Here is a 269,245-nt window from a genome sequence, read left to right on the forward strand (position 1 = left end):
AGGATTCAAATGTTGAAGTTATTTCCGTTGTGATGCTGGTGGAATATCGCATGACTCTCAGCCAATCAGATTCGAGAACCAGAAAGAACTATATTGTATAAAACAAAATAACAAGTTTAGTATTTTCTCGATTTTGTACCATACAAAAGTATTTTGATACTTGAACATAATTGTGTAAAAATCTTCCTCTTTAGCCACATCTATATTAATTAACTGTGATTAAAATTTCCAATTAATTACGAGGCCTTAATACAAAATTAAAGAATATTAAACATACATCATAAAATAGACATGCTTTGTTTGACAGAATCATGGCTAAAGCCAGATGATTATATTACTCTAAATGAATCCGTTCCCCAAGATTATTACTATAAACACGAGCCTCGTCTAAAAGGTAGAGGGGGAGGTGTCGCTGCACTTTACAATAATTCTCTTATCACCTCTCAGAAGTCTAATTTTAAATACAATTCTTTTGAAGTCATGGTACTTCACGTATCGACACCTAATACTAAGGACAAAACAGTTTTAAAATTTATTCTAGCTATTGTATATAGGCCCCCTGGGCACCACACAGATTTTATTAAAGATTTTGGTGGGTTCTTATCAGAACTAGTACTGGACGCAGATAGAGTCCTTATCGTCGGTGACTTTAATATCCATGTAGACAATGATACAGATGCCTTGGGACTGGCTTTCAAAGACACTCTTAACTCCATGGGCGTTAGTCGACATGTGTCAGGACCCACTCACCTTCGTAATCATACTTTAGATTTAATACTTTCTTATGGTATAAATGTGGACGATGTTAAAATCGTTCAGCAGAGTGAAGACATTTCGGATCATTATCTGATATTATGTTTGCTTCAATGGCCTACGGCTGCAAATCAAACTCCTTGTTACAAATATGGTAGAACGATTACTTCAACTACCAAAGATGCGTTTCTCGATAATCTGCCTGAATTGTCTAAAATATCTAGCATGAGTAAAAACGTTGACGATTTTGACACTACTATTGAAAATTTTAACTCTACTTTCTCGGAAATATTGAGAAGGGTCTGGCTGCAGACCAGATGCACTCTCAGGCCAGATGCACTGTCAGCGGCACATGCGCACTCCGACACATGCAGTCTCAGCCGCGCATGCGCACTCAAACAAACTGTCAGACACGTGTGTGAATTAAATGCACCTACAGGCCAATTATAAGTATATTTATTAAATATTCAATTTATTTATTTATTCTCATACAAGATTAAATCAAGGTAAAAGTGTTATTATGAATTATTTGACAAATATAATCGAAAACGTTCTTTAACATTATCAGACGACTGTTGTAAGTATATTGATTTCATTCATACAGTATAAGATAGATGTAAAGTATCATTTTAATATATAAGATAATGTTTTCGAAACCTAACTTAATCCTTATAATCAATGGTAGATATATCGCATCTATGATACTTGGTTAACGATACATGTTCTTCATACAGTAATTTATTGAAGAACTAACGTTATCTAAATTAATTTTGTAGCGTTGCTTGAAAACTCACAGGAAAGTTTGTAGGTGACCTGCACTATATAGTTATTTTTTAGACAATGTGTTACTCAACATTATTTAATTTGACGTTGAAATCTATCAAATATAGGGATGTACCGATTCACTCAGCTCACGATGCGATTTATTCAAGATTTATTTTTACAAAATGAACAACTTCCCTTGTCTTATTTCTTAAATGCTTCACGTTTCTTTGTTTAATAAATTATGTTTTATTTCAAACAACAAAACTAACCTGCAATATTAAAACAAATTAATATTAGAACAATTATTTTTAAATAAACAAACTAATACTGTCTGAGCCTTTCTTAGATTTTAAGGCATTTTTACGAAATATCAGCAAGTCCACGTTTAGTTTTGCAGTGAACGTGGTGGCCCCTGCTGTTTAAAAATATTAGGGTTAAAAATGTATTTCCATTCAGTTCACACCTCAACCGATTTGAATCGTCACACATTATAATCGTTTTTCAATCGGCTCACAGTGAATCGTTGGAACCCTAACCCTATAAAATAGCTAAACAAAAGAATATTATACACATCAGAATGATTTTCATTTCTATCTAAATTTTTGCTTACAGATGCATCAGTCAATAGTCCTAGCAGGTGTAAAGCACCTGATACCACAGTGCACTTCTTGTTGCACATCGTTTCATTGCCCTTTTTGCCCTTCACTGAAGCCATTGACGAAAACGACCATTCAAGGCATTTAAAACGTACTATTGCGCAAATGAGGGAATTATCATGTTTTAATAATGTTCATTTCCATTATAGTTAATGTTTTATTAATGTTTATTTTCTGGCAATGATGCATTAGAGTTTAACCGTATACCTCATATTATGAAGTATTTAAAAGCTGTTTGCAATACTAAATGTGATTTCAACAGGAGATGTGAGATAGAGGGGGCATCTTAGGCTGCAGTTGTGTAGGGGGTGGGGGAGGGTATGTGGAATGTATGTTGTTTTCTCAGGAGTGTTTTGCAGGAACCAGATAAGGCAGAAGTTGGTGATTGGGGTAAACAAGGGGGATCCCGGCCCCCCATCAGAAGAGAGATCTGCGTGAAATAACAATAAATGCTGTGAATATGTGCTGTGGGGGTTGTTGTTCCTTGGAAAGACAGAGGAGTGTTGTCCAGCAATCCAGCGCGCAGTATTTTTTTTATAATCTGATTAATAAACGTCAATACTTATTAGAGATTGCCTACCTTCAATTTTTTAACATGCAGGACACTTAAAAGTCCAACAATTACTACCAAAAATCTTTCAATCCTTGTGTCATTAGATCATTTTCTTTCTAATTTATTAATTAAGTTCTTTATATATACTTTTACCCCTGATTAAAAAACAAAAAATTATCCAATATTTGTGTATGTCTGAGAGTTTTATAGTGGTTGTGTTAATGAGTTTGATAGCATGCATGTGAATGCTTTGACAGTGTGTGAGTGATAGTATAGTAGTGGTGTATGAGAGAGAGTTCGATTGCTTGTATGAGAGGAAAATTTGAAATATGTCTTTAACGGTTGTCATGACTAACTTGGTAAACTTGTGCTGTATTTTCTCAACTAACAGGAAGAGCCTTTTGACGGACAGGTAACTTCCCAAGTAACTCCTCAGGAAAAGTACCAGCAACCTTAAAAAGGTAGCCGTAAAGGTAAGTAAAATTTATATTTGCTTTTTAGGGTAGATGAAACCAATCTTTTCATCTGTGAGTTTGCATCGAAGAAGGTGGTTCAGTCTCCACGAAAAGTAGGTTTTGTTAGAGAGGTTGTGGCCGTTATTGTTCAGCATATTTTTATTTATCATCTTCTGCATTGTTGTTTCTTAGGAGCGTGTCATGACGGCTCTTCCAAACTGCCAGTCAGTGGTACTTGGAGAACTCTAGGGATATTCTTGGATCAGTTCAGCTTCCACTTATAATGTGCTAGAGGATGATGAAGCTGCAGAGGCCTTGGAACAGTTCTTCAGTACAGATGTCATAGAACATGAGAGTGTAGAGCCTCTGATGTTTGTTTTTACTTTTATGCAGGACATGCATACATTTTTAGATAATGTGGTTGACAAAATGCATCTTAGAGTCTTTTGTCGAGTACAAGATTGAACAGGGTTGTCGTTTTTTGTTTTGTTTTATGATTTTATGTTACATTTTTTCACAATGCCACATATGACCCGTCATATATATAGTATGTCTATATAATAAAACTTTATCATTAAACCATTGATTAACAAGCACCTGTTTATTGTAGAATGAGACATTTATGTTTATATGTGAGTTTGTTTATATTTTTAGGGTGGAAGAATACGTGTACAAGAAAAGGTTTTATTTAGTTATGTATTTTCATTATTAGTGTAGATGCACATTACTGTATTTCAGCTATAATTATAATAAATACCTGGCCTTGAACCGAACCACCAGTATTCACGGTACTCTTAAAAAGCAGTAACCTTCACATTTTATTAATAGAATCTTACAGTTCACCTCGTGAAATACGTTAGAGCGTGCATGTGATGAGTGCGCATGCGCGGCTGAGAGTGCATGTAACGAGTGCGCATGCGCGGCTGACAGTGCATGTGACGAGTGCGCATGCGCGGCTGACAGTGCATGTGACTGACAGTGCATCTCGTCTGCAGCCAGATGCTATTGGAAATATTAGACACAGTTGCTCCTCTGCGTTTAAAGAAAATTAAAAATAGCAGCCCAACACCGTGGTATAATGAACACACTCAGACTCTAAAAAAAGCGTCCCGGAAAATGGAGCGCAACTTTAAGAAAACTAATTTAGAGGTATTTCGTATAGCATGGAAGGATAGTACTCGAAATTACAGGAATGCCATAAAAACGTCTAGATCCGCCTACTTTTCAACACTAATAGAGGAAAACCATCACAACCCTAGGTTTTTATTTAACACCGTGGCTAAATTAACAAAAAATAAGTCGTCATCGACGTCAGATTCTGATTATCAGCATAACAGTGATGAATTTATGAACTACTTCAAGAGTAAAATCCAAGATATAAGAGAAAAAATTATAACAATGCAACCTGTAGGGAAATTCGCTGAACAAACTAACTACAGCACCCCTAAGGAGAAATTGCAATTATTTTCTACAGTAGATCACGATGAACTGTCTAGAATCATTAGATCATCTAAATCAACAACATGCATGCTAGACCCTATACCTACAAAACTACTGAAAGAAATGCTCCCAGAAATTATAGATCCTCTTCTCAGTATTATTAACTCATCTCTGACATTAGGACATGTGCCTAAAGCATTTAAGGTGGCTGTTATAAGGCCTCTTTAAAAAAAAAAAAAAAAAAACTCGACCCTAAAGAACTAGGGAATCACAGGCCTATATCGAATTTACCTTTTATATCTAAAGTTCTGGAAAAAGTAGTTTCAACTCAATTATGCTCCTTCCTCCAAAGGAATGACATTAATGATGAATTCCAGTCTGGATTTCGAGCATGTCACAGTACAGAGACTGCTTTGATAAGAGTTACAAATGATCTGCTTTTAGCATCTGACCGTGGCTGTATTTCGTTATTGGTGCTGCTAGACCTCAGTGCTGCTTTTGACACCATTGACCACAGCATACTTCTACATAGACTCGAAAATTACGTCGGCATTAACGGAATAGCATTGAAATGGTTTAAGTCTTATTTATCCAACCGTTTTCAGTTTGTAGCAATAAACAATGAGGCGTCCCGCAAATCACAAGTCCAGTACGGTGTACCACAGGGCTCAGTCTTGGGGCCTCTGCTCTTCGCATTATACATGCTACCTCTAGGAGATATAATAAAGCGACACGGAATTAGCTTTCACTGTTATGCTGATGATACTCAACTTTATATTTCCTCGAAGCCTCATGAAACCCAGCAGTTTCATCGAATAAAGGATTGCGTAGTTGACTTAAAAATGTGGATGAGTAACATTTTTTTACTACTAAACTCGGACAAAACAGAAGTGTTACTTACTGGACCGAAAACTGCTATGCGTAACAACCAAGAATACTGCTTAACGATTGACGGATGCTCCATAAAATCCTCGTCATCAGCTAAGAATCTTGGCGTTGTATTCGATAGTACTCTGTCATTTGAAAGCCATGTCGCCAACACATGTAAAATTGCATTTTTCCATTTTAAGAATATATCTAAATTACGTCATATGCTGTCACTGTCAGATGCAGAGAAATTAATTCATGCATTCATGACATCAAGACCTATTACAAAAACTGCAACTGGTTCAAAACGCGGCAGCTCGAGTTCTTACACGTACAAAAAAGTATGAGCATATAACCCCGGTTCTGTCAACCTTGCACTTGTTACCTATAAAGCATCGCATTAACTTTAAGATCTTGCTTATTACCTATAAAGCCCTACATGGTCTAGCGCCGCAGTATTTGAATGAACTTCTATTGTATTACAGACCTCCGCGTACATTACGCTCTCAGGCGTCCTGTCAGTTGGTAATACCTAGAATTTCAAAATCAAGTGCAGGTGGTAGATCCTTTTCTTATCTAGCGCCTAAACTTTGGAATATTCTTCTAATATTTGGGATATTCCCTGCACGGTCCGGGAGGCAGACACACTCTGTCAGTTTAAATCTAGACTAAAGGCTCATCTTTTTAATCTTGCATACACTACACCTCCATAATAATAATCCTCAGAGGATTTAGGCTGCATTATTTAGATCAACCGGAACCAGGAACACATCGAACAACAAATGATGTACTTGCTACATCAAAGAGTGCAGAACAGTACTCTACTCTCAGCCAGTCTTGTCTCTTTGTTCCAAGGTTACCGCAGGATGCAGTTCATGCCCAGACCTGATGGCAGAGCTGAGAATGGAAAGCGGTGACCTGACAAGAGCTAAGAGGATAGAGCTGGATAAAGGACGCGACAACTTTGTTTTTCCTACAACATTTCAAATGCTATTAGATTGTTAATGATAATCTTAAATCCTTAATTTTTATATTTTTATTAAGCCTTGTTGTGCAAGCACTGTTGAGCTTGTGCAGAGGCAGCAGCTTTTGCCAGAGGGGAACTGGAATCCCCTGGTTGGGCCTGGGTTCCCCTGAGGGTTTTTTTCTCGATGGGAGTTTTGGGTTCCTCACCACCATTTGCATATTATTTTGCACTATCTGCCTGGCCGGGGGGGCTGCTTTAGAATTCATACTTGTTTTCAATGTGTCTCATGTACAGCTGCTTTGTAACAATGAAAATTGTAAAAAGCGCTATATAAATAAAATTGAGTTGAGTTGAGTTAAACACTCTGATAGTAAATCTTCCTCAACTACAACATTTTCTACTCACTTTCCAATACATGACAACGACTGCTCAACCATGTTCACTTCTACACTCCCAGCTGTCAAATCCATTGCTGTCTTCCTCAGCAATGCTGTCAAAAATGGCCGCAGGCTGACGGAGTCATGGTATCAGGGTGTCAGGAATACAGGGTGCCAGAAGTATCTGGGAATGTCATGGATGACATAACTGCATTAATTTCCTTTGATTACTTTCCATCGCTGCCGGCGGCTAGTTTGTATCCTCTGACACTTGCTTCACCTCACATTTGTTCTTGGTCTTATTATTAGTGTATTTTACTATCGTTACATATCACTGTCGTTGCCGAATTATTTATAACTTTATATTTTAAACCTATATTCATTGAAACGTAACGCCGCTAGCATATTAGCGTGTTAGCTTGCCTTCTGTTTACATTGTGGAATATCATCTCCCCCTATTTGTCTTGTGTGCTAACTGTTTCTCTTTTTAAGTGTATATACTAAGACTCATCAAGCAACCTTGGTAAGTTAGGATTGCACTTCATACCCGGTGAGTTATGGCTTCTATTCCTATTGTTGTTACTTGCACCTCATGTCATATGTTTAGTTTAGCCTTCTCTGTCAGCGGCGAGGGTTTTACATGTGATAAATGCAGGGAAGTAGTTAGGCTGACGGAGAAGATTTTAGAATTAGAGTCTCGCATCCAATCTTTATTTGAGGATAGTAAGAGTGTAAGAACCGTAGAAAACACTTCGGATGCGAGCAATGTTAGCGCACACAGCTCGGTTCCGGTTGAAAATCCCCTGCAGCTGGGAAACTTTGTGACGGTGAGACGGCATAGTCGCAGGACAAAACATCACTCAACCGTTCCGATTAAAGTCTCGAACAGGTTTGCCCCGCTCAGTGACGCACCGACTGAGAAACCTGCTGAAAGTGCCCTAGTGATCGGTGATTCTATTGTCCGGAACGTTAACATAGAGACACCAGCCACAATAGTCAAATGTTTACCGGGAGCCAGAGCGCCTGACATCAAGTCAAACTTAAATGTGCTGGCTAAGGCTAATCGTAAATACAGTAAGATTGTTATTCATGTCGGCACAAATGATGTTAGACTCCGTCAATCGGAGATCACTAAAGATAATATTAAAGAGGTGTGTGAGCTCGCAAAAACGATGTCAGACACTGTAATATTCTCTGGCCCCCTTACTGCTTACCGTGGTGATGAGATTTATAGCAGATTATCATCACTAAATGGCTGGTTGTCTGAGTGGTGCCTGCAGAATAATATAGATTTTATAAATAACTGGAAGAGTTTTGAGGGCAGACCTGACCTGTTGAAACGAGATGGTCTCCATCCCTCCTGGGATGGGGTTTCCCTCCTCTCTAGAAATTTGGCACACAGTCTTAATAATGCTAAAGTCTGACTACCTAGGGCCCAGGTCAGGAAGGAGACAGAATGGCTTAACCAACTGTCTGCTTGCCGTCTCGCGTTACAGAATACACAAAATATACAACATGTAATAATCCCTTCTTACAAACAACATAAAATAGAGACTGTGTCTGTCCCCCGGATTAGCAAACATAAGATATTGCGTAAACCTCTTGAAAGTAATTTAATAAACGTTAAACAAATCAAACATGAACAAAATACAGATAATCAGCTGTTACAACTCGGATTGCTTAATATTAGATCTCTCTCAAATAAAGCACTTTTTGTTAACGATTTGATAATCGATCATAAAATAGACATGCTTTGTTTGACAGAAACATGGCTAAAGCCAGATGATTTTATTACTCTAAATGAATCCGTTCCCCATGATTATTACTATAAACACGAGCCTCGTCTAAAAGGCAGAGGGGGAGGTGTCGCTGCACTTTACAAGAATTCTTTTATTACCTCTCAGAAGTCTAATTTTAAGTACAGTTCTTTCGAAGTCATGGTACTTCACGTATCGACACCTAATACTAAGGACAAAACATTTTTAAAATTTATTCTAGCTATTGTATATAGGCCTCCAGGGCACCACACAGATTTTATTAAAGATTTTGGTGGGTTCTTATCAGAACTAGTACTGGCCGCAGATAGAGTCCTTGTCGTCGGTGACTTTAATATCCATGTAGACAATGATACAGATGCCTTGGGACTGGCTTTCAAAGACACTCTTAACTCCATGGGCGTTAGTCAACATGTGTCAGGACCCACTCACCTTCGTAATCATACTTTAGATTTAATACTTTCTTATGGTATAAATGTGGACGATGTTAAAATCGTTCAGCAGAGTGAAGATATTTCGGATCATTATCTGATATTATGTTTGCTTCAATGGCCTACGGCTGCAAATCAAACTCCTTGTTACAAATATGGTAGAACGATTACTTCAACTACCAAAGATGCGTTTCTCGATAATCTGCCTGAATTGTCTAAAATATCCAGCATGAGTAATAACGTTGACGATTTTGACACTACTATTGAACATTTTAACTCTACTTTCTCGGAAATATTAGACACAGTTGCTCCTCTGCGTTTAAAGAAAATTAAAAATAGCAGCCCAACACCGTGGTATAATGAACACACTCAGACTCTAAAAAAAGCATCCCGTAAAATGGAGCGCAACTTTAAGAAAACGAATTTAGAGGTATTTCGTATAGCATGGAAGGATAGTACTCGAAATTACAGGAATGCAATAAAAACGTCTAGATCCGCCTACTTTTCAACACTAATAGAGGAAAACCATCACAACCCTAGGTTCTTATTTAACACCGTGGCTAAATTAACAAAAAATAAGTCGTCATCGACGTCAGATTCTGATTATCAGCATAACAGTGATGAATTTATGAACTACTTCACAAGTAAAATCCAAGATATAAGAGAAAAAATTATAACAATGCAACCTGTAGTGAAATCCGCTGAACAAACTAACTACAGCACCCCTAAGGAGAAATTGCAATTATTTTCTACAGTAGATCACGATGAACTGTCTAAAATCATTAAATCATCTAAATCATCAACATGCATGCTAGACCCTATACCTACAAAACTACTGAAAGAAATGCTCCCCGAAATTATAGATCCTCTTCTTAGTATTATTAACTCATCTCTGACATTAGGACATGTGCCTAAAGCATTTAAGGTGGCTGTTATAAGGCCTCTTTTAAAAAAAACCAAACTCGACCCCAAAGAACTAGGGAATTACAGGCCTATATCGAATTTACCTTTTATATCTAAAGTTCTGGAAAAAGTAGTTTCAACTCAATTATGCTCCTTCCTCCAAAGGAATGACATTAATGATGAATTCCAGTCTGGATTTCGAGCATGTCACAGTACAGAGACTGCTTTGATCAGAGTTACAAATGATCTGCTTTTAGCGTCTGACCGTGGCTGTATTTCGTTATTGGTGCTGCTAGACCTCAGTGCTGCATTTGACACCATTGACCACAGCATACTTCTACATAGACTCGAAAATTACGTCGGCATTAACGGAATAGCATTGAAATGGTTTAAGTCTTATTTATCCGACCGTTTTCAATTTGTAGCAATAAACAATGAGGTGTCCCGCAAATCACAAGTCCAGTACGGTGTACCACAGGGCTCAGTCTTGGGACCCCTGCTCTTCGCATTATACATGCTACCTCTAGGAGATATAATAAAGCGACACGGAATTAGCTTTCACTGTTATGCTGATGATACTCAACTTTATATTTCCTCGATGCCTCATGAAACCCAGCAGTTTCATCGAATAAAGGATTGCATAGTTGACTTAAAAATGTGGATGAGTAACAATTTTTTACTACTAAACTCGGACAAAACAGAAGTGTTACTTACTGGACCGAAAACTGCTATGCGTAACAACCAAGAATACTGCTTAACGATTGACGGTTGCTCCATAAAATCCTCGTCATCAGCTAAGAATCTTGGCGTTGTATTTGACAGTACTCTCTCATTTGAAAGCCATGTCGCCAACACCTGTAAAATTGCATTTTTCCATCTTAAGAATATATCTAAATTACGTCATATGCTGTCACTGTCAGATGCAGAGAAATTAATTCATGCATTCATGACATCAAGACTAGATTACTGTAATGCACTTCTAGGTGGTTGCCCTGCGGGCCTATTACAGAAACTGCAACTGGTTCAAAACGCGGCAGCTCGAGTTCTTACACGTACAAAAAAGTATGAGCATATAACCCCGGTTCTGTCAACCTTGCACTGGTTACCTATAAAGCATCGCATTAACTTTAAGATCTTGCTTATTACCTATAAAGCCCTACATGGTCTAGCGCCGCAGTATTTGAATGAACTTCTATTGTATTACAGACCACCACGTACATTACGCTCTAAGGGGTCCTGTCAGTTGGTAATACCTAGAATTTCAAAATCAAGTGCAGGTGGTAGATCCTTTTCTTATCTAGCGCCTAAACTTTGGAATATTCTTCCCTGCAAGGTCCGGGAGGCAGACACACTCTGTCAGTTTAAATCTAGACTAAAGACTCATCTTTTTAATCTTGCATACACTACACCTCCATAATATTAATCCTCAGAGGATTTAGGCTGCATTATTTAGATCAACCGGAACCAGGAACACATCCAACAACAAATGATGTACTTGTTGCATCAAAGAGTGCAGAACAGTACTCTACTCTCAGCCAGTCTTGTCTCTTTGTTCCAAGGTTACCGCAGGATGCAGTTCATGCCCAGACCTGATGGCAGAGCTGAGAATGGGAAGCGGTGACCTGACAAGTGCTAAGAGGATAGAGCTGGATAAAGGACGCGACAACTTTGTTTTTTTTCTACAACATTTCAAATGCTATTAGATTGTTAATAATAATCTTTAATTTTTATATTTTTATTAAGCCTTGTTGTGCAAGCACTGATGAGCTTGTGCAGAGGCAGCAGCTTTTGCCAGAGGGGAACTGGAATCCCCTGGTTGGGCCTGGGTTCCCCTGAGGTTTTTTTTCTCGATGGGAGTTTTGGGTTCCTCACCACCGTTTGCATATTGTTTTGCACTATCTGCCTGGCCGGGGGGGCTGCTTTAGAATTCATACTTGTATTAAATGTGTCTCATGTACAGCTGCTTTGTAACAATGAAAATTGTAAAAAGCGCTATATAAATAAAGTTGAGTTGAGTTGAGTTGAGTATCCAAGAGCTTCTGATGAAACGAAACAACGTAGATCATGCAGGCTTATATTAAAGAATTTAGGCAAAGTCTCTCAATTATAGGTTGCCTGCCACATTGGGAGTCTTATGACGAATAAAATTTTGCATTATGCTGAAATATTTCAATCACAGTGACTGAGACTTGGCTATTTGTGCCATACATGCATTTTTTCATAATAGGATCAAACATATTTTTTTTTAAATCAAAATAACTCTAAAGTTAAAGTGATAGTGTGCCCATACATCATCATTTACTCACCATCTTGTCATTTCAAATGTAGAAAGAAGATATTTTAAGAAAGTTCATAACCGAACAGTGCCGGCGCTCACTTCTAATGTATGGACACAAAAACCACTGCAACTGATTTGGTGCCAGTTAACATATTTTTAAATATCTTCTTTTGTGTTCTTCGAATGAAAGAAAGTCATACAGGTTTGAAATGACAAGACGGTGAGTAATTGATAACTGGATTTTAATTTTTTGGTGAACTATCATTTTAATGCCACAAGTTGTGGGCAATAAGTGTGAAAAAAGTGTTTGTGGGCAATGATCCTAAATCGTTTGGTTACCTAAGAAATCTGAAACAACAGATAGACACCAGTTGGATAATATGACATGAATGATTCAGCTATAATGTATGCTGCATTTAAAACAATAAATAAAATACAGATTTAAGGGTAGCGTTAAATGTGACAAATAAAATAACAACAAATTGAAAATGTTGAAAAGGATAAAAAAATATTCAGTGGGAGAAAGTTTGCGTTGTTTTTTGCTTGCTTGAACTCAAAATGATCAAACTTATCTGGCCTGCTGGAGTGAAAGAATCAGCTGCCTGATTGTGTGAATCTGGAAAGAATCGAATGTGACAGTTGGCCCAGAGAGATGCGTCACGTTTACAGAGCAGAGGCGTTCTGTCTGTTTTTTCCGAGCTGTAAACCTCATGAGATGCACAAACAAATAACTCATTAAGCTGTGTCTCTTTATTGAGTTTTTATTGTTAACATTTCAACATTGCTGAGCTTTGGCATAAATATTGTATGTTGCCAATAGCAATTAATAAGTTTGTGAATCACTCACAATGATTATAGTTTGTGAGCATGATTTTAATCTTAATTTGCAAAAAGCAGTACCAGGAGTCATTTGACAAGTCACTGAAGGATTGTGAGTGGAGAGATGGGAGTTCTTGTTATTTCATAGAAATACTGCCCTCTGCTGTGGCATTGTTGAGCTTACAATTTAAGTGATGTTTTAGACATGAAGGACATATATCTGTTAAATAGGACTGTGTCCTTGATTGTGCCTTTGATTAAGGGATAACTCAAGTACTAAACCTATAAATATACCTCATGCGTATAAATGGGCACATCTCAGATCTATAGTTAATGCAAATTTGAATTATCTAATACTTTTCTTAAAGGTTTACGAAATATGACCTAGTTTTTATTCTGTGGAAGTTATAATATTAGGTCTGATGAGTAAAGTTGTTCTTTGTTGATGGAAATTATTAACAGAAGGTCTCCTAAATTGTGTCTTGAAATATATATTTATATTTAATTATATATTTCATATTTTTATTATATACTTTAATATTTTGCATGTGTGGTGTTACATTTTTGTTTTTTTGGGTTTTATAAAGGTCCACTTAAGCTACTATTCACCATATACTGTTAATTGTGTTTTAAACATTGTGACTGAAACGTTGTATTACATTCTCATGATAATTGCCTTCTTAAGATGGACCGCTTGTTGTATTCCCCAACTGTAAGTCGCTTCGAATAAAATGAATGCTAATGCAAAATGAATAAATGTAAATGTACTGTTACTTGGCTATATGCTATTCAATTTGATGTCAAGGCCAAATGAGCATGAATGGTGTTGTCAGGATTATTTGGTCCAAAGAAAATGGTGGCATTTTGTTGTTTATTTTAACTCACTTAAACAGTAACACGAAGTGAATAGCTCTTTTTTGCCAACCAGTGCCAACAGTAGATAGCAATTCTCGAATGACCTTAAATAGATCACAGATGAATTGACATTGCAAACTGTGACCACTGACCGGCCCCTTTACAGCAGAGGAAAAATTCCAGAAAGTGCGATCAACAAAGCTAACATTGTATCAGCGTGAGATATCTGATGCTCTGTACATGAACGGCCTTGTGCCTTACTCTCCCATTTTGATTTTTTTTTCTGTGTAGTGGGCTCTGTGTGGAGGCAATTTTGTGTAATTGTTACTGTGGTGTGTTGTGATGATCAAAAACATTTAAGCTAAAAGTTCTCAAGGTCTGCCAAAAACAACTCCAGCCAATTACTGCCAAAAGGTGAAGTGCACATTCCTGATGTTCCTAAATTGAAACTGGTTTCAGTACCTTCTCAGTGAGCAAACATGTAAGATAGCTAGCTGGAAACTGCTACCATCGTGGAATTCCAAGAGTCATGTAACACTCCAGCGCTCACAGATAGTGGCATATCTCCAGACTTGCAAGAGGTGAGTAGCGTCTATATTAAGCTGTCTTCATCTCATTCGCTTTGGTTACTTTGACAACAATATTATCCTTGTGCTGTTTTGTTTGTAGAATGTAATAGAGACAGATTAAATTAGAGCTGGTCATTTTGGCCATTTTTTTCTCATGGTCCAAACATTATTATTTCAATTTAGTCATATAGCGGATGCTTTTATCGTGAATAACAAGTGAGATCCAGAAATTTGCTGAAGAAGAGCTACAAAAGCTGAAATGACACTGCCAGGTTCCGAAAGCCAGAAGACCATGGAACTGGTGGTAGTAAAGTACTGAAGTAATCTGTTGCTGCTCATATTTTTTGGATTTGGACTGTTAAGTATTAACCTTTAGCACTTAATGCTGGGAAAAGCTGTTTTGTAAAAATTTTAAGAGAAATTCTCACAGAACTATGGTGGTTTAGCAAAAGAAAAATGTATCTCGGATGAGATCAGTATTAAGTGGCTGGCAAATAAAAACGTTTGTTGCATTTCAGATATTTTCTCATTTATCTCATAAATATCTCCAGTAGAGTTAAAGAAGGGATCTCAGCAATGTCAGTCAATGAACTCGAACATAGGAACTCATACATTTCTTATCAAATTTACTCCATATTTTATCAATAAAAACTACATTGATTTTGTGGCTCAATATTCTTAATGTATTTTAATGCCTTATGAATAGAACAAAACATTATGGAGACTTGTGGCATATCTTTTTGAGCGAGTAAATATGCTTAGCTGACCCCAGACAATAAGATTCAGAGCGCTTTTCCACCATCGCGCCGAACAGTTCTAAGTCCGGTCTGAACTGGTTACAGTATGTTTCCACGTGAGCCTGGTTCGATACGGCACAATTACAAGCTGTTCTCAGCTCTGAATTTTCAGCACAGTTGTCTAACCAAGGCAGCTCGTGACACGTTTCTGTTTACATTTTAAAGATTTACGTTATCAGCCCTGTGGTGGAATATTAAACCATTTACGTGGCTGGCATGGATTGGCACAGAGTGGAACGATTAAGCAATGAGAACGATTAGGCGCAGTGGTGGAAAAGCGCTCTAAGATACTAAAATTATCACAAACATCCAAGTGTGTGACACTCAAGAATGCAGAAAGCCTCAACACTTCAGCTGAATGTGACCTTGCCATTGTCTTTGTCTCCGGAGAACTATTCATAGAAATAAAAACTAGATGCCGCATTAGCATCTGTTTCTATGGGCCGCTGTAGCTCATCGACCATCTTGGAAAGGTGAGAGCAGGTCCATTAACACTCAAGAGAATGCTGACTGTGTATGATTAGGAAAAAAGTTATGTTGTGTAAACATTATATCTGTGACACTAACACAGGACAACAGAGGGTTATCACATTTTTCGTCAATTTAAATCCCAGTTGATTTTAAAGCAATGGCTGCACAGTGTTGAGCCATTCTTGCAAATTGGTGAGGGACATCAGTCGACCGTTCCAAGATAGCAAACACTTCTTGGTTAGAATAATAATTGGTCAAGCATCATTAGGATTACATATTACTTTTTCATATTTTTTAAGTATTGGCTGTGCGCTTCTCAGTGCAGTGATTGTTTGTTTAGTACCACCAGGTGAATATTTTTAAATGGTTGTTAAACATAAGAAATATATATTTATATGTGTGTATATATGGTAAATATGTGATGGTCAATATATTTGTACGCATCCAGTACCATATCTTATCACATGTACATCAATATACTATAAATTATATTACTGATTATAAAATGACATATATTGTGACATAAGTAAATATATTGTCATAAATGTTTCAATATATGAAAACCAGTAATTCCTTATGTATTATTCAATATATTGTTATATATTTACACAATATATTATTCTTTATATTTTCTTATATAGCTTTATGTCATTTAATATATTTTTTATTCATATATTAGGAATTATATGCGGCATCTAGTCATATATATCTATGGAACTATTTGAAAGCCACACCTTTTATGCAATTAAAATAACACAGAAATGGTATTTTGAACTTAAAAAAAAGTTAGCAGTGCGTGTCAACAGAGCAAAACAACGAAGATAAGTGCAATAACACACAATAACGAAAAAGATTTAAATAAAACTACGGTACAATGCCAGAATACTTCTTTTTACTCACAGTAAATGAAAAACTAGGGTGGATAAAAAAATGTTTCTTCTATGTTCATGTTTTGCGGCCTTTAGTATAAGGATGATACAATGTTACACTATTGTATTATTATTGTAATAATTATATAACTCAATACAATAAATGTACAATATTAGTTATGAGATATATTGATTGCAGATTTTCTTCATATCCAAAAGATATCCAATGACTTTATGTTCCCTACATTCCATTACATAGATGAAATTTACAGTAAATTTTGGGTTAAGGTTGGAGGATAGAACGTATAGTTTGTAGATGATAGAACATATTGTTTGAAAATCATAAAATTCATCCAGTCTATGGAAAGTGCTCACAATGTAGAAAAACCCAAGTTTATATCTTAAAGAGTACCTAGCATATGTTTTTTAGGTCCTACTTTGGTTTATGGAGTGTCCAACGACAAGTTTATGTACATACAATGTGTAAAAACACTATAATGTCGTAATAATAGGCAGTTATTCGTACCTTACTTTGACTGACTCCCAAATGATTCATTCCGCTGATTGCGGACTGCAAGACAGAGGCGTAAACTTGTAATAGGCGGAACCTGTAATTGTCCAAATCACACGGAACAACGCGAGATATCAAAAACGTCACATTGTCGGAAAGATGGCGGGTCAGATAGATAAAGCGGTAAGGATCTTTTCCCGAGATAAAAGTTTAAATTTAATTTGTTAAGTTGTTTTCATGCAATAGTAGGGGAACGCACATATCGGTATCGTTTCGTCCTGGAGGGTCATTTCCCAGAAGACAGAGATAACTTTTTGTTTGTGTTTCAACATCTCAAAGACATGGAAACATTTTTGTCAACCTGTGTTGATGAATACGGCTTAAGAGTCAATGCCATGGTCAAAAAGGAGTAAAGAATGAATGGCTGGGGGAGTGAATGGCTGAAAGAGTAAAGAGTGAATGGGTGGGGGAGTGAATGAGTGAAAAAGAATGAAGAAATGTATAAATTAATAATAAACAATTAATAAATGAAAGCATTGTGTGTTTCTTAAATGCAGATTTGTTAAAGTATGCTGAAATATTTAGAACTCTAACATCTTCAGAAATTGTGTATAACAAACGCAACATGTTTCATTTATTTGTTTATTAAACTAAATTTTTGTCACATATTAACTGTGACGTAATGTAGTGTTGTAGGGTGGAGGTGGCCAGTAGAGGACGTATTTTACTATCATGTCGTTCTGTTCTCCTGCGCAACCTTGAAGAGTGTTCCCGGTGGAAGTCGGGTGTTAGACGTCACAGATGGTCTTATGTTCCACATGTAAATAAACCCAGAGTTAATATTTCCTTCCTGTCTCGTAACGGTGTGTCACAAAGGATCACGCATACATCTGGTGAAGACAAGCAATTAAAAAACACTACCGGTACGGAGCGAGTAGTAGTGTACTTGCGCTGCACAAAATTAATAAATAGGCCAAATGATGCGTCGCTGAATTAATAAAACTAAAAAGTTAATAAAACATAATAAATGATTAATAAAGAAATGCTTAAATGTAAAAACAAGTTGCTGTTTGTCTTTGTTAATAATTATAGTGTCCTAAGGAAACAGTTGTGACTTTAGTTTCGCGTTTGTACCAGTGCACACATTTGCTCCGGTGTCAAAAATATCTACTTTTTCCGTCACAAACCAGTACATACTATTAAGGCATAAAATAAGAAGGTGATCTTGCCAACATCTCACGTTTGATATCTCGCGTTGTCCCGTGTGATTTGGACAATTACACGTTCCGCCCATTACACGTTCCGCCCATTACCAGTTATGCCTCTGTCTTGCACTCTGCAATCAGACACTATTGGAGTCATCCGTCATGGCCCCGCCTACCCGCTAACCTTGTGTCATGTGATTGGTAAAATGGTGTAGTCTGTTGTGATTGGTCAAACGCGTTCATCGTTTGTCGCAAATGGAACCCCTCTACCATGGTTACAGGATTACAGTTTACATGTGGTTGGATGTCATTTATATTATATGTGTAGCTAGAGATGGCAGCGATTTTACTGTATCAATTTGAGCCCGAGTCTGACGAGGAAGAAGAAGCTAATCCACAACAAACTCCACCACGACCGTGGTAACGATTGTAACCGTTTTTCCCTCAGACGTTCTTCCTTTGGTAGTTGAAATAAGACCGACTTAGTGTCACACCGTAGAACACAGGCTATAGACATGATACACAAGCATCACGAACGAGCGACAGTGTTTGGGGGAGGAGAGATACGTTTTCGCGGCAGTCTCAGAAAAACGTATGCGGGGACTATGTGTAGTGACGTAGATATGCAGGTGAACAATTCCACGTCTCGTTTGTGTGATTCAGAGTCGACTCCCATTTTTACAAGCAAATAAATTTGTTATTTATTCACCTTCGGACTTACAACTTGGCAGACAGCTTACTTTCAAACACGGCAACAGAACAGACTGCATGAAATGTCATTTTCATGATCTCATGCTACGTACTCTTTAAACTTTTTAATTTGTAAAGTGTTCTGATTATATATAATATAATAATGAAACAATGCTGTTATCTTTGAATGTTTAAACTAGTCTAAAAAAATAATATTTTATCTTTGTCACAGGGCATCAATGTGCATATGGATTCTATACATAACATCAATGACACAAAATTTTGGTCAAGAACAGGTTTCAATTATAGTATAGCATGTCAGATCTGATAAAAGACTATTGGCAGTTTGATGTGCATATCATTAATTAGAATTACAGTAATATCACAGTCTCGTTTTAAGCAATAAAGGAAAGCAAATCCATTCAATTCAAAAAGATGTAAAACAAATGTGACCCTCCCTCCTGTCTCTGCTTCTCTTGCTCACTCTCTCTTTCTCACTTTCTCTCTATCATCCAGCAGGCTAGGCAGAGCTGTAGCAAGCTGCAAGCCTCTACCCAGCATCCATCGGAAATCTCAGGAAAAGGTGAAGATCCATCATTCCCAAGGTGAAACAGCATTAGCAGCGGAGAGAACCGGAGACTAGGAAGGGGAGAAGTAAAGGGAGAAGACGCAGCCATGATGGGCACACCTCTCCGGAGGAAAGCCCCGGCATATGAGTGAGTACTTCCATTTTTTCCTCACCCTCCCTCTGAGGTTGGACATCATGGACAGGTTGCCATGGCAACGGCAGCCAGGGCAGTGAGAGGATGATGATGCAGCAGCAGCTGTTGTCTGCAGTCATGGACTCCTCCATGTGTGTGAGCGAACATGCATGTAATGTGTAACATTGTTTTCGCCAATGCACCTACAGTAAAGGTTTACATATAATGTCAAAGATGACATTGAATTAGGACAGCTTACAATAAAAATGCTGACGAATTGTCTAACGTTTGTTTTGGGGTGTTGGCCCCTCATTCAGCAGCAAATGCAAAATAGCCTATGTAAGTGGACTTCTATTATGAAAAATTTTGGGTGCTATATTATTGAAATGAGGAGTTAAGACATGTCTAATATATAACATATAAAAATGGCAAACTGAAAATAAAAGCCCAATTTTGATTGCCTGGTTCAGGACAAGGGCAAGTTTAAGTTGAAATCCAATTGCCTTTAGTTTATAGTATGTTACAGTTATGAACCATACTGCAGTAAAAATTTTGGTTACTGCATACTGTACAGCGTATAAATGTACTTATACTGTACAGCACACATACCTGTAGTATGTGAAACAGTATGAATTTTGCAGCTCCAGAAATTCTGTAAGTGGCATCCGGCATATTTAAATCCAGTTTTAATGTCTAAACAATAATAATAATATATATATATATGAAGAATTTGGATCCAAAATGAGATAACTCAATTTTTTATTGTGCAATTCAATTAATATCAATCAATCAATCTGCAGTTGGTTTGTTTTTATTTATGCCATAATAACTCAAGAAATACAGCTTACTAACACAATAAAGTACATGATAACATAATAAAAAAACATGATTTTTGAGTTATCTAAATTTGGAACCAAACTTTTCATATATACATTATTATATATATATTGTGTCAGGTGCTTTATATTTGGAAATGGAAGTTCAAGTTAAATATATGTTGATAAATATGTAAGGTGTATCTTACATATTTGGTACTATTTTAAGATTACAGTATTACATTCATTTTTACAGTATTTACTATTTGTAGAATGATTTGATAGTCAATAATTTGCTACTAATAAGTGATAGGTACTTTTTTTCTTCAACATTTTTAATGTATCAAGGCCACATTTTAAATGTGCATATCAATCTACATTGTATTTTGTTAACTTGTATGGATTTAAAGCTAAAATACTTAAATTGCATGCATTTATCTTTGTACATTTTTTAATTAAAAAACCGGTTAAAAAGCGGTTGAATGAATCAGGACTGGCTTCCAACTTTAAGAGATATTCATAATTAAATTTTAAATGATAAGATTACATTCTGTTTGTCCAATAGACACTCCAAAAGTCTGCTTTTTTATCCCTGAATATCAATCCAATACAAGTTGAACGGGTAAAGAATTAATAAATTACATTCGGTTTATAAAAGTATTATTGTGTAAACACCTTCATGTGGCATCTCTCAAGCTAAAGTTAAAGAAGCTGAAATGACTGCATATACTGACAGCGGTCTGCCAACCAAAACAAATCAGGTTGTCATATTTGCGATATAGCTCCAGACTAGTTTAAAAGCGTGATCTTGACAATAAAAAAGACCTGAAGCCATCACATCAAAGAATGCATTTGGAGTACTGCAGCTGTCACATTCCAGACACTTGCAAAATTAGCAACACTTATAGCAGGGCAACAGGCAGTCCTGCTGCATGAACACCACGGTTCAATCCTCTCGAATAAACACCACATTAATTAATCTTAGCTGTAATGATGTATACAACAGTTGTGTTTTCCATGCATCAAGATGATCAGGACAGCTTTGATGTTAAAGCCTAACAACAGCCTAACAGCAACTGATGTATTGTCTAAATATTTACACACTTAAAATGCTACTGAATCAAGGAAAGCTACTGTGGATCCTGTTCTCACATTATTTTTGCCTTTATCTGTAATTCTCTTTAGGAAGTTATGTCTCTTAATAATGCAGAAATGATTCACAGTTGAAACAATTCAGAAATATCCTCACAGTGGGTCAAGTTTAGTCACTAAGAGCTAAATATTATAACCAAAATTGGCAGCAAACACACATTTGTTCGTGAAAAAATACAGACCCATTGCTGTGAAACACTCCAGAACAAACACAGCCATAAACACCATGGAAGATAGACCAGCGTTTCTGAACATAACTTTTTTTGGCTTCAGATAAAGGGCTTCTTCTCAAAACAAATCAAATCATTTGGAGACATCTAGAAAAAACAACCATCAAGTTTTGACTATATTAAATCTCTCCACATAAATCAATGGGTGAGTCCCATGGTTGGGTCAGAAAGGGACAAATCCATCCATTTGGTTACACTACTTGAGGAAATGTTCATATTTAGCCCAACCATGAAACAACCCAACATTTTATGCTGAAGAGTTATATCCTGCGAGGTCAGGTTGGTTGCTATCAAAAACTAAGTTATTAGTTTCTTGCAACCATAGAGTAGCAGTTAATTGGCCACTATTATTTATTCTTACATTTACATTTACATTAAGGCATTTGGCAGACGCTTTTATCCAAAGCGACTTACATTGCTTTATCCTATACATTTTACATAGGTATTTGCAATCCCCTGAGATCGAACCCACTGAGCTACAGGAAAGCTGTAGCTGTTCTTATTCTTTCAACTATATAATGGTACTTCATCTTCGAGGGATGCCAAATTGGTTTCACAATGCAGCTCTGAAAAAAAAATGTGTACAATTAAACTGCCTTTTTCAATTAAAAAAATGTAAATGTTTTACATTGCTTTAATTCATCAACTTAGTTTTATAAATGACATAAAACTGACCACTAATGTTGAACACCCAACATTAAATAAAGAAAAACTGAAGTACTATATTATTAAACTGGTCATATGGCACGAATACGTGTTTTTCTGTGTCTTATAAGTTGCCCATTCATGTGTTAGACACATAAAATTGCAAAAATGTAAATGTTGGAACAAAAGAACGAATGCTCACCCAGACCTGAAATGCCTCTTGTAACTAGACCCCCACAAATCTAAATCAGTTTGTGGTGTGAGTTGACTAAGACCGCCCAAATGTATATGCAAGTAGATGGGCGTACCTGTCAGTACAATTGCTTTGCAACCTGATGTTCCAAATGTGGTCAGAGGCGTTACATCACCATTACACGTTTGCAGTATTCGACCAATCACTACGCACTGGTTAACTCTCCAATCATAGCACATCTCGCTTTTCAGAGCGAAGAGCTTTGTAAAAAAGTCTGCACATTTCGGAGAGGAGGGGGAAAGAAGTAATACAAATATGCACAGTATTTGGAAAACACAGCGTTTTTAACCTTAAATCGTGTATACACATTGAATTACATCTAAAACAAATAATATTGTTTTTTTGCCGCGTCATATGACCCCTTTTAACATAACTGCAAGAATTCAATAATTGGACATTGATTATTCACACATGGTCCAGTTTGTGGCTCTGAACACTGCCTCCTAATATATTTTAATGAAATTTGATCAATATATTTTACTGAAGTTTTGACATCCCAACACAACACGTCTAAAATCCTTTATAAAATATGAATAAATGTCTAGCAAGTAAAGTAACTTCTCCCTTTTTAAAAACATTGAAAATGTCTTGTATACGTTAACATCTTTAACATACGTAAAAAGTAAAAGAATGAATGCATTTTACTTCAAGAGATTGTACAATACATCTTTGAGTGCTTCTTGAACGAGGCAGTCCACCCGTGAATGGTGTATTTCACTCTAAAAGTAGCATGAATGCCATTTCGCTATGCATTTATTTGGCCTTCGATTCCCAACATCTGGAAGGTATTACTGTGCCTGGCTGGCTCATTGGATGAGGTCACTGTGCCAGAGAAACAATGTTGCTTTTGTCTGTTATGTCGACTGATGACGTTGCAGCCAAAGGCTAGAAATGGAAAAGTAAAGCGTGTGGCGTGGGGAGGCGGCATCTACAAATGCACAGTATATTGCCCTTTTTAGAGCGCTTTTAAAACTCTGGGAAAGTGTGTTTTAAATTCTTTATTTAGTTATTCATCATTGGCAATGATAATGTACTGATGAAAACAGACACAACCATTGGCTAATACGCTGTATAAGTTATTTGAAATTTTTATAAATACGTTTAAAGTCGTGTGCCCTTTTGTAACAAATGAAATTCTGCAGCAAAATGTTGTACAAGTTCTTGTCCTGTAGTGGTAACGTGGAAATGTTTCACAGGGCTCTGTCAAATCATTTTTTATAACTTTTGTGGAGCTGGTTTAGTCACAAAGCTTCTGAAGTCTAACGTCTGCAAGTGTTCAGTGTTTTGTGGCTTTCAGCCTATTTCCAGTAGTTACGTTAGCTTCCAGGAATTTCCTCCATCTACTAATGTTTAGTGCTGCTGTAGGTTGTGTGAATGACTGTGATCCAACCAATAATGTGTATCACCTATTTCAGTATCATGCTCCCATAGTTTCTCAGTCCTATTGTTGAACATTCTTTCCTTATTTTACAGTAGATACGTTGGTTTCATGTGCATTATATTTGGCACACCTTAATCATTATTCACTTGCATGCTGCCAGTTAGGGATCAGAAACTTGTTATAATGTACTCATCCTATGATAGGCTTGTTTTTATAAGATTTACTTAAAAATATAACTATAATTTAGTAGGCCTATCTGATTAAAACTCATTCTTGACACACAGTAATTGACCAGCTGTTTTCAACTGCAGACTTTACTGCATACACACTGGCCAGTCACAACATTTAGTTATAATCTCATTCACTGCATTTCTTAGTTCCCATGCAGCTTGCCTCTTGCAAACGTTACAGAGACTGTTAGCTCAGCCTTTTCTCCATATAAGGAGTTTTTGTATCCTTCCACAGGAGTTGAATGAGAGGTTGGATCGGGGAAAGGCAGTCGGACCCCCATGTTCTTATTCCCTGTTGCTCACTTTGGCTTTACTGGAGGAATGAATCAGAACTCTGGATGCTTAGTACAGCCTCTTAAAGCTGCTTTCCAAAAAAGACAAACTTCCAGAGAGTGTATCCAAACCAGACAAGTTTCCAGTCAGCAAATTTTTACAGACGTTTTTCATTTAATTTCGTATCATCCCTCATAGAACATAAGTTGCATAAGTAATATGCATATCAACCCAATTCTTTTCACATAAAGATCACATCATGATTCAACTATAAAACATTTCTTAAACTTTTACATTTAGATGGCACAGTTAAGTTTTTAAAGGGATACGTCACCCAATAATCATAACATCTTTTATTTACTGTATTATGGCTTTCTTTACGAAGAACACAAAATGACATGTTTTAAAGCATGTTTCAATTTTATATTTTAAACAATATCCAGCTCTTGAATGAGAAATATGATCATATCTCAGTATATTTCATATATCTATAAACTGTATGATAGCTTTGTGTGGACCTTACTGAAATTCTGTAATTGATTGATGCTTAAGAAAAAAACTGATTCTCAAAGGAACCATTTCCTTTGAAAAAAATTCTAGAACCTCATGCCACTACAGAGAAGCTTCTATCCAACAGAAAGGTCCTTGGATAAAGGTTCTTTTGAAACTACAGACTCACAAAAAAAACTTTTAGGAACCTTTTTTTTTTCAGAAGTAATAGTGCATGCCGTTGATGTGAAAAAGACACAAATCAAAGGCACTAGTCACGTTCTACTGTATCTATCTTCATTGTACAAACATGGAAAAGGAGAAAACATCTCCTTTTGTTTCATGTAAAATACAATTCTGGAATAACAGAATATTATGAAGTAGTTTTTACAGTTTGCACTCATTTTGTTGTTGTTTGTTTTGAGAGGTTGTAGGCTAGTATTCTCTTAATTCATTAGATATTGTTAAACAATAGTGGAACAACTGGCAGATGGAAGATTTTGATTAACAAACATGGAGCAGATTTCCTCTAAGCTTGCACTTGCTCATGTCCCCAATGTACGACACACCTTTGTTTTCCATCCCAGCAGGCACACACACACACACACACACACACACAGGGAACAGCAGTATTCACAGATAGATGTGACAATGTTATTCCTCCCTCCGTACTTTGTCTACACATGTCTACTCCGACTATGTCTACACGACTGTAGATCTCTGTTATACAGAGTGGGCGGGTTTAAGACTGTCATCTGTCCATAATGCCCTCCTCTCTGCAGTGACGAAGAGTGGGAGATAGGTAGGAGGAGAGAGAAACAGAGAGAGAGAGTCTGGCAGACACATGGCTAGTGGATGAGAAGATCTTGCCCTCAGTACACTGTGTCTACTTTAGAGGACCAGGGCTGAGTGTGTGTGTGTCTGTTATTCTGCTTGTCTACCACGCTACACAAACTAAAACACTTGGAATTACCAGTCTCATCGTAACTGAGAATTCTGCCTTTGTTTTTCCAGGATGGCTGAAGCTGAACTTCATAAGGAAAGGCTACAAGCCCTTGCGGTAAGTTCATGGCTATATTTCACTACTCACACGAAACCAGTTTCCTGGAACATGAATATAGACCTTGTTAATATGCTCATACTCCCCAACAGTAAAAAATGCTATGACTAGAGAGGTTGCTTGAGAGTTGGTCTACGTAGTAACATTTTGTAAAATAAATGGGTATTGTGGACGTGGACATGGGTATTAGGGCGCTTTTAGTTGTTTTGCCTTTCATTGGAAAGGTTTTTTTTGTAATTTGTTTGTTCTCACTGAAAGAAAATCTGACACAGACGAATCATCATATGAACCAAAGGGCAAGGATTTCAAAAGTGCGACTAAATGTGGCTCCAGGTCAACGCTTCAGCATTTGACCAGCAGTAGGCAACAGATGGAAAACTATTTTAGCCACATTGCTAACATCTTTGTGATTCCATTCAAGAGACGTACACGTGAAGGACCAACAACTGTTGGTCAACACGTAGAAGTGCCCTTGTGTACAATCATCTCATTTAGTTCTTGAGCACCGTTTTTAACATTTTCTGCTTATTTGACCAATAAGAAAATGCCATAATGACTGTCTTGACTGTCACAGGACATTAAAATTGTTACTAGTGTCTATGGGTACCACGTTTATTGCCAAACCTTAATCTCCAAGTAATGGATAGCTCTAAATAAACACACATCAAGTCTAAACAATGAACAATGTTCCTTGGCAGTTATAATTGTATCTGCTAACGCCTTTTGAATGAGTTTTGCCAAATGAAAGGTAATGGTTGAGACAGAGGGCCAGCAGTTCCTGCTTTGCTCAGATGGTGGATATATAAATAATTCAAGTAAGACCGAGTCTGGCAGCATCTCAAGCATTAGGGTATGACTGGTTATCATAACAAATAGGGATAATCTAAATACTGCCTAATCGTTTACTTTGGCTTTGAAAGAAGAGGTTACCCTCCAATCGCTCAAATTGAAGTAATTATACTGCAGTTTTCATGCATTTTCAAATGTTCTGTGCTTTTAGCCCATCTGATAGTTGTGGTTAGAATACCAAAAGAAGTGATGTGTATATTGAGTAAAGTCACGTGTGGTAGAGTAGCAAAAGCTTTGTGAATCACTCTTGCAGGATCATTATGACATCATGCACATACCTAAAAGTGCAAATGTATACAAATGCTTGAGAGCCCATGAATAAGATTGCTGCTGGGACTAGCAACAATGGTTTTTTTTGTGTGCCATGTGTTTTAAACATCACCCCAGACCAATTTAGAATAAAAAACAACTTGGTGTTAACTTGGTGAATAAAAAACAACCATTTAGCTGTTAAGTGGATATGGCTGTTACACGGCATTTACATTTGCATCAAGTTACACCAAGTAATTACTTTCTGAAAATGTACAGTATTCCCAAACAATCAGTCAGACGAGGCATTGCATGCACTATTACAATCATGTCGTGCTTTTAGCCCATCTGATAGTTGTGGTTAGAATACCAAAAGAAGTGATGTGTATATTGAGTAAAGTCACGTGTGGTAGAGTAGCAAAAGCTTTGTGAATCACTCTTGCAGGATCATTATGACATCATGCACATACCTAAAAGTGCAAATGTATACAAATGCTTGAGAGCCCATGAATAAGATTGCTGCTGGGACTAGCAACAATGGTTTTTTTTGTGTGCCATGTGTTTTAAACATCACCCCAGACCAATTTAGAATAAAAAACAACTTGGTGTTAACTTGGTGAATAAAAAACAACCATTTAGCTGTTAAGTGGATATGGCTGTTACACGGCATTTACATTTGCATCAAGTTACACCAAGTAATTACTTTCTGAAAATGTACAGTATTCCCAAACAATCAGTCAGACGAGGCATTGCATGCACTATTACAATCATGTCGGGCAGCAGAGACGTGGATTTTCCATTTCTTTTAAATATAACAGGTCGCATTAATGAGATGGTAAAACTTTATTGAGCAGTTTGTAGCTCAGTGGAAAGCTATTCATTATGGTGGCATGGGAAAACATTCTGTGAAAAAAGCTTGTCTTAACCCACCATGATTTAAACACTTTTTAACAAAAGTTGTCAGGGTGTTGCTTTAAGTGTTTTTATCATGCGTCGGATGATTGCTACTGTATATAGATAAAGATGTAGTTACTGGCCTACATCAAAATGTTTCCAGCACAGGTCTGGTCTAATCAAGACACAATATTACCACTTACATAGCATGAATAAACCAGAAAGGCTAGGAGCTATGATATATCCACAACTCTAAAACAAAACAAACACTTCCCCTCATGTCCGCTAGTGGATACCCCTGTCTATCTATAGCTACACTTTCAACCAGGCTCCCAACTGGAGTGGTTACAAAGAGTCCACAATGGACCAGTAAAACCTAAATGTTCTAACATAAACAAATGTATTTTTGTAAAGTAACTTTTTGACATTTTCGAGGAAACTGTTGTGCAGTACTACTAATTGTATGTACTGTGGGGTGCACTCATTAGAAAGCCTTTTATTTAGACTTGCCTTTAAGAAAGAAAGTACCACATGAGTTTGCCCATGGATTTACAATTTAGGGTTTCTTATTTCAAACAATCCAAAATCTGAATTTCCTAACCACATGTCTTATCTGGGCTTCTTGTGGTTCTAATTTTCTCCACAACCGCACATCCCGTTTAAATTTGACCTAGGGGTGTTTTTAAAATGGTCTAAAGCAGATGCACCCACAAAGCTAACCACAGAGTGACTTGCATGCCATTTAACTTTATTACAGTACATAATTCATAAGTCATACCATTCTCATTAGGGATGTAACAATATCAAAATCTCACTGCAGGATAATACCTTGGTATAAAGTACAAGGTGCGGTATTTATTGCAATATTTTAAATGACAAATGATGACTTGGAAACATGCCATAAGCATCCTGTTTTCTTTATCCTCTAATCATAACTACTGCTTAGATGTATGAGTTATAGTATGAGATGGGTCAAATTACCTGAACATCCTTTCATAAAATAAAATAGTTGCACCAGATGGAACATCCCAAAAGTAACATCTTTTATTTTTTCTAACATTCTATATATAAGGCCCGGAAGACCTATCGTTTCATGCAGTCATGTGACCACGGTAATATTGAGACAATTTTGCTATTGAGATAACACAGTATCAATTATATTGGAACGTACCTAATTGCCATGCTATGATAGAATGAGTTAATAATTCTCTCCTAAACCACTCTCTTAGAGTGTAACTGGTGACTTGATCTAGCTATTGTAGCTTCAGGTTATGTTTCTGGTCCATAAAACACTAAACCACACACTGCTGTGGAGCTAGAAAGCTGTTCAGACCAAATCAGAGGCTTATCATGCTCGAATTATAGATGAGTAAAGTGCTGCTAATTGGGACTGGATAAAATTGAGTGTTTGTGGGGTGAGCTTGGGAGGATCGACTTCCCTCTTGACTTTTTGTGCCTGCCCTGAGCTTTTACTTACAGTATACAAATTAGTTCTTTGCAGCTTTTTGTCCTATCATAGCATAGGTAGCCATTACTAATGGTTTAATTTAGCAAAAGCTGTTTGCGGAATTTGGCTTTGAGTTTGCACATTTCAGGGAGGTGGGGTGTACTTCAGGTGGGTTTGGATTCCCATAGCTCTTGGGTGTAGGGGCCCAGCTGTAATTCTACCACAGCATTAAATACTCAAATTACTGTAACTAAAAGCCTTGTGCTTACTGACACTTCAAAAGTATTAAAGCCGAAAGATATGTTTTTATTTGTCACGATAGCCTACATCATCACTATCCATCATCATTCTAGGCTGTGTCTCTGTATGCAAGTATTTTCAACTGAGGATACAGTAAGAGTGTTTGGTGGGATAGCCAGCTGTCACATGAGCTGTTAGCAATAGCAACACTCTTCACGGTTTCCCAACCATAAGACCTGAAAAAAATAGCTACAAAGAAAAAAGAAAAGTACCATAGGCATACACAAATGTACATTGAAATAAAACGGCTCTGAGGTATGCAGACAGTTATCAGTTGTGGATTCTGATGTGGTGTCAACCCGACCTGCAATGTGATCATACTGATATTCAAACTGGATAGGAGGGAATGGTTACACAAAGACCCAAAATAACTCATGGGCACATGAGCATAGCTATGCACTCGTTTTAGTGTGTACCATATTTCTCTGTAAATATGCTTGCAATGTGTGCACAGTGTTGTAATTTACTAGTGACATTACAAATGTGCAGTGCATGCGTTGCATTTATAAAATATGGTAGTACAGAAGAGTTTATGTTTCCAATTGTTTAATACTGAATACTTTATATTGCTTTATCGCAGGGGTCTAGCTTGCTGTTTCTGGTATTTGGTTCCCTCCTTTTTTTTAATAAAATAAATAAATACTAGAACTGTACATTTATGCTTTCCTGACTCTACCCATGGGAGCATGAGTTTGTGTGTGTGCAGTGGTTAATAAACAGGGAGCATGCTCACCAACTATAAAACACAAATTCATGGTTTCATGCTATGTATGCTAGTAGGCAAGTAATGCGCAGAACCAAATACTTTTCTTGCTAAAGCATGCCTACTCTTGCTTATGCTTATGCATACACTTAACTGACTCCATACAAGCAATTATTCAAACTTGTTCTTGTTTGTATTATATAAAAAAAAACTTTTCATCGAGCAAATATAAATGAGTTGCATACGCAGCAAAAACCCACAAAACATTACAAAGACTTCCTTTCTCAAAGAGCCTCTGGGAAAACTATGTCCAGTCTATTTTGGTCTTTCCACTGAGAAAAATCCTTGCGACTCTTGATAAAGGGCCATCACCATCAGTAAAGACTTTCAAGCCATAGCAGACAAGGCGCTCAATGAATACAGATGACAGCCGTAGCAAACTGTTTATGGTCAATGACATATCATTAGCTCCCAGAGCACATTTTTATTGAAAAGGGTCTGCTCAATCAGAAAATATTTCTCAATTCTCAGTTAAATGTTTTATTATTGATTCTCTTCGCTTCTCATATGATTCACCTCCATTAGAAGAAAATAAAACAAACACAACTGTTATGGACACATAACCATATGGAGCTCTGAAATAAATGCGGAAAGCATATCTCTAATAATTTGTTCTGCCGAGGTCAAGTAAAGCAATACAGATATTAAGGTGATGTTATTGTAGATTTTTTTTTTCGTTTGTTGTTTGTCTATGACTTTTAAACTGAATGTAATGAAACAAAAGTTGACATTTAAGACAATCAATGTTATAGTTTGTCTTTGTTTACTGCCAGCATTGCGCTTGTTGGAGGCGTCATTTGTAGGAGTCAACAGTGACACATAACAGCTCAGGTCATTGGTCTCAGTCCCTTTGTTGTCTGTTTTTTGACCTCTTGACAAAAGTTTTGTACATTACATCTGCTCTGACTGACTCATTGGGTTTACCCAATACATTTTCCTTTTTAAATTGTATAATCTTAAATAGTATGTAGTTCATTTGAAAATAGCCAAATTTTGAGTAGATTGTAAATGGGGCAGTTCTGGCCTAGTATTCTCAGGGCAAACAGCAGGTAGCGACTGACTTGCCCTTGAGCAAGGCACCTAACACCCGTTTGCTCCCCGGGCGCTGCAGTGATAGCTGCCCACTGCTCCGGGTGTGTGTGTTCACGACTTGCAGTGCGTGTGTTCACCAGTCACTGGAAGGGTTAAATGCAGAGGTCACATTTCGGTTATGGGTCAGCATAACTGACAAATAGGTCACTTTCTCTTTACACAATGGCATCTTTGGAATGTACTGGACTATCATGTCATATCTGACACTATAATATTGCAATGTTGATCAATGTGTCTTTAATTCTGTCAGACGTCTCCTTTAGTGAGAGAGCTGAGTCTGTCAGGAACTTGTTGTTGGGATCTTCAAATTAACATCAAACCCAATAGGTCAACATTAAAGGAAGACAATGTTTACTAGACTTAATTTGTAGGTTACTCTTAACTTGTATTTATGACTCAGCACATTCTCTTTTACAGCATATCTCAGGAGACCTCATTTGTTTGATTTATGTATAAACGTATCACCAGAAGAGATAGAGAGACATAGCTTTACTGCCATACAGATGTTTTCCATTTGGACTGGGAAACAAATCCTGATTGTTTGACGGTCCCAAGAAGCCTGACGTCACATTATATTACCTGTGATTCATGTTTAACATATGTCCACAAATATTTACAGATGCTACTCTCTGTCTGGAAATGAACCATGCATGTTACTTATGACCTCTGCATGAGAAATATTTCAAGATGTACTTTGAGCTATAGATTACGTGTCTGTTGTGGGTAACATGCTTTGCTGCTGTTCTATTTCTGTATGTTACTCTAAGCTTTGCTATGTGCCAGCATACTTGGTGCGAAAGAGATCTGGCTTTAGGAGGAGAGGGATGAGAGGGGCGTGGTGTGTCGTGCTGTTCTGCAGAGCATGCTACTGATGATGAATACACTGTTAGAGTAATTACAGCCTAGCAAATCCAAAACACAGGAGATATTACTTCCAGAGTTCCAAAGTTGATGTACAGCACAGCACATCACAAAACCTTAGACTTAACTTGAAAAATAAACCATATAGCAGATAAATATGTTATTGTGAAGCATTAATAAATTATCAAAACTACAAAGAAAAGGCATTAACAGATGAAAGTCAAGTAATATAAAGTAGTTAATTAAAATGACTACATGCTTAAATACCCCAACAAAACTGATCTAAAATATAACCACATATTTGCATTTGGGGTTTTGGGGGGTGTAAACTGCAATTATTTATGAAAATAATTAAGACCTCATCTGGATATTTTCTAAATGTTTTAATATATTTAGAAAAAAAACGTTTTCCTAATTTTTCTAAATATTATTTAACAAAAGCAATAAGGTGCTCGAGCCTGATAATAAGATAACTCGAGCCTGGTGCTTTATTGTGAATAAGTCACAGCTGACAAGGTTGCAGGCACTCCACTTGACGCCCTGCCTAACTATGTCCTTCAGCCGTGACTTATTCACAAAACAGCAGAGTTATTGTAGTTTCGATTTTAGTTTAATTTAGTTTTATTAATGTTTTAAATTGGATCTTGTTTTTAGAATTTTAGTAATGTTTAAGCTATTTTGGTATGCTTTTGTCATTTTATAATGTATTTGTTTATTTTTGATCTCGATATATAAGATTAATTCATTTTAGTTTTATTTAGTTTTTCTTATTATTATAATTTTTATTTTGAAAAAATAAAGTTTTTCCAATATTGGAATATATGATTTCAATGAACAGAAGCATTTTCAATGTTTTAATATTAGTAAATTAAAATAACCTTGCAACAAAGTACAGGCTTTCGTACCTAATTGCTTACATAAAATAGTTCGATATTATAGTTAAAATACTAGTTTGATTTAAACAAAAGTTTGTTTTAGAAGTGTCAATATATATTGTACATTCTTATATATCCTCCTGAGGCTTCACTGAGCTTTTATGTAAACTTCTGTTGTATTAGTTACTGACGGACTCTATAAGAGTTCTTATTAGAGGCAAATTTGCACACATCTGGATAGCATATTAGTTTTCCTTCTCTTGAAGTCACAGGGGAGTGCATACATACTCCACGAGTGCTCTGTGCTGGAATGTGCTTGTGAAACTGTCAAAGTGAGCTTAAACTTTTGCTAAAGAAGCTGGATAACCTTCAATGAGCTGGATGACCTTTAGATGTTGTTATATATCATTATGCAAGTAAATAAAAAATTGATTTCCATTGATGTGCAGCTGGAAAATATGCGTGTGATAGTTTTATCTTCTGCCATGTTTATTTATTTTTTGTTGCTAAGGTGTTCTGTGTGGGCACTGGTAGGGCACTGCTATGCAGTTCCTAAGGTGTTTTGTGTGGTTGCTTCATTGACTGCACGTTAAATGTAAAAATGTTAAAAAATGTAGTTGCTCTTCTTAACAAGTGACACAAACTAAAGGTATTATTCATGTCCGGACAGTTAACATACTAAAATAATATGTTATAATGGTAAAGCATGCCTTAGAAATCATCACTTATAAACCTTACACAATAACAACAAACAAGAAGCTGTTTGTCAAAGAAAGTGACTTGAATGAACTGAAACAAACCGCATGCATAACATTAAGTATGATATCATATTTAAGCTATTAAGTCAGACAAATGGATTTTTTATAATTTTTATTTATTCAAATACTGTCAGTTATGCTAAACAATATTTTTACAACCTTTACAGGAAAAACGAAAAAGACAAGCTGAAATAGAAGACAAAAGACGACAACTTGATGAACTTGTTCTGCAACTTCAACATTTCAAGGTAAAACTCCTTTCTTATCATTTAGGAACGTTCACTAAAGTAAATTAACAAATATTCACATATTTGTTTTTCTCATGTTTATTAGGATATCAATGTGTCACATCCTCTCGAAATTACTTACAAGAGAAAGCCTTAATCTTTTGGTTTTGATGCCAATCTATATATTCTGTGTGAACAATTGTCAGGGGACCATGTCTGACTGTGATCCAGCAACTGTGTTATCAGAGAGCCTGGAGTTTGCCTCATTTACACAAAATTACTCTGTACTATAATTACCCAAATTTTATGGCAGTTAGTTTACAGAAAAACACTTCTCATGAAAGAGATTTGGCAGGCCTCAGGAGAAAAGTTCACCTGAAGTAAAAAAGGATCAGCCAGCTAAACTGAATTTACAAATATCTGTCATATTTTTAAAGTCAGTGTGAACATGAAGATCGTAAAGAGTACAGCTCCACATGAGGAATGAGACTTGGCTGTAAAAGACAGGAATACCCAGGAAGTAAAATGTTTGCTTAGGAGTGTGTGTAATCGGTATCTGAAGGAAGTTCTCATCGGAAAGTACAGCCACAATCCCTGGGATGTATGACTAGATTCACTTCAATTTATCTTCTCTTAGGATAGCTTATGATGTGAAAAAGGCACGTTCAAACCACTATAAAGATTATTGTACAGAAAGCTATAACAATAACTGTATTAGCACCAACACCGTGGATAATAATGCTATGTTTATTTTAAAAATGAACTACAGACTAACAGTTTACATAAACTTTATATTTAAATAATTTTTTTTTTTTTCTGTTTGCTCGTATGTGTCTCATTTTAATAGTTAAGTTAAATATAACAAGTATTTATTATAGAAGCTATTAATATATTGTCAGGTACTTTTCATTTTTCAGATAATGTATATCCGTATGCTGTTTGTAAGGGAAAATGAACAGGCAGACGGTTGTTACGGCAGAAATAAGCCACGATATTGTATCACTCAGAAGGTGTTTATTTCGCGATAACAATCAGCTGCTTGTTCATTACCCCGCTTATTACACGGCTACTCGTCACATGATAAAAAAACTGGAAATAAAATGTGGTTTTGAAATATTTTATTAGCTCATTTTTGCCGAATGCTGACCTTGCAAAAGCCATTTAGTTTCGGTTTTAAAGTAATAAACGACGTTCAAACATCACAACCAGTCAAATTGTTTTAATCATTTGTAAATATAATGTCATATATGTTATTAAAAGACATATTTAGAATTAATTTTTGTGTAATATTAAACTGCCCCTCTCAAAATGATTTGCATCATCCGGGTTACAGGGTGATATTAGGTTTTAGTTATTTGAAAAGAGACATTAAAATGAGCACAGATATGTAGTAAATCAATTGTGTTGGACGACTCAATTTAGCATTCATTGAGCATTATATATTTGACCTCAGGATTTTACAATTTCAGAGTTGTTCCAGGCAGCACAGTAATAAACTAATAATGCTACCCATATTTAAATATTATTCATTATTATGGGATTGTATCTTATTATAGATAGATGAGTGTTTAGCCATGATTAAAAAGTTTTAAGGAGCATTGCTTAGAGATTTTTGATGCCAAATGTGGGTTGACTTGAAATCTAAGACTCTGGTTTTTGCCGCATACCTTCAGCAGCATTCCTGAGTTCATGTGGCTGACCCTCACAGAGGTGATGACTAGGCATAAGGGGTCTTCAGAGACCTCTTAGCTTACATACTGAAGTCAGTTTAACCACAGCTGCTCGCTTACATTCTTAACAGCTGTTCATGTTGGACAAGTTATAAACGTATTCAAGCCAGTTTACATGAGAATGTGGTAACACAGGCCTTTTATATTGTACAGTTGAATGTCAGACAATGGACCTACAGTAGCATGATAAGGGTTTTCGGTGGCAAGCCACAGTCCACATTATAATGAGCTGACTGAAGGATAAACTGAAATCCTGTTCTACGTTCAGATGTACAAATTAAGGATACATTTGCACGGCGGCAGAAACAGTTGTTAGTTTTGTGTGGAGTGAAAATTACAGTTACATTTTGTTTAAATTTGAAACAGACTTGTGTCAGAATATCATTCTTTATGAAAATTGGCCACAAGATAATGTGATTTTAAATTATTGCATATGGCCAATCAGAACTGTTTTTTTTTTCAGTCTAAAGCCATGAGGGAGAGATGGCTTCTTCAAGGGACAGCAGGGAATCAAGAGGAAGATGACAGCTCCAGGAAGCGGGTCGAGGAAGATGAGCTTCACATCAAAAAACTTGAAGTCATCATTCACGGGTAAAACAATCTTTTCACTAACCTAGAATTAGGTTTTAAATCATATGCTGAAATCTCATTGTAAGTGCTTAAATGCTATTGTAAGCTTTGGACACTAGCAGGCTTCTTCTCCTGCTTTACTGTACATTCACTTGCTTAACCAAGTAAAGAAGTTACCTTTCTGTGTCGCTCTCAAAGTTGTGTCGAACTGACAGATTGGGGTTCGCCCTTGAGAATGTTATGCTGCTTTTACAACAGTATCCAATTGGTTATATGTTTACACATAACATCACATCAAAAACATTATTATACTTGTCAGGTCAGTAAAGGCCAATGTCACTTGTACATGTAATTCCACTTTCAGGATTTATAGTTTTGACAGAGACATTACAGTATTGTTTTCAGGGAATTGCACTTTGTAACATGTTTTAAGGTTTTCATTTTTTTTTGTTCAGTTGACAGAGTTGTGTGAATTGCGCATAGACGCTGGAGTGATTCCACTAGCCTATTTGGGGATCTGTTTTTCAGCTCTGCTTTCCTTTTAATTATGAGAACTTCAAAGCTTTCAAACTCGTCTGGTAGACGTATGTGATGTTCTGCGGACTCCATTTCTGTGTTCCTCATATGGGATGCATTGTGAAACTGATTTTCATTTCCTATTCATTGCTCTTCTGCTACTACACCACAGTTAATACCCTTCAGAATCTGTGTGTGTTGTTTGTTAAATCTTTTTAGCGAGCATTTTGATGGTTTTAGCTATTCTAGTCTGTCTACAGACCATGGACATACTGTCAATGCTAGTATATGTCATGATAAATTTGGACAAAACATATGATAGAACAATTTATAAAGGATTTATTACTTTTACATTACTAATTTACTACTAGAATTTTTGAAAAACATGCATTTATGAATGTGTATTATGAAAGCCAGATGCACCAGCTGCACCAGACGCTGTATACTCTAAAAAACTAAGAAGTCTTGCACAAACAAGAAACAGCTGCAAACAACAGACCAACAAAAGGTTTCCATGTCAATTTAATTAATGCACATTCTTTTTCATCAGTAATGTTCCTATGGCTAAGACACAGATCGAACAATGAATATTTAAGTTAGCCTTTAAGTGTGAAAATCGCTACCCTTGGAAGCTTAGTTGGCTCAACTGAGGATAAGTGTATTAGCATGTGATTTCAGTTATGTTTTATTTGTTGAGGCCTGCAGGGCCTTCTGGTTCGCCCACAGTCTGCTATGAGGCAAATGTCTTAAAGATTCTTAATACAGTTAACATGTTAGAAACCAGCATGAGCTATGCTAGCACGTCATCTCAAGAAACACAAGTAGTATCCGAGAACTAACTGGTTTTGTACTGTAGGCTTTAATGATGGTTTAGATGTTGAATATCTGAGGTGAGCTGTGTGGGAGGTTTTGGAAGAAGTGTGCCACCTTTTTTGAAAAGCTGATATGATTTCTATTGTTGAATCTTTTGGTACTCAGAATCTATTATGTAATCTTCAGTTACATTGTGATTGAAGTGTTGGTGGAATTACATTATTGTGTTAGTTGTTTATTTGCTCTTCGGTCATCGTCGTGTGGAAAATTAATGTCTCATTTATTGTTTAGGACCAAGTATCTGGACTGTATCTTCTAGAATGTCTGTCTGGTATGTCAATGTTATGGTATCATGTATACAATTAAAGGGTTCCCGGACTGTTTAGCTAGCATAGATGAGGGATGTTGTGGTCATGAGCATAGATGTTGTGGTCCAAACCAGGGATTATGGACCACAACAGAGGAAAAAGGGGCCGCTGTTATGAATGTGGATGGATCTACAGTATTTACTTGTCCTGAATGCAACATTATGGTACATTTTACAACTGACCAATTTATGCAGAACAACAAGAATGGGGCAACGTTTTTTACTGACTGATGCATAATGCCCACAAAGTGGCACTTTTTCTAAATTTGGCTAATTCAATCTGATTGGATTCATTTTACTTCCAGGTCAGGAGTCATAGTACAAAGATTTTTTTGTCATCTGCCTTCAAAGTCACATTCACGGCATAAGGCTTTTTCTTGTCAGTAAGAAAAGAAGATATTTTAAGAAATGTGCTTGTGTGTCCATGAAATGAAGAGTGTGGTTCCAAAATGAGACAAAAACCAAAATCATGTTTTTTAATTTTTCAATTCTATTCAGTTTGTTTTGACTTGAGCCTTAACAACTTAAAAAATACAGCTAACTAACACAATAAACATTATAAAAAATAAGATTTTTTTATGGAACCAAACTCTTCAAATGGAAGTCAATGGAGGCCCTACAGAAATAAAGATTATTTACCAGCATTCCTCAAATCTGTCATTTTGTATTTGGCAGAACAAGTTATACTGGTTTAGAATGACATGAGTCTGAGTAAATGATGAGGAATTCATTTTTGGGTCAACAATCACTTTAAACACAGGTGGAGATGATGGTCTAGTGGGTTAAACCACTGAACTGGTAAATCAAAGGTTGCTGGTTCGATCCCAACAGCCACCACCAGTGTGTCCTTGAGCAAGACACTTTACTCCACGTTGCTCCAGGAGGATTGTCCCTGTAAATAGTGCACTGTAAGTCGCTTTGGATAAAAGTGTCTGCCAAATGCCTAAATGTAAATGTAAATGTTAAACTTTCTGAGTGATGGCAAGTTTATTATACAGTTTTTGAACCATGTGGGGGAAATTCTACCTATTTCTGTAGATTTGTTATTTTAGAGACAGACAATTTCTATCTCTCAACATTGGATTCTATTTTGGTATATCATAATACGCAAATGCTCTCGCTTTTGGTCACTTAGAAAAGCAAATGTCCTTGGGCCGTAAGCTCTCATCTGTCATTGTTATGGTAAATTAGCCAACTGGACGGGGGGATTGCTGCGAGCATTGAGAAGCCAGACTGCTTGTGGGTGGCAGGTGATGTTTCCTGGGTTGGGGGGAGATATTCACAGAAGTCTTTTTGTAAGGACATAGATGAAATAAGGGAATAGAACAGCCTCTGTGGCAAAGGTTTGAGCTTAAGGGAGTGGCTGGTGGCTATTTTCGTATCCTGCAGAAAAGTTTTACCTTCGAAAAAGGGGTGTACAAGACTAAAAAAGCATTTTGACTGGAAAATGTCTTGTAATGTGTATCAAAATCCTATTTTTAGGTAAAATTACATGTTGCTCTATATTGACACCACCTTCTGCTGTAACTAATAATGGCAATAATGTAAACATGCTTTTGGTTGTAAAACTTTTCATTTTTAAAGTACTGCAAAATCAATAACACTATTGGGACATTTTGCTTCACATTAAAACAAACAACGTTTCCCAAGAAACACAATTCTGTTTTAGAATGTTTAACTATCCATGAAGTTCTGTTTACATAGAGAAGACTCCATACACAGGATGTTAATCTAATTATATCCACTCAGAAAAGAAGTTCCAAAGCTAAAAGTTTTCAAACTCTGCTGGTGAGTGTCGAAAACTTGGAGCTTATAGATTTCTTCTGTTAGGCTTATCAGGCAGTTATTACATTTACACTTAGTCATTTAGCAGACACTTTTATCCAAAGTGACTTACAAATGAGGTAAACAATGGAAGCAATTGGAACAACATACGGACAAAAAAAAGTGCAATAAAACTGGTAACTTGTTAAAACAGTGAGACTTTATTTAAAGCTTTCAGGAATAATGCATTATTGAGGGTTATTAAATGTTATTAAAGGTATGATGCATTATAACTGTTCGTAATGTGTGTTTTAATATATTACATTTTGTTGTCAATAATTATAACCAAAATAAAAATGTGACGTGTACAGTAATAATGAATTGATAAGGGTAATCATGTATAAACTGTAGTTACAATTATTCATGAGACATTATAAGGTGTATTACAGGGCATAATTAAAAAGCCAAATTTATCAGAATTATCAAGCTATCACAAAAAATACCACAGTCTTACTCAGTTGTACAGCTGGTGGTTTAATTTAACCGCAGTGCTTCTCCTCCAAAGGCAGACCTCTCGTATAAACGTGTCATTAGAGAAAACATCCCAGCCAGACCTTAAAGTAAATATGAAACTACTGGGCTTTCCAGGAAAAATGTGGTGTTGACATGATACTCACATGGAGCTTCATAATGTACACTCCTAACACACACACTGTTTATACAACTGTGTGAGAAGTGTTCCTAATATGGTGAAGAGAGAAAGTAAAGTCTCTGCTCTTGCACTGAAGTTAAAGGGATGACATAAAAATAAACATTACATCAGAGTAGGAGATAAGACTGTCAGGCACTATGAGACTAAAACCTGTTAACAAAGCATGTTACTGTGCTACTGAATATCTTGTTTTAACGGTGACTGTAGAAAAGATATGCTGCACTGTATTTGAGGTATCACTCATACTCGTATACCACAAACAGTGCATTATGATTTACTGTAAAGGCTACTCTAAAATGTCATTACTTTTTCTCAGATAAAAAAAAGTATAAAATAACACAAATGTAAGCAACTAAATTGTGTCAAAAAAATTAAATAAAATGATTGTATTTTACGACTTCAAAGCTGCCTTATGAAAGTATTCATTGGCATTTTATCAATGGTGTTCTTGAAGTTTTTAAAGCCGTAGGGGTCTGTTCTAGTTGGAGTTATTCTATTCTCGGTTCTTTTTTGATGCTTCGTTTTATTGTTTGGTCATGGTCATCCATATCAAAAACGTTTGTCAACTCATGTCACAAAAATAAATTTCCATTTGAACTTGAGATCTTTGTAACCACACAGGAAGCATTCAATCTTTGTATTGTCATGGGAAAGTGGGGGTGTGGGGTCTGGGGGTCTGCTGCCAAAGTTCCTGTGGTTAATGGTTAGCTGAATTGAGGGACATTATAGTAAATTGCTATAACCTCACACCAGTTTCAGATTGATTCACAAAATATATACAAATATATTTTGTTAACAATCAGAAGGGGAAATTTGGCCTGGGGCTGTTTCTCGATTATATCAAAATCACCAATAGCTCATTCAGTCTAACAGTATGATGCATTTGTAATGCAGGAAGAGGTGGGTGTGAAGACTATGTGAGGTCACCCAGTGGCTCAGAAGAAGATGGACTCTTAAACGCTAATGTGATTTGGGAAAATAAAAACGGAGAACAAGTCAGATACTATTTTTAAAAGAATCATATAGCCTACACCCATGGCTTGCGGGCCCCATGTTTATCGGCTGCAACACATGGAAATAATTATGGGACTCTATGTGACACTTTAAAAGCCCTCTATTCTGTGGTGAACTGAACTGTGGTGTGATGAAAAGAACTAAAAAAAGTTGATATGTTAAATAAACTGATATTTCCGGCAGTAACTTGGGTTAAACCGTTCTTTCACACTACTGTGAAACTTTTATTTTTGTTATTTGCACAAGGAAGTAACGGCTTTTCTGGTATTAAGCAAAATACATGGCAGTGCGCAGGACCTCAACATAATCAAAAGCTTGTGTGCTCACATTATACCTCACAAATATGTTCTGTTCATAAAAATGAATGATGCTGCTGTGACAGATTTTCCTTTTGATTAGTTTCATAATTTCATGAAACCATGTCAAAATAAAAGTCCTTGTCATTTTTGATAAGCTTTTGTAAATAGATAAATAAACAAATTTATGTTTGTCCCTTAACAAAAACATGCTTAGCATATGATGCAGACTAAATACATAGAATAAGCTCCTCATAGCCATTGATAATATTGAAACGTCCATCCACCACTAGATGGCATAAGAGAATCAGGATGCGGTTACAAATGAATTGGGATTATTCATGCACACATGGTGGATACCTGTGAAATCACTTTCTTAGCTGCTCAGTTGTCACTTGGTGTGATTTGTTGCTGGTGTGTTTCCTCCATACTGGACCCAACCCCATCTTGGAAATATGGCCTGACCTCTGGTGTGGGTGTTGGTGTGTGGGTGAGGGTGAGGGTGAATAAAAGACAACTTATTGTCCAATTTATATGTTCCTTTAATAGCTGGTGTACTGCCTTTCACTTACACATGTAAGCAAAAACTTCACAAAAATTGTGAATACATACGATGGGTTATATTCCAAGAGTTCTAAAGCAGTTCTAAAGGTCTCCACATTATCGTTGTGCAGGTAACAAAATGCAGTAATTGGTCCTTACTTATTATGTTCATGCAAACAAAGATGCATTTTTTTTTTACTCAATGCAGTATATGAAACTTAAAAGTTACTGCACAGCTGAGGAGATTTTTCATTGACCTCAAACCTTCCATTTCTCACACGAAGTTAGTGAATGGCTTCAGGTGACTTGGAATATACTCCACAGATATATATGGATCTCTTCCCTGACAGCACACATACATCTGGCTTACGTCTATTTGACGTCTGCATTTATATCTGCAAGACATCTACAATACATAATTTGCTCATCTGCAATACGTCTCAGAGATGTCTGCTGTCACACGTCATATAGACGTCTTGAAGATGTCTGTAAGATGTTTATGATTTAGAATGGATGTAACGCTGCACTTTCTAAGATGTTTAGCAGATGTTTAAGGCAGTAGATCTCCAGGACTGAGTTTCCCGAAACCTTCTTTTCACTACGTCGTTCTTAAGAATATATCGCTACCGCTCTTAAGAAATAGCCTGAGAATGACGTAGCGTTATGAAGGTTTCGGGAAACCCAGCCCAGATCTTTATCAGATGTATTAAAGACGTTCAGATCTCTCCGAGATGGATATACTATTGAGCATACTGAGCATACTATTACAGATGTCTTGCAGATGTAAATGCAGACGTAAAATAGACATAAGCAAGATGGATTGTGCTGTCTGGATTACTTTATTTTACCTTTAATCTATAGGTGTGGAACAACAACAATGACAATGGCAGAATTTGAAACATGCATCCACCACTATTATTTGGTATTTTCTAAATATGATCATATGTATATTTCAGAGAACACCTGTGCATTTATGGCCATCTGTATTTTTGTTCTCATAGATAATGTGTGTTCTTTAGTAGAAGGAATGTTAGTTAGGAATCGTGGGAAGGCTCCTTCTGCTTTGTTATTGCAGACCACGTAACTTCAGTGCTGCAAACAATAGCAGGAAATTCTCATGGGCGGAGGCAAAGCCAGTTCCTCGGCCGGACGCTTCCTCATTGGCTGCCAGCACACAGATTGAGTGAGAATGGAGTCCACTGGGAATATGCATGGGTTAATTGGCACTGAAGGGATATGTCTCATTCATTGCCAGAATGTGTGCACACGACTGTAAATTCCATGCTATGATTTTTCTCAATGGGCAGCACATATGTCCGGTTGAAGGAAACCCCGCAAGAACCATACAAAGAATTTATGTACAGGAAACTTATATACTTGTATACTTATATTTTAAATACTGTTTTTTCAAGAAATAAAGAGCGTTGCTTGTACTTGTTCTTGTTAAATAACTCTTGTAACCTTAAAGCTCTACTAAGTGCAAACTAAATGAAGTTTATTATCAATTGTGTTTTTCTAGATTGGAATCAGAAATCTGTCTTCTGGAAAATGAAGAGTCCCAGATTTCAGCTAAAGAGCAGGTTATACGAGAGAAACTGAGGGAAACAGAGAAATCAATTGAAGATCTGCAGAAGGTAATTTTTCCTCAAATATTTACATGTGAAGTACAAAAAGTATTTGGATGCTTCATCCCCACCTGAAAAATCCTATTGAGCATCATTGCATTAGAGTAAGGCAAATATATAGAAAAGTTTGGAGATTTCATTTGCAATAGTTTGTTTTCCATCCCTTATATCACTTTTACCAGTTGGGATTGTTGGTAGTGGAAGTGCATATCCCAGCATATGCATCTCAGGCCGCGTCTGGGTAACGCCCTGGACATGTTGCCAGTCCATATCAGGACTTATTATTTGTTGTCGTCAAAAAAATGAAGCCCTCAAACTTTTTGGGGCCACTATAGAGTAACCAAAAGTATAACATTATTATTTCAAAGAAATACAGCTTCGTATATTATGGAAAATCACAGTGTCTAATTACAATGGTTTTATTTATTTCTACAGAGTCTTCAGAGTCAAGATGGAGGTATGCAAATCACATGTATTAGGATTGTTTCATCATTTCTGTTAAGTCATACCCAGAACAATCTGAAAACACCATAGACATTGCAGGCCAAGTTCATTAGCTTCCGATAACATTCTCTCCATGGTACCAGAGGGGTTATAGATGGTCATTCAAAACACACATGCCCTCTGCCTTACAACTCTTTGTGTCAGATAGGGGTCCTTCCTAGCTCCACATCAGCCGCTTGGCCCATTTCGCTCTTGCCTCAGCTAGACTATTGATCTCTACACATACGGCAATGACTCTGCACTTTGTTTACCTTGATCCACCTATTCACAGGGAATCCCTCTAACCCAGCGCCACCATTGTTTTGCTCTAATTCACTTACGGTGCTTTTGCTGTCTAAGCAATGAGCTGCTTCACAGTAAACCAAACTCAGTTTAGTGAGGGAGAATGAAAGGGGAGGGAGTAACAGGGAGTAACACGGTGGGCTTGTGAATGCAGGAATTCAGTTTTAGTTTCTCTTCTGCTTTTCACTGGACAGATGCGGTGAATTACAACTGCTCCCAGATCCCGGACTTTCCAGAATTGAACTCCCAAACTCCAGTCTCTGCTTCAGGGGATAAACAACACCCAAGAAAATCTGGTAGGTGCTTGTTGGGCACGTGGGAGGGGCTGGGATGGTTACAAGTTTGGGTCAAGGCCAAAAGGAGGCATGGTAAACTAGATTACAGATGGTGGAGTTCAATTTAACAGATCATGGACATGATAGATCTGGCGCTTTGTACACATCAGTTCATCTGGGCATCAGTTTCAAATACATTTTCAAAGGATTTGGTGGGGGGTCCTGCCTTTATTAAGCAGCTGCCCATGCACTGTTCAAAATAATTAGCTTATAAAAAGCCTGTGATGGGACTAAAATGAGTGAAAAGATCACTGCACTGAACGTTTATTATCTAAAGTACAATTCTAGTTCATGTATCACTCTATAGTTTAAAAGAAAAAAAATTGTATAATAGTATGTATAAAAAGGTTGCAGTGAAAAAATGGGTGTTGTTGCTAGAATTACATTCTCTATTCAAGTACTTCATTTTTTTCATCTATGGTTATAATCAGTGGTTCTTAGCTGGTGGGTTATGACCGAGAATTTAATTTGGATGCAAATGTTTTGTCACTAGACACCAAATTAAGCGATTGGCATCATGGAATACTATTAACAAACTATGCAAGATCATATGAAATACATTAAATGTAGGTTTTTGCAGAAATTTTGGAAAGAAAGAACCACTGGTTTACATAAAGGTGGCTGTATCCGAAACAACTTTAGATGCTTTGTATTGTGCCAAGCAGTTTTTATTTAATGGAAGCTGTTATAAATAATCACAATGATTGCACTTTGTAATTCACTACTATAATTACTGAATTTCCATAAAACGAAGAAAAGAGTGCTTTCTAAAATCAGCAATGTCTCGTCGACTAAGCTTACGTCAAACTGCGGTTACTGGCAGCAGCATAATAACAGTGCCAAGGGTAGGTTGAATTTGTTTTTGGTTCTGATTTTAATGCCAGTATATTGCAATGTATTACATTTATGGAGTACTGCATGGACATCACTGAAAAACTGTCATTAATATCAAGCATGCCACATTTCAGCAATGCATGATACATACTGTGTAGATATTAACCCACAATCATTTGCACTTTTCCCCAAGCATTATACGCCATGGAGATTAACGTCGAAAAGGATCAGAAGACCGGTGCCACCAAGATTCTCTCCGCCTCAGCAGTCAGTCCACAGGAAGCCCATCAGCGAGGCATCAAGGTGTACGATGACGGTCGCAAAGTTATCTATGAGGTGCGTTCTGGTGGAGCAGCTACGATGGAGAATGGCATGCACCCCTGGAGCTCCAGTGAAGTGGATGAATTAATGCAGCAAGTAGGCCAGTCCCAGCAACGAAGTGATGGCACCTGGGTTACTGTAACACCAGCTGAACCACATTTAATACAACCGCAATTGAGTACCAAAGAGGTTGAGCAAGAAAAGAAGCAAATCTCTGGCAAAGTCCAACAAGGCTACGACAGCGAGGTGAGGGAGATTCCACAGGCCTCAGTCGACAAACCAGTGACCATGATCTTTATGGGTTACCATAGTGTAGAAAATGAGGAGGAAACCAAGAAGCTGCTTGGTTTTGATGGCACCATCAAGGCCGAGATTGTCCTTATCGATGAAGATGATGAGAAATCTCTTCGCGAGAAGACCGTTACTGATATCTCCACCATTGATGGCAATGCTGCAGACCTTGTGTCAGGCCGGCCTCTGTCTGATACCACTGAACTGTCCTCAGAGGGCAAAGATGAAAGCTCGACCAAGGAACTGCCATCTACAGGTATTGAAAAGAAAAAACGCTGCCAGTGCTGTACTATCATGTGACCTTTGTCCCACAACTTCTCTTTCCTGGAGCCCATTTACCAAGGTTCTGCCCTTCCTAAAAACAATCCTCAACCTTTTACTAACAGCACCTTCTTCTCTGTGACGTGAGAGAAATACCTCTTACTTTTTTCTTGGCCTGTTTTTCACAGATTATCTGGTTCTCTTGCTGAAAGCGTTTACGAAATAGAATTGTTTTAGAAGAAGAAGGAACTGGTCGATAGAATAACATATGCGATACAAACTTTGTACCCCAAACAATTACAATTTACTATCTAAATTATCATTTAAATTGGAATCCTTTAATTTACATTTGTGATTTCAGCAGTTTCGAGGTATTTTTTCTGTTTTGTGCTAGCTAGGACTTAAACCCATGACTTTGGCATTGCTTGTACCTCTTAGGGAAGCCTGAACAAAAAACCCTGAACAAAAAAAGAAATAGAGGCAATCTTAAACCTACATGTAATAATGGGTAGATATTTTTATAGTGCTTCATTTCATTTTTTAGCATAGGTTTTTAATATTTCAAAAATCATACAATTTAATTGAATATCCGAATAGATCCAAACTAAAGGATGTTTTGCCTTTATTATGTTTTCCAGTAGCTTTATTTAATATTTCAGATATCTCATTCATTACCACAAGCATTAAAGGGATAGCTCACCCAAGAATGAAAAATCTGTTGCTCGCTCTCTAGTTGTTCCAAATATGTATACCTTTATTTGTTTGGTTAAACACAGAGAATATATTTGGATGAATTGTAACCAAACAGTTCTTAGACCCCATTGACTACGACAAATCTGAATGATAGTCAAAAGTGCACCAGAGCTGTTTGCTGTCTTACATACAGAACAAACAAATAATAAATAAAGTAGTTTTTCCTACTATGGTAGTCAATGAGCTCAAAGAACTGTTTGGTTATAAGCATTCTTCCAAATATCTTTCTCAGTGTTCAACAGAACAAAAACATATATACAGATATGGAACATCTCGAATGTAAGTAAATGATGACAGAACTATCCCTTTAACTGTCCACGATTCCTTGATTTGCAAAACCAAATGTCTCCTTCCCATCAAGAATGAAAACAAAGTTACACAAACTCAGCATATTGAGAGACATTTCTGTGCCTCTTTATTCTAATGTATGCTACTTTTCTTGGCATTTATAATGTTTTTACCAACAAAAAAGACAAAACAGGTAAGGTCATTTTTAGCTTATTTACAAAGCGATGTACATACAAGATTAGACTGCCATCAGACCAGCTGAATTTATCCGACGTTCAGCACACAAAGCAAACCATTGTGAATCTGTTGGTTAGCAGGTAGAAACTGCCATTTGTGCAAATACATTTAAAAAAAGAATAAAAAACCTTGCTATGATACAGACAGGGTTTAGTTTCAAGTAAATAAGGTGCTAAAAACATCAGAATATATTTGCCATTTATGTGAAAAGTGAATTGGCATATGAGTCTATTAATGTGACCTGCTGTCTACTATTGATCAACAAAAAATACCAGCCACCACTTCATTGGTTGAGCCTGGGAGGGATGTTCATACAAAGCATTTCTTTAATCGTGCCATAAAGCCACAGTCTTTAAGTCTACCTTATACCTTATACCTGCACATGAATTATATATTAATGTCTGTCTACACTAAAAAGATTTCTGGTTATTTATCTCCTTTGAGCTGGGATAAGTACCTGTGGAAACACTATGATAACATATCAAACTACTGTACATGAGAAGTGCACAATCGTAATCTAGGAAGAAGTCAGAAAGATTACTGTTGCATAATTAAATATATATCAATGTAGATAATGAATGTATATATATGACACTCAGGAGTAGTGTAATCCACATTTTTGTATAGAAGTTAAAACCATAAAGCAATTTTAGTAGATGCACATTTTTGCATATTTACCATTAAATACCATGCAGACTTCTTAGTGTGGTCTCTTATGTGGAAATATCTTATTTTTAAGTTTTTTTTCTTCATTAATACAAGCTGCCTTTCTGTGTATGTCAGTCTTGTTAAAGAGTATAGGGGAACTTGATTAAGTGCCATATTATATAATGTTTGCATAAAGTATGATTTTCAGACGGGAAAAGTAAACAAAAGTTTACAAAACCTAAAGGAATAACAGACCTCTTACATTTTAAGAAAAAAACTTTCTTTGCATAATATTAATTCGGCGCATTTAAGTTAAAGGGAAATGTGGACTAGTCAAAACGATATAAATCTATATACTTCCCTAAAATTATATATATATATATATATAAATGGCAGTTTGTTGAGATAATAAGTTTGTCAAAGCTAGCAAAACCTTCTTGTTACAAAATGTTATAGATAACTTTAGCCTTTTTGAAATTGTTTTATTGTGTGCATTCTTTCAGCTCATTCAGATATTTGATAGAAAATACATGTATCTCCCATGAGCTGGTTTTGCAAGATAGAAAATGTTGCCAAAACAACACAGGAAGATGGAGCAGGATGGGGAGGGGATAAGTTTTAAATATTTAAATATAGTTTTTTTAGCTATACCTGAATATACAGGATTTGCCACAGTATTCAGATTTTAGTTTCACTGATTCTTTAAAATAATCGGACAATCTGACTTTTTACACAATGCAGTTAGTCAAATGAATACGAATGCGCTGTACATAAAATGCATTGATACAGTAGCTACACATGACTTTAACATACAAATAACTTAAACAACTGATTATTGCTATCGTGTTATAATGGAATTTCAGCCTTTGACTGCCAAACTGCTGATTCAGTTTTCAACCTTACTTGGGGATTCTCATCTGCCATGAAAATACTGCTGCTTTATAATTGAGATTCTGCTGTATTTTTGTAATCTTGAGGTGTACTTTTTAATTGTTCCCATTGCTTACCTTTTTAAACGATTATAACATTCTCTTTCTGTGTATCATCTTCTATCTCACACACTCTCTCCAGTATGGACTGCCATCAGCAATGCTGTAACATTGGCTTAAAAACCTTTATTTTTATTTCTTTGTATGTTATCATTAGTCCAATAAACAGCATTTTTTCCAAGATGTCTACCCTCCTGTGTCTATGCTATGGTTCTTTCTCTAACAAATTTTCCATCAGGACATTTCTACTAGCATTTTCTCTATGCATTCTGTCATCCCTCACATTTCTGGGCAGCACTAACTCCAACAGGTCTGTTCTGCCTGTGTCACAAGCTACTCTATCCAGACATTAATGAGATATGCTGACATTGTCTACCACACTTCACAGACTGCATGAACAGCAAGTTTAACCCTCACCAAATCTGGCTTTCCTGGCTCACAACTAAAGGCTGACACCAATGAGGATTTCTGAGATTAATGCAGGTTTGTAAGAGTCATGTTGTAACTGAGTTAGGAAAACACATCAGTGCCAATTAAAGGAACAAATTTGACCCTCGTATCATCCCAGATCCATTTATTTAGTTGTTATGCACACATATATCTTTTTATATATATAGAAAAGTTGTGAAGTTGTAGTTAGACCATTCTCTCTGGTCCCTTCTACCTGCCAAATATATTAATCACATTATCACGTTAAGATTATGGTGTTTAATTTTTGAGAAAATTTAATCGTGAATTCTTGACAGATTTTTTCCCCCTGTAAAGATAATGTAAGGAAACAATACTTCTGGAACTAATCTTTCTGCAAAGCCAGTGGTTATTGTAGAACTTTTGCTTGATAAAATCTTACATGAATTGAGCGAATGGGGTTTTACAAAGAGAACGTCATAAGTAATTGGTTAAATTGTCTTTGGTCAAACTGGTCAATTCAACTTTTCAGTTGCTGCAACTTGGTACATATCCACTTACACACCTCATAAAAGCATAACTCACGTCAAGCACATACAAGACTAGTTAATTTATTTATTTATTGGGATAAACCCCTTGAGATGAAACATCTCGTTTTCGAGGGGGGCCACAATACATAATACACAAACTTCTAAAACGAAACAAACAAACAAACAAAAATAATTGTAAAAACCCATAATATCAAATATAGGATTCAGTTGTAAATAAACATCAAACAGACCGAATTAGAGCAATGACAGATTCAATAATAACATGTACAATCCAATACAAAATGTACTGATAAAATATTTGTTTAAACATTCTAAATGATGCAACAGACCTCATTTCAGCAGGTAATTCCAATCCATTGGAGCTTTCAACATTTAAGCTCTTTTACCCATTATTTACTTAACACTAGGCAACAAAAAGTAAATCTGAACAGAATGTCTAACTTCATGATTTGAAGAATAAGGTACCAAATATTGTTGTAAATAATCAGGGTTAATTAAAAATAAAATGAACCCAACAAATTTGTTGCCATGTCTGCAAATATTTTCATTGGAGTGTATCATACATTATACAGTGATGAGTAGAAAAATGACATCCCAAAACAAAACTGCAAGTATTGTATACTGTAGTAAGTAAAGTAAATTCAGATTTTGATGCAGATTGATAAACAACATCACAATAGTCAACAGGCAATATAATTTGAGAAACAAGATTTTTTATGAACACTACATGAAAAACAATCAATTGGGATCGATATAAAGCACTAATACCAAGATTAACCTTAAGTAAAATATAGTCAATGTTAGATTTAAAGGAAAGTTCAGAATCAAGCCACAATCAAAAATATTTGATAGTATCCACTTTATGTAGTAGAGTACCATCTTTTCATACAACTACACAGGAATTATTCTTAGATTTCAGTTTCTGTCTAGAAATATTTGCTGCATATTTAAATTTAGTTAGCATTTATTCAAATTATCCAAAATATAAACTTTTGCCTGGCTTTATCTTGGTGGAGATTTTAAACTGTTTTAATAACACTGAAACATTTATATTCAATCCTTAGTCTCTGATAAGATTGGAAGAGGTAAACTGTGATAACTTTTGATAGGCCAGTTAGGGCTATTATATATTATATACTATTTCATATTTGACATGCACTTTTATACTTTGACATGTTTGTAGTGTTTTCTCTTCAGTTCATTGATTCTATTTACAACCAAGTTATATTCTGGTCTCTGCTGAATTTAGAAAGAAAGCTTCCTACAGCGTACAAAAAATCTAAAATGATTCTGTCACCTACTAGTTATAGAGCACAGAGCCACTAACGTAAAATGTTTGCAATTTTCTCAATTGCATCTTTACTATGTTTGAAACAAATGACTTTGTCTCCTGAACATAAAAGCAATGGGGTTCTTATCGACATATCTGCCTGCTCCAAACTCTACGACCATCCACTGACCTGTTTACAAACAGCAATGAGAGAACATACTAGAAACCAGACAGAGAACATGCTGACTAAAACTCTCTAATTCAATTCACTGCTGTTTATCACAGTCGCTCCATTAACAGACATAACTATTTAGACTGATTCTCCCAAAAATTCTTGAGTACTTTAGAAAACATTTTTGCCCTACTGTAAAAATAATAAATACGGTATGGTTGTGTGTGTGTGTGTGCATGAGTGTTTGGCTGCGTACGTGCTTGTGTAAGTCTACCTACTTAACATAACTTCATATTTTGGCGACAGATTTGTGAAATAAGCCAAACTTTCCTTTAATTATCGCCTTATTTGTAAAAAAAAATCAAAACAAATAATGGAGAATCTAAAGTAACATTTAGCCTGAACATTTTCTATTTGTCCTGGCAAAATAAATAAAAAGGCTCACATTTAATTTTGAGTCAAATATCAACAAGTTTGAATGAGGACTACATGATTGATGAAACTAAGCATCTATGTCAATGTGTGAGAGTAAGAGCCAAAGAAAGCATAGATAGTTAAGATATATGCACCCCATTATCTTGACCTTTGACTTTTAGTCTTCATTTGAAAACACAAGCACAGTTGTCCCTGGATACATCTATATCTTATCCTGACTAGCCTCTGTTTGCTTCTTTTACACACGGTCTTAATAAGTTATTTGTCATTAACAATCTGATAGAGACAGTACCATACAAATGCTGTTAAGATTTTTCAAAAGATTATGTGACCAGTTTTATCCTCTATAAACATTTAGGAACAGCTGTTGTTGTAAAAAAAAGTAATTTAAAAAATAAACATTAAAAAATATTTGTTTAACATCTAGTTATACTGTATTTGATTTAAATTAAAAAACTTAACTTCAAAACTGCTAAAAGTGAGAGTGAACATTTTATGTGGACCTTGTTACGACATATGGTTTTATTTGTTGGAAAAAATACTTTTGCAGATGTTGACTACCCACAGACCTTTATGTGATGTACATGTAGGCTACTACAGTATGTCATCCAGGCAATCATATAGGACAAATGTGGTCCTATGTTATCTTGACATGTTTCCACCTGGTTTGCCTAAATAAATGTGCTGCATTTTTATATGATGGCTATTTAGTTTGTGACGTTCTGTTGCAGGTGGTGAGAAGGCTCGTTCGGTATTGCTGACCACAGAGAATGGACTGTATCCTACAGCAACTTCACGATATTCGGACGCTCTGGTAGGTCAACAGGGATCACAATCATCTGTCATCTGTAACAACCTTTTTATTTCACACTTTTAACCTTATTATAGTCTCTTCCTATCCCTAGACCTGAAACCGTAAAGAACATCTATTTAGTTGAGAAACAAAAAACTTTAATTTATTGGCAAATCAGTGTTTACCATTGCTGGAATTGGCCCAGATTTACTCTCTTTGGGGACATATTTTATGTTGCTTAAGTCCTTCTTTATTTTGTACAGTTCATGAAAATTGGATTGCGTTTGGAGGCTATTATGACTATAAAAGATGAAGATTCTTTACATTTAGAAGTGAAACTCTATGTTACACCTTGAATTCACTCCCTGGACTCTGTCCTCCTTCACTTTGCCCCCAGCCTTGGTGTTGATGTAGAAACTAATTACTATTAATGCATAATGTGAACCAGAAGGCATTTATTGATTCAAGACTGCAAAAATACATTTGTGAATAAGTCGTTTGTATGTTCCTCAGCATGCTCTTCATACGACATCTGTCCAATGTATCCAATGTTGTTTCCTACCTCATTTATCTGGCATAATTAGAATTCCACTGCTAAAATGATTTGTTGGAGTTCTTTATGAAACTAAACAGACAGGTGTTGTGAGATGTTTTCAATGACCAATTGACGTGCTATCAGGAAGTACTACCTATGCTTTAACAATTTTTTAAATATAGTGGAGACACTATATGAAAAAAAAGCATGTCCTTATTATATCGCTGAGGTGGTATGTTTGATTATCCAGACATGCATGAAGACATTCTTCAGATGCCTTGAAGTTTTTTTACTTTTCCTCGACTGGGTCCACAGCGGGACATTTTTGCTTAATTGTTATAGAGAATGTGCAATGCAAAAAAGCTCTGGCTTTCAACATTTCACTGTTGACCCCCACGTCTGTGTTTGGTAGAGTGGAAACAAAAGCAGGATGGGGGCCAGATTGAATAGGAGAGCTGTAACCCGAGCAAAGAGCTGAACTCATTGTTATCAGTTCCTCGTTGCACTAGAAAGGGAGAGAAACTTCCACGCAGCTCCAGTGCTGCTCTAGTCATTCATTATTCAGCAGGCGCGTGCTGAGACGCAAGCTGGACGGCAGTAGACGCCGCGCGTAAAAACGCTCAATGTCAAAGTTGCTGCAGCAGTGCGTGCCTCTGAGTGTGAAACACTGACGCAGGTACAGACGCTTTGGTATCACAGCTTCATTTGGCTTAGTAGCTGTTTCATTTTATAATCTACAGCTGGAGAATTGATAAAACACTTGATGCTGTACGCTGGTGAAAGGTAACTGTTTCTTTTTCCGTCATTAGTAATATATGCTTGATACACTGATAGAGTTATACTGTGTGGTCTGTGTGAAGAACTGATATTTTGCCGACCCTGAAGTCCTATAAAAATAATAGTTTGGTTATTTGTATTTTGTCTACGAAGAGTAATATAGTCAGTGCATTGAGGACTGCAGTGGTCAAATGTTTCATGCAGCTCTGAATGTGCACAAGTGACCTTTGCATTGATTGCAAGACTGCACCTGTTTTATAAGGTGAATAATATTCATATATTAATATTATTGTCTCATGCATTTAAGCTGAAATGTAATTTCAAAAGAAATGACGCAAATTTAGGTCTCAGTCTTGAAACTGCATGATGTTATTTGCACATGGCAAATAAAACATTGCAAAATGCAACTGAACTTGCTGTCATCCAACAAGTCATGTAATGTAATTGTGATACACCTGACACTGATGGGAGTGTGTTGATAAATGACACAATTCTCTAAAGGATATTATGCAAGTTATGGAATCGTAATTAATAGTACTTCCTTCTAAAAGGGCCCTGCAAATGACACAGGACGATTTAATATATTAATAATCTCGCCACTTTGTACTTAAAATACAAAATAAAATAAGAGGAATACAATGATATGCAAATTCTCAAAGTCAACAAGAGGCACAATTTAAAGGCACACCAGTCTAGCATCAATATCCATGTAATTCAGAATTTCCTCTCGTTATGAAAAAAATAGGCTAGGTCTACTAACACAGGAATACTTATGTTTCATAGCCTGGCTGTGAATAGTTGGTCTAAACCTTAGTCTTCTCTGCATTTTATTCAGTTAAGACCCATCCATTTAGACAAGAAGAGACTATACTGATATATAAAATAACAAACAGTTTGTTTGATTGTTTACTTGTTTGTCATTGTTTAAATGCAAATCTTCAAATCTTGCTAATTTAAAACTAGTAATAGTTCAGCAGTGCATAGTGCCAATTCTGTTTGGAGGCTTTAATAACTACACTAAAAAAACATTATGAAAAAAGTGTAGGACTTTCTCCAAAAGTGGTTAATTCATATAATTTCTACGATGTTACTGTGACAAAAATTGGAACATACAGTTTTAAAGTCTTGGCTCTGCATAGCTAGTATAGTATAGCTGGCTGATGCATATGGTACACAAGGCTGGTATTTTTCAATCAAATATTCAAATATGGAAATATTTCAATTATTCACAATCTTATTGGTTATTTTTTATATCTCTGACAAAATTACATTTGACAACCATGTGCCGCATTGGCATGGGATAAGGGAAGGCTGTGATTTTACTCAAATTTACTGACTTATTTCTCGGATGTGATGGCAAGGCTTTACGTATAGTTTGTATAGCCTATTGTTGTATGGTGTTTAATGATATATGACTATACCTGTCAGCATTTGAGACCCGCTGTCGCAGTGATGTTCTGTCCGGTTCACAATCACGGCCAAATCACAGAGATGCCGATTCGCACGGGACTAGTATTATCACAGGACCTCTGTGTTTGTCAAAATAAAGTATGTAATTTGTGGGGGAAATTGTACTTTACAAATTACAGACATGGCCAATTCACACAGGATTAAGATCACAGACAATCTCTGCAATTATGCAAAATTACCAGATGTCCCCAGGTAATACTTATCCTGTGCAAATAAGGCTTAAGTGTTGCAGTTCTAGGAATTTAAATCTTTCTTAGTACATAGAAGTGATCGATTTTTTTATAACAAACCGTGTCTTCTGAATAAAGTAATATACAGAAAAACATATGTTGTATATAATATTTGTATATTACTGATTCAGGTCGTACAATTTTGTCCTGCATGTAACATTGTCCTCTGCTATTCGAGAAACAATTGCTCGAGAAGAGTGAATTGACACTACTGACAGTTAATTGCCTCTAGGATGTGGATGTATTGATTAAGAGTGGTCTTCACTTTCAGGAATCACGACAGGTCAACTCACTTGTTCATTACTGAATTGGAATAGAGGAAAAACACACATAACACCCTTATCCTGTTCCTGAGGTTAATATGACCTCAGGAAAACCCATATCCTGAAACATGCATTTCAATTGACGAAATTTAAACAGAAAGCTCTTTCTTAACACAGAGCAACGTTTGCCACATTCCATGAACCATAAAAATGAAAGTTGTGTGGGATAATGAAAAATAAGTAGTTATTGGAAATTGTGAAATAACTATTGTCTCATGTTAAAATATGTTATTCCAAGAATTATAGTACTTCTGTGAGCTTTTCTGTGTTTGGATCAGCTGTCAATTTGAGACACTAAGGTCTACCAAATGGTTTGGCTTTGGACCACACAACTACATACAGGATACCAATCACAAGACTGTTAACAACAAATTATCCATCCTTATCCTGTCGCTTGTTCTGTAAGTGATACAAGAAAACAGCTATCTGCACATAATCATCAAAGGGTGAAGTGGTGTTGTGTTTAGACATTATATCTTAATGGGAAGTAGAAAGGACGTTAGCGGCTTTTCGATTTCCTTGCAGTGTAATGGAAGGCTTGTCGGATAAATGTGAGCTCAGGGGTATCATTTACTCAGCAGTTAGAAACCAGGACAGTTGAACCCGTGGGGTATATTCCACTTTGTTGTCCCCATTGTCCACTAAAGTTTGTGGAACCAGATTACATATTGTCTGTAGCCTTTTCCCATTGTCCTATAGTATAATCAAGCATGTGGATGGTCAGCTGTGTCGACCGCTTTATTTTTCTCTCACCTGCGGCTCCATTTATAGGAAAAGTGTTGCACAACACTGTTTATCAGTGTTTATTGCTTTGGCAGCTGAGCAACTCGGTATCTGTCCAAGAAAAGCACTCACCCCTTTTTAAAAGACTAGAAACATTGTCATTGATAAGAACTATGAATTTTTATTCTGTCCAAACAGTAATTCTGATAAATCTACTTTTCAAACATTGAATTATTCCAGAGAAATTAGGTTCTTACAATCTTAGTTTACAATCATATTTTCCCACAATTTCTTTTAACTCTTATGCAAAATATATCAAGTTTACATTACTGACATGAGAATCGTGATTAAGAATAAGGATAAAACACTGTAATTAGAATGAGACTGAGAATGTATTGCAAATGCAAGAATATTTTACCACACTGCAACACTGTTCAGGTTTTCATGCGATTCTTTTAAGTAAATTAATGAAATTTAAACTTTTGAATCTTACAGTGGATGTAACACACAAAGTTTCTGACAACCTCATATTCATCTTGAGTGCCTATAGAGTAGTATTGCATACTTCGTATATTCGAAAGAGTCTTTAGTTTAATCACATTTATTAAAGACATGTGTACGATTATATCCAAAAACAGACGACCTCCTGAATGCATGCAGGGGGGGCGGAACTACGAGCACATAATACATCATAGCATTATGCCTGTATAACTGTTGATTCACAATAAGTTCATGTGGTGTACCTTATGCACGTACAAACTGATTGCCAACAAAACACAGACAAATGACTCAGTTTCACTTACCGCATGTGATTCATGACCTTTTAGCGATGGGGCCGCTCCAGTTCTAAGTTCTAAGTTTCAAACGATCAGCAAATCCAGCATTTTATACATTGTTTATATAACATTCCTTACCCAAATGCAGTGAACAAAGAAACACAGCTGAGCTTCGTAAACACAGTGCTCTCTCTCTATCTGAATCCAGCTGGTTGACGTGTGCGCATGCTCCTTCTCTCACTCTCGTGGGTTGACGTGTGGGCGTGCTCTATCATCTCACTCTCTCGGGTTGACACGTGGATGTGCTTTTCTGTGAGAATTGTCCATAAAAGGAGTAAGAAAAGCTGTTTTGTAAGGGAATTTCAAGTTTAAGAAAAACTTTATCAAGCACAGAAAAGCTACATCATTCGTCAAACTTGTTTTTTGACAAATTTACCATGTCAAGCATGAGAAGCCAGCACGTTTAACATTGTAAAGAATTCAGAATGCATGAAACACTGTGGCACCTCCCCATTAACATGAAATCTGATTTAGTTTGTTAACAGTGTGTTGACATAGTACAATATAGAATATAGAATATAAAATATTTAGATTTATTAATGCAGCATATAATTTTATCCGAAGGGATTTACAATAATACATCAATAATCAGCATTTCTATAAAAGTTCTAAAAAAGTTCAAACAAATCAAATATATATTTTTTGGTCAATGGGGCAATTAAAAAACACCTTAAAAGCATCAAAACTTAAAAGCAGGTCAGAAATGATCAACTGAAGGCAAGCATGTAGAACCCAAGTGCACAGTTTATTTACAGAAAACGTTAAAATATAAAGACTAAACTCAAGTCAAGTCAAGACATGCAAGGGAACAATTATGGGAAGGAAACCAAAAAGATCAGTGATATAAAGTACAGACCTTTAAAATAAATCTCATTAAACCTTCAAACTCATACCCCTTTTAAGTAATTTGATGACTTTGTGTATAGAACATTTTTTGAATAAGAATTAGAATACAATTTTTTATTCACTGAAAATGCTTTATTACAATTATTTAGATATTTTGTTGAACATTCATAAAAGCATAAAAAAATTGTAGTGTTTCTTTATCTTATATATCGCTCCCAAAAGCAAAGTCAGAATTGAGTGGCAATGGAAATAGCTTATTCACAATATCTAAATAAAGCAGGTGATCATGAGCTGGAAATAGGATTGTTGGAAGCGGTGATTAACTTCCTTTTGCATATTACACTCACAGCTTGCCTCACAAGGACCAGAGACACTGTATTTTACACATTGGATATACACAACTACTTGAGAGAATGGTTAAGAGTATGATCAATATGGTTCCATTGTTGAAGGCAGCCCTAGGGACAAACAGCAGCTAACTGAGTTTGTGATGCTGTCAGTGAGCATTTAAAGTGAATGAAAGTGGGTCGCGGTCAGGAGCTGTGTTCAGAAGTCAATAGGCCAGAATGGCAGTCACGCAAATAGGATTAATCCATATGTCTGTTTTAACCAGGTCATGTCTAAAGCCACGTTACAGAACATTTAATGACATGCAGGTAAGGGATATGCTTAAAGCTGTAGAAATAGTCAACTAAATGGTTGATATAAGCATTACTTTGTCCTTTCCACCATTTAAGAATAAAGAAGATTGCTTGTACTATACATATCATCTATACACTATACATATCATGGACACATCTATTATTTACAGGGATTGGCCTACTGTGGCTCTAAAAAGTACTTGGGAGCCTAAAAACGATTAAAGTGCCAGTGAAATTAAACATTACAATTCCTATTCTTTCATGAAATATTGCAGCATTTACTGTTAATAGTTCATCAATGTGGGACATTCTTTTTAAAATTCATATGCCTCATAATTTTTAGCTAAAATCTGAAAATGCACTGACTTTCCATTTTAAATGACGTATGTGAGACTGCTATTGCGGAAACATCAGTTCACTCCTCCCCTTCAACTCTCAGTCTGCTGCCAGTTCCAATTAAAAATGCAACGGCTGTTTTTATGCATCCAATCAAACCGCAGAGGAAGACGAAAGACAAGCCCACTATGTTTCTCATTAAAAATTCCATTTCACTCGGAAATGTGTCAAAAACCGGAAGTAAAAACCATTGTGACTGCCGCTTCACACTCAAGTTCCACTGAAATACTTATTCTAACCAGTGTCGTGGGTTAGGGTTTTATCTTTGTTTTGCAATTTTAGCTAAATTAGCCTTTGTGGCTGTGACTTTAGGGTTTGGGTTGAAGTAAGGTGTTTGTAAACCAAATTCACAAATATGTACGACTTCTTTTGACATGGGATTATAAATATATAAATGTAAATGCACACGTAGTCTGTGTATTGAAAGTCGTGCTGAGTGACATGAAAAGAAAGTTGTGCTGAGTGACATTAAAAAAAAGGTTGTGCTCACTGACACTGAGACAAAAAAATTGGGATATTCGTGTCCATAAACACGAATAAATAGAATCCTTATTTCATGTATATGCCACGAACTACCGTGAGACTGGATTATAATGTCAGCTTGAACCCACTACTTTTAAGGCTTAATAGAACACCTTTAGATGCAAATTAGTTCATTTGCAACTTTGATAAAGGTCAAGTAGTAAATACTGCTGATTTTACAGCTTCACATTTACAGTTGAGTTAAAGTTAAAGTAGTTCACCTTCAAAATGAAAATTCTATCATAATTTACTCACCCTCTTGTCATATCAAACTCGTATAACCTTATACTTCTGCAGAACACAAAAGAAGAATTTTGAAAAATATTGGTAACAGAAGAGCATCTGCCATTCACTTCTGTTGTAACCATCTTTTGTGTTCTGCGGAGGTTAAAGAATATTTCATTTAATTTATGTGTTCTCTGTCTGAAGCCTAGCAACATTAAAAACTATTTTGGAGTCATTGGAGAGCCAGTTCTTTCATTCACTCTCACATTAGGATCGCTTTTTGTGTGCCATGCAGGGCTACTTCATATGTAGAATAGTGCTGTTCACAGGTGAGGGGCCAAGAGGCTCAAGTCTCTGACCCTTGAGTCAAAATGTATATGTGCACTCAACTATATTTGTGTTAACATGAACAGTCTATTATCACTGCTAAAAAATATAGAAATCCGATGGAAACCATTACAGAAATGTTTATGGTTTTCCCTATAACATCACTATGAACTATACCTTTTTCCTTGAAACCATTACAAAATTCCTTATTGTAGTGAATTAATCTGGCAGATAACATCCCACCAATAGAATTCATCACATACCAGTACTTAAACGAAATTTAACACAAATTCAACATGATTACCCATTTGATTTATTCTGCTTTGTTTTGTTCAGCACAGCAAAATCGCCAGTGTTAAAAAAGTTCAAATTAACTCACACTCTGTACATGGTGAGAGTTAATTTGACCTTTTAAAAAATTCACGATTTAGCTATGAGTAAAATAAAAGTGAACAATATTTATTTTAAATTATTTAGTATTTTTTATCTGCTTATTTTTGTTTGAGTGTATTTTTAATAAATCATTATTGCACTGGTTTTGACACTGTAAAAATATATATTTTATACATTACAGTAATAGTGGTTTATTTTTAAGTGCCCTTTTTTGGTCTTTCTGCCCCTGCAGAGGTCTGTGCACTCCACTGTGTGGAATATTCCAGTTTGTTCACTTACTGTATTGGAATTTATTGGAACTGTAAAGATTATATATTTCACTTAGAAGGCAGCAGACTATGTAAGCATGTAATAAGGCAGCAGGTGGCTTAAAATGGGTTGTAATAGAGTTTATTTTAGGCCAGTGTTCAATGCTGATGTACTGCATGAGTGAAAAAAGCCCAATTTGTGGTCTGATAGAATCATGATGCATAATTACTGTGTTTTTCACAAGACGTTTGCTTTCATTCACACCTGCTGTCTAGATCAAAGTGAAACTCACCATCCGCTATTATGAAGCAGCATAGATCAAAACCATGGCAACAGACATGCAGTATATGATGAATGAAAGAGGAAGAGGTGCTGTGCATTGTGGGAAACAAATTACCATTTTCATTAGCTCACATCAAAGGCACACCATTAATTTTCAGTGCCTGCTTGTAAACAGTAAAATCTGCAGAGACAAACCAAACAAAATTGAAATATAACAATAAACAATTCCCCAAAACCATCTAAATGTTATTGTTTAACAGGCCAATTAAACATGTTTTTTTGGGGCTAGGAGGGTCCCATGCTGAGAGCAGCCAGAAACCAAAAGTCCTGAATGTGCACTAATGAGGAATCTTCCTCCTAATTTGGTAGTCCTCCTGTTTCTCTGAAAAGCGTCATCCTAGTGTCTCTGTTTGTACTGAGTGCTTAAATAAATAACTTAACAAAAACAAAAACCCTTTCCTAATTTACTCATAGCTAATGTTGTTCCCATGTGCTGTTGTGGTTCTGTTCCTGTGAAGCACAAAATATTTGACAGTGTGGGCTATTTATTCCTAAAACTACACTCTTTAACGCTGCAAAACTGCAAAGTTACACATTAAATCAAGTTACAGCCCCAACAAGTTGCATGGACGTGTGTGTAATATTCATGAGTGGATACTTTCATTCTAGGCCGGCTTGCATCTTTAGAATCTCACACACATAGTCTTTCTTTTCATATCTCCCCAGCATTGAGCCTTTTGTTGAGCTCCCTGTTTATAAAAAGAGCAAGGGAGAGCGAGACCCATGTTGCCATGACTGCTCCCAGTGTAGAGGCTTAGTGACTGCTCCATTAGTGCGTATCCCCTTTAAATCAACAGACCCACAAGAAAAACTGTTGTCATGGTTTCTTTTTGGATGATATTTTCAGCTTTTTTGGTAGGTAATATATTTTTACTTTAAATGCTCATCTAAAAGAACATTTGAATTATGTGTCTGTTTGTAGAGACCAATTATGTTGCTTTATCCACCATCTTGGATGGATTTGTGGGTTTGACAACTTTGTAAGGGGTACACGCGATCCTGGTTTTGAGTTCTAGTAAACATTATTTAGTATTTGAAATTTATAAGGAGCTATTGTTATTTATAAAACATATAAAATATTTGTGTTATGTACATAGCACATTAATAGAGCAAAGGGGATTATTGAATGATGGTCAGTAGCCTGGAGACATACAGTATGCATCAAATATTTGCACTTTAGAAGGACACGTGCTATTTCTGTGGTTTTATCAATGCCCTATGGGCTGATTCGCTTTTCTACTTGTATGATACTGACAAAAATTCTACAGAAAGCCTTCATTTTGCTTTTTTAGGCTTAAAATCCATTTTCTTTCTTTTGGCACTTGTTTGGGTTTTTCAGCCTTTGTCCTTGAAATGGTTTGAGGTTTTTCCTGTCTGGCTTGACCTCCTACATTGTGCTGAAAGCAACAACAAATCAGCTGCTTCCTTTTGTTGAAGTTTGTTGTCCGTTTAAAAGAGTTCAAACATTTTCTATATTGCACTTGAAAAGTGAGTATTTTTCTGCGAATTCTAGTCCCACCGGTGGACAGAAAATCTAAAACTTTTATTTGCACCAGATAAAAAGTATGATTGATATTATATTTCCTCAGATTTAAATTTGTGGTCATGTAATGTTTTGTTATCGCATGGTGCTGGTAGAGAAACTTTAGTCAACACTTTTAGTCAATGTGTCATATTTGAGTTAAGGGACAGAAGACCTATACCTTCATATAGGTTAGAGGATAGGTTAACATAGAAAGCTATGAGAGAGATGCCTGTAGTTTTAATCAAGTACTGTAATTGGAAAGGATGGTCTGCATTTATAGTCTGGGAAGAAGCTAGAAATTTGCTATATGTTTCTGGGTTACAACTGGCAAGGACAAGTAGACTAAAAAGGCTGAGGTCCAGATCTCAGGACGTTTTTTTAAACAACACAGTATAACAAATTGTTGTTTCGCACAGCTTTTTTATTGTTTTTGTAAAAAATTTGTGCTGATAATTATTTTGGTCATATTTCTTTTCATGTAGAATCAAAGTATTAGTGTACTGTATATTAAGCTCAAATAAATTTTGAGCTTATCATTAATTGATATTAATTATTAATTGTTACGATATATGGGTATATTGAGGACAAACAAAAACTGTAAAAAATTTCATATATTTTAAAAATTATTTTCCAATTGTCACTCTCAGAACTTCTATAAATATCTGTAGCACAGGGAAGGTGGGATGAAGGGTGACTATGTCTTGAACTTGGTTAGTGAGGACAGTATAAGTCATTAAAGTCAAAAATAAGTGTGTAATTGTAAACTGGTACATGTGTGCAGATTAAACTGTCATCTGTATTTCTGCTACCACCCTATATAGTTAACCTGAAAATCTCTGCAAGCTGCATTACCAAACTTTCAACAACATAACTTTTAATAAATTCAATTTTGTCCTTGTCAGTAGATCTTACATTGTTCAGTGATGCAATGCTAGAGGGGACATTTACATTTCAGCTGAAATAATGTTAATGACTTTGGGGGTTTCTGCATTTATTTTCATACAATCCAGCATTAAGAGCACTTTGCGAGCTTACTTCTTGATCTTGTAATCGTAATTTCTTTCACTTTGAGAGTTATTAGGAGCACTTAAAAAAAAACTTCACAGGCAAATGCATGTAAGCAAATGAGATCTATATAATTGCTTCTGATGCTAAGCTTGTGTTCAGATCCTAAGCCCTGTAGGATGACGTTGCTTGAATGTGCACGTCTTAGATCTGCAGTCGTGTGGAATGTTACTCCCTGTGCGCTGGCTTTGTTTTTTTCCCTAAATGAAAATAGAGGAGGTCTTGAGCCATAATTTGAAGAGCTGTAAACATCTCATGATGGAACGCTGTAGCAGTAATTGCCATTTTATTGATTAGTATTGAAAATCGAGGAAGCTTTGACCATGTTGAAATACACAGCACCTTGGGAAGTTCTCTGCCTCACTTTGGAAAAGACCCCAAGGGTAAGATATCTTTATTCAGAGTTTCCCTCATCTAGTTTTGATAATGATTTTATAATTTCTACTGTTAGTATTCTGTAGTGGTGTTGACAACCTGTTTTTTAAATGTTGAAACAATTGTAATAACCAATCTCTACATGTTATTGATCAGAATAATGTGTACTGTAGATGTTCAATAATTTTTTGTTAAAAATGCAGACCAGTTGTTCATTTTCTAAACAACCATTTTAAAATAGCTGAAAACAGGGTTTACCACATTGCAGCACTGACTGCAACCTTGTTGCCAGTTTAAGAGCAGATGTAGTATATTTTTCTGCTCCCACTAGGCTCAGAAAGCAGGTTAACTAAGGGTTTGAGGATCACACTGCTATCATACAAGGGTTGGTTCCACTTCATTCTAGGTGTACCTACTGTGTACTTACATAAGATAAAAAAGCTTTAAATAGATGTTATATCATATTAGTTTTGGAGCCACAGTTTTGTTTAGGCCTAGCCAACCTGTACACGGGTAATTTTATAAGCAGAGATTTTCCTATATGATAAAAACGCATCCACATGAAACGCAAAAACATGTTATGAAGCGCTGTCAAGAGCATGCCAAACCAGCAGGTGGCGATACAACCCTAACCATAAAGCCGTGTTGGCCAATCAGAAGCCTGGAATCGGAGGTCAAAACAAAGGAGATAGCGGCGCACATCCCACTGTTATTCACAAAAACTCTTCACCGTGGCCGAAATTTTCAAAAAAGTTTGGTTTAAGTGACCGGGTTAGGGTTACGGGTATGTTTGCATGTGGACGAATGGAAATGTAAAAAATAAGCAAGGCTGTGCAGCAATAAACACCTTTTTGTGTGCATGCCTGCGTTTGCGCGCCTTCCCGTGCATATTCGAACTTCGATAGAGGAGCCGCCAGATAGAGCAAAGGCTCCACGGCTCTTTTAAAAGCAAGTTTCGGCGCCCATCCTTATATAACATGTTCCTATCGCAATGACAATAAAAATATGATCAATCTTATCTTTAAGCCCTATTTGGAACCTTATAAAAATACTCAATCTGCAATGCTAACTCTGAAATATGGCATTAACTTACCCTTTGTCCCACAGGTTTCGGGGAAAGTTTTGTAGCAAAAAGTTTCCTTCTTATCGCATTGCTGTGTGAAGAGAGAACTTATGAGCACGCGCGGCTCTCGTTCTTTAGTCGAGAGTCCGCAACAGTTTTCGGATCATTTGTTTTCGGATCACAAGAATATTGATTTAACAATGTTTTGTTTTGAAGACGAAAATAAAACATGCTGGAGTCGGACAAGACCGACTAGTACATTTGTCGAGACCAATGACCAAGTCCGAGTGCAAATACCAACGAGTCCAAGACCGAGACCATAGTCCGAGTCCGAGTCCGAGTCCGTCCTCGAGTACTACAGCACTATTGATGACATTAAGTCATAGTCTAGGTACGATGTCATGAGGTTACTAAATTATTACAGGATTTTAAGGGGAACAATTCCTTTAAAATTTGCTGTTGTAATAATGTTTCACCGTGAAATTGAACTTTTTCACGTTTCCGGGTTTCTCAGCACCAGAAATCGTCATAGTTGGGTAAACTTCTATAGCGGTGAATGGGAGACTACCACAAATATATATTTTTTGTTATGAACGTTCATACATTAAAAAAAGGAAACTTTGGAGGATTTACGATGCTGTTGACTGTTGAACGCGACATCACAGGCTTGTGAAAAAGGTCCATCTCTTGTAGCCAGTCAGGACTGGCCACTGATCAGTGCAGAAATTTCACAAAATAATTTTTGATTTCAACCGCTCTGATCACATACAGTAAAGGTATTCGCTGCAAAAAAGGTTTTTCTGCTAAACTTGAAAAATAAATCAAGTTTCTGCTTAACTTGATACAATGGTGTTACATTTTACTGATGTATGATGTTATTGAAATGTCATTTGTAGCCGTTTAAGAGATGTCCATTCAAATAAACACAAGCTGTAGAATTCATTAATTGGTTGTTCTCCTTTGACCTTTTTCGTGACGTTGCAAGTCTGTAAGGACCAGTGCACTTGACATCCCTTGAGTAACGGACATTATCATTTAAACCAATTCAGCTTTCACACAACAAGACTGGTGCCATTATTAATGACCCTTAAACCAGGTTTATTTCAGAACACAAATGCTCTAGTTCTTCTTTTACCTTTACGTTACATGCTAAAGCTAGTGACAGCTAGTTTAAAAAAACAATGAGCTTCACTTACTTGGTGGCAACAACACTAGTTTAGGGTGTTGATGTTTCCCAGTTAACTCTTGGGCCATTGCACTGACAATCTCCAGATTGACCTCTTGTAACTGTCTAATCTGGGCCACAGATTACAGGTCATATTTTAGGCATGGCTGGTGACAAGGTGTTGTTAAGCACAATATCCTGGTCTCTCAAAAATAAAGGTGCTTCAGAGGTTCTTCACAGCAAGACCATTAAAGAACCATTCAGTCAAGAATCTTCTCTTTCTTACATTTTTATAATCTGAAGAACCTTTTTTCACCACAAAAAAGCTTTTATGAAACAGAGAGGTTCTTTGGATGATAAATGTTCTTTATGGAATCATTTAGACAAAAAGGTTCTTCTATAGTATCGGGAAGCATCTGTATTTTAAAAATCCCAGTGAAACGCCTTGTTTTGTTTATGGCACAGTCAGCCTGGCAAATCTGAATTTAACAGCGTGATAGCCACAGTAGTTTAAAAATCTGAAAAGAATAGGAAGATCAGTGATGAGTCATTTGAAGTTTTGTTATTTACATTGGCAAGTGACATTGGCATTTGTCTTCTCCTTTACTCATCAAGGCGTTGATGTCCGATCTCTTCCATAGAGCCTTGATTTAACGCTTGTATCTTCTGAATAGGAATTTTGGCAGCGCGTAGGAGCACATCAGTTTATTTATGTCTTTAAGGCTAACAAATTTTTTATAATACACATAATATACATTTATGAACTACCTGATTCAAAGAACCATTCTACGGGTTTGTAAACAAATTAAGAGTTTAGTGAGTGGGAAAATTACTAAATAAATACGATCAATGGTCATATCAAAAGTAAGTTTTTCCCATCCAAAGCTATTAAATGGTTTGGAACATTTGAAAGAAAATGCACTCAGACTTTTATATTACTTTTTGATTCTTTGCTTCCTTATTGCAGAAAAACAGTAATTGTTCCACAGGCAAGTAAATTCAACACAGAATTGTAATTTTTAGTAAAATATTAGTTTTTTTTTTTGTGAAATGTTAGTTTAAAAAACTTGCATATACATAACTAAAGGCAATGAAACTTAAGTTGGTTTATTCCTACAGAATCTGCAAGTGTGTCCAACTCTAACCGCAAAAATCCTTTGTTACCTGTTAACCTGTCCTGAATGATGCGATTACCACAAAGTTGCAATTCAGTATATTTTTGAAGAAGATTTCATGAAATTCGCTTTGTGCATGGAAACAGCAGTTTAAAGGGATAGTTGACCCAAAAATACCAAACGTTGTGTCATCATTTTCTCACCACTTGCCATTTCAAACCAGTATGACTTTCTATCTCCTGGAAAACACAAAAGACGATATTTTGAAGACTGTTGGTTGCCGAAAAACGGCAGTACCCATTCACTTCTATTATAAGGACACCAAACCAATGCTAAGGGTACCGCTGTTCTTCATTTACCAGCATTCTTCAAAATAGCGTCTTTTGTGTTCTGCAGAAGATAGAAAGTCATACAGGTTTGAAATGTCAATAGGGTGAGTGAATGATGACAGAATTTTCATTTTTGAGTGAACTACCCCGTTGAACTTTCTCTATACGCTTCAAAATTGGATTTCATTTTTAAAATAAAACCAATCAATCTCTGTTAGAAGAAATTAGAGATTTAGTTTTCGACTGTACTTTGGGAATATAGATTATTTTGGGAAAATTTCCACAGGCTACCAATTTTTCTTCAAAAAACATATTTTTGTTCTCTGTGTGGCAGCCATTGTCAGCTGTCTTTTTTGTGCTCATTTCCATTTTTAACCATTGAGAAACATAGATCTTCAAGTCTTTAAGATGTTCTATAAAAAGTAGCAATTTTGAGGTCAGTTAAATTTGTTATATTACTTTTTTCTAAAATACAATGTTTACTGAATCACTGTTACTGTTAAGACAATGTTTTTTTATAATTTTCTGCAAAGTTATTAGGCATTTTTAGGCAGTTTGTGCCAACTTGACTAAACATTTTCTGTCTATGTGAAGTTTTTTTTGCAAGACAAATACAATATGATTTTAATATAATATTTCCTAAATAATTTTAAATGAATAATAATCAAAATAACTACTTGTTAAAAAAAATTGCTTAGAGATTAAATTAAGAATAGTACATAAACTGTATTTTAGCAAAAGATTATTGCTTCTTTAACACTGCACATAGCATTAACATTTTGATTATTCTTGATCCACATCGACAGACAGATTACGAAACAAAGATGACACGCCCTTGCCTACTGGCATCAACATCCTCCAACAAAACACACTCACATTCTAGTCATTCCTTACAGATACCTTATAATTCCAGGGCAGAATTTACAAACCACATACCATGTTTTCATGTGCATATATTATACATAGTTAGGTTCTTTACTGTTGTATCTGATGTTCCAGAAACAAGTAAAGACATAAACAGTTTTGGTCAGTCCTGAAATTATATTGACATGAAGGTTATACTGCAGGCTTTGTTTATCTCTGAATAGAAACAAGTATGTGGTTTTATTATTAGCACAAAGAACATACAGTATCTTAAAAAACCTTGTATGACTGTGAGGCATTTCTCTTTCCTGGATCTCATTTGCTCTTATCTGTATTTTATTGTCTTCTCATTTAAAAGGCACTCCATTGCACAAGGACATAATTCACCCTCGGCTTACTACAATGTCCTTTCACTATGATTTAGTCAGGGACATACCGTGTCAACTTTTTAAAGAGATTTTAAGGAAAACAATAAGTAGACGTCTATTTAATCTTCTATTCATAAATTCTCACAGTTCCACAATGTAAATTTCAAGGACTGATAAGACATAGAGACATTACATAGCTTTAGTGACTTCCTAAAGAACCTAACAGACTAGTTGCTGAGAAAGTCAATAGAAAGTCACTTATTTATTCACACTCAGAATGGATTTTTTTAACGTAAAAAAAATAAAGAAACATCAAGTTATGAGTTCAACCTCTGCAAAGCTTCCAAAAACTGTGCTATTGCAACTTGTTGAATATATGCCATCACAAGTACGGCTATTTGACAACTCCTTTAACTGTGTCTCATCCAGTCAAAATTTATAATTTGGAACTATCCGTTTTTATAATATTATGATGCACTTTTCATTCTTGTGTTTTAAAGCCATGGGTAAAAAAAAGAATCTTGTTTTTGCACGGATGTAACACACATTTACTCAGATGTATTTACTGCCATTCAGTACTGGCCATCAAAAAACTCTATTATTTAACAATATCTGTATAAATTAATTTTGGTTAAATTTCAAGGAAAATCAACAACATATTTATTGTTAAGAGTAATTATAGTTAAGAGTAAAGAAAATGAAGACACAAAATGTAAGATTTTGATCATACCCCCACCTCGATTCAAAGGGATTCATTGTGTGTGAAATCATAGAACATGCAGATAAAAAGCAAGGTATTTATTCTGGGTTTTGACTCAGGGGTTCCACCCAAAGGACGTACTGCGCCTTTCCTTGTAGGGTGTCTGCCGCCCATATTGAAAAGTTTGAAGCGTGAGTGGGAAGGGAAGGGGCGGCCAGGGGGCCGGCTCTGACAGAGGGTCTTTGTGTGACCATGGACGTAGAACACACCCACTCCTCTTTTAAACCATAGCCCCCCTTGCCCATGACATCATAGCCAATAGCTAGACAGAGCAAGACTTTTGACTCTGGGGGACTGAGAGAAGAGTGAGAGGCATTGTAGGAGAACAGACGGAAATGGTGCGGCCAGTATTATGGGGTGAGTAAGGCATGGTGTTCTATCAAACACATACACAATGAAGAGAGGGGGAAATGAAACGAAGTGGCCAGGAAAAAACTGCATTGTGGTGTCCTGGGCAGGGTTTCGCTGGGTTTATAATTTGAGGGGGTTGAAGGTGTTGGAGCAAGACTGTTTCTTACATTACAGATTTATAGGTGAGAACAGGACACTCAAGACGGTCTTTAAACTTTGTGATATATTTGAGTTCTCTTACTAATATGAGGGATCTCTACTTTTTGTGACCAGTCTAATTCACAAATTTGGAAAACTATGAAAAGGTAGGAAACTCACTATTTGAATTACTGTTTCTAATGAGGCCTAAACAGTATTGCTTTATTTAAAGTATCAGTCAGTAGAAGTGTACTTAGCTCTTGTTTATTTCTCAAACCTAAGAAGTCACTGTTTGTGATGTATTTTCTAAAATTCTTTTAAAAAAATGATGAAAAAATATTTATGTTACATCACAATTTTAGTCACTGCAGATCTAGTCTCCATTTGCTCTCATTTTTGTCTTGGACAAACAACTGAACCATCATTGATATCTTATGATTTTTCTTTACTGCTTTTGAGAGTGTTGTAATGTTTTGTCTTACTGTTTTAGAGGTAATCTTGTTTCAGTAGTATTTCATCACTGTGGTGTGGTGTGGTGTGATGTGATGGGTCTCAGTGTACTGTTTAAATAACGAGCTTAAAAAAAGACATCTTGTGTAACAATTGAATATATAGGCATTTTCTTACAGTGGCCACAAAACTTAATTTTGATATATACATTATTGTCGTTCTTTCACTAAATTAAAGAATTTAGTTTTGTTTAGTTAGAAATAGTTACTGTTTAAAATAATGATGAAAAGTGTTGTTTGATGTTAGTGGAAAAGTTAATCTGATTTACTTTGTCAATCATTTAAAGTAAAGCTATCGCCACCTATAAATCTAACTCAAGGACATTCCTTCATTTTTAAATGTTCAATGACTATTTAAAGAGAAAGTAATGCCCAAATGTTGCAAAATGGCTTGTGTTAATTGCATCTGTGCAGCTAACCACTTCCAGATGCTCTGAAAGCAACACATGGAGCGTCACATAAATAGAGACACCAAGGTTTAGTTAATATCATGCCAATAAGACCCTCTATCTTGCCTTTTTTAGGGTTATATTCACAATTCATACACACTGTTTAATAACTTGAGGCACTGGGCTGTGTATCCTTCATCACTTGTATTGGGCGGCCGGTGCCTGGAGGACAGCTGAGCTATGCCGGGAATGTTAGAGGGGATACAGATCATCCGCAAAAAGTGTGTGTGTGTCTGTCTGCTCTTCTGAGAACATACTGATGTTCCTCAGACCTGACCACTGAGAGGCTGAGGGAATACAGATTCAATGTACAGCCAATACTGTGAAAGAGAACAAAAAGGAAGGCCCAGAGAAATGTGTCATTGCTAATGCTTTTCATAGTTCACGAAACATACCAGAGGCATGCGTTTGCCTTGAGTGTTTCCTTAAATTTCTATAACAGAACAATAAAAAAGACACATTTAGTCATGCAGATACTGTTTGGCCCAGAAAATAAGACAACATTTGCTTAAGATGTGAAAATCATGTGTCCAATCCATGGTTGTGTACTGAACATCAATCCCCATCCACTATTAATTGTATATTTACTCGTTCTATAGATCTTCGCTGCTTTTTACATACAGGGCATACGGGTGGATCAACCATTTTAAAGGTCTTCATTCTGGTCTGGTACATGTTTTGTTGGGTTCAAATTAATGTGATAAACATTCGGTGATGCTGATGGGCTTTTTGCATACCTCCATTGGTATACAAATCTGGCCTTGTCTGGTTTTAATGAGTTTTTTAAAGGGAAACTCACATAATTTCCTAATGTCAATATTTGATGACAGTTTAGACTGAAAACGTATAAATACACCCTGAGGGGAAGGGTGGTCTGTGAGACTGAAGAAAGGGATCTTATTAAACAAATGCCACATTTAAGACACCATGTGACACAGCCTGCTACTCATACCAGTACAAACAAGAAATAAAATTGAAATATTATTACCATGGTTTGATTTGATTTTGATAATGTTTTTTAAACATTATGGAACTTTTTTCGCAAAGTTTGAAAATGCACAAGTTTGAGCATAAGCAATAACTTTTATTAATACCTCTGATGTTGGGTGTCTATCTGTTGACCATTGAGGATTTCAGTTGGGTCCAGTTACAGTATTTGGATATACCATTTGATTATTTCCAACCCCCACTTTTTTCATTTTATTTTTCAAGCATGTCATCCAGATTTTTTACATTCTACAATGAGTTACAATGTTTCAAAGGTTTTACATTATTTACATTCTTATGAAATAGTTTTATTAGATTCAATAGTTTAATTTCTATGGTCATGGGCACCTGAAATACATGTGTGTGTTGAAAATAAAAACAATTCCTCTTTAAGGATAATCAGTAAAAATAACATCTATGTGCTCCACTCAGAGTAGCTACTTTTATTATGCTTTTCCATTTATGGCAAGTTATATTGCTCTTGCCGTTATTTTTTACAGCTTTCTGACTGGACCATTCAGGAACTCGAACTGACAAACAACAACAAACAATTGCTCAGGCATGCACTCTCACATCTGGAACATAAAAGCTAAGTTACTAATAGCTTCTGCTAACCAGACAATAGTGCATCATAACAAGCTGATTCAGTTCATCACTTTTTTAAGCAAAAATTCTTGCCAAACTTAATATTTAGTTTATTGTAAAGAACTATTTGTAATAATTAACAAAGTTAAATGACCATTAACATAATGCATACTGTCGCTGTATTCCTCATTTGGTGTACAATGCTGTTAACTAATTATTTAAAAAAATAAAAAAGTAAAAATGAGATCAAGATCAAACAAAAACATTTTTTTTAAGAAACTACAAACCAACATTTGGCTCCAAACTAATAAACCCCTACTGAGTGACATCTTAATGTAGATTATTTCTGCAAACGTGGAGGACAGCCTGAAGAATTACCTCAATCACTTCAGTTACTTTAGTTTTAGGTCTTATTTTGTTTCAGCATCCACAACTGAGACAGTGTGCTTTTATTTTCTTTAAATATTAAGAGAAAAGTTTTGCTTTGTAAAGTTTACTTTGTGATATGTGTGTGAGCATTTCCTAAATGGTTAATAGACCACTGCCATATCAATGCAAGATCCATGGCATGGAGGCGTCCTCGAATAAGAGTAAAGAATGCTCTAGACATCATGCTCTTCAAACTTTTCACTGAATAATGTAAGACATTTATTTTGTTAATTCTTCTAAGGAATCTGCTGTTAATACTGTACGTGAATTAAGTGTTTCGTCTCTTATATTTAGTTGTGTTGAGCATAACTTTTTATATAGGTTTTCATTAAAGCAAACTAATGAAAATGAAAAGACTGAAATTTAAACTATGATTCTTTCCTGGTAAATGTGATAAGCATTTAACTTTTTAGCATGGCATACTTTCATATTGTGATATGAATTTATAGATTTATAATATCATAATTCTTCACTAGTGTATGACCGTAATATTTAGATGATAACCCTATGCTTTTTTGTTTAATTTTATTGGTGAGTAGACTTGACAATGGGCCTTAAATTATTAACTCTTAGTATCAGATAGCAGAGGTCAGAGTTTAACAAGTCCATTGTGTCCAACCTCAAATCATTGTCCAAAAAAGTATCTATTACTGTATGCATGATTGTCACATGCAATATTTCTTTAAGATCCTGGTTTGGTCTCTAATGTACCACAGGTTGTGGTAATGGAGAGAACGACAAGGTGAATGCAATGTTTATCATCTAGAAGATGTGAACTAATGTAAACTCTGTTTTTTTCTAGAAGTCCCCAGTACTCTCAGAGGATGACAGTGAGCTGAAAACAGTAAGAAGTCCGAAGACTGTGAGTTTTTTTGATTCTGTTAGTGTGATATCTGCTGAGAGCAGCATGGAGTTTGATGCTCAAGGTGAGACCCAGCAAAGCTACGTGAACCAGAATAGAGTGAGACTGGACAGCGAAGTTGCCCAAGAAATCCTCTACCTAGATGAGGTCCTTGAAGCCAACTGTTGTGAATCGGGAGCTGACATGAATTCGAACGGGACACGTACCCCCGAGATTCAGGCGATTAGAGTTGAAGGAAGTGGATCATCTGTTCATACTTTCGACACATCAACCATACAAAATCATGAAATTATTTTAGAAGGGAAAAATCAGACCACTTATGTTGATGATAACTTCAACACCAAACCCAATGGCTATGCAACAATGTTGGAAAACAACTGTGCAAGGTCACATGAGTCACCTAGGACCCCAGGCAAAAAAGAGGCACGTTTTGAGCTCCGACCATTCCATGAAGAAAAGAAACCATCAAAACTATTTGACACTCCAACAGTGAAAGAAGTTAGGATAAAGAAGGTCAGACCCTCAGAGGAAATTGCAGAGCTAGAGAAAGAAAGGCTGGAACTCATCCGAGGTCAGGCAGTTAAGAAAAATCCAGGAATTGCTGCAAAATGGTGGAACCCCCCTCAGGAAAAGACACTGGAGGAGGAGTTAGAGCCAGACCAGCTTGAGTCCCTTCGAAGATATGAGGAGAGGAAGCAGAGAAGACCAGAAACCAACCTTGTGACGGAAGAGGCACTCAAACAAACAACCACCTTTATCCAACCTGAAATAGAAAATAAGGAGGATGTTGTCATGGAAGAGATCGACTTTTCTGCAGCACGCAAGCAGTTTCTGCAGATGGATCATGCCAAGCAGCCTACAACCTCGAAGAGAAATGTTGCACCTCAGCTTTACTCTGCCAAGCCTTTCTTCAAGACTCCTGACGTTACGCATATAGAGAGGCTTTCCGGTTCTGTCATGGTTGCCAGTCCAGAGGGTATCACATCATATGATGAAAGTCAAGTTACTGCAGTCAAAGCAGAAACTATTTATTGCTTATCTGGAGAATCCGTCATACCACCCAAGGATAAATTGGCTCACTATGAATTACAGGAAGATGATTTTACTTGTGCCCGAGCAGTTATGACTTTTGTAAAGGATGAAGATTCAGATCTGTGTCAACACTCTTTCAACAGCTCCTACCATGCAGAAGAAATTGACTCAGGATTAGATGACCTATCCCTAAGATCTCAGGACACCACTGTACTTGAGACACTGTCTAATGACTTCAGCATGGACAACATAAGTGATAGTGGTGCATCAAATGAAACCATGAGTGCCTATTTGGAAAACTCTCTAGGGGAATATTCTTTTCCCTCAACTCCGATTGTTACCACCCCAATCAATGGGAAACATGAAAGTGCAATCAAATATCCAGATGAACATATTGGAATTCATCAGGAAGATGGTTTGACAGAGGATGAGCTAGAATATCATGCCGGTATTCTTGTCCAGAATGCTATCCAGCAAGCTATTACCCAACAAAATGACAAGTGGGAGCCGCATGAAGCCACACAGCAGTCGTCTCCCATCCCAGCGACAGTGGAAAGTGTTCCATTTCAACCACAACATTTAGAGGAGAAATCTACTGTCCCGCCACCTCCTAAAGTGCCATCCACCCTGGAAGGGAAAACCATTACTCCTCAAATTACAGTTGTTCAAACCGTCCCAGTTATCCCAGTGAACACTTACAAGCCTCCCAGTCCCTCTCCACCACCAAATGAAAAACAAGATTTCAGTTATTTCAGTAAATACTCTGAGGCAGCGGAGCTCAGGAGCACTGCAGCTGTTACTCGAGCACAGGAAGTGGAAGTGACCTCAGGGCCGTTCAAACTGCGTTCACGTAAACAAAGAACCCTGTCCATGATTGAAGAGGAGATTCGAGCGGCTCAGGAACGTGAGGAAGAGTTGAAAAGACAACGTCAGGTACAAGCCCTGCACCACCCCTGTATACAGAAGCAGAAGTCCAGCAACCATCCAAGCAAGTTGGTCCTTACTGGGAAGACAGTTCCAGGTATGCTGAATTAACATGTATTTTATAATTAGCACTGAGGCAACTTTAATTTAAAACTCCAAATGTTATTCTTTTTACCCTATTACCATTATTATTGCAACAACAAAAATGTTTGTTCTTTTATATTTGTCTTAATTATGCACACATCTAGTCATTCTCAGTCGATTTGGGAAATACTTGAATTATTCAAAGAGTCAAAAGAGTCAAAAGAGTCAAAACAGATTTTTTTCATGGATCAGCTCTGCTCACTTTACATTCACTTATTCACACGACCTGTGATGCATCCATCTGTGTTGCTTTTTAACAATATCCTTTTGTTGTTATAGGAATTATTATGTAAATAAAAAAATACAGTAACTGTCTCTCTAACTCTAACATTAGATGTTGCTTGTCCTGTCTTGGAATCCTGGAGGTTCCCCATACAGAGCTTATTTAGTTTAGATACTTAGTGTCCCTCAGGTATGCCCTAGCTGTCTGAATCACTTTAGCAAGCTGTGCATTTTAAAATAGGTTAAGGTTTAAAGTAATCTGCTGCGCAGTATCCAGTTGAAATTTTGCTCATGGCTTAATAAAGTGCCAAAAGAACATATCTGCGTATTATAGGCAAAGGGTGGCTAAAATAAACTTTTGATACATCTCAGATTTTTTAAATCACATAATTGCATAGATACACAAGTGTAATGCCATAGTTTACGATTAGTTTACTATAATTCTAAATGTGGGGAAAATATTATACAGTGCACGGATGTGTTCCAGTTAAGAAAGCCCTACAACTTTGTTTGTCATCATAAGAACTGGAATTGTGCCCATGAATGTCACGGAAGCAACTATAAGGCCAAGAAACAATACCTATTTGGCAAAGTGTAGGCCTAATCAATATTTTGTCAATGTTTCATTTATGTTTAGAAATAATTTATAAAGTCTTATAATGGGCATACAAATAGACTTAAAAGTATTATTTATTATGGTACTGCAGACATAATGCAAAAATGGACAGGATTGATGTCATCATATAGGCTTAGTTTTGGCAAACGGTAGAAGTTCATGTCTGCCCTCTATTGGTGTCATGGCAACTGCAAAATGACTAATTTATCAAAAAAGGGATTTGGGCTTATCTACTAAAGGACTGTCTTTACTTTGTGCTATCATGTGATTGACATCTTCTTAATGATGTAATAACAGAAAAATAGCATTAATTTTCAATCCTTATTGGATTGGATTGGTTGCTTAATCATTCTGGCTGTTTGTTTTTAAAGCATTACACAACATGGCACCTTCTTTCCTCTCTTGTATGCTATCAGTGTATAATTTAGATCCTTGAGATCTGAAAACCAAAATTTACTTGCTATTGTAAGAACAAACTATAAACGAAAGAGCTTTCTCCAGAGCTGGTCCTAAACTTTTGAACAAACTTCCTCCTATTGTTTAATCGGAGAAGTCTTTGCCTATGTTTAAGGCCCCTTTAAAGCCCACTGAATAAGCCCATCCTGAGGGTCTGTATTTCTGTCTAAATTATTGTGATATTTTCTTGTTTCTCTAGGTAAAATTGAGAAGGTTCGTACAGTGCCTCCAGCATCGCCATGCTCTTCAGATGGCGCACTGCCCTCGCCATTGTCTGATCTGGGAAGTGATGATTCTGGTGGTCAGAGACCCAAGAACTACATGCAGACACTAATGGAGGACTTTGAGACGCACAAAGTGAAGCGTAGAGAGAAAGCAGAGGACAACAGCGTAAGTTTCTCAAATGGATATGACGTTAGACGTTGCTAACTGAATCTTCACTTTGGCATATACAGTACATTTGATATTGGTATGTGATTAATATAGCTAAAACACAGTTACCATGATCTGGTTCCCTTTCAATCTCATGCAAAGTGGGCAAAAGAGGGACTTTCCAGCTCATGTAGAAAAAGAAATCATAAAGACTTGTGAAAAACCACCATCAAATGTCTATTGAAGATACAGTGTTTTGCATAAACCACAATATTTCCTGTTTTGCTTTCAGATGTCAACAACACATTTCTTCTTAAAGGGGTATTTCACCCAAAAATTAAATACTGTCATGAATTACTTAACCTCAATTGTTTCAACCTGTATATATTTCTTTGTTCTTTCAACACAAAGATATTTCGAAAAATGTTAGCAACGGACATTTTGGGGGACCAATGTGCCTCAGAACAGTTTGTTTTCCTAAATTCTTCAAAATTACAAATTTTTTGTTAGACAAAACTTTTTTCTATGGTGCCAAATATCTTTCTATGAGGTGGTTTCCCGAACAGGCCTTAAGCCTAGTCCTAGACTAACTTTTAAATGTTTGAGATGTCTTGGTCGAAAACAACTTGCTCTGTCATATCCTAAAATATATCAGTGCCATTGTTTTGTCTCAAGCAGCACACAGTTATGTTTGTTTGTAAAGTATGTAAAAAAAAGATTGAAATATGCTAATGTAACTAAGGCCTAGTCATCTTTTAAAATAATCCTTGTTCGGGAAACCATCCCCCAGAAAAAGAAGAGTATACAGATGTGGAACATCTTGAGGAAGAGTCAATGATGACACAATTTTCATTTTTAAGCGAACTTTCATTTTAAAGCCAGTAATGGACAACAAATAATAAGAGAGCCTGTTGCAGCTATGCTGTACTGAACGTACTTCCATGTTTATATTTGTAATCCTTGATTTTATTGCAAGCAATTGCAGGCAATGTAAAAACTATAATGTAACAAGATTCAAGATATGGAAGGAAGGAGGCGGGAACCGGAAGACAGTTAAAATAAAGATTTAATATAAATAATAACAGCCGGCGGCCCCTCACGGCCGACCGCCGGCGAACAGAACATAAATAAAAGCACAAGACCATAAATACAAACGTAAAACATGTTCGGGCCCGGTCCTCTCTCTTCGACGGTCCGGTCACTCGTTCTCTTATATGCTCCCAATCTCTTACGTGATTCGAACCCGGTATGCGCACAGCTGGCGCTCATTCACAATTACTCACCGGTCTCGAACCACGGTCTCGCCCCGCCTATTCCACTACATATAACTTTTGGGACAAAAAGTCTAGTGTTAATAATATTTTTATGTTCACTGGTTGGAAAGAAATCCACAAATTTTCTGTTTTTGGGGAAATATGAACTTTAACAATACATGAAAAATACGCATTTCCATAATTGTATACCTCAGAGGAGATTAAAACACACCCTAAGCAATAAATTTATAATTTAAGTGTTTTTGAACTTTTTTAATGCAAAAAAAACTTACTAGACATAATAGGACCTATAAGACACAGTTCAGATACAGTTGTTGAAACCATCATATTAGTTAAGCTTTTAGCATTCAAAATTGATGATTACGGTTAATATGATTTTAAATATAAAAACAACAGTCCTCATAAGCTAAGGCATTATGGAAGGTAATCTCCTTTAACAGTTTTTTTGTTCACAATAGCCAGTGTTTAAAGTCAACTAATTTTTCCTTTTTCCCTCTGGTCAGTTCGTCCGCTCAGTTACAACTGAGGTACTTGCACAATGCTTGCTTTGAATTATATTGGATCCTATTTTGTGTTTTTGCATGGTTATTTTTGGGTTGCATTTTAGCGGTGCCAAATATTTTGACATATGAAAAGTGTTCAAAAGATCCCAAATCTTTGTATTTTGTATATGTGTATCAATTCATAACATCATTCAATATGTATCATGCATATATGAATATGGACTTTATGGTGTGTTCAAAGTATTTGCACCTTAAATGGTCTGAGACTAACTAACTCAGAAGAGGTTGAATTATAAAAGGCATAGTTCATCCAAAAATTGAAATTCTGTCATCATTATGGTTAAAAAGTCAAGAATGTCACATACACTACATTGACCAAAGTATTAGAGTGCTCCCTTCAACAGGTTTGACTAATTTAATCATTTCAATGAGCACAAATCTTAATGCTACATAATATAGTGAAATTCTTGTGTGCTTCTGGTTTAATAGCAAGAGTTTGGGCAGGGCCCTTTTCTATTCCAATTCCATCACAATGCCCCTGTGCACCCAGCAAGGTTGAAAAATAAATGATTGATGCAGTCTAGTGTGGAAGAACTTAACTGGTCTGTACCTGAAACCAGCTGAACACATTTGAGCCAAACATCAATAACTAGAACACAGGGGAACAGCATTTTGGAACCGAAAAAAGGCTCTTGTTGCAACCAAGATGGAAACACAATTCTGTACTGGGGTAATTTAGTATATATATTATATACTATATTTGTTTTGATTGGGATTATTTGAATAGATATACATGTTTATTATTAGTACATGTAGTACTTTTGTCACTATATTGTGTAGGTTTGAATAACATGAGGGTGAGAAAATGATGAAAGAATTTTCAGTTTTGAATGAGCTATCCACACCATGACAGAGGAACTGTGAACATAAAATGTCCAATGTCCATTTGTCTTCCATTTGTCTGAAAATCCAATCAAGTCATAATACTTTATCCTAAATGTCTTTCTTTCTTTCTTTTAATATTTGATATATTCATAATCGTCATTATATGAATAATATTCAGTGATTTGAGACGTTTGGATTGGACATTTAGGTTCATTGATATAAGGCACAATAGCCTCTGTGAGTATGACACTTAGCATGATCGTTACCATGTCCTGTTTTTATTATCTTTTTATTTATGATATTTGCTTTTGTGCTGTGCTTTTACTTAAACCTATATTGTGGAATTATAATCTAAATAATTTGAATACACAGACTCTTTTTAAAAAATCAGGGGCCTTCTTAAAGGAAAGAGATATCGAAAAGGGTCATAACAATCTGCTAATACAATACATTGACATTTAATCTCAGTATTTTCTTATGGATATTTCTAATGGCCATATTTAGTTTGACGCAAAGGGAAACAATCCTGTGAGGTATAAATGCACCCTGGCCACTTTCTCAGCTGTCTTAGCATTGTCTTGTTTCGTTCATTTGTCTTTTAATTCTTTAAATGTTCCACTGTGTGGATCATTTCAACACTTTATTTGAAACGAAACAGTATTTGTAAATCCAAAATAAAGGCAATGGCGACAAAACTTAAATATATAAATCTCAGTAATCTATTGTTAATTGAATCAATACAATTGTAGAAGTCATCTCTTTTAGCTAGTAGAACTTCCGTGTGGCTGATAACTAAAAAAATGCCTCTATAAACTTTGTAGCCAATTGTTGATGACTAAAGCATTTTAAAAAACTTTGGCTATCCCTTACAGCATGATATCAAATTATATAGGCTATGGCACATGTCCTAAGCTCCATAAAGATCATGCTTAAAGCAGAATCTTGTTAGAATAAGCATGTTAAAAAATATTCTAATATTTTACTTTATACGAAAAGGTTTTGTCAAATCTTCTGTGAATTTTCATAGTCATAACCAGTGTTGGGTGTAACTAGTTACCAAGTAATTACTGTAATTTAATCAATTTTCCCTTGAAAAAGTAAAGTAAGGGATTATAATTTTTTTTCTGTAATTTAATTAAAGTTACTTATGATGTAATTCAACTAAATAATTTGTGTTATATACATTTGTGCAATAGTGAGATTGACATCAAAATTCACACTTTCTAACTTTAAAATCCGTGCATTAATGTAAAATTCTCACATTTGCAATACTTCGGTCAGTTAATAATACTACTTTATGTTCTTTTGTATTATTTATTTGAATGAATTAAAAGAGCCGTGTCATGTCTATCCTTGAATCACTTAATTTACCAAGGATATGGGATATAGAAAGTAATTAAATACTTTTTTGAAGAGAGAAATTTGTACAGTACTCTAATTATACAATTGAATATGTAATAAGTAATTAGTAATTAATTATTTTTTTCAAGCAACTTGTCCGACACTGGTTGCTCGAAACTAGTTTTTTTCTTTATATTTGTTTTCAGGTCCTGGAGGCAACGCGTGTCACTCGCAGAAAAAGTAACATGGCCCTCCGATGGGAAGCCGGTGTGTATGCCAACCAGGACGAAGCTGAAGAAGAGTAAACTAAATTTCCTTTTCTGCATAGAAAAACCGATGAGAAAATGTGCAAGAGGATTAACAAAAGTATTTATTCAGCCGGAATTCAACCGCAACTGCGATTTACACCATTCTGAAGCTTTGCTCAACCAATGGATTGTTTATTTTTGGCCGATTGGGCATATTTTCCCGGAACAAAGACAATGAAACCAGAGATACTATACCGCTATTCACTATCCCAAGATGTCTTTTTTGGCATTGAAAGGTTCATTTAACATAAGTAATTCAAAGTGGAAGTCACATTGCATTTAGGAGTCTACTTTTACAGAACTGAAAATGTTATTGTGTCGCTATTAGGGATGTAACAATGTTAGCACTATTGTGTTAACCCAATAGAAAAATATTAATTCTCTAAATTATCGTGTTCACGTGACGGTAGGAAACCATAGGTCTTCTGGACCTAACATTGAGAATGTTAGAAATATAATAGATGTTACCTTTGCCCAGGTCCATCTGGGGCAATTATTTTATTTTATAAAAGGGTTTTTCAGGTCATGTGACCAATCTCATACTATAACTCAAAGCAACAGTTATGATTAGAAGATAAAGAAAAGAGGATGCTTATGGCACGTTTCCAAGTGATCAGCTGTCATTTAAAATGTTGCAATAAATACTGTACCGTGAACTTTATACAGAGGTATTATCGTACAGTGAGATTTTGATACTGTTACATCCCTAGTCGCTATGGACATTAAGAATGGGAAATGATTTAGTGGCCTTTTGTACGAGGAGAAGAGTGTGACTTTCTCCGAACTAATGAGATTTTGTGAAAGATTCTTCACATTTAAACTCTTAGTATCTGGTTTAATCAGAACAGGTGCCATTTATTTCAGGTCAAAGGTAGGCCTGATGTTAAGATGAAAGTAGAAAAAAATGAAGTGCAGAAAAAATGCATTACCTTTGTAATAGGCAGACATTGTGGACCAGAATGTTATTGCTGTGTTTGGCTCTAAATGTCATTTAGAGACATTTGATGGTTGGTTAAATTACGTAGGTTAGATTGTTTATGTTGGCCTAATTGTGTGTATTGTACTCGTGCTCAGGTTTGATAACAAGGGTGTTAGATAATGTAAGAGTCATGGGGAAAATAGAGGTGAATATAATGCAGAAATTAAAGGAATAAACAGAATACATTACAGGATGTTGGGGAAAGTTGAAAAGAATAACTTAAATGCACAAGTGTTCATATTACCAAAGTTTTTTTTCCAATCATTTAATTTAAAAAGCCGAGTAAATTGGTATAAAGCCTTTACAAGCGGAAGGGGGATATGCAGGTTTAGTATATTACTTATATTTAACTTTTTCATTTCATTGACAAGAACACAAATGTCTAAAATATGAAAATGGTTTCTTATTATTAGCATTATTTTGGCATATTGTTCCGTCCTGTCCCTTTTGTGTAGCCTTTTTTTTAATAAGCATTAAATGTATTATGAAACAAAGAATAAACATCTATAGGACACTCAACTCAAAAGTGATGAACATTTCAAAAAACAAAAATGATGGAGGATAATTATTTTTTACAAAGAATATTTCATTTTTGATCTCTACTTTTGCCTGATGCTGATCTACCACAAATGAAGACAATCCCAGGAGCATCATGAGACGAATGTGGCTTAGTTCTTTTTTTGTTCCTTACACTTAATATATATATATAACTCTACAGTATTTACTGGACTACTGTATTTTTGGAGTATACACAGCGTATTTGTAGTCTTTGAATTAGAGTGGCACACAGTAATGCATAGCTCTTTCAAATGATCTTTGATTGCGGGAAAAAAGACTAGAAACTATTATAGTTGCGTTATTGTATCATTTGGGTGGCATTTAAAGTTGAAGTACACCTGCAGAATAAATGTTTGTTTATTTAATGGATCTGTGGAAACAGACAAGTGTTGTTTTGCGTGACTGTTTTAATCAGAGCAGGATATTGGATTTTTACTTGGATACCTTGATATGAGATATGACTATAGTTGGTGAGCAAATAATTTGCATTTCATAAGGGTGAAATATTTGTATTTGAGCAGTGAGACATAGCAGTGCTCCTGTGCATGGAAAATAGTTTTGGAAAAATGACTGGTGTTTAGTTATATTACTGCACATTTATTCATATATTATATACATTTTTGTGTGTATTTGAGAGCCAAGTATGCCATACTATATGCATTTTAGTGATATTCATAGTGACATTTGGTTTCAGGGGCTGTAGGCAACATTACTTGCACAAAGAACTTAAAGTATTGACCATGATGCTGATGGGTTTTGCATCATAAACCTTACAGCAATAGAAATTTGGTTTCCTAAAGATGCTGTCCTTTGTACCAAATGTCTACAAGCTGGTAATTTTACAGAGTTACATTTTAGTCAAAGTAACACAGTGTTTAAATTTGTAAAATAGGTTAACTGCGTAAGATGGTGGCTGAATTTTTTTAAATAAAGATAACAGAAGAGGAATTTTTGGAATTGGCACTCACTAATGGACAGGTTTGCAGTTGCTACAGTGTAAACGCATTATGGCAAAATCATGGACATCTAAGGGCACAAGATTCGTCAATAAATCGAACACTAGATTCGATAGCTTTGAACTACAATACGAACTACAGAGCTGTTGACTTTAGCAGGGAAACATTTGCCCAGTCCATGTGGTGTGCATGCAGCTGATTTAAATAGTGCATCTGCAGATCTGTCGTTGTAGAGAAAGAATTTTAAAATGCCTTCAATGAAATCACAAACGTGTTGTTTTTCTACAGCTTGATGGCGTAACCAGTGTTTTTATTTATTTAATTTTTTTACTCTTAGAATTATACCAAAAATGTTGTGTTCTGCTTTTGTTGTTTAAATAGTTCTGATTGCAAGGCCATTTGCATATGCTTCCTTAAAACAAAGATTTTTTTTGAGTGATGATGCAATTCAGCTTTCAAATGCCCTCTGTTGACATATAAACCACTTATTGTATGTTAATATTCTGCTTATTGTTTTATAGTAATTGTAAGTCTTGTTCTTGCACACATACAATTATTTTCTCATTAAAAAGAAAACATTTAAAATCGGCATTGCTTCCTTAACTCTGGATTTGGTGTATTGTAAAACAATAAAGGATTTGGGGTATTCAGTTGTGTCTCCTTTTCCAGTTTGTCTTCTTAAAAATGTCTGCAGATTAGCATTAAACTGGTCTTTCCTGAAAGACTTGCTTTCACTTTCCGTTTCTTACCGTCTTTACTATTTTCTAGGACACGTTCGATGTATTACTTACAGGAACCTTTCTAACCAATCAGAAACTGCTAGGCGTGTTTGGGCTTCGTGTGTGCGTGTCCGAAACATGAATAACCACTGACAGTACTTCAATGTGTAACTTCCCCATACCAGAATGACACGACTGACTTCACCCAAGCACTTCATTTAATCTGGGCTGGCGACAGGGAGGAATAAGGCTTTGTTGACTTTTTGATTTGGTTTGGTGATTTTAATTGTTTTCGTGATGTCCTGTTCTGAACATATTGTGCCCTTAGTCTTCTGTGCCCAAGTGGCCAGCTCGTTTTTTGACACCGCTCTCCAAATGGTTGTCAAAGAGCGATGTACCACCAACTCAACAGACCCAGACAGCGAGCAGAAATCCATCACCAACTTCTACATGACCTTCAATATGATCAACAAATTCATAACTATTGTGCCTGCGCTCATTTTGGCAAAGGTTGGAGACAGAGGTTACAGAAAAGTGCCGATTATGGTCCCTCTAGTTGGATACTTTGTTTCCAGAGCTTTACTTCTGTTGGATATTGTACTGGAATGGCCTCTTAAGGTGTTGTTCGCTGTGCCTGTGATTCATGGGCTCTGTGGTGGGTTCGCATCATACTGGGCAGGTGTGATGGCGCTGGTGTCTTTACGCACAAGTGAAGAAAAACGCTCTTTGCACATCATGAGAACCGAGCTGGTGTTTGGAATCGCTGGTTTCATTGGCAGCTTAGCTTCTGGACACTTATTTAATCTTTATACTGTTGATCTAAAACACGGAGTACTTTTGTCTGGATTGAGCGTGCTTCTTTACTTTTTATGTCTGGTCTATGCCATTTTCATTCTGCGGGTTGGTCATCTCACAGCGCTTGGAGACGAACAGGAAAGACGCGAGAATGTCGGGATCATAAATCAAGATGCCCGCAATACGATAAATATAGTTTTGCTTTTTGTGGGTGGGATTTTGTATGATATAGCAGTGGCCGGGGGGGTGGAGATGCTTGCGGCGTATGTCCTGAAAGACCCGCTGAACTGGGGTGCGACAATGGTGGGTTATGGAAACGCGGTTGGGTCCATCCTCTTCATTACCAGCTTTATTGGTGTAAAGGTGTTTACTAGATGTTCTCTTAGAGATGAGAGTATGATCATGATCGGGATGGTGTCATTTGCATCTGGGATTTACTTCATGGCATATGTGACCACAACTCCAATGTACTTTTTGGGTAAGAACTACATCAAAACATTTTTTTGTAATTTGCTCCATGCTAATCTGTTTATTGCGTTCTAACATTCTGGGAATAATTAATTATATATTTTGTTGAATGATTTTATTCAAGTTATTTTCTGTAAATACAGATTTATCATTCAAATATAGTCACACGAATAACAGAAGCACACCAAAATCTCAGTTTAAGATCTAAAAGAATTGGCATGATTTAGGAATCCTCTTCACAGTATAAATGACTTTATTAGTACTTAATTTCCTCTATACTTTGATCCTAAAGTATTACTTTTTCCTTTGTAGCTCGCTCTCTCACACTGTTTGCTCTGATTCCAATGCCCACCATTCGCTCTCTACTCTCCAAACAAGTCAAGGGAATTTCATATGGTAGGTCTTAACTTTTCATTCTGTCAATAGTAGATCAAATCATCCTAACTAAAAGAGTGGGTGTCTGCATTTGACATTGCCAAAGTTGGGTTGTTAATATGGATTTTTCTTACACCTAAACCAGTTAGCTCAATTTATGTTGCTGTGCAGTGAAGCCAGAAGTTCATGCTGAGGAAATCACGTGGAACATCTAACAAAAACAGAGAACTGAAAAAGATGTGAACGTGCTTGAGGGTGGAGACCATAAAAAAAGTCTAAAAACTAATTTCCAAGAACAATTGACAGAAACATGTTTAAAGGGGAAAAACTCTTTCTTTATTACTGCCTCCTCCAGCAGGTATTTATCTTATCACGTAGCACTTCTCGTGTTATTGTCTCATACACTATAAAACTCAATAGAACACACAGATACTTTTATCCACACTCTACTTTTTACCCAGTGTTGCATCAAAAAGAGATGAATCCAATCATTGGATTGTCAAATTAAAATAAGTTGTTTTAACCCATTGTTGGGGCAAATGTAAAAATGTTCTAGGTTAATTTAACCCAACGGCTGGGTTTATCCCTTTTTGACCCAATGCTAGTTTGAAAATGACCTAAGCATTTTGTGGGTTAAAAGTAAAGTGTGGAAGAAAGTATCTGCTGGAAGTGGTGGATTGCAAAGTCACACAGACATTTCTTCACAGCCTTCATAGCTCATATCAAGGGTGCCAGTATAAATTGATGGCACTGTTTAAGCACTGTAAGCCAAACACTAAAGGCACAGCAAGAGTAGGGAATGTTCAAAAGGAAAACAGTGTGCAACACAAAAGTACAAATACCTACATAAAGTAAATACGTATTTTCAGTATAAACATATTGGTAAAAAGATGTTATACTTTTGAACACTAAGTGGGTCGGCAGGTCCCTTCAGGGCAGGGGTATCCAAACTTGGTCCTGGAGGGCCACTGTCCTACAGCTGCAACCTGCCTCAACGCACCTGCCTGAAAGTTTCTACGGCTTTGTAAGACTTTGATCAGCTGGTTCAGGAGTGTTTAAATGGGATTGGAGCTTAACTCTGCAGAAAACTGACCCTCTAAGAGCAGGATTGTGCTGTTCAATTCATGAAAAAGATAAAATAACAAACAGCAGGAGAGTGTTCAAGTAGTAGAAAACAGAATACGATGGTATTTTATTGATGTACGTTTTCCTTTTCTCCTATAGGCTTTACCTTTGTCATGCTCCAGTTGTCTTTCAAAGTTTCAAGCTTAGTCACCACACCCATCTATACTAAGATCTATCAGAGCACACTGGACACCTTCCCTGGGTTTGTCTTCATACTGTCCAGCACATTCACTGTGCTTTCTATGATACCCATCAGGTGAGTCCTTTGAAATTGTTTCAAATATCACTGAAATCGTTATATATATATAAAATTAACCCTTTTGGTTTTGGCAAAGCATTGTAGGTTGTCGCTCAGCAAGACACAGCGGATACGAGAGAATTCAAGGGAACTAAAATCCTCAGAAAAGTACATGCAATTATGACATGTATCATAGTTTCGTCTTATTTTTTGTAGACATACGCTGTAAGAATATGTCTTACTTAGACGTAAAATAAAGAGACTAAAGGTTAACCTAGTTTTTACCCGTCCAAATATGACTACTTCCCTGTTCTATAATTTGAAAGTTTTAAGAGGCGTCATTTTATCAGTCTTGTTTGTTTTCACTTCCCCACAATTATCATATAATTATACCATGGTTCTATATGAAACATATCATGCTTTCTCTTTTTCTCACACACACTTTCGTTCAGAGAGCGAGTGAGAGAGGCCATTATTAACACACAGAGTTTCTACACCAGGGCGCAGGGCCCATCATTTAAAAACAAAACAAGCATTAAAACAGGCCAAAACTATTTAAAATCACGATATTTATTAGTGTTTGTTATTTTTATAGCAGTATACATATTTCTAGTTATCTATAATAGTTTACTAAGTGTACATTTTGAGTGAGGAATTTGAGATCCACAGATTATATTTTTAAATAATGTTTTTTTCATGCTATGGACTTAATGCGAGTTAATGTATTCAGGCAAAGAAAGAAGAGTTGTTTACAAGAATATAGTACTGTTTGTTGCACTTTGTTTAACAAGTAACGAAACAATCTGTTGACAAAATGTTTGTGATTTACTGCTAAAATTTGCTGACACAATATACTTTATTGTAATAAACTGAATTGTATTTATTGTGTATATTGGATTTATAAAACAGTTGTTCTAGTATCTGGTGTGTGTTGCAACAGTTGACCCCCTGTTCAAAAGAAATGTAATAAATTCACATTTTCTGTGAATAGTAGATGATAAATTGATCTCCAGCATGTTTTTCATGATCTTTAAAGCTTTTATATATGAAGGCATGTGCCTGAATGTCTAAAAATCATTTAAATTAGAAGTCTGGAGTAAAACTTTAATTGTGTTGACATTTGTTTCTTTCATTACGAACAAAAAAAAAAAAGTGTGAAAAGTGTGCATAACTTTATTCATTCACTTAATACACACCAAGCTTTTGCAAGTTGTTGTTGAGATTTGTGTTGCAAAAAAATATTTTGAAATAACATTTCACATTTAATAAGCAAAAATATTTTAATACATGTGTTTGTTTTATTCATTCTCAATGCCATTTCAGCATCTTTGGCAATATTCATGGCGAGAACCAGACAATCTTTACACAACTCCGTTCAATATTTAAATAAGCAATGTTTCATACATGGGTTTAATAAAAATTCTAGGAAACAAGTTATAAAATAAATAAGGGATAGCCTAATCCACGGCTGACTATGCATTAAGGATAATGTGGCAGCCAGTTGAAGCGAAGCGGAGGGTTTTGTAGCACACTGAAGGGGCTTATTTCGCGATAGCCGGCTGCTTGTTCATTATGCTGCTTATTACACCGCTACTTGCCACACGGGAAAATAACTGGACATGAAATGTGAATCTGAATTGTTTTGAGACCTTCCGCGAGGAAAAGCTGTTAAGGACTTTTGGTTTGAAGGAAAGAAACGACGTTTAAATGTCACAAACATTCAATTTGGTTTAATAATTTGTAAATAAAATGTCATATATGGGATTAAAAGACATATTCACATTTAATTTTAATAACTGCACCTGTCAAAATGATTTGCAGCATCCGGGTTGCTGAGCGTTATTAGTTTTGAGCGGTTGTTACAACAACCCTTGGAATGTCGCAACTGGCCAATCACAATAAATAATTCCAGAGCGCCGTGTAATAAAGCATTTGGTAACACTTCAGTATAGGGGGCAATTCTCGCATCAGCCCAAATTAATTTAGGCTATTTAAATTGCTTTTTTTACATTACTGATGTCCATCTTGAAACAAAACAATGGCATTGATATATTTTAAAGATACGTCCGGGCCAATTATTTTCAAATAAAACAGCTCAAAATTAATTTTAGTCTGTGAAACCAGGGCTAAATAGTACAAAAAAATAATAATGGCATGGAGCACTTATTTGCTGCAAAGTTTCTGTCAACACATTTGTAAACTCAATTTAATTAGTTTAAATATAAACAGTATTTTACATTTTATACAGAAGAACATGCATCACAACAAAACGTGATATATATGACTTAGTAAAATAAATACATCAAATAAAATGTTAGAGCAATATGCAATTTGAAAACAGACGAAACTTAAAGCCAACATGACTTCAGTAAATAAAACTTGTTATCCATTGAAAAGTCAAATAAAGACTTAATATGCTATTGTAAAGATGTGTTCCTCTTTTCTGAAATGGTACCATTTGTGACCCAATCTGAAATGCAAGTCTTTATTGTGATTTACTGGCTTCTACATCATCTAGAGAACATTTCTGCGAAAATATAACCTTGATATCTTTAATATTGAAATAATAAAAATAATATTGACGTTGTATAATGAAATTAATAGTTGAAATCAAACTTTGATGCTCACTATCTCATAATTAGATATTGAGACTTAAACCTGGTCTTTACAGACTGGGTCACATATTGTTTTAAGAAAAAAAGGAAACAAGACCAGATCTACCACAACGTGGCATCACATTTCCAATCTGTGCTCTGCAGTTAACCTAGTTCTATGGAACACACCACAAGCCAAGAAATAATAGCCTACTTTCTTCCTAGTCTATTAAACTGGACATAATTTATATTGATTGGAAAAGTCTCCAAAAATTACAAAATAGTGTTTATCTTTAACTAATATACAGAATTCAAGAAAATGAAAAGAATGACCCTTGTTTGGTTTGGCAAATAATATAATAGAAAATACAATTATTGTTTACTTATTGTTATCTTTAACACAAAATATTTATAATGAATTTTTGCTGAATGTTCAGTTTGCTCTTTTTCATTCAGTGAAAGTGGGTCTTGGGCTGCACACAGATGGCAGCTGAAAGGCACAATTAAGTAAATGCTCTATTTGTATGTTTTACATTTTAAGCGTTTTTGTTTGTCAGGTACTTTGTCCATTTTAAATTCGATTGAGTCAAAGAATGTACAATTTTATTTTAATGCATTTTTGGTCCATGTTTATATTCATCTACTGTATATTGTCATGTACATTAAAGATTGTGTAATGTAAAAATAATGCACAGATGTAATGTCCAATATCTTCCATATCTTTACCTATAATTGTTTTTATAAAGATCAAACTACCTTCTATGCAAATAACTTTTATGGACTGCTGTCAAGTAATTTTGCAGTCCTCACTTTCAGAAAAGGTCAGCTTGGACATTCCGCATTTTTCTTACGCTCCAATGAGACAATCCTAAAAGATCGGAATTAGGATGAATAAATTAAGATTTGTTTTAAACTAAACACTAAAATATAAATGTTTTAATATGCCAGTAGAGGTCAACATACATTCTATATCAAACGCTTTCAAGTAACATTTACCATAAATATCTCTAATTTTGCATTTAAACATTAGTTTTGATCAATCCCCCCTGAGTTTCTGTTGACAATACAATTTCCCAATAAACCAAATCACACTAGTCCCAATAAGACAAGTACTGTACAAACCATTACAATACACATTTTATCATAAATATTTAATGAGGTCAAGTATATCTAGCAAACATCATTCATTTCAACTCCGTGACCTTAATTCAGAATGTAATAAGGGAGCTGCCAGTTTAGGCAAGTGTGATTCCAATGTGCTCTATTCACGTGTGACTTCCACGTTTAACGCAAGTACCCTCTGCTTTAAGTATCCCCAACTGGAAACTGCAGAAACAAATTGGAATCTGAGAAAATAGTTAAATTAAGCAGATTCTGTAGATTGCGGCATGCCGCAGTGGTATATTGTATAGAAGTGGCATTCTACTGAATTTGAATGTTATAACGACATGTAAGCTTATGAAAGTATCATTTCAGATACGGTTGAACAGCCTTTCTATATACCACGACAGTATGCCGCGGTGTAAAGCAACCGCTAAATTGAACTATCTTCTCTTTGGTCTTCCAACCGGAAACTGCAGAGGGTTCTTCCCAAGAAATGCAGAAGTAACTTGTGCATATAGCATATGTCCGAGGATTCATCAGAAAGAAGCAGATGTTGAAACTTTGAACTTCAGTTTTACATCTTTGGCAAGAGGAATGTTGGCAAACCTTCTGCACAATCTTCAACAATTATAAGAAAAAAACACTGACATTTTGTTCCATTGAAACAGGCAGCATTGAAACAAGCATTTACAAAAGGATTATTGGCAAACATTTTGCTGAAAACAACAAATTTGTTGATGCCAAAGACTTTCCCGATCTCTAGTGTTCCTCTCCAGGCTGCAAACAGTTTAGAGTTCCCAGAACCGTGATTCTGCTGTTCCAGCCTGGGGTGGAGAAAAAAAATTATATATTGTCCTTCCACAGACAGTCAGAACGAGAGGTGGGTGGGATTTCACAAATAGCAACATTTTACAAAATGGAATTCTTGTAGCTTGTCCACCCCAGTAGCGTCCCATCCTTGGTAAATGCCATTTAACGTGGTAAATGTCCAAGGGCATGGTCATGACTTCTCAACCTCAGCATTTGCAGAGAGAAGAGATTGAAATACATGCTCAGTTCGTTTCACCTTTTGTTTCCTGTTTGTCTTGTAACAACGGAATCAGGGACTCCCACGCTGCAAGGCACTGTGGGAAAGAAGGCCAACCAGAACGTCATTATTAAAGCCCTGTTCTTCCAAAACAATGCATACGCTTTTACAGCTAAATTTCATTTGTAATTTGTTTTAACAACTTCAAAGACACATCTTGTAGAAACTTTAAAGTATTTAAAGTACATGGGGGCAAAATAGGTTAAATTTGAAGTTAAGTGCCAAATGAAAGTATACAAAAGGCTTTATAAAATAGTGTGGTCTTTGACTGCTTAAAGTACTGTTAAAGGTAATATCTTCTATGACAGCAATTAAATATCATGCATGTGAAACCTTGTCTCATAGGAAATGCATATTTCTATACACTCTTTGCAGCACCACAAAACTATTTAGCATCAGTTACATATTGCAAACCAGTATAACAATTTCCAACAGCAGTATGTTAACAACACCAAATTGGGGTATATTTAATCAGACGTCGTATGTTGTGTATGTTTATTGTTTAATATTAACAATTTTGACGTATTTGAGCACATCGGACTCGAAATAAACCATTTTATTATTCAGTTAGTCACAGTACTGAAACGAAGTGTGTGAAGAGTGAACTTATGAGCACGAGTAGATGATACTGGGCTGTATATACTGAACCGAGAGCCGTTTCCTTCGGACACATTCGATTGAGAACCGATGAGCTGGATAGTGACTGATCATGCGTGATTCACCTTGAGGCAACCAAACAGTGTGGATAACTAATGCTACGAGCTCATGTGAACAGAGCACGTCAATATTATGGAGCAATCTGGCAAAACGTAAATTTATATAATAACAAATAAATCGTATTGGATTGTAGACGGATCATATAGTTTCTGTAAAATGCTGATGAAGAATAATTATGTACTTTATGTCTATGAGACTTAATAAAGAAATATCATAGTTTGCTGCACATCACCGTGTCTGTATTTGGGTGCTTTAGTTGCAAAACTGTAAGAAGCGTGTCATCATGATGATGATTTGTCAACTGACAGAAGTTAAGAGTGACGATTCATACATTTTGTGCTGAGCCTGATTGACATCATTACATCAGGGTGTAAAAGATTCGGTGAACCGGTTGAAACAAAATGTCTGAAAGACCCGGTTCGCAGAAAAGAGCCGAAGTTCCCATCGCTTACCCGGACAGGCTGTACTGCCTGCTCACAGTGACAAGATTTTAAATTGCCGCTGGCAATATTTAATTTAGAATTTACATTTACGCATTGGGCAGACGCTTTTATCTAAAGCGACTTACATTGCATTACCCTATACTTTTATACTTAGGAATGTGCAATCCCATGGGCTACAGGAAAGAATTTAGCATTAAACACTAAAGTTTTTGAGAACTTCAATTTCTAAATATTTCCTTCTTGTAAGACATGATAGCTCTCAATTATACTGTTGAATGGCTATAATTAATGCTAAACCAAATTAAAAAAGAATAAATTTAACAGAGATATCAGTTGCAGTACTATCATCAGAATGTCGGCTTTCATTCATAAAATGATGCTGTTAAAGAAATCTGTTGTTTCTACATTAATTAAATGTGAAATTATTATTAGAATGTGAAAGTATGTTTTGAAACATTAAAGTGATGTGCGATTAATCACGGAAAAAATGTGTGATTAATCAGATGCGCTTTTTTATTCGATTGACAGCACTAATAAAATCGTTTCAGAGGTAAATCGTGACTCAGACATGCATTCTCTAGAAGATCAATTCAGTGCTTCTCTTAAGCGCCCAGTGGATTTTTGGGTCTCAAAACTGTAGCAATACGTTCCTGATTGCACATATTTTGTGGTGCTACATAGTGCACAGGGGACGTATTTCCTATGAGAACAGTTGGTATTGGGACACATTTTCCATCACTGCAACAAACATTTTATGGTAAAATGTAGAAAGTAAAATGCAAAAACAAATAACACCTCTGGTTTAACCTAGACAAAGTAACTGTAAATTGTTTCCGTTTCCAGGTTCAAGAAACAACTATGCATTGTCTAGAACAGCAAGAGAGACAAAAGCAGAGGAACAGATCACCCTACCCACATAACCACTAAAGGAACCGCTCTACCGGAATAAAGTGCAGGCTCTTTAATTGAACATCAAAACCTTTCGGTTTCTACACAATATTAGGTTTAAAAAACACAATATTACAGATAATACAATCTATTACAATGCATTTAGTTTCCAGTGTGTAATTTTTTGGAGGATTTATTGAAAGAAATGCAATGTTATATACATAAATATGTCTTAAGAGGTGTATAAAGACCTTCCATAATAAACAGTTATGTTTTTATTAACTTAGGAGTTATTACTATCTACATACTGTACTTGCATGGAATTTGCCATGTTATTTCTACAGTAGCCCTAAAGAGAAAAAAATGACGTGCGGACATGTTTGAACTTTTTCAGTTGCCATAGTGCTTCGAACAGGAGGGGGAGTGAACCTCACCACTAGATGCCGCTAAAATCTCCACATTGCTCATTTAAAAATCCCTTTATAATTCATTCTAAATGCGGGTTTCCAAGGTGTTACCCTATATTATAAAAAAATAATAAGGTCCCTTGCAACATAAAATGTCTTAATTTTAAGGCCAAAGCACTTGTGATATGTTCTATTGTTTTTCGTTGGCCATTATTATTACTGTTCTTTTGACATTTGCTGGGTTTGTGTGCACTTAGGATGTTTAAATTAAGAAATTTTCATTCAAATGCACGCACATTAGTGAAGCACACGTCAGTGTAGCACACGTCAGTGTAGCACACGTCAGTGTAGCACACGTCAGTGTAGCATTAAAGCTGAGACCCAGTGATGGGAGGGAACTCGGTCACAAATTCCATTTTTGGGTGAATTACAACTTCAACAAAAAACAGCACCTGGTTTTCTGCTTGCTGGGTTCTCCCACTTGGCAGAAGTGTATGGAATTTTGCAGCGCTGTGTCAGTGTTTGGCATAACAGCAGAACTAAAATTTGAGAGAATTTCTCTCCACCGCATCTGAGCTATTTCAAGACACCCCAGCCACCCCAGCTAAGCATCCAAGGTTCTTTATATACAAACGACAAATGGATATTCAAAGCTAGGATCAGCTAAATAAAGAGATTAGGACTTTCTCGTTCTGCTTAATCTTTACTCCAGTTCTCGGTCTCTTACCTTCTCATAGTACTGGATGTTTTTGTCGGCCATGCCTGTCAACAGCTGTCTGAAGTCTTGTCGTTTGTTGTTCTGCCAGCGGTCCCAGTCAGCCTTCAGGTCGGCATTGAAGCACTCCACACGATCCTGACATTTCTCCACATCAGTAGGCACCTGCAAGACAGATACTGTTACGGCCCTATGACAAAGTGAAAGAGGCGTTTATTTGTGTGTTTTGGTTATTAACTTATCTGCTCAGATACATGATAATGATAAAAACTCAGGGCCAGGAAAAGGGTATATGTCGAAAGTGATGTGACTAAACCGGTAAAAAGGTCTCATTACATCTGCTTGTTGGTAAAAGTGCAATTACAGTATTAACTATCAGCCATATCTGTGGATTTTTAAGGTACTCAGCTAACCTAGCTAGCCGTTTCTGTTTTTAGGCATTTTATGCTATTTTAATAATCAAATGTCACCGAAAAATAAAACAACTTTTATATATCAATCCGTTTAAGTGTTGGGCATCGATTTTGATCATCTTTGTTGCTAATTTAAAGGCGTTTTGAGTTAAACAACTCTTTATGTAATGAAGCGCATACAAAAGACTTAAACTGAATGGGATGAGATTTGTTTTACGGTTTCTGCGTGTGACGCTCGGCCTAAACACTATGACAACTTAATAACATTAAAAATTCATTATAAATGGAAATTTGAAGGATGATAGGACACTAAGGGGCGGTTTATAAATTTGGATATTTAAGTCGTTTAAAAAGAAAAAACTTACAAAACACAAAACTGGTGTGCATCTCGAGATAAAACAATGGCTATGATATATTTTAAGATATGTCAGTGTAAGTTGTTTTCGATCAAGAAACCTCTAACAGTTTAGTTAGTCTGGGTCAGTCTTAAGCCCTGTTCAGGAAACTGACCCTAAATATTTGAATATGTAACAAATACAATCTTGCATATTAAAATCGTAGACTTTTTTCACAATTCTTTATGCAAGCTACTCCTTAAACTGTAAAGAACATAATATAAAAAAATTGCTGGGTCATGAAGAAAATTTATCAGCGATCCGGCAAGAATTTGATTTAAAATATTATAAAAGGTATGTTTTCATATTGTTGTATTATCCTAATTTTTTGATGACCAGGAAGAACTGTGATATGCAAAAGAAATTGAAGTTGGGTGAAGCGTAAAAAGCTTCCGACAGGTCTAAATGATGGTTGAAAATGCTAAATGAAAATATGAATTATTTTTGAAATTCAGTTTGGTGCCACTAGCAGCGCGGAAGTTACACATTTCACCTTTTAACGCAAGAATGAAGCCAGTGTGTCACTCAAAAAAAGTATTCCCAGTTACTTTCCATGACTTAGTACAGTCTACTTGATGCTCCTCCAAGATGGAAAGAATTCACAACATAACATTTTTAGAAGTTCATTCAATTAATGTGTTATAAAGAGTTATCATTGAAGTTGCTTCTGGGCATTAGATTTGAGGAAAACAATTCTAACTGTCCATCACACCGTCGCCGTCGAGAGCGTCAAAGTAGCCGGAAGTAATTAATTGTCAATGTGAACTTTATGATACTGAGCTATGAGGAGGTTTGGCGGCAACCAATCGGAACGAAAAAGTCCATCGCTTGAGAGAATTGCAGAGAGTGCAGCCCTGTAAACTTTGGTCTATGTCAGAGCCCTAGAGTGTCCAGGAATCTTTCAACAGCGTTGTTGGCAGGTCGGCCAAAGCAATTTTTGACACTCTCGACGGCCGCGGTGTGAACGCGCAGTAAGACGTCTGCGTTATGTGAGAGCAAGTAACATGTAACTTACCGGTGTCTTTTTGTCCTCTCTGAACACAACTGCCTCCAGTTTCGTTTCATATTCAGCTTGGACCTGATCTCGTTTTTTAAGAACATTCTGAGTAATTGAGAAAAAAACTGTGGTTAGGAAGCACCTGATGTTATTAGAGCTTTGTAAAACATGCAAACATATAATTTTTACTCTACATAACCTGTTACAAGCCTTGATTTTACCATGCTCAATGCCTTCTGTCCTTTTAAGACCAAACACATTTGTTCAACATTGCAATGTAGCCATAACACAAATATGGAACCTATCAAGACTTGTTTCAGTACATATATTCTTGCTTGGAAGTCTCTGACAGTACTGCAACAGCCCTTGGAGGGAAAATAATTATGACCACTGACAACTAAATGCCCAAAAAATTGTCAACAACTGTTTATCTTTATATCTTTAAATGTTGTTATGTCACAGTGAAGAAGTAAAGCCTATCATAATCGTCAGTTTTTTAGATGTACAACAAAAGTGTCTATAGAGTTTCGTGAATAGTTTCAAATTAACAGACGAGATCTTGTAGTAAGGAGACTGCTATCCTGTATCACTGCTAACACTGCTAGCAACTGTCTGTTGTGTCTTGCTAAATTTGCTGATATCTTGTTGCGACACAACTTGTGAGAGGGTCATTTTCTGTTAAAATTGCATACGAATGTTTCCTCAAATCTGTGTGTGTGTGTGAGCATGTGTGCGTGTGCGTATAAGCTCACCTTCATAGACTCAATGTAGAGGACATATTCTTTAAGCACAGGTAGGAAGTCTTCGCTCATGTCCTCAGTGAGTTCATCCAGTGCGCTGGTGCAGTTCGACACACACCCAGCCACACCTTCCAGAGGTTCATGAAGGTCCTCCTCAAAAGATGTCCAGGAGGTGTAGACGGGACTGTATTCCCTCAGTTCCATTAGGTACTCTATAGGAGCATCAGTCCAAAACCAGTTAAACTAACAAAACTCCAAAACGAAAAATTCTAATTCATATTTAGATATTTTTATGATAATTGATCAACCTTTCAAGACACCAAATCTAAGTGCTTTAAACCAGTCTATGATTCTCCTACATAACATGAATCGTAAAATGTATTTTTTTCCACAATTTTTACATGCATAAACTTTACCTGATTGCTCCTTGATAATTCTCTGTGCTATCCTATCAATGGTGCCCAGCTTCTGTGTGAATACGTCCAGATAATCGCCCATAGCTGCAAACTCCATCGGCCGCCCCCTCAGTTTATAACCACCTGTCACATATTTCACCGATTCCCCCATTTTAGTCAGCAGAGCCAGGCCCAGACGTTTATTCAAGTCCTAAAAAACAAGTATATTACACCAACCACATGCAAGAAAACGCTTCCCGAAAATATGGTTTCTGAAACAGGTTTTCCTTCTCATACACTAATACACTGCAGATCATAGAAACATCTGGATCTCAATCCGAGGGTCATAAACGGCTAGTAAGGGTTTGATAAATCAATTTTCCAGCATTTGCATTCCAACACATTGCCATAGTAAAACGCTGAGAAATTACACAGCCCTAAACATTTACATTACAGGATTTGTTTTCAATGAGAGTCAAACAAGATATTATACAAAAAACATAAATGGAAATGTATAAACCAAAGAGCTAGCATGACCCTGTCCCATGTACCGTAACTATACAGCAAACATGGCAATGACAAACTCTTTAGTGTCCCTGCATGAATTTAAACTTGCAGGTAAGCTTGGAATCAGGCCAATATTATTTGTTGAATAAAGTTAAAGGAATGAGAAATCACACAGCTAGCTCCAAATGATTTATTGAACGGACCAGAGTCAATCATTCTGCTTATACCACCTGAAACCAATGCACAGGAAATTGTTCAAATGTTTAATTTCAATGTTTTTAATTGTTTCGTCTTTAAAATGCTGTTGATGCTAGGACAACTTTCTTGCACATCTCATTTCCGTTAGACCGAATGGACTCAGCAGCTTGAGCCGTGTGGTGTGTCTGTGTGTGTGAGTGAGAGAGCGAGCGAAATCGCCCGCACACCTGCCCGTTTGCGGTAATGTGACAGAAAAGCTAGTGATAATAGCGCAGGGCAGTGTTGGCTTGTGTTTATCTTGCTTGTTCTATAAACACCATGCACTGTCCTGTTTTTTACCTTTGTGTTTTTCTTTTTTTCCTGTTTGCTCCTGTAAAGCTGCTTTGGAACAATGCACATTGTGAAAAGCGCTATATAAATAAACTTGAATTGAATTGAATTGAATAATAAATTATTCATCTTCAGCAGTAAAAATAATAATAATAAAAAAAAAAAATCACGCAAACTTTTGAAAGAGTAGGTCTATAAATTAAATTTGCTATCAGTTATAAGCAGCATTACAAGAAAAATGAACCAGATGGCTATCGGTGTTTATTAATGCATTTTATTTTTCCATTTAGTTATTTTATTTATTCGATTTCAGTATATGTATTTCGTGTTTTTGAAATGCTTTGTTTATTGGAACGAAACTGCACACGTTTCCGTAAAAATAAAAGTTTGAAATTATAAATGTCAGATCAAGAGCCGGGAGCCGTGTGCGGAGATGACCTGTAGGCTACACTATAATCTGTTTGTTGTTGGCAAAGTGATATAGAACTGTAATGCGGTCAGCAGACCTGCAACACCTTCATAAGCCGTGTGTCCACAGAGGCATTTACACCTGTGGCCGGCGTGCTTTTTTCAATGGTTTTCAACAGTAACGCCGCGCTTTAAAAAAAGCTACCAGTTCACATTTTTTTCCGCTCAGCGCTGGTTCTATGTGTTTGTCCCACGAGCAGCGACGGCGTTCGACCGGGCGCCCTGTGTTGAAAAAAGCTCAACTTTGGGCAGAACGCTGCGCCTGCAGCGGGCGTTTTCAGCCTTGTAAATGTGCCTCTGTGGACACAGCCCCACAGGTGTGCATTTAACTGAAAGTTAATGCATACCAATAGAACATTTGTCAACCAATCACATTAAAGCATTCAACAGCCCAGTGGTATAAGTGATGATAAACTAGTGTCCCCTGTAGCGCAACTATGGCATGAAAAAGCACAAAAAAATCATTTGCGCTAGTTAGAACATTTTGACTTTACTCGCTTCATTCGTACGTCAAATTAGCTTCATTCGTGCATCAAATTCACTTCACTACAGACGCGAATTCGCCTCATGGGAGGGGCTTCTGCCAGGCGGCTCCAGTCTCGTAAATATATATTGCTCAAGTTGTGTAAAGATCGTTTTTGACAACTTGCCAGATTGTCCGACCTCCTCACTCACTTTCTTCCAAGCAAGATCCTTTTTATTTCTGTTTGATAAAAGTAAGATGCATCATACAGCTCCAGGTATCCATACACAGCAATAATGATTTCTGCCTCCGCTCGCAACATCATAATCACCTCACTGCTAGAGCAAGCTCCTGATTCGCAGCGCGATTTCGCCAAAGTTCCAATTTTTTACCTCGCGCGAATGCTCAATTCGAGCGAATATTCGCGTTATTCGCACAATTCGTGCCGCAAGTAGGTCTTTCACGTCTTTGCATTGACTTAACATGTAAATCACTCGCACTTAACGCACCATTCGCGTTTGGTCCGAACACAATATTTGGATGAGTAACTGTTAATTTTCAGGTGAACTAGCCCCTTAAGGTATAAAATGGCCCTTTTTTAATTTTCTAATGGTGTGTAAGAATATAAAAGCACCTTTGCTGAGAGAAATGCATTGAAGTGTTCATTGAAAGACAGGACCGGATGGTCTGCTACACGTTTGAGGAACTTGTCTAGTGCCTTCCTTCTGGTCTCCACAAACTCCTCTGAAAACCGGTCCACAACTCCCTTCATAACAAACTTTTCCGGTAGGGGCTAAATGATTACAAGAATGAGTAGAATTAGAAGTAGAATTTATACAGTAAAAAGACAAATCTCCTGCCATTATTACAGCATAAACTGTAGGGTTTTTACCTATAATTTCAGTTATGGCAGCAAAAATAACTTGCTCCGAGCTTAACAGGTTTAAGAATTTTGATACTGTAACTGTACCAAATGTGGTAAAATCTCAAAGCATCTAATACTGCAGCTTCAAGCAGTGATTGTAAGAACAGTGCTGTAAAGAGTCTTCCTCTACCTACTGGAATAAGGTGGGTGGGTTGACTGTCCTCTAGCCTGTTTCTTAGCCAGTCGAAGTCCTGATACCGTCGCCTTACCGAATACTCTGGAAAGTCAAACTCTGTTCTGGTGGTCTGCAGATCAAGCAAGAGCAAAAGCAGGCAAATAGTAAAGAAATGACCAAATCTTTATTATGGTACGATATATTTTGCACCAATAATTTACAGTTTAAACTATTCATATTAAACCAAAATAACAGCGAAAACCAAAATGGATCACAAAACGACTTTTCAATGTCAACATGAATACAGATGATGACAAAATGTATAATTTTAATGTAATGTAAGTCGTAGTTAAAAGCAGCTCTTATTTGCGTACATTAACATCAAACCAAAGCAGTATGAGAGGCACCTTTGATACAAGAGTCTGAGGACCCACCGGACATATGACTCAGTTTGTCAGCCTGGTTGAGATGATTAAACGAACAGAACAATGTTTTGATCATCCAGCAAATCACTTAGTTGATCGTCATTAAAACTTATCATTAAGAAGAACATTTCCAGGAGGACATACAGTACTGATAAAATATATATATGTGAAGTCTTTGGACAAAAGCATCTGCCAAATGCATAGATATGAGTGTAAATGTAAATTAAAGGAATTTCACATCTTTAAAATTGCAAAAGCTTTGTTTCATCAAAGATTAATGTCATGGCCTCTCAGTGTATTATTTTGGCTCTGATTTGTCACTGTGTCAGTATGACAATTAGCACTCAAATGCTATACATATATAGCTATATATATAGTCTACAAACAACTGACACATCAGCTACACAAAAGCTTGATGAATGTTATTTATCAATTACTAATTAGATATTCGTTAATTTAACATTTCTACAAACCATTTTAAACTTTTCATACAGGTCACTTAATTTTGATAAAGGATACAAAATGCAAAATAGCGCTTTTTGGGGCAAAAAACTATCACTCAAATCTCATCCTATGCCATTTTATTTTGAATTGCCAATAAAATTTTATTCCGTTTTTTAAACAAAAATTTGAATGGGTATTAAAGTAAAAGCATTAACTAACTAATAAACATTTTCTCACAAACACTTATCATTCCCCTTCCCAAACACATTAACGCAAATTGTTCTACCAGGTATGGACTGGTTTGTTTAAATATTTTTAATGATGAAGATGCAAAGAAACAGAGTTTTAAAGCAGACTTTAACATACATCCACAGGCATATCTCCAACTGAAATCTGTGAAGGGGTTAAAAAAAAGGAAGTATTGAAGACTGTGGTGAGGAAGGCGGGACGGGAGCCGGGACGGGAGCCGTGATGCGGGACCGGTGTGCGGACGGCTGATTTCAACTATCACTCACGCAACCTGCCCCGCCTTCCTCACCACAAAGACATTATTATAAGTGAATGTAAATGTCTGACTTTAATTGGGAAGATACTGGAAACAGAAAGACCTTTTAAATGTAACGCAACATGAAACGGCAACAGAATAACATAAATGAACAAATAAAACCACCATGTTGTCAATTTTAGCAATAATATTGAAACGGATTTTGCCATCTGACCTTTGTGCACACTCTATAGGTGATGTAGGTCTCCATAGTGGACACATGTTTCTTGGGGTCATCTACAGTCACAAACAAGTCACGTGTCTCTCCGTCCAAATCGTCATCCAGCTGCAGTCGGTTTAATAGTGAAGAAGAGGAGGCAGGGCTTGATGTGTCTACTGGTGTACCATTGGGCAGGCTCCGGTCCTAGGGTGCAAGGCAGAAATGTTTTAGTAAATTGAACAAAAAGTTGATATTTACAAACAAGGTAACAAACATAAACACATATAAAACCCTTTGGATTAAAGCATAAAGACTAAATACACCCTTAAAAGTATTGCCTATTCTTTCCTTTAAATATAAATCACATTAAACGGTAAAAATGTGTTCAAACAGCTTTAAGGACTCTTAAGTGAGAATATGGTCACACTTTAGAATAGGGACCGATTCTCACTATTAACTACGACTTTTGCCTCAAACTCCTAATTAATGCTTATAAAGTAGCTTTTAAATTTAGGTAGGGATGTAGAATAAGGTAATCCAGAATAAGGCATTAATATGTGCTTTATACATACTTACATACAACCAATATGCATGGTAATAAGCAGGTAGTTAATGATGAATTTGTGTACCTTAATATAAAGTGTAAACGAGAATATAAAACTAACAAACTGCTTTTATGGTAGCTTAAGTACATAAAACATGTATGCAAAATTCTGTATGGAATACCAGGATAACATTGCAAACTGCACCTGGTACCATTTCCAGTGTGATAAATAAACCAGAAGCATTATCAACATGTCTATTTATATACCATAACTCAACCTATAATACCAACCTGCTTACCGTTTAAACTAGGCCAATAAAAACCAGGTGGGGAAAGTGGGAAAATTATTTTCATAAATGACAGACTAACTTCATAAATATGGCGTGACATTCAATAATATGGCAGCAATATCAGTTCCTTGGGTGCAACATTAACCACAGTAAATACATTTATATAATTCCTAAAACAATCATTTGATTAGCCTAATATCTTTTTCTGGCATCATTTTGTGAAAATAGGATTTAAAGAGCTATTTTAAGCCATTATCAGATTAAAAATTATGTATTTACAATAATGATAATGTTTAACTATTTAAGCAGGCTGCAAAAAGTATTTGCTTGACAAATGTGGAGATTAAAACTATATACTACATACTTTTTAAACATTTGTGACCCTGGACCACAAAACCTGTCGTAAGTCGCACGGGTATATTTCTGACAAAAGTCGAAAAATACATTGTTTGGGTCAAAATGATAAATTTTATTTTATGCCAAAAATCATTAGTATATTAAGAAAAAGATCATGTTCCATGAAGATATTTTGTAAATTTCCTACCGTAAATATATTAAAACTTTATTTTTGTGAGTCGATCCCTTAATATCGCTAACAAAAAATGGTCAGAAACATGCCTACAAACTTAACTCGCTGCTGTCCGCTCTACATAGATACCAAACTTGAATGGGTAGTTTTCATAAAGTTAAGAGATTCCGCTTTCAAATGAATCTACTCTCTTCTATGTCATTACAAGGGTAAGCCAATAAAGAGTGTTAAAACAAACCTGTTTCTTATTGGCAACGGCCTGCTATAGCGTCTCTAATTGGCTGCCAATTTCGTACACAATCCGTCATGATTGCGCTTCAAAACATGGATTCTGATGGAAGCGAGTTTGGATTGAGCATTGAAGCTAATGAGAGCAATAATTAAACAAACCTAGTAAATTATTTTTTTGCGAATCATTGGGAAGATAATACAGAATGTCTAGAGACAAAATGTTATAGATACTTAAAATTTGCTTTGCTGGGATGTACAAAGACATTCTGTGTGCAGAAGTTATTGAAAATCAGTTGTGTTGATCTGATCTGAAGATCGCCTCACATGTCTGCTTTCACATTATAAAGAGCATGGAATTGAGCTGAAGGAAAGAAGTCTGGTGGGAGGAAAAGCAATACACGATCATTCGAATTCATATTTATAGCATATGAAAGAAATGTGAGAAAATGTGAAAAAGTCATGTGTAAAATTGTATATGTTCCTGGAAAATTATTTTTATGAAGTTTTGTGTGTATAAAGTTTAAGCTGTGGTTAATCAATGGTGTAAGTTTCATTTATTTCCCATCATTAGTAATATGCGTTGCTAAGGACTACTTCTGGAAAGCTTTAAAGGCGATTTTCTCAATATTTTGATTTTTCCCATTCTCAGATTCCAGAATTTTAAATTGTTATATCTCGGCCAAATATTGTCCTATCATAACAAACTATATATCAATAGAAAGTGTATTTAGTCAGCTTTCATGTGGTGTGTAAATCTCAATTTTGAAAAATTTACCCATAAGACTGGTTTTGTCGTCCAGGGTCACATTTATGTATTGGACCATTTCTTTGTTTTAGAATGTATAATAATGAGCTAAATGCTTTGTGTTAAAAAAAACTTTTTCAGTTTCAACATTCAGGAAACCATGACTGCTTTTTCCTGATCACATGCCCAGACGCTTCAGAGTGCTAAGACAAGTTTTTTTTACCTTTTTTTTGCTGTCTTGCAAAAATGAGAGTAAGTGCACAATCACACTCCCTGTCTATTTAGTAAAAACATACAAATGAATCTTGTAGGTCCCTCACAACGCAAAGTGCCATCCTATCCACAAGTTTACTACACCCCATGGCGCTTTGCGTGAATGATTGGACTATCTTCTGGTTCAATGTCAACAAACGCCTTTCTGCCGTATTTCAAGTCTTTCGTCAAAACTACATCAGCATACTGTCCACTACATTATAGATGCAGCCCTGTCTTAACTTTAGATCTGTATGTGAAGCACTATTTTTATTTTTAGAGGTGACATAAGCTTTGCATGGTCAAAAGAAGCCCCGAACAGCAGGTCTTGCTCATTTAAAGGGGTACTATTAGGGCTGGGCAATACATATTGCGATTCAGGCCAATTATACATGTCTTAATCGATTCTGAAATCGATTCGATGTTTTATGCACAGCTCTTCCGTGAAGTACGGCTGTTTGATCAGTAGGAAGTACTGCTCGATCTAAAATCACTACATGAGTCGTTTATAACTTGTATTTGAAAAAGCAACACTCGTCTATCATCATTACTATAAATCAACTTTATTATCATGAAAATACCTGAAAAGGTTTGAAGAACAGATAGAATATGACCACTGGCATATCCTGGAACTAATTGCTCTTCTTCGGTTTCCCTTATTCAAAGTTTCTGTGCAAGAGCGCCCTCTTGCTTTCAGATGTGGGGGCATTTAACTGCAAGTCATTGAGAATCTGAGAGCATAAGAATCCTGCGATATATCGCCCAGCCCTCGGTCATATGTAATGAATAGCTGTTTTTCTGTATATTTGGTGTGTGATAAATTGCCCATGCATGTATAAGACACGTAAAATTGCAAAAATTAAAGTGTCTAAACTAGGAATGCACCGATCCGATACTCTGGATCGGAATAGGGGCCGATACGGGTCTTTTTTGCTGGATCGGGTATCGGACTGACTGGTTCCCTTCAATCTGACCCGTTGCGATACCTGTGGATGTTACTCTAAAGCTTCAAAAAGGACTAACTATCAGGAAATTACCATAAAAGTTGTCATGCACTGTATTCGATGTCATGTATTTCGATAGCTTTATGCGAGGAACAAACCAATATAGCATAATTTAAAAACTCTGACCTCCGCTGGTGCGGTTATCAATCAATCTCAATCCAGCATACGTGTGTCCAGGAAAAGTCAGGACGTTACTCATTCCAAAGTTTTCAATATTCTTCATAATCACTAGATAATAGACTTTGGTTTTATTTAAAATGCATTTGCAGGAGACGGTAGACTCGCTGAGTGTAACGTTATTTTTATTTTTAAATTACATACTTTTTGAACCTTAAATCGTGTACAACACATTACATTGCAATTAAAGAAAAACGTATAATATTCTTTTTAGCCGTGTCATATGACCCCTTTAAATCACAGTCTCATTTTCTGTCATCAGAATAAATTATTCAACGCTGCAATACACTACTTCTGCCGGTGTTCCGGAGGTTTCACCCATACTCGTTCTTAAAGCAGCACACCCAGAAAACAAGTGGATGGATCACCTAATTTTATATATATATATATATATATATATATATATATATATATATAAGCATTGCCATGTACCTTCACTATTAGAATGAGCCAACCTGTTTTCAGCAACATTTGTCAAGATTTAGATTTAATCCAGTTAGAGACAAAAAACAATGTGCTTATAGTAATATTGTGGTCAAACCTGAAGAAAGCCATTAAACATTAAAGACTGAAAGTGTATCTTGTTACTATGGGCCTTGGTTACATCACAAAGCTATCAGCAGATCATACAGTATAATGGATGTATTTGGACAACTGCCTAAATCCAACTGTATTGGATAAAAATACAGTCAATTGCAGAATAATTTATTTGAATTTTGAACTATTGCTGCACAAAAGGAAGCTTCAAATTTAACATGGCAGAAAAATCTACAAAAAAGAATAAATGAACAGGCTAGAAAATAAACAGTAGTAAAAATGGCTCTTTTTTGTCATACAAAACACAATAAACAATACACTCAGGCAGCAGCTCAATGTCTTGCCTTGTACCAAATTGAACACAGGTCTATTGTGAGGCTCCAGTTGTTTAGTACACAAATAATACACTTTTTATGATACCATAAACATTACTGGAATTGATTTTAATGTATGGTTTGATTAATTTCCATGCATAATAAGTAAACCTTCACTGTTATGTTATCCTTTGTAACAGTTAAAAACACAATATTGCAAATAATTTTTTTAATTTTGAATTGTATGGTTACGCATTTTTGACTGATTCTAGAGTACCAGTCAGATTCATCTTGATTTTGTTTATTTTGTGCTTTTTGGCACAATAAATCATACTCAAAAATACAAATGATCGAGGCAGAGAGAGTGTAACCTTTGTGGCTCTTACCTACACTGCTGAAGTGTCAATGTGATACTAGTGCTGGATTATTTACAATAATATCATGTGAATAACCACAACATCGATTAATATTGGCTATTAATATTGGTTTTATTTTGTTATGTATTTTTATTGCGACTCCCTTACAACAAACTAAGTAAATCTCGATTCTCAGAAAACAGGCTGTTGAGTCCTCGTTCTATGAAGTCCCTCCTACCAAAACGCTCTTATTGGTTGGGAAGGATAGGAAGAGTGGAAAATAGATAGAAGTCAGAACAAATCGGTCAGGTGCTGATTGAAGAGATGTGTTGTCAGACGATTCTTAAAGATGGCCACAGAATCTGCTGATCTTGTAGCGAACAAACGTGGAACATATCCAGAGAAGGTACATGAGAGTGACTTTTTTTAACTTTTTGAGATGGCATTACAAGATACAGAGTGTAGGGATCTGGCGGGTAGATAAGTCTGTATTAGCGAGTGAAGACTTGGGAGTGCAGAACCAGTGGTGGTCTTGTAGGCCAAGAGCAGAGCTTCGAATTTGATGTGAGCTTCTAGAGGGAGCCAGTGTAACTTAATAATGAGAGGATTGACGTCTGCTCTCTTTGGTTCGTTGAAGAACACTCTTGTGGTTCATCTTTAAAGGTTTGGTTGTGAAAGCTGGAAATCCAGTGCATTGCAATAGACCAGACTGGACAGGACAAGAGCCTAGACAAGGACTTGCGTAGCATTACTGGACAGCAGAGGTCTACATTTTCCTAATTTTGTAGAGGATTAATCTACAGGACCGGGTGGTGCTGGCAACATGACCCTTGAAATTTAGCTGATCATTGGCTACCACTCTTAGTTTTTTGGCTGTTCTGGAAGGTGAGATGGTTGATGAGGCCAGTTGAATGGAGAAGTTGTGATGAATCTTCGGGTCAGACAGGATTACAAGCAGTTCTGTTTTTGCAAGGATAAGCTGCAGATGATTGTCCTTCATGCGAAATGTCAGTCATGCATGCTGAAATGCATGCAGAAACAGTGGGATCGTCAGCCTAAAATTACAGGTGAAGTTGTGCATCATCCCCATAGCTGTGATAGGAAAACACATGTTTCCAAATGACAGAACCTAGGGATTGCATGTAAACAGAAAAGAGCAAAGGTCCAAGCACTCAGTCCTGAGGCACCCCTGTATTGAGAGGTTGGGACTCAGATACATCACCTCTCCAGGATACTCTAAATGACCAACCTGAGAGGTATGACTTGAACCATTGTAGCATCATTCCAGAGACACCCATAACCTTTAAGGTCAACAGGAGGATGTGGTGGTTAACGGTGTAAAAGGCAGCAGTTAGATGAAGTAGGATGAGTACAGATGATTTAGAGGCTGCCCTTGCCAGTCTCAGGGCTTCAATTACCCTATCTGTGATCCAAGGGGAAATGTCCATGTAAAACCCAGAAAAAAAGTTACTTGTAGTCCCATGAGCCATTCATTGTAGTCTAGGGTTGGCGTAGTCTAGAGTAGGTGATGTCAACCAAATTGCCATCGGAAGATGTCTTCAGTGAAAGCAGTTTTGTACAAATAAATTGTGCATTTATAAATTCAGGCATGTGCCATCTGTACAACGCAAGCTTCACAGTTATAAAGTGAGGGTTGAATGAATTGTTATTCTGATGATATATTCAATAAAATTATACAATGAGGCGCGTCTTCATACAAGGCGAGCTGATCAGATACGCGTCTTTTTTATACAACGTGGGCAAGCTGCGCATCCATCATACAGCATAAGCTCAACAGTTATTAAGTCAGACCAGTGACCGTCTAATCTGCACAGTGCAAGTATATATGCCCCTTAAACTTGTTCATATTTGTTTACAACACAAATTGCAGCCCGCAGCACAGAGCAAACACAAGACGCTTCCAACAGTGTACGTGACGCTTACTTCAGCATGTGTTTTTTTTTTTTATTGTTCATAGCACCATTCACAGGTGAAACAACCTCTGACGCGTACCTGCTACTAACAGCTGACTGGCAGATTCCAAATGGCATTTCTGCCCACAACATAGGGAACAAGGGAACACGATTTAAAGTCATATTGTGAGACGCGTTTGCGCTATTTACCTGACAGTTAACATATCAAGAGCTCTGAAAATCAAAGTGAGAAGGGCGTGGGGGTTATCACTCTGATTGAGATAAGCCTTACGTGGTCATCCTGTCAATGATCCTGTCAATATTAACTGTTCTCTAAACCCTAGATCATTTTGTGACCTAAGGCTGTAAGTGGTGGTTTTGGAAATAGACAAAAAACCTAACAGGAACCTCATTTTTTATTATTTTGACTTTAAACCTAATTCATAACTTCTTAAGACTTGTGGCTTTGGGATCATTGCATTTATAGCATGTGTGGCATATACTGTATCATCATTAGTATTTAGTGATACATCATTTTATTCCATTGTACTTTATCCTTTCTATTCTTACTTAGTTTTTTTATTTTAAAAATTTTGAAACTCGACAGATGAAGCTCAAAAGCGTCTTCTTTCAAATGAAACACTGTGCTTGTACTTCAAAGGGTTCATGAAGAGTAATCATTTGAGTAAAACTATATCCTTTTCATTGGTAGGCTAGAATGAGGGGTAAGCTTCAAGAGGTTAAAATATCATAAATCCCTAAAAAAAAAAATCCCTCGTTTTTGAAATGTTCAACTTCCCAGAAATTCACAATTAAATGGGCTTTTCCTGACACAGGCTTTAAATTACCACATACACATTACATTCCTAAAAAGGTCACAAATTTTTGTGTACAATAAAAATATAATTGGAATACCCATTAATGCTACTACTAGAATCGCTACAAGCAATTGAAAAAAATAATTTAGTTTAAATATTTACATCATGATCTGAAAGGTTTGATGAGTATTATCACCAAACTGGTATTGTTCTTTTTTCATTTAGAAAAATATAATACTTTATATATCGATTCAATAATTTAAATGATTTTGTCGAAATAAAAATACTACTTTAAGTTTAGTAAATCATAAATCTTTCACTAGTTATAGACTCAGACTGAGCATAACAAACAGCATGTACAGTTTTCAACAAAACCTGTTGAAAACAATCCTAATGGTTTTCATTACAAATACCACCATGAATTAACCTAAAATCTTTACAACATCTATTTATGCAGAGTCCAGTCGAATTGAAAGGTTTTCTACTGGTTCCCATCCTCCAGATAACATCCCATCAATAATACCCAACACCCTATCTGTTTCCATTAAAACGGACACAATTCCCATTGTTCCCATTTAAACCCATTAGTATTTCTATGATGGTTTCCTTCATAGGGACCCGTTATGACCAACAGTGATGCACGAACCCTTGTTGCCCAATTCGAGTCTCACTATAGGGTTCTCGGTGATGGGTTTACCTTCTCTCCTGGGTTGCTGGTTTTCAGTCTATCGGGGCTGCAGCTCCGCGCAGACTCCTCCGCGGACAGCGGGTGGCAGATGTCTTTGAGGGATTTCTGCCCGGATGAGGGCAGTGATCTGGGGGTACCAGTGCTCATCGCGCAGGGAAAGAGACAATTCGCGCAGTTGTTTAATTTCACTGCCGCACTAGTTGAATGAGCAAACATTTGTCAGCTGACCGTCAACGCGCAGCCGCGAAATTTACATTGGTCAGCTGACTCTTAACAAAGAAGCACACTTCCGGAACCCGACGTGCAATAACACATAATAAAAGTCTCAAAATTGCGTTCAAGTCTTGCGTTTTCTTTTCCGTTTTATAAACACTTTAATGTTTATAAACACTTTAATGTATTACATACAGTATTGTGAAACGATTCCAAAAATGTCATGACACACTAAATAAACACGGACAGCGGCAGTTACATCACATGTTATTTGAGAATGCATTAATGACTAAATGTAATAATATTCTTATGAAAATGTAATACAAGAATCTTGCAAAAGATAAAGTAAAATAGGATCACTCTTTAGCCCACTGTCTTGTTGCACGGATGTCCTTTGTGAACAAATGTACATGTTGTTCAAAGTGTTACCAGAAGGGGGCAGTAATGCCCTTACTGAAAGTCTTTATACGTCCAGCAGAAGAACTTTTGCATCTCATCTATGCGTGGCAGCATGGAGATAGACATTCACATGAGGTTTGTTACATGCAGATATTACATCTTTAATTAAAACTTGTTAGGGACGCTAAGATTTTAAAAGTTGGCTGTAATTTGGTGTTATGCTTAAATTAACTTGGTAATAGATGAGTTAAAAACTTTTTTGAAGGTTAACGTTCGATTGACCCAATGATTAAACACACTACCCATCTGACCCTGATCTAGGGGCAAGATTATTCACTCTTTTATGAGGGTCCATCTGACATATGTTCTATTTTGCTTTTCAAAAGTGTTTCTATCTTAATATTTGTATTCCGTTTCTTTCTTTTTCAGCCGGAGACCCGAGCGTAGAATGCAAATGTCATCGATTCGTCCCAGATTGCAAGAATAGTTTGTTTTACAAATGACGTGTTTCTTTTCTTCTTGTAATTCATGATGATATTTTTTGTAAGAATAAAAAATAAACTTGTTAAACAATGTATTTTGGGATTGAAGTGTTTGTCTTAAAAAATATTTGTAAGATGTCGTTTTCTTCCACTGCCTTTCCAAAGTCACATGCCTGGTGAGTTACCGTTAATGTGCTAGGCTATTTTAAAGACTTAAAAAAAATGTAATCCAGAATTATCCTGTTATACTGCTTCCTCTCTTGCCCTCCCCAATACAGTGGCGCTGTTAACATACAAGAGCAGTCTTTTATGTTCCCAAGGAATAGAATCGATTTTTATTTTATTTTTCGAAGACCGTTTAGCATCTCATAAGGTTTTGGCATAATAGACAAACATGCAGATACATATAATGATAAAAAATAAAATGGACTAGAAGAGAGGTATTCCAAGAGGTAATATACAATGGTTATTGATTCAAGATTTTATAGGACATGGACAATTTGCTAGTGTTTGTATTCTGTCATCCTCAATTTAGTTTGAAGGAGGTAATTCCGTTTTATTTGGTACATATAAGTAGTTTTTGCACCCAACATTATTAGAGACTCTGAAGAGCTGTAACAATAGAAACTCCTTAATAGTTTAAATCAGTCTAGAGGTTTCTGCATATAAGTTTGGAATACAATACAATACTTTAATCAGGTTTTCAGTCTGCAGATTTTTTTCACGCAGTTTGTGATGACCTGGGCCTGTATTCACAAACATCTGAAGGATAAATGAAGATCCATAACTTGCTGATTTAGGAGAGACTTAAAAAGAATGGGCTTTTGGTCCTAATTTTAGGACACCTACATTTTTGTGATAAGAGCATTTCACAAAGAGTTTTAGAATTAAAACTAGCTCCTTAACCTGTGAGACATTAGGGGTAGTGAAGAGGACTCATAAGTCACTAAAACCATATTACAAGAATCCTAAAATAATTGTAATACCGGCAGTCTACCTTGAAATGTAAACATTTTAGAAAGATTTCATGACAATGAGTTTAACCAAAAAGACTAGTAATATCTGCCGTTTATGAGACAGGCAAAATACTTTAAATTAGCTGAACATATACTTTATATGAACACAGTATATTTGAAAAAAATAACTAAAAAATTAGTTAAAAAATCATGTTGTTTATTGTGTTTTATAGTATTTGTTGGCTATAAATTAATATATATTAATTGCAATGTCCAACAAAAACTTGAATATTGAAAAATATATAGTTATCTGTTTTTGTAAATTACCTCTTCGCTTGTTGAATTAGTAATTTAGTGTTTATTTTATAATCCTAATTTGAATACGACAACAATTATATATTAAAATATCTTCTTTGAAAATGACTACATTTTTATTTAAGGATCTTAATTTAAATGTCAGCATGAGACCTCATTCTAGAATATTTGAAGAGTTTGGTTCCAAAATGAAATAACTCCTTTTAAAAAAAAAAAATAATCATTCATTTTATTATGTTATCATTTTTATTGTGATAGTTGTATTTTTAAGTTATTATGGCTTTAATCAAAGCAAACCAACAGCAGTTTGATTTATATTAATTGGAATGCACAATAAAAAATACATGATTTTTGAAATTATCTCATTTTGGAACCAAACGAGTAAATTATATGAGTAAATGACTGACAGATCATCCTCTATCAGCCAACAATTGTGGTCATAGTCAGTAAGCTTGCTGACATCATCCACAACAATGAGGTCAACCCACCCTTTTTCTTAGATTAAGATTTCATTCTGTTTCTTACAAAAAGTTGCTCTCAGCAACGATGTGAATAGGTTTTGAGTGGAAACTCTTATCTCAAAACTTTTACTGCTATGTAGGAAAGCTCTTAGTGTTAAGATAAAATGTTTTTTGAATGCAGGCCATGTTTTTTTAAAATCTGTTCAGATTTTAAAAGCCGTGTAGTGTATTCCATCCTTTAATGACATTCAAAAGGAAACAAAGGATTAAACGAGTCAAACAAGCTTGAATTATAATTTATTAAACATGCTAAAGAACATGCCAAAGAAATATTTACAGTGTGGCTGCTGAAGGTTCCATTATGGAGCATGATGGAGTTACATTAGACTTTGCTATGTGTTCTTCAGTGGAATTTAAAATCTAAAATAGTATGATTTTGGACGTTAAGTCAAAGACCTTCGATTTAATTTTACAGTGAACAAGCCTTTGAGAAATAAATGTATGTTTTGTTTTGTTTTATTGAATAACAAGCTGGTGTAACATTAAAAATTAAAAACATCTTTCTGAAATATTTGCAGAGGACAGAAATCTTTAAAAAAGGTTGTGAAAATAAAATATGACCTGTACAAACTTATTGGTGTCACTTTCAATAAATATAAATCTTTCAGGTTATGTTTTTCGTGGGTTATCACAGTAAGGTACATTTTCTAGCAGGAGGCTCTTCCGTGGCCGTAACACTAGAACAATATAAGCAAAAACCATTAGGCAAAGACAATAATCAGGACTTAAAACACAAAATACACTTTTACACACAAAATACTTACATATTTTGTTTTCCTCCACATGCTCTGCTTGTATTACATTTTCACGAAGGATGGTCTCGACTGATCGGGCCATTTTAAGCATCTGGAAAAGGTAAGGTCAGCGAAAGGTAAGTAGCACTGTGATCCAACCCACTGTAGCTAGGCTACATATAATCGTGTGACATACCTCTTTAATATTTTCATCTGATGTTTCATTTTTGTTTCTTTTGAATTCTTCGTTTATTTTTAACCTAGAAGCTTTGCATTCAACAAAAGAAGTGTTAGGCATTAACTAAGACTGAAATAATTTCAAAATCATTATTCACATACGGGTTCTTACAAACAAACTAACACATGTGAATAGTATAAACATTAAGATAACAAAGAGCTCTTTTGTTTATGTAGCATCTCAGTAAAATGCGCTGAAACTCGAGGTTGAATTTAATATTACCCGATACCTGTCATAGCTCTATTGTCATCTTTAAATACATCTTTTCGTGTTTTGTGCAGATCTTTGAACACCCGAAGCACCTATGAAATTAAAATGTTGTATTTGATCTCATTCTTTATTGATAACCACGTTTTATTTCAAACTTTGTCTGCAAAATAAATACCACAAAAAAACACAATCTATTAGCTAAATAAAACTGCATAAATAAACAAAAAATCGGCATATTCTCACCTTCATGCGTGACCCCATCACGCACTTCTTATTCGTCAATGTTTATTTAATATGGGCGCTGCACACAGCGCCACCTTCTTGACTGGAAGTGCACAGCTTTGTGGCAATATTCCTTTTCAAGTATACCCAGAACGATCCAGGGAAAATAAAGATTGGAAAATATCTTTCTTGTACCCCATTCTTATATTTCCAGAAAAAAACAAGTTAAAAGCATATACAATTTCACTTGTAAATTTTGAATATTTTCTTTGAAACAACTGAATACTGGTGCTCAAAAATATATTTTTTATTAGTCTCCAGTGATATATCTTTAATATTTTCAGTCAACATTTACAGTGATCAATACATTTACAAAACAATGCAGTAATAGCATAAACAGAATTATAAATTTATGATCTGGAATTTTTGGGTTATTCTGATGCTTTAATTCATAAATAAATTAAATATTTCAGAAGCTAAGTTTTTTTGGCTTTTCCCAAGGAAATTCCTCTCGTCCAAAGTGTCCATAGCAGGCTGTCTTCTGATAGATTGGTTTCTTCAAATCAAGCTCCCTGTAAGATGTTATTTAAAGTAATATGAAGCAATACATTGTAACATCGTTTTTTTGTGTGCGTGTGTGAGGGTGTTATATTTTACATTTTCGTTCACTATCACAGTTACCTAAAGGGATACTTCACCCACAAATGAAAATTCTGTTATCATTTACTCACCTTCGAGTTGTTCCAAATCTGTATCCATTTCTTTGCTCTGATGAACATAGCGAAAGATATTTGGAAGAATGCTTAAAACCAGACAGATTTTGTCCCCCATTGACTTCTATCAAAAGTGCCCCAGAACTGTTTGATGTCCTTAATTCTTCAAAATATCTTCTTTTGTGTTCAACAGAACAAAAAAATTCATAAAGTATTTTTTTTCTATTATGGGAGTCAATGGGGGGGAGCAAGATCTTTTTGGTTATAAGCATTCTTCCAAATATCTTTACCTATGTTCATCATATCCAAGAAATGTTCACAGATTATTAATTTAAGTGAATTGTGTTTTCAATTATGGGCCTTACTTTTCATAAAAAATGTCACTTACTTGACGATGACCCCAGGCCTCAGGTCAAAATTATTCTTAACAATCTCTAAAAGTTGGTCCTCATCTCGCGTTGTCGTCCCATAATGGAAAATAGACATGGACAAAGGGTGACTAATACCAATAGCATATGAGACCTATAAAAAGCAATAAATGTTACATAATAAGCATTAATTAAAATAAAAAACAAAGCCTACGATTCACTTATCTCCTAGAAATGACTTCATTCAAGTCTTACTTGTCTCACACCAACAGTTTATTTAAGATACGCCTTAATAATATTTAGCCAATAAGTCTCACCTGAACCAAAACTCTCCGACACAGCTTGGCTTTGACAAGTGATTTGGCCACCCAGCGGGCAGCATAAGCGCCAGAGCGATCCACTTTTGAGTAATCTTTACCAGAGAACGCTCCACCACCATGCCCACCCCATCCACCATATGTGTCAACAATGATCTTTCTTCCTGTGAGGCCAGCATCCCCCTGACAAAATTAGAATTCACTAATTCAGCTAATGAAAATTATGTAACATTTTGAGTATTTGCCAGGCCATTGTTTTGGGGTTGGTTGGTTAGTTAGGTAGATAGATAAGATTTTTACAAAAGCATTTAGTATATAAACAATAGTAATATAGATGCTTAGAAAACACCACTAATAATTAGAAAAACACTGAGGTTCTCCGTTTTCTTACTTGTGGACCACCCATAAGGAACTTTCCACTAGGCAGAAGGTGATAAACTGTCTTGTCATCCATGTATTTGGCGGGGATGACTGCCTTCACAACTCTTTCCATTAGATTTTGACGAATTTCAGCCAGCGGGATGTCAGGTGTGTGCTGAACGGAGATGACCAGTGTATGAATGCGGAGTGGCTCCATGGCACCCCCATTGTCACGATATTCCACAGTCACCTATGCAGTAGCAGTGCCTTTGTTAATCATTAAAAACATCATAATCTGGCTAGTTTCCAGCACTGTATACAGAGATAACTAGATGTTGGAGAACGATTTTAGATGATTAGTCATCTAGTCATCAACCTTTCACCTGAGTCTTTGAATCTGGGAGAATCCATGGACAAACTCCAGTCTTTGAAAGCTCCTTCATTTTGGCATTTAATTTGTGTGCTAGCATGATGGTGAGAGGCATACACTCTTCGGTTTCATCGGTGGCATAGCCAAACATTAAACCCTGTTGGAAAATAGTGAAAAGTCAAATTAAACAATCTTTCCTACATGTTTCTAAATGGAGAAACATTTTGAAAAGTAAGAGGATCAAAATGAATACTGTACTTAAACAAATTAAGGAGTGCTTTGATATGATTATTGCCAAAAGCATCAATAAAAACAATATTCAACAATAACAAAAGCAAAAATTCAACAAAAAATGTAGTGAATATGTCCAGAAAACAAAGTGAAGAAATAAGTATAAAGCATAATACATCATACCACACTTCATCGAATTAAAACTGATAAAAGAATCTATTTAAACAATAAAATAAGTTTGAAATAAAATGTAAAACACAATATAGTGACCTGATCACCAGCACCAATATCTTCTGTATCTCTGCCTTCAAACACACAGTCACTGATTTCCACACACTGTGGCTGCAGTGAGACAAGCACATTGCAGGTCTTGTAGTCAAAACCTGGAGAAAGTACATAAAATAAAGAGGGTCCATTGTGTTTATTTAATCAGTTATACCCTTTTCGTAGTAAATTAAGTAGCTAAAGAGTGACAAAAGGCTCTATATGACTTAAAAATCGCTGACATAGGTATAATATGACAGGTAAAGATAGTTGTTACCCTTGGATGAGTCATCATATCCAATACTCTTGATAGTGTCTCTGACCACTTTCTGTAGGTCCACTACGGCCTTTGATGTCACCTCACCACACAAAAGGATCATACCAGTCTTGGACACACACTCTGTTTCAAATAGTGTTAAATGAATGCAAAAATGAAACACCATTATTACATGTTAATATATATCTCAGAGATAGGTTCTGTAAATCAAAACAATTTAGTTTTCTAACATTTCCAACATGTGATTACCACAAGCTACTTTGGAGTCAGGGTCTTTTGCCAGGTAAGCATCCAGAACCGCATCGCTGATCTGATCGCACATTTTATCTGTTGTAATGAAAACAACGTTGTTATATGAAGGTGATTCGTTTATTATCAATGCAACTAGCTATAGGAGCATGTGTAGACATGTCTAATAAAACTGTTTAGCATTATACAGTGCTTAACACATGTATTAGTCCACCACCACCCAATGTTAAGTTAGTGGCACAGCTGCCCTAAACTAACAGTACTGGTGATTACCGGATTTATAATTTATGATTCTGTAATGGTTAATCCACCAGGGGCCCATTTCAGAAATGAGGTTTAGTGAAAACTCTTAGTATTTTAACCCTGAAATGAGGGAAACTCTGTGTTTTTCGCTTCAGAATGTGAGTTATGTCAAACCTGAGAAAGCGGGGTAACTTAAAGGAGAGGTCACTTATGCTCAGAGTCAGTAACCATAGTAACTTACTCTTTGAACCCAACCTGGTCGGGAGTAGTTTTTCTTGGGTAAACCCAGAGTTTATATCCATCTCTTTCCACCTCATTCATTCATTCATTCATTCATTAATACAATCATTCATGACAAATTTTGATCACATAGATACCATCTCAGTGACTTACAGTATATGTCATGTGTGCTTTTATAGAGGTTTCATGAAGAGGGTGAATTAATTTATAGGGATGCACTTTGATTTCAGGAGAACAATTTAGGACTCTGGTGGAATTTTGTCATTTCCCTGTACATTTTTATTAAAAAGGTACTATTTTTCTTTACAGGAATTTAGATATATCAAAATATATCTCATCCTTCCTTACATCAATAACATCAGCCACTGTACATGTACAGTATTACATCAGAGCATAATTTTCTCTGGACAATGATAAATTACTTAATAAAGTGTATAAAAAAAGTGCATGAATAAAGAAATTAATAAATACAGACATACATGCAGAAATTAAGCGATAGCGGTAATTCCATTCCATTCCATTTTCTACCGCTTATCCGAACTACCTCGGGTCACGGGGAGCCTGCGCCTATCTCAGGAGTCATAGGGCATCAAGGCAGGATACACCCTGGATGGAGTGCCAACCCATCACAGGGCACACACACTCACTCATTCAGTCACGCACTCACACCCTACGGACAATTTTTTCCAGAGATGCCAATGAACCTACCATGCATGTCTTTGGACCAGGGGAGGAAACCGGAGTACCCGGAGGAAACCCCCGAGGCACGGGGAGACAATGCAAACTCCACACACACACAAGTCGGAAGCGGGAATCGTACCCCCAACCCTGGAGGTGTGAGGCGAACGTGCTAACCACTAAGCCACCGAGCCACCGTGCCCCCCTGCAATAACGGTATTGAACAATTAATTTTGTTGTGCAGCCATTCCAACTCAAATCTGCTTAGAAAGGGGTTCGAACCGGCGATCAGTCTTACTTTACACGAGAGTCTGACGCCCTAAAGGTGTTCGTTCTATACACCATAATGTGTCATTTGCGTAAATAGAGCACTCATGGCACGTGAGAACATACAATTTTTTATGAATTTCAGTCTTATTTCTGTTGTATCATTTATTTAATATTTCATTTATTTGTTTATTGGTACATTCAACTATTTATCAATTTATACTTAAGTCATTTCCAGCACATCAGTAAATCCACTGTATGCAAATCGGAAAGTGTGTTACTCTCAAGTGCTTTCTGCCGCAATGTTTCTTTTTTTTGTGCCGTTGCCATGGTGAATCGTAATATCGGAGATCCATTGATGATGGCTTTTTATGGTCGTGGTGCACGCGCTTAACCCAGTGTAAGCCTACCCAGAGTAAATTGAACTAATTCAAATCAGCTGTTCTGAAACCAAAAACTCAAAGTTTCTCAGTTCTAGAGATTTGAGAATCTGGATTGAAATCAACTCTGAGTTCAAGGTTTAACCTAGAGTTGGTTGAGCCTCCTTATTGAAACGAGCCCCAGGTAGTGTACGCTCTTTAGTCATAGTAGTAGCATATTTCTGATGCTAAAATACAATAATTGTTGCTATGAATTTTCAAATTCACCTTTAAGCGCATTATAATTGTTTTTGTTTAGATGCCTAATTACAGTCAATAACATAAACAGTGATTGTAGTTTTTTGTTAATATGTGTGAATAAAGACTATTTAGTTGTTTCAATATGATATTTGCCTAATAAAATGTTTACAAGTTCTTGACAAATTCCCAAAACTTGTTTTCTCATTATTATGACAGTTGGTCAAATAAATTGCATTTGAATAAATATCCACATTACCAACACGATGACAACACTTCCAGTGACAATTTTATCTATTAACCTATAGCAATTAAAGCAATGTTTTACATTTACTCACCTGAATGCCCTTCTCCAACAGACTCAGATGTGAATAGGAAAGTTTTTCCTGATTTATTACAGCCATTTGGATTCATAATGAACGCAAAGTGAACAAAACTACTTCAAATGCAACCAACTATGGTTCTTATGGCTGAAGTGCAAAGAACTTTATGGGCGTGGCCTTAGATTACTGTTTTCACTTTTATGCCAGCTGTAAGATGAATGAGAAAGCCTAGGAAGTAGTTATGGTTGCCGTTTTAGAAATGGCCAGTAGAGGCATAAAATAAATGTTTTTTTGTAAAGAACCTATTGTGACGTGCAGCGCTAAATATTTTAAAAAGTACCCAAATTAAATAATATAAATATATCGCGTTGAAATATGCCAATGTTTCAATAATATAGGCTGCGTTAGTTGTCAATGTGATGGTGAAGCACGTAGACGGCGACGCTCTGGACAGCCAGAGTAGTTTTTCATGATAAGGATTTGTTGTGAATGGAAACAAATCACTGTATTTAGGAATGTATTTTTTTATGAATACTACAGAAACCCACTGCTTACAACTCATAGGAGAAGTCGGGCGTTCAAAGTCAACAATGTGCCTTCGTGGCACCGGAAATTACGGTGTTGTTTCATGATGGGAACTGTAGTTTTTACGCGTCCGCTAGATGGGACAAAACACAGATTTCCCTAGTCTTGCGTTAATCTAATCTACATAAAAAAATATTAATAATATTATTACATATTTCTGTTTGTGCATTTATGATTATATAGAACAAATGGCATGTTTACATTTTATATTGATATTTTGTCACTGGTGTCAAATATAGCCCATAGAATCTCCTGTTCATGATTCATATACACGTCGGGTGAGCTCAATAATTAAGGGTTTCTGAACTAAAAGGAATAGTTGAACGTCATCTTTATTCGTGCAAACATTAATCCTTTATTGAATGGAATATTACATAAACTGCAGTAGTCTACTTGTAGTGTCCAGCAGAAACATATAACTGCAGTTCAAAATGGATAGTACAATTCTAAAAATGGATGTTGTCAGATAGCTTCATAATAAAACTGCTGATGTGAAACCCTTTGTCCAAATCCTTTTTAAAGCTGTAACTTTACCCAGCTGTTTGACACCTTCAGAACAACAGGTAGTATATTATCCCAGCTCTGCTCTACCTTTGTTAGCAAGCCAGATAAAATAAACATTGTTCTTTGAGCATTGTAGTCTATATTAGCAGAGATCTGCCTTACATCAAGTCTTTGCAAAGCAGATGGTGGGTTGGGCCAATGTTAGAGACTCCTAAAGAGCCAATAGGAATTATTGTTCTCTTAGGATGTGGTTAATGAGCAACCTGACTGGGAGGGGAAGGTCTGTTTGCAAATGAGTTCTGCAATGTTCCATCCTGTTTCTTAGTGCCTTTAGCTAACAAGAAGGAGAAGTTGCGTTTTCTAACTTTATTTTTAAGCAATGGTTCTAATCCTGGTGTAAACTTACAACAAGAGGTCAATTCTTGAACCCAGGAACGTATTTAACAGCACCAGTATGGTAAGTACAGGAAAGTTTTGGCTGTTTGGTAGTGTTTATTTAAATGTTTATTTGTTCAAAGGTTGGACCAACCTGTCGGGATGTTAAAATATTAGTTTTCAAAGGTATAGGCTACATTAAGTCGTGTAACAACAAAGACACAACAGACACGATAAAATGTTTTCCACAGGTCATGACACATTATCTACTAAAGCTGTATTGCTTTATCTAGATCTTTGGACTCGGCTGCATATGATTGTTAGTCAGGAAGTCCATGGCTTCCAAGGAAGAGGTGGCAAATGAGGCAAAAGTGTGTGTATATATACATATAGTATAAATGAAGAGTTTAGTTCACAAACGAGATAACTCAAAATTCATGTTGTTTTTATTGTGCAACATTTAAACTTCATTTGATTTGTTTTGATTTAAGCCATTATAACTTAAATGACTCATCTCATTTTGTAACCGAACTCATTTTGGATCCTAACCCTTCATATATATATATATATATATATATATATATAAAACAGAAATATTACCCATTGAAACATCTCTGACCCTGCTCTATAGTTGTGTACATAGTTAATGGGTTGCAGTGTAGCCTAATTACGGTGTACTTACCCAACAAATACAGATAACTACATGTACATAATATGGGCTAGGTTCAGGACGACTACCTCCTCATTATGGATTAAGTACATTTAGTTTGCAATTAGATAAGGAATGATACATTTCAAGTGGTAATGTTAAATGTATTGTTAAGTTGTGCCCAAAAGTTCTCTGTTTACAATATCACGTAGGCTGACTACAAGACTGAACCAGCACCTACAAAACTCAATCAAGTTCAGGATCAAGTTAATGATGTTAAAGTGATTCTCAAAGACAACATCAACAAAGTTCTGGAGCGAGGAGAAAGGTTAGATGACCTGATCGGCAAAACAGATGATCTTCAAGCCACGGTAAGACCAACTCGATGTGCTGTTCTTTTCTTAAAAACAAACACCAACATTCAAAATATCTTGGTAATTTTTACCTTTGAAAATTTAAGTAGAACTTTAATGTTCTTGATAGGTTGGCAGTTCATAAGATTAATGGCAAATTATGCTCAGCAAAGTTTTACTTCGACATAATGTTTTATTTCTGTAATTATCTGCCTTTGTTTAGGCTGACTCATTTCAAAGGACGTCATCACGTGTTGCCAGAAAGATGTGGTGGAAAAACACTAAGATGATGATTATAATAGGTGTGGTAGTGCTTGCAATTATTGTGTTAATAATTCTGCTGGCAACAGGAGTGATTCCCTCATAATCCATTTAGATCATATTAATGTATATGCCCTTGTAAAGTATATTTAGATGCATTTTTTACTGTGAAATGTTTTCTTTTGCTGCTTTCGCATAAAATACATTTCAATTGACATTCTATATAAATCTGTTAAGGTATAGTAGTGTACATATTTTTTTTCTAATGGGAAAATTTCAAATTTCTCAAATCCACAGCACAATTAATTACAAATTAACTCAAGTAAATGTATCAGTGTAGTATTTAACATGTGACTTGACATTTTCAAATCAAGACGAAGCCATTTCAATAATTTTGTTAAAGAAATAACCAAAGGAAACCGAATAAAGTCTGCATCCTCTGAGAGGAGTTTTGAGTGGTTTGAATGTTGTAATTTCTTTTATGACAATGTGACTTGTCATGTGACTCCTGAACTTCAAACTACAGTCAAATAACTTTGTACTTATAACACTAGCTTTATACTTGACGAAATATACTTGATGGGTTTATTGTTCTCTTTTAGTTTCAAGATCAAGATATTGTTTGAAAAGGCTATATGACGAAATTAGTATGTTTATGGGGACTGTGACTACCATCTTGGCATCTTTTGTTATTGATATCATTCAAAAATTTAAAGTGCAGACTGATATATTTATGAGCCTGCCAGCAAATACATGGACTGATATCCAGATATGTACCTTTGTTTAATGAAACAACATAAAGGGTGAATAAATGATTACATGTTTGGGTAACTTATTTATTTAATCAATGAAGAAGAGTTGACTGACTTTAAGCTGATATACTTTATTTCATCCATTGTACTATTCAATGGCTTACATAACTCTGTAGCAAAATACTGTAATATGAAATGAATATTAAATGGCCTACATGCTGTTAGCAATAAATTAATCATTTGTATACAAATAACTTTTAAATGATGTGCTTTAGTAATTTAGATTAGATAAGCTACCACAAATTCGGGAACAACAAACTGCAAACGAATTCTGCAAAAAAGGGTTCATAATCAAACACTTCAATGTAATTTCTGGTTTTGAATGAACTTGAAAATTAATTGGCAACCTAAGACTAATTCTCATGACTGTGGGTGTCGTAATAAATGTAGTAATGTGTTGACCAACTCCATTTTTAACATGTTTTGACATCTTGCTTTCTCCTCTCAGTCTTGGCCTTCCTGCGTCTCACACTCTGAAAAACAAAAAAGAAAAGATTAATAATGTTTTAGAAAAACAAAACTAAATAAAATGTAAAGGAATCCCATTTCTTAATCATTTTAATATGGAGGCAAGAAATGACTACAATAGGATATACAAAAAAAATACAAATAAAGTACTAAAAAACGTTGTTGTGCAACCAGCATAATAATTTGAAAACTGAGTTCATAACATTTAATGCAACACTTTCATTTGATAGAAATTAAAACACAAAAGGAAAGCATTTCAAGTGAAGTTCCCATAGTCAATATGTCCCTTTCAAGATTTTAAAAGGTTAAAAAAGAGAATTTGTTAGATGAAATTAACATTGTTTACAGGTAAGGCTGTGTCCACCGCTGTCAGTAGAAAATCACACAATACAAATGTAAAAAAGCACTTCTCCAGCGCAGCGGCATCCAAGTACAAACCAGCTTTTAGCTCATGGACTACAGGATATTACAGCTACTCGAGCTACAAATAAGGAAAAGCAAGCAATTACAAGTAAGATTAGGAGTGCATATTACCACTGGAGAAAGTCCAAAGAAAGCCGTATCCTTCAAAAAGTGAACAGTTAATAAATTAATTGTATTTACCATTACTTGAAGGCGTCTGTAAAAAATTGCATTAAATTATAACGTATTACTACATGAAACCAATCCCAATAAGTTTTAAAAGGAACATTAAAATAAACAAACGTTAAAGCTTGATGTGTCCTTTTTATGTTTTTGTTGCTGTAGTTGTTTACAATTCGTATACAGGATGTTGGAAGACCATACCAAATAGGAGCATTCGAGAGCGTACACCTCTCGTACCCTGTCCGCATTGAGCGGGCCTGAGAATCGTGAAGTCAGCTCATGGCCTGCAAGAAGTCCCCGCTGGCAGGTACAAACAAGGTATATGTCAGAGTTAGGAGACAACAATCTTCTGTTTTCTTTCGTTGTAAATCCATACTTTCTGGTACCCATTAAGCAGTACTGTACCTGTTAATTTTTACAGTTACATAATGGCAAGAAACAGCCAAAAGCCAGCTGTTACATTACTGCCAAAAGACCAAAGTCTCTATGTTACCACTACTGTAAAGCACTTCAGGGTGCTGTGAAACTAAAAAAAAAATTAAGCAACGTACATTACAGTACTTGATCAACTAAAATGGCTTATATTAAGCAGCGCTATGACATACCTGAAAGTTAATCGCACCATAAATACGTTAATATGGCTTGTAACTGTTTTGATGGCCACCTCGCCTTAGGGATTTGCCGTAACCGCTCTGCTGATCTAGAGGTAGGAGCACAAAACACAAACAATGCAAACATCTGCAGTTAAATATGTTGTCGTAGGCCATGTTGAGAATATCTCTGAGTAATGTGAATTTTAAAAAGCTATTTTTGATTAAATAAAAGACAAAATACACCCTCTAAAATGCAATAAGTCGAAATGGAATTCATCTCGTACTTTGACGTAATACTTGCAAGATACTTACGTTATAATAGTACTCAAACATTTTGCAAAGTACTGTACTCTGTAAATATGGTAAGAGACAAAAATTTGTGCAGTAAATGAATGAATGTTTGAAAATGGTTTATTTTTTTAACCGCCCAGTGGGCAGTGATCAATTTTTGCATGGCCTACAGATTTACAGTTCTTGTCCAATGGATTCAAGGCACTTTGACAATATGTTTTCAAGCTAAGACATCCCTTTCTATTTAGCACCATAGTTATTATAATACATATGTACAATATAGCTTTGTGCAAGCAAGCCTTCCCTGTGAGACATAAGCAATTTAAGCAATAATCTAGAGTTCTATGCATAGGCATGTATGATACAAGCATGTGCATTCTGCGCAGAAATTTTAGTGCACAATCGTCATAGTCCCGGAAGAGTACCAACAATCCATGATACAATATATCCTTAGTTTTTCATCTGCGTTCACAAACAGTATTACATACTGCTGTAGTCACCATAGCCGTAGTAGTTGTTGTAACCCGAGTAATCATAGCCCCCGTATCCACCATAGCCTTGATTGTTGTAGCCATAGTTTCCGTAATTTCCATAACCTTGATTCCAGTAATTTCCATATCCCTGGTTCCAATTCTGATTGGGACCTGTAACAGACACCATAGTTTTATCACAACCCTGTATAATACCTTTGGAGTTAGAAAAGGAACTTCATAAAAAAGTATGAGTGTTATTCATGTGTATGTTCCATGAATTCTATGGAAAATTTATTCAAGACTGAAATTATGCCTACACCCCCACATTTACTTATTGGGACTTATGTCACGTTGGTAATATACATGCAGACACGTGATATATAATATATATATTATATGACAGCTACCCTGAAGTACTGTGTAGACTATAGTCAAAAAATATAGTAATATAAATTTAGGTAATTTGTCAGTAATTAGCAACAAGCCATGAATGTAATGTTACATGTGTTTCTGGCTTTGTTTTATGGTCTTATTAGGTAAACTCCATGACAGTGAAAATATTGTATCATGTGGTAAAAAGCTTCATCAGTTATCAAGAATGTGCTACAGTCACATGCCTATAGAGGGTATGCATGTGACATCACTTTCCCACGTGCACACACCAAGATAAGCTCCCTTGAGTGGCAAAACACTCTGCTTACAATATCAGGAATATCCAAGGACACCTGGTTCCTTTTTAAGCCATTAGGATCACCGTCAAATCCAACTGCTTTTAATTTCAGGAAATAATTGCATGTTTTAGTCCTGGTTTCTTCTATTAAAAGTAGCCATTTTGTTGGATGTTTTACCACTCAGGGGAATGTGTCATGGTACTCAAGGGGCGGTGTCCCAGCATGTTCACACGAGAAAGTGAAGTCAATGCATACCCTCTATATACAGGGCTTTCTTTTATAAGCATTTCAAGTTAAAGAGAGAATAAGCCTCAGCCCTTACCGCCTCTCCCTCGAGATCTGGATGAGTAGCCCACTCTTCCGCCCCACTGCTGCTGCTGCTGGTACTGCTCCTTTGACATGGCCACCTTGATCTCACACTGTAGACAAATTAACATTCAGAACTCCGCCACAGACATAAACCAGTTTTGACCCTTACGATATTTTTAGGATAATTTATCCTCCACCAAAATAATATAATAAAATGTACATTCAATTCAATATATCATCAGCGAGCATCACTGACTAAAAATACGAGCACAGGTTAGTTGTAGCTGTGGAATCGTTTATCAATTCTACCATAAACATTCAAAGTTTCCTGCTTACAATGTTAACTTGGAAATGATACCTTTTTTTGCAAATACCCACAATCTTGGAATGAATCTTAGGTCCTAAATAGCAAGAGAGCATTTATACTGGTCTGAAAAACACTGTACCTTGCTTAGACCGATGTTATGGTACTTTTTCTCCATAATTTTCTTCACTGGTTCCTCCTCTTTAAACGTTACGAAACAGAAACCACGCCTTTTATTTGTCTTGTTCTCCATTGGCAGCTCAATGGACTCCACCTAGGAGGAATCCACACATCTTAATTAAACAAACATAAATACTGTGGTGTTTATCTCAGTCATTAACGTCACAAACTAGTGCATCATAGGCGTAATTTGGTGGTAGGACATTTACATTTCAGCATTTTGCTTTTGTCCAAAGTGGTGTACAAAATTGAGGAAACAATGACACGATACATGTTTAGAGGACAACAATAATACAAGACTGCCACCACATGTCTAGCACTTATTGAAGGAAATGGGGGGAAAAACGCGGAAGATGCATAGGTCCGATCACATGTTGTTTTTAAAAGAGCCTGCAGCCCTTTATTTGAGTATGTCTGCTACTGTATGTGTCTACATTTAAAATAACGAATTTGAGCGCACAAAAGACAGGACATTGTATTTGAATTTGATGCAAATCTTAATCAAATGGAAAATGTTCTAACTATAGTTTTATATGAATAAGATGTTTTCTAAAGCAAAACAGAAACTTGAAAGTCCATTAATAATATTATTGGGATAGAAAAATTGTGTTAAACAGCAATTAACTTGAGCAAAGTAACAGGTAAAAATACAAATTAGCATGTTTATTTTTCCATCTGTTTCCCTGTGCATTATAAATCCTGCTTGTCACTGCTGTCCTTCTGAAACCTGGTATCTTTAAATATCCTGATTTTAATTTTTTGCCAATATTATTATTATTGTTTGATACTGGGTTTTGCAAATATATAAAAAGTATTAAAAAGTGCTTGTCAAGTATTAAAACACAGTATATAATTATTTTTAAAGTACAGTGTTATTTCTGGTTCCTGTGTTAGAGGAGGGCTGAAATTGACAGTCAGAGCAGAGTAGCCACTTTTAAAAACAAAGTTACGCCGCTGGAAGAGTTTAATCTTTTTTTTAAGACACAACCAAATATACACCTTTTCTATACCTCTCCAAAAGCATCAAAGTATTCTCTAATCTTCTCTTCTGGAGTATCTGGGGAAAGACCTCCTACAAATATCTTCTTCACAGGCTCTTTGGACTTCATGGCTTTAGCCCTCTTAGGGTCAATCACTTTTCCATTAAGTTTGTGCTCCTTTTGTGTGATCACCTTTGACAGGAAGCAAATGTATTAGGAATGGATGTAATTAGTTAATGGCTCCATTTCAAAAGCCATATTACATTTTACAATTTATATAAAATTTTAAATAGGCTGAAACAAGTCATATAAAAACCTGGCAAGCGCACACCATATTTATCTCACCATTAAAACACGTTATAAAATCTTGACATATTTAAAAGTATTGATGGGAAACCTGTACCTTTTCCACACTTTCTGCATCTGTAAACAGAACAAAGCCAAATCCTCTTGATCGGCCTGTTAAAGGATCCAATTTTAGAGTACAGTCGACCACCTCTCCAAACTTGGTGAAGTAATCTTTCAAGTCTTTCTTAGTTGTGTCCCAACTCAACCCTCCAACAAACATTTTGCTGTAAACAAAAATACAAGAGAATAAATGTGCTATGTGTGAAGTAATCATAATTTGATCTAGTGTTATAAGCATAACGGGCCTCATTTATCAATCGAACGCAGAAATCATTTTACGACAGGGTTTACGTGTGATTCATCAAATATTCGTATGCCGCAAATCTCATCGTACGAATGACCGTACCTTGATAAATGTGGCGGCTGATATCGGTCGTAATTTACATTGCAAGCCCCTATAAATTCAGGGTGTAGACTCCTCGCTCCTAGATTTTGCGACATGGAGAAATGTAATCCAGCCAAAAAGGGGAATTTTTCCAATTTAGAAATTAAAAGTTAAATTAACCTTGTAGGCTAGAAGAAAATACTTAATAAATGTAATGAAAATGAGAAATCGCATCGGAATCTATTTTCACATTAGTTATAGAAAAAAAAATCTTTCCATTTGTCATTACTCCTTTTCAGCTATCAAAAGGGTAAAGCATTCACAGACCATAACCCTATCTCAAAACTCGCGTAGTCGAACTGAGACCTGTCGCTCACATCCATTCTGATAAACGTCCACTTTTCTTGTTGTTGGACACTCCATAAACAAAAGTAGGACCTTAAAAATCACAAAATATTTACTCTTTAACATGAATCTACACTCCATACACCATAATGACAAAAAAACTGAATAGAACTTGGAAAATGTACAAAAAATTAAAAAAATGAAATAATTACAATGCAAAAGTATTCATACCTTTAACTCAATACTTGGTTAAAGCACCTTTACAGCCTCAAGTCTTTCAGGGTATGATGTGACTAACTTTACAGATCTGCATTGGCCAATTTTCTGCCATTCTTCTCCTGAGATCATCTCAAACTCTGTCAGGTTGGATGGGGACCATCAGTAGATAGACAGTTTCAGGTTTCTACAGAGATGTTCAGTGAGGTTCAAGCCCAAGCACTGGCTGGACCACTCAAAAACATTGACAGAGTTGTCCTTAAGCCTCTCTTGCATTGTTTTATCTGTGTGCTTAGGATCACTTTCCTGTTGGAGAACAAACCGTCTGGCCAGTCCGAGGTTCTGAATGCGCTGGACTAGGTTTTCTGCTTCTTGGTCCCCGCTACAACAAAGCCTCTTCGCCATTGATTTCTCAGTTTGGCCAGGTCAAGTAGAAGATCTGGTTGTTCTAAACGTCTTCAATTAATTATTAATGGAGACTACATGGTCATGTGAACCTTCAATACAGCAGATTTTTGTAGTCTTTCTCAGATCTGTATCTTGATACAGTTCTGTCTCAGAAGTCTATTTTCAGCTATGAGAGCTTTTATTAAGAGGTGTGAGGCCTTCCAAATCATACTCACTTATTCAATTGATTTTGCCACAACTTAACTCCACTCAAAGAGTGGTAACATCAACAGGCAAACTGGAATGCTTATTCTAAATACTATTAAATACTTCTAAATACTTATTTTCATTATTATGGTGTATGGACTGGTTTTTTTTTAAAGGAAAACTTGTGTAGACAATTTTTTTAAGTAGTTTAACACAGAGCAGCAACATAGCAATATTAAGGGGTATGAATACTTTCTCAAGCCACTGTGCAATGTGTAACAATGAAACAACACACTGAACACATGAAAAAACCTATTCAGAAGACGTTCACAACATTTGAATTTGAATGGCAAATGTGTTTGGCAAAGTTGGAATCTAAAGCAGCTGCAACCTCCTCAATGTTTACACGCAGGTTTGAGTGTAATCGACTACTACGTAACTAATTAATTGACAAATTGAAACTACTACTATAATACACAACTTTTCTTTTAGTTCATAACTACACTCCAGTAATGACAAAAAACTACTAATTCCCCATTGACTCTTTGGCTTACTCAAAGCAATGAAGGTACCAAAAGAGTACTGTAAAAACTGCTTATTTCTTTTGACTATTTCTCTTATTGTCATGGAACTGATCTGTTTGATTGTGTAGTCACCAACTTCCTGTTTGCCATATTTATATAATAATACTGAAAATATAAATATATATTGAATCAGATACTTTTAAGCTATAATTTTAAGTATATAAGTTAAAATTGGGGATGTTGATTTTAGATTTTTTTGTTCCTCAACAATAACCGACAGCCGTTAATCGTTTTTTAGACTCACGATTGTCTTCTTTTGCATATTGTGACGTATATAAAAGGAAAACGGCTCCCGAAATAAAAAATGTAGGGTGGGACTTAATTTCGCCCATCCCTGATAGATTGTATCTGGTAAATTGGACGTTGCTAACAAAATGGAGGCAGATTTGAATGTCAGCCCTCCTGCTGATACGCCACCAGTACCCATTGGATAGTCAGTAGGGTCTGTTTTACATCATGTAGAGAAAAGGTGTAGTTGAAAGGGGAAGGGGAGCTAAAAATGTTTTATTAAATATGACAAGTGAATAAATGAATAAAAAAACAATGATGTGCACAGATAAAATATTTATAATAAACCCTGCAACACTGTGTTAAAAAATGTATTGTCATTTTTAATTTCTTATTGACTTTAACTGTTAACAGATAAGATTAGAACATGCGGTTACTATTTCATTTAACTATAACAGACGAGTGTCTGTGAGCCATTAAAAATGCTAACAAATGTTCTTATATAGAACAGGGGTTTAATTTAAAACATTATTTGCAAAACAATATTATCACGCTTTAAGAAGGATGAGCTATTGGGAAAAAACTGTAAGAGTTTTCATGGGATAAATTTTAACATTTTCTTATGTCATGCGATAGCTTTATGTGAGAAGAAAACAAAATATCATAAAGTTCATGAAAACTCTGCTACTGCTGTCATCTGTCAGTCTCCAATTGCTCATATTTGATAGTTTTTCTGTCAGAATTGGGCATGACTGCTGTATATTGATCTTGTGGTTTTATTTCTTCAAATATAGCGTCACACAGGTTTTATTTTGGCATCTTCCACTCCATTTGCTGCTTCTCTCCAAATATAGCCGCGCTGCATCAGACCAAATAACCCAGCTACAACAAACAGGCTCTAGTTTACACAAATTTTCTTAACAGTGTTGTGATTATTATAAATAATTTATCCATCCATATCATTATTTTTTGTATAATTAATTTGCAGTTGTACCTTTTAATCAAAAACATAAAGCTCCACTCCCCCTCTAAACAACAACTCTTTTCTTCTTGACGTAATGCCTGAAAAAGAGGTAGGACTGTACTGACAGTCCAATGGCTCTGGTGGCGTATCGGGCCAACTTACAACTATCCAATCAATTAGGGGAGTGTGACATGAAGTTCCACCTACTTTATTTCCAATTTCAGAAGCCATTTCACTCGGATATACGTTACAGAAAAGAAGAAAATCTGTTTCATGGTTATTTTTAGCTGCGTGCATACCACCAGTGACTCTGTGGGTGTGTCACCCGACTTATGCTATGAGAATGTTAAAAGGGATTTTTAGCTTTGGTTGTCCTAGTAACAGTAAACAGTGCAGTAACTGCCAGGAGACAGATGATGTGAGTTCCACTGCTTTACTCCCACAGGTAGTGGCTGTCTTCACTCGCACTCGCAATTCAGTACACTACATAATAAATAAAATGATTAAATGCCAAAAAAGTTGTATTTTGATGTTTTAGTTTGTCAAGGATCACAGGCAAATATCGTCACTTCAGTCACGCGTCAGTATGTTCCAGTGTGTGCATATTCTTTTGCTATGCACTTCAAAAGTACCTACTAATTCAAGACAAAAACAGTATCAACTATAAGGGCTTAGTATAACCTGGTGAATTGGGACCCAGGGAATGAGATTGCATCACTCATAAATCAGCATTTTGCTCGTGTGTACTATTGTGCACATGTATGCTCAGCAGGGGCACTACTAGGTATGCTGGGCCCCATGATCATGTTCAGGGGGTCCCTCTCCGTCAGCCTGTGAACATGTTCCAGGAGGGTCCCTCTCGATTGTTCCGCAAACGTGGTCTAGGGGTCCCTCTCAATCGGTTAAGCTTTCATCCAATTTTTGGGCCCGATTAGCACAGAAGTGTGTTGGCCTTTAAGATCGTTCTAACCTTTCTCCCCCTTACGGCGCCCCTGGTTCTCCTGGTTGAGTGTACTGGTGATTAAAGAACTGTTAAAACCAATCCATGACATGAGAACCATAGTTCCACAGTATTATGTCTACTGTTCAGAACACACATCCACAGTTCCAGTGGATCAGCACATCTTAGTTCAATGTACCGCGGAGCTTCTAATGAAGAGTTGGCAAAATACAATTCATAAACACTAGAATATTGGCTCGTATCGAATGACTGTAGAGCAAGTCTGAAAGAGAGTAACTTTTGGATTACACAAAAAACGGTTTAATCCAATTTGGAGAACTGGTTTCAAAAGAACGATTCGTTTACCAACCCGACCAATACTGAGTTCAGCTATCAGAGCCCTTTTTAATATGTTTCCCAGCAATGATTTGAAGTAATAACATAACAAAATGTAAGATTTTAACTATAACAAACTACATTATGGTGGTATGCTTAGCAATCGTATCTTTAAATACATAATAACATGATAGGAGTTATTTGTAAAAGTCAAACCGAATCTTATAAAAATTAACCATGGTTAAGGCCTTCTATAGTCTATGATTTTTGTGGTAAAGATCACTCATCGTTTTCTTAAGGGTAGACCTAAATACGTTCATATTGATTTTAATGAGAAAGAGAATTGTCTTATGTAAACATATTTAATTCTTACAATGGACCACCAAGAATAGTTTTTTTATGATTTATTTGCTTCTCCGTATTTGTCTAAACCTGTTAGGATGCAGATAATTGAGCAAAAAGAAGTCAGACCCATTCATATACAATGTGAACGATTTAACTAGTAATTAATCGCTTGAACACGTCAGAAAGAAATCAGTCACGTCGACCTTGAAGTGGTTAAGGTAACTCACTGAATGCGGCAATCTACATCCTGTGATGTTTATTCGTTTGAATGAAAAAACGTTAATTGCGTGATTTACACTTTACATCTGGTGATGCCATCGGGAAAAAACATAAACAATTACAAAAACAGTCAATCGTTGTACATGAAAATGACGTGTAAATTGGGATTATTTACTTAAATCGCCATATAAACATTGCAATAACTCACCCTTCATCTTCCTCATTTTTACTGGCATCTATCTTAGACCCTTCCGTTTCTCCCTGCCCTCCGTCATCCGTTCCAGTGACTCCCGTGATCTGCTCTTCAGCCAGAGCCTCCCCATCATCTTCCTCCATGTTCTTCATCATCAACGGGTCTTCGCCTAAAATCTGATCCTCCGACATAACTGACGAGCTACCAGCAAAAATAAACGCAGGCACGGAAGATTTTGTAACTTGTATGGGTTGGAATAATAAAAATTGATGTTAATTTAGCTTCCGAGTAGTCTTTCCTTCTGTTTCTGTTTGTACGGCTGTCGATAGCAACGGAGAGCGCTCACAAAATGGCGCAGAGGCGGAAGTTGAACGTCATTGCGTCAGGTTTGAAACGCCGTGACGTTTAACAAATGTCATTTGGCTGTCACTGAAAACGTAGTTACGTTAAACTAATCAAACAGTATTTTCAAAGATACTCTCAACTTATATACTAATCAACTCCCAAAACTATATGGATAATGATTAGTTCTATACCTTAATTCTCAAAACAGATATGATGGAAAGAAAACAACAACAACTTTTTCCCATTTTAATCCCTTTATCCAAAAACTGCAGGAAAAACTAAAATACAAAACAAATGACACTTTCCTACTGAACATTTAAGAACACATCAGCACAAAACCTACAGATTCTATGTGAATGAAGCACAGAATAAGGCAAACTTAGAAACAAAACACTGCACTATTTACAAGGTTGGACACAGAATTTGTCTCAAGGACCAAATAACATTTTTATAGTTGTTAAGGGACAGGAATCCACAAGCTGCCTCCAGGGAACAAAGTCAAATGCTCAAATCAGCCTGCCGACCTACAAGAGAAAAACACGCCATGATTTATTGATTTACAACAGTAAAAAAAAGCACGTCCATGTTTGTTAAACTTCTTGAGCTGTTGATTTTAAACTAGGAAAACCACCATTAAAAATTAAAGATCATATGTTGATAATCACTTTTAGATTCACAGAATACAGTTTATAAGCCAGCAAAAGCTTTGACTCCATGAGGTTAGTTGATGAACACCATTAAGGAGCCAATCCAAATGCTTTCTCCTTAAAATTTAGAGATGTGATATATATAGCCAATATTTAGCATCTGTCTAACACAGATTTCATCAGCTTTTAATGGCTTCAAAACCAACTTTACATATGATCTTTAAAACCTATGTTTAAGGACAAGACTTGAAGTGTACCCATTTGAAGTTCGCTATGGGCTCTAAAGACAAAAAGCAAGCATTATGAGTTTATACAATTTACAAGGGAGGTGACGTTTTAAGGAAGAAACCAACATAAATCAAAATCATTGAAGCTCCACAACTGAAATACAAGAGCACTAAAATTGAAAAAGAGATTACAACAAAGCAGTTATCAATCACTTTTAGGTTACATTAATAAATACCTGTAAAAAACACATTTTAAAATGTTAAAGAAAACCGACAAATTAAGGAAATGGGGGAATCTCCTTTGACTTTTTTTACGCTGGTACAGGAAGTTTGAAGAGACCATACCACTGGACAGCGTTTTCTTGTGCATGCCGTGCTCTCTGCCCGCTATGTGCGACGCCCAGAGAATGTCGTGGTCAGGGGACACACGGCCTGCAATGAAGTCCCCGCTGGCAGGTACAAACAAGGTACAATAATCAGAATTAGGGAAAGAAAAGAAAAATAAGGAGAGGCGTCCTTAATCTGTACCCCTTAGCAGTACTTTACCTGTTACCTTTGCTATCAAGTCTCTATGTTATTCCATTATGATCACCTGTTAAAAGTAGGAGGAGAAGGAAACCTACAGAAAAACACTTACGTTTTTCTGTCATGCTAAAAAGGCAAAATGGCTACACAAACATTTGCAATTAAAGATCTATAGACATATTTAACTGTGGTGCAATAGTATGCATATCCCTTTGCTATTAGGATAGTAGGTGTCTATTGATCTTTAACATTGAAGTTGGATCAAAGTGCAGCAAAGATATAACCTTACCATTAATATGAACGTAAAGTCGCTATGTCAATATGGTTGGTAGCTATTCTGATGGTTTCCACCATCCCGTGAGGCCTTGCCATAACTGCTCTGTTGACCTAAAGATAATGGAATAAGATTAAGCACATCAATCCTCAATCTGGCCCCCCAAACACTACTTAAATACTAGGTTGAGTTTAAAACTCAAGTTCGAGCTAAATTCAGAGTGTTTATAGTTTGTTACCTGAATAAAAAAATGGATTATTGCCACAAATATTTGAAAAGTCTAGTGTCCCCTTAAAGTGTTACTTCACCCAAAAATGAAAATTCTGTCATCATTTACTCACCTTCGAGTTGTTCCAAATGTGTACACATTTCTTTGTTCTGATGAACACAGAGAAAGATATTTGGAATAATGCTTGTAACCAAACAGATCTCAACACCCATTGACTACCATAGCAGGAAAAATGACTATATATATATTTTTGTTCTGTTGAACACAAAAGAAGGCATTTTGAAGAATGTAGGACAGCAAACAGCTCTGGCGCACTTTTGACTACCATTGTTTATCCTACTATGGTAGTCAATGGGTGTTGAGATCTGTTTGGTTATAAGCATAACTCCAAATATCTATAACTGTGTTCATCAGAACAAAAAAATGTAAACACATTTGGAACAACTCGAAAGTGAGTAAATTATGAGAGAATTTTCATTTTTGGGTGAAGTATCCCTTTAAGTTAGTTACTGCCATGGCCTCACCCTGCACATTTTTATTCATAAATCTCAGCTTACCATTGTAATCATCATAGCCTTGTCCATATCCATAATTCTGATAATTATACCCAGAATAGTCATAGCCAGAATATCCATTATAGCCTTGGTTGTATCCGTTTCCATAGCCTCCATAGTTCTGGCCATAGTAGTTGTTATATCCTTGATTGTAGCCTTGACTCTGTCCTGCTCAGGGAGAGTTAAAAATAACCATCATTTGTTTTCGGACTGGATGGAAAAACCTGCCAGAGAAAGCAGAAATCATATTTGCATACCTCCTCTTCCTCGGCCTCTGACACCTCCTCGCCCTCCTCCAAAGCCCCTGTTTCCTCTGTTTTGCTGCTGCCTGTACACTTCTTTGGGCTGAGCAACTTTGATTTCACACTGAAAATGAATAGTAAATAAAAATAAATAGAAAATAAAAGTAAATACAACTTGGATTAGGGTTTTATGATACATCCGTTTTATGAATAAGAGCATGTTTCTAGCAGTGAATAGGATTTAAACTTCAATAGCAAAAGCACATTGAAAGCCCTAAATTGATAATGTGTTGTTTGTGTGTTTTATTTTACTACCAATTTAAAACAACTTAAATACAACAAAAACGTTGAAATGTTACTCAAATGTACATGTGGGTTTTATTAGTGTTTGAAATAAAATATTAAAATTATTCCTTGTGTGGATATAGTGAATGATGGTCCACATGCCGTATTTAAACAACTATTTCACCTTTGGATATATCCATACAGTTTGACATTTTACATACAAATCAATTAAGAAGTGAAGAATGATAAAATAACAGAAAATCAGACAACCTTTTTTATGAGTGTGAACATACCTTTCCTGATCCAATTTCATGGTATCTGTTCTCCAGAAGTTTCTCAACTGGGTCCTCTGAAACGTATGTTATAAAGCAGAAACCTCGCCTTTCGTTTGTTTTAGTGTCTGTGGGCAGCTCAATATTTTCAATCTTCCAAGAGACAAAAACACAAATCAGAATGGTCAAATAGAAATAATTCATATTAAAGTTCATATTTTTCTAAAGGACTTACTTCCCCAAAAGCTCCAAAGTATTCCCGGATCTGATCTTCGGAAGTGTCCGGACTTAAACCACCAATAAACACTTTCTTGGGAGGTTCCTTACCCTGAATTGCCTTGGCTCTTTTTGGATCGATTAGTTTCCCATCCAGCTTGTGTTCCTGTAACTCTAACACCTACAAAAACATACCAAGAACATTCTTCAAACATGTTGTAAAGGCAAAATTATGATAGAGAACTATAAAAACGTCCTGAGAACATTTACCTTATCAACACTCTCAGCATCTCTGAAGAGCACAAATCCAAATCCCCTGGAGCGTCCAGTCATAGGATCTGTTTTAATGGTGCAGTCCAAGACTTCACCAAACTTCGATAGATAATCAGCAAGGTCTTTCTTGCTGGTGTCCCAGCTGAGTCCACCAATAAACATTTTCCTACACACATGCATTAATTTGTTTGTTACCTGAGATAGAACCCATGACCTTTGCACAAAATGTTCCACCAAATAAGCAGGATTTATGAAAGACTACGTATCGATGGTTGCAATTAATACTTTAACGAATATTAATATAGAATTAATATAGTGAACTAACGGTACTCCTTGAACTCAAACTTTAAACCTTTGTTTTCACACATAACATTGCGGTACCCACTGGGCGTTTATACACCATTAACGCTTCTTGTGTATTCCCATTGCTTTTACCATCATGGTCAAATGATACATTCTGTGTAGAGTAATGCATCATTACAGAACCAACTATTCGAGTGAGCTAACGTTAATGTTACTTCTGAGCCATTTGGAGCCAAGATGCTAGCTAGCTTGCAAAGGCAAAAGTGTGCTGGTTCATAGACAACTGGTTTACAGACAAGTGGGTTAACGTCATAGTTTAAACATATTTACTGCAATATGTTATATTAACCCGATTAAAACTTTGTATAAGAGGTTAATTTTAGCCCATAAATATTTTTTAGAATGAACAGTGTAACGTAGGAGTTTTGACGTGTAACGTTACAGGCCTCGCTCTCTCATTTAAACACTCACCCGTCATCTTGCAGGTTTTTACTAGCATTTATTTTCGATCCCTCTGGAAACTCATCTGTGCTGAAGTCGGTCTGGTCTTCGGTCAGCATTCTGGGGTGATTGTAAATAGATCGAATGTGGGAAGTGTGCAAGACTGATTTCAGCGACTTTAAAAGGTCGAACAAATAAAGTGCCGCGTCTGTAACAAAATGGCGGAGGGAGATCAGTCAGTGACGCAAGCTGTCTGCCCAGAATGAAGAAGTAAAAGCATAGTTCTTTGTGGTTTAACGCCGGCCTGTATTCAAAGTGTTGCACTGCTGCCATCTTTCGGATTTGCCTCTTGCAATGTCAATTTCTTTCATATTCTCAACACGAGTTCCTTTCTTTATAAGAAACTACAGAAGTGTCTCCTGTCTTTTTCAACCCCACTCTAATACATCGTTTATTTCTGTACCATTTTAAACTTTTCATATGGTAAAATGGAAGTATAACGTTAGTTCTATGAAATGTGTTTTTGCAATATAATTGTTTAATGCAATGTGGCAATTCAATGTAAAAAGTATTACATTTTCAATATCTTATGTAAGAAATGTTCTTAAAAACGTTCTTTCTTTATTTTAAACAATGCAATTATTAAAAAATAATCAAAAGATGTGTTCAATAATTTCTTTCAACAGACAGCAATGTTGCCAGATATTCAAATTTCCCTCTTCACATATTGTCACTCGCGCTGTATTTTAGATGTATATTTCGCGAAGTTTATGCATCGCCATAGAAGAAAAGTATAAACTTCTGTAAAGTAATATAACAGTATATATAAACAGAATGTAAAAGCTGGACTGTAATCGATTACCGATATCGTGGGGGATTTATGGCCGTATAGCTTGGCAACCTCACAGCAGGCTGCCCCATGTGTTAGCTCACCGCTAGCCTCAATGCTATTATTGTACTCATCCGACACAATCAAATAAAACACAAGACTTTTGAAATAACACCAGTATCGTTTGCCATTAATAAAAATGGCAGCGATCTCAGTACCAGAAAATATAAGAGCTTTTCTGCTGGACATTGAAGGAACCACGACGCCCATCACGTTTGTTAAGGTAATGTAAAGGCAATAAACATGTATCATATCAAATTCATGATATGCTTGAAAACCAGTGCAATCGTTTATTTCGCTTTTGCAGGACATATTATTTCCTTACATTAGAGAGAATCTGGAGGCTTATCTGTCTGCACATTGGGAGGAAGATGAATGCAAACAGGACGTACATCTGCTCAAAAAACAGGTCAACATCAAAACAGAGTATTGTGAGCCTTTTCTATAAAGTTATCTTCCCTTCGTTTATTCTGGCATAACCACAAATATTAATTCAAAGCCTATGCTTCTTTATATAATTTTTTACATTAGCGTTAATGGTGTAACAAATTGTAGGTGCACGGTTACATCTACCAAGTAAAAATCTTGACACACTGAGAAATATAATTAGCTGTAGAGGTAAGTGGCAGAGCCTAAATAAAAATTTGTAGGGGACCTAAACCTGAATGCACACCAACTAATGGGGGCTCGTGTCACTATGAGGACCAAACGTGAGGGAAACAAAATTGAGGTCCCCACGTGCATAAAAGCTTATACATTGTACAGAAAGATAATTTTGGAAAATCTAAAAATGCAAAAACTTTTCTACGACCTTTAGGTTTAGGGGTTGGGTTAGGGGAAGGGGATAAAATATACAGTTTGTACACTCATTACGCCTATGGACTGTCCCCACGGAGCTAATAAAACATACATGTGTGTGTGTGTGTGTGTGTGTGTGTGCCCACTGCCTATTAACCACCTAATTCATTATTTTCAATATTCACATTTATTTCAAATAAAACCCTTAAATAATTTCATTGTGTAAGTATTCATCCCCTTTTCTGGGACACTTAAAATCTAGCTCGGACGCATTCCAGTTTGCTAGTGGATGTCTTACTACACATCAAGTGAAGTTACCCTGTGGCTAATTCAATTGAATGAGTGAGTATGATTTGGAACGCTCACACCTCTAGGTCTAATCACTGAAAATGCATATCAGAGCAAAAATCAAGCCATGAGGTCAAAAGAACGGACAGCTTGTATGACATGTGGGTGAGTGAATTATCATGAAAGTTGGGCTCAATGATCATATATGGAGAGGGAAGACACTTCCAGAAAAAATGATCTAACACTGCCAATTTATTTGCTGCATTTAAATATTGCGAGAGCCTCTCGCTCTATGCTGGTTGCCACATCATCAAAATGTCATTGTTGGGATAAATTAATTCTGTCATGTCACTTTACGAACAATAGGTGTATTGCTAGCCAAAGTCACATGCCCTACATTTGAAGAATTTTGTTTGTTTAATCCTTTTGCCACTGTGCATGCGCACAGGTTGTCAACCGCCCCAGAGAATTGTCTGTCTTTATTGATTGACAACTTGTCTTGGAGTCTCTGTGAAGTAAATTTGTACATAAATGCGATTTTTAGAAAAATTAAGTGTAATTAAATGTTAAAGTATGCGCCAGTGTGCACAGATCTAGCAGAGCGCCGAATGGTGGCGCTGGTGTGTGTACACATATAAAATGATATAGCGCAACAATGGCTCTACGTAGCAAGGCGCTTCCTTTTACCCCCTTAAAGTGATACTTCACCCAAACAAACAAAAAATCCTTCATCATTTTCTCATCTTTGAGTTGTTCGTGTATACATTTCTTTGTTCTGATGAACACTGAGAAAGATATTTGGAGTAATGCTTATAACCAAACAGATCTCAACACCCCCCTGTTGAAAAAAAACAGCATATGCTGGGTTAGGTATGTTTCGATGCTGGTTTGACAAGCTTTAACCAACTATGGACCAGCTTAAACCAGCTTCAAAACATACCAAACCGGCATATGCTGTTTTTTTCGACAGGGCCATTGAATACAATAGTAGGAAAAATTACTTTATCATTTTTTTTGTTCTGTTGAATGTAGGACAGCAAACATTTCTGGGGCACGTTTGCTTATCATTGTTTTTTTTCCTACTATGGTAGTCGATGGGTGTTGACATCTGTTTGTTTATAAGCGATATTCCAAATATCTTTCTCTGTGTTCATCAGAAGAATGAAATGTATACACATTTGGAACAACTCGAAGGTGAGTAAATAATGAAAGAATTAATTTTTTTGGTGAAGTAAGAGTCCCTTCAAGAGTTTCAACACTTGGAATACTGGAATTGGCCTGTGTCTGAGTCTGTGCTAAAATCTGTATCCGCTAAAAATAAAAAGTGCATTTATTTTGGAATCATGGTTTATGCCTTCGTAATAACATGGTATTACTAATTTACTATGTTTTTTGGACGTAGTGATGCTATTGAAGACATACCAATACAATAATGTTTGTCACAGTACCATGGCATTGCCTTAATATGTATCGAAATTGTGATGGACTGTGCTGAATACTTGCTTAATCCATTTTTGGTGCACTGAATAAAACACATGTCTATTTCCAGGCTGAAGAAGACCTGCGGCAAAATAAAGCATGTCCAGTTCATGCAGTTGACCAGACTGTACACACAGATGAGGAGAAGGCAATCCGTGAGGTTGTGGATAGTGTGCTCTGGGAGATGGCTGCAGACAGAAAAACTACTGCACTCAAACAGTTGCAAGGCCACATGTGGAGAGCAGCCTATCTGATGGGGAAAATTAAAGGCGAGTAAGTAACATCATCTGTCTTAACTCATACAGCCCATTTATGCCTGAGTGATAAGGAGTAGACTCTATGCATTGGATGAGGGCCAAGTATAATTTGAGTAACTTGATTGTAAAATATTTACGTAAACTGCTCAACTGGTACATGTCTTTTTGATATAGCGGTTTAATGGAATCTGTTGGATGAAAAATGTAAATAAATTGGTGGATTATAAGAAGTCAATTTATTTCCAAAGCCTTAGACGGTAGCAGTTAAAATGGGGAAATGTGAATAATTGTGTAGCTGGTCGATTTAAGTTTTCCCAATTCAGTGTTTCTACTAATACAGACTAATCTAGGTTCCTGGTATGAAAAACCTTTTTTTTCAGGGTGTACCCAGACGTGGTACCATCCATCAGACAGTGGAGGCATCATGGTCTGCAGATCTACATCTACTCCTCAGGAAGTGTGGAGGCACAGAAGCTACTGTTTCGCTATTCTGTTGAAGGCAATCTATTAGATGTAAGCCTGATGTATTCACACTGATAGTGACTTGCAGTGACAACGTTTAATTTAAATAAAAAAACAAAACATTTATTAAAATGGGCAGCAATGCAGTGCTGTGACTAGCAATAGAAAGGAAGACAGTGGAGATCATGTGTTGGCAATTGTAGGGAAGTCGCTTCTATTATAATGAGCAGTGTTCTTTAGGAGTTTTCATTTCAATCGATTTTGCTTGATAATCATTATTGTACCTCACTTATTGTGGTTAATGCTTTGATGTATTATGCCCTGCTAAAATGTATATATAGAAACATTTCACCTCCCTAACTTCAAATATGATGCTATCAGTAAGTGCTTTCCACCATCGCGCCAAACCGTTTTTTTTATTAACCGTTTGGTTATTAACCGTTTGCTTAATCGTTCCAATCCGTGTCAATCCAGGCTTGATGTCACGTTAATGGTTTAATTTTTCACTGCAGGGCTGATAACAGAATTTTTTAGAACGTAAACACAAATGCGTCACTCACTACCTTGGTAACTAGGGTGACCATCACCCAACAAACCAAATATGTGATAGGTAATCCATTTATGTGGGCCACTGAAATGTAGCATAAAATCGTGATATAAGAACAGAATGAAAACATTTTGATGATAACTTTTAGGTAAATTTTATATAAATAATTTATTTTTTAGTCCATTCCATTTACAACATGATTAAGGCATAGGTAAATGTTATATAGCATGAAACAGTTTAAATGGCAATTTCAATTTAAGGTTAACTGACTCTTAAAATTTTGAGCACAGATCATACAAGGAAGCCTTTAAAGATCTTCTCAAAAAGAGAAAACAAAGAATAAAGAACAAAAAAATAATATAAAGAGTTTTTCTTTAAAATGTATTATTGGTCAATTATGCATTTTATTATTTAAAAAATATTTCTTTTTAATACGCTAATCACAACCTATAGGCTAATCACAGAATCAAAGCCACGTAGTTTACAATGTTTAAGTGATATTTTTCCCGACAAGTTGAAATGGGATGATCGCTACCCGATCTACTGACAGACATGGCGGCCTCTTAATGACTGAAATCATGGCCATCATTTTGGCTACAGAGAGAAAGTGTTGTCTAGGCCACTGACGAGAGACTAATCCTGAGTGGCGGCATCACCTATCAGCACGATCAAATTCCGGGCCAAGATCGGTTTGTAATCGCACCGTGGAAACAAACCTGTGACTGTTTCAGACTGCGCATAGAATGGATCGGTGCAATGGTTGGAAAGCGCTCCGTGTGTATTAGTCAGTATAAGTATAAAAACTGTTTGCTTGATGTAAATTCTTTAAATTGATATGGTTTGACTTCTAAAATTGACCAATTTTCTGTCTTAGCTGGTTGATGGTCACTTTGACACTAACATTGGTGCCAAAGTTGAAAGCAAAAGCTATGAAAACATTGTAGAGAAGATTGGCTGCCAACCAGATGAGATCATGTTCTTAACCGATGTCACACGAGGTGGGTTTACAAATATGCCTTAAATATTTTTTAAATACAATTTGTATTATTTATGTGTTGATGAGAAGTATTATTTTGTTTAAATACCAACTTTTTATGCAGCGTCATATGTGATCCTGTCTGTGAAAACCCAGTTATTTATTTTCTACATAAAATGATTCTACACTATGTAAAGAACATCCTGTGAAAATATAACCTTGATATCTCTCTCAAACTCACTTTTCCACAATCAAGCCATACTGGAATTCTTCACTCCGGGCTGTTCCTAAACGGTTTCATTTTCCACCATGGGGCTGATAACGGAACTTTTTATATACAGTGAGGGAAATAATTTTTTGATCCCCTGCTGATGTTGTAAGTTTGCCTAATTACAAAGAAATGAAGGGTCTATAACATTTATGGTGGGTTTATTATAACTGATAAAGACAGAATATAAAATAAATCAGGGAAAATTTGTTATATAAAGGTTATAAATTGGTTGCATTTCCGTCAGTGAAATAAGTATTTGATCCCCGAACAAACATAAATTTGTGCTCGGTGGAGAAACCCTTGTTGGCAAGAGGTAAAACATTTCTGATATTTGGTCACCAGGTTTGCACATGTGTCTGGATACATTTTAGTCCACTCCTCTGTACATATTTAATGTTCCTTGGCTGTCGCTCATCAGATTGGAGCTTTTTCATCCTTCACAGATTATCTATAGGACTCCGCTTCTCCTTAAGCCACTCTTTGGTTGTCTTGGCAATATGTTTTGGGTCTTTGTCATTTTATAGGCACATCCACAACCCATCTTCAGTGATCTAGTTAAGGGGAGGAGGTTCTCGTCAAAGATTTTACAGTACACTGGCCCGTCCCTCAGCCCCTCAATGTGGTGAAGTCATCCTGTGACCATAGCAGAGATAAAAAGCCCTAAAGCATAATGTTTTTCTCAGTAGGGTTGGTGTTCTTGGGGTCATAGTCAACATTTCTCTCCCTCCAAACACAGGAGTCATTTTTGGTCTCACAGCAGTGCCAGCACTTTCGCCAAAGCCTTTTCTGAATTATTTTGATGTTCATTGTCAAACTTCAGACGAGCCAGGTGGGCCTTCTTGGGCAGGAGGCAATATATTGTGGCATAGCGGGCCAACTGCAAATGTGGTCCCAACTGTCTTGAAATTATTAACAAGCTTCTTCCGTGTAATTCTGGGCTGAACTTTAACCTTTCTCATGATCATCTTCACTCCATTGGGGAAATCTTGCAGGGAGCTCCAAAACAAGGGCATTTGATAGTTCTTTTTTATTCTATTCCCAAATAATCACACCAACAGTTGTCTCCTCACCAAGCTTCTGTCTGTAGCCTATTGAAGGTTTGTGCAGGTCTAAAATCTTGTCCCTGACATTTAAAACCTATTTGGTCTTGACCATAGTGGTGGAGAGGTTGAATGGAACATACAGATTCTATTGGCAGGCATCTTTTATATACAAAACAAGCTGATTTAGGAGTACTTTCTTAAAGTGACAGGACTAATCTGTGGTCCATATTGGCACATAACCAATCTGTGGAGCCAAAATTCTTGCTAGTTGGTAGGATCAAATACTTATTTCACTGACTAAAATGCAAATCAATTTATAACCTTTATATAAAAAAATTCCCCTGATTTGTCTCTTATCAGTTAAAATAAACCTACCATATAAATTATAGACCATTAATTTCTTTGTAAGCAGTCAAACTTACAAAATCAGCAGGGTATCAAATAATTATTTCCTGTATATATATTTACTGTATAGCCATATACTTTTTGGCTGTTCCGCCGTTCTGTTCTGACTGGTGGAATTTGATTATTCATTGGTGGGAGAATGTGTTTGTCAGACCACTGACAGAGGGAAGGGGTGTCCAGGAAATATCTTTTATAACCATAGTGGTGCAGAAATTACACTTTTCAGCTTTAAGTAATTTTATTCTGCATTCAATATATTCTAATGTCTCCCTTACAGAGGCGAAGGCAGCAGAGGATGCTGGGATGAATGTGGCAGTAGTAGTACGACCTGGTAACATGGAGTTAACTGAAGAGGAAAGGAACAAGTATAGGATCATCACATCTTTCAACCAGTTGGAACTGAGTGGAAATGTTTGACAAAATGAACTTTGGTTATGACATTGGGTTATTAGTGAAAGCCCAATTAGGTGTAATGGTTGTTTGTTTCTGTTCTATTGAACTTAAACCCCAAGGTTTCCAAGTGCTTGTATTTTTTACACTGAAATCCAACTTTGCATTGTAGTGTATCAACAATCATGAAATGTTTTATGTGCAACATTAATATGTAGCATGTGAAATAATTATGTTGGGATACTTTGTCTGTACCCTCCATACATTTTACGTACATTTCTAGTATTTGATGTAATTGTACCTTTCCCACAACATACAAACGTACTGTCCTTATTAAATGTTAAATACACCAAAAGTAGTCCTTTAGACTATATGCACCGTATCTCTCAACTCAACTTTATTTATATAGCGCTTTTTACAATTTTCATTGTTACAAAGCAGCTGTACATGAGACACATTGAATACAAGTATGAATTCTAAAGCAGCCCACCCGGCCAGGCAGATAGTGCAAAACAATATGCAAACGGTGGTGAGGAACCCAAAACTCCCATCGAGAAAAAAAACCTCAGGGGAACCCAGGCCCAACCAGGGGATTCCAGTTCCCCTCTGGCAAAAGCTGCTGCCTCTGCACAAGCTCAACAGTGCTTGCACAACAAGGCTTAATAAAAATATAAAAATTAAGGATTTAAGATTATCATTAACAATCTACCGTTGTGTTCAAAATTATTCAACCCCCAATGCTGTAAATGGTTTTAGGGAATTTAGTGTACATTTGTAATTGTATTCAGAATGAAATCCTACAAGGACTTCTTAAAGAACCATATGCAACTAAAATGACATCAATTACTTTTGTAATACAGTAGTAAATGTTTCTTTTGTGAATTCTTCATTGACATAATTATTCAACCCCTTAAAGACTACCACTCTGAAGAACAGAGGTTCAATGAAGTGTTTTCAATCAGGTATTGAAAACACCTGTGGATATCAGGGAGCAGCAATAAAGCCTAATAAGCACCAATTAGGCAGCTTTAAAATGACTGTGATACTCCATGCTCCTTCTAGACATTTACTGGTGTGGTTACAAACATGGTGAGGTCAAGAGAATGGTCCAGGAAGACAAGAGAACAGGTGATTACTCTTCACAGGAAGGGCAATGGCTATAAGAAGATTGCAAAGATGTTAAACATACCAAGAGACACCATAGGAAGCATCATTCGCAAATTCAAGGCAAAGGGCACTGTTGAAACGCTACCTGGCCGTGGCAGAAAGAAGATGGTGACTTCGACTGCTGTGCGCTACCTGAAGCGTAGAGTGGAGAAAAGTCCCCGTGTGACTGCTGAGGAACTGAGAAAAGATTTGTCAGATGTGGGTGCTGAAGTTTCTGCTCAGACAATACGGCGCACCCTGCTTAATGAAGGCCTCCATGCCAGAACTCCCAGGAGCACCCCCTTGCTGTCCCCAAAGAATAAGAAGAGTCGACTGCAGTATGCCAAAAGTCATGTGGACAAACCACAGAAGTTTTGGGATAGTGTTCTGTGGACTGATGAAACAAAATTAGAACTGTTTGGGCCCATGGATCAACGCTATGTTTGGAGGAGGAAGAACAAGGCCTATGAAGAAAAGAACACCTTCCCTACTGTGAAGCATGGCGGGGGGTCAATCATGCTTTGGGGCTGTTTTGCTTCTGCAGGTACTGGGAAGCTTCAGTCTGTGCAAGGTACCATGAATTCTCTTCAGTACCAGGAGATATTGGATGATAATGTGATGCAGTCCGTCACAAACCTGAGGCTTGGAAGACGTTGGACCTTTCAACAGGACAATGATTCCAAGCATACCTCCAAGTCCACTAGAGCATGGTTGCAGATTAAAGGCTGGAACATTTTGAACTGGCCATCGCAGTCACCAGACTTAAATCCGATTGAGAACCTCTGGTGGGACTTAAAGAAAGCAGTTGCAGTGCGCAAGCCTAAGAATGTGACTGAACTGGAGGCTTTTGCCCATGATGAATGGGTGAAGATACCCGTAGATCGCTGCAAGACACTTGTGTCAAGCTATGCTTCACGTTTAAAAGCTGTTATAACTGTAAAAGGATGTTGTACTAAGTACTAAGATTGAATGTCACTTGGGGGTTGAATAAAACTGATAATGATGTGAGCTCAGAAAAGACATTTGTGCTTATTTTATTATAAATGTTATATTTGTCTGACCTACACGTGCCTCTTTGATTTAATTGTAAGCAGGATGAGTGAATGATCATAATCAATGTGAAACCGACTAAAACAATCAATTTCAGTGGGGGTTGAATAATTTTGAACACAACTGTAATAGCATTTGAAATGTTGTAGGAAAAACAAAGTTGTCGCGTCCTTTATCCAGCTCTATCTTCTTAGCTCTTGTCAGGTCACCGCTTCCCATTCTCAGCTCTGCCATCAGGTCTGGGCATGAACTGCATCCTGCGGTAACCTTGGAACAAAGAGACAAGACTGGCTGAGAGTAGAGTACTGTTCTGCACTCTTTGATGCAACAAGCACATCATTTGTTGTTGGATGTGTTCCTGGTTCCGGTTGATCTAAATAATGCAGCCTAAATCCTCTGAGGATTAATATTATGGAGGTGTAGTGTATGCAAGATTAAAAAGATGAGTCTTTAGTCTAGATTTAAACTGACAGAGTGTGTCTGCCTCCTGGACCGTGCAGGGAAAAATATTCCAAAGTTTAGGCGCTAGATAAGAAAAGGATCTACCACCTGCACTTGATTTTGAAATTCTAGGTATTACCAACTGACAGGACGCCTGAGAGCGTAATGTACGTGGAGGTCTGTAATACAATAGAAGTTCATTCAAATACTGCGGCGCTAGACCATGTAGGGCTTTATAGGTAATAAGCAAGATCTTAAAGTTAATGCAATGCTTTATAGGTAACCAGTGCAAGGTTGACAGAACCGGGGTTATATGCTCATACTTTTTTGTACGTGAAAGAACTCGAGCTGCCGCATTTTGAACCAGTTGCAGTTTTTGTAATAGGCCCGCAGGGCAACCACCTAGAAGTGCATTACAGTAATCTAGTCTTGATGTCATGAATGCATGAATTAATTTCTCTGCATCTGACAGTAATATGACGTAATTTGGATATATTCTTAAAATGGAAAAATGCAATTTTACAGGTGTTGGCGACATGGCTTTCAAATGACAGAGTACTGTCGAATACAACGCCAAGATTCTTAGCTGATGACGAGGATTTTATGGGGCATCCGTCAATCGTTAAGCAGTATTCTTGGTTGTTACGCATAGCAGTTTTCGGTCCAGTAAGTAACACTTCTGTTTTGTCCGAGTTTAGTAGTAAAAAATTGTTACTCATCCACATTTTTAAGTCAACTATGCAATCCTTTATTCGATGGAACTGCTGGGTTTCATGAGGCTTCGAGGAAATATAAAGTTGAGTATCATCAGCATAACAGTGAAAGCTAATTCCGTGTCGCTTTATTATATCTCCTAGAGGTAGCATGTATAATGCGAAGAGCAGAGGCCCCAAGACTGAGCCCTGAGGTACACCGTACTGGACTTGTGATTTGCGGGACACCTCATTGTTTATTGCTACAAATTGAAAACGGTCGGATAAATAAGACTTAAACCATTTCAATGCTATTCCGTTAATGCCGACGTAATTTTCGAGTCTATGTAGAAGTATGCTGTGGTCAATGGTGTCAAATGCAGCACTGAGGTCTAGCAGCACCAATAATGAAATACAGCCACGGTCAGACGCTAAAAGCAGATCATTTGTAACTCTGATCAAAGCAGTCTCTGTACTGTGACATGCTCGAAATCCAGACTGGAATTCATCATTAATGTCATTCCTTTGGAGGAAGGAGCATAATTGAGTTGAAACTACTTTTTCCAGAACTTTAGATATAAAAGGTAAATTCGATATAGGCCTGTTATTCCCTAGTTCTTTAGGGTCGAGTTTTTTTTTTTTTTTAAAGGCCTTATAACAGCCACCTTAAATGCTTTAGGCACATGTCCTAATGTCAGAGATGAGTTAATAATACTGAGAAGAGGATCTATAATTTCTGGGAGCATTTCTTTCAGTAGTTTTGTAGGTATAGGGTCTAGCATGCATGTTGTTGATTTAGATGATCTAATGATTTTAGACAGTTCATCGTGATCTACTGTAGAAAATAATTGCAATTTCTCATTAGGGGTGCTGTAGTTAGTTTGTTCAGCGGATATCACTACAGGTTGCATTGTTATAATTTTTTCTCTTATATCTTGGATTTTACTGGTGAAGTAGTTCATAAATTCATCACTGTTATGCTGAAAATCAGAATCTGTCGTCGATGACGACTTATCTCTTATCTCGTATCTCTTTGAAAGCACACAATATCAGATTTTTGCACTGGGTAAAATGTTCTCTTTATCAGGTAAATGACTCTACCTAAAGATGTCAACTCTGCTTGAGTTAATACTATAAGGGGTATTTCACCCAAAATTGAAAATGCTGTAATCATTAACTCACCTTCGATTTTTTTCGGACAGAAGACAGGAAACAAAGTGATAATAGAATAAATAAGCAGAGAATAATCAGCGCTGTTATGTTCAGTCTGACTTTGTCTGACTAGAAACATATTACACCAGCATAGACAGTGGAAAATTACTGCTTCACAATATTGTTTTGTAAGAACCTTTAGAAGGAGACCATTGAAAACGCATGTAACTTGTAAAGACAATACAGATACAAAATCCAACAATATTAAAATGAGGAAAATCTTTCCTGTTGCTCAGTGGTTAGAGCATTGCGTTAACAACGCAAGGTCGGGGGTTCGATCACGGGGGATTGCACATACTTAGAAACAAATGTATAGGACAATGCAATGTATGTCACTTTGGATAAAAGCGTCTGCCAAATGCATAAATTTAAAATGTAAATTAAAATAAGAATAAATTAACAGGTAAAATAACATGACTATAATAGCTAATACAGGTGCATCAAAAAATAATAATATCATGAGCAAATCCTTTTTTTTGTAATTAAATTCCAAAAAGCAAACTTTCTTATATAATTCATTACTCACAAAGTGAATATTGTAAGAGTTTTTGAAAAGCTTTCTTTAGCTGTAAGTTGTAGCCACCAGAATTAAAACAAAATATTTCAATTTGTGAGAAATTAATATAAGAGAGTTTGCTCTTTGGAATTAAATTATAAAAGAAAAATGTTTTTTTAAGATGCACCTAAATTGCCATTAATAATAGTAGAACAGAACAGAATAGGTCAAATAAAAGGGATATATAACTAATAAATTAATTAAATAAAAATGAGTAAATAAATATACATAAGAATAAGTGAAATTCTACACAAACGTATGTCAGTACTTTTGAGTCAACATTTCCTTCATCTCTTTTATATTTCTCAACACAGGACGTTTTAAGAATTAAACACCATTCCCACTCTAGTATAACAAGGATTTGAGTGTTATGTGGCAAATCCCCTCCTGTGCACTGTGTTTGAGTTACAAGTTTTGAAAGACAGAAGCAGTAACAGCGTGCAAATACAGTGGCAGCAACAAACTATAGGCCAAGGCTTAAAACACTACATTCTTCAGGATATATGTTAGAAACAAGAAATGTAGATAATCTATGCTAATAGTATCCACATTTAGGGTGCAAACTACGAGCTGTCACTTTACTCAGCCGGTTGGTCTTTGTATCAAAAATGGATAATATGTTTTGTTTAGAACATAATTGTGTGTCTGGAGTGCATGAAAACAATTACATTGGTGACGCAATCTGCTCGTTAGCATTCACCCTTCCATCAGTGAGTCCGCCATGTTTATGTCTTGCCCATAATAACATAAGAAACAATGTAAATGTTCCGTTGTTGACCGTAACGGTGAACATAGTGTCGGACAACAGGACACAGCTCATGTTCTGGGTGAGATAGCTAAAGTCTTCTCCTAAATTTCATTATGTTTAAGATTATGTTATTTTGGCCCAAATCTGAGAATTTGAGAAGTTTTCTGATTTTTTGTCTACTTCACATCACATGCAGTGATTTTGTGGGTGAATTTTTTAGGGCACTACTGGTTCTGTCCCACTTAATCGACGCTTTAAACTTGGTCCGGTCGCTCGTTCCTTTTATGCTCCCATCTCCTACGTGATTCGAGCCCGGTGTGCGCACAGCTGGCGCTAATTCACAATTACTCACCGGACTCGAACCACGGTCTCGCCCCGCCTACTGTACTACGTACCCCATCACCCCTCACAGGCCGGGGGGTACCCCCGCTATTGTGCAAGCTCCCTTCCCCTCCCTCGGGGGGGGGTGGGGTGGGGTGTATGCAGCGACGAGACGAGACAACGGAGACGGGAGCCCTCGGAGCGACCGGAAAGAGAGAGGGGAGAGAGGAAAAAAAAAATCCGGTTCCCCGACATGCTGCCGCTCGTTCCTCAACCAGCCGGAGTACTCTCCTTCGCGGTGCCTTGCGGTGGCCCTGGGGCTTCGGTGGACGGCTCGACCGTCCGCCCCCTGGCGGCCGGCGGTGGCTCCTTTATCCGGGAGTCGGGGCGGGTTCCCCGTCCCCTGTTCCTCCCCCTTGGGCGGACGGACGCAGGCTCCGGCCTCTGGCAGCTGGTGGCTCACCCGGCACTTCCGCCCCCTGCTCCTCCCCCTCGGGGGACGGACACAGGCTCCGGCCTCTGTCGGACGGCGGCAACCCCCCCGCTCCCACTTGGACGAAAGCCACCCCACCTCGACCCAGGGGCGCGGCAGCAAAGGTCGCCGTTCCACCGAAGTTTTGACGGTGGCCGCACTGTGCACTTCCGTTTCCCCAGAGCCACCGCTTCGGGCAGCCACTGGCGGACGCCCTTCGTCCGCGCTGCCCGAACTCTCCGGCACCGCGAGGCCACTCGGCGGCGAGGACTCTCCGACAGCATGTCTCTCCTTCCTCCCGGGTTTCGGCACCAATGTAACAAATCTCAATAAAATGGAAGGAGGCGGGAACCGGCAAACATTTAATAAAGTAATATAACAGCCGGCGGCCCCTCACGGACGACCGCCGGCGAACAAAACATAATATAAATACAAACATAACATAAGTTCGGGCCCGGTCCTCTCTCTTCGATGGTCCGGTCGCTCGTTCCTTTTATGCTCCCATCTCCTACGTGATTCGAGCCCGGTGTGCGCACAGCTGGCGCTAATTCACAATTACTCACCGGACTCGAACCACGGTCTCGCCCCGCCTACTCTACTACAATGACTTTTGGTTTTAAATGTTGGTTCACTATCAAAAACTGAAATCAGTGATCCATTAAAGGCAGGATGTCCGGTTTCTCATACCCATTTTTTGTTGTTCAAATCACCAAAACAGACATACCCCTTACCCCATCTTTTGCTTTTGTCAGCGATCAGCTCCGCTAACGTCCATCTTGTGCACTGTGCACCTTACTGCTGACTGGCTACAAGGTTGTTTTGGTACTCAGCCCGACTTTGTCTTTAGAAGCGTAATTTAGAAATCGGACAACCCGCCTTTAACAATGTCTTCATGGTGTTGTCTGACTCTGGTTTCCTTGCAAGAGGACTTTTATGTTACTTTCTATGGTTATTTTTCCCATATTGAAGTTTGTTCTATGAACAGTCACATGAAGCATAGCAACATGAAGATTCTCATTAAATCTTTATTCCATCCTTTATTTTTTGTATCAAAGCACTTTAAATAATCACAGAGGAGATTTTGGGTGATTAAATAGTTTTACTGTAAACTATAAAATGTTTTTTACTGTCTGTAAACTATCACATTTTTAAATCAAAGAAAACAATTAAAATCATAAAACATTTAATTATTGTGCAAAAAAAGCTGAACCTGTATTTATATTTGCTCATTTTATAAGCGTCCTTGGTATTTGATTCACATATAAATATGGAACGCATAACAGTAACTTTGTGCATTTCATGACTTTGTTGCTTTCAAAAAGTCTATTTACACATAAAAAAATGGCAGTCATCCAGAGATCTATCTGGAGAAGGTACATTCAATACGTACACGCATGACTGATAAACTTGCAAACATAGGAATAACGGGACTCAACAGATATTATCAAAGACAGATTATAGTTGGTCAGATTGGTATTCAGAGACCTCAGAGAAACTTTCAGACAGGCTAAATGGAGGTTCCTGGTTGTCACTACACACCATCTCAAAGTGGCAGTGACGGAACTCAATGGCAAATGTGCTCAGGTATGTCAGGAAAAACATAACCAAGGCCCATTGTGCCCGGGCAGCATGCATGTGTAATCGCTGTGCCATTAGAACAAAATCTGTAATTTGTGGTCAAGGTAGCAACAAAAACTGGGAAACTTCATTGAATGAAACAGGCAGCTAGATTATTATTTTAATTTTGGGATATTTCACCTAAAAACAATATAACCTAATGTTTTACTCACCTTCAAGGTATCCTATATGTATAACTTTCTTCTTTCAGAACAATGCAGTGGGATTTATAATACAATGTATCCTTGGTCTTGCAAGCTTTAGAATGGGAGTAAATAGTTGATGATATTTTGAAGCTCCAAAAAGTGCATCCATCGATCCGAAATCTGCTCCACGTGTCCCTGTGGGATTAATAAAGGCTGTCTGAAGCGAATTCAAAATCTCATACTATTCACTCCCATTCTAAAGCTGCGAAGACCCAGGATACGTGGTATTACAATTCCAACTATATTATTCTGAAAGAAGTCTATTTATTTACAGTTAGTTAATGCATTATCAACAATGAAAAAAACTAATACAGCAGTGGGTTGCAGCAACAAGGATTCAGTTTAAATATAGATTAAATCAAGGTTTATTTAATAATTCTGTTGCACCAAACTGTAAACCTTTTTTAAAAATAATCAGGTTTATATTCAAGATATCATTTTATCCAGGCTTTAATTTGACAGTAAATCTAGATTAACGGCGTCTTCGGCAGAGGTCCACGCTCTAGTGATACCTGTAGTGCGCTGGGACAATTCCAAGAGCCCATGACTGACAGGGGCCCCAAAAATAGGTCAAAACGAATATACAATTATTAATCCATCTTCATTCAGTATATATATTTATATAATAATACAATTAATGATATCTTTGTTTTTGGCAGTAAAAGTTAAAAATCCCCATTGACCAAAAAGTAAACATCCATATTGACCGCGACCACCTGTATCTGCATAAAATAGTCCTGCCTTAGCGCAGATCGCTTGGAATCTCCGTCTATACAAGTTACGGTGAGCTGCTCGAACACGTTAGATTCGCTGTGTTTGGATGCCGATGTAGGTTTGCAAAGCAAACATCAATAGCAACGCAACGTTCGCCATTGTTCATGCCGTTGTGCCGGTGTGTTTGTGTTTAGCGCTTTTTTGCGCTAGCGTTGCTTGGAAAAATGAGCCGTATTCGGTGACTTAATACCTGGCTCTGTATTGGCTCTCTAGCCTGTGGAAAGCAACCGGTTCTTAAAGGGCTCCCCGGTCTCATCAACGAAGAACTGGCAATAGCACTGGCTCTGAACTAGCACCTGGTTCCTGCTGGTGGAAAGGGGGTAATGGTGACGGTGTTTAGTTGCAGTCATTAGATGTGCCAGAACTACAGTGACCACAATGTTGCCTAGTAATGTTAAATCAAAATCTGGTTTTCGAACAGGGAAATAGAGTAAAGACAAATGAAAGGGTGTCAAACTTTATATCAGTTTTTGACCAAGAAAGATGTGTAGTCTGTGAGTGGTATTAACCTGTTGGCTTAATGTCCAAAGTGAAATAAGATAGCTAGCAACAGACTAGTGTTAGCCTACATTTAATCACCATTTAATCAGTGCAGGGAAAAATTTGGCAAGACATTCACATTCATATATGTGAGACTTTAAAAGATGGCCTTCAGCACATTCTTTATGGTTGCGTTTAATCATGCATCTAATAGTGAACTGCATACTTGACTTGCATGCATATACAAATCACCAGCAGTAAATATTGTGCTAGAACTAGTATTGAACTACAAGAAGCAAGACAGTTGCATGCCTTTAATTAGAGTTATGTAAAGCTTTTGATGGGACAGGGGGCCCAATTCAATTTTTTGTCATGGGGCCAAAAATTCCTGGCAGCGCCCTTGCTCGCACCTGTCCCTTCTTGATTTCCTCCCCTTTAAATAGCCTTTATGTTTCATTGTCCTGTGCTGGTTCATTGTTTGTGTCATGAGTTCTTGTTCCAGGGTGTTGTGCTGTTAGTCTAGTTTATTGTAGTTTTATGTCAAGTGTTAGTATTAGTCCTAGTCTAGTTAGTCCTTGTTCCTGTTTCCATGTTTTGTTATGTTACCCCCTTGTGGGTGTCTGTTTTGTATTTATATTTTATTAAATGTCTTGTTAACCCATTATCTACTCTCTGGTATTGGGTCCTCTGTTCCTGTTCATGTCTCACCCCGCACGTTCATGACAGTTTTAATTAAAATAAAACTAGAATCTACAAACCCTAGATTAGCTCTAAACTCTATTTACTTTAATCCTTGTTGCTGCAACCCAACCCTAGTTCATGATCATTTCAGCATTTACAAATACATTATTGAAATCAAACATTCTCACCGTTAAATGTGTTAATGCACCATGAACTAACATTAACAAGGATTAATTAATACTGAAAAATCATCGTTATCTAATTTTATAATGTATCTAATCCATTCACTAACATTAAGTGTAACTAAAATTTATAACTGAAGGCTGTTAAGCCTATGTGATTTCTAGCGAAAACGGCAAATATATAAAAAATGTTAAACCTTCCAATCATTCACTCCGTTTACCACCAGTTGAATTGCTGATTTACCAGGTGGATCCTGTTTAGACTACGTTCAGGCTTTGTTTGACTGTAAATTAAACCTTGCAAATGGATTTATCAGATCAGCTATACAGTATATACTTACTGACCACTTTATTATTAACACAAATTGCTAATCAGCCAATCACATGACACCAACTCCATGCATTGAGGCATCTAAAGACGACTTGCTGAAGTTAAGAGAATGGGGACGAAAAGGGATTTAGGTAACTTTGAAGATGTCATGGTTGTTAGTGTCTATGTATTTTAAAAAAAACTGTTGTTTTACTCGCACCTAGATCAACTGTTTACAGAGAATGGTCCAAAAAAGAGATAAGTCCAGTGAGCGGCAGTTGTTGGATGAAAATGCCTTGTTGATGTCAGGGCTCAGAGGACAATGTGCAGACTGGTTTGAGATGATAAAAAAGGCAACAGTAACTTAAATAACCAGAATGAAATCTCTGAATGCACAACACGTCCATCCTGCCTTGTATCAACGGTTCAGACATGTGGTGGTCCTGTAAGTGAGTGGGGGATATTTTTTGGCACACTTTGGGCCCCTTAGTACCTACAGAGCATTGTAGAACGCCACGACCTACCTGAGAATTATTGCTGAAGGGATGTCTATCCCTTTATGACCACAGTGTACTTCTAGCATGATAATGGACCATGTCACAAAGCTCAAACCATCTTAAACTGGTTTCTTGAACATGACAATGAGTTCACTGAGTTCAATGGTCTCCACAGTCACCAGATCTCAATCTATTAGAGCACCTTTGGGATGTGGTGTAACTGAAAATTTGAATCATGGCAAGTGCATGACGCCATCATGTATCTCAAAGATTTTAGATTGCCATCAAGTCAATATAGTCAAAAAAATTTTAAGGAATGTTTCCAACTCCTTGTCGAATCAATGCCACGAAAAATGAACGCAGTTCTGAATGCAAAAGGGGGTCCAACTCGGTATTAGCAAGGTATACCTAATAAAGTGGCCGGTGTTATCTGTATATAGACCAGGCTGACTTCATGAATCAATTTTTAAGGTTAAATTTACTGTCAAACAAAGCCACAATGCAGTATAATTAGGATCCAATTGGTAAATCAGAAATCCAACTGGTAAAAGGAGCAAATACTGTAATATGGGTGTGAGAGACCCTGGACCTCAAACCATTCATATAGTTCAAAAATAAAATAATAAATAAAAAAGCTTTCCATTGATGTGTGATTTGTTAGGATAGGAATATTTTAAACTCTGGAATCTGGCGGTGCAAAAAATTTTAATATTTAGAAAATTGCCTTTAAAATTGTCCATCAGAGGCGCTGTAGCTGGCAGTTGTACTAATATCAACCCTACTACCTGTAGCTGAAATGTTTGTTCTACTGCCGCCATCTTATAATGTATCTTTATTAGCAAATTATCTGAAATTATTAGCAAATCATTTTTGTACAGTCAGACAATGTCTTACTGGAAATTTTCCCATTGCTTTAGTTCAGTGAAGAAGTACACTTGAAGGAAGAAGGATACACAGCAGCACGCAAGAAGTGACAGCTACAGACAACAGGAAGCGAGGAATTCCAGCTCGTTTGCCTTCATTTCGCAAGTTGACCTTCAGGGTCATGAAGGACTGGACCCAGCAGAATAGTGTGCCTAGACCAAAGGTCATGGATGTGCCGATATTATGCAGCTTCTCATCATTTGCCAGCTAAATAAAAAAAAAAATCTGATTGCCCCAGATGTTTACTTTATAACATAAAAAACGTTTACATATTGGTGAACTGTACTCTATGTACAACTTGTAAATAATACATACCTGAAAATTCCCAACTAGAGTCATGACAAAGCAGGCAAGGGACAAAGCCACCAAACTACCAGTGTTGAGCCAGGGTTTTTGCACCCTTGCTTTCAGCTGCAGATATCTCAGCACTCCAAGTATAAATCCTAGAGCCCAAATCACCATGGGATCATTTATTTAGACACCTGACAATTGGTTTAGTACCACCTTAAAGCGATACTTCACCCAAAAATGAAAATTCTGTCATCATTTACTCACCCAACAGTTTGCATCCCCCATTTACTGTCATATTAGGGAAAATAAATAGGCCTATAGTCAATTGGGGGTTACAGACATTCTTTCAAATAGATTCTTTTGTGTTTAGCAGAACAACGAAAGAAATACAGGTTTAGAACAATCTGAGGGTGAGTAAATAATGACAAGTTTTTTGTGTGAGAACTATCATTTAAAGTTTTGACCATTTGTACATAAACAACTGTTACCATCCACCATATTATCAGATATGATTTTGATCTTTTTTTAATCTCTGAAAGTCATAGACATTTGGATAAATCAAATACAGCCAATCATTCAAAAAACCAAAAAAAAAATTCCCGGTAAACTGTGTATTTAAAAGTTCATAGTGTGGAATTTTGCAATTTCAAAGGATGAGTTTGTGCTATGTAGCATAGATATGAAAATTAAAAGCTGATGTATACATATTGCGATTAAACACTGAAATAAAAGTTGTGGCCACAAATGTCTTCAATTAAAAAAAAACTTTCTTTGTACCATTCATACCTACAAAGGCCGCCATGTTCATGACTTGACTAAAAACACAGCTTGCAGGGGGGGCGTTGCCTGCAATGCTAAACATAATAAAAATAGTTTAAAAAGGCAGAATTAATAAAGCAAAAAGCATTTCATGATAAACTTTATAAAGATGTACCTGATATATGGAGGAGGCTTTGATTCCGCCCTTCTATAGACAAAAAATCAGTTTGAATAGATTATTAATACTAACATAATTTTTATTATTGAAACATATATTAAATAATTTAATTGCCAAACATATAGAGGTACATTTCACTTACTTGTAGTCTGAATTTAGGGGGGTTATTTTCTCATCCTCTACAGCAATAAAATACCTGTTTTAAACATTACAATTCCTTTATTTGTAAAATATATAATAGTTATAAAAGCCATTGCACTACTTGTAATTAAATTAGGCTATGGATGCTCACACAACCCAAAGGCCAGCAGCTGTAAAGAGAGAGAACATCAGGGGCAAGAACAGCCACAGACTGCAATTCTTCATATCTCCTGATCAATTTTCTGCAATATGACAAACATCACATTTAGAGAAAAAATCCATTTACATTTTCACTTACCTTGTTTAGTAGTTCTTTAGTTTTTTATTATTTGTTTTCTCCACAAATCTGTGTTAACACGGCCATCGACATTGTCGCTGTGTTTCACCCTTCTCTTACTTCCTAGTGCTAGTATTTTCCTAGGCATTTCATGTTTTGGTTGCCCTATTAAAGGGTGTTGCGGACGCAGAGAGCCATTGTTTATTAAAAGGACCATATTGTTTTCTATCAGTGCACACACCAGCATCAGCGCACCGCTACAACTCTAGACGCTGTTCTGAGTCCATCAGTGACATTAGATGTTATTTGACTGAAATCATCTTTATTTTACAAAATGACTTCACCATAAGCTAAAAGATGCATGTATCTGTTTGGTAATAACGGAAAAACAGCGCATTAATAAAGAAAACCTCTAATAAGTTATTCAATTTTACCAAATTAATAACAGAGTTGTCCTAGATGCGACACTGAGCAGCTCGGCGCTTCCACGTATGGTGTGCGACCCCCTTAACAGTTATAAACAAAAACTGCAGTAACTGAATGTAACTGCTTTACTCTCTTTGGTAGTTGCTCCAGAAAGTCACAAATTGTTTGTATAAAGTTGAACAATTCTAAACTTTTTTGCGTCTCTAGACACATACACTTCCTGTACCAACAATGTGCACGATTAAGGAGGATGGAAGTCACCATGTTGTTTCTATAGTAGCCCTAAACAGACAAACTGCCCCACAGAGTGCGTTCTGTAAATACGTTATCTCCTTCGGCAAAAAAGCAAAAATCTTTGTCCTGTGTAAGCCACAGTATTGCTTCGAAAGGGAGGTGTGAGCCGTGGACTGAGACATTGATTGCAATTCGCAACCTCACGCTAGATGTTGCTGAAATCTACACACAATGCTTTAAGTGCTCATTTTCCATTTAGTAATGTTGTTTGATTTCTGTGGAATGTAGTAGGAATGAGATCTAGCTTTTTTGTTTTTGTAAGGGTAGTTATAGAAGAGGAGATATTGTAATTCCTTTTTTATGACGGATTTTACACATTGTATTTTAATTTTCATTATAAAAATTGGTCACCTCTTTGATGTTTGCCCAGGTACAAGCTAGACAAATCTGTCTCCATAAAGTCCACTCTTATGGACACAGCTGAATCAGGACACCAGATGACCACCAAATAAAAGATCCAGCACACTTTATTCTGTAACAGAGAAATATCCTCAGTCTGTGATTCAAATGATCATAACAGATAAAAGTTGTCAAACAACCAGTAATCGAGTTGAGGGGGGATGGCATCCCCCTTTGAAATAAAGATGGTCAAAATCATCCCCCTTCTAAAATGACCATCTCCCTTATTTTAGCAATGAATGTGTAAATATAAGCACTATCAACATTTAGTTTTTGCGAATATTGAATATGCTAAAACACAAGACGATTTATTTTAAATTGACGTCACGTCAGTAACATAGCAGCGCAGGTGCATATGATTTCAGCATCATGGTCAAGCGACATTGACAGCTTGACCTGAGGGACTTCGGCTTTAAGAGGGCAAGAAGTAGCACTGAAGGCATGTCAAGAGCCAGGAATACTTTTGATTTGTAACCAAAGGCGGAAACTCTGGACAGAGGCGATAACAACACAATTAACGATAATTTGGAGCTTTTTTCTTGATAGCTAACGCCAGCTAGCTAGATAACGTCAGGTTAGACTTTACATTCACAAAGTTCATGTTAGATTTAGTTTCTGTTTCACCTGGAATATCTTACTACAGGGTTTCTCACAGCACTTTACAGCGGACGTCGCCTGCCTCATTAACTAGCCTAAGCAGAAAAAAAAATGTTTTTTATGAGCGTTATCCGCCGTGTCAAGCCTTGCTTCGCGAGCCTCCGCTGACTGCGCGCGCACCTCCCCAAACGGACGAGGCGTTTACACTTGACGCGTTCACCTTTCAGATATTCTTTGAAACGACAGGGTGCGCAAAAACGAAATCGTCCTGTAAATCCGCAGGAAGTAGAAGAGAAGTAGGAATTTTACTCTGTCCTGTCCGATCAGCGTCATCTGGTGGAATGTCATCGCTCTTTCTATCATCGTTTGCCAAACATTCTACAACATATAAATGACAAGTGCAAGGAAAGCCATTACAAGCCATTACTTTCCCTTGCATGAAATTAAAGACTAACAAAGACTTAGCATTGAACGGATCAGTTATTAATTTTGCTTCCCCCTTTCTGTCTTTTGTTTGGCCACCTCAAGTTTAAGAAATATCAGGTAGTGCTATGTATTTGTATTATATGTATTATTTTCAGAATTTGTAAATTTGTTTAATCCATTTGTTCGTGTACTTCAATTAAAATGGACTTGACTTGAGAGGATTTATGTTCATTTACAATGTTTTGTGAGATTTTGTTTAAACATTTAATAGATTAATTTCCAATAGCTTTATAGGTATCATGAGTATGAAGTTGCACTTGCACCCAGAGGAATAAATGTGTCCCCTGTATATAGCCTAACTATGCACAAGCCTGGGGACCAACTCCAATTCTGAGGTGCCTTGGTCAAGATCACTGACAGGAGTATCGGATACGTAATATATCAATAACATGCATGTTGTTTTAGTGTAATATAATATAATAATTATCTTTGTGCTTTGTGTCATCAGCACAAATTATCTGTCCCTAAACGTTAAATCCAATTCATCATCCCCCCTGATTTTTTTATACAACTCGAGTACTGCAAACAACATACCTGAAATATCATCAACGTATGATTCAGTGGATAACATCATAGGGAAAGCGCCATGACACATTCATACAAATCAAGTTATACATTTTTATGTCTATACATCCAACATTTCACTTGCTATATTGTCACCTTAACACTTCACAAAATGTTGTACAAAAAAAGAAAGTAACACACTGGATGCAATTTACCAATAAACTATTAAAAAGTGCTCTGTGCAACAACAGAGAAAGAAAGTGAGCATTCATAGTTTCCATGTAACATCACAACATTTTCGCTTTAGAATTCATACTTGTATTCAATGTGTCTCATGTACAGCTGCTTTGTAACAATGAAAATTGTAAAAAGCGCTATATAAATAAAGTTGAGTTGAGTTGAGTTCAATAGGATGCACAAACCAACGAGGAGACATGCTTGGGCATATGCTTCTACAAGAATCCTGTACGAGAAATAAAGCCCACAAAGGAGGAATTTGTGGATTGGTGCCATTAATCGTCCCTCTGTCCACGGGAAGGGCAAACAATGGCAACCGTCAAAGTACATTCGTATTTGCATTCGTACATGTGTAAACACTGGATATATCAATCATTGTGTATAATTAAAACTATTGGGCAAGTTGACTAAATGAAAGCTTGTTGTAAATTAACTGCAGCTGCCCCAACTGGTACAGAATGTGCATGACACATAATAATCCACAAGACAAACTGATTTAATTTTTACAAATTGCCACATTAAAAAATGTACATACCCTTGAATCTTTATTGTCTGTTACCTGAATAAGCAACGACTGTTTTCATGTTTTGTGGTAGCTGTTTGTGAGTGTATTTTTTATTTGTCTCACAGTTTTGGCTTGTGTGTGTGTGTGTGTGGCGTGGGCATGTGCGTGTGCGTGTGGCTCAGTAGACAGCTCCAGGTTCTGAAATGAGACACCCTATTTTCATTTCCAGCCCATTTCAAAATTGTTGGCATTTAAATCATTTTAACATCCAAACACTTGTCTGACAAGATGTGTATACAGTATGTTTTACAATAGCGCTTTCTGTTAAGGAGACAACTCCAGAAAGTAGGCTAACTCACAGCGGCTAATATTTAGTATATTGTGTGGGCTTTCTTTTCGTATCCACACGATTCACGAAGCATTCTTGATTAAAACCTTGCTTTTAAATCATTTAAGTTTGTAAATTGTACTATTACAATCGATGCAAAATCCCCCCCCCCCCCCCCCCTTAGAAATAACAAAACGAATGTCACGAAAAGCTCGATGCATGCTCATCGTGTTTTATTGATGCCCAAAATTTATCGGCCGGCTGTCTAAATGATCCCTGTCCTCGTTTTGTTTTCTTTCGCCGTTTCAATACTGAAACAGTACGCCTGTCATATTAAACCACTCTGAGAATAAACATGTTACCTTGTGGACAGTAGGCTACACTCTTTCATCCCGTATACTTCACCACACTGTTACTTCACACAAACGTCGTTAAGTCTTTACGGCTTGTAGGCAAAGGGCCAATAGTCAGAACACCGGACAGGCATGCTTCATTATCGCGCAGACATTACTTGCTAAAAATACGCGAGTGAAGCTTTTCTGGCAACAAATAAAAGGGCTCGTTGTAGACTACTTGATGGTAAGTGATTGGAGATCAGAGCAGCGTTTAAACAAAGATATATTTAACTAACAAAAACATTGCTGTAAATCACTGAACAGTTTTTTTCATGCTGTTACAATCATTTGATTTGCAGTTTTTAAATGCCTTGTTGTTGTTTATGAGTCCACTGTGTGGCAGAAGTGCTGAGTGTTTTATATATATATATATATATATATATAAATGTAAAATAAGATCATCGTGCTTTGCTTTTTGAAGAAAGGAATAGTGGATAAAGGAGATCATTTTTCTTCCTCTTAATCTTTTTACATGTTCAATTTTATATTTTATTTGCATTGACCTAACTTAATTGAAAATAACTGTCTTTTACAGCCAATTTTCGAAACAGAAAGATAATTGATTATGTGACATTTCAAGAAACATTTTGTCTGAAGGTTCTTACCTACCACAACACTTTTGTGATCACAATGTAACAAAACGGTATACTTACTGAGACAAATAGCATGTTAAATAACCGGTAAATAACACATTCCAGCCAAAAACAGATACAGAAAATATAAAGACATACATTTTTGCAATAACATTGTAAAATATAGTTAATATGTATTTTAGCATTACTTACTGTGAAGAATAGAGGTTTCTAAAACTGTAGTCTTAGAATAAATAAAAGCAATACTATTATGTGTATTTGTATGCATTTGAGTATTTAAAAATAAAGACTTTCGGCCTTTTTTAATAGACCAATTTAGCATCACACTGATTCTCAATAGGATTTATCCATATTTTGGATTATTTAAAAAAAAAAGCTCTGTGATGAACAAAAGTTTATGATTCTGACACATTTTGACCATCAAGACAAACGAAGAAAAATTTGTCCATCAAATCTTAACAAACAATACATGAGACTATATATTTTGTGAACCACGGACTTGCCTCCGGGACCAGGAAACCAGAGGTGCTAAAATGCAAACTATTTTGGGTGGTTTGGGAAATTTATGCCATTACTTTACCACTCAAGTTTAAAAAGTCAAAAGATGGTGCTACAGAGACACTTCATAAGTGCTGGGACCCAATAAATATTACAGTGCTCATTCTAAATAAAACACAAGAACAGGTAAGCATGGTATTGATGGTTTGGGGAGGCTTGGCTTTGTTTTTTTCCAGCTGTTGTTACTGTTGATCAGGCTGGAAGACCACCTTAATTATCGTAATTTATGTTGTTTAATGTTATATCCTTCATGGCAATATTATTTATATTTTTATTAGAAAGATTATTGTAAATAAAATCTGAATTAGATTGAATCGGATTGATTTGTCTAGTTTATTATTATTTCATTTGAACTCCACCCTCTTTGCAAGTCTGCTTAAGACCCACCTTTTGTGAGAAGTTGAACCTCTGTCAAAACGTTTATACAGTATGGCTATGAGATCTCCTGCGCCTTACAATGATAGTTAAGTCATGGGAGAGAATCATATGAGTTTCTCTGTCACTCTGGTATTTTTGAATGAAAATGATATTGAGCAAAATCTGCTGGATTCTACAGACAGTCAACATCAGAAACATACACTTCATGTCAGCAGAGAGCTGGATGATCCTTCGTTCATCATTAATGACGGTAATGATTTTTGTCTAAAATGTCAGTCTGTTTACAAAGATTGCTCAGATCTGTTTTGATCTGTGTGTTGACAGAAATAATGTAACTTTGAAGGCTCCATATAGAGTGTAGTGTTATTGGTCTTTCATAGCTATACTTATGGAGCTTGTGTCTGAGATGCTTTAATAATGTATATACACTATATGTGACCCTGGTCTTAAGTAGCAAAGGAACATTTTTAGTAATCGGCAAAACATTGTAGGGGTGAAAATTACAGAATTTTCTTTTTGCCAAAAATCATTAGGATATTAAGTAAAGATCATGTTCCATAAAGATATTTTAGGAATATCCTATCGTAAATGTATAAAAACTTTCTTTTTGTGAGTGGATGGCCTTGTACAGTGCCTCAGATTAACAACTTCAAAGGCGATTTTCTCAATATTTGGAGTTTTTGCACCCTCAGATTCCAGCTTAACCCATAAATCTTATTTCTTTAGCTTGCAGATGATGTAAAAATCTCAATTTCAAAAAATTGACCGTCAAGGGTCACATGTGAGCCTAGAGCTTTAAAATAAATTTGGATGATGAAGAGAAGTTTAATACTATGAGAAATGTTTAAATTTATTGTAAAAGCACTGACTTGATGATATTTTACCTTACTTACAAGTATCAGTACAGTTTAAAACATCTTTTGCAACTCTCATTTGCCTTTAAAATTTAACATTGATTTCTGTCAGACCTAAATTTAGATATTAAAGCAATCATGTTTTCAGCGTTCCTGTGGGAAGTCCCTTTTCTATTTCAATACTTCTCTTACACTTGAGTCATACAGGATTGTGTGGCAACTTTCTACTCTTGAATTAATAAAACTAAAACCAAAAGTTAAACATTTTCCCAGTTTTAGTTAAGAACCACTATTAAGGAATACGGTGTGTTTGACAGTCTAATTCCATTGAATTGTTTTATGAAGCAACTTCTGCCATGGGTCTTTGCATAGCAATGTTGAAGGACAAATGAAGACTCTTTATTCAGGTGTGAGACACGTTTTCTTGGGTCTCATTGTGTGGTCTGACCGCACCGACAGGTCACTATAATTTACTGCACTGCTGTGTAAACTCCATGAGCGATGAGGCTGTTGGGTTCCTTTGGCACTAGCATATTCTGCACCGGACATTGTTTTCTTTGACATGGCACACTAATCCTGGCCGCCAGCACTTTCTGCCTGTTGCCACACAAAATCAGATAGCAGTGCTCTGTTATGTTATATCTTGCATAGCAGGACAGTTTTGCTCAGCCATTAGTTGAACCATTACCTTGGCAAAATGAATGCGTATGGTAATGAATTTAATTGCAAAACATACAAACTGTACATGGTTCAGTGATGGTCACAAAACTATTTTCAACTTCAATCAAGGAATAATCTGTGAATAATGAGTGGAAAAAATCTAAAAGATTCCAGCATTTTGCCACGTTTCTGTGTTCCAAATCTGTATGATTTTTTTCAAAAAACATTATTCCCATTTATGAAAGCATGGCCACATGGCTTCATTTTCCAAAAAGACAAAACAAGTAGTTTTTTACTGAAAAGGTTTCTTTTCGTCACAGCTTGTCAGATTTCATCCACATACAGTATATTTGAATGTAGCATGTCATACCAGGATTAACATCTAACATTAGAAATGGACAATTGGATAGTTTCTTGCACATTTAGGTTAATTATTTTTTTAGAAGAACTCTCTCTTTAATCTTTAAATAGCTTCCACATGCCATTTTGTATTCATATGATCTTGTAGGTGATGGGGTTTGTGTTCTTAAATTCTCAATCACATGGGAGACAGAGTGCTGTCGTGTGGCCACCCGCTCATTTCTAGTAACATTGGGCTGTTTCAGTATACTTCTTTGCTTCACAACTCAGTCAGGTGAGTTCCCGTTGTTTTTATACTTTCTTATTAGAAGGCATTATCAAAATTTCAAGTTTTTCTATTTTCAAATTTTGTGTTTTTATCCAGCCTGTGTCAAATATGGTCCTATATAATTGCCTTTCAGATTCATTGATTTAACATCTTGCTTGCATTACTAATCCAAAATCAAAGAGCAGATTTTGTTTACTTTCCTTTGAGAAATATAAAGTATGTTCAGCACATGTGGTCGACATCTGTGTTTAACTACTCATGGAGATTTTGGAAAAGTGCTGATCATACCCGGACAGCATTGAGCATTCCCTCCCACAATTCTTCCCCCAAAATAGCTAAAATGCTTAATTTGCCAAATTCTGATATGCCAGAAAAAACTCTCTGTAGAATGAACACTTTCGTCAGAGTTAACTAGGGAGCCATGAGTTCTTTCAGCCACTGCCATGTCTCTTCAAGTGACACAGAAGGTATTTTCTTTGGTGGATCAAGCTGGTGTAGTGCTACAATTGTCTTCCCAGAAAGTTATTTGGTCAACTTCCAAGCATTTTGAATCTCTTCTGAATGTGGTTGGGTTAACCGCTGCAAACCCTCTAATGGATTCTTGTAGGGTTGCATTGACCTGTCCAAATGGTTCTCAAAAAGCAAATATTTTATTTGTCTCATTTTTGTGTGGTAATAAGACAGATGAGATCTTCTTTTTCTGCTTCTGTCCAGATTTAGGACTTGAAGCTGATAGTGGTACAGTAAATGCTCGCAGGTCCACCATTGTCCATAGAGACTTGTCGTCAAACAAGCTGGTCAGAAAGGAGAGTTTGCATAGATTTTGGACTTTTCACTTTTCTGATTTCTAAAGTTATTATTTGACCTAAAATGAACAAGAATTCAGCCAGTCTTTTATTGTATGACATTGTCACCTCTCCTACTGTTAAGATGCATTGGGGTGGAAAGTTACACAAGCTTTCCCTGTTTAGGTGTTGAGACTTGATGTTAGCTGCACCCAGTTATGAAACATTTCTTTATAATTTATGAATGCAGCTCAAAGGTTTGGCCTTCACCAAGAAAAGACTTTCCCACTGCTACAAACTACAAGCAATAGTGCTTGGGTATGTGACGTATGACATGACTATACCTATTCTTGGAGAAGTTTTCCTTTAATATGTTGTCATGTCTAGATTTTTTGAGTGCATGCAAGTGTTTTCCATAATTTAATCAGATCTGTGGGAAATAGATGCATTGAGAAATTTACTGGTTTCATTTCCTAAACATTCACTTTCCACTCTTTCGAAAAAATGCGAGAAGAGCCTTTACACTGGCTGGTTTTGCCTCTCTAGACATTTCTGGTTTTGTGCACTCTGACTGACATAATAGAACTAATCTGCACAAAATATTTTAAGATAATACCCTGCAAGATACTTGATGATAACAAGTTACAAAATGCAATGTATTTGCGAGCAATTCTGCCCATCTGCACAGAATTTCAGAACTTCTACAGAAGGCTAAGGTCATGGAACCACCTCAGAAGAAACCAGTCTGTGTTTCACCAGAGAACAGAAGATTCATCCGCACTAGAGTACTTCCAGGTAGAGATTTGTGTTACCCTGGAATTCATTTATTTCCCTTTTATGTGATCAATACATGTTCTTTATCTTTGTAAAAAAGTAACATATTTTCGGTTTCCCCTGCAGTTCTATAGTTGTCTGTCACAACAGCAAAACAAGCTACAGGATTATCACCGAATTGCAACATACCAAAAAGCCATTTTGCTCAATGATGTTGACTTCAAAGATAAAGTATGTGTCTCTTTGTCATTTCAGTTGTGAATAGACTACAGCATGTTATATTTAATCTTGCGCTAAATACAGAAAACTATTTATGCTCCCCCTGTCAAAAAAAGTACCCCCAGAATGATTTCTACAAATGATTTAACTCAACTCAACTCAACTTTATTTATATAGCGCTTTTTACAATTTTCATTGTTACAAAGCAGCTGTACATGAGACACATTGAATACAAGTATGAATTCTAAAGCAGCCCCCCCAGCCAGGCAGATAGTGCAAAACAATATGCAAACGGTGGTGAGGAACCCAAAACTCCCATCGAGAAAAAAAACCTCATTTATTTATTCAGTTACATTAAGATTACAACAACTCAGGTCGGAGGCTGTGGCCTTGTGTATCTCAGCTTTGTCGACTCTCCCCCCTACCATTCAAACGATTGTCCTCTCAAAAAGAAAATATACTAAAAAAATTTTTTTACATATTTATCAGGCATACTTTACATTGTTTTGAACAAAAAACAGACACCTACAGTAACAGCATCATTCAAATAATAAAAGGATTTTGGGACTAGATCTGCTGCTGTTGTAGCTGTTAAATAGCCATAATATCCCCCCAACAAACAGGCAAACTGCATAACACAAAACAAGCGAACCTCAGGTTATCATAATTCATTCATTTAAAGGGTTATTTTTAAGTGACTTGTGCTGCAGCGAAATTTGCCAAATAAGGACAATTTTGAATGCTTTGTTAAATCCTGTTCATTATTTTTTTAATTTTTGTAGGTGGTTCTAGATGTGGCATGTGGAACAGGAATATTGTCTTTCTTTGCTGTCCAAGCTGGAGCTAGGAGAGTATACGCGGTGGAGGCCAGTTCTGTGGCAAAATATGCAGAAGTATGCACAATCCTTTCCTTATTTCATTCCATTTCACCTTTAAATTGCTTTCTGATATTAGCAATTCCCTCAAACGGAAACATTCTGTACTCAGAGTTGTCTGAACAATGTAAGTGAATAAGGACAAAATGCACTGTAATGTAGTAAAGTACAATATGACATTATGGAGATGCTAAATCTGATCAATATTTTACCCCCAATCAAACTCCTATTCAACACATAGCATGACTGAGCGCTTTTCTATCATCGCGCTCATAATTCTTTCATGAATCTAGTCTAAATATTTTAGCTAATTTTTCTTGATATGCAAATGTATCGTAATTTAAGAAGTTTTCAATATTTTTACTAGAAAACAAGACAAAAATGCGTAGGAAGAATATAATTTGTTGCAGTGTTGCTGTGCTAATGCCAATCTCTTCTTGCTCATTTTGAATCTCAAGAGTCAAAGTGTTTTAATTTTGGTTAAAGTAAAGTTTAAACACTACTAAAGGAAATGCAATTAAATCAACAGTAGCTTACTGGCAAACCTGCTGCAAAACTACAGCAAAGTTTTTCAGTGCAGTTATGTTTCCATGTGATGTGATCCTGGTTCGACGCTGTAAGGTTGTCTAAGCGTGCTAAATCGTGCTAATGAATGTGCTTAGCGGCGTTACCAATGCACAAAATGTGACACATCTGTGTTTAGATTCTAAAAAAAATTTATCAGCCCTGCGGGGGAAAATGAAAGAATTTAAGCACCAGCTGGCATGGATCGGCACGGCGTGGAACGATTAAGCAACAAAATACGATTCAGCGTGATGGTGGAAATCCGCACACTGATTTTACCCCAAATGTGGTTCTGTTCCTAACACGAAATAACTGTATAATACAACTAGACTTTTATGATTCTGTAACAGTGATTTGTGTTGATCTTTGATCCTTTTTGAAACTCAACATTCCTATTAATGCTGTCACTTTCCTTGAGTGAAAAAGAGCAGTGTGAATATTCTACATTGCAATACATCTCCATAAAATGGAAGGAAGGAGTCGGGAACCGGCAAACATTCAAAACATTTAATAAAGTAATTTAACAGCCGGCGGCCCCTCACGGACGACCGCCGGCGAACAAAACATGAACATAAATACAAACGTAAAACATGTTCGGGCCCGGTCCTCTCTCTTCGACGGTCCGGTCGCTCGTTCCATTTATATGCTCCCTATCTCCTACGTGATTCGAGCCCGGTGTGCGCACAGCTGGCGCTAATTCACAATTACTCATCGGACTCGAACCACGGTCTCGCCCCGCCTACTCTACTACATACATATTAACTTTTTTTGTGTTACACAGAAGAATTAATCTCCTACCATTTAGGAACTGTAAGGAATTGTGTGGCAACTGAAACAAAGAGGTAACACTTTACAATAGGGTTCAAATTCAGTTATTAGTTGATGCATTGTCTAAAATGAAATAACAATGATATATATATTTGTACAGCATTTATCATTTTTTGTTCTTAGTTCATAATAATACATTTGTTCATTTTTTTAATTTTTCTAAATGTAGAAATGCATGTAGGCCTACTAAGATCAATATATGCTGTAGAAGTATTTAATTGTTATTTTAAGTAAGTTAACTAATGTTACCATATAGAACCTTGTTGTAAATTGTTACCAACCTTTTATCCAAAAGTCTATTAAAAAGAGCTTTCAGTAAATAGTGAGGTGATGTAATTCTTGTAATTCTTTTCCACTGTTGGATGTGCTAGCATAATAAATCACTTATCACTGTATCACTATCTGTGTTGTCATATTTAGTTGGCTAAAGCCCAAGGCTATGGGTGAAAAAATACCGAGATCAAGTCAACCTTACCGGAAATTTTTGACATGGTTTCAAGAACTTCAAGAGAAGGATGTTTCCTGCATGCCAGGAATGCATGACCATAACACTTTGGTACTAAATTACTTGAAGACATATTTGGCCAGAACTTAAACTGAACAAATAGGACATAACTAATATTTAATTAATAGACATGCTTGGTGTTAATTTACATTAAAGGTTTTCAAGCCACTATCTATATAAACACAAAGTCTTTAATGTTTTAACACCTAAGATTTAATTGTAAAATTCAAACAATACACACCTCTTGTTTCTTGTGTAATTTTTTTACATGTAAGAGGAGATACCATTGATTGGAAATACAAACACATATACACACACTTGATTATGACTATTTATTTATTTATTTATTTATTTATTCTTGAACCTAACAAGGGTGTTTTGAATAATTGAATAAATGTAAAAGGTTTGATGTGCATAACATCATCTGCAGATACAGTACTAACTATTTAAATACGCAGCCAAAATACGGTTTGCTCTATTGATATCAGTCTAAAATACATTTTTACAAGCATTATACAAATCACAAAAAAATTAAATGGCAGACCTAAGACTACCATCCCCAGTATGGAAGCATGGAGATTGCATAATTTCTAGAAACACTTTACTCCTTCTCAACAAAATGTGCACTCTAAGGTGTTCTAAACTGTAAACAGAGGCCTAAACTTTGCTTACCAACATAATTTGTCTAATGTGTTCTTTAATTTATAACACTTTTATTGGTTAAGAAGTAGTGAAACTCATTTTATGAATCAAAGAGCTTTATTGCTAAGTTTGTTTGCACATACAAGGAATTCATTTTGGTGACAAAAGCATCCAGTACACAGAAACAGCAACAACAGTAAACACAGAGATCATAACACAATAGAATACAGTACATAGATTATTTAAATAAGGGCCTTTGCTTTTTTTTTATATAATACAATAAACATAAACTAAAGACATAGAGAGTAAAGCTTTGTGTGTATATAAATATGTACAAGTAAAATATAAGAATTGACTATTATATACAGCAGAAAGAAATATAATTTACAGAAAAGGTTGTATAAAAAATAGATTAATTAGTATTGCACAGAGTTATTAATTGCACTGTAATTGCACTCTGGATGTATACAGTTCTAGGAGGGTGGGCAGGGAAGCACCAATGATCTTCTAAGCAGTGTGAACCATCCTCTTCTGATGTCTGATGTATTACTTATGCTGAATGTGATTACTTCATGAATCCTAATTTCTAATTAATTCTAATTTCTTTAGATTCTGGTAAAAAGCAACAACTTGTCTGACAGGATTACCATTTTGTCAGGGAAGATTGAGGAGGTTTCCTGCCCTGAGGATGTGGATATCATCATCTCAGAGCCCATAGGATACATGCTTCTAAACGAAAGGATGTTAGAGAGCTATCTACATGCCAAAACCTGGTTGAAACCTAAAGGTTTGTCCTGCAATAAATGAAAACCATAACTGAGAAGACACTGATACATCTACATGCAGTACTTATCGTATGGGTCATATGAAGATGTTTTTTTATTGTTCTACAAGATGTTTATTTGGAATCCATTAGCCATTTCACCCCTTCATCCCAAACGTATCCCAAACCCCGACATAACTAGTGGCAAATGCAAAAGAGTTTTGCCTTAGGAAAGATATAATTTAAGCTATTAGTTAGTAATAAATGGGAAAAGTTTGAGGAAGAACTTGATTGGAAATGTAAGTTTTGCATAGAAGAGTGCCAGGCAGTTGACAGTAAGAGCTTGAGCGATTGCATTTTATTTGTGACTTTAGAACAACAAAAGATTACAAAGACATTTTTTTATATAATTGAAATATTATATAAGCATGAATTCATAATTTGATTTCACGTGAACAAGAATATTTTTTTATCATTGGCTAGGAATGATGTTCCCAACCAACAGTGACATCCACTTTGCGCCTTTCACTGATGAACAACTTTACATGGAACACCATGCCCGCTCCAGCTTCTGGTAAAAGTATTCAACTTCAGCCTTTCATGTTCATGCAGCTATTCGGGTGACATGACACAATTAGCTAAGTCATGGCCAATCAGTTTGCCTGCACATCATCCTAAACTTCCAGACAATCTATCAGTGTTCATGTTTGATATGATCCATTTGGGAAAGGATTTTTAGGTCCATTACGTATTAAGCGTTGATCGGATCAAGTCGTGTTGAGGACTAAAAATATTTCTGAAGCATACATATACATTTTTCTTTTTATTATTCTGGTGTTAAGGCCACTTAAAAATGGAAGTAACCTTAGAAGTGAGACAAGTGACAAATATGCTTTATTGAGTGTGTACAAATTAGTATAAGTTGAATTTAACTGTCTTTAATGCTTCTACAACATACTGTGGTACTGGAAATATGTTATTCATTTTATGACTTATGATAAATGATTATTACATACAATTATTAAATATTCTACAATTCATTATTTGCAGTATTTTTATGGATTAAGTTATGAAAGTTTGTGTACAAACATACAAGCAAATTTTTTTTAAACTGCTGAATGCTGGCCTATTCAATTCAATTATAAGTGAATGACACTCTGTCTACCTTGGATGAGAGGCAGCAAAACGATATAAAAGAAGCCATTAAAATAATGATGCACCACATCCAGTGTGAACAGCATCACTGGTGTAGACATACAATATTACTGTAATTAGATTTTCTTTAAGGAGGAACGTAATAAGAATTGTTTTATCTGTGATGATTGACATCACTCCACAAATCCTGTTGATAGAGATTAACTATTGAACCAGGAGCTTTCCTTAAAAATGGTCTACACGATCATGTCTCTACAAAAAAAAACCCACATGCATAACAGACCTATTCATGGTTTATTTTGCATTGGCCCACAGGGAGTTGTGGTTTGCTGGAATGGAAAGACAGTAATCTCCCCACCACCCACAGCTCATGCTGTACTTGCACTGTGCCGTGACCATGATGAAGCCAAGCAGCTTCCCGGTGCTGGTAAATGCTCTGGTTCAGTCCAAACTCATAGCACAGTTGTCGTCTATCTGTCTGAGCTAATAAACCACACGGACTGTGATATGTGTGTGTGTGTGTGTGTGTGTCTGAGCAAACCAGTAGCGAACCCTCAGGGCCCTCTGTGATGACCTAGACTACAGTCAAAAATAATATTTAAAAACCTTAAAATATTATTTTCAATAAAAGTTGGCCGATTGTCCCTATAAGATATGTATATTTGATCGATGCGGACTCTATCCACTTGAGATTTCCAAGTCTCATGAGAGTAATTCAAGATCACGGAGCATTCGTAGTTCTGTGATGTCATAGGCTGTCTACGCAGCCTGCGCATGCTGCAAGAAGTCGAACGAGTGCTTACGTTGGGCGCCTTCTGTTAGCATACCGCTGGCTGACACTACAGTAAATCAATGGGAGAGTGTCATTTTAAGTGACAGTAAAACAGACCAATCATGTCATCTTTCTAAACATGTGTGTTTTGTTTTTTGCTAACTTTCCGCCATCTGGGGGTTCACCAGCAATCTCGTAAAGCGGAAGAAGCATCCGAGTTAGTTTGCCAACCGCCAAACTTAAAAAAAAAGAAGAAATACAGAATGTGTCTTTGTTTGGTTTAATGCAGAAAAGATATTTGGACGAATGATTGTAACCAAACAAAATTCTTGGACCCCATTGACTAGTAAGAAAATTACAATAGTAGTCAAAAATGAACTATTTGCTCTCCTAGTTCTTCCAAATATAGTAGTCAATAGGATCCATTAACTGTTGGGTTATAAGCATTCTTCCAAATATCTTTCTCTGTGTTTATCAGAACAAAGATTTTTTTTTTAGATTTGGAACAACTCTAAGGTGATGAAATGATAACAGAATTTTTTTTGAAAAAACGACCAAATAAAGATAAATCACTCTTATGCTATTTTATATTATAAATATAATATTAATAATATACAAAATGTAATATACAATTTTGCTATGTCACACTAGGACATGAACGATTTATTCCTCAACTACCCAAACCTGCTAGGAAACTTGAAGAAAATACCTTAAAAGTCCAAATTCTCAGCTTTTTTGGAATAACTGCAAGTACTAAGTGTACATTTTTATATTTGAAACAGAATTAAGCCCCACACTGTCAAAGTTAATAATTGATCAGTTTTGGAACTATCCAGCTTTAACTTTACATTGGCTTGTTTTTAGGTAAAGTGACCTTAGAGACAGAGCCTTAAAAGCCTGCTAATGTGACGATCCTGTCCTTTCTGTTCTTGGATTTCGTGCCTTGGGACAGGGTTGTTTCAGTACCATGTCTTGTGTGTATGTTTTGTTTTATGTGGAGACACGTGGCGGTATGTTTGGATAATTCGCCGCGTGTCATCCTGTGTTCCGTTAAGCTCCGCCCCCTTGTTTCTCCGTTAGGCTCCTTGTTATCTCCGTCACCTGTCTCCCATTAGTGTTTAGTCTTGTCACCTGCCCTTCTCCGTCCCTGTGCAATCTCCCCTCGTTATTATGTCCCTATTTAATATCTCTGTTTCCCCTCACACCTTGTTCGGTTCATTGTATTGTATTTGTCTTTCTAGCCTTGCCCCGTGTTCCGGAGGATATTTTGATTACCCTGTTACCTGTTTGAAGTATTGTATGTGTTTCCTCCCCGTGGTTTCTGTCGGTGTGTTTCGTGTTTTTGGACCTTGTTTTGTTTGTTCCCCTCGTGGAAAGTTTTCTGTTTAGTATCAGTCTCTGTTTTGCCCCATCGTGGGTTTTGTTTTATTTAATAAGTCTTTGTTACCTCCATCTGCCTTGCATCTGGGTTCTGCTCATACGTTTCGTGACAGCTAATACAAAGACTAATCAAGATATTTCTACTACAAAGTACAAACCGTACGACTACACCTAACTGCATCTAGATTGCCATACAAAATTTGCTGAAGGCTAGACTTGACTGAAGTAGCTGCTATTTATATACCATGCAATTATGGTATATTCTCTTTATATATATTTGTTATTTTACTTATGGTTTATTTATATTTTGGCACACATCGTATTTTATAAAAATCCTATTCCACTTAGCTGTATATTAAACATCAAATGTTTAGTCATTTTTTGTGAACCATAAATCAATGTTGTGTCATGTTTATTTTGTATCATTTTATTATCCATTTAGTATATTAGCTATATTAGTTTGGATTTTTAATTCGAAAATCACTTTTCAACTGGTTTTGCTTCCGGAGACAGATTTTACATTTAAGATTTTCTTATGTGTAAACCTTACAATACCAAGACAACTTGTATCATATGGATGATATTTCCTAACGTTCTATACTTTTCTGAACAGACCAGTGAGCCATCTTTGGTAACCCATCAGTTGCTTTAAGCAATTCTCATTTCTGAAGCACCAAACGATTGTGAGAAGAGGAATTAGAAGGATAAACTGTATTTAATGGGAAAAGTGTTTAAATGTAGACAAAATTTGATTCTAAAAGGACCCAGAGCAGTTTCTATGGTGTGAATTTGGGTGGACTTCATTCATTTGCTGCGGACGAGTTCTTCAGGCAGCCAATAGTTGTGAGTTAATGTGTCTTACACATTTTTTGAGATGTTCATCGAAGCATGAATCCTGTTTGGGTCTCAGATTGCCTGCTAATGCTGTTTTGAAAGCAAATCAAAGTTTTCTCTGCCTTTTAGGACACGTTTGATGGACATATTCTCATGGCTAGATCTGTGAAGTACAGTATCAGATTTCTGGAGGCAAAAGAGGAAGATTTACATCGGTAAAGACAACCAAAGAATATACTTGATGCAATGGGCCCAAATAAATTGTGGATCAAACCGTAAAACCCACAACTGGTTGATTCTTAACATTGTTTGTATTTTACATTTCTAGGATTGAAATTCCTTTTGTCTTTAAAATGCTACAGACGGGATTGATTCATGGGCTTGCATTCTGGTTTGATGTGGCATTTGTTGGCTCAAGGTAAATTCAAAAATATAATTAGAAATTAGAAACCATTCTGGTGAATAGTTAAATATACCCTCACCTAAAGGATTATTAGGAACACCATACTAATACTGTGTTTGATCCCCTTTCGCCTTCAGAACTGCCTTAATTCTACATTCTTTAGAAATGTTGGCCCATATTGATAGGATAGCATCTTGCAGTTGATGGAGATTTGTGGGATGCATGAAGCTCCCATTCCACCACATCCCAAAGATGCTCTATTGGGTTGAGATCTGGTGACTGTGGGGGCCATTTTAGTACAGTGAAATCTGCACTTGCTAATTGCACTTCTGGTTAGACCTAAACTACATTTCGTTACACTGTACTTGTATATGTGTTATGACAATAAAGTTGAATCTAATCTAATCTAACTCATTGTCATGTTCAAAAAAACCAATTTGAAATGATATGACCTTTGTGACATGGTGCATTATCCTGCTGGAAGTAGCCATCAGAGGATGGGTACATGGTGGTCATAAAGGGATGGACATGGTCAGAAACAATGCTCAGGTAGGCCGTGGCATTTAAACGATGCCCAATTAGCACTAAGGGGCCTAAAGTCCCCCACACCATTACACCACCTCCATAATTGCATTGAGAAATTGAACAGGTGTTCCTAATAATCCTTTAGGTGAGTGTATATATATATATACTGTATATGTATTTGTGTGTGTATGTTTATTTACTTTATGTACAGGACAACAGTATGGCTGTCCACTTCTCCCAATGAACCTCTGACTCACTGGTATCAGGTGCGATGTCTTCTCCAGACACCTCTTTTTGCCAAAATGGGACAGACATTATCTGGACATGTCCAGCTAATAGCTAACAAAAGGTAAGCGAACCACTCTTGGTATCACAGTTATTTCATTGTCTTGCTATGTATTTAAGTTTTTTTTTTCAGACAGAGCTATGACATTCATATAACCGCTGTGGTTGATCAGTCTGGATTTAAATCTGGGAACACACTGGATTTGAAAAATCTTTTTTTCCGGTAAGCCCCCCGTGAAAGGGACATTCTGCATACCACACAAGAGGTGTTTAAAGATCCAATGATGCCCCCTACATCTTAAATTTGAATTTACTGCAACTCATCAATAATGTAACCCAGATAGTCCTTAGAACTAACCAAATATTTTGATCAAATGTCACTTTGAAACAGCTCACATAACAATCTTACGGAATTTAAAACACTGGAGCTGCAATAACAATAAATTCTCCTTTTTCATTTTTGTAAAAAGGATGAGTTAAGTTTGAACAAGATTCTCATGGTGTGACCCATTCAACGTATATCTTATGTGAAAGTAAAAATAATACAGGTTACAACTTTTTTTCAGGTATGCCTGAATCATGCCTGAGGAGTATCACTCCAATTATGGGACACCAGAAAAACATTCTTTATTATTTACATGTATTATTGTCTACTTCTGAAAGCTGTTACTACTTATCGGTGTAGAAATGCAATCTAACGTTGTTGAAAGTGGAAATAGACTTATTATTACAGAAAACAGATCCAACCCCTTTCTCGGATAACATTTACAGTTTTTGAGCTCGACCTATCACACATAGAATTGGGGGGTATCAAAGCCAGTAAAAGACAGCATTGGTCAGTCAAATTTTCACATATCAAATTAAGGCCATTAATCGAATCAGTGTTGATATGTCAGGGAGGTGGACATGCACAAACATCCATTTTAAAGTTCTTTTACTTTCCAGTGTACCACAGCATTACTGTATGCTTTGTTTTGCTAACCTTGCAACTCCGCCTGTGTACCACCATATTCTTAAGAGTTCTTACAGAATACTCTTCAACAATTTATTTGAGACTAAAATGGTCCATTTTATATGATCATACATGTGTTCCTGTAGCAGATATACATGTATGGCTAAACATATTTGTCTCTATGTTTATGCATTTGCTCCTTCGCTAGCCCTTTTAAATAATTTTAAGGTAATATCTTACTCTTTTTATGTTCAATGTCTTTATTTTGGTTGTTTTTGTACAGCTGCTTTGATTCAATTGACTTGACTTGTTTTGACAGAACTATCAAAGTATCGTGTTTGCATTAAGTCTCCTTAAATAAAAGCTTCTTCTCCAAAATATTCTCATATGCAAGATCATTTAAAAACAACAAAGACAATGGTCATAAGGTCCCATAAGGGACATACATTTGGTACCTTACTGGTAGCAATGCGTGCATAGTATGCAGGGATGGGCAGTATTTCAAATACATGTATTTAAAATACGTATTTGAAATACAAAATAGTATTTTGTATTTTAAAGCCTTTGGAAAAATCTAATGTAATTTGTATTTAAATACATTTAAGATGAGTATTTTTGTATTTTCAAAATACTCAAAATACTTTGAGCCAGTCAACCTTTTTATCAGGGTGTTTTCGTGCATCAACCAACATAATTCAGGCCAGACACGCCCTTCCCCAGCCCTAACATTCATGCACGTGAGCTTCAGCTGTAGCTACAACCCAACAATCTGTATTGATTGTGTGCATCTGTGATGACACTGATTAATGATACACCACACAAAATCTTTAGCTTTTAGTAGAAAAAAAACAACCTTTGGTTGAATAATGCCAAATTCTAATTTTATTTATTTTTTATTTTAGACAAACTTTCTATTTTTGTTACTGAGTTTGAAGTTATGATGGTGATAAAACATCCATCCATCCATTTTCTACCGCTTTTCCGAACTACCTCGGGTCACGGGGCATCAAGGCAGGATACACCCTGGATGGAGTGCCAACCCATTGCAGGGCACACACACTCACTCATTCGCTCACACACTCACACCCTACGGACAATTTTTCCAGAGATGCCAATCAACCTACCATGCATATCTTTGGACCAGGGGAGGAAACCGGAGTCCCGGAGGAAACCCCCGAGGCACAGGGAGAACATGCAAACTCCACACACACAAGTCGGAAGCGGGAATCGAACCCCCAACCCTGGAGGTGTGAGGCGAACGTGCTAACCGTTAAGCCACCGTGGGTGATAAAACATAATAAAATAAAACATTTTATAAAGTGTCTTTTTTTGTAGTTATGTATTTCCTACCAGGCAGGGGAAGGGAAGCGGTAAATAAAATGAAAACGAAAGTTTCTTAGCAGTTAAACACATCATGCTTTTTGGCATTTAGAATAGGCCCAGATAGATTTTAGCCTAATAGGGGTACCTGCACTGAATCACCAATTTCACATGTATTTTGTGTATTTTCAAAATACAAAATACTGTATTTGTATTTAAATACATTTTTCCACACAGTATTTTGTATTTGTATTTAAATACACTTTTCCACACAGTATTTTGTATTTGTATTTTAAATACATTTACATGTATTTATGCCCATCCCTGATAGTATGCACCTTTTAAGGTAAAACGTGTACTTTCAAAAAGCGTTCTGTCCCAGTGCTTGGATCTGCAATTAAAAAATGTTCTGTGTTCAAACAAGGTTAGTCAATAGGACTACTAACATTCATCAAAATATGTTCTTTTGTGTTCTGCCAAATAAAGTCATACAGGTTTGGAATGACATCAGAGTAAATGATTAAAGAATTTTCTTTTTTTGGGTGATGAAATATATATGCCTTAACATACACATCTCTTATGCCTGATGGATTTATTTTTATATAATTAAAAACGGTCTCAGGTGATCCTAAATTTTGTAAACATTGGCATGAACTTTATATCAGTTAAATAAACTATCAAATTAATTGAGGAAAGGATACAGACAGTTGTAATGGCATATCTAAATGTATACGTAGCCGTGATCTTATGAGAGTTCAAAGTAATAGGTAGTCCGTAATTTACCATTGCAACCTTTTGTTAAGTTCACTATATAACACCAGACCAGGTGAAAGTTCTTACCAATTTATTAAGTTTTAAAAGAAAACAATTTAGCCATAAAAAGCCTAACCAGCCATTGCTTTTTCTTACTTAAACAGTCTGAACTGTAAAACAGTGGAAAATGCCAAAATGGAATTATAGGCAGAAAATGCTGGCTGTGATGATGTGGTAAAATAAAAACATATTTTTTACTGATTACAAAAACAACACATTCCCTTTTTTGCAGCCCGATCTTCTTATTTTTTAAAACAAAATTTGCTCTAAAATTCTGCACATCAGATTTAATTTCTTAATACCACAAGTGTGATTCCATTCCCACTATCAAAGATGGTGCAAATCTTTTCAAGACTAATTTAACAGACATTAAGTGGTGACATTCAATAAAGACAGGCAGCATAATGCAAACTTTTAACAGGTCTCCAAAGTTTCAGTGTTACGAGCACCAAATAAAGTAAATCCAAGGTTAGAATAAATATCAATTATTGAAAAATATTTTGCTTGTTACCATGTTGTCATTTTAAACCTCATATAAAGCTATGACTTGGATTTAATTTAAAACAACTTAATGAGGTTGCATGATCATTGTAAACAATCAATCCATTAAATCAAACATGAAAAACACAAAAAATTAAATGCAAAATGTCTGAGACTTACAGAGTAAAGTTTTATGCATGTTGCACTTAATACAGTTATCTCGCTGCTCAGTCTATTCTTCACTTAAAGCATAAAATGAATTTCATTTAGCAAAAAATAAAAAAGGAAAGGCCCTATTGCACTGTGCTATGTCATGATAATTAATATATAACATAATTAAAATACCTATGACAAGGAAAATATGACAAACAAATAAAAACAACAACCTGCGATACACACTGTGATATCCAAGACCTATTCGACTGGCAAAATATATGCACAACTGGTCCTTGTCAGCTGATGGCTTAAGAGAATACTGGTTTGTGTGGATGTCATTGTGTCTGAGTGGATATCAAACCCCCAGTTTGTTGGCCTGTGTGAGCACCACCTTCAGTACTGGCATGAAGGCGGAGGTTTCACTAAAGTTGCTGTTGCTGACGATGTGCGTGTGGATGTTGAGTCCATCGGTGTAGGAGCGGCTCTCAATGCTGCGTGCCATATTGTGAAGGCCCCCTAATATAGCTGGAGATAGCTGAAGAAAGGAAACCCATCTGAGTTTAAGTCTCAATCATAGTAATCTTAGTGCAAAACAAACCAGGCAAATTCAATAAGGAAAAAACACTCAAAAATCCTAGAGCTGTTAATAAGCCGTGTAGTAAACACACAAAAAAATGTGTTCTACAAAAGAAAGGTATTTCTTACAACATGAGGGTGACAATTATGATTTCGAAATGAATTTTCAGAAACCACAGAGAAAACATGTATATGATATCAAATCTGGTAGAATTGAATCATCATTTATAGAAAATATTTTACAAATATTTTAATTAAACTCCACTGCCTCCATATTTTATACCACGGAACATATTATGATCAACCTATTTTAAGACGCATACCTGCTTACTCATGATGTGAATGGAACAGTCTGTTTACGATCCCAGAGACAATTATTTCTACAGTTACTGTCGCTCACATAACATAAAAACTCTATAAAAATGTAACGTAAATGTATCAGCTGGTGCAAATTTTGAGGTGGTTTATATTGTCTTTTTTAAAATATATATTTTATTTAAATCTATGAAAATGCATATACCTTTTAATTGTAAAAATCACTACTGATGAAAAAACTGAACTGTTGTCCCATTATTATACCCAGCAGATTTTAATATACACTGGATTAAATCATAATTCATAATTTTAACAATAAAATACTCACTGTCTGTTCTCTCAATTTGTCATATAGATACTCAAGCCTCTTGTGAGCATCATCCAACTTTCTCTTGGTTTGCTAGTAGGAAGACAGAGAACTCATTGTGAATTCTTGGAATCTCAGAGAACTTTTTGGTGGCATGTCATTATACTTTGTGCCATTTTGATTAAAGTGAATGATAGTAATTAATGTAAGAAATAAAAAAGATGAAAAAAAACTTGCACAGCTAAACAAAAACAAACTAAAAGTATTGCATTTAATAATGTTTACTGTGAACAAACCGGGTCTGAAGCTGCAGCCAAGCACTTGTGGATCAGACCCTCAAATGTGTTTTTAAGAACTATGTGCTCCTCAGGAATTGGCTTCTTGGTGATCTTCTCTGTAGGTATGGACTGAATTGAAATAAGACCACAAGATTACAAGACAGTTACATGAAAAAATTTCAACCAATAATTTCTTATATACAGTTAGTTTATATTTGATCATATCATGGTCTGTCTGAATACACGTTTCATATTGGCTGGAAAGTGTTACATTTAAAATGAATGGGCAACCTTTAATGTAATCATACCACACAGACGGAAATACACAGAATGGACATTGCGCTGCCAGAGCTCACTGAAACAGCACCAAAACTTGTTGCTGTAGACGTTGTCTCGCAAGTCTGGAATTCATTCAAATAAATGCAATCCTATCACTCTACTTCATCTGTGTCGGATTTAAAGGAGACGTAGTGCTAGAACCAACGAGCCATCAACGCGAAAATAGTTATCCCTTTAATAATAAAATAATACCTTTATGACATCTCCAATTGGTGCTCCAGGTGCACCCTCCATGTTCAACTTGGGCATGTTGGGATTTCTGTTTAGGGGGCCCAGTGGATGCTGTTGAATGGGAGTGAAGTTGGCAGGGGACGCAGGCTGATCTGGAACCTGCGGTAGATGTGTCTGCATAGCAGGGGGCACCGGGGCCGAAGGATCCCCCAGTGGGTTCATAATAGGTGCTGTTATGGGAGCGGGAGGGGTGTAGTTATCTGGAATCTGCGGAGTGAAACAGATTAAGTTTCCTTAAATTCTCCTTTTTTGATCATGTGCATGTCTGTTCTGATTTTAAAGACATAAAAATGAAAATTCTTCTCCTGAAGCAAGTAAAAAAAAAATCTACCACACCAGAATTTCTTGACAGGACTTTTTGATATGGGATTGGTCACTTGGGTTTACTTTAATGATGGCTGTGTGGTTGTATTGGAGTTCCGCATAAGGTGATAAAATTCAATACAAAGTTGTTTGTGTTCAACTGAGTAGAGGAAGCCATCTGGATGGCACGGGGGTGAGTAAATTATAATACCATTTACATTTTTTGTCATTTCTTGTATTAAAACTTGCCTTTTTCTTCTTGGGAACTCTGTGGAGGGTGGGAGGATCATTCCATCCGTTCTGGGGTCCTGAAGCAGAACAGAAAGCAGATAATATCATTATGTATCTCTATTTGTATCTCTTACTTTATTATATAATCCAAAGTGGACAGTAAACATTTATTGATTTACATCAATTAAATACAACCATTATCGAATATTACATCATACTGATTGTTTGTAGGTTTATACCTGTTCTCAATTTTACTGAATTTTACAGAGAGCATTATGCCAAAATTTAATAGCATAATAGCATGTATTACATAAAATTGATTAATTTATTATAGATGAAATCTACAGGTGTTTTGGACAGCTAAAGACAAATTCTTATTTTAGGATCAGTTCCTAAGTGCCCCTAAGATTGTTTCCAACTGACTCTGAGTTTGGGATATATTTACTTAAAGCTTGCGCAAATGCCTCTTTTGACAGTAAAAACTACTGTCAGGATTTACTAAAGACACGCAGTGATAAAATCAGCGCTGAAAAGGCATGGACACAGTTTTTTTACGTATTATGCATTTGTAGGAGTTTCCCATTAATATGCAGGAGAGTATTTAAATTCATTATGATTTACTAACATTTGGGCTCATCAATTCACTGGTTTTTGCTGCATTATTAACGGCCCAAATAAGTCTGCGCCTTGTCAGTAAATCACACGTAGAAATTTTCGATCCCATCTGCGCTTTTTTTAAATTGCGCTTTCATGCTAATTTTCCCTGTCAGGTAAAGCTGGACCATAGACATTTATTATTTCGTGACATTTATTATTTTATCAACAAGTAATTAAAAAATAATAATTTTGCCCAAATTAATGACTTCTAAAAATTTATTGTGCAAAATGTATTTTAATTTTTAGTGCCTGATTAGTTTTTTCCATTATTAATTCATAATTAATGATGGACAATTATGGTCCATTATTTATCAATATTGTAACTCTTTATATATTCACCATCCAACAACCAGGACGTATCTTGGTTTAATCCTCCTGTAAACAAATAACAGAAAATTCCAGAGAATTTCCAGCATGCATCTATTTAGTAACATGACCATGTAACCGCACTGACACTAAAAAAATATGTTTTTATGTGTACTAGAATTTCGTTTGTGTATACGGCTAAAGCATATTTTGAACAATGCCACATGAAGCAAACAGATTTGGGCTATTTAAAGGGATAGTTCAGCCAAAAACTCAAATTTGCTGTTTATTTACTCGCCCTCAGACCATCGGAGATGTAGGGGACATTTTTTCTCGAGTAGAGCCATAAAGAAGATTGTTTGGTAAATCCGCAGCCCTCTCTGCTTCATATAATGGGAGTCTATGGGGTCCACCTGTCGTTTGATATTTTCATAAAACTGAACATCATTTTAAATAATATTAGCCATAATGTGCAGTCTCTGCACACAATCACAATCTTCTTGTAGGACTTGATGGCGGATGGCATACCAGCATGTGGTACGTTTAGCGCCACCTGCAGAAAGGGAGTGTTGAGGCTGTACAGGATGCTAATATTATTAAAAATGAAGTTCAGTTTTATGAAAATATTAAACGATTCGCTTCATGAAACATCAGCATGTCGCCAGGAGCCGCTTTTTGGAATTATGTGCTATAGGAACGTTTAGACAGGTGGGCCCCATAGACTCCCATTATATGAAGCAGAGAGGGCTGCAGATTTATCAAACAATCTTCTTTATGGTTCTACTCAAGAAAAAATGTCACCTACATCTCGGATGGACTGAGGGCGAGTAAATAAATGGAGCCAAATTGGAGTATTTGGCTGAACAATCCCTTTAAGCAATGGCTAAATTAAAAAGGCCAAGAAATGAAATATTTTTTCACATTCATCGGCTAAGAAATACAATATTTTTTCACATTCATCACCACACACCTAAATATTAGCCAGCCTTCCTGGGCAGATATTTACATTTGGTGCTACAGCACAATATTATTCATTTGGAAGACACTTATTTTAAGTAATTCTCAATGAATTGAACTCAAGACCAAGGCATGCAAGCTCTAAGCTTCCATGTAAGTAACACGTGAAGCTGCAATTACATTTTCATTTGCAATGTTTTTTAAACAAACGCTTGCGCATAAGTGAGGAATAATCCTTGGGTTTGAGTTTTCATGCAGACCTGTTCTCTGGGAGGCTGGAATCAGGGCAGGTTCAGTCTCAGTACCTGAAGCTCTCCGTAGAGGAGGAAGATAAGATGTGGGCGACCCAGGCCCACCATGCTGGAAAGAGACTCCAGAAGACAGAGGAGGAGGAGAGAAAGGCTGACCTCCTTGTATGGGAGGAGCCCCAGAAATCATAGGAGGCGGTGCCGACCGAGGGGCAGAAGGCAAGATCTGCGGAGGACAGACAGCAGTGGCAGAGGATGAAGGTGGAGGTGGAAGAGAGGAAGCCGTAGAAGTGGAATATTGTTGAGGTTGATAGATGGCTGGTGCCCCAGTGGCAGGTGTGAACCGCTGAACGTTGGGGAATTCTAAAGTTCATGAGGACAACAGAGAACAGGTTGTTAGTTCTTTATTACTTCTCTACAAACCAGGTGAGCTGCTTACAAAGGCAACATCCAAAACGAAATCATACTGAAATGATCTGGAACACTGCACCAGCAGAAAAGCTAATTTGGAACAAATTGTAAGTATTTCTTGCCAAAAATTTAAGAAAGACTATCAAATTGGTTCGGTTTAAAATAGCGGGAAGACACTAGCTATGTCTGAATATGCCCCATATCTCCTTTATAGTGAACTATATCGGTTGTCCGAATTCTAAGTGAACAACTCATTCACTACATTCATTCACTACTTTTTACCCACAATGCATTCTGCTTTTGAATGAACATCCCACGTTCTTGCTCACTCACTATTTCCCATGATACAGCGCCAGATGTTTGCCTGATTAGAATCAGCAGGTGGAGAGTGACCGTTAACACCAGGAATGTATGTTTATATTACGTTATTTTATCAAACGTAATAAATGTAACCGTGAATAAGCGTGGCAAACATTTATTTTGTTCTCTTTATAATAAGCTTATACAATATACATGACAAAAAATTTGAAATGAAACTTTATCATTTTACAAAAAAATCCATAATGCCTCAAAGGTGTAATATAAGCGTTTTTACAAATGTCCTTGAGACTATTGCCAGACACAGGAAATATTAGGAGAGTGTCCGATATTGTCTTCTCACTTTCATTCACTTCTTCCCCATAAAGTGGACTATTTAGCATTCGCTATACAGGGAATAGTGAATGAGTGAACAAGAGAGCAAATTCAGACGGAGCTACTCTTAATTAGTCACTTAAAATTTTCCACACTTCGACTTCTCATCTGATTTTAAACAAATTGACTGCTATTGAGCCACTCATTATGACCTGCTCTACCAGAGAAACTTATGTCACCGCATTCAACAAAGCTATATGCCTGTGCACTTAAGTGGGTCCTTAAATGTTGCCTATGGTGACAGATCACTTGGTTTTTGAATGGAATGACAGGGTTATTTCACAGTATGAAATGAGAACATCAATTCAAAAATTCAACAACAAAGTAAATTATTTTAACAAAGAGTTAGCATACATTTCATTATTATACATTTCAAGTGTTAATGCAAAGACTGTAAGGCATCCAGCAGCCAAAATTCATGCATTTCTGAAAATTTAGCAAAGACTATTAAAGATGTGTAATTTTTGTACAAATTAGAATAGCAAAAATATAAGATCTGTGAAGTGGTGCTTGCCCATGCAAAATTCAAAACAACTGCTAAATTCTTAGGATGTTCCAAGTTACGACATGAGTGTATGCTTAAGGCCCATGTTACAAGAGCCCATCACAAGTATATGATATTCTGGTCTCTTCTTTAATATAAATCTATGAGATTATTAAATCCCATATACCTGACATTGGAAAACCATAAATCTGATCATTAGAAAAAATTGTGCACTTCTCCTCAAAAAGGTCCACAGTTTAAGATATCACTAATGTACCAATGGTTACGTGCTAAATTTAATATTAAGAGCTTTCTTAAAATCTCTAAATAAAGAATACAAATATCAAGAGTGATGCTTAGCACTAATCACTACTGATCGTTTCCAACAGGTTTTGCATTCCACCTTTGGTGCTTTCCATCCTCCATTCATCATATACCATTATGCTTCAGACAAACAGCTAGCGCTGCTTTAAACTTTTTTACTTCCTAAAGTCATCCTACAAACAGTTTACAGATTATTTATCTGAACACTGAACTGGGGCATAAGAATATTTATATATCCAAAGAACTACACACATTAGCTTTACAAAACATATAAACATATGCCTAATGGTAGAAATACAGAAAACTAAAGTTAAAGCAATTCTTGGAAGTGTAAAGTCTGTGAGTTTCTTAGCACACTTACTCTGGTACTGCTGAGAATAAATTAAGGGATTGGAGGCAGGTACACTCACTGGAGACTGAAGACCAAAAGATGGAGGTAAAGGCTCAGTCTAAAAGAACAAGAACAATTAGCAGGTTTTTAAAGTTTCCTTTATCATTTAAGTGGAGATGATAGCTTGATGCACTCTTCCAGACTGACACCAACACATATTATATATATTACATATTTCTATATTCTAACTTGCATCAGATATACCCTGGTTTAGTATCAGGTCCACCAGACACCCATCTGACACATTTCTTAGTGATATATGGAGATATGTGCAGAATCAAACATGCAGGTAAATCTGTGATCTTAAGGCTGAATGAGATGCTTCATGGGGTAAACCTTTAACGACTTTGATTTTACAGAGGAACTTAAAAGATTTGATTATTTGTGACGTTGGAACGTACAACATCATACCACAGAAGCAAGAGACAAGACAGATCACGCAGAAGGTTAATAGTGGAAGTAAAACTATATTAGATGCTAATAACATTAAGAGAGAGTATTACAACACATTTTAGGCACTATGGACAAAATCAGTTCAATGCTGTTTTACTGCAGACAAATGTTTATGGTTCAAGACATTGCAGCAAAATAAATGTTCCTGTGTACCTGCCATTATAACATTAGACAAGTATTGCAAATTGGGTTAATAATTAACTATATTTCGCTATAAATCGTTTAGCCATTAAGGGAGTGGTTTCACGTTAGCACTTTTGGTGCGCACACCATCTTCCGAACACGGGTGCACACCCGCGAACTGTACCCGAGTCCACTTTAAAAGGGAGGTCTGGGGTGCGGTTCATGTGAACTCCAGTACGCTTCACTGACGATAGGAACGCAATCGTACCAAATTGGGGTAGTGAACCACTATTAATGATGTATTACTTGGTAAAAATGTGTGCTTGTGTGTGTGTGTTTCACTAACTTTTCCGACGAGTGTGACGGGCATGCTCCAAGCAGAGAGCTGTATATCTCATTTCTGTTCACCTAAAGTGCATTTGCACTCCTTGTATGGGACAATGCTGTTATGTAGTGAAGCTTTGGAAACAAAACTTACGGTTCAAAAACATATGTATAAATGTGAAGCGAGTAATGTAATGCATTTTGCCGCCTTCTACGGTGTCGTCGTTACAAGGGACAGGGTAAACAGCTGCAGACTTGATGACGCAAACGAACCACGGTTTGGACCCCAAAAAATGATATGAACGCAGTCCAGCTGGGGCAATCGAACTAGGGTTCGGACCAGGCAATTGAACTAAATGTGAAACCAAGTTAAGATGCTTTGCATTGCAACACTATTTTTTTATTGCAAAAAAGCATCCACATTTCTATGAATTTTTTTATTATTGGCAACAAGTTCATCCACCTCATTTAAACTTAAAGCTTTAACTTTTTTGTTAATAAATCAATAATTGACAAAACAAATCAGTGTTTATCAGGTATACATTTCCTCAAAGTAGAAGAAAGAAAGGTGCCATATGTTTAAAGCAGAACACACCAGATATAACGCAAAAAAGCGATGACAACGCAAAGATGGCTAAGCGTTTCAACAGAGGTGCGGTATTGCTCGTGTGGTTTGTTAGTTTGATTTTGTAAGTGTAGGCAGCGCGGGCACAGTCTGTCTGTACCTGCGGGCCTGCAGCGGGCACTAGCGGATGAGGGACACTGGGCAGAGCTGTTGATGTTTGGTTACTCCAGGATGTGACTGTAGAGGCGGGTCTACCCTGAATACAAACACAAACACACGCTCGTATTGGCCACCGGATGGGGGGTTATAAGATTGAAAGGAATGGGATGTGTAAAGCCCGCAGATGACGATATAGGTGGTTTGCTCTAGAAATATATACATGTTAGCAAATAAGATGGTCTGATGTTATTAAACTAACCCTAGACAAACTAATGAATTACTAAAATTTACAAAAGAAACAATTGAAATTGCAAATGGGTAACACCATGCATAAAACACTGTCAGCAATTTTACTGCTAAAGGTTGTCAGGTGGGTGTATCGTTAGGGATAGTGGATGTCGGAATGTACAACTAGCCATGGAATTTTAATCCAAAATACAAAGCTAAACCAAAAATAATGTAATTTTATTAACAAGATCAGTTTTCTTACTAATATAAACATTCAACAGAGAAGTGTTTGAGTAAAGTGCAGAGAACTCTCGCCGCATCTCTAGTGTGTCTCGTACCTGATGGTAATACTGAGGGGGTCCGGATGGAGCAGCAGTCTGTGGAGGTTGTGGTTGGTGTGGTGTATATGTCTGCACAGGTACAGCAGCAGGAGCCGCTGGTTGCACATTCTGCATTACAGCTGGATTCACTGCGGTTACAGCCGGCTGCTGACCCAGAGCTCTACTCAGACGCTCTCGCAACTCCTGCACAGCAACCTACAGACAAATGAGATGCATTAAACATCAGCCTAACATGAATCAGATTATTTACTTTTTTATCCGATCTGGGAAACAACAAATGATACAATCAAATGATGAGTTTGGTTCCAAATTCTAAATAAAAATAAATAAAAAATGTTTTTTTTTATTGTGCATTCCAAGTAATATCAATCAAACTGCAGTTGATTTGTTTTGATTTAAGCCATAATACCTTAACAAATACAGCTAACTAACATAATAAAAGCATGATTACATAATAAAAAAACACGAAAAAAAAAAAAAAAATCTCCTTATGGAACCAAACTCTTCAAATATTTACACAAACAGTAAACATATGCTTACCTGTTGTGTGTCGGTTGGGAGGTAAGATATTGCAGTTTCTAGGCTGCCCTGTGAAGCAAGCAGACTTGCATACTGATTCATCTTCTCTGCAAGCAGTGCACCCATATCAGGTGCTATACCACGCTGAGCCTTCTGAACAGCTCTCTGCAGGACCACCACCTTCTCAACAAGCTCCTAAAGACAATATGTAAATGTACACAAATAGTAAATGACTGCAAATTAGTAAAAAGAGGATTACAAACATAATTAACTGCAGCAATCGTTCAGTGGTGTTTTGTAATGACGTCTTACCTGAAGAGATAAGGGGCTGTTAGATTCTTGAGCTTTGGCCCAGCAAGCTATCAGTTGCTCTACTGTGCCTGCGCAGATATAGCAGAGACAAGCCTGAGCCTGCAGTTCTGTGTCTTCAGTGGCCTCCAGCCTGGAGCCAAGCAGACCTATATTGGCAATAAATCACATTTATGCTTAAATGTATGGAATTAATTAATGTTTTAAAGGCTCAGGAATATCAAGGGGTTTCATATCTTGAAGAACCACTTACGCTTTGGAACACACAATGGTTTCTAAATCTGTGACATTATCATGTACAAACATTTTCATACTAAAATAGTATTACCAAATTAAAAACACCTTATCAACATTTAGAAAAGACAATGTTAGACTCACTGCAGAGAGATGAGAACTCTTCTGGTTTGGCGTAGGTCACGACTGCAGCTAAAGCTTCCTTCCAGTTCTGAAGCTCACAGGTCTTCAGAATGTCCAACCAGTCTTTCATCACCACTGCACTAATCAGCTACAATACAAAGACAAGTTTTTGGCAAATCTTTTGGTGACTGCGACTACACATGCACCTCAGCAGCGGCCATAGTTATCTTTACTCAACTATGATAAGTTCTGCTTTGCCAACACGGAAGTGAGAAGAGAGAAGCAAGTTCTCTGTCCCAACATCTCTTAAGAAATTGGAAAATGATCTGATAGTTAAATAGTCAAAATGTCTACCATTTGTCTATCAAATGACTATCTGACAGTTCTTTAAAGGAGTAGTTCCCTTTAAATGTCCAGTGTGTCATTTTTTGGAGGATCTATTGAAAGAAATGCTATATACATAACTATGTCTTCAAAGGTGTAAAAAGAGCAGAGCATGTGAGCGAAGTGGAGTGGTGTGTCATTTCGCTCAATGTCTGCGCTTCACTTAGTCGCTCACAGACCAAGCAAACGCTCCGCTCAGATCCCGCTCTGACATAAAATGTGTCTAGTAAGCCTAATTGTTTTCAGTTTATAAAAAACTTCTTGAATAAATGTCTCGGTTTAAGTAGTAGGCTGAAAAAGAGCAGTTAAGTTTCAGTCCGACATTCTGTGACATTACAGCCTATATTTTTTGTCATTTTTTTGTGTGCCTAAAAAACTGTATAAAAACTGATAAAGAATATTTGATTTTCAGTTACTATTTCCATGAACATATAGCTGCCATAGTGCAACATTCAAAACAAACGCACAAAGATGAAATGCACTAGGAACACTTTTATTATTACTGGGGTACAGAAAAGAAACAGGCTCTAAAGAAAATGTTTACAAAACAGGGGGCTTAAATGCGGTCTTAAAAACGTCAAACCTCAATTGTTACAGCATTTTAGAACAAAGTAGCTGCGTCTTCGAAGGCTGAATGCGTCCTCCGGAGATCACATTTGTCGGCCTCGGACGCATATGACATTGAGGTTTATTTGGGTTTTGTTTCAGAAAAGCAATCGTTACATTTGATAATTGACACAATATCTTAAGAGTTATACACAAGTATTTTTTTTTTACTGAAATGAGCATGGGACAATAATCTAGCAGCAAAAAATAAATCACCAAGAGGGCTGAGCGAGCAACTCTTGCTCCGTTTCGCTCTGCTTCGCTCACATGCTCTGATAAAGAGCTTACACAATGAAGCGTTTTGTTTTTATTACCTAGATTGAGCTATTTCTATCTATATACACCGTGGGTCCCCTTTGCATATAATTCATCATGTTCTGTCATCAGTCGTAGTGTTTTGAACAGGAGGGGTGGAGTGAGCGGTTGGTTACGATTCGCAACCTTGCCACTAGATTTCACAGACTGGACCTTTAAAGAGGCAATTCTTTTGCTGTTTTTGAGGCTTTGATTATGTTTTTTGGGTGTTTAACAATGGATGTTCATGTTTCTAAATAAAATTGGTTGCTGCCCCTCTCAGTGCACGTGTATTCAATTTTTTTTTGCAATAAACAGTTACAATTGCGTCAACTTCACTTTATCAGTTAAAATCATGCGGATAGATTGTACACAAAGTGTAACGGAGGTCTGCTAGTGCATGTGCAAACGTCAATCTTTGTTAGAGATCGCAGATCGAAGAGATTTTTTGTTTGCTTGGAAAATGACTTATCTTTTTGCTAGACAACACCCTTTTTCATCAACTAGTGTCATGTAGAGCCTTTTAAAGCTGCGATGAAACTGAAATTTAGACCCGTTCAAGTCCATTATCTGGAGAAGAACCCTCGAAAGCTTTCCTCATAAGCCTCAATTTGTTTTCGATTAAATAAATAGACAGAAGGATGGCTTGTATGACTTATGGGCGAGTGAATTATCATGAAATTTTAATTTCAACGTAAACTACTCCTTTAAATATGTTGTTTGGAGCTATATTAAAGGTAAACGGTGGTCAAACACATTCTAAAAGAATATTACATATTCCCTCTGTCTTCATATTATTTTCCGACCCCTTTATGTAAACATCACTTTTCAAAAACAAAAAAATATACCAGTTCTTAGTAGATGTAATTATTAAAAATAAAATATTTTAAGGAATGGTATTCCGTCTGTAATAATCAAAGTTAAGTACAAAAGATACAGTATTGGAAACACAGCAATGGAACATCAATGGTTTTATATAGCCTTACCTTTGAAATTTTGGTCTGAGTTTTGGTGAAGTATTTCTTTTGAGTCTTCACCAGAAGCTCTGGACCACCAGCAATAGCCAGAATGATGCTGTCTGCCATACGGTTGTCATGTAGACAAAGACTTACAGCAGCTTCATAGTCTCCAATGAGCAGAGCTTGGGTGATCAGTCCATCAATATCTGGTGCCCAAACAAAATAAGAATATAGATTCACTATCTTTATTATTTTACTTAATCACAATGTGATTCACACAATATCAGTAAAATATCCAAATATTTACAAAGAAAACTTGCCCTTGCTAACTTTGAGGTTCATGGCATCTTTGGAGGGTGAAGTGGAATCTTCAATGATAGAAGTCTTCTCAAGAACTCGTTCTTCCTCATCAACAGGAATCTCATCTGAGACAGATATTTCTTCTGCAGGGGGTTCTGCATTTTCCTCTGCAGAGCTGTTCTTTTCAAGCTAGGGTTAATACCAAATAATAGTATGTCTTTCTAGCATTTCAATATGCCTATCAACAAAATGTCTGCCTGATATCCATCACAAAGTTCAATAAAATCATATTAACAAAAATAATCTTAATTTGTAAAGCTGCTAGATTTGTTTCTTAAAATTAATAAAACCCTGTAATGAGTGGAAGGGTTTTCAGCAAAAGTAAACAAGATATCCAACCAAAACTATACTTTTTTGGTATATCAATCAGATTTTTTTTTAATTGAGCAGTAGGTTTATGCTGCGCCAGTTTAACCCCCCCAAGATATTTTGCTTCCTGTTTGTGAAAAGTCTGTGAAAGAAACCAAAGGCAAACTAAAAATATTTGGCCTTGTGTTGCTGTGAAGTCTTCCCACTTGACCACATGTTAACAAAAGTGTTCTGTATAAGCAATTAGCCAATCCTTCCAACCTTTAAAGGGCAGAATAATTCTGACAAATACTTTGACAAGTGCACTTACCATATTGGCTTCATCAGATTTGCAGTGTCCGTCCAATGCTGATGCAATCTAAAAAACACAACTGATAATGTCATCCCCTCAGACAATACACAAGAAATTCACATGGACCGGTTTCCCGGACAGAGATTAGGTTAAACTGGGACTAGGCTTTAGTTAAACTACGACATTAAAGAGTTTTTACAATCACAACTCATCAAAATCATTACCTGTTGAATATTGAGGCAAAACAAGGGCACTGATGATATGTCAGAGCAAGGTGGTTTTAGTTAAGACAGCTCTAACATTTATTTAGTCTAGGGCTAGTCATAATCCCTTTCTGGGAAACCCCTCCATAATGTCCAATACATGTGAAAATATATAAAAATACCTTTAGGGCAAGTTCCTCCTTCTTGTATCCCAAAAGTTCAAGATATTTCCCTCGTGCACCATCTTCAAAATTAACCTAAGAATATAAATATTCATTGGTCACATTTTATGCGGAAGTGGGAAGTGGAACATATATAACAGTTTAATAAATATTCTGGGGTTTAACCTTTAGAAAAGACCACACAGTCTTATCGAATATATTCTGAGCAGCATCAATCTTTGTCTGGCAGTACTGCAGAAAGTTTCCTGAAGTCAGGGTGGTCTGAAGTTGGTTTGAGCGCTTAATGAAATCTGTCTCCGTCACGACTTGACAGATATGAACAATACGTCCGGCAGATTGCTGGGTTTGCTGCGATGTTGGGTTGATGTTGTCCGAAGTGACTAGTTTTCCACCAAACTAATTAAAAAAAAGTCAAAACTCTGTTGGACAAGTACTCTACAGCTTTTTAAAAAATGTCTAGTATTTAGTGAAAATATGTAGTAGGCTTGGAAACACTTACAGCAAAAGATGCCCCCATTGGTCTTCGGATCCATTTAGGGGGTTTCTTCAGAGGTGTGACTGTGTTTTGGCTGGTAGTGGGCTGAGGCAGCTGTAACGGAGGCAGCGTTTGCCCCATGCCAAAAGGATCGATATTTCCAAATGAGCTACTTAACTATGGACAGTAAGAACATCATGACCAACTGAATCAACTCAAGTCAATGTTTGTTACAAACGTGTGTGCAGATGATCACCTGATCAGCTTGTGCAGTTATGTCATTATCATTGCTTCCTCCCATAATGGAATAGATGCTAATGTGTCCATCGAAGGCCGCAGCAGACAGCACAGCAGGGTTTCTGGGGCACCACTGAATGTCAAAGCACCACTGAGCACTTGTGGGCAGCTCATACAGGATCTGGCAGCAACCAAGATTGAGAAGATATTAGTATTTAATACTACTTTAATGTTGAAACCACGGTACCCATGTCTCACACTCATGGTGCTCACACAAATTCTTTCATATTTTCAGGTTTTCTCTTTATCTTTTTTAACTAGTAACCCTGGAAGCATGACATTCCTCAAACAGCAATATTGTAAATGTTTACCTCAGCCGTGTTGGGATTCCAGCAAAGAATCCTGTTGTCTTTCCCACAGCTCAGGAGGAGCTCTGGATCTGCTACGCTCCACGCTATGGAGAGCACACCTCTAAACATACACAAACCAAATCAGTAAGATTCTAAGGAAATATGGCTATCTGATGATAAACTTATGAAATGTCCGTCTACCTTGTGTGGTTCTCCAGCACTTTCAGAGGAGAGGTGGCAAAGCGCAGATCCCACATTTGGATGACGGGCATTCGGTCGTCCTCAGAGGCCAGAACCAGCTGAGTGGCCACCTCTGGGTTCCAGGCCAAATCAGAGCAATGCATCTAAACAGGAACAAACACTCATAAAACATTACATCATGACTAAAATACGATTGTTTTAGTGATCAGTAAGTGGCTAATAAAAAAAACTGTTGAACTGTCATAATAAATGGTAACACCACAGTCTTTTAATATTACATTTACATTTATGCATTTGGCATACGCTTTTATCCAAAGCTACTCACTGCGAATTAAGGCTATACATTTTATCAGTATCTGTGCTCCCTGGAAATCGCTACTAACGCAATGCTCTAACCACTGAGCCACAAGAACACTGTGATATTACATGGTACTTAAAAAATATACCACGTTACCATAGTATATACATAGTATTGCAATGTACTTTAATAAATACTATAGTAGTAACATTTCTTTTTAAAAACTGATGTTAATAAGGTATACCAAAGTAAGTTTCTTCAACTGTTCTTATTATTATGTGTTGTGAAGTACTAAGCAGACCCAGACAAAAAAAATTGCAGAATAATTGTATACATGGTAAACTGTTTTGTCCCGATGGTACGCCATTCTTATTGGTTACATAAAGTAATTTTATATTGTTCCAAATATGTGATAAACACAAAAGGGGGTGAAGCACATGCAGAACTTTATGAATGCCTGGTGCTCAAATTCTGCCTAAAACTAGGGTACTTAATTTTCTGAGCATGCAAAAAAAGACAAAATATTCCACAAACCCTGTTGCTGTGATCACTGACTTTGATAATCAAGTCATTCTTTCTGAGATCCCAGACTGAGGCTTTTCCACTGGGGCTGGCTGAGGCCAGGATGTGCTGAACCTGTTTGTTCCATGCAATACAGCTGATGTCCTCTGGGGGCTAAAAACAACAGAGACAGTTCACAACAGAAAACCTATGATACTTCAGCATTGATCTTATGGTTTAGAGTCTGCCGTATGTGGTTGTTTGGATAGCTCGGCTTTGGTCTCTATGTATTGTACAGCAGGTGACATGCTTGTCAGGCCTTATTATGCAAAGGGATATTGTAGAAGTAAAAAATAAGGCTTTGCAAAGCAGTTAAACTGCCACTGAAGAATTGAGAGCAAAGGGTGCTTGCATATGCAAAGAGTACCGCTGGTGGTTGCTGCTAGTGTGTTTTCTAAGGTTTCCGGGCCCAAAATAACTTCCCAACTCCAAGTAGAATCAATATTCTGATTCCTAGATATTAAAAGTCTATTTATATTTTTTAACAAAATTAAACACCTTCAAACTATTCTATAAAAGTTTGTTTTTCACAAAAGTGCATGCATAATCACCCTTGTGCATGTAAATAATGTGCAATGCATTCAAACGAGAGTAAAAGTAAAAAAAAGCTGTACAAAAGATCTTTACCTGTGTTTTGGGTCCTGGAGTCATTGGGGAGCTGAAGCTGTTCAAATCCCAAATGTATATTTCTGACTCATTTCCTCCAGAGGCCACAAGGTTGGTCTAAAATGAATTTAGTTTGATCTTTTACATTTATCATAAATCTATTTTTTGTAACAAATACACATACAAACTTACTGTGCACATTTGGAGAATTCAGAGGAAAGAGGTTTGTTAGTAGGATTACCTGAAACGAGTTGACATCGAGCGCTCTCACTGGCCCTGTGTGTTTCTCGCTCTGGGAAATGATAACCTCACTATCACCAGCAATGATTTTTGAGGCATCATAGAGAATGATGTCTCCATTCTCCCCTCCAGCAATTAGAACTCCTGATGGCATTCCCTCAGTTTCAATGCCATGTGGCCCCCAGACCAGTTTATGGTATCTAGATTAAATGGGGCAGTTATTTCCCTTTCATGTATTAATGGTATTATATCATATATTCATATAACATAGTCATCTCGTATATTATGATATAGTCATAATGGTGCTTTTCCTTGATGTATCAAAAAGAGTACCACTATGATTCTACTAAACAGCTCCATAGAGAAAGTATTTCCTAGGGTTTGATGTGGAATGAGGGCAAGTAGATTACTTAATTTTGGTTAAATGTTAATTGTACTTTAAAAACACACATATGGGTTATTGTAACAAGACTATACTTTAAATGTGAAGTGTAACTAATATAAAGTCATGAAAGTGATAAATTACTTTTCTCTTAGTCTCAAACCCAAACAACACATAAAGCCTTTGTCAATGAGATAAATCTTCTCTTAGAACTTAAAATTACCAAAACAAGATCGTTTTATAAATCTTTTTTGCTGTCAAGCTTAAACACCTTCAAAAACGACATTTGTTTTGAGAGTCACTTGCATTCTGTGACATTGTAAATCATTAGCATAAAGTAAGATCTGATCTCAGTACCTGTGTGGAGACGAAAAAGAGCCACATGACTTCATGGCCAAAGTGGGGTCCGTCAGATCAAATTCAAAGATCTCCAGTGATGCATTGGTGCTGAAGGTGGCATCTAGCTGCTGTGCTGAGGTTCCTGAACAGTGATTTATTCATAAATAAATAAGATTGAGAAACATTATATTATTAAATTTTTGACCAACAGATTTTCATAAACACACAATTGCCTTTTGAAACATCTGATAGCAGTTAAACTAAAAACAGTTACCTGCTGCCAGATATATGGGGTGCTGCTGCTCCGGACTCCAGGCCTGAATGGCTGTTCGGTTAATTTCCTTTAGCTTCATGCTATGATAAAATGGTATTATAGATTTGATTCACTCAATAAACATAAGCAACTTGAACATATACCATAACCTACTTTTTACAAAGTTATTTTGTAGCAGTGATGTGGTTGGTTTACTTTGATAACAGTGCATTCAAGACATACTTATTGCAATGCAAAGTACATTTTGTAAAAACATCATTTTGATATCTTTAATATTGACTGACTATATGGCCATGGCAAACATTAAAATCATAGGATAATTAATGGCTGAAAACAAACTTCGATGCTCCTGTATGTCCTGATACTTAACATAAAAAAATGAATGAAAACACGTGCACACACAATTACAGTTACTAAATTATTACACTCTTAGTTTTCATAATGTTGATATTTTATTATTTTTGTAAATTTACAAATAAACACATGGTCTAGGATTTTGAAATAAATATGTTTCTTGTAATTCTGAGGACACTTTACAAACCTGACAGTGTTAAAGCAGCAAGGCAACTTACAGCAGTGAAATGTGACATGAAAGCCAACACAAACAGTATTATCTTAATAGTACATAATTTAAGACATCTGATCTGAACACTAAAACAAAAGTTAGGCTCTTGCACCATTTACGTCACTTCTCAGGCAATTGATAAGCGTTTTAAAATAAAGCACTCGTTTGCATATGAAGTGATTTTTACAAAATCAAAATGTTTTTAGTGAATGTTAAGAACTTGTGTTATCTATTAAGATACATATAATAACGTAGCAAGAGGCTAATGCAGCCATCCACAGCATGATTTTTAGAGTTATAAAGTACTTACCTTGTTATTTTGTTACTCCGCCGATCATGCACAGATTTATTCACGAATATACACGGATTTTAAAGTGAACGAATGAGTTTTTGTGAGATCCTTGAGTACGATGCGAACCGGCTACAGATGGACGGAATTCCACGTCCCCACTGCTGTCCATCAACGTGGCACAATAAGCCCCGCCCTGTGTTGTGATGACTTCCGGCACCGACCTTCCCTGCAGCCGGGGAGTCGACTGAACGAATTCCGGTGCGAAGGTTTGTTGTTGTGTAAGTGTGTTTTGTTTCTATGGTGTAGGTGTGATGCTTCGTGCAGTGTCCAGAATTTTTCTTGTGATTATACCTTATCCACGTTCAAAGGGTGTATTGTTTCAAATCATGAACACGTGGGCAAAAATACTCCATATGCATGCTAGATTGCTGTGTTCGTATTGCATGGTGTTATGGAACAAACAATGCTGTGGAATTGCCATGGTGCAAAACACAGTACATGTCCAAAACATTTTGTTATACCTTTTATCTATATAACTAACAGCATTTGAGCACCAGGTATGTCTCAAAAACAAGTATTTTTTGTTGCACGTTTCACAATAATACATGGTTAAATAGCAGGTTTACAAAAGCACATTTAATAGGAAGCAGAAGAGACATAAGGACACTGTTCCGAAATAAGGGAATTAAATGACAATAAAGCAGGAAAATTAGGCTATGGAATGTTAACTAATAAAATGAATGTAAAATTATATTTGTCTAAAAGATCTTGGCTGCATTTTCCAAAAGCAATGTAAAGCCTACGTTGATCGTAGCTCCATTGGTGACAATGGTTCTAAGATCATTAACATAAGGTTGCAATGCTTTTGATAATTGCAGCCCGTTTTTTATTGAAATTCAGCACTATTTTAAAATGATATGTGTCTTAATGAAGAGTTCATTTGCAAAAATAATTTTCTCTAAAAACATTTTTTTATTGTGCATTCCCATTCATAACTTCAATTGGGTTGTTTTGACTAAGTAATAATAGCTCCAACAAATACAGCAAATGAACACAAAAATAAAATAAAAAAATGATAACATAATAAAAAACATGATTTCTGAAATAATAGAAAACTTAAGTTGTCTGTTGCAAATAAACTCTTCATATATAAATGGTCTCATAATTTGACTCTACTCAAGTAGATTTTTCCAATTATGTGTATTTATCAAAGTGTTTTTCCTTTGGAAAACTTTCCTTCACTACATTATAAAACAAAATATCATACTTTTGCTGCCCTGAATTTCATGAATACATGTTAACATGTTTTTTACCTTTATTACTTAAATACATTTAATGTAGTACTCTTACGCTTACTTTTACTTTAGTAAGTACAGATACTAGAAAATGCTCTTGACAACAAAAATTAGTAAGTACTTCTATTTGTAATGAAATTTAATTATTTTAGATAAAATCAGGTTTCCTCATTGACTTATGGACCCCACTCTTGATTGACCATCGATCAGTTGTCAATTTCTTATGTAAAGATAAGGCCTAAAAGGTTGACGTGATAACACATAATATTTAATTGAGGAACTTTATTCAAAATGCTATCTTAACTTTGGTCATAATAAAGTATCATGCTGTAATTTACAAGTTTATTGAGACAGTTTTTTAAATATTTTAGCATACCATGCCACGAAACTATATTCGAAAAACTGACTGGGGCTCAGCAACCTATGAGGAACTGGAGAAAGCTTTTGTTGAAGTCAAGCTTGGGAAATCCATCAGAACAGTGGCAAAAGAGAGAAATATTGGCAGGTCAACCCTGCAGAGGTACGTGAAAAAGGCAGAAGGAAAACGGGAAAAAACTGTAGGGTACAGAGGAACAGCAGAAGCGCAGAGGATCTTTTCCAAAGAGTTAGAAGCGGAACTGTCAGAAAACATAAAGACGTTAGCCGGACGCCTCCATGCTGTTACTCCAAAGAAGTGCCGTCAAATGGCCTTTGAATTGGCCCAAAAGTATAACATTCCTGTACCAAACAACTGGGGAGAGCAGAGATTGGCAGGTGGGTAGGACATCTTAATTTAGCGAATAAACCAACTCACTAGGTTGCTCACTAGGATTGTTCTTTATTTTAATAGGCCGAGATTGGTCCAGTAGTTTCATAGCCCGCCACAACCTCTACTGCCATATAACTGAAACAACATCTTTGGCAAGTCGTGGACAGGTGACAAAACTATTCCACAAAATAAAAGCTCTTAACCTGTGTACCATGGTCTTGAAAAAAATCTTTAAATATCAGATAAAATTGCAATTTTTAGTGTCATCTTTAGACAATTGTTTTGAAAATACAGTAATAACAAACAACTAAAAAACATCCATTTAAGTTTTGAGCTCATTCATTTATATATTTAAAATACTGTCTAAATTTTACAGGTCATCTGTTATAGTTTCGTCGACAAAGATGAAATGAAGAAAGAAATCAGAGAGGAAAATGATGTCATTGTCCCGCTTCATGAAGTTTTGGAGGATGAGAGTGCTGAGATTTGTGATTCGAGTCAAGACATTTTAAACAGTGACTTGTTTCTCACGTAATATTTATAGGATTGGCTAAAAAAACTTTTCAAACATTTTGACTAACAACCTTTTTCTTCTTGTTTTCTTTTTTTCCCCCATATCATAAATAGAGTAAATAAAAATAGGTGCCTACACCTATTAATAATCCCTGCATTATAAAGTTGTTTGTTTATATTATGTATAAAACGATTATTTAATTGTGTTGTTTATTTGTTCTTTCATTTAAAATGTATAGGCTACTCTTGATCCTAATCTAAACCCACATCTTAAACTAAATCTACCAACACACCTGTACACAACAAGTGCAATGTACTAAGATATGTAATTGACAGTTAAGTAAAACCCAAAATGCTAATTTGTAGACATTATTATTAATCATAATTTTAACTATAACTTTTCCCCTCATCTTCCGTGAAACATATACTGTATAGGCAGGAGCATTTCCAATTTATTAGTTTTAAGATGCTATAGGAATAACAAAATGTGTCCTCAACATGACTGTAAGGTTACACTTTATTTTACAGTGCTCATGTTACAGTGTAATTAAACATTTAAGTACTGAGTAAAAATAATTAACTACATGTACTAACTACAGGGTTAGGGTTAGGATTAGGGTGTGGTTTAGAGGTTAATTACATGTAATTATGCATAATGTATAATAAATACTGTAGCAAATACATTTAACATGTGTTACAAGGTCACCGGAAAATAAAGTATTACCGACTGTTGTATTTAAAATATTTCATATGTTAATTTTGTTGCTTTTTGCACAAGGATATTAATTGAGATGTTTATTTATGATATCACAACTAGGTAAATTGTATTTTTTTTCTGTGGTTTGAGTGAATGCTTTCATTGGCTTTTAATTTTATATGCCATTTTAATTTATTTTAATATAGCCATGCTAAATACACTTCCTTATAATAAGTTGTCCTACACAGTTGACAGTTCTTTCTATCTGCAGAGCAGTTTATTTTTCCAGCAAGAAAATTACCTCTCAAGGAGCAATGTGGAGATTTTAGCGGCATCTAGCGGTGAGGTGGAGACAATGCAACCAACAGCTCACTCCATCCCTCCCTTTCGAAGCACTACGGTCGCTTCACAGATCAAAAATGTTGTCGCGTTTTCACTTTCTTTGCAGAAGGAGATTACAAATTTACGAAAGACGCTGTGTAGAGCAGTTTTTCCGTTTATAGTTTAGATGGCGAATTCCATGCAAGGAGACACGCTTTTCATTATGTAAGGTCTTTATACACCTCTTAAAAAATAGTTGTGTGTATTATTTTGCATTTTTGTCTATAGATAAATAAAAAACTAGACACTGGACTGGACCTTTAAATAAATGAGAAGGAAAAGGAATAAAGAACTAATATGTAATAATACTAATATATCATCTGTAAAGTATCGTGTCAACTAGTTGAACATTGTCAGCTTTAAGACATCCAATGGTGTTTAAATAGATTCCAAAAATTAGTCCTGCTAAACCAAAAAAGATATTTTGAAGAATGTTGGTAACCACACACCTCCATTGTATAGCCAAAAAAACCACTGAGACATTTTTTAAATGTCTTGTTTTTTGTTCTACAGAAGAAAGTCATGCATGTTTGGAATTAATGAGGGCGAATAAAAACTTAGTTGTATTTTGATTGAACTATCCCTTTAAGAAGAGTTTAGTTTATGTAACTACAGCAGTCTTGGTTGCAGTGGATTATGTAGCTAATTACTGTTATTTTCCCTGAAAAAGTAAAGTAAGACTAATGGCTGGAATACACTACAAGACTTTTAAAATCTGAATAGATTTTCTTTGAAAGTTTCAGAAAGAAACAATTTTAACTGATCAAATCTGCAGACAGCAACTCCAGACTGAAAGTCTGAGCAAAAATCTTGTAGTTTTTAAGTGATTTAATTGCTGTTACGGATTATGTAATTGCAGCACATACTATTTTTACTTTCAAAAAATATGTTTTCCATTCTAAAATTAAATTAGGCGAGTTTGAGTTAAAAAGGTAAGTGTGATAGAAATCAGACCATTGTATTGAAACAAATATAAAGATTAACAAGAGTGGCCAAAGAGGATGTCCAGTTTTGGAAATTTGACATCTTTGCCTTATGTTAAAAAAACGGTTGAAAATACGATACAATTTGATGTTGGTGTTTCATGATTTTTTAATGTAAACCGAGTACATGCACAAAGCTTATAGTCTGGAGAATAAATATCCTTAAATTTAGTGTTTAGTCCATATTCCCTATAGCTCGTATCATGATATCCAACCTGAAGGGAGTTGTGACCTATAGGCGGCGCTATTGCTACAGTTTTCAATGTGGTAATCTCTCTGAGGGAGTGTCGAGACCCAGTGTTCTCGTCCAATACAGCTGTCATATACATGCGGTTAAAGGCAGAAGAGAGAAAGATCATCTATGGTACTGAAATGCACACTAAGTGGCAGTGATGTGTGTATGTTGCTGAAGAGGATTTTATTTGATTTTACCGTAAGCAGTGGAGTTTCATTTACCGCATTGATCAGCTGATCGAGCCGCGTATCAGCATCGCTGATCATAGGTAAAACAGCCTTTTCTACAAACTATTTATTTAAACCAACTTAATTTCACAGTAATGCACTTCATATCTGATACAATTTATATCTGCTTATTTGTTTTTATTGTAATTGCTATAACAGGAGGCTTTATCGTATAGATTGATTTCAGTTGCATCTTTTGGGAATGGTGCAATGCATTGTTATGAATGTGTTTCTGTAAAAAAAGAGTGTATTTATCCAGTGATGAAATCATGTCATATATATATTAATAAAAACAGAGGGAACTGTCATAATGTCTGTGGGTGTCTTGGTAATGTTTTGGTGGGAGGTTATCTGGCGGATGGGGGCCAATAGAAAACAATTAAATCTTATTTGTGTAAGAGCCAAAACGCACTACATAAAGGAAATAAGTAATGGGTTTAAATGTTTTTGTAATGGAAACCATTAGAACCTGTATTTTTTTCTTTAGCAGGGACATAGACTGGTATTGCAGAACATTTTGATAAGATTTGTAAGGCATAACATCTGTGCAATTTCCAGCAAATTGGTAGATATCACACTTATGTGTAATCTATATCTGTATTATTTCATAAGACTGGTGTGGGTGCTTTTGAGGCTGTACTGTCAAAGTGCATTGTGTAGACCTATCCCTGCAAAAATGCAGTTGAAACTGTTGAATAAATGTGGAGTACTGGAGCGACCTGTTAAACACTGCTGTGCTGTGATATCTTAAAGGGATTGTTAATCCAAAAACATATCTTCAGGAAAATATCTTCTTTCGAACTTTGTGACACCACACATTTTCCTGCTTCAATGGAGGACTTACTCCACCACAGCAACACATCGATGCCTGATTTCACACGATTGTCCCATCTGCCCACTGACACATAGTATGTACAGTAAGTCGCAAACAGAAATGCACAAAGTACTGGTATATTGTGATTTATACTGTAAATATTTTATATTAACATTTGATTCTATTCTTCTGTTGTATTGTATACGATCTCTCTGTCATCATCGGAACCTGATGAACTCTGGAAGTTTCTGTAACATACAGAACAATATGAGAGAGAGCAAATTCTGACAGGATCTAAGTGGGAATAAATAAACCATTGCTTTATTTTAACAAAATGCGAAGTGATGCATTTAATACAACTATATAAATGTTACCTATTCTGTTGCCAGCAAACTTCTGAGTGAGCCTAGCTCTTTGTCATATATATCCACAAATTATCTTTATTATGTGCTCAGCATAGAAATCTAGCCAAACACTTATTTGGTGAGAGATTGCATCATTCCTATTCAATACAAAACAATTGTGCATTCTGGGATAGTTTTAAGACGGTAAAACTTTTTTTGTAACATATTCTATGTGCGTGTGCTGTTAAGATGGGTGTTGTAGTAAATACTGTAGAATTCTTAGGAACGTCCTGATCTAATCTACATTCCATATGGTTTCTCTTTAAGAGATCCTCCTATGCCTAAGACTCTAGTTTGTGCGATGGTCAGAAATTCCTCTTGTAATTGTATATAGGCACTTGGCCCTGAGAGTTTGTGGAATTACAGCTTTAATTCAATATCGGCTTCTGCACCAAGCATGCCTTTAGTTCATAAAATTATATAGTATCAATTTGAGTCTGATTTCAGATTATCATTCTGCTGCTTTTTCAATTAATAAGCGAGTACATAAAATCTGTTTCAAAATCTTCATACCTTACCCTAATGTTTACCCGCCTATACAGTATTTTTTATAATAATGATGAATTTTGAGATGATTCAAGCTGTCAGGTTAGATTTCACATACCTATAGATATGTAACGTAACTTGAAATGTTAGGCTTCAATCATAGATGGAAATGGTGAAGCAGACATTGCAGCTTTAATAGGCTAAACTGCACCAGTGGAATGAATACGATTGTATTCATTGAATCAATCCGAATCTTCGAAAGAAAAAGAAAGAATCAGAACTACTGTTTCTAGTGAACAAGAGCAGGAAGTGAAAGAAGAGAACAGCTTCTATGGAGCGATAGTATGTAAACAAAAACTGCTTAGTCTACATTTGGCAACATTGCAGTGCAGATGGCCGGTCTGTTTTTACTGGCCTGTATAATCAACACTGTACTGCTATAGAATTTCTCTACAGTGGTCTTGACACATACAATGTCCATATAGTATAAAGTGACTGGATTAAAGCATTTTAAGTGTTCAAGATCTGCATTACTTCAGTCCAGTTAGTCAGGAAAGGATATTTGTGAGGCCAATACAGTAAAGTTTTATTTTCTACAACATTTGGATTTATGTTTTATTAAATCAAAGCAATTGTTTTCTGATTTTTTATTATTCCCCCTGCGTGTATAAGTGGGTCATTGATTCAGTTGTGCACCCAACAACCCCAAACCCCCCCCCCCCCCCCCATACACACATGCACTTGTACCACCACTACTCTTGTGACTACCGTGGCGATGGTATCCTTCAAGGATGGAGGAATTGAAAGCTAGCCCCCATCAACAAAGGATGCAATTGTGTGTAGCACTTAATGAACTCAGAAAAGGGCAACTGGGTTTCCTTTACAAAAAAATTCCATCTGCCATTTTTCCAGAATTGCAATAGCTTTTTTTGAGTGTAAACTCAGACATAAATCTATGAATAATAATGTTATTATTTATTGTTCTTCAGAAAAGTTATGTTTATCAGAAAGAGCTATTGATACAATCCCGAAATGAGTACTTTTTAACATAAATTCTAGGTGATATTTATGTTCTTTTATAATATCATCATCCATACAAATTGATCAACCATTACCCATTACACAGTTTTTTATCTGGAAGCCGGTATTTCTCCTCCTCTGCATTACCTGGCCACATAAATGTTTGCATATTAGCCTCCAGTGTGGTGGGAGAGTTAGGGGAGGCAAGCGTGGGAGGAGCTTACCTGATGCGTGCATGAGGATGATGTGAATGAGCAGTGAAGTGAATGAATGCCATTCGCCCACTGATCCGTAACTGAGTGAGGGACAAAGGCCTCCTGGAGAGCTAAGCACAGTCAGAGCTCAAGGCTCCTTGCTCGCACCCGGGGCTGCAACCAGCCTCCTGTCAATTATCACAAGAGCAGGCTGGGGTTGGTGAGTAAATATTTTTGTAAATTGCTTTTTAAAGATTCTAGCTAGTTGGTCTGTCAGGATATTGTTGTCGGTATATGGATATCTTTATTTGGGAATTTTCCTGGTGCCACTTGACATACAATAATGTTATGATTTAGGAATAATCTATTGAGACTGTGTTTAAGGTATAGCTGTTTTGTGTATTTAAGATTTTCTGGGGATTAATTTAAGTGTCAAATTCATTTTCATGACTAAAATGCAGCAACTGTACCATATCATCATTTACCCACTTTATTGGTACATATCACAGTATATCTTTCTTTCGGGAAATAAACCTGTGATAATGCTAAAAATATAAGATAATTCAGTGAATTAAATCTGTGGTACATATAATTAGTTTATTATCTCTCTGTATCTAAAATCTTAAAGGTGTCATGAACGGGCCCTTCTTATTAAGGGCAGTCGTGTCCTAATAGTTAGAGAGTCGGACTTGTGACCAGAAGGTTGCTGGTTCAATCCTCAGGGCCGGCGGGTAACGACTGAGGTGCCTTTGAGCAAGGCACCTTTCCCCTAATTGCCCCCTGGGCGCTGCAGTGATAGATTCCCACTGCTCCCGGTGTACATGTGTTCACAACTTGCTGTGTGTGTGTTCACCACTCTCTGGACGGGTTAAAAGCAGAGGTCACATTTCGGGTATTGGTCACCATATCTGACTAATAAGTCACTTCACTACTGTTTTCTATAAAAAACGTCTACTTGTTTTCGTCTACTTGTGACGTTCCCATGGTTTTTACATTCAAAACATTCAAGCTCCACTTATGTTACTTCAGTACTTTCATGCGCAAATTAGCTTCGCTTGAATAGGATAACCCGTTATATTACAAAAGCTCTTGTTTAAATCTGTGTCTTAATTCATGACACCTTTAAAAGAATCGAAATCCAAGTATTAAATATAATTGATTACAAATGAAGAATGACATAAAGACGAATAGAATACTCAATATACTTATAATCCAATTCAGAAGAGTGATTATTGAGTCCATTGTTAATAAGTTGACATACTATATGCATCCCTGTGATCCACGTCAGTGTTTTTTTTTTATGTTTTCACATGTTCCATGTTTTATTGTTTAAATAATGTTGAGCAATTATTCTCATTGTTTGCCATGCGAACAAAAGGACTACATTCTCTACTGGTAAACACATTTCTGTCATATTTTTAGTATATACAGTAAATACTCTGTAAAACTGGGAGCAAGTCTTAAGTTTGCCTCTGAAGGGTTTACTATTAAGTACAATACTTTAATGCAAAAACCTTTTTCAATGGACTTGTTGCTCTTATGGTGCACCACTAATGAAGTGATTTCTTCTTGCCTCCCAGTCTGTCATCCTGCCTAGGAAAATCTAATTCCTCCTTAAGATTTTCTTTTTCGTGATGGTTTTTGCTGTAACTTTGCTGTAGTTTTGTTTGCTTTTTGCCTAATGGTGGTTAAAATCAGGGTTATTGGTATGTCTTTTCTAGTATGCCCTGTCAAACAATTCTGGTAAATGACCAAAATACGGCATTATGTAAGCAACTATTATGCTTTACATTGTTAGTATTAAGGGTAAAATTTTAGATATTGAGATTTTTACATCAAATGAAAGCTGAGGAAATAAGCTTTCTATTGATATATGGTTGGTTAGGATAGGACAATATCTGGCAGAACAACAAATGTTTACGAAGCTGGAATTTTAGGGTGCAAAAAGGCAAGATATTGAGAAAATCGGCTTTGAAGTTCTTAATTAGAGGCACTGTAGCAGGCCATCCACTCACAAAAATAAAGTTTTTATACATTTAAGGTAGGAAATGACTAAAATATCTTAATGGAGCATGATCTTTACTTAATATTCTAATGATTTTTGCCATAAAATAAAAATCTGTAATTTTTACCCATACCCTGTATTTTGGCGATTACTAAAAATGTTTCTGTGCTATTTAAGACTGGTTTTGTTGTCCATGGTCATAATTATATATTTATAGCAGGTATTTTGTTGATTACCTGTTTCAAAGGCTTTAAATCATTTTCTTACGCTTGATACTAAGATGTTGAAATTGATGATAGTTACTATTTTCTGTGACAACCCACCACTATATTAATTGGCTGCTTTCAGAACTAAGTGTCCTTTACCAAAGATGATAGCATCATTTGGGATGAATTCACCAGCTGATCGACACCGTTGAGATGAATGAGATTGCTAACAGGGTTCTAACTTGACCTTAGATAACATATAGTGAAAAGGAAAGTTGATAGTAACTTGATTGATTGATTGATTTTCAACATCTTCTTGCGATAAATTATGTTGGATCACATTTACAATGTCTTTATGGTCTTCAGTCTTATGTCTTTAAAGGTAATTTAGGATCAAGTCCAAAATGTGGCAGACCTAGTTCATCTTGGAATGATCTCATATTCTTCCTCTTGATCATTCCAAGATGAGAGAATCTTTGGAGAAACCAGACACTCTCACATCAATGAAGAAATCAAAGAATATTGAAACGAATGGCTAATTTTAGCGGAAGATATTGCACATGAAAAAGATTAATCCTAGCATTCATTTTCATACATTTGGCTTGTGTATTGACAGTGTCTGTTCTTGGCACAGGATGTGCCTCTTAGCTGCATGCGTCCACCACCTTTCCGACTTTCATATGAAAAGCGCAATTTCAAGTCAATGTTTTGCCCCCAGTTCACAGTTTGTTTTCTGGTATATAATGCAATCACAAAAAGGGGAAAGGGTAAACGTGAAATTACACAGATGTCATTAAGTACTGGATGTGTATTTTTTAAGGTTTTATTGACAGGTTTATGGAAACTCTCAAATTTTGTCTTAATCTTATTTAAAATGTATTCCTATTAATATAATGTAGTAGCACACTGTAAAAAAAGTATGTAAAAAAACAGAATAGAGTACTGGGAGAAAACTACCAGTACATTTTCCGTTATTTGACGGACATTTCTGTTATGGCTAAAATGCAATTTAATGCAGTGCAAAATGTCAAATACAGATAAAACAACTGTAAAAATGAAAACAGAAAATTCCTTCATATAATAACCTGATTTTTTCATAAAAGTGTAAAGAGTGTAAATAAGCAACAATAAATATGTTGATATAGGGTCTACCTATATCTGGATAATTCATTTCTTTATTTCTGTGTTTGTGTGTCCTTATGAGCTCCTATCAGCATATTGCCTAAATGATCTGACAGTGTCCCTCTGCGTCTTGCAGGTCTGGGTGTTTGTTCAGTAGAGTAAGCTGTCTGGATCTCCATCCTTGTTCTTCCTGGATCGTGAATACAGACAGACACAGCACCTCAGTTTGCTTAGCTCCACCCTCATCACAGACTGGACTGTTGAGACCTGACCAAGTATTCTACGAGTACAGAGACCCCCAGAGCCCCTCTGGGCACAAGGGCTCAGTCACACTGTTTGACTGCTAGTCATGAGTGAATTCTGGTTGTGCTTCAACTGCTGTATCGCTGAGCAGCCGCAACCGGTAAGAGGAATAATTTACAGTGTTTTTGACACCAAATCAGTGCTCTAAACCAGTGGTTCTCAAACTTTTTCATTGTAAGGCCCCCCTTGTGTGGGTCGCATTGCTTTGGGGCTCCCAAAATATTTATAAATTAAAACCATAATATAAATTATGATTGTTAACTTAGAACTTTGATTAAAAAAATCATATTTCATAAAATGCCACAAAAAACGGCCCCCAGTTTAAGAATCACTGCTCCACACCACTAAATCAGCAAGAAACAATTTCAGTGTTCATGAAGCACCTATGTGTGTGTCTGGTACGTGCTTGGTTAATATACGTGCTAATATTAATATACACAGCTCACTTAACTTAAAATATTAGTCTGCCATATGTGTTAACTTATCTAATTCTGTTTATATTATATAACATTAATGCGCTTATCAATAGTTTCAAAATATCCTGTTGTTGTACGTAGATAAATATGCAAATGAGAAGGTTCAAAATAACCGCCCTGACAGATGCTTACTGCCCCAACAGCTGTTATGTTAGGAAATAACCAAATTATTTTCTGATTAGAAAATCTAGTTACATGCAGTTTAGTAAGTTTACAAGTATTTCAAGTGCCTTGGAAGTCATTCTGATATTAGTTTACTCAAATACTGTGTTTTAATTAATTGGCAGATGATTGTGTTAAGGAATGTTGGGATGTTGTTATTCAGTCGTGGTTTCACAAACAATAATAGCCAATGAATTTAGACATTATTAAAGAGGAGTGATTCACTTAGTGAACATCCTAAGGTTCTAATGAAGGACATTTCACTTGTTAAATTTGTTTACAATACAGGTTTTTTGACTTAACTAGTGGAGCAGGAACTGATATGTTGGTCTCTTTGGGTATTGTGTCATGTTTGGTTATGTTTGGTTAATAGACTACATGCACGATTGCTTCCGCGTTTTGTCTTCTCAGTCTGATCAGTGACATCCGCTAGGGTTATGGTCAATGATGTGAGTCAACGACTGACAGCCATAACATATTATACAAATCTAAAACATATGTCCGGGCCCGGTCCTCTCTCGCCGGCAGTCCTGTCGATTCGTCCTTTTATGCTCCCGAACTCCTCCGTCGGAGATGCGGGACCGGTGCGTGCACAGCTGATTTCCACTATCACTCACGCCACCGGCCCTGCCACACGGATCCCGTCACGACTTCCTCACTACAGTGGGTAACACTATTATTGGATTGTTTAACAAAAACAACTTACTAATATGTCTGATATGAAATGGCTAGCAAACATTCACGTTTTAGTACTCTATGCATTTCAACAAATTGCATCATCTTTCGGACAGTCTGTAAAAGAAATCTCCTAATTCCTGCTCAATCTGTTTGTATAATCAAGCACACAACAACTTTTTCCATTTTAAAAAGACTAAAGGTGGCGGTAAACACTGCTACATTCAGGCTTTCTGGCACTCAGTAGGCGTGACTCACTTGACTTTCGTGTGTGGTGAAGTCATGTGCATACTCTCTATTTTCTTGTGTTTTTAGAGGCAATGGCTACATCCGAATGTTTAGGCAGTTGACTTGTTCCATCGATGCCAAATCAGGCAATGACAATGACTACTAATTTTTAGACTAACGCATTTTAGAAATGCAATCAAAAGTTATTGAAAGTGTAAATTAAACTTACATTTATACAAAACTGTTCTCCCATCGGCTTCTCTGTATCCATTTTATTTTTTTATTGATGTTTACACTTGCCTTTGAAATGAGTTCTGGGGTACCTCGTCTGCAGTCGTGCTTCAAGTTTGTTGTGTTTTACCAGTGATTATGAAGGAATATGTCCACCAATTTCCCCATCTTTAGCACCTTGAAGCTGTACTTGTCAGGCTTAAATCCCATAACTTCCCAGAATGAGTTCTTCTAGGCCCTGAAAAACCACTGAGCTCCTGGCACTGATGCTGTAGTTATCATCCATGAAGGCTCTGATGGGGGGCTGCCTGATGCCAGACTTGGACAGGAGCTCTCTGAACGTAATATCTGTTGTCTTAAACACCATATTCATAGCAATGGCCTAAAAAAAGAGGCTAACTGAGATGATACATACAGTTATGATCCCCTTTCAAGCCGATGCTCGAACTGATTCTCACCACATCTTCGTCAAACTGGTTCCATACTCTGGTTTGATGCTGGCCACTTAACCTTCTGAATTACTCCGACTGGAGTCGAAGAGTTTTCTACATGGAGGTTCTAGGCACTGAACACAAAAAAACATTACTTGTGTGAATTAAATAGTTATGTACAGTATAATAGTTTAATCTTGGCTGAATACATAGCATCTTTGTCACTAGAAATAACAGTATTTTGTGCAGCATGCTTTGTTTTAGACTTCAGCAGTTCATGAAGTAGGTCATCTAGTAATTCCTAGCATACAGAAATAGTGTGCACAGCATATAAATTATAAAAGCAGATGTTAGTGTGTCATTCATTACTGCTTTCTCCTATTCAACTTGTAGATCATAGCTGTTACAAACTCTCCTCACCGGTTAGCCACGCCCCTCTCCATCATCGCTGCTTCCCAGATGTACCGCTCTCTTTCCCCGGACTTTTGACATTACCAAACTATATTACCCATCATCCTTTGCACCCGTCATGATTGCACCATCACCTGAACTTCATCACCTGGACTATATATATATACCCAGCCTGTCTTGTATTCTTTGTCAGGTCTAGTAGTATGTTATACCCTCTAGTCTCAACCCCTTGTATCCTGTTTATATTCCTAGTCAGTTCTTTGTGCCATTGTTGGATTTTGCCTTGTTTTTTGGATTAAACATTTTTACATCTCTATCCGGTTGTGGCATCGTTCCTCTGTCAAGTGTTTAGGGTTACAATAGCTTTCTGATTCATTATTAGTATTAGTATTAGTATTAGTATATTTTGATAATTTCTAAACTTGTTCTGATGTACAGTATATTCCTTCGTTGTTATAGGGATAGTTAACTACAGAATGAAAATGATGTCATCAATATCTCAAGTTGTTCCACAACCGTAAGATCTTTGTTCATCTTCACAACACAAATTAATATTGTTTTGATGAGATCGAAGAGCTTTCTGATTAACCCGTACACATCATCACAACACACATTTAAAGCGTAGAAAGCTTGTAAAGACATGTATCTCATGCTCTCGCGGACATGTGTTGGAGTCTGCATTGGTAGAGAGTAAATTTTTTGAATAAAGTCGTTATTTTTATTTTATCGCTGACAAAAAGTAGTCACGACGCTTCATGAAATGAAGGTTGAACCACTACATGGACTTTTTAACAATGTCTTTACTAATTTTTCTGCGCTTTAAATGTACATTGCATTACTGTCTGTTGGGGACCCAGAATGCTCTCGGAACTCATCAAAACTTTGTGTTCCATAGATGAACAAAGGTCTTACGGTTGTGGAACGACTCGAGGGTGACTAATGAAAGACAGAATTTTCATTCCGTAGTGAACTATCCCTTTAAGATGTGTATTCAGTTGTTTATGTCTTTTGTCTGCAGAAGAGGCGGAGACATATCGATAGGAGTATGATTGGCGAGCCAACTAATTTTGTGCATACGGCCCATGTAGGTTCTGGTGATCTCTTCAGTGGCATGAACTCCGTAAGTACAGCTGGAATGTTTGATCTAGAATCTCTTAAATCAGATTGCATTTGGTATTCAATTGATTCGTTATTACGAGCATGACATGATTATAAAAATCCTTTCAAACCATTAGTATGGGTTTCCAAAATATGGGATTATTACTAGTACTAAAACAGACATGTTAGTAAAAAAACTACTTTAATGTCCTAATTTAACTTGGACCTAGTCCTGGATGAAGCTAATCCCTGTCTAGGAAACCACCCTTTAGAGTTAAGTAGATTCTCAGGACAAAACTGTCAATGTTGTTATCTCAAACCCATTGAGGCAGTTTACCCAAACAGATTGTTCTTTTTGGTGAAAAGACAAATCTTACCGTGCTATAGGGTAAAGACAGATCGGAAGACAGAGTAATAATTTATTTGTAACAATAAATATGACATTTCAAGTAAAAGTTCCAGGTTATCTGTTCCTTTTAAGCTGCTACAGAATTAACAACTCACTGTTCAAAATTTGTATATTTCTTTGTACTGCTGAACACAAAGGAAGATATTTAGAAGAATGTTAGTAACCACACAGATCACATCCCCATTCACTCCCATATCATTTATTTTCCCTGCTATGGTAGTAAATAGAGAATGAGTTCTGGGGCCCGTTTCAGAAAGGAGGTTTAGTGAAAACTATTTGAATAGTTTGAACTATTGCCGTTGCTAGGCCCTTTTTACGGGAGCTATAGTCCCCCTAAAGTTCTATTTTAGCCCCTAAAATTTTGTGAGTAATAATGTAATCTGTACAAGAATTTGAGATCGCTTTGTAGTCCACTTTAAAACTCTTATTATGAAAACGGGTTAGGCTGCATTATTTAGTGCATTCTTCAGTTCACAGCAGCACATTGGAGTGAACGTCATAAGCAGAGTAACGTTACAAGGTGTGTCAATTAACATGACATCTGCATTTTTTCCATTCTTTGTTCCATTGTTACTGTTTATTGCTATAAACCAAAGTTTTTGAATACACGTGAGGGGCACCAACCATTCACAACAGCCTGAGAAGCGGAAGCCAATCACGAAAGACCTGATCAGCTTTACCAATCAAAGGGTTTTGGAAGGAGGGACTTAATATAAACCGGAAGAATTCCAGTCGTTTTGTTAGAAGTGGGACAGCGATGAACAATAGACTTGATCTATGTGAAATATAAAGCGTTTTTTTTTATTAGAAAAATGAACAACCATTGTTAAACACCCAAAAAACATAATCAATGCATCTAAAACAGTCAAAGACTGGGTCCTTTAAATCAATAAATTGATAAATGTACCAATAAACAAATAAATGAATCATTAAATTAATGAAACAACAGAAATAAGATATAAATAATACAAATAAAATCCTATGTTCTCACTCGCAACGAGTGCTCTAGTTACGCGAATTAGACCTCATGGTGAATAGGACACCTGTAGAGCGTCAGACTGTCATGCAATGTAAGAATTGTAATAAAGCTATAAAGCGATAAAGCTTAATTTCTTCATGTATGTCTGTATTTATTAATTTCTTTATTCATGCACTTCATTTATACACTTTATTAAGTCATTTCTCATCGTCCATAGAAATTTATGCTCTGATGTAATACACGTATGCTGGCTGATGGTATTGATGTAAGGATGGATGAGATATATTTTGATATATCTAATAACTGTAAAGAAAAACAGTACAGTTTTGATAAAAATGCACAGGGAAATGACAAAATTCCACTCGGGTCCTAAATTGCTCTCCTGAAATCAAAGTACATCCCAATGAATTAATGCAGCCTCTTCAAGAATCCTCTATAAAAGCACATATGACAAATAAGTCACTGAGATGGTGTCTGTGTGATCATAATGACTGTATTAATAAAATAATGAATTGGGTACAACACTTGCGCTTAAAGGCCCCGTTTTTCCATGTTTTCAAAGCTTTGATTTAGTTTTTTGGTTGATAAACAATGGATGTACATGTTTCTAGTTTCAAAAAATCCATCAAGTCTATCGTCCACAGCTTTCTCTCTCTCACAAAATGACTGGATTTCTTCCGGTTTCTTCAAAGGTATACGCTTACACAGGGGTTCCGCCAGAAATTCTGGGCCCTATAGAAACCAAAATTTCTGGGTCCCCTACAAATAGTAAAATAAAAAGGGGGTCTGCTCTTCTGGGCCCTAAATCAGCCTGGGGCCTTAGAATCGTCCTAACCTTCCATCCCTTTACAGCGCCCATGCGCGTACACACACAATATCAGTGTATTATAGGGGTGGGAATCATTTGGTCCCTAATGATCGATTCAGAATCGATTCTTAGGGTCACGATTCGATTCAGAATCGATTGTTGATGTACTAATTAGCCTACAGAAAACGCATTTGCACTCACAGTGAGACTTCTTTTTTTTTTTTTTATTATTAATTAAACATTGGAGTTTGGGTTCCTCGCCACAGCAGCCTCTTCAAGAATCCTCTATAAAAGCACATATGACAAATAAGTCACTGAGATGGTGTCTGTGTGATCAAAATGACTGTATTAATAAAATAATGAATTAGGTACAACACTTGCGCTTAAAGGCCCCGTTTTTCCATGTTTTCAAAGCTTTGATTTAGTTTTTTGGTTGATAAACAATGGATGTACATGTTTCTAGTTTCAAAAAATCCTTCAAGTCTATCGTCCACAGCTTTCTCTCTCTCACAAAACGACTGGATTTCTTCCGGTTTCTTCAAAGGTATACGCTTACACAGGGGTTCCGCCAGAAATTCTGGGCCCTATAGAAACCAAAATTTCTGGGTCCCCTACAAATAGTAAAATAAAAAGGGGGTCTGCTCTTCTGGGCCCTAAATCAGCCTGGACCCTTAGAATCGTCCTAACCTTCCACCCCTTTACAGCGCCCATGCGCGTACACACACAATATCAGTGTATTATAGGAGTGGGAATCATTTGGTCCCTAATGATCGATTCAGAATCGATTCTTAGGGTCACGATTCGATTCAGAATCGATTGTTGATGTACTAATTAGCATACAGAAAACGCATTTGCACTCACAGTGAGACTTCTTTTTTTTTTATTATTAATTAAACATTGGAGTTTGGGTTCCTCGCCACAGCAGGGCAGTGTTGGCCTTCTCACCGGGAGACTGCATTCATTCATTTATTTTTTTAATTAGAAATTAGATATTATTTATTAGAATGATCTTACTCGTTGTATAAATACCATGCACTGTGCTGTGTTTTAACTTTTCTGTTTTTCCTGTTTGCCCCTGTAAAGCTGCTTTGAAACAATACACATTGTGAAAAGCGCTATATAAATAAACTTGAATTGAATTGAATTGAATTGAATTGAACTTCTTGTCTTTGAACTGTCACATATTATTTTAATACAACCGAGTGCCCAATAAAGCCATTCTCATTTCCATTTTCTGTTGTCAGACATAAAAACAAGTGTATAATAGTATATAGAAGCGATTTATTCATGCCACTTGTTAAACAGCAGACACTTTCACAAATTTAAACATCCTCTAACAAAATCATCATTCACAGAAGAGAGGTGGTTTTGGGAATATACTGTATTTGTCTCGTTGTATTTGTCACTGTTGATAAATGAGGCCCCAGGTTAGGTTTAAAGAGTAAGTTACTATAGTGTGGTTTCGGGAAACACTTAAATTGTTGAACTATGCTGGAACGAGGGAATTTGCGACAATAGTTGGCTAACGATACTTTTTGGAAACGCACCCCTGGTCGGGAGCAACTTTTTTTTGATCAACTCAGAGTTTATTTCGATATCCACCCCCTTTTAAAGAGCAAGTGGTGAGTCTCTTTCAGTCTTTCATTAATGCAGTCATTCATGGCACGCATTTTGATCACACAGAGACCATCTCTGTGTCTAAAAACTCATATGTGGTTTTATACAGGATCCTGTATGTGAAGAGGCTGCATTAATTCAAATGGATGTTCTTTTATTTCAGGAGAGGAATTTAGGACCCTTTCGGAATTTTGTCATTTCCCTGTGCATTTTTATTAAAACAGTACCATTTTTCTTTACATTGAATTAGATATATCAAAATATATCTCATCCATCCTTACATCAGTAACATCTGCCATCTTTGCGGTTTATTACATCAGAGCACAAATGGTAGTTTTTAATGGAGGATAAGAAATTACTTAATAAAGTGTGTAAATAAAGTGAATGAAAAAATAAATTAATAATTACAGGCAAATGCAGAAATGTAGTCTTAAAGGTAATAAATAATTAATTCAGACGTGTATTCCTTCACAAAAATGCTCCAAGCAGGGTTCAAACCGATGATCAGTCTGATTTGACACGAGAGTCTGACATACTAACAAGTGCCCTTTTGACCACGACTTATTACAAGCCTCACTAGAGTTAGAACATATGATTTTTATTTTATTTCTGATTAATTTTGTTTGTTTCATTCATTTATTCATTAATTTACTGATTAGTTTGTTTGTTAATTGGTACATTTAACATTTTTCAATTTAAAGTTAATTCATTTTACACTTTAAAGCATAAGTAAATCCACTGTATGCAGAGCGGAAAAATGTTGCTTGCTTTCTGCTGCCATGTTGCTTTTTTTTGGTGCCGTTTCCATGGTGAATCTTGATTTCGGAATTCATGGCTTATTTGTGGAGCAAGCGTTTAACTCAAGGTAAGTCTACCCAGTGTTGATAGAAGAACTAACTCAAATCAGCTGTTCTGAAACCAAAAACTCAAAGCTTTGCATCTCGGTGTTAGACAACTCAAGAATTAACATTTTAACGTTGTGTTGGTTGAACCCCCTTATTGAAACGGGCCCCTGTTTGGTTACTGATATTCTTCCAAATATCTTCCTTTGTGTTGAGCAGAACAAAGAAATATATACATTATATATACATAATTCTTTGTTTGTTTAACTCTGTTAAGCTCATTCAATTCAATGTTGATGTGTGTGATGTGTATTTTATTATAAAAATGATTTTGCCCACATTTGTCCCCAAGGTTGTTTTAGGTTTAAATTTAGGAAACTGTTTCCAGGTGCATTCAGTTCAGAACCAAATGCAGTCAAAGGGGGGGTATGGAGGTGAGGTCACACCTGTAAATATGCAGATGCAACTGATGGACACAAAAGCAGGATAATATATCTCCTTGGCAGGGGTAAGTTAAATGTTGACAGCAAACACAAATCATGTTAATATGTTCAAAGTTCCCTATCGATACATCACTCGTACTGCATAGCAGGATGCTATGGGAAAAAAAAAAATCTCCGATGACTGAAGCTTTACAATGACCCAGTGAATACTGCACGGCCTTTGGTGAAAAGTAAAACTTTGCGGGAATGGCAGCAAAGCTGCACGGACCTATGGCGATGACGCCCGCTAAAAGGGGCGGGGTTTATGGCTATATAAGCAGACACATCGCTGTAGGGTCCTTAGATCTCTTCTCCTTGAGCGACGACTTCAACCTCGGTACTCGGACTATAAGCTTCTCCGTCGGAAAAGCCCAGGCTTCAGATGGGGCGGGGCTGGGCTGTGGGCTCGGTTTTCAACGGTTTTGCGGAACATTTCACGGCAGAGCAGAAGTCTTCGCAGGGCATGAAGCACTTCCTGCCCAAGAGACCTGGATCCAGACCTACGTCGCCTCGCCCCAAGCCAGCACCGACTCAACAGCCAGGGACCCCGGCCAAAGATCACGCTGGACCCTGCGCCTCAGGCACCATCCTGAGACCAAGGTGAGAAGAGGAAGGGACCGTGTCTTGCTGTGGCTGGACCTCCTTCAAAGAGAGCTCTTTTGTGCGTCCAAGCACCCCGTTCTGTTCCAGGTCCCGGCGAAAATGTGTTTTTGTTCCACAATGTGAATACCGGGTCTGTTCTAACGCCTAAACAACCCACCGCTGTTATAGCGGGCACTTTAATAAAACACAAACATTTTTAGAAAAAGAGCAACCTTCCTGTTTCACTCTCCACGGAAGTCAAGCCCCCAAAAGGCGGCTTACCTCCCCAATGCATTTAAAACCCCTTGCCATACGGGCCGAGGCCTGGCAGGCCACACCGGGGTATTGGAGTGGGTGAGGGGGATAATATCTCGAGGGTATTCACTCCAATTCGCTCGCAGACCCCGCGGTTCCGCGGAGTGATCCCCACCCGAGTGCAGAGCGCGAATTTGCACATTCTGGGCACAGAGTTGAGGAACTTACTTGATATAGAAGCCATAGAACCGGTTCCTCCAGATCAAACCTGCTTCTACAGCCGCTACTTCCTCATACCCCAAAAGGATGGGGGTCTCCGCCGCGTCCTTGATCTCAGACATCGGAACTGTGCCCTTGACCTGGAAATGCAGGCAGTATGCCAGGCCCTTCGCTACTTCCTACCGGTCTTACGGGACTGGCACGTCTTAGTCCGAACGGACAGCATGACAGTGGTGTCAAACATAAATCACCAGGGAGGCCTCTCCTCAAGACACCTTTTTTCCACCGGTTCAGAAAATCTGTGAAGTCTTAGACAAGCGGAAGTCAACCTTTTTGCCTCAGAAGGCAACACTCATTGCCCACCCTATTTTTCGGAGGACAAGGACGCCTTGGCCCACAACTGGCTCAACGGGCTCCTCTATGCCTTCCCCCCGATCACTCTTATACCACAGACGCATATATCATTGAACAGGCGCATACGGTGCTGTGGGCTCCTCACCTTTGGCCTCTCGACAGGAGCCTACGATCCTCCCCGAGAGTGTTATGAACATGATATCACAGGCTAGAGCTCCATCTATAAAACGACTCTATACCCCTAAGTGGTCTGTCTTCTCCGCCTGGTGTGACATATCACTAATTCTGTCCTTCCTGCAAGAGCTGATGGATAAGGGCCGCTCCTCTTCCACACTCAAGGTTTATGTGGCAGCAATCGCAGCTTCCCATGCCCCCATTGTGGGTCAAGGAGTGGGAAAGAACGACTTGATCGTTCGCTACTTGAAGGTTTCCAGGCGGCTACGCCCTCCTCGCCCCCTCACTGTTCCCATATGGGTTCTGCCCATTGTTTTAAGAGCTATGGTTCTTCCTTTGAGCCTCTGCAGTCTTAGGACCTCCGTCCCCTAACACTTAAAACCGCTCTGCTTCTAGCATTAGCATCGGTGAAAGGTGTGGGCGATCTGCAGGCGCTCTCTGTGAACCCCTCCTGTCTTGAATTTGGGCATGACGACTCTAGGGTAGTCCTCAAACCAAGACATGGTTACGTATCTAAGGTGCTCTCTACTCCGCTTAGAGCACAGGTGACATTAGTGACATTATCTCCGCTCCCTTCCTCCGAGCAGGACCCGGAGCTGAATCTGCTCTGTCCAGTAAGAGCGCTTAAAATTTACATTGAGCGTTCTGCCCGTTCAAGTGGTTGGAAAAGCTTTTTGTCTGCTTCGTTGACCACACCAGAGGGTCCCCGGTCAGGAAGCATAGACTATCTAAATGGATAGTTGAGGCTATCACGCTGGCATATTCTTCCTTGCGCCTTCAATACCCCACGGGAGATAGGGCCCATTCTACTAGAGGTGTCGCCTCTTCATGGGCATGGTCTAGCGGAGTCTCCATAGCGGATATTTTCCATAGCTCCGTGCAGCTTCGCTGCCATTGGCGCAAAGTTTTACTTTGCACGCACCAATGGCTATTCTGTATTTAATGCGTTATTGTAAAGCTTCAGTAATAGAAAAAAAAAATCCCATAGCTTCCCGCTACCCAGCACTCGTTCCCATATCTCAGGGAACCGCGGTTACGTAAGTAACCGAGTACGTTCTGTAAAAATTGTTAGCTTTTTTTTCCAAATTCTGTTAGCTATATTCAGTATCGTTTTTGTGTTTCTTGTCGATAGGGTATGAAATTGATATCTTATCATTTTAATCATGTGTATGTTTAATGTGTGGTTTTAATCATCAGCCATGCATGTAATTCTTGCAATGGACCATGTGTTTCAGTCCTGGTAAATATTATGAAAAGCCTATGTATTACGGTTAAAGTACTATTTAATCTACCCATCATGTCCATGTTCATCATGTAAGCCAATACTCATTAAGGATACAAAGACCCTGTATACACCTGGTATTAGGATCCATTCTGGGTGAACTGATCACAACTGGGCAGTACAAAACACAGACTTCTAAAACTTTTAATCTAGTGGACTTTGCTTATTAAACTTTGCCAGTTTCAAGTGGCTTTTGAAGAAAAGAAAAAAATCACATTTATAAATAAATATATTTATTTTATTGCTGTATCAGTAGTAAAGCATGATCAAAGAAGTCTAAAAAAAGATGCAAACTGTAGACTGTAGAAGCTTTTTATATTGAGTGTTAAAGAGTATGAGAAAATGAGATCTGCTTACTGCATATGCATTTGTAGGAGTTTCTTTTCTCAGACTCAAACTTTATGGGAGGAGGTCATTAAGGAAATGAGATAGTGCGCCTGTATTTTTAAACGTGCCACTTGTTACTAAATCACACAGACACCTTTTAATTCACCTTTTAATTTCAATTATAAAACACGTCTTGCTATGTTGTGCTATGTGGCCAATGATTATTTACTAGGTAAGGAATAATGTACAGGCAGCCGGTTGTTATCGCAGAAATAACAACCAGCAGTGTGATCAGGACCAAATGCGAAGCGGAGGGTCTTGTATCAATCTGAAGGGGCTTATTTTGTGATAACAGACAGCTGCTTTTACATTATCCTGCTTATTACACAGCTACTTGCCACATGAGAAAAAACTGGACATAAAAAGTGAATTCGAAATATAAAATTTTCCCAAATGCAGACCTTCCACGTGGAAAAGCCGTTTAGTTTCGGTTTTAAAGGGGCCGCTAATCCATGTGTTTTCTTTAATTTTAAATATAGTCTGTGGTATCCCCCAAATGTCTTGGTAAAGTTTCAGCTCAAAATACACCACAAATCTTTCATTACAATATGTTGAACATGGCCATGTGTGGCGGCAAAGTAAAACGCGCCGTTTTTGTTTGTGTCTCTTTAAATGAAAATGAGCTTTTGCTCCCCTCCCCGTATGCAAAATATGAAGAAGAGTTCTTACACATGTGCTTTGGATGAAATCAAGACAAGCTATATGGTGGAAAGCGCAATTACGTCTGTGAAGCCTTGTCCAACCAAAACATAAACTAACTGCAATACAAATCATCTTAATGCCTCGTTCATAAATACGAATCGAAAAGACAAAAACATGGAACAACAACTGCAGACCATTTGCCCTATGAAATGTTGGCCATTGATGCTTAATCATGTGCATGCATAATACTAACAGACGTAAACACGGATATAGGCATAAACATGCATTCAGAGTTCTTGTATATGACAGACAGGTAGGTAAAGATCAGCAACCAGGTGTTATTACATTGTGAGCAGTTATTTCGGCGTAACCTCATTGTCTTACAAATGCGAACTCTATTTCCATCTTACAAATGCGGACTCTGTTTCTATCCGCTCTAAGGATTGTCGCACTTAGGACATACAAGAAAACAGTGAACTCACCGAAAAAGACACTGTTATAACTTTCTTTAGTTATAATGAATAAGCTTTACAAAAATCATATCGGTCACAAGTCTTCTGAACCGATGGGTACGATGCGTTTTACCAATAACGTTACGAGATAACGTCTGTCTTTGGACCATGTGACAGGTTTAACAGCGAATATGTAAACAAGAGCCGCTAACATGCTAAACACATTATTTAAGAAAGGCGATTTAAAAATGATGTGTAATACTTACTTCTTCCGTAGATGATCGAAGCTTGATTGCGAACAGCTGGTACTGATCCTCTCTTGAAAATAATTTTCCTGGCAAAACCCATACTATATTGACGGGCCACCAGGTCCCGGAGCTTAGATTTTTCAGTCTTTACGGCTACCGGGAGCTCTTGCTCCCGACCTAGGGATTGCATCGACTCGTGGTCACTGTCGTTTGAATGCCCCGGCAGAGACCTTTCCAACGAGTCCTGGCTCTTTTCTCAAAGTCTTTGCGGATTTGAGATATGGACCGGTGAATGTACAGTTGAAAGAAAAAGTATGTGAACCCTTTGGGCTTACTTGGATTTCTTCATAAATTGGTCATAAAATGTGTTCTGATCTTCATCTAAGTCACAACAATAGAGAAACACAGTCTGCTTAAACTAATACCGCACAAACATTATACGTTTTCATGTTTTTATCGAACACAACATGTAAACATTCATAGTGCAGGGTGGAAAAAGTATGTGAAACCCTAGGCTAATGACTTCTCCAAGAGCTAATTGGAGCCAGAAGTCAGCCAACCTGGGGTCCAATCAATGTGATGAGATTGGATGTGTTGATTAAAGCTGGCCTGTCCAATAAAAAACACACACCAGTTTTGAGTTTGCTGTTCTGAAGAAGCTTTGTCTGATGTGAACCATGCCTCGCACAAAAGAGCTCTCAGAAGACCTACGATCAAGAATTGTTGATTACATAAAGCTGGAAAGGGCTACAAAAGTATATCTAAAAGCCTTGATGTCCATGTGTCCACAGTAAGACAGATTGTCTACAAATGGAGAAAGTTCACCACTGTTGCTACACTCCCTAGGCGTGGTCGTCCTGTAAAGATGACTGCAAGAGCACAGCGCAGAATGCTCAATGAGGTGAAGAAGAATCCTAGAGTGTCAGCTAAACACTTACAGAAATCTCTGGCACATGCTAACATTTTTGTTGACAAATCTACAATAAGGAAAACATTAAACAAGAATGGACTTCATGGGAGGACACCACGGAGGATGCCACTGCTGTCCAAAAAAAACATTGCAGCACGTTTGAAGTTTGCAAAAGAGCACCTGGATGTTCCACAGCACTACTGGCAAAACATTCTGTGGACAGATGAAACCAAAATTGAGTTGTTTGGAAAGAACATACAACGCTATGTGTGGAGAACAAAAGGCACAGCACACCAACATCAAAACCTCATCCCAACTGTGAAATATGGTGGAGGGGGCATCATGGTTTGGGGCTGCATTGCTGCCTCAGGCCCTGGGCGGATTACTGTCATCGATGGAAAATGAATTCCAAAGTTTATCAAGACATTTTGCAGGAAAACTTAAGACCATCTGTCCGCCAACTGAAGCTTAACAGAGGATGGACGATGCAACAGGACAACGAACCAAAGCATAGAAGTAAATCAACAACAGAATGGCTTCAACAGAAGAAAATACGCCTTCTGGAGTGGCCCAGTCAGAGTCCTGACCTCAACCCGATTGAGATGCTGTGGCATGACCTCAAGAGAGCGATTCACACCAGACATCCCAAGAATATTGCTGAACTGAAACACTTTTGTAAAGAGGAATGGTCCAAAATTTCTCCTGACCGTTGTGCAGGTCTGATCTGCAACTATAGGAAACGTTTGGTTGAGGTTATTGCTGCCAAAGGAGGGTCAACCAGTTATTAAACCCAAAGGTTCACATACTTTTTTCACCCTGCACTATGAATGTTTACATGTTGTGTTCAATAAAAACATGAAAACGTATAATGTTTGTGCGGTATTAGTTTAAGACGACTGTGTTTCTCTATTGTTGTGACTTAGATGTAGATCAGAACACATTTTATGACCAATTTATGAAGAAATCCAAGTAAGGCCAAAGGGTTCACATACTTTTTCTTTCAATTGTATGTTTGTCTATCCAAACAATAGTAAATTCTTCCCCAAGTCATCATCGTCCCGCCTTGGACCTTCGATCGTTAATATGCCGGCCCCAAACTTTGCAGGGGGACGAACCCGGGCTCGTCGTAAAGGTCTCCTCCCAGGCTTCTTTTATGTTCCATTTTATATCCAACAACAGCACACATTTGTTGTTTCTTAAACAATTTTGTCGCTGGCTAGAGGCTACATCTGCTCTTGCCTGAAAATGGCTGACAGCGTGTCTCTGGCAGAAGGTGGAACTACATGCTCATATGGTGGAGTCTGTGAGCGGTCATGGGCAGGCGTAAACAATGTGACATCAGATTGATAGGGGATCGCCAACGGCCTGTTTTGTGTCAGTGTTGTGGTTTAAAGGAGGTTTCAAAAGAAAGAATAGATGGATTTGTATAATTACAGGGTGTTTCTGCACACACGCTGGCGACTCAATTTCTGATAGATAAACATTTAAAAGTGCATTTTCTGGGATTAAGGCCCTTTAAAGTTCAAACGTCACAAACAGGCAAATTGGTTTAATCATTTGTAAATAATGTCATATACCATATATATTAAAAGACATATTTATAAAAAAAGTGTAATATTAACCTTCCCCTCTCAAAATGATTTGCAGCATCTGGGTTACAGGGTGTTCTTAGTTTTGAGTGGTTGTCATTTGAAAATAGCAGACCTTGGAATGTTGTGACTGGCCAATAAGAATCAACCGTGTTTCTCTGTGTGATTCTAATTTTTTTTATTTCCCCCAGGTTCTGTCATGTGGTATTTCTACTCACCATTACCCTAGTAAGATATTGCGATGAGAATGTAATGGCAATTTTCCACCTCATTCTTACGCAGCAAACACTTGGACAGTTGTGCAAACAGTAAACAGGTTGTCCTACCTGTCAGACAGCAGGTACCCACAGTGCTTCAGTTTAGTCCAATACTTCTCCATAACACATGCTTGCATGTCCCTTGAAGCCTTGTATCCTAGAAGTGCAAAGTGTGTCTCTGTTTTTTTCTGTGGTTTGTTTGCCGTAAACAGTTGCTCTTTCGTTGTGCAAATTTGTGTGTCTGGAATGCGTATGAAGAGTTATTTTGTTTTCCTATTTTCCATGAAAAAACTGTTTTGTATTTAAGTATAATCGCCAGAGCCGACAAAAATGTATGTACAGTATAAGAAGTGGCTAAAAACAGTCATGTGGTGCCAAACTGCTCAGTGCAATGGAACGACAAGAAGTATTTTCTGTTACAGCACAGGGACAATTAATGCCTTTTTAAGAATGTGTGATGTTTACATTGTTGCAATTTGCTTCCCTTTTGTTGTTCTGTTTTGGTGGTTTCTATGAATAAAATCAAGGGGATCTTATTAGTGATTTCTAGGTGTTCATATGTTAAGTGTGGCTTTGAACCGAGCCTGCCCTTTGAACCGGGCGCCACACGGCGCATATGCGATTGTTTTTACTGTTCATTTGCATGTACGACAAGCAAGTCATTTCATGTCACCATGCTGTCAGTTAAACTTATCGGGACCTCGGAGAGTGCGCCCGCCTCTCAGGGTGATGTGTTCAACTTTATCCCGCATTGCGCTGTCCAATCAGCACTCATGACATCAAATACCTTGAGTGCTTCAAAACTAAACTGCTCCGTATTCTTTTGAATAGCTCTCGTTGTAAAATCATGATTTCATAACTGTCTGCAGAGCTGCTGAAAGCTGAACACATCTCTCGTCTCGTTCAAAAGTGTGAGGAGGGGCGAAGCTAGAGGTGAGCGGGAGAACTTCTAAATCAACACACAAAAACATTATAGATAAGAAATACGGCCTCCGGCTACTCGGATTAGTAAAAGAGAAGAGGAAAAAATTGCAAAAATGAAAGTGTTGGAACAAAAGAAAGTTTGTGGTATGACTTGACCACCCAAATGTATGCGCAAATTAGGTGGGCGTACATGTCAGTACAATTGCTTTGGAACCTGATGTTCCAAATATGGTAAGAGGCGTTAATTTTCCCTTACACGCTTGGTGTATTCGACTAATCACTACACACTGGTTAACTGGCCAATAATTGCATACCTCGCTTTACAGAGCGATGACCTTTGTAAAAATTCTGCACGTTACAGAGAAACGGGGCAAAGTGTCACAAGAACACCTCAGAAGTCTTACTGTCATCAGAATTTACAATGCATTGCTGTACATATTTCTTAAACTGGTGTAACTGGTAATTTTGCATTAAAGAGTGGACCTTTAAATGTTTAATTTTAAAACACAATTATTTTGTGTGGGTGTTTTTCAAATTATCTATGAAAGTGAAAGCAAGCATAAAATGCCGTTCCTCACAAAGGAAGCTATTTTTTAACCGAACAGATCTCATCCCCAATTTACTGCCATAGTAGGGAATCTAAATATGGGAGTCGAACCATTCTGCTATGGGATTGTGACCTGCAGATTTCAAAGCAAATGTTTACATGTCAGATGAATTAGATTAATTTATTGTAATTTAATTTATTGTCAATTGATGTAATGGTAGCACTTTACAGTAGGGTAGTTAACATCTATTATATAACATAAACTCACAATGAACTATAATTTTACAGCATCTATTCAGATCACAACACATTAATTTCAGCATTTACTAAAACTTTTTTTAATTAAAAGTTGTATCTGTTATCGTTAGTTAATTCACTCTGAATTTATATGATCTGTATTGGCATTAACAAAAGTAACAAAGGTTAGTAAATGGTATACTGTATTGGTTATTGTTGATTAATGTTAGCTAATGCATTTACAAGTTGATTGCAAAGTGTTTCGAATGTAAATTTGATGTAACTGTGTCTGTCCAAAAAGTAAACAAATGAATTGCTGTAAAATAAATCTAATTACTTCAAGGTCCTGTCAGTGAAATCTAGCAGCAAAGTTGCGAATTGCAACCATCTGCTCACTCCCCTGCTCCCTTTCGAAACACCTCAACGGTTGACAGAACATGGCGAATTACATGAAAATTATGTAGATAGAAATCGGTCATTCTATAAAAACATAACGCTTCATTGTCTAAGCTCTTCATACACCTCTGAAGGCATTGCTATGTTTATTATATTGCATATCTATCAATAGATCATCCCAAAAATGATTGGACCTTTAAATTGTTTTGTTGCGGGATATTTCACTAACAAACCAAAATTACACCATGTTTTACTAATCCCCAGGCATCCTGACTGAATATGGTTTTCTTATAGAAGAATAATGAACTCCCGGTAGAATGGGAGTGAATGGGTGTTGTTAGCGATAATGTGTCATTGCATGCAATATTAACGATATTGAAAGATCCCACTCAGTCCATTCACGATCACATGAAGTACCACCAAGTTAAAGTAGTGCAAGGGGCTTTCACACCGCTGTAACGATTTTGTCGTTCCGAAACAATTTGCTGGAGGTAACCGCTTTTTGTTGTGTTCGCATTTGTTGCCTTGGTCACATATTTTTTTATACCACTCACATTTTTAAAAGTGTATGTGTATGAATACCTGAATATAAATGAGATCACAGTGGTATAATAACTGATATTCGCTGTAATAGATTTTATTAATGTGGCTATCAATACACAGATGTTTGGTAAATAAAGGAACAAGACTTGTGGTGTGACTACATTTCACTTTTAAATACATTTTAATACAAACTCAGATTAGGTGGAACAACAACACAAATGAAGTTTTCTTAATGTTCTTCAGTATTCTGATTTCCCCATAGACAGCCACATAATCGACATTGAAAGTGCAGAAAGTAAGTAAAGACATCGTTGAAATAGTCTGTAACTCTAATTTTGCGTTGGAGACCATGAATCACATCCACTAGCTTAAATAAAAAAGAAATTGGGTTACACTTTATTTTACAGTGCCCGTGTTACAGTGTATACATTTAAGTACTAAGTAATAATAATTAACTACATTTACTTACTATATGGTTAGGGTGATTTTAAATAATTACAATTGAATTCTCTGTTCAGATTATATACTGAATCCCTTCTACCCCCTCGCTCTAACAACCTGGTTCCATTTAAGATTTAAATCAAATCCTAAATAAGTCATGTCCTACATTTTACTTGGAAATACAGCATTTTATAGAGTATTTCCCAGTTCACTACATATTTTCTGTGTCTTCAGTATGAAAAATAAGTGTTTTCTAAAAGTGAATGAAAATAGCAAGCAAGACAAAAACTTAAGTTTTTGACAAACTCTATTAAATATTAATATCAGGGTCTATCAGTTGTCAGCCCCTGACCACTGTTGGTGTTCTTTTCCAAGTGTCTTTATTTCTTGTATGAATTTGCACTTTGACCTTCTCTTAAATTATTTATTTGTATTACTTTTTTGCTTTGTTGCATTTGTAGCTCTTTTTTACTGGAATTGGCTGCTTATGAGCTGCCGTTTACACTGAGAGAATGCTCCGATTACAGGAATGAAGAGATTAACCTCACAACACATCTTAAATTGATACTTCAGAATATAAAATTGCATTATCATCATAATTTTTTTTAACAAAAAACTCAAATTTCCACTCAATTTTTCTTCACTTTTATTTCCCACAGAAAATAGGGTCATATACCGGTTTTGAGCATGGAGGGGAATAAATTATAGATTTTTTGGGGGGGATGAACTACCCCCTAATACACATTTTTCATGGTCAAACAGTTCTTTAGTTTGTAAAGTGTGAAAACGCTGTAAATAATTTTGACACATGGAGTCTCATTTATGATATTTTTAAATTGTTGATTGAAGGTTTTAAAACATGTACAGAGGCATGTTATGTGTACTTTGCTTAAATCATAATATATATGTGATACTGACAAGCACAATTTGTTAATTTATTATTGTTTATTACAATATAATGTAATGGTGATGATATTTTTTCAAACCGAATCTACTCTGCCCTTGCTTGATTTTAGAATCAGGAAATCGGGATCAGGAAATCAAATTGTGTATTGATATTTAAATGTACATGTACATTTACAATTTTAGCATTGTATGTCAATGATATATTTTCAAACTTGTTATGTTAAATAAATATTTTTACATATTACTGATATTACTGATTTACATATATTTTTGTCCTGTACAAAGTATTTGAGGAAATTAGTAAGTCCTTTTTGGTTAAAAAAATCGACAGTACATCTCAGAGCTATGTGTAATAGTGGAAGTGAGAGAATTTCCACTCGCACAGTGCATTGAGAATTTACAGAATAGGGAATAAACTGCTGTGTCAACACTTGTTGCCACTTCAGTACAATTTTTTTAAATATCAAAAATCCACTTGTAGTAAAAAAGGAAGGGTTACCTACTACCAGGGTCAGAAATTGATTTCCATTAGGGTGCAAAATTTGACACCTGGGATTGGGATAATTACCTCATGAAATGTGCATTCAACCAATAAGAATAATGACAATCTATAAACAGTAAAATGTTATCAGCATCAACAAAAAGTTTCCTAAAACAGCAGCAGCATGACATGGTTTATTATTGTTTAATGCTGCTCAAATGTGCCATATTTACACCAACATTACACAACGTAGTATGATTAATGTAGTTTAATTGTCATTTAAAGTTTATACATAAAATATATACGATAAAAAAGACAAAAACAAAGTTCAGAGCAGATGCTGATATCGTTGAGTCGAGTCAGCAATGCATATCAAATGTCATAAATATAAATGTCACGAAATGGACTGGATTCAGTACAAGACAAGACTTAAAAAATATATATTTTCAGCAAAGACACCAGGCATTAAGAGACTGCTGAGCGGGGGAGCAAAAAAAGCGGACAGTCCGTGCCAGGATTGCGAGCATGACCACTCGGATGGAGAAGGAGTCCGTACCAAGCCAGATGCCATGGGTGCGGGGTCTCAAGCAGCCTGGGAGAGCTTCAGTTGCTGGCAGAGATGTTCTCATAGAAAAAGAACAAGACAATATTAACACTACAAGTCAGAACGAAGAATGTAACTTCATATGAAACAGCAAAATAACAGCAATTCACAAAATACAGGAAAGTTAATTACAGAGGTCTCCCACATGATTGGCTAACCGTGGCCTAATGGTTAGAGCGTCGGCCACATGACCAGAAGGTTGCCGGTTCAATCCTCAGGGCCAGCAGGTAACGATTGAGGTGCCCTTGAGCAAGGCACTTTACCCCTACTTGCTCTCCAGGCGCTGCAGTGGTAGCTGCCCACTGCTCCTGGTGTACTTGTGTTCACTACTCACTGGATGGGTTAAAAGCAGAGGTCACATTTTGTGTATGGTTCAACATACCTGACAAATAGTTCACTTTTTTACTATGAATCTCCTTCTGCATCACTTTTGGAATTACCATGTGGTGTTCCAGTGCTAACAGTCCATCACTCACTGACAAAAAGTCTTTCCAAACTTTCCAAGTTTTCTCCATTATTTGTAGCTGAGTTTCCTCCTTTATTTCTGTCAACCTCTGCTGTGACTCTGGAAGACCCCTGATGATTGCATTTATGTGACAACTTACTGTACATCTGCTGACATGAAGTCCTCTGTGGTGCTTAATGGACTGCATGACATGAATCTGCTACTAGGATACTTTTTCCTGGCATTTTGCATTAAAACGCATTCGTCTCGTCAAAAGTCTTTGAAATATCACCAGATCTTTGCTGTTGATTGAAGGTATTAGTGGCTTATACACTAGGTACTTTATGAACCTTCTGCATTCCCATACGCCTGCCAGGCATTCCTTTTTGATCAGAGCATACCTGGTTTCGGAGTCTGTCAGCCTTGTAGAAGAATATGCGACTAGTTTCCAGCTACTGTCATGCTATTGCAGTAAAACACCACCTATTCTGTTTACACCACCAAACTGGTAGGCAGTGACAGCTAGGAGCAAAAAAGATATGAATGGCGATGCGCCAACATGAGCATCACAGCAACAGTGTTCACTGCTCACTTTAATTCAAAAGACATAGACCTGTACATAGCGAACTCAATAGTTTAACCATAAGAGATCCCTATAATGCCCCCACGGTGCTTTTAACGTTTATCAAAAAAAATTGTGATTGATATTCAACTTTGGAGTCTGCTGGCTAAAACCTGCTTTGTTGACATTGGAAGGGTAATTCAACTGTGATGTTAGTGTAAATCTAATCAACCATAGCTGTCCATTTTTGTAGGTAGACAGCATATCTATATCACCATGAGTACCGTAGATTGGACAGCTGGACTAGAAAAGTGCTGCCCCCATGTGTCTTGTTTTAGGATTTGGCAGTATAACGACAGAAAGGAAGAGATAGCGGTGATGTGTTGGTAAGCACGTTTTATTGTAGATAACCTTTTCCTGTGTACCGGCGTAAGCATTTGTTACATGCTTTTGGCTAAAGTTTGCAGGCTTTCGTTTCAAAGAGGTTTTGGCTCAGGGCATGTGCTTCAGAATACAACACTTGTTCTTTTCTGTCTGTACAACACAGGGTATACAATACCCAGCCAGAAGTAAAGACTACAACTCATATAATTCCATGCCCCTTCACATCATCATCAAGCTACACCTTTGTTATTTGTAATTGTTATTGGCAGTATCCGTCATTGCAAGAGATATCCCACAATTCTTTGCGTCACCACGACCCACTATTTTTATTGAATTAACGGCAGCAGCTGCACATTCAATAGAATATGTTGAGTTTAATTGTAAATTTCTAGCATTATAGCAGACAAATGTAGTAAATTAGAATAAGAAGTTGTAGGTTATTTTAAATGTTTTTTTTGCTTTTTAAATTATTCTGGCATTGTTGAAAGACTTTTTCTTTCTTCAAATTATCAAAAATTAGTTTTTATTAATTTGACATGTGTAAGAGCGCACTGTTTTGGCATAGCAATGTCATACTTTCTGTTTCATTTTTTTTCCAATATGAACTATGCAGGAACGACTCGTTTAATTCTAGGTTGAGGAACCATATCCGTATCCTTCAGAGGATGTAGCCTATATGGTGGACTCAAGGACGCAGGGTGATCAGCGCATCTACTCAGCCCAACGCAACCTTACCTTTGCAAGTGCTATTGAAACTCACCGTTGGCTCTGATTTTTCTGTGCCGTTTAATCTTTAGTCTTAGAAATCAGCTATTTTTTCGTGGGAAAATTGTTTTGAATGATCACAAAGGTATCAAGAGTGCTGCCTTGTACTTTTGACTAAATTATGTGCTTGTATATTTCCTATTGTACAAACTTCTTATACTTTATAATAAAGGGTTGGGTTTTGCTACATATTTCATTTTAATCAAAAACAAGAAACAGTTAGGATAATCAGGGCATAAAATGCAAGGTCAAAAGATACGGGAAACAAAAATGTAAACCCTATGGCTCTTGACGATATATTGAGGTCTTATTAAACATCACAGAGGAATAGTTTTTTGCTCATTTGTTGCTTTTTCTAAGGTCATGAAACGCAGTTGTGATTCTCCTGTTTCTTGATTAATTGTCAGCAGTTTATCAGAAATTTCTCCAAAAATTCCTTAGGAGAAACAAAAATAGATGCAAATGAGAGATGTCTGAGAGTAAAAAAACTGAGATTGTGGTGAGAGAAGCTTGGGAAATCTCTTTGCCTAATCTGCTTTGTCTTCCCAAGTTCCTCCTAAAAATCCATTAGGAGAAATAAGAGTAGACACTACTGGGACATGAGAAATATCTGAGACTTCATTGAGATTCTAATTTATCTATCAGTGTAGTATCAACCGTGTCTCAGATGTTTCTCCTAAAACTCCTTAGGATAAATAAAAGTAGAGGCATGAGAAAGTCATGAAAACAATAAAAACTGAATATCTTTTTATTGTTGTGTTTTTTAAGATGATGATGTTGATGATATTGTTTTTCACATTCATTGGATATGACCATAGGATGAGAGACAGGAAGGGAAGAGGAAAGTACCTTTTGGATTCTTTCATGGTTCCGCCATCTTTTCTTGTCTATTCTTGGTCTTGGGGTGAAGCCATGACATAGCCTAAGGTTCCTTGTGGAGAGAGAGGTTGGGCCTAAGGGATCCTCTCACTCTCTCTCCGAGTCTTGTCTGTGTTTCCTGCCATCTCGTTTCCTTGTTAACTTCCCATCAGTGTTTCATCCCCTACACCTGGTCCTGTTTAATTATCCTGTGTTTGTTCCCCTTTAAATACTGCTCATGTTTCATTGTCCTGTGCTCGTTCATTGTATGTTTATGTCGTCTCAAGCCGTGTCCTTGGTTGCTTTTGGCTACATGCTATCGTGAGTCTTGTTACCTTGTCTATTCGTGTCTTGTTACCTTGTCTATTCGTGTCTTGTTACCTTGTCTATTCGTGTCTTGTTACCTTGTCTATTCGTGTCTTGTTACCTTGTCTATTCGTGTCTTGTTACCTTGTCTATTCGTGTCTTGTTACCTTGTCTATTCGTGTCTTGTTACCTTGTCTATTCGTGTCTTGTTACCTTGTCTATTCGTGTCTTGTTACCTTGTCTATTCGTGTCTTGTTACCTTGTCTATTCGTGTCTTGTTACCTTGTCTATTCGTGTCTTGTTACCTTGTCTATTCGTGTCTTGTTACCTTGTCTATTCGTGTCTTGTTACCTTGTCTATTCGTGTCTTGCATGTCCTCGACGTTGTGTCGACCCATTTTGAGTTAGTTTTTGTTTTGAAGTATTTTGTCTAATTTAGTCTTTTCCCCCTCGTGGGTTTTGCTTGTTTTTGTTGTTAATAAATATCTGTTAACCCCCTCATCCATGTGTCTGCATGCAATTGGGTTCTACTTGTCAAAACAGTGACAGATTCGAACTTGTGCTTCCTGAGGTGCTGCTGTACTTCGATGTTGATGTGCTGCCCACAAGGCTATGTTTCGGACAGGGTTTCATTTTAGATCAGGATACCAAGGGCTGATTATTCTCTTACATGTCTCATTTATGTACCAGCTCTGTCTTCCAGGGTCCAACTGCATATAATTAGTTGAATAGTTACTAAAGAACAAGTAGTTGCCTTAGTAATAAAACAATTAATTTAAAATGCATTTATTTCTTACTTGATATAGTTTAAATGTATTAACATATATTTACTGACATGATTTACTAATTTTAAATTATAATTCAACTTTATTTGGAGTACTCTTTATACACAATGCACATTTCCCCATATTACACTTTTTTTTTTTTTAATAAAAATGTGTTCTAATGTCACTTGATAAAGATTTTAGGATTTTTTTTTTTTATTAAATAAATCTTTCAATGCACGATATTTAAAGTGTACCTTAAGAAAACTTGCAATAGTTCCACTTTAGCACAATGAAACGCCAAAACGTATCTTTAGTTGGACTTAAGCACTATTGCTGCAAAATTAAAGTGTATAAAGTACAAAATTAGTTGTTCCAATTTAGCAGGCTTTAAGTATACCAATTTAGTATACCGCAAATACAATCGCAGTGTATTTTCATTAAGTGCATACGATGTAAATGGATTTGCAGTATACTTGGCATGAAATAAATGTATTTCAAATACAAATAGCCTACATGCATTATACATTTCTGAATATCAGGGCTGACTTATTTAAATGTATCTTCAAAGTCCAGCGTTGTACTGTACATGCAGTGCATATTTCAAACAAGGAATTCAATCTGAGTCAAACTGACTCAACTGTCCAGCTGCAATGACCAAAACAAAATCTGCAAAGTGATTTGGAGTTGTTCCCTGTGTCCCCTGTAGTTAGCTGATGCTCCTTTTGAGAAGCAGATACTGAAGCTTGAAACGACAAACATTCATGAAAAGTATCAAGCGATTCTAACATTCTCTGTTCTCAGACTATTCTCCTTAGCAAGATATTTTATCATCCCATTTATCTCCTCTAAAGTTAATAAAATATCTTAACATCTCACACACTGTGCTTAGACTTTTCCCCTTAGCTAGAGTCTCCTACATTCTCACATCTGCCTCCTCTTAATGTTAATAGTGAAAATATTTTTAAATTTGATGACAGTAGACAATAGCTTCTGCTGCTGTCGGTTGAAGCGCTAATTCAGTGAACGGTCCAGTGCATCGTATTTGAGAAAGGAGACGTATGGGTTGGATAACAGGATGGAGATAATCCTACACTTACAATAAACGGTGTTTGTGTCTTAGAAAAAATGTGTAATAACTTCTTTATTATAAATGCTCTTTTTTCAACTTTTTTAAGCGATCTCTATTTAAAGCACAATATAAATGGAGCATATCTGTTATACAAATATTGATTTGAAAAACCTGTGAACTTTCTTTACCAAACAAAATCAAAAAACTTTATTTCAAAATTGTTCACAGATATTACTCTTGTAATTTATGTTGAGCAGGTTTCCAGAGAATGTTTCTTCTTTTTGCTCGTTTTGTAAACATAGAAGAAATGACAGAATATTTTTTTGTCCGATTTTGAATACAAAGACTTATAAAATATTTTGTAAGGTTTCTTAAAATTTAATAATATATCAATTATTTTTTATTTATGTTGATATATTTTATTGTATTGTGTAGCTTTTGTGATGTCTGTTTGCCCCCCTGTTAACTGTTATTTGTCTCACAATGCCTGATGTTAGCTTTTTACTTCTGGTGTTCGTATTTTCGCTTCAAAAGTAACAACTGTTTTGTTCATTTGCTGTCACAAACCCAGTCTACTGCTGAGTCCCAATTTGCCTACTTATACGATGCACTAAAAGTATGTAGGCTATGTAGTTTTTTGTAATGGAAAAGTATATACATTTTAGTGTGTAGCAAAGCAATATACAAGCACTGGTACAACAGGTAACGGAAGTGGTTGTTGTTGGCAAAATTTTGGCCATTAACTCTCACACAAATCAAAATACAGCTCTTCTTTCCATTAAGGTATTTATTCATTCATTATTGCGTATGTAATGTTTACTGTATACTTACATTTGTTAATTTAGTGATGTATCAGTTATATAATTTCTTAATGCAGTTGGAGCTAGCACTAAACTCTGCCAGTGCCTACGCGCAGTGAGTTGTGGGTAATATTAGCCGTTAGAGAGTGCATCATTCGTTCTGCTCTTCAAATTTCTTCCAAAAGTAGTAGACCATCCGGGAATCTATGGAATACTCTTTTCAATATAATACGATTTGGGACATACTAATTCTACTTTCGAATGCTATTAAGGACGGACAGTATGCGGATTGGGACACCGCATATGTTTCCAAGTCATAATGGATTTTTTAGTTACTTCCTGTCTGTGTCCTGTCTCAGTCCTTTGTGTTGCATAGTCCTCAATCCATTCCAGACAACCATGCGTTACATTCGCATATTTACCAAGTTATGTCACAATGAGATGCCGAGAGAACGTAAGTAAGATTCCAATTCCAAAGAAAGGGATCATGTTCAATTCGAAGGGCAGTGCAAAATGCGTGGGAATATGGGAACATCGATACATCACTTTGGCAGAACTGGGAAGGGAAAATCACCCAACTGCCATTGGGCCCCGTGTCACGAGTCAGAAAAAAAATGGACAAGTTTACGTATGCCTCTGTACTTTGTGAAAGTTTGTTTAATTATTGTTAATTATTTCAAATACTGTGGCTTCCTTCGCGTAAATGTTATTTTACTTTTTGTAGCATTTTTACTCAAGATGATGAATGTATTTATTTGTATTTATATTTTATTGTGCAATTTAAAAGTAGTCTTCATATATGTCTAAGGATTCATCCATTTTGATTTTATTATACAAAGTCATGTAATTGGGTAAGCAGCAGCAGTTCATTTTCATTTTGTTATATTATTTACCTTAGGAATGTTTACGGGTGCACCACATAGGGGCAAAAACCGAGATGACACCGACGCGACCATGGATTAAGAACACATCTTCACATAGTTGACCAAATTTAAATGTATTTTTATATTGTAACAGTTTCAAATAATCAAAGCTGTATCAGTCAAATAATAAATACAAGCATAAACAAAAGTTACGATTATATAGATTAGATACTTTTATGTATATTTTAAATTGAAAAGAAAGCTACAATATTTACATTATAATCTGCGCAACCCTGCCTTTGCCTTTGTTTGAAGACGTTACAAGGCATTCCAATCAAGCGTTTTTATGTCAGCACTTCAATGGATATCCCGTGCTCAGGGAGTAGGGGCCAGTGAACACTGTGTAGGAACCCTTTCTATAGGAACGCAGCTTATGTTCCCTAACCGGAAATCACGTGACATTTTTTGAACGCGTTTAACTTAATCGAAATTACACGAGCCAATTTAATAAATTTAACGAAACGCGTCGGGACTTTTGAAAAAAAAAACAATACATTTATTTTATGTAAAAACACACTAGACAGGCAGGAAACACAACAGTTGGTTTTAATATTAGACCAAATTTGTGAACGGATATGTAACAAAATAATGAAAATGTTTCTCATTTGTATTTCAAGCGATATTTCAAGTCATAGAGATGTTAGTTTTGCCTGTTTTGATAATTGCCAGCTGTAAAGTATGACAACGCGCTCACGCAATCACGTCACAGGAAAATAAAGTGAACAGTGTCCCAATGTGAAGTGAGCCAAGGGTTCTCACCAGTGCTCGAACCCGACCCGTGTGCACGATATACTGATTCACCACCTCGGGAGCTAGGGAGCTGGTTGAGACGAAACCTCTTCTTTCCCCTTGAAAGCAGGACACGTGCGGTCATGTGACTCAGTCAAGATGGCGTCGGGGCAACAGTGGGTGTTGGTGGAGATGGTGCAAGCTTTCTACGAGGTACTTGTAAAGTGTTTTCTTGTAATTTTCTTTCATTCATATGTAGACTTCGTGTGTTTTATCCCTACATAGAGCACGTGTTCATATTGTCTGTGTTTGGAAAAAATCACCATCACCTAAAGTCTTCGTTTTAAACTCATTCTGCTGTATATAACTCCAGGAAGTAACATGACAGAATCTGGGTGTCAGTCACGCAGGTGAACCTTTGTCATTCTCACTTTACCGATTTTCACACGGTTACTTTAATTCTGTTTGTGTAGTTTATTTATTGGTACAGTGCTTGAGAATTCAGCAAAACGTTCATATTAGCCATTACAAAAATGAAAACATTTACGGCTGACGATTTTTAAGCATTATGTAGCTCTTTGAGTAGCTTACAAAAAGCTACTGCAGTTGACCTTGTACTTTTTCATTTTGTTTTATTGGATTGGACAGTCAGCAAGATTTTTTTTAAAGATCCAACGTTGGGGTTTCATGATGCAGTTTAAGTGAGAATTTATAAACTGATCTGAAGGACTTTTAAAGGCAGCATAGATGTATCCACTGCCATTCATATCCCACAAACTAGTGAACAATCTTTCTAACCAATCCTGTGTGGAAAGGGGGTTGGCCATCAGATAAAGTGGTTCAGGGACTGCTTCTGTTCTGTATTTAGTTATGTTTTATTATCATATAGCGCAAGATATTATTTGATTTGCCATAAACTTAAAGTGATGTACTGCATTTACCCCGTTTGGTTTAAAGAAAAAAATGGGATTAATAGATTTAGATGATAGATGCAGAGACAAAAATACCTTCAAACTAAAACAAGATATTAACTATTAGCCTGACATTTTGTAATACAGTGAGCGTTTGGAAGAAAGGGCTTTATATGGTGCTTTCCAGTAGTGACTGGTGCACCTTTTTTTTTTGCGGGGCCTCAACAAGCCATTTTACAGGTTGTGTAAACGTATATTCACTACTAAGTTAAAAATTGAAGGTCTAACTATTTAAACATGTAATGCTGTTTATTAAAGTGGACGTATCAAACACAGTTTCTGCCAATCTCATATTACTCTTGAGTACCTAGAGAAGTATCGAAAGACAGATACAGCTGTATGATTATTAACGAAAACATTGAAGCACTGGGGTCGAGACTACAGCACGAGGACACAATACATTATCGCATTATCCCTGCATAACTGTTAATTCACTTTAAGTTCATGTGGTGTACCTCATGCACGTACGCACCGATTGCCAACAAAACACAGACATATAGGGTTGGGTATTGTAAGAAATGTTCCTATCCCGGTACCAGGGTTGCCCAATGATTCCTGGTTCCGGTTTCATTTAAATTAACGTATTAAGTTAAGTATTTTTTAACAAGTTTAGCTTCATTGAATGTAGTCACATATTCTTCAAAGTTGATGTTTTTTATACTATCAATAACATTATGCTTTTCATGCAGTAATAAGCTGGTTGGCCAAATAGTTCCTTGAGGCCTATTACACACTTCTTCTATTAATGAAATATTAAAAAAAAATTGTTTTTAAATGTTGCCTGTCATACTTGGAGCGTTTATGAAGCGTGTGCATCGTTATATTTTACAAATAGTAATGCAACCAGGAGAGGATGTGATGCAATGAGTGGTCTCCACATTTTCAACATTTAAAATTGTTATCAAAATGAATATTTTACATCACTCTATTTATCACTCTTGAAATGACATGTACACTAAATAATTTAACCCTCATACATGCATAACAATAGCTGGGTATTTAGTAGACCAGGTTGAAGTCGGAATGTATATTGATGACAAAATGGGACAATTATTTGTAATGTAATTTATGGCGACGGGAGCTGCGCGCTGCCAGTACATGTACAATCAAACAAAACAACGTGTACAGTTATCAAAGATACAAGTGTTTGGCAGTAAAAGATGTGGCGAGACCCGCCTGTGGAGTGCCCGTACAATCACGTGAACCAAAGTGTTCAGATGTTAAAGTCCGGGTAAAGAGAATTCTGAGAATTGTTTCTAAACGCAATATAGATGTTAGAAATGTTTTGCTGAAAAAGATTACTACAAGACTAAGAACTGTGTAGTGCTGAATTACGAAGTCAAACAGTTTTTCACCAATTCTCTGTTCAGGATTTTTGGGGAAGGGCTAAGACGGGGGGGGGGGGGCGATGACGCAATTGATGATCGTTACATGCAGTGCCCCTCCCCAATCACCAGAGCCACTAGCATCATCAGGTTTCTGCTCAATCACAAACTCAGGGTTGTAAGCTTTCCGCACAGGCTTTCAGGCACTCACTTTGCCCTACCAAACAAATCTCACGCCAGATAACAAGCAAATGGTAACGCAGATGCGAATGGATGGAGGAGAATAACGCTAACGGAAGGTGGATCACTGCGCGTGATCGTGACATGCTTCAGTGAATAATGTTTAATTAACAAATATTGAGGACGAGCAGACAATCCACGGAGCTGGTTCGCTATAAGCAATCTCAGCATTTACCTTATCAGCTCAAGAGAGAACGACTACAAATAGACAAAGCTGTCTGTATTCATGGTGTATTGAGATTTCTAGTTTCAACATTATTTGTTCTTTAGACATCCCTCTTTTAAAAGAAAAATTACCCACATTTTGTTTTTGAAGACTGAAAATGTGTCCATTTTAACAGTTTTCTCATAAGGCGGCATAGATAAGAACACAGCTACAGTTGACCAGTGTCTGAATTGTTAAAAATACAAAAAAATTTAACTTAACAGCCTTGGTGTGTTAATTAGGTAAATATCCACAACATTTTTATAGAAGGCCAATGAGTTCAGTTGTGTATACTTTTCCAATCTCTGGTTTAGTTATAATCAAAATATCTAATTTAACTTTTTATCCGATTAACTGATTATTCGAAAAAATTATCGTCCAACTAATAGATTATCAAAATAATTGTTAGTTGCAGCACTACTGCATTGGAGAAAGCCACGTGGCATGCATTTTCCATGCTTTTTTTTAATGCTAATAGTTCTTCCTCTGTTTCTCATATTCTGACTTTCTGCACAAGAGCGCCCTCTGGCTTTCAGATGTGGCGGCATTTAACCGTAATTCATTGAGAACTGACAGCATAAGAATCGCACAATATATCGCCCAGCCCTAGTGTGATTTATGTGTTCCTTTAATTTTTTTGAGCAGTGTATATGTATTGTCACTGAAATCAACCAAATACAATATTAAATAATATTTTTAATGATAGGTAACTACAGTGATCTGAAAAAGTATGTCCCTCTTCCTGATTTTTTTCTTTCACAGCATTTTTGTCATACTTAAACGATTCAGATCATCCAACAAATTATAATATTACACATTTATTCATTAATTAAAGGAAAAGGGTCTCCGAACCTATCTGACCCTATGTGTAAAAGTAATTGCCCCCCATTGTTAAAGCATGAGTGAGCTTGATTACTCCCAGACCTTTTGAATCAAGAAATAACTTAAATAGAACCTTTATGACAAAGTTAAGTAAGCTTAAAGATGTCAAAAAGCAACGCATGCCATTATCTAAAGAAATCCAAAAAGAGATGAAAAACAAATTATCTGCCATTTGTAATGGTTGCCATTTCTAAGTCATCGGGACTCAAGCAAACCATGGTGAGAGCCATTATCCACAAAAAGAGATAACTTCGATCACTTGTGAATCTTTCCAGGAATGACCAGTCTACCAAAATTATGTGGAAAATTCTTCCACAGTAAGATGAAAGACTCATTGCCAGTTGTCAATTGCAGTTGTTGCCGCCAAGGGTGGCACAACCAGTCAAAAGTTTTAGGCAATTACTTTCTCACATAGGGCCAGGTAGGTTTGGATAGCTTTTTCTGTTATAAAAACATTTGAAAATAGCATTTTGTTATCTTATGTCTAATATTAAAATTAGTTTGATGATCGGAATCATTAAGTGTGACAAATATGCAAAAAAAACCACTGTACCAGGTGAATAGTGTGAATAAATATTTTATTTCAAAATTATTTTGCAATTATAATATAAGTATATATAATTATTGTTTTGTTATTCCCTCTTTTAGGCACCAGCGTATCATTTGATTTTAGAAGGTATTCTCATATTATGGATTATCAGACTGCTGTTTTCAAAAACGTATAAGCTTCAGGACAGATCAGACCTCACGGAGAAGGTACGTTTTCCAATATAAACATTTTTAGATTTTAATTTATAATCCATTCTTTACTAATTTTACTGATTGACAGTTTTCACAGCCTAAAATAAAACGAATATCTTCAAATAGAAATCAAGGAACGTCACAAAATGAATAGGTCAAATTAAATAACTTTAATTTCAGAAATAGTTGTGTTATTGCACTAATCGGAACTTAATAATGTAACATAACCAGTAACCTAATTTAATCAAGCTATTTTTGCCTTTCATTGGTCTTTTACAGGAGAAAGAGGAGTTAATCGAGGAGTGGCAGCCTGAGCCACTCGTTCCCCCCTTATCTAAAGACCATCCATCACTTAATTATGATGTGGTTACAGGGTAACAAAGTCTGTCTGGAGAATGGACTCTTCTAATTGACTTCTTCCTGTTAACACTTAGCAAATGAAGACAATGATTTCAAAATGAACATATATTTAAAAAAATATTCCGTCATCGCATAATAATTGCTGTGCTGTGTACGTTGTACTGACTGATGGTTGCGTTTTTTATTTTGCAGCCCTCCAAGCCACAAAATCATTGTAAATGGGAAAGAGTGCATTAACTTTGCCTCATTTAATTTCTTGGGTCTACTCGACAATGAGCGTGTAAAGGTTTGTATCAGTATGAGCACGTACATTAATCTAAGTGCTTTTTCCATTCTTCAGATTTACATAAACTTTCTGGTTGTAATGTGCAGTTTGCAGAATAATGCTAAATGCATCTTGATGAGGAGAAATTTTAGTTGTTATTAATTTTATGGTGGAAAATACAAAATGACAGGTGATTTATTTCAATCATGCAATCAGAGATGGCTGTTGTACAAATGAACAAAGAAATAGAAGTGGATTGCTACAAAATCTCTAGCTGACACAATCCAAAACTTCTGTTAGTAATACAAATGTTTGGCAAGTCCTGAGTTTGTCCATGTCATTGTTAAAAGTACAGTTAATGTTTTTTTTTTAGCTAAAGGCTTTGACTTCACTAAAAAAATATGGTGTGGGAACTTGTGGACCACGGGGATTCTACGGGACCTTTGGTAGGTCATACATAACATGCATATATTTATCAAATCAAACCTTTGTCATTCTCCCTTACTCTAAAGCATTTAAATGTTTTGCAGATGTTCATCTGGAATTAGAGGAAAGATTGGCAAAATTCATGAGAACAGAGGAGGCCATTATCTACTCGTATGGCTTTGCCACCATTGCCAGTGCCATTCCTGCATACTCTAAAAGAGGAGACATCATCTTTGTGTAAGTAACCCTCACTAGAGGTCTTCAAGAAGAACCCGAGGTCCGATCCCGTACGGGTTGGAGTCTATATTTTTACTGGTCAGCCGGGTCGGGTCCAAATCCTTTTAATTCGAGTCGCGGGTCTATATGATATTTCGTGTAATACCCAAGTCGATTAAAATTCTGCACCATTTGTGTTTTGTAACTTCTTTTCATCTGGTAAAATTAGGTGAAAAAAAAAAGGTGAGCTGAGGTTTCTCCTGGGCATGCAGGCAGGCAGCAGCTAACGCACATGTGCACCACGTCATGTTTCAATGTTTCTATTTTACATTGTACTTTGATGGCTCACAGTACATTTTCTGTAATGAATATAAGGACAAATAGCTTCATTTGTTCTATTTGAGCACTTAGTAAATGTGGGTAGGTTTCTTCAAAAATGCATCATTTTGATTAAAAAAATGAGAATTTATTTTTGTCAAAGACTCTGCCCAGATTAGATGCTTTAAAACTGATATAATATTTACCCCCAAAACGCAGATAAAATATTTTGTGCAGACGGCAAAATACTTTCTGGCCTGGGATAACTCTTAGCCAAAGATCTTATATGTACCGTGTCTGACTGCTTATGTAGACCTGTGTGTACTGTTATGGCATTAATATAGTGTAAACATCTTAGAAGGTCTGGTATTCTGACATTTTTGTAGTGAAGTTCTTCTCCATGAATTTGTCATGTCCCTATTTGGTCATTTGTTTTAATGAAACCGAAAATGTCCCTATTTGATAACTAATATTTTTGTTTCCTCTTTTTTTTTTTTTTTTTTAGAGATGAGGCCGCATGTTTCTCCATTCAGAAAGGCCTGCAGGCTTCACGCAGCTTCATCAAATACTTCAAACACAATGATATGGATGATCTAGAACGCCTTCTGAAGGAGCAGGAGATCGAAGATCAAAAGGTAAAAATTGTGTAGGAATGTAGAAAGGTGTGAAATTATGTAGTCTGACAGTTTTGTATGTGATCATTAATGACTTAACCCTGGGCCAGTATAAAGCGATGGAGAGGTGTGTCATATGAGCTCTTGGGATCCTGATAGTTGAGCTTACTGTTGTATTCTGCCATACATGTATACATTAGAAAATATTTATGTGTCTTTGTTTTTTCCCCAGAATCCACGCAAAGCCAGAGTAATAAGACGCTTTATTGTAGTTGAAGGACTCTACATCAACATGGCAGATATCTGTCCACTTCCTGAACTGGTATGAATAACACAGGCCGAGTGTTTTTCTGTTAGAATAGGGGGTTATACTGTACTTTTGGGATTAATTAGTAAGGTTTTAAGGGACTATCACTAATACTGGTTACATGTCTCCAGGTAAGCCATTGCTTTATTTGGTTCATTTGTTTGTAGGTGAAGTTGAAGTATAAATATAAGGTGCGAATTTTCCTGGAGGAGAGCATGTCTTTTGGAGTGCTTGGAGAGCATGGACGAGGAGTTACCGAACATTTTGGTGTGAATGTACGTAATAACCATAGTGTAAATGTCTCTATAGAACTAGTCTGCCAAAATGTAAACATTATAAAACCTGTGTTGTTGTTCTTGTTTCAGATTGATGATATTGACCTAATAAGTGCTAACCTGGAGAATGCTTTGGCATCGATTGGAGGGTTCTGCTGTGGACGGTCCTTTGTTATTGATCATCAGGTATATTGGCAAAATCATTTAACCATACTGCAAGTTTCTAACAAGTAATTTGACCAGATTTGATCAGATTTGACTGAAAATAGTATACTAGTCAGTAGTAGCATTTCACGTTATGGCTGATGAGAAGAGAGATTGCTTTTATTACTTATTTTGACACAATATTTTCTCCATACAAATATGAATATTGGAATACCAAAGGTAAATTTGACTTGACTTGGTTTCACAATAAATACAGTTTGGTTAGCAAGTAGGGCTCCAGACAAAAACATAAATTAAGGAGACATTTGCTCCTAAAGGCAACAACAGCCACTTCAGTTTCGGGTTAGTATGTCCCAGTTTTTACAGTTTTGCTACGAAATATAATATATCATATATATCATAATATATCAAATTCATCAAATATATAAAATATATATAGTTTTCCATTACAAAAACAGTACATACTTTAAGGGCATAGTATAAGTAGGCGAATTGGGACCCAGCACGTGTTTCTGTTGCACGGAACAGAACTGTCACAACTTTCACAAAACGAAAACAAATTTACTCCAGTGTTGCACCAGCTTAAAGAGCCATGCTTGTCATAGACACAGAGGCCACGACACACACTAGATTAACTATGGGAGAGAGACCAAACAGCGAATCTTACATATACATTCACAGTCAAGGGCATAGCGGTGATTGTTGCCTCGAGGACAGCTCACAGGATGCATACATTCTGTATGCACAAGCTCAAGGTATACTGATACGAATTGGACCATTTAACTTATTTTTGTTATTTTTATCAAACAATAAATGGGGTTTAAATGTTATTTAGTGAATAGACTCTAAATCATGTGGTAAGTCCATTAATGCTGAACGAAAATGGTAGGGATGCAAAAGGCATGTGAGCCATCCGTTAGCTCTTATAGATATGAGCATGATAAACATCTCTGTTTTAATGTTCATCAAACAACTAAAAACAAAAACAAAACCCACTCATTGCTCCTGACTAATGACTTTTTTAACTTTAATATGGTTTCATCCATATTAATTTGTATACCATGTGGACTATTAAGTGTTATTTCACATTTTGATAACGTTATTCAGTTTTTGTACCTGATAACCAACCTGAACACCTGAAAAGCACTTTTTTTCAATTGTGTGTTTGCTTTATTGCATTTATTTGTGCTAGTGCTGGTAATTCAATTATTTGTTCTAATTTTATGACTTTTTCACTGTCTTTGACTATATATGAAATTTATTTGAGCTAGGCTAATAGTTTTATGATAATGTGACCTTATTTATTAAACCAACAAACAAGTAAAAAACAAACTAAAAACTAGACAATGTTATGTTTTTCTGTGGTACGGTAAGTAAAAATGTTTGCAGGGCCAGTAAAAATGTAGACATTAATGAATGTGTCATAAATCGTCATAATCGTGCAACCGTGATTATTCCTCAGAGTATAATCGTACCAACAAAATCTATAATCGTTGCATCCCTACTCTGATGCCCGATGACACTGATATTCTCTCTCATGCATTTTAAAACCTTTCCTTCTACGAAATCCTACCCAAGCACTTGAATTCATAATCGTTACTATAAGCTTGCTGTTGTAAATCCGGGTAAGGTTGGGAGGATGTTTTGAACACTGACTTTTTAATGCACTGGTTTAATTAGTATTTTTGTTGATTCTTAGCTAAAGTGTTAGATTATAGCTTTTAAATGTGTGGTATAGGCTCATTTATATAGTCAAAATGTACTTTTCTGTCTTTTAACATTTGTATGCCAAGTTGTCAATAAATATAATTTTTCATATATGTTATTGGAATATTAAGTGTAATGTGTGTTGTTGTTGTCCCCAGCGATTGTCAGGTCAGGGTTACTGTTTCTCAGCATCTCTTCCACCCATGCTCGCATCTGCTGCTATTGAAGCCCTGAACATCATGGAGGAAGATCCAGGTGACAATAATAACACGCACACAAAAAACATTTCCACATTTTATGTTGAATTGCATAGTTGAACCCTAATATGTGGAACAAAAAGGTAGCGAAGAGGCATAATACTGCAAATCAAGGTTTTTTCTGCCATGTAAAAAATAGTCAGTGGTATCCCCAGAATGTCTCTGTAAAGTTTCAGCTCAAAATAAACCACATATCTTTCATTACAATATGTTGAACATGGCCATTTGTGGCTGCATTGGAAAATGTGTTGTTTTTGTGTGTGTCTCTTTAAATACAAATGAGCTTCTGCTCCCCTCCTCGTTATTACATAATGAGCAGCAATTTCCGCGTGATCTCATTGTTTTACAATGCGAACTCTTTTTATATCCGCTCTAAGTATTGTCGCACTTTGGACATACGAGAAAACATGAACTCGCCTAAAAAGACACTGCTTTTTAATGTGCTAATATATTTTTAAGAAAGGAGATTTAAAAACTGTGTAATACTTGCTTCCGGAGATGAAGCTTGATCGCGAACAGCGGGAACTGATCCACTCTTGAGAATCTTTTTTTTGGCGAAACCCATGCTATACTGACAGACCACCGGGTCCCGGAGCTTAGATTTTTCAACCATTCCGGCTCCCGACCTAGGGGTCGCAATGACTCGCGGTAAGCATCATTCAAATGCCCCTGCAGAGACATTTCCAACGATTCCTACCTCGTTTCTCTAAGTCTTTCAGTACCGGAGATACGGACCGGTGAAAGTCGGTTTGTCGATCCGGAAAAAGTGCTTCTTGCCAGGACGCAGAGTTCTCAGCGTCCCTCCCGGGACTTTCGATCCTTAATTACACCAGCCCCTGAAGTCGCAGAAGCCCGAACTTGGTCTCGTGGGAAAGTCTCCTCCCGGCCTCCTTTTATATTCCATTTTACATCCAACAACAGCACATGTTTGTCGTTTCTTGGAGATTTTTGTCTATGGCTATTGGCTACATCTGCTCTTGCCTGAAAATGTTTGACTGCATGTCTCTGGCGAAGGTGGAGCTACCCGCTCATAAGGCGGAGTCTGTGAGCGGTATTGGGCAGGCGTAAATCAATGTGACATCAGATTGTTAGGGGATCGGCAACAGCCTGTTTTGTATCGCTGTTGTGTTTTAAAGGAGATTACAAAAAGAAGAATAGATGGATTTGTATAATTACAGGGTGTTTCTGCACACACACTGGCAACTCAATTTCTGGTAGATAAACATTTAAAAGTGCATTTTCTGGGATTGCAGGCCTTTAACTCATTCCACGCCAGCCTTTTTAAAAAAAATTGGCAGCCTACGCCAGCGTTTTTTTACATTTTCACCCAACTTTAATGGCTCACAGTAAATTTTCTGTATAGAATATATGGACAAACATATGGACCTATGTCAAATGAAAGAACAGAGTCTCAGCTTTTAAACAAAAGAAACCGTATTCTTCTATCTTCATGTTTGTTTATTATCACTCCGTAGATGTGGGTAGGTTTCTTAAAAAATTTGATAAAGTTTTTTGTAAAAAGATTCCGCCCAGATTCCACTCCGAACAATCATTTAAAACCGCTAAAACGTATATGTTCTGTACGTATCGTATCGTATTCTGTACTTTTTCCCAAAGGTGTGTAATAGCTCCACCGGCTGTTAAACGGTACAAACACTGATTGCCGTAATAACTTGCCTTTGGTGGGGAAACTTTTTTTTTTTTAATTACGAGAACTCTTCAATGGCGGTGAAAGAGTTAAGCTTTCCTCCTTTACCTGTCTTTTAATGCGTCTTATCTGCTGCTTAAAGAACTGTGTGTGTACGTGTTTATAGTATACCTTGCTGTCTAAACTGTTTATACAAAACTTATACTTTAATTGTAACCAAAGCTTTAACTAGTGTGGTTCCGTTAAAATTTATGCATGTTGCTACTGAGGCATACCTGCCTATGAGTAGGCCAGAAAATGAACTGATCTGGTGCCCGATACAAGGGGTTTTAGAGCCGTGGAGTATACGAATACACTGTGTCGAGTATGCAACAGCTTACAGCTGTGGTGACGTAACTGTGTAACTAGTGCGAATACCTCCCTAGGGATCTGTTGTTTCAATTCAAAAGTGTCATTACATATTCACTTAATCACATTGGGTATTATAGGGCCTTAAGTTAGCCATATATTGCTTTAAAGCAATGCTGAGTTTCAATAATTTAGCTTGTGTAATTGGGAGTTTTTTTTTATTAAGGATTTGTGCTTTCAAGACTTAATGCTGACCCAGTGTTTATCCTTTTCTTTCTCAGGCATTTTCAGTATTCTGAGAAATAAATGCAGACATGTACACAAGGCACTACAAGGGCAAGTAATGTTTATTTGCTATTTCCATGCAGAAAAAAGAGAATCAGTTACAAATGTGAAAATATTTCCTGGCAACTTAATCTTTGAAAAAATGGAACATACAGTATTTTTATGAGTTATCATGTTTTTATGAGATGAGCATTAGGGCTGGCTATCGATTCTGATGTTCCGATTCAATTCCAATTCACAAGCTCTCTATTCGAATCAATGATTATAGATTTAATACAAATCCTATAGATATTTCTAAAAAAGATCAGTAAATATCACATTACAATAGTAAAAAAAAATTATGAAATGAAGAGCCATAAACTTATATTAAACTTTAACACTTGGGTATATTGAAACAGAACAGTTTATTTTACATTTAGGATATGGTATAACAAACAAATTACCTGTAAAGAGGGGCTGCAATCATATGAACCGCTGCCCTTTATGTGAAGGTGATGTTAAATTGACGACACTCATGTATCCGCAATGTCAATTAAGCCATAAATGACAATATACTCCCTGTTGTAACATCCACCCGTTGTTAAAAGAAAACTGACATTTAGTGGATAGTAGTAGCAATTACATTCACGTTAATGAATGTTCAGTGCTTGCGGAAAAATAAGCGTTCATTTGTATCAACCAGTCTTCCACATACCACTATAATTAACATAAAACAAAATGAACAATATGAAAATCAAAAATAACACAATACAGCATTCACAACAAGACTGTCATATTTCAAATCCAGCAACCAATAATCTTTTATTTCTTGCAAACATTAATATAAATAATCAAACATCAAATCATCTCTCATCACAAATGCATTGTCATGAATAATCAATGACCTTAACATTTGTAACTCCTAAAGCTATAAATTACAACACCGAATCAAATTTCATTATAGAAAAGCTCTAAATCTGACTTAATCAGCATAGCCAATAGATTATGTGATCTCTTAACACATAGAGAACATAAAGAGCAGGCAAAACTGAATTTTATTATTTAAAATTTTAAACAGAAGATTATACATGCCAATGTTTTTATATAGATTTAATCAAATGACTAAGTTCATTATTTGTAAGCGTACAGTTCACTAAATAGTTTTTTTTAACAAATTTTTGTGTATGGCCACCCAAAAAATAATTTCTGTTTTGTTGGCTAATTTTATCCAATGCATTGTTCAACCAATCTTCTGGATAGCCTTTAGATCGAAATCGTTGAAAAAGCATTTTTGTTTGTAATTTAAATTTATGTTCTGTACTGCAGTTACATTTCAATCTACACAAATGGCTAAACGGCAAACTGTATTTCAAAGAAACTGTATGGTAACTAATAGCTAATAGAAGAATTTTTGCAAGCAACTGATTTTCAAAATATTACACTATTACATTATCTTGATGACCTTTCATCCAAAAAATATTGCTTCACGATTCTTTTATTGTAAATTTGATAGATTAATTCTCTAATTGATAAACGATAAGAACATATCTAGTGCTACTTTAGGGCCTGACCAAACCATGAAACAGTCATCAATATACCACATCAAAATCTCAAGTCCGCAGTGATTATCATTGATGTTGTTCATTGCAGGACTGCAGGCTTGAAGGTAGTAGGCGAGTCGTTTGCTCCAGCTCTCCACCTACAGCTGGAGAATAGCACAGGATCCAGAGAAAATGACCTGAAGCTACTTCGGGCGATTGTTGAATACGTAAGTAATTTGTTTTATCATTGACTGTTACTGGTATCATTTTAATAAAGTGTTTTGTCTGGGAATGCCATAATTCAAAAATATTTGTTGATTAATCAGCCTGTTTGCACATTATAATTTGGGCAAAACATGTATCCTACAAGCTATAATCATGCTGCTATAAGACTTTTTTTCTTGTTTATAGTGTATGGAAAGACACATTGCTCTTACTTTAGCACGATACCTGGAGAAAGAAGAGCGTTTTCTTCCACCTTCGAGGTGATGGTCTTTGAATTATTTTATAAGTATACACACTATTCTATCTATCTGTACATGTACAGTAGATCTGTAGAACAAACATTGTAAGAAGTGTTTAAGGACAACTTGAACTGAAATTGAATGTTTGAATTAATGTTGAATCATTTATGTCCTCAGCATTCGAGTCGTGGTCACTGTTGAGCAGACGCAGGAGGAGATTGAGAATGCCGCAAAGTGCATTCGAGAAGCAGCATTTAATATCCTGAAAAAATAACCAATCACCTTAACTGTGAACAAACGGATGCTTACACAAACATCTATATCACACACCACTAAGCTTGTGTACATGGAATTACCAGAGATATAATGAGCGAGCCATCCTGCTTAATTGCTCTATGACCTTTAACCCAAAGGACCTTAGCTGTGGGAACCTGGCATGTTTTATATTGGCATAAGATTTACATGCAATGATTTAACCTGTTTGTATTATACCTGTGTTATTTGAGACATAGTGTACAGATAATGTTTATTATTTGAGTCTTCGTTTCACATTTAAACAAATGCAGAGCTGGTTCCTTACACTGTTTGCAGCTGGTGTGCACCAACAAACCTATTTATATTCCATTCAATACCCAAGTATTGCTGGAAGATCTAACCACAGTATCTAGGGAATATTACTCCGAAGAACAATACTTGTTTTATGTATAAGTTAACCTTTTATATTATGTATTTACATCTTTTCCTTTTGTAACATTTGACCAAAAATTGCTTCTTTACCTCATAATAATCATTCTGATTTTTTTTTTGCACTTCATATGTATTGTTTTCTCTCTCTTTGACTTCAGTCATGCCTTTTAAATCATACTTTAATTGTTCTTATTTCCAATCAGTTTATCAGTTGATGATGCAATAAGTGTACTTAGAATAATATAATAAAGTTCCTCACACTGAATTGATTAAATATGTCTATATATTTATTCTGATTGTTTCTATGGTTGTCATCTTGTTGAAATTATGCTTTGCAAGCAGATTTCAAGAATAAGTCACGTTTCAGCCTTAATTAAAATTTGCACTGTTTTATCTCCTTTCGATTTCTTTCAATCCCCTTACTTTCCAATTTGTAATCAACTTCTATTGTGCAGTAGTGTATGTGTAGTGTATACGTTTACCTGAAAATCTTGTATTTAGTTTATTGTCTTTGTGTGTACATGTTATTTGTATAACAAACAATTGTGAGATAATGTTCTATATTTTATAAACGAATCCAAGATAGATCCTGATTAGGCACATCTTAATTTACAGCCTCTTCTAATGTTTTGGTTTTATACATTTCAGGAGGAGAAGCTTAATGTTATGAGGCACTTGCCAACCTTAACACATGCGTTGCAGAAACAGAATAGTTTTAGTTCTGTTTGAGCTAAATTACCTAAATGTACTGTACTTTAAAACCTAGTTTTAATTGTTGGTAGGAAATATGTAACTTTATTGTCACCTTAGCATGTGATTTTAGAGCTATCTGTCTACCCACTTTGAAGTAGGCATGGTCTTGGTCATGTATGACTGCCCGGAGGAATTTATATGGCTGCCGTGTACAGAGACTTTACTTAAATTGATACATTTCTTTCTGAAATATCTTACTCCGATCGTCTGTGCGTCGTAGGGGTTGCAGGAACTAGTAGACGTTAATGTTCTGACACGACATTTAAAGTCCCAGTGAAATTAATAATGACAATTTTTTCATGAAATATATCACAGTTTAAAGTGAATAACTTATCAATTGGGTTAATTTTCTTTTAAAATTGAATGTTCCCTCATAATCTGCAGTTAAAATCAGAAAATGAACTTCCTTTCTGTAATGACTATTTATCTCAAATTATGTAAATTAGACGGCTTGAACGGAGGAACCGTTAACTCCTCCCCTTCAAGAAGATAGCTGACTGTGTTCTAAGAGACCTGCGCGCGGGATGGATGTCATTTTCATCCGCTTCAGCGGGATTCTCTCATACTCCTGGCAATTACATATGTTATCTTGTCCAGCTTCCCCACGCATCATTCACAATGCGTCCTGTTTTCATCCGCAACATTCACAATTTGTTATGACGTCGCAAAAGCTTGCAGGCAAACCTATGGGATCGGAATCCCGCCATAAGTATTGCGGGCATATCAAAAAATATAATAAGCGTAAATCAAAAAATTTAAACCATGAATCAGAACTTTAAACATATTTTAAATGATATTGGACAAAATTAATATATAAAGACAAAGTTGTTCAAATCGCAACCAAAATAATGTTCTCCTTGGTTGTTTTACTCATTTTCGGGTTCTTTGATATTTTCTGCTAATATTTAAACTTTTTCTACGCATACGTTATTTTTTCCCTCGCTTGTTTTTCCACGTTCTGCGCTTGCTTTTCCAAATACTGCAGTTCGAGTTTCATGTAAAAAAAATGTAAATGTAATTAGGGCGGGCTTTTGCGTCACCATTGGTCCACTAGTTCTAGATTAACAGCTCCTCCTTTAGCCAATCAGTCGAAGATGGTGTTGACCTCACTTCATACGCGACTCGCGGCATTTCCTTGGAGGTGGACTATAACCGTCATCTGCAAATCCCGGACAAGGTCCACAGGTAATTGAACATAATAATATCGTTACTGAGTGTCAGATACACTTCTGTTATGAATATGCTCTGCCAGGTTTACCGAGTAATTTGATGTCCGATTCCACCATATAGTCCTATAAATTAACATACATCTGTCCCGTTAGTTGGGTTTAGTCAGCGGTGCTATAGTTTACTGTTACTTTATTAAGTTATTTAATATTACTGGCTGTGTATTTAGAAAAAAATACTGTAGTGTTGTAAATGTGATGATGTTGCTAGCTCGTGACAATGATAATGCCATGCGAATCTTAACTCATTTAGACGAGCACATGATGCTGCGTCTTTTCTCACAGTAGTGCATTAAATCAGTAATAAGTGCTAATTGAACGTAGTGTTACCGGGGAACAGATGTGTTTTGTCAGTTTTGTGAATTTTGCACCGATGCAAGGAATTATGTCAAAGAGCATGGTATTACACTAGTGGGTACATAGGAAACGGTTTAAACATTTATGAACATAATTGACCATAATTATATCATTATTGAGTATCAGACACACTTCTTATATCTGTTATAAGTATGCTGAGTGAAGACTGAATTTGTGTAAATGCGTGTGCTGCTACCTCATAACTATGATTATGCCATTCGCAGCTTAACTCATTTAGACGAGCACATCGTGTAACGTTAGCGTCTTTTCTCACGCTTTTCTGGGTGAAGGTAACATTAGTTGACTACTATTGAGACATTCTGGCTGCCAACCATCTATCAGTAATAAACTTTATCCAGGGTAAGTGCCATTTAAATGTTTTTGCAATGGTTTCATAATTAGACCCATTTTAATTTAAGTTGCAGTCTTTTGCTCAAATTGTTTACAACACTTGTTACAACTAAAACACATTCAAAATATATTTATTATTATGTATGAATCATGTCACTTGTTTTTCTCTAGGAAAGCAGTTGTTCCCCATGTAACATTTTGAGTTGCATCAGTGCTAGGCCTCTTGCATCAAGACATCCACTTTACGGTTTGCTGGATATGTTAATGGTTTCCAATGTCGGTCCTGGAGGGCCACAGTCCTGCAGAGTTTAGCTCCAACGTGGTTTAACAAACCTGTTTTGAAGTTTCTAGTATGTTTTGTGAGACCTTGATTGGCTGTTCAGGTGTGTTTCATTAGAGTTGAAGCGAAACTTTGCAGGACACAGGCCCTCCAGGACTGACTTTGGACACCACTGTGTTAATGGAAAGGATCTCTGCAAGAGACAACACAGTAAGTTATTTTTTTTTAACCAGCATTGTCGATTTGCATTTTTTCCAGCACGATGTTGACTTCGTCCTCAGCCACGTTTCTCCTGAAATTAGTGCAAGAGTGAGTTCCACAGCTTTGGTAAAACGGAAGATCATAAGCTTCTTAAATATTTCCTTCAAGAAACATGGAGATGGACTTTGCATTGTATACTGCATCTAAAAAGACTCGAAGGCTATCCAAGATATGACATTCCTCATCAGAACAGCATGAATGGCTCCATCTAATAGAAGTGCATGACCATCAATTTAAGATTGTCAATAACTCATTTTAACATTTATTGAGTGGATAGGATCAGTGAATCTATACATTTCAGTAAAAACAACCTGCGAACTAAAACTTGAACTCAATGTTGGATCAATGTTGTTGTGTCATGACCAACAGTTTCAGAAAGCTAACAGACAAAGTTGAAACTTTTTTACAAACATTGATTGATTAAACTTGTCTGGATAACTTGAATGGACAAATGTGAACTTTTGAACCACCAAAAAAGACAATTCTGTTGCGGCTGTAATACTTTTTCTCATTTTATTATTGTTTTTAGTATATTGTATTAAAGTACTCTATTTAACCAGTCTCAATACGTTCCTGTAGTGATGTTTGCTTTTTTAATTCACCTTTATAATAGTCTGATGCTTTAAGATTCAAGTTGCAACGGACTGTGTCACAAAATTGAACTAAGTAAATATCTCTGAATTGTAAGATTGGTTGTCATGAACTGAGCCATATCATGATAACGTACACTCCATCCACATGAAGGACTGTTACTCTAGTGTTTTTGCTCCTCCAATGAGTCCTCAAGCGCTGTTTTACTCCAAAAGGTCCTAGGATAAAAAATATACAAGTTGAAGTATGCATTGTTCTGTGCATTTTTTAATCATAACATGGACACCTGGTTTCAAAGCTGATTGGGTTAAGATTCTGCTTTAAACAATGTCCATCTTTTTTATACACTTTGGGGCGGTTTCCCGGACAAGGTTTAAGGCTAATCCCAGATTTACTGAAATGTTAGAGGCATGTTAAACGAAAACAATTTACACTGGCATATTTTACAATATATCAGTATGATCATTTTGATTAAAGATGCACACCAGTAATGTTTTTTCGTTTTTAACACAATTTAAATATCCTAATTTAACTAAGGCCTAGTCCTGGTTTAAGATAATCCCTGTTCGGGAAACCACCCCTTTGTCTATTAAGACAGACCGTTTTAAATGTTTAAATCGTTTCCTATGTACACACTAGTGTAATACCATGCTCTTTGACATAATTCCTTGCATCGGTGCAAAATTCACAAAACTGACAAAACACATCTGTTCCCCGGTAACACTGCGTTCAATTAGCATTTATTACTGATTTAATGCACTACTGTGAGAAAAGACGCAGCATCATGTGCTCGTCTAAATGAGTTAAGATTCGCATGGCATTATCATTGTCACGAGCTAGCAACATCATCACATTTACAACACTACAGTATTTATTTCAAAATACACAGCCAGTAATATTAAATAACTTAATAAAGTAACTGTAAACTATAGCACCGCTGACTAAACCCAGCTAACGGGACACATGTATGTTAATTTATAGGACTATATGGTGGAATCGGACATCAAATTACTCGGTAAACCTGGCAGAGCATATTCATAACAGAAGTGTATCTGACACTCAGTAACGATATTATTATGTTCAATTACCTGTGGACCTTGTCCGGGATTTGCAGATGACGGTTATAGTCCACCTCCAAGGATATGCCGCGAGTCGCGTATGAAGTGACGTCAACACCATCTTCGACTGATTGGCTAGAGGAGGAGCTGTTAATCTAGAACTAGTGGACCAATGGTGACGCAAAAACCCGCACTAATTACCATGAAACTCGAACTGCAGTGTTTGGAAAAGCAAGCGCAGAACGTGGAAAAACAAGGGAGGGAAAAAAATAACGTATGCGTAGAAAAAGTTTAAATATTAGCAGAAAATATCAAAGAACACGAAAATGAATAAAACAACCAAGGAGAATATTATTTTGGTTGCGATTTGAACAAATTTGTCTTTATATATTAATTTTGTCCAATATAATTTAAAATATGTTTAAAGTTCTGATTCACGGTTTAAATTTTTTGATTTACGCTTATTATATTTTTAAATATGCCCGCAATACTTATGGCGGGATTCTGATGCCATACACTAACCTAACGTTTCAGTGTACTTCTACACCCAGATATTTTTGTACATGAAAGAAACAGAGTCACTGAGGTGCTGCATTTGTAAGATAAAGCATTTGCTACATTAGGCTTATAAATATATTGACGTTGTCCTAAAGCAGATGCTCAATCCTGCATACATTTCATTTATGTATAAGAAGAAGTTTCCCAGTTCAAGCTAAAAATGATCTTACCTCTAATTCACTTACTCCTTCTTTGCTATGCATATTGGAATTTCATAATAACTGATTGTGAAAAGATGTTTTACACATTAAACATTGCAACATTCCCATTTATATGATCTATATGTTTGCAGAAATAATGTCGCCCCTGTAACAATTAAGAAGAATGATTAGAATCCTGGTCCTTCTCTAACTTCAGTTCAAAATGCTCTATTGGCTTGAAAAGTACAGTACTGCCAAAGCATGGAATATAGATACAAACATAACATGGCATAAACATATTATAACCAAGAAATATTGCAACAAACGGTTAACATAGACGACACACTTTTACTGAGGGTCACTATGGTGGATGCATAAAATAATACACATTATATACATTCTCTCAGGCTATGATGCATCCACACCTATCTGCTGGGTGTTCGATCCCATTGACTTAACATTGCGCCGACCTTTGACAGATTCAAGTTTCGATGAAGGAATTGGTAGAAACATTTGGGTTACCACATTTTTAAGAGTTTTGCAGGCTAAGAATATACCTCGGAACGGGGTGTAAATTGTTACCCTGGCTGGTAAGCGCCACCCGAAATTCCCCATAGACTTATAATGGGGCAGGTAAGATGCACATGAAAGGCATTATAAAAGTGCCACATGGAATATCTGAATATCTATATAGAGACAAGAAGGTGGGCTCATTTGGGGGGGCAAGAGGGTGGGCTCAACCAATCAGTGTCCTAGGCAGTTTATTAAGCTACATGGTGTTTTAGGGTTGTGTTATTGACTGAACTGGTATTTGTGTTCATGACATCAAACTTCTGAAAGATTTTAATATAACTGCCAGGTCAGTTCTGTAAGTATTTCTCCAGCAGATAAAGGTGTTGTGGTTATCTCTATGGTGTGGATGACAGCAGCATCAAATCATCTCATATAGCGAGACTTGCATGTTTTTGAAGAGTGAGTCCAGGGGCTGTGGATTGTTCCTATTGCAAAGCTAATTAATTTATGTAAATATTTTACAATGTTTGACTCGGCCCTCCTGTCACACTTCTCTCTTCTAGGAAATTCTTGGAAAACAATTGTCTATTAATTGCCAATTTGTACTACACTTTTCTTGTTTAAGAACAAGGATTTTATAATGTCATAAACGTTACCCCCTACACAGCTTTTAAAGGTTTGTAATATAATCTGTTATGCAAAATTAGAATAAAATACTTTTTGACATCAACAAGGCATGCGTGTATTTTTCCATTTTGGGGGAGGTTAAATGTTTATTAATGAGGGTGTGTAGAATTGTGGTCAGTGGTTTTATAATTTGGGATCCAGACATAGGGCCTCATTCATGAAACACCAGCAGAACCAATTTTTGTATGAATCGTTCGTAATGATATTCTGACGTAAATTTCAGATTCATAAAAATGTTTGTATTTTCAAAATGTTAGTTGGTACGAAAACAAATGACACCTGCTCCATATCATGTGTAAATGGTGCGTAAAACATACAAATGTCCTGAATTCTTTCTGACAAGCTGATTACACTGCATTTTGATACACCGTATATCATATAATGATATTTCACGTGTTCCTTTGGCCTGTTTTTTTGTTGTTTTTTACTCTTTAACTTTGGGTAAAACGCAGACCTCCTCACTGTCTCTCTTAACACAGCTGTCCAATCACACTGGAGGAGGGGCAGGACAAACAGTATGTTGACCAACCATCAGAGATCGTTCGACACAATAATGTAAAAGTTAACATTGCTGGTAATTGCATTTTTGTATTCAGTAATAATCTTAAATATACTCGGAACATGTTAAAGTCGTGGATATTGCATCCAAAGCGCTGTCAAGCGCCACCAGCTGGTTATTTAGAAGAGAACAAGGCATTGTTTCAACTGGCTAAAAAGGGTTTGGTGGACACGTTAATTTATTATTTTATTGTTAGGCTGCCTAACGTATCTCATGCGTGATATCCTGTAACGTGCCAAAACAGAAAAGATTCCAGCAGTCCTAGATACGTAATTTGCGTAGCTGTTATTCATAGGCGGAGATTATTCTAATTATGTATGATTGGAATTGATTAACATGCACATGTTTTACAATCAAATCTGACATTTACTAAGTATCTGTGAATCCAGATGAGATTTTCTGGGAAGGTCCGTTTTACGCACAAAATCACTAATTTACCAATGTTTCATGAATGAGACCTAATGTGTTTGTTCAGGAACTGTATAATTAATGCTTCAGATTACTGTTTACACAAACGCCTCTAGGGATGCAAATATTCTCCTGAGTCTAGACCCACACGCACGCACACACACACACACGAACGCACACACACACACGCACATAGACTATAAATAACAGTTTTACTGTACAAATATCTTTCACTGACTCTAAACTACTCATCACAGAAAACCTTCATCATTTTTATTTATTTTTAAAACACCGATCTGAATCAAACGCCAGTGGGAAATGTTCCGTGCTTATAATGATAACTATTTTAGCTTTTGTCTTCACTTTTATCTAAATAGATAGTATGTTCACTGTATTTATCACTTGATATACAATATTCATACAACTATGCATGGAGAAATAATCTGTGTCAGCATAATGTAGCCCACATTAAAGGGGCTCACTACCAAGTCAATACCTGTAGGGCAGCATGAATTTTGTAGGAATACTTCTGCAATATGTTTATATTTTATAAGTGCAACACTTATCGCACCTATACTGACTCTTATTCTAGCAGGCCGTACAGAAGACGCAGAGCCGACGGAGAGATTTGACCAATCAGATGAAAGGTGCGTCTCAGCAGCGCCTAGATGATCGAATAAAATATAGAAGCAATGAACCCATTTGTTAATAGCAAACGAAAAGAAAAATCGAGCCGAAATTTCATTTTTT

The 269,245-nt window shown here is 36.5% G+C and overlaps 15 protein-coding genes across 48 annotated transcripts; 8 read left to right on the forward strand and 7 right to left on the reverse strand.

Moving 5' to 3' along the window:
* The first annotated feature begins 14,256 nt into the window (after positions 1-14,256).
* LOC130411914 (A-kinase anchor protein 2) lies at positions 14,257-86,866 on the forward strand. 6 transcript variants are annotated; one of them, XM_056736919.1, is made up of 14 exons: positions 14,257-14,475; positions 19,523-19,722; positions 26,190-26,235; positions 34,491-34,571; positions 36,744-36,871; positions 44,395-44,509; positions 44,936-44,957; positions 45,481-45,582; positions 46,649-47,323; positions 53,811-53,893; positions 75,587-77,699; positions 79,240-79,430; positions 81,190-81,213; positions 83,622-86,866. In XM_056736919.1, exons 2-14 carry the CDS (start codon positions 19,682-19,684, stop codon positions 83,718-83,720), a joined length of 3,720 nt encoding a protein of 1,239 aa, XP_056592897.1. In that variant the 5' UTR covers positions 14,257-14,475; positions 19,523-19,681; the 3' UTR covers positions 83,721-86,866. The 6 variants fall into 6 exon arrangements, with proteins under 6 accessions (XP_056592897.1, XP_056592896.1, XP_056592899.1 ...); XM_056736918.1 differs by having other exon boundaries at positions 19,526-19,722; XM_056736921.1 differs by lacking the exon at positions 81,190-81,213 and having other exon boundaries at positions 14,262-14,475; positions 19,526-19,722.
* Positions 86,867-86,995: 129 nt separating this feature from the next.
* On the forward strand, positions 86,996-97,423 carry LOC130411916 (thymic stromal cotransporter homolog). Of its 3 annotated transcripts, none has more exons than XM_056736928.1 (4): positions 86,996-88,208; positions 88,511-88,594; positions 89,798-89,954; positions 96,725-97,423. In XM_056736928.1, exons 1-4 carry the CDS (start codon positions 87,233-87,235, stop codon positions 96,750-96,752), a joined length of 1,245 nt encoding a protein of 414 aa, XP_056592906.1. In that variant the 5' UTR covers positions 86,996-87,232; the 3' UTR covers positions 96,753-97,423. The 3 variants fall into 3 exon arrangements, with proteins under 3 accessions (XP_056592906.1, XP_056592905.1, XP_056592904.1); XM_056736927.1 differs by lacking the exon at positions 96,725-97,423 and adding an exon at positions 90,034-91,044; XM_056736926.1 differs by lacking the exon at positions 96,725-97,423 and adding an exon at positions 90,042-91,044.
* snx30 (sorting nexin family member 30) lies at positions 93,665-114,061 on the reverse strand. The gene is made up of 10 exons (XM_056736925.1): positions 113,818-114,061; positions 105,426-105,614; positions 103,857-103,967; positions 103,432-103,590; positions 100,853-101,042; positions 100,449-100,648; positions 99,715-99,801; positions 97,904-98,056; positions 94,701-94,758; positions 93,665-94,458 (listed from the first exon to the last, which is right to left on the reverse strand). The coding sequence occupies exons 1-10, from the start codon at positions 114,022-114,024 to the stop codon at positions 94,394-94,396; spliced, it is 1,419 nt and encodes a 472-aa protein (XP_056592903.1). The 5' UTR covers positions 114,025-114,061; the 3' UTR covers positions 93,665-94,393.
* Positions 114,062-116,914: 2,853 nt separating this feature from the next.
* On the reverse strand, positions 116,915-118,188 carry lyrm7 (LYR motif containing 7). Its single transcript, XM_056736992.1, has 5 exons — positions 118,120-118,188; positions 117,896-117,968; positions 117,625-117,695; positions 117,459-117,540; positions 116,915-117,371 (listed from the first exon to the last, which is right to left on the reverse strand). The coding sequence occupies exons 1-5, from the start codon at positions 118,135-118,137 to the stop codon at positions 117,304-117,306; spliced, it is 312 nt and encodes a 103-aa protein (XP_056592970.1). The 5' UTR covers positions 118,138-118,188; the 3' UTR covers positions 116,915-117,303.
* Positions 118,189-118,387: 199 nt separating this feature from the next.
* Positions 118,388-123,762, reverse strand: mat2al (methionine adenosyltransferase II, alpha-like). Of its 4 annotated transcripts, XM_056736644.1 has the most exons (10): positions 123,631-123,739; positions 122,439-122,613; positions 121,248-121,325; positions 120,999-121,121; positions 120,728-120,840; positions 120,240-120,383; positions 119,888-120,106; positions 119,497-119,679; positions 119,200-119,333; positions 118,388-118,670 (listed from the first exon to the last, which is right to left on the reverse strand). In XM_056736644.1, the coding sequence occupies exons 2-10, from the start codon at positions 122,443-122,445 to the stop codon at positions 118,568-118,570; spliced, it is 1,104 nt and encodes a 367-aa protein (XP_056592622.1). In that variant the 5' UTR covers positions 122,446-122,613; positions 123,631-123,739; the 3' UTR covers positions 118,388-118,567. The 4 variants fall into 4 exon arrangements, with proteins under 4 accessions (XP_056592622.1, XP_056592621.1, XP_056592624.1 ...); XM_056736643.1 differs by lacking the exon at positions 122,439-122,613 and having other exon boundaries at positions 123,631-123,762; XM_056736646.1 differs by lacking the exon at positions 122,439-122,613 and having other exon boundaries at positions 121,229-121,325; positions 123,631-123,647.
* Positions 123,763-124,972: 1,210 nt separating this feature from the next.
* Positions 124,973-126,797, forward strand: si:ch73-234b20.5 (uncharacterized protein LOC449923 homolog). Its single transcript, XM_056736660.1, has 3 exons — positions 124,973-125,161; positions 125,941-126,099; positions 126,305-126,797. The coding sequence occupies exons 1-3, from the start codon at positions 125,159-125,161 to the stop codon at positions 126,446-126,448; spliced, it is 306 nt and encodes a 101-aa protein (XP_056592638.1). The 5' UTR covers positions 124,973-125,158; the 3' UTR covers positions 126,449-126,797.
* Positions 126,798-127,205: 408 nt separating this feature from the next.
* Positions 127,206-138,079, reverse strand: hnrnpd (heterogeneous nuclear ribonucleoprotein D). 7 transcript variants are annotated; one of them, XR_008905103.1, is made up of 9 exons: positions 137,721-138,079; positions 132,412-132,580; positions 132,039-132,200; positions 130,991-131,122; positions 130,558-130,654; positions 129,580-129,735; positions 128,813-128,907; positions 128,409-128,507; positions 127,206-127,627 (listed from the first exon to the last, which is right to left on the reverse strand). XR_008905103.1 is itself a non-coding variant. In XM_056736649.1 (8 exons), the coding sequence occupies exons 1-7, from the start codon at positions 137,894-137,896 to the stop codon at positions 128,840-128,842; spliced, it is 960 nt and encodes a 319-aa protein (XP_056592627.1). In that variant the 5' UTR covers positions 137,897-138,079; the 3' UTR covers positions 127,206-127,627; positions 128,813-128,839. The 7 variants fall into 7 exon arrangements, 5 of the variants coding, with proteins under 5 accessions (XP_056592627.1, XP_056592625.1, XP_056592630.1 ...); XR_008905102.1 differs by having other exon boundaries at positions 127,969-128,507; XM_056736649.1 differs by lacking the exon at positions 128,409-128,507.
* A 204-nt stretch (positions 138,080-138,283) lies between these two features.
* hnrnpdl (heterogeneous nuclear ribonucleoprotein D-like) lies at positions 138,284-142,796 on the reverse strand. Of its 2 annotated transcripts, none has more exons than XM_056736654.1 (8): positions 142,569-142,796; positions 141,792-141,960; positions 141,541-141,702; positions 141,327-141,458; positions 140,764-140,872; positions 140,510-140,674; positions 139,739-139,836; positions 138,284-139,373 (listed from the first exon to the last, which is right to left on the reverse strand). In XM_056736654.1, the coding sequence occupies exons 1-7, from the start codon at positions 142,655-142,657 to the stop codon at positions 139,766-139,768; spliced, it is 897 nt and encodes a 298-aa protein (XP_056592632.1). In that variant the 5' UTR covers positions 142,658-142,796; the 3' UTR covers positions 138,284-139,373; positions 139,739-139,765. The 2 variants fall into 2 exon arrangements, with proteins under 2 accessions (XP_056592632.1, XP_056592631.1); XM_056736653.1 differs by having other exon boundaries at positions 138,284-138,574; positions 142,569-142,795.
* A 649-nt stretch (positions 142,797-143,445) lies between these two features.
* On the forward strand, positions 143,446-150,701 carry enoph1 (enolase-phosphatase 1). The gene is made up of 6 exons (XM_056736655.1): positions 143,446-143,650; positions 143,735-143,836; positions 146,063-146,265; positions 146,630-146,762; positions 148,133-148,256; positions 150,231-150,701. Exons 1-6 carry the CDS (start codon positions 143,567-143,569, stop codon positions 150,368-150,370), a joined length of 786 nt encoding a protein of 261 aa, XP_056592633.1. The 5' UTR covers positions 143,446-143,566; the 3' UTR covers positions 150,371-150,701.
* Positions 150,702-152,634: 1,933 nt separating this feature from the next.
* tmem150c (transmembrane protein 150C) lies at positions 152,635-166,267 on the reverse strand. Of its 2 annotated transcripts, XM_056736656.1 has the most exons (10): positions 166,042-166,265; positions 165,370-165,490; positions 164,173-164,263; positions 164,023-164,076; positions 163,878-163,910; positions 163,730-163,797; positions 162,968-163,095; positions 162,682-162,859; positions 157,713-158,645; positions 152,637-152,806 (listed from the first exon to the last, which is right to left on the reverse strand). In XM_056736656.1, exons 3-9 carry the CDS (start codon positions 164,244-164,246, stop codon positions 158,437-158,439), a joined length of 744 nt encoding a protein of 247 aa, XP_056592634.1. In that variant the 5' UTR covers positions 164,247-164,263; positions 165,370-165,490; positions 166,042-166,265; the 3' UTR covers positions 152,637-152,806; positions 157,713-158,436. The 2 variants fall into 2 exon arrangements, with proteins under 2 accessions (XP_056592635.1, XP_056592634.1); XM_056736657.1 differs by lacking the exon at positions 165,370-165,490 and having other exon boundaries at positions 152,635-152,806; positions 166,042-166,267.
* Positions 166,268-170,056: 3,789 nt separating this feature from the next.
* Positions 170,057-186,116, forward strand: carm1l (coactivator-associated arginine methyltransferase 1, like). Of its 7 annotated transcripts, none has more exons than XR_008905051.1 (13): positions 170,057-170,248; positions 172,021-172,146; positions 173,614-173,720; positions 173,826-173,930; positions 174,701-174,811; positions 177,942-178,119; positions 178,579-178,669; positions 182,164-182,245; positions 182,366-182,451; positions 182,565-182,654; positions 183,376-183,513; positions 183,587-183,672; positions 185,304-185,649. XR_008905051.1 is itself a non-coding variant. In XM_056735731.1 (13 exons), exons 1-13 carry the CDS (start codon positions 170,092-170,094, stop codon positions 185,652-185,654), a joined length of 1,470 nt encoding a protein of 489 aa, XP_056591709.1. In that variant the 5' UTR covers positions 170,057-170,091; the 3' UTR covers positions 185,655-186,116. The 7 variants fall into 7 exon arrangements, 5 of the variants coding, with proteins under 5 accessions (XP_056591709.1, XP_056591708.1, XP_056591710.1 ...); XR_008905052.1 differs by lacking the exon at positions 185,304-185,649 and adding an exon at positions 184,016-184,779; XM_056735731.1 differs by having other exon boundaries at positions 183,583-183,672; positions 185,546-186,116.
* Positions 186,117-186,548: 432 nt separating this feature from the next.
* On the reverse strand, positions 186,549-206,179 carry sec31a (SEC31 homolog A, COPII coat complex component). Of its 7 annotated transcripts, none has more exons than XM_056736276.1 (28): positions 206,027-206,179; positions 205,152-205,231; positions 204,896-205,019; positions 204,158-204,356; positions 203,938-204,033; positions 203,284-203,424; positions 202,452-202,594; positions 202,272-202,371; positions 201,920-202,081; positions 201,688-201,840; positions 201,354-201,584; positions 201,189-201,263; positions 200,822-200,869; positions 200,163-200,331; positions 199,870-200,048; positions 197,621-197,747; positions 197,246-197,391; positions 196,955-197,128; positions 196,412-196,609; positions 195,847-195,942; positions 194,192-194,279; positions 191,976-192,281; positions 190,747-190,782; positions 189,769-189,827; positions 189,178-189,423; positions 188,665-188,775; positions 188,390-188,461; positions 186,549-187,705 (listed from the first exon to the last, which is right to left on the reverse strand). In XM_056736276.1, exons 2-28 carry the CDS (start codon positions 205,228-205,230, stop codon positions 187,526-187,528), a joined length of 3,738 nt encoding a protein of 1,245 aa, XP_056592254.1. In that variant the 5' UTR covers position 205,231; positions 206,027-206,179; the 3' UTR covers positions 186,549-187,525. The 7 variants fall into 7 exon arrangements, with proteins under 7 accessions (XP_056592254.1, XP_056592251.1, XP_056592256.1 ...); XM_056736273.1 differs by having other exon boundaries at positions 191,931-192,281; XM_056736278.1 differs by lacking the exon at positions 195,847-195,942 and having other exon boundaries at positions 191,931-192,281.
* A 32-nt stretch (positions 206,180-206,211) lies between these two features.
* Positions 206,212-210,241, forward strand: zgc:113274 (uncharacterized protein LOC552925 homolog). 2 transcript variants are annotated; one of them, XM_056736913.1, is made up of 4 exons: positions 206,212-206,286; positions 207,675-208,056; positions 208,133-208,218; positions 208,428-210,238. In XM_056736913.1, the coding sequence occupies exons 2-4, from the start codon at positions 207,681-207,683 to the stop codon at positions 208,584-208,586; spliced, it is 621 nt and encodes a 206-aa protein (XP_056592891.1). In that variant the 5' UTR covers positions 206,212-206,286; positions 207,675-207,680; the 3' UTR covers positions 208,587-210,238. The 2 variants fall into 2 exon arrangements, with proteins under 2 accessions (XP_056592891.1, XP_056592892.1); XM_056736914.1 differs by having other exon boundaries at positions 206,225-206,274; positions 208,428-210,241.
* Positions 210,242-210,425: 184 nt separating this feature from the next.
* Positions 210,426-234,377, forward strand: cdc42se2 (CDC42 small effector 2). Of its 3 annotated transcripts, XM_056737201.1 has the most exons (6): positions 210,426-211,128; positions 211,870-211,995; positions 217,475-217,741; positions 221,274-221,375; positions 226,397-226,516; positions 233,776-234,377. In XM_056737201.1, the coding sequence occupies exons 3-5, from the start codon at positions 217,688-217,690 to the stop codon at positions 226,496-226,498; spliced, it is 258 nt and encodes an 85-aa protein (XP_056593179.1). In that variant the 5' UTR covers positions 210,426-211,128; positions 211,870-211,995; positions 217,475-217,687; the 3' UTR covers positions 226,499-226,516; positions 233,776-234,377. The 3 variants fall into 3 exon arrangements, with proteins under 3 accessions (XP_056593179.1, XP_056593178.1, XP_056593180.1); XM_056737200.1 differs by lacking the exon at positions 211,870-211,995; XM_056737202.1 differs by lacking the exons at positions 210,426-211,128; positions 211,870-211,995 and adding an exon at positions 214,081-214,225.
* Positions 234,378-246,593: 12,216 nt separating this feature from the next.
* sptlc1 (serine palmitoyltransferase, long chain base subunit 1) lies at positions 246,594-261,150 on the forward strand. Its single transcript, XM_056736642.1, has 15 exons — positions 246,594-246,740; positions 250,799-250,906; positions 251,171-251,265; positions 251,444-251,537; positions 251,890-251,962; positions 252,047-252,179; positions 252,982-253,111; positions 253,323-253,412; positions 253,565-253,672; positions 253,763-253,858; positions 255,703-255,799; positions 258,079-258,133; positions 259,712-259,829; positions 260,014-260,087; positions 260,244-261,150. The coding sequence occupies exons 1-15, from the start codon at positions 246,687-246,689 to the stop codon at positions 260,338-260,340; spliced, it is 1,422 nt and encodes a 473-aa protein (XP_056592620.1). The 5' UTR covers positions 246,594-246,686; the 3' UTR covers positions 260,341-261,150.
* Positions 261,151-269,245: the final 8,095 nt, after the last annotated feature.

This window comes from Triplophysa dalaica, chromosome 22 (genome assembly GCF_015846415.1).
Source record: "Triplophysa dalaica isolate WHDGS20190420 chromosome 22, ASM1584641v1, whole genome shotgun sequence".
Lineage (NCBI taxonomy): Eukaryota > Metazoa > Chordata > Actinopteri > Cypriniformes > Nemacheilidae > Triplophysa > Triplophysa dalaica.

Bases quoted from the DNA above. Each gene is read 5' to 3' on its own strand.
- LOC130411914 (XM_056736919.1), top strand. From the start codon at position 19,682: ATGATGGGCACACCTCTCCGGAGGAAAGCCCCGGCATATGA. The intron at 77,700-79,239 runs GTATGCTGAATT...TTGTTTCTCTAG, and splicing joins TACTGGGAAGACAGTTCCAG to GTAAAATTGAGAAGGTTCGT. The intron at 81,214-83,621 runs GTACTTGCACAA...ATTTGTTTTCAG, and splicing joins TCCGCTCAGTTACAACTGAG to GTCCTGGAGGCAACGCGTGT.
- LOC130411916 (XM_056736926.1), top strand. From the start codon at position 87,233: ATGTCCTGTTCTGAACATATTGTGCCCTTAGTCTTCTGTGCCCAAGTG. The intron at 88,595-89,797 runs GTAGGTCTTAAC...TTTCTCCTATAG, and splicing joins AGTCAAGGGAATTTCATATG to GCTTTACCTTTGTCATGCTC. The intron at 89,955-90,041 runs GTGAGTCCTTTG...AAAGCATTGTAG, and splicing joins CTTTCTATGATACCCATCAG to GTTGTCGCTCAGCAAGACAC.
- snx30 (XM_056736925.1), bottom strand. From the start codon at position 114,024: ATGTTTGCTCATTCAACTAGTGCGGCAGTGAAATTAAACAACTGCGCG. The intron at 103,591-103,856 runs GTAGGTAGAGGA...GTAATCATTTAG, and splicing joins AACCCACCCACCTTATTCCA to CCCCTACCGGAAAAGTTTGT. The intron at 101,043-103,431 runs GTGCTTTTATAT...CTTGTTTTTTAG, and splicing joins ATGCATTTCTCTCAGCAAAG to GACTTGAATAAACGTCTGGG.
- lyrm7 (XM_056736992.1), bottom strand. The intron at 117,541-117,624 runs GTATGTCACACG...TACCTTTTCCAG, and splicing joins CAGATGAAAATATTAAAGAG to ATGCTTAAAATGGCCCGATC. The intron at 117,372-117,458 runs GTAAGTATTTTG...ATATTGTTCTAG, and splicing joins TGTGGAGGAAAACAAAATAT to TGTTACGGCCACGGAAGAGC.
- mat2al (XM_056736643.1), bottom strand. From the start codon at position 123,706: ATGAATCCAAATGGCTGTAATAAATCAGGAAAAACTTTCCTATTCACA. The intron at 120,384-120,727 runs GTCACTATATTG...ATTTTCCAACAG, and splicing joins ATATTGGTGCTGGTGATCAG to GGTTTAATGTTTGGCTATGC. The intron at 119,680-119,887 runs GTAAGAAAACGG...TAATTTTGTCAG, and splicing joins TCCTTATGGGTGGTCCACAA to GGGGATGCTGGCCTCACAGG.
- si:ch73-234b20.5 (XM_056736660.1), top strand. The intron at 126,100-126,304 runs GTAAGACCAACT...GCCTTTGTTTAG, and splicing joins CAGATGATCTTCAAGCCACG to GCTGACTCATTTCAAAGGAC.
- hnrnpd (XM_056736649.1), bottom strand. From the start codon at position 137,896: ATGTCGGAGGATCAGATTTTAGGCGAAGACCCGTTGATGATGAAGAAC. The intron at 131,123-132,038 runs GTATAGAAAAGG...GATTCCTCCTAG, and splicing joins ACTTTGATGCTTTTGGAGAG to GTGGAGTCCATTGAGCTGCC. The intron at 128,908-129,579 runs GTATGTAATACT...TCCTACCTCTAG, and splicing joins CGGCTATGGTGACTACAGCA to ATCAGCAGAGCGGTTACGGC.
- hnrnpdl (XM_056736654.1), bottom strand. From the start codon at position 142,657: ATGCTGACCGAAGACCAGACCGACTTCAGCACAGATGAGTTTCCAGAG. The intron at 141,961-142,568 runs GTGAGTGTTTAA...GCATGTGTGTAG, and splicing joins AAAAACCTGCAAGATGACGG to GAAAATGTTTATTGGTGGAC. The intron at 140,873-141,326 runs GTATGTTCACAC...ATTCATTTTCAG, and splicing joins ATGAAATTGGATCAGGAAAG to TGTGAAATCAAAGTTGCTCA.
- enoph1 (XM_056736655.1), top strand. From the start codon at position 143,567: ATGGCAGCGATCTCAGTACCAGAAAATATAAGAGCTTTTCTGCTGGAC. The intron at 146,266-146,629 runs GTAAGTAACATC...CTTTTTTTTCAG, and splicing joins ATGGGGAAAATTAAAGGCGA to GGTGTACCCAGACGTGGTAC. The intron at 146,763-148,132 runs GTAAGCCTGATG...TTTCTGTCTTAG, and splicing joins TTGAAGGCAATCTATTAGAT to CTGGTTGATGGTCACTTTGA.
- tmem150c (XM_056736657.1), bottom strand. From the start codon at position 164,246: ATGAAGAATTGCAGTCTGTGGCTGTTCTTGCCCCTGATGTTCTCTCTC. The intron at 163,096-163,729 runs GTATGAATGGTA...TTTGGGCTCTAG, and splicing joins GAACATGGCGGCCTTTGTAG to GATTTATACTTGGAGTGCTG. The intron at 162,860-162,967 runs GTATGTATTATT...TTTTTTATTTAG, and splicing joins CTCTAGTTGGGAATTTTCAG to CTGGCAAATGATGAGAAGCT.
- carm1l (XM_056735730.1), top strand. From the start codon at position 170,092: ATGGGAGAGAATCATATGAGTTTCTCTGTCACTCTGGTATTTTTGAAT. The intron at 182,452-182,564 runs GTAAAGACAACC...TTACATTTCTAG, and splicing joins AAAGAGGAAGATTTACATCG to GATTGAAATTCCTTTTGTCT. The intron at 183,514-183,582 runs GTAAGCGAACCA...TTTTTTTTTCAG, and splicing joins CAGCTAATAGCTAACAAAAG to ACAGAGCTATGACATTCATA.
- sec31a (XM_056736273.1), bottom strand. From the start codon at position 205,230: ATGAAGCTAAAGGAAATTAACCGAACAGCCATTCAGGCCTGGAGTCCG. The intron at 204,357-204,895 runs GTACTGAGATCA...CATTTAATCTAG, and splicing joins TCTTTTTCGTCTCCACACAG to ATACCATAAACTGGTCTGGG. The intron at 196,610-196,954 runs GTAAGCATATGT...ATTTGTCTGTAG, and splicing joins TCCCAACCGACACACAACAG to GTTGCTGTGCAGGAGTTGCG.
- zgc:113274 (XM_056736913.1), top strand. From the start codon at position 207,681: ATGCCACGAAACTATATTCGAAAAACTGACTGGGGCTCAGCAACCTAT. The intron at 208,057-208,132 runs GTGGGTAGGACA...TTATTTTAATAG, and splicing joins GGGAGAGCAGAGATTGGCAG to GCCGAGATTGGTCCAGTAGT. The intron at 208,219-208,427 runs GTGACAAAACTA...TAAATTTTACAG, and splicing joins CTTTGGCAAGTCGTGGACAG to GTCATCTGTTATAGTTTCGT.
- cdc42se2 (XM_056737201.1), top strand. From the start codon at position 217,688: ATGAGTGAATTCTGGTTGTGCTTCAACTGCTGTATCGCTGAGCAGCCG. The intron at 217,742-221,273 runs GTAAGAGGAATA...TTTTGTCTGCAG, and splicing joins TCGCTGAGCAGCCGCAACCG to AAGAGGCGGAGACATATCGA. The intron at 221,376-226,396 runs GTAAGTACAGCT...AACTGTTTCCAG, and splicing joins TCTTCAGTGGCATGAACTCC to GTGCATTCAGTTCAGAACCA.
- sptlc1 (XM_056736642.1), top strand. From the start codon at position 246,687: ATGGCGTCGGGGCAACAGTGGGTGTTGGTGGAGATGGTGCAAGCTTTC. The intron at 250,907-251,170 runs GTACGTTTTCCA...GGTCTTTTACAG, and splicing joins GATCAGACCTCACGGAGAAG to GAGAAAGAGGAGTTAATCGA. The intron at 251,266-251,443 runs GTAACAAAGTCT...TTTATTTTGCAG, and splicing joins AATTATGATGTGGTTACAGG to CCCTCCAAGCCACAAAATCA.